General features: G+C 42.9%; 2 protein-coding genes and 1 non-coding gene across 6 annotated transcripts; 2 read left to right on the top strand and 1 right to left on the bottom strand.

The window, feature by feature from the left end:
* Positions 1–1,929: 1,929 nt before the first annotated feature.
* On the bottom strand, positions 1,930–95,481 carry cad (carbamoyl-phosphate synthetase 2, aspartate transcarbamylase, and dihydroorotase). Of its 4 annotated transcripts, none has more exons than XM_033021385.1 (44): positions 95,092–95,481; positions 90,766–90,905; positions 90,347–90,476; positions 86,914–87,056; positions 83,541–83,682; positions 82,124–82,295; positions 69,793–69,978; positions 69,082–69,194; positions 65,949–66,103; positions 65,561–65,692; positions 62,028–62,261; positions 61,494–61,715; positions 61,203–61,391; positions 60,829–60,953; positions 55,600–55,733; positions 53,579–53,691; positions 52,591–52,835; positions 51,848–52,094; positions 51,021–51,119; positions 49,011–49,235; positions 48,276–48,458; positions 46,839–47,057; positions 46,012–46,179; positions 45,100–45,282; positions 42,908–43,012; positions 41,988–42,233; positions 41,787–41,868; positions 41,440–41,606; positions 40,907–41,071; positions 37,995–38,126; positions 35,134–35,335; positions 34,291–34,481; positions 32,485–32,625; positions 30,139–30,231; positions 28,582–28,732; positions 25,448–25,495; positions 24,586–24,746; positions 22,821–22,895; positions 19,795–20,007; positions 16,523–16,648; positions 10,598–10,753; positions 7,932–8,033; positions 6,243–6,337; positions 1,930–3,485 (listed from the first exon to the last, which is right to left on the bottom strand). In XM_033021385.1, exons 1-44 carry the CDS (start codon positions 95,198–95,200, stop codon positions 3,383–3,385), a joined length of 6,762 nt encoding a protein of 2,253 aa, XP_032877276.1. In that variant the 5' UTR covers positions 95,201–95,481; the 3' UTR covers positions 1,930–3,382. The 4 variants fall into 4 exon arrangements, with proteins under 4 accessions (XP_032877276.1, XP_032877275.1, XP_032877277.1 ...); XM_033021384.1 differs by having other exon boundaries at positions 7,920–8,033; positions 95,092–95,464; XM_033021386.1 differs by lacking the exon at positions 25,448–25,495 and having other exon boundaries at positions 7,920–8,033; positions 95,092–95,464.
* Positions 95,482–141,839: 46,358 nt separating this feature from the next.
* On the top strand, positions 141,840–141,911 carry trnaa-ugc. The gene has a single exon. It is a non-coding gene; the product is annotated as a tRNA-Ala (tRNA).
* Positions 141,912–142,439: 528 nt separating this feature from the next.
* On the top strand, positions 142,440–287,525 carry ift172 (intraflagellar transport 172). Its single transcript, XM_033021383.1, has 48 exons — positions 142,440–142,652; positions 147,264–147,407; positions 150,870–150,982; positions 166,132–166,171; positions 168,476–168,541; positions 174,363–174,442; positions 174,904–174,991; positions 175,278–175,492; positions 176,103–176,226; positions 176,523–176,618; positions 186,643–186,804; positions 187,288–187,341; positions 188,506–188,609; positions 195,013–195,098; positions 197,506–197,618; positions 198,564–198,731; positions 201,333–201,469; positions 204,389–204,496; positions 207,524–207,608; positions 215,189–215,281; positions 219,762–219,839; positions 221,952–222,200; positions 224,501–224,579; positions 225,570–225,690; positions 225,858–226,002; positions 236,476–236,565; positions 237,364–237,461; positions 238,610–238,745; positions 240,803–240,919; positions 245,458–245,600; positions 254,068–254,161; positions 256,894–256,958; positions 257,045–257,225; positions 258,521–258,630; positions 260,213–260,342; positions 262,738–262,836; positions 264,834–264,943; positions 265,133–265,196; positions 266,951–267,037; positions 269,460–269,576; positions 271,488–271,598; positions 274,581–274,700; positions 275,172–275,267; positions 281,984–282,043; positions 283,189–283,287; positions 285,968–286,121; positions 286,734–286,825; positions 287,275–287,525. Exons 1-48 carry the CDS (start codon positions 142,614–142,616, stop codon positions 287,362–287,364), a joined length of 5,250 nt encoding a protein of 1,749 aa, XP_032877274.1. The 5' UTR covers positions 142,440–142,613; the 3' UTR covers positions 287,365–287,525.
* The last annotated feature ends 833 nt before the right edge of the window (positions 287,526–288,358 follow it).

Here is a 288,358-nt window from a genome sequence, read left to right as displayed (position 1 = left end):
CTGCGCCTTACTCCCTAGTACCATGGACCCGCTGCAGTTTGCACACTGACCAAACAGATCCACGGATGATGCCGTCTCCCAAGTTTTGCACACCAATCTCTCTCACCTTGACAGCCAGAAGGGGGGGGGGCTATGCGAGGCTTCTGTTAATTGATTACTGTTCAGACACCCCTGTGTGCCTGGGTCCTGGACTTTCTGACCACCAGGCCCCAGGTGGTCAAGGTGGGTAGACACACCTCCAACCCCCTCATCCTGAGCACAGGATCCCCCAGGGTTGCGTCCTCAGCCCCCCACTGTACTACATGTGCACACATGACTGTGTGGCCAGGTTCAGCCCCAACTCCATCATTAACTTAACTGACGACACTTTGTTTTTAGAAAACTGTGTTTGGCCTACAAAATCAATGCAACATTCCTGTGATGGGGTAATAAACGGAGATATACAGGTGTCGGGATCTCTCTCTCTCTCCCTCTCCCAAACACATCCTGTGCGTGAATTTGCAGCTTTATCCTGCGCAACTTAATCCAAGGGCGAGCGAAAGCGCAGACAGACGGACGAAAGCAATGATCATAGAGCGGAATAGGTGACATTTCGGGTCGAGACCCTACTTCAGACTGAGTCAGGGGGAAGAGGAACAAGAGATATAGACCTATTCCGCTCTATGATCTTTGCTTTCGTCCGTCGGTCCGCACGTTCGCTCGCTCTGTGCCGGTGCTTCTCCCCTCAGACTCTGCCAAACAAACACACACTCACACACAGCATGTCCGGCAGATCGATGCGGGCCGAGACCAGGAGCTGGGCGAAGGATTACATCAAACGGGTCACGGTAGCTATCAAAAAAGTACTGAAATGGTAAGGGGGAAATTAAAAAAACACCCAAAGGAAATAGATGTTTAACAAAAAAAAGGGGGTCGCTCCGTGTCCGTGTCAGAGGGAGGGGGGGGGGGGGGGGGGGGGAGAGGAGAGGATGGTTTGAGTGGGTGCAAGATTTTCTGGAGCTCCTTCGTAATGGTAATATTTTGTGTGTTCAAAGTTAATACGGAGGACTAGCAGGAATATCAAAATGATCACCTGCAGCTGAGGAAAAAAAGATGATTTGTGTATGAAGACGCCATAACCAAAGCAAAGATACTAGAGCGGAGACGGAAGCCTGTTACGGAAATGGTGCTGAAGATTACCCATGACCCTACTACGGCTTTTTTGTCGAGTGGACTATCTTGCTATAGGATCTTTGATTCAGAGTCTCCCTGAGGATCCTTCAATCCTTCTACTCTGGAGCTGTAGAGAGCATCCTGACAGGAAACATCACAGCCTGGTTTGGCAACTGCTCTGCCCAGGACAGGAGGGGTCTGCAAAGTAGTGCGTTCAGTCGAACGTACCATGGGAACTACACGCCTCCCCCCCCCCCCCCACACCGCAGGATCTACACACCAGGAGGTGCAGAACCAGAGTCTGTAGGATCATGAAGGACCCCCCACCACCCCAACAACGGACTGTTCCAGCTGCTGCGGTCAGGCAAGCGCTTCCACAGTCACGCAGCAAAAACAGAGAGACTGAGACGGAGTTTCTTCCCACAGGCCATCAGAACTGTAAACACTGATCTCACCAGGGCCCCCACCATGTCCCACATACTGCCCATCTTTTGCACACACACACACACACACAGATACTTATAATGCATACGCATACTTATTTATATTTATTTATATCCACTTCTACCGAAAATAGTGTTGTTCTTTTTATTGTAAATATTGTAAACATTGTTGTTTCTTTTTTTAATTGTAAATACTGGTTCTGTTGTTTTGCACAATCCCGTAGGCATTGCCACTTTCATTTCACTGTACATCTTGCATGTGTATGTGACAAATAAAGTTCTTAAATCTTAAATCTTGAATTTCTGGAAACATTAGATCAAATTGGACACCATATTTAGCATAAGATTTTTTTTATTGAACTGGGTCTATTAAGTTAAAAATAAGTTGTTAATCTTCACTGAAAATTGTTATGTTCACAACAAATTTCACATACAACAGAAAAATATATTTTATAAAAGTGGAACAAAATCGCATTTTAGAATATTTTTTATTATTAAAGTAGCTGATTGAGCAAGTTCTGTGGTCAATGACAATTTGTTACATAAGTTTCAGCAGGTTAACATTTTATATGTCCAGGTGCTCTTTTCAGATGGAATCGCTTCAAATGCATAATTCTATTGTTAATATCACAACTCTTCGACCTGCTAAGTCACAGCGGCTTGATTTACCCAAAACAGATAAATGTTTTTCTTAGTCCAACCGCCACATTATTACAATAGGATGTTGTACCTAAAGGTAATCTAAATATATTTTCAGACACTGTCATGAGTCCAAATCGTTATCTTTCCAAATAATGCAGAATGGTATTTAGATATTCTCAGGTTGTTAGTAGACTGATAGTTAATAGAGAAATATTAAGATTCAATTGTATTTTTTTGACGTAATTTTTAAAAGTCAAAGAAATTTGAATTCTTAAGCTAAAGTCGCAGCATCAAAAAATAAAGTAGTTATGACTTTTGTAACTATCTTGTAAATGTAGGTATTTTACGAGTTGCCAATTGAGTATTCGCAAAACAAGAATTAAAGCATGGATACAAAGGTAATTTTGAACAGGCTCTGTGGCTCAAAAAGTATAGTGCAATACTTAATGTACATATCATATTCCAAATTCTAATATCTTTACAGGCACAACAATCAGGTACTTGCCCCCATTCAAATAATAGAGAAAAAAAATGATAAAAGCACGTTTATAGTCTTGCAAGTTATTTACAATCATAAATAGCAATTTGAGTATATTATCTTTACTGTTAAACAGTTTTGTTTTTAATTTTAAACAGCTGCAATTTTAAGGATTTATGTGAACTGTTAAGATTGTCACTTTGTGGTTTTAGACCATTCTTAATATATCAAAGACCTGAGTATCCATAATTGTAGAGACTGCTGCACTTGTGTCTCTGCAAGTCACATACATTTATATTTTTGGATAAGCTGAGATGGACCTAGCCATGTAAAACATGGCAGCAGTTAAACAAAAGTTTGAAACTGCACAAACTATCTGCAGTTATTAATGGAAAGATGACCTGATTTTCCAAGAGGTCAGATACTACTTAATAATGCCAAGAAGTCAGATACTACTTAATCATGCTGAGTGAATTAAAGACAGGAATCCTTGGTATGAAATTTATCTTGTACATTCTAACAAGTTATTAGCCCAGAGAACCCAAATATCACCACTACTTTGGACCCATGGTCACCAAGAAAACTATCTCAAATTTTTAAAAGTAACATACTTTTGAATTTTCTCTTAAATGTAATCCTTTATCTTGTTCTCAGTTGGTCTATGGTTTCAAAATTTGCCCAGAACTGTTGCTAGTAGAGCCATCCTTATGTACATGCCATTTTCAGCCTGGCGGAAGTAAGCTGCCCGTGGGTCAGAATCAACTTCCACACTGAAGAGGAAGAGCAATAACATTACCAGTCATGACACAATTAATAAACCAAGATGCATACGACACATACATACACACATACAAGTGTGTATAAAATACACACACACATTAGTATATTGATGTGTTTTTACAGAGGACAAGATTGAATCTCATGTTAGTAAATCTAATCAAAGGGGAGCAAAGCGGCTGGGGAGAAAATCCTTCCATTGCTGCTCAAATGCAACAGTGATAGTTATCCAATCCTATCCTGTCATAATCTTTAAAAAAATTAAAACAATTATAAATGAAATTGTGTTAACAGATTTGTGTGGCCATTATACAGTATCACACCCATAAAATTCATCCTAATCAAACAAAAATGGTTTAAATAGAAATAATTTTTAAAAAGACACGCTTGAAATGTTGGATGTAAAAATAAAGAACATATGCATGTTTGGAGGTATAAAAATGGCAAACATTAATAAGCTAAATTACAATAAAAATAACTGCAAATGCTGGAAAACAAACAAAAAAGTGTTGAATGTTTCAAATTGAAGATAAATCAAAACTAGGAAAGGGGAAAAAGGGAAAAAATGTTGCACGAGATTGTTTCAGGGTATTAAGTATAGAAGTTAGGATGTTGTTACAATTGTACAAGACATTGGTGAAGGCACATTTGGAGTACTGTGGTTGGGCAAGCTAGGACTTTATTCCTTGGAGGATAAACTCCAAAATTCATCCTAAAATCCCCAAAATAGCTTTCCAACAGAAATCATTAAGAAAAAGACATAAAAATAAAGGGCATTCGCATAGATTTGGTATAAAGAGGACAAACATTAATAAGCTAAATTAAATACAAAAAGAAATGCAGATACCAGAAATCAAAGAAAAACAAATGTGCTATATGTTTCAATTTCAGTGAAATACACCATCCCTTCAGGTACTGTTACCTGCAGTATTGCTGGGATGTCTCAATCTTAGTCAGATCCCACACAAAATGCTGGACTAGAAATATAATCCAATGGTGGAGCCAAAAGGAGGTTTAGTTGGATGTTATAAGCATATGTGGCTTCTCACTCAGTCAGAAAGCAGTGTGTTAGAAAAGTGGATGGAAAGTAATGTTAGAAATGTTACATTCTGCGTAACTCTTGTGATGTCCAACTTTGTATTTATGGATCAATTACATGAACTGACAAAGATTACATGTGTCCATCATTTTTCACTAGAAATATTTATAAGTAAATTCTATGCCATTTAACATTAACATAATAAATGACATTATAATTCTGATTTCTAATAGCAAATGATGCTTTAAAAGGCAACAGGTAGACAAAAATACCAGAGAAACTCAGGGGGTGAGGCAGCATCTATGGAGCGAAGGAAATAGACGACGTTGCGGGTCGAGACCCTTCTTCAGACTGATGTGGGGGTGAGGGGCGGGAAGAAGAAAGGAAGAGGCGGAGACAGTGGGCTGTGGGAGAGCTGGGAAGGGGGAAAGAAGGAGAAAGCAAGGACTACCTGAAATTGGAGAAGTCAATGTTCATACCGCTGGGGTGTAAACTACCCAAGCAAAATATGAGGTGCTGCTCGTCCAATTTATGGTGGGCCTCTGACCATGGAGTAGTCTCAGGACAGAAAGGTCGAATTCGGAATGGGAGGGGGAGTTGAAGTGCTGAGCCACCGGGAGATCAGGTTGGTTATTACGAACCGAGCAGAGGTGTTGGGCGAAGCGATCGCCAAGCCTACGCTTGGTCTCACCAATGTAGAGCAGCTGACACCTAGAGCAGCGGATGCAATAGATGAGGTTGGAGGAGGTGGAGGTGAACCTCTGCCGCACCTGGAAAGACGGCTTGGGTCCTTGGATGGAGTCAAGGGGGAGGTAAAGCGACAAGTGTAGCATTTCCTACGGTTGCAAAGGAAAGTGCCAGGAGAGGGGGTGGTTTGGGTGGGAAGGGACAAATTGACCAGGGAGTTATGGAGGGAGCGGTCTCTGCGGAAAGCCGAAAGGGGAGGAGATGGGAAGATGTGGCCAGTGGTGGGATCCCGTTGGACGTGGCGAAAATGTCGGAGGATTATTTGTTGTATGTGATGGCTGGTAGGGTGGAAGGTGAGGACAAGGGGGACTGCCATTGTTACGAGTGGGGGGATGGGGAGTGAGAGCAGAGTTACGGGGTATAGAAGAGACCCTGGTGAGAGCCTCATCTATAGTAGAAGAGGGGAACACCCGCTCCCTAAAGAATGAGGACATTTCCAATGCCCTGGTTTGGAACACCTCATCCTGGGTGCAGCGTAGATGGAGGAATTGGGAGTAGGGGATGGAGTCCTTACAGGAAGCAGGGTGGGAAGAAGTGTAGTCCAGATAGCCATGGGAGTCAGTGGGTTTATAGCAGATATCGGTGAGTAGTCCGTCACCTGCGATGGTGATAGTGAGGTCTAGAAATGGTAGGGAGATTTCGGAAATGGTCCAGGTGTATTTGAGTGCCGGATGGAAGTTAGTGGTGAAATGGATGAAGTCAGTGAGTTCTGTATGGGTGCAGGAGGTAGCACCAATGCAATCGTTGATGTAGCGGAGGTAGATTTGGGGGATAGGGCCATAGTAAGCCTCGAACAAGGATTGGTCGACGTATCCTACAAAGAGGCAGACAGAGCTCTCCCCCTCTCATCTATGGGCACGAGCCCATGCTCGTGCCCATAGCTACGCCTTGGATAAACACACATACTTTCAGTAGACCCATGCACATGTGTGCACACACAAACTTTATTAGCTCAAGCTCTTACCTAACTTCATTCACACGTGGCAGTGGATGCATAACCACCATCTTCTTTTTGCCTCTCGTCATAATGTGAGGAGTAAGAATAAATTGTCCAAAACACTAGATTAATTGGAGATAAAATACAGTATTTTCTTAAGATTGCCGTGGACAGTCAGAGCAATTTAGTACTGAAGAAACATACAAACAGAAAATTGTTGCAGAAGTAGGCCATTCGGCTCTTCAAGCCAACACCGCCATTCAATATGATCATGGCTGATCATCCAAAATCAGTACCCCATTCCAGCTATTTCCCCATATACCATGATTCCCTTAGCCCTAAGAGCTAAATCTAACTCTCTCTTGAAAACATCCAGTGAATTGGCCTCCACTGCCATCTGTGGCAGAGAATTCCACAGATTCACAACTCTCTGGGTGAAAGTTTTTCCTCATCTCAGTCCGAAATGGCCTACCCCTAATTCTTAAACTGTGACCCCCCCCCAGTTCTGGACTCCCCCAACATCGGGAACATTTTTCCTGCATCTAGCCTGACCAATCCCATAAAAATGTTATATGTCTCTATATGATCACCTCTCATCCTTCTAAATTCCAGTGAATGCAAGCCCAGTCGACCCATTCTTTCATCATGTCAGTCCCGCCATCCCGGGAATTAACCTGGTGAACCTACTCTACACTCCCTCAATTGCAAGAATGTTCTTACTCAAATTAGGAGACCAAAATTGCACACGATACTCCAGATGCAGTCTCACTAGGGCCCTGTCCAACTGCAGTAGGACCTCCTTGCTCCTAAACTCAAATCCTCTCGCTATGAAGGCCAACTTTCTTCACGGCCTGCTGTTCGTGCACGCTTACTTTCAGTGACTGATGTACAAGGACACCCAGGTCTTGTTGCACCTCCCCTTTTCCTCATCTGACACCATTCAGATAATAATCCGCCTTTGATGGACTTTGGCTGGAATTTTTTTTTTTTAAAACATGTACATAAAAATGCTTAAGAAATCTGATTCCGTGCATCATTAGAAAAAATCCTAAATGAGGCACCGGAAATAAGATTCTAAACCGCAAAAATCAAACATTTAAAATAACTACTGAGATTAAAGATTGTGTCATGTTAACAGGCATCACCTGTCGAGCAATAAAATCAATACCATCTAAAGAGGTTGAGGGTTCAGGATGTACTGAATTAAAAAAAAATCTTTGGGATTCCAAATGATTTTGACTCACTAGTTCAGAGTGATAGTTGATCTGGATTGAATAAAAAAAACAAAATGTAACCAATTTACCTGCCTTTGCTTACATATAGCAATGAGGCAAGTATAGGCTCAGAAGTGATTGAGATACATTCCTTATATTAAAGAGATGCTGAATGAATGTTGATATGAACAAATGGCATAGATAAGGATCACTGATTTTTATATTGTAGATATTTAAAATGTTAAAGAAACTAAAAACATAAAAACACAAAAATAAAACCTATAGAATTATAGTACAGGGAGCAAATCCAAACTTCTGAAATGTTACTTTCAAAAAAAGAATGTTCTATTATCTTTCAAAAAAGGAATTTCCTAAATATATCAATGAATCATTTTGAGATCCCAATAAATTGATTAAAATAAACCAAAATAAAAATAATTTAGGTAAAAGAGCATTGATACAGAAAGATCTATTATTCTATTTAGTGTACATTTTTCATTACCGCTTCATATTCTTCTTCCGAGTCAAATCTTTCTTTCTGGATCCTAGTCATGTATAATACATCCGTATCTGGTAGGGCCTCTTCCAAACTGTCAAATTCCTCCTGTATATACAGACAGATGTCAAGAAAACAATTGTGGCAGCACAGCAGTATATGACATTAAGAATGTCATGATATTCTATTTCCTTAAATTATAAGCATAATAAGCTGTTCCCAAACATGCTTACAACCATTTGGCAGGTTTCACATTTAGAACATAGAAAAGCACAGTACAGGAATTGGCTCCTTGCCCCACAATGTTTGTGCCGAATATGATGCGTAGTTAAACTGATCCTATCTACGTGTGCATGATCCACATCCGTCTATTCACTCCACTTCCATGTGCCTTTCTAAAAGCTTGTTAAACTATTGTATCTGCCTTCACCACCACCCTACGCAATGCATTCTATACCGCGACCACTGTGTGAAAAACTTGCCACGAACATTAAATGTTCCCCCTCTCATCTTTTGCTGTGCCCTCTAGCGTTGGACACTTCCACCTTGGGGAAAAAGGTTCTGACTGTCTACCTTATCTATACCCATCACAATTTTATATACTTCTAACAAGTCTCCCCTCAACCTCTGACATTCATAGTCATCGAGTGTGGAAACAGGCCCTTCGGCCCAACGCCCACACCGCCAACAATGGTCCAGTTACACTAGTCCCACTTGACTGCGCTTGGTCCATATCGCTCCCAACCTGTCCTATCCATCCATGTACCCAGTCTAACTGTTTCTTAAGTGATGGGATTGTCCCAGCCTCAACTACCTCCTCTGGAAGCTTGTTCCATACACCCACCACCCTTTGTGTGAAAAAGTTACCCCTCGGATTCCTATTTAATCTTTTCCCCTTCACCTTGAACCTATGTCCTCTGATCCTCAATCCCCCTACTCTGAGCAAAAGACTCTGTGCATCTACCCGATCTATTCCTCTCGTGATTTTGTATAGCTTTATAAAATCTCCCCTCATCCTCCTGCGCTCCATGGAATAGAGACCCAGCCTACTCAATCTCTCCCTAAAGCTCACACCCTCTAGTCCTGGCAACATCCTCGTAAATCTTTTCTGAACCCTTTCAAGCTTGACAATACCTTTCCTAAACAGTGCCCAGAACTGAACACAGCATTCTAAATGCAGTCTCACCAATGTCTTATACAACTGCAACATGACCTCCTAACTTCTATACTCAATACTCTTACTGATGAAGGCCAAAGTGCCAAAAGCCTTTTTGACCACCTTATCTACCTGCGACTCGACCTTCAAGGAACCATGCACCTGTACTCCTAGATCCCTCTGCTTTAGAACACCACCCAGAGGCAAACCTTTTATTTGTAGGTCCTGCCCTTGTTCGACATCCCAAAATGCAACACTTCACACTTTGCAGTATGAAATTCCATCAACCATTCCTCCGCCAACCTGGCCAATCGATCCAGATCCTGCAGCAATCTTTCACAACCATCTTCACAATCTGCAACCTCTCCCTGCAGCTGAAAGCCTCTAACCCAGGCAGCATTCTGGTAAACCTCTGCTTTCTCTCAAAGTCCTCCACATCTTTCCTGTAATGGGATGACCACAATACTCCAAATGTGGTCCAACCAAAGCCCCATAGAACTGCATCATGACTTCTTGACTCCTGTATTTAAAGTCTAGCAATGAAGGCAAGCATACCATATGCCTTCTTAATTACCATAACTACTTGCGCTACCAGTCTCAATGAGCTATGAACTTGGTCTCCAAGATCACTCTGCGCATCAATGCCGTTAAGGGTCTTGCCATTAACTGAATACTCTCCCCTTACATTTAACCTCCCTAAGTACAACACATCACACTTGCACAGGTTAAACTCTGTCATTTCTCCACCCATTTCTGCAGTTGACCTATGTCCCGATGTTTCTTCTAATAGCCTTCGGGACTGCAACCCCTCCAATGTTGGTTGTCAGCAAACTTACTCACCAATCTTAAATCTAAAGGTTAAGGGGGGACTTGATAGAGGTCTTTAAAATGATGAGAGGGATGGACAGAGTTGAAGTGGACAAGCTTTTCCCATTGAGAGTAGGGAAGATTCAAACAAGAGGACATGACTTCAGAATTAAGGGTCAGAAGTTTAGGGGTAACATGAGGGGGAACTTCTTTACTCAGAGAGTGGTAGCTGTGTGGAATGAGCTTCCAGTGGAAGTGGTGGAGGCAGGTTCAATTTTATCATTTAAAAATAAATTGGATAGGTATATGGATGAGAAAGGAATGGAGGGTTATGGTCTGAGTGCAGGCAGATGGGACTAGGGGAAAATAATTGTTCGGCACGGACCTGTAGGGCCGAGATGGCCTGTTTCTGTGCTGTAATTGTTATATGGTTATATATCTACCTACATTTATGGCTAGGTCATTTATATATATCACAAACAGAAGAGGTCCCAGCACAGATCCCTGCGGAATTCCACTGGTCACAGACCTACAGCCAGAATATCTACCTTCCACCATAACCCTCTGTCTTCTATGACTAAGCCAAGTTCTGAATCCATACAATCAAGTCATCGTGAATCCCGTACAACTTAATTTCTTAGACTAATTATCTTATGATAGTTCCTTACATTAATTATATTTAAATTAAATGCAAATTATTTTTGTTTACCTGCTTAATTCCTCTGGTTTCAAGAAAATGAATGATATTTTGGGGCATTCGGAGATTTCTGGGAGTAACATATCGGAGATTAACACGATATAACGTGAGAAGGTAGGCGAGGGAATGCACTGTTCGTCCATGTTTCAGGTCTCCAACCATTGTAATCTGTAGGTACATTCCAATGACAATTGGTAAAAAATTGTCTTTATTGTATTTGGTACAAATTATAAAGAATGCTTTGAAAGTAGCTCCAGGTTGATATTCCTAATGCCTAATTTAAATTCCATTTCTCATCAATCTGTGATCTAAATGATCCAACCAGGGAATAAATGTTCCTTTCAGAACAGAATTATAGGCAGAACACATGCAAATATAATGTAACTAAGAGATTTTAACACTGCTTGCATACTATATATTGAAACAAATGCAATAATTGTTCGTAACCCTGAACCTGAACCAAATTTTTAGAGACATGCTGAGTGAGACAAGGATATGGCAGATAGAATGTATAGTAGGGAAGTTGTGGAAGTCATTCAGTTTGGTAGAATCAAGAGAAAAGCAGGGTCGTTTATGAGTGAGAAATTGAGAAGTGTTAGCATTCAGAGGATCAGAGTGGCCTCGTACACAAATCAGCAACCATTATTCAGTCAGAATACGTAAATAGGAAGGTAAATGGTAGGCTGCCCTTTTTTGCAAAATATCTTGAGTGGAAAACGAAATGCATTTTACAGCAATTATCTGCAGCCCTAATGACACCGCACCTGGATCAATGCGTCTGATCGCCACATCAAGGAAGAATATTCTTGTGAAAGGAAATGGTTTACCAGATTGATTCCCAGTTTGGGAAGAAATTTATCAAGGGGAAATTAAACAGAATGAGCTAAGAATCAATGTTTCAAAGATTGAGATGTAATCGTATTGAAAAATACAAAATCCTTACAGGGTTCAATAGGATAGATGGAAGGATCTGAGGTCCCTCAACTTGTCATGATTTAGGACAAATTAGAAGAAAGGTCTTCACCAATAAACCATACATCTTTAGAATTCTCTAACTAAAAAGGCTGTGGAGTCTCAGTCCCCGAGGAAAGGTGCAGTAAGAGATTACAGAGTTTGAGGGGAAAGTGGTGGTGAAGTAAAATATCACCCACAATCTTTCTGTATTGCAGAGCAGTACGGCAATCTAATTCTACGGTACACAAAAATGCTGGAGAAACTTAGCATCTATGGAGCGAAGGAAATAGGCAACGTTTCGGGCCGAAACCCTTCTTCAGACTGTTTTCATTTGAAATTTTGGATAAGCTTTGTCATACCCATGTCTATGATAGTGAATCAGGTGGTATAACCCAGTAAAATGGTGCAACCAATGTTCCTCTTGAAACGATCAGTGATGGCAAAACCAAAACTGACCAAAGAAATTAGCTCCGATTCTGAACTTGAGCCTGATTCAGATGATGGCAGGATTAAGGCAGGATGAATATTTGATGGAGTAAAGCGGCGAATTGAGAAACGCCGCGCAGAAAATGCCATAAAGACAATGTTGGAGAAACTGAGCAGGTGAGGCAGCATCTATAGAGCGAAGGAACCTAATCCTTCGCTATATAGATGTTGCCTCATCTGCTGAGTTTCTTCAGCATTTTTGTCTACCTTCGATTTTTCCAGCATCTGCAGTTCTTTCTTAAGCATAAAGATAATATTGATCTGCTATATTCAAACCTCTAGGTTGTTTATAAAATGTATAAAATTATGATTCAATGGTCTTTTCAATTATGCATTCATTAATTATTGAATTCAATGTGGCCAAAATTTGTAAATATGGTGAGATCACTGGTGTTTATCATTATTATACCATAAAACCAACAGCAAGTGAAGGATTTTCATGCAGTGTAGTTTGGACACTGAAATCCCACATTCACTCTCAACAATTCTACTGTAATCCACAGGTTCTGCTGTTTGCAACCAGAAATAATCCCTGGAAACCAGCTGCATGGTCATGAATTTGAAGTCATTTGCAAAACCTTTGCTGAAAGTATCATACAAATATTTCACTTTATTGCACGAGATACAAGTGGGTTTCATAATTTACTAAACCGGGATTAACATTTATCAGACTGACAAAAACTATATTTTATACATTGTGCTTCAATTTTCAAAGATTATTCTAAAACAAAATGACTTTTAGAATATTTACTTATGGTACAGTTAATTAAGCTTTTTTCCTTTTTCATGTTGATCCATTTAAGCATCCTTTAATAAGATTGGCTGCACAAACAGCTTATTGATAGTAGCAGATGAGCAACAAGGATCCCATTTCAAATACCAATGGAAAAGATTTATTTGCCACAAAAAAAAGGTCAGTAGTTCAAACAAATTACCAAATTGGCAATTTTAAAGTTCAAGTTCAAGTTACATTTATTGTCACATGCACCAATTGGTACAGTGAGATATGAGTTACCATACAACCATACAAATAACAAGAACACAATACGCAATAAAGTTTAGTCATCTTCCTCTTTGTTCACCCGTTCGGGGCCTTTGAACCATCCTCAGTCGCCATTATGGATGGCTCGATGTACAGGCACTCCCGCCGGGATGATCGGAACTCCAGCGCCGGAACGGATCGGAACACACTCGCGGTTTGGAGTTTCCGAATCGGCCGCGTCTTACCAGAGACCGCGGCTTCCGAGTCCACAGGCCGAGCTGGACAGAGCTCCAACACTGGCGACCCTCGGCAAGGGATCACCTCGCTCCACGATGTTAAAGTCAGCGCCACCCGCGGCTAGAAGCTCTGCAAACCACAGCTCCACGATGTTAAAGTCAGCAGGCTCCGCGATAATTCAGCGCTGCGCCCGCTGCTGAAGCTATAGCCGGTCTCCAGTAGGAAAGGCCGCGTCTATCCAGTTGGTAGGCTGCGAGGGGGGGGGGGGGCGGGCGAAGATGCGACCCAGAGAAAAGACGCATCTCCATAGAGGTAAGTGACTGGGGAATGGTTTCCCCCTATTCCCCGCACCAACCCCCACATAAGACATACTAAGAAACATCTAAACTTTACTTAGATTAGATTAGATTAAACTTTATTAATCCCCTTATTCAGGGGAAATTCTGATGTCCTTGCAGCACACTAATAAAAATACAACATAGATTCAAAAAGAAGTTCAACACAAAAACATCCCCCCACAGTGATTCCCACTGTGGGGGAAGGCACAAAGTCCAGTCCCCATCCTCTTGTCCACCCAAAGTCGGGCCTATTGAGGCCTCCACAGTCGCCGCCACGGCGCCCGATGTTCTCGCCGGGTGATGGTGCTTCGGCGTCGGGAGAACCCCCAGCGGCTTGGGGTGCCAGGAACGGCCGCCTTCCCACCGGAGACCGCGGCTTCCAAGCCAACAGACCGCGCCGGACGGAGCTCCGCACACTGGCGATCTCAGCAAGAGATCCCAGGCTCCGGGATGTAACGTTCAGCGTCGCAGCTGGCCGCTCCACAGAACCGCGGCTCCACAATGTTCTTATCGGCGGTCCCAGCATACTGGAGTTCCAGCGCGGCGACCCAGGAAAGGCATCGCCCGCTCCGCAATAGCGCTCCAGCGCTGCGCCGCCGCCAAAGCCGATGTTCTGCGCCGCCGCCAAAGCCGATGTTCTGGCCAGGTCCCCTCAGGGAAACGTCGCTCCAGGACCCGCTGGTAGGCCGCAAGGACAGGTCGAAGTCGCTGCTCGGAGGAAGGCAACCCCTCCGACCAGGTAGGGACTCGAAAAGCAGTTTCCCCCTTCCCCCCCACCACCCCCCACACATAAAAAGATTAGGCCCCCTGACTATACACTCAACGTACTAAAAATAATAAAAAAAGAAGGGAAAAAAACGGACAGCTGCAGGACAGGCAGCCGTTCAGGACAGCGCCTCCTCCGGACTTTTAGACACACTAAAAATAACAAAAAGGGTGAAAGGACTGGCGAGTCTGCCACTACGATGGCGCATTAAGCACATTAAGATGGATAAATCACCTGGGCCTGACCAACTACATCGTCAGAAGTACATCTTTCATCTTGCAGAAAGCTTGAGGGAAAATTGCAATAGGCCTTTGGAGAGATATTTGCATCATCTTTAGCCATAAGTGAAGTTCCAGAAGATTGGAGGGTGGTTAATGTGTACTTTATTTAGGAAGGGCAGCAAGGACAAGCAAGGAAACTACAGACTGGTGATCCTGATGTCAATGGTGGGAAAGCTATTGGAGAGGATTCTTGGCGACAGGATCTACCAGCATTTGGATAAGCAACCACAGATTTGGGATGATCAGCATAGCTTCATGCGTGGAAATCATGCCTCCTATATATGATTTTTTTCGGAGGATTAATGACAGCAGGTGTTATTTGGATGGACTTCAACAAGGCCTTTGATAAGGTAGGCATAGTGGAGCAGTCTGGAAAGTTAAATTGCATGGAATCCAAGGTGAGCTAAGCAATTGAATTCAAGACTGGCTTAGCGGAAGGAGTCAAAGGATAGTTGTGAAGAGTTGTTTTTCTGATTGGAGGCCCATTGTAATTTATAACAGGATTAAAATCAGTTGGGAAGGTGGGCCCAGGGAAAGTAAATGAAATTTAACCCCGACAAGTGAGCGACGTTGCACTTTGAGTAGTCAAACCAGTGCAGGACGAACAGAGTAGATTGTAGAGCCCTGGAGAATGTTGCAGAAAATAGAGATCTAGGAGTACAGGTGTACCCAGAAGTAGCAAGTCAGGTGGACAGCGAGGTGAAGAGTCAAGAGTGTTTTATTGTCATATGTCCCAGATAGAACAATGAAATTCTTACTTGCTGCAGCACAACAGAATATGTAAACATAGTACATAATGGGAGGAAAATAAAGTTCAGTGTGTGTATACACATACACATTTACTGAATTAACAAACAATTATAGTGCAATAATAATAATAACTGTCTATTGTAGTTCAGAGCTTATTTGGTGTCGTGATTAATAGCCTGATGGCTGAAGGGAAGAAGCTGTTCCTGAACCTGGATGTTAGTTTTCAGGCTTCTGTACCTTCTTCTTGATGGCAATGGTGAAATGAGTGTGTGGCCAGGATGGTGCGGGTCTCTGGTGATGTTGGCTGCCTTTTCGAGGCAGCGACTTCGAAAAATCCCTTCGATGGCTGGGAGGTCATAGCTGGATACAAACATTGGGACATCATGATGCAACTGTACAAGTCATTGGTGAGATCACACTTGGGAGTGTTGTGTGCAGTTGCATAGGTTGGGACTTCTCTTCTTTTTGAGGAGTGACATTATTGAGGTGGATAACATCATGTGGAGCATGGATAAGGTGAGGTTTAAAAAAACTAGAGGCAATTGGCTTTAGGTGAGAAAAGAGTGACATCATTGGCAACTTTTCAAAGAGTGTGAATTGCCAGAGGAAACTGTTACAATAGTGACTTTTAAAAGATATGGACAGGAAAGGCTTAGGCCAAATTCAGGCAAATGGGACTAGCATGGTGAGCATGGACAAGGTGTGCCAAATGACTTTTTTTCTCTGCTGTACAGCTCTATGACTACATAATGCAACATCTTAGATTGGTATAAAATAAATAAAATAGACAGCATATCTGTTATTGAAAAGCAACAACAACAAAAAAGACCTGAAAGATGAACTGTTTTTCTCTCTCCACGTGGTTGTTACCTGATCTGCTGAATATTTGCAATTTTTGGTGCAGAATTCCAATTGCTGATAAGGGTTCTTACCACCGGTATAACTGGTTAATGCTTAAGATAGATTTAGCAATATCAAACATTACTGCAGCACAACTAGTATAAATTGAAGCAGCACTACTCAGTCCATGTACTAAATACATTTCAAGAAATACAAACACATTTTAATTTGCTGAGAACAAGACACAGGACCCGGCTGAAAATTATCATTTATACTCAAATAATAGAATATCTATTATCTTACCGTCATTCCATTCACCGTGCCCAGCTCCTCACGAATAGTGAAAATATCTAGCAGAGCCTGTGTTGGATGCTCACCAACACCATCTCCAGCATTAATAATAGGTTTTCGGCAATTTTTAGCAGCAAGCTGAAAAAAAGTAATTGGGTGCTACTTCTTCAGTATTGGACTTGAAGTTAAAAGTATGTACAATTAAACAGGAAATTTTATTTCAAAGTCTCGTCACGAGACTACGCGAAGAACCTACCAGCCTGCATGCGCATTAATACGTCGACAAATGGCGCGAGATTCGGATGGGGAAATGGATGTCGGGATTTCCCTTTGGTACATCATTAAAGTCGGAAGGTAAGTTTCACAGGAACTATTGCTTTCGACGCTGGTTTAGGTCCCAAGAATGGGGAAGCCTAAAACCAAGGGGAAACGTGCAGCTGAAAAGTCAGCGGCAAATAAAGGCAACGGGAGAGGTTGGTGGCCGTCGGTATCAAGCTCGGAGACACTGGCAGGCGCAGCCTGCACAGCAACCTGGACATCCAGTGGCACTGTTACTGTCTGCCTCTGCCTTCAGTCTGGTATCTTTTTTATTTTTTGTTATGTTTAAAGTATGTTTTTTTTGTATTTGTTTTGTTTTATGTGGGAGGAAGAGGGTATGGTAAGGAGGAAACCGTCCTTCAGTCGCTTCCTGGAGAGGATGCGACTATTATTCGAGTCGCGTCCTCGCCCACCCCTCGACCACGGGAGGCCCCGACCATGGGTGAACATCTGGGAACATCAGCAAGGAGGTTGACTGAACTTTGGTTCCTTCCATCACATTGGGGAACTTTGGTGCCGCTGTGGGGATGTTTGTGTTTGTGCCATGGACTTCTGTGTTTTGTGATTTTTTTAAATTTGTATGACTGTAAGGAAAGTAGCATTTCGTTGTCTCTTAATTGAAGACAATGACAATAAATTGAATCCAATCCAATCCAAACCTCTGCAAAAGCTCCGAAAGGGAGAAGTTTGTCGACCCCGAGTTCGGGGAAGGCAAAGGCCAAAAAGACAATACTCGACAGGAAGGTACTGCTTCAACATCCATTGAGGATGTCATCTGTCAGCTCTCAAAACTGGAAAACCTGATTGAGAGGCTGGTCGAAGGGAATGTGCTCCACACACAGGCAACCGATACAGGTAGTTCCAGTCAGATGTGTGTGGCTGCAATACCTGGTCCAGGGTTGCATTATGATATCCCCCCACTCAGAGGCGGGGAAATTTAAGGATTATTACGTAGTAGACTCTGACTGCGGGGAAGTAGACAATGAACTCGAATTCCCTCAACAAGTGGATGATACGCTTCATCTCAAGTCCAAAAAGGAGCTGCCGGCACTTGTGACAATATTTGCCATCCCCTCAGGGATAGGGGAACCATTAGAGGAAGAACTGGCAAGTAGCATTGGTTACTTGACTTCTCACCAGTTGAATGAAAAGAACATGCAGGACACTGCTGAAAAGTATGCTAGTCCTGATAACTGCCAGACACTGGATGTTCCGAAGATTAATGCCACCATTTGGGACAATCTGATGGCAAAACAAAGTCAAGACTTAAAACTCCAGCGAGTTCAGATATTTCTCAAAAGAGGGATTACGGCATTTGCAAGGTCGGTGGATGGAACTCAGCTGTCTGAATTGCAGCAAGACGCCTTAGCACTTCTGTGTAATGCACAGTTTGAGCTCAATTGTGTTCGCAAGGATGGTATAAGGCCTGAGATAAACCCAAAATATGCTCAATTGTGCAAGGCATGTAATGTGCAGTCTGCAAAGTATATTTTTGGATTAGATTTGAGCAACCAAGTAAAAACCTTGCAAGAGGAATTCAAGGCTGCTGTGGGTGTGGTAAAGACACCCTCTGTGGTAAGACTCGCAACTACCGGCATGCATATCATCCCATCAAAGCTAGCGGCAGAAACCACTACACTGAGACTGGTTGGAGCACCAGGCCAACACAATTAAGAGAGCCAGATGCCTTTTTTAGGCACAGGTTCACAGTGCTCACCATGGAGGCAGCGCACTTCACATACTCAGTCTCGTCCCCCAGCAGGCTACAATGCCAGAGCCAAAGGGAGGGGACAGAACAAAATCAGCTGACTCTACCGAAGGTTGAAGAAAAGTGGAGGATACCGGATCATTCTTGATGTGGCTAGTCTGAACACGTGCTTGGAATATAACCATTAAAGATGGATAATTTTCATTCAGCAAAACAGCTGATTGCAGATGATGCAAAATGCATGTTTCCAAAACAAATTTGTGTATCTATATATAATTAAAAGTCGCATCTTGACCACTTCCTGTCCGCGCTGTATATTGATTTTAGAAAAAAACGCTACCATATATCGCTACGATTTTTCACCATCTTACTCGCAGTCCTCCTCAGCTGAGCAGGCCCTGAGGATTTTTACCATCGATGAAAAAGAAAAAGGTTATGAGTGTTTAAAAAACCTTGAGATCCTCTCGCCTGTCAATCACCTCGATGAAGGTAATGGCCCTTCCAGCGGAGGAGGGGGGCAGGACTATAAAACCCCGGAAACCTGGATGTGACTCAGTCACTCTGCAAGATCGCGAGGGAGAGGCCACGACTCTCATTCTAAGCTGTGAATCAACTGAACTGTGAGTGTGCAATGTACTTGCAATAAATGATTTGTTAGCCCTTAATGACAATGCCATGAGTTGTTTGGCCTGCTGCCCTGCCTGTGCTTGAAACTGTGATAGTATTCAAGGTTTACTGCCATATATATGGTGTGTGTCAGTGTGTGTGAGTGAGAGTGTGTGTGTGTGCGCGCGAGTGTGTGTGTGTGAGTGTGAGCGTGTGTAGTGTATGTATATGTGAGTGGTCTCAGTGACTGAGCTGCCAGCCCAATAATCCATTCGGCCCACAAAGTCCATACTAGCCCTCTGGAAACCAGTCCCTTCGGACCACAACACCATGCTAGCGGTCCAGAAAGCCCACCCCACTGGCCAGCAATATTGGAATTGCGTTGGGGGTCCAGCCCTCCCGTGTGAAGCTGGGACCCAACGGGTCCCACAGACTAGTTGTGTATAAAAGCTTTTAACAATCAAAAATAACACCTCAGATTTAATGTAGACTGTGCTATGTGTTGAAAACAAAACAATGCTCTCAGTCATTTGGCCAAATGTACATACAGCTGACAACTCAAGTCTATTTAAAGTCACTAATTATCTGCTAGTGAACTCGGAAAATTGAACTGCGGAGTAAAATTCAATATTCAAATGATTCAAATACATACCTCAACTGCACCTGGCTCAGGATGGCGAAGAACCACTACATCCACATAACAACACATTGTCTGCACTGTGTCAAGGAGAGATTCCCCTTTCTGCACAGATGAAGTTGCCTCGGAAAAGTAAATCACAGAACCACCAAGCCGTTGCATGGCAGCTGCAAATGAGCTGCTAGTTCTTGTGCTGACTTCATAAAACATGGAAGCCATAACTTTACCCTGTTGGAAGAGAAAGGACAGATTTGGGATGTCTCTTTTAACACTTGCCCTAGTGCTTTTAGCACTTCAGATTACAGTTCCTGTTTATCTAAAAGTTTCATAATTTACTTAAACCTGAATATTGTCTTTTCATAATTTCATTTTGCAACCACCACCTCGGAAAGACATTCCAGTCCGCCCTCACACTAAAATACAATCTCAAAGCCTGGGAGAAATGTGGGAACAGAGCGAGATACAAATCTTAGTTTTCCTCTTCTCACAACTATCTGAATTTGAAGTGTCAACATATTTACATTAACCACAGCTTCAATTTTTTTCCAGCCGTCTTCATTTACTATGAGATCTGGACATGGTGGGGATGGATGTTCCAGAATTGCTGCATTCCTTCCATCAAGGGTTATACCACAATAGTAGTAGGTAAGCGGTAGTAGGGAAGACATAGACCAGGAATAATCAGGAATTGAAGCTTATTTCCTGATCCAAATTATGTGTCATTTGGAAGGGAACCTACTGCTGGTGATAGTTCCTCATGTCTAAGCCCTTGCTCTTGGTGATAGAGGCTGGTTTGGGAGGTGCTGTCAATGCTATAAGTGCAATAGTGCATTTATAAACAATACACACTAGTGAAGTGCATAAGCATATGGAGTGGTTGATGGATGGCGTCTAAGTTACTGATCTGCTCTTGTAGCCTGCTCTGCCCAGTCCACTTGAGTTTCTGATCACTAGAGCCAGGATGTTTAGGCACTAAAAAAATGAAATAGGCAGGCAAAAAGACATAATAAAATTACAAAAAAGGCATTTATTGACCAAAAAAGGCATGTATTTTCACCACCAAAATATGGTCACAAAATGATAATATAAAGGTACACTACATTAAATGACCAAAGTTGTCTGGTTGCACATAATTACTCACATTTTTTTTCAAATTATCTGGTGTTAAACTATGCCATCTGTCAGACAGAATATGCTTCAGTTGTGAAAAACTTATTTCTACCTCAGCTGAGGTCACTGGTGCATACCCAAAACAAGCTACAGTCTCTATATTCATGTCGATATCTTGTGCATTACAACTACCTTTGAGAACTTTAGCTACGTTTTGTATTTCTTCAAGATCTTTGTTAGCTAAAATCACTCAAATTTTCCTTGTTACCTACATCGCCAGGAATTTTACCAATATCGTCAGTTACTTTGTTGAAAACCTGCAAGTTATTCACTAATGTTTCGTCACGTTTCTCAAGGCAAGTGATAAGCTTGTGGGAAGTTTGCAAACTTGGAAGCAATAAACACAAGATCGCAATTGAGGGACTTTTTCTGCATGATTTCACTGACAATCCTGACTACAGCAGATTCTTCTTCTTCAAAACATTTGACGATTTATTTTATCTTTTCAAAATTTGCAGCATAGTAGAGTACAGCAGAGAGCCATGTACCCCACCTAGTCAAAACATGCTGAGGAGGTAGCAGATTCTCGGGTGCCATTTCCTTGAACAACTGCACACGTGACGGTGCTTTGAGGAAGATTTTCTTGACATTGGAAACTAGGCGATTGACATTTGGGAACAAGCTACGTATGTGCTTGGCAATTCTATGAAGTCCTTGAGCTAAGCATGACACATGCAACATTTTGGGGAATAAAGCTTTAAGAGCACGGGCAACTTTTTTCATGTACGGAGCTGCATCAGTCACAAACAGAAGAACATTCTCGTGTTTTATACCAAGTACAGCAAGTGAAGATGTAAACAACTGAGCAAAAGTTGAGCTGTTTGACTTCTCCAATACTTCCAATGTCAACAAATACTCCTTTGATGGTTGACCTGCCTCCAGTGTACCAATTACCACATTGGCAACATATCTCCCCACAGCATCAGTTGTCTTGTCTATTGAAATCCATATTTCGTTGCATGCAACTTCATCTCTAATTTTCTGCACAACAATGTTGAAGTTGCTGTCAACATAATTTTCCCGTAATGATGACTCGCTCGGCATATGTTCCTCTGTGTATTTCTCTAAAAAAACCTCGGAGAGATTTGTTTTCCAATTTCCACAGTGGAATTCCAGCAACAAGAATGCCTTGCACAGATCACTCGAAAGCTCAGATTTGCGATTGGAGCCAGCAGTAAATGGAGCGAGGAGACAAGCTTGGGTATTTCGCTTACATTGTTTACACCCCAGCGGTATCAACATTGACTTCTCTAATTTTAGTTAGCCCTTGTCTTCTCCCTCCTCCCCCTCCCCTTCCCAGCTCTCCTTCTAGTTCTACTGTCTCCTCCTCTTTCTTTCTTTCTTTTAAGAAGTGTGAAATGGCACCCAATACCAAAGTCTCCTGATAAGGTCTCAACTACCAAAGACCGAGATGAGAAGAAATTTATTCATAGTGTTATGAATTTTCAATGACAGGCATCGTCATAAAATATATATTCAAGGACGATACCGACAGATTTCCAGAATACAGAGAAATCAAGGACTATGATCTGACGAAGAGGTCACTTAACCTATCCCTGCCATTTGCTACGTTCTTACATTCTGGGCTATTCAGACATGATAGTTACACTTCAGTTCTGCGTAGACCAGAAATAAAGATGTGCACTTGTTTGATAAATTGACATGTTAAATTATGTAGTCAAATCCAAATACAACATCTTAGGGTAGAAGTTAACAAAAACTGCATATTATCTTTCAGATTATTCTCTGGATACGAGAGATATCAACATTTTGAGCAATATCACTATTAGTGACACTAAATGACATAAACACACCAAACAAAAACACCCAGCTTCTAAATATTATAAACTAAATAAAATTGTTAGACAAACCTTCAGAATATCCAAGCTGCGATCTTTCTGCACTGTTAAGCGCAGGTTATGAGCAACATTGAACAAGTGCGACAACTACAAGAAAAAACAACGTTTTATCAGAAAATCAATATCCACAAATAATTCCAGATGTACATATACACAAAATCAACACTCCTATTACAACTTTTCATGCAGTTGAAACATTATGACAATTAGTTACTTTTACGTGGGCTTTATAATCAAGATTGAAATTGATGGATATATGGAACAAGCTGCCAGAGGAGGTAGTTGATGCAAGTACTATAATAACATTTAAAAGACATTTGGATAGGAAAGGTTTAGGGGGATATGGGCCAAATGTAGGCAGGTGAGTGAGGCATAGAGTCACACACCACGGAAACAAGCCCTTCAGACCAACTTGCCCAGGGCGACCAAAATGCCCCATCTACTGTACACCTGCCTGCATTGGGCTCATATCCCTCTAAACCTTGCCTGTCCATGTGCCTCTCTAAATGTATTTTGAATCTTGTTATGGTGCCGGCTTCGACTATCTCCTCTGGCATCTCGTTCCACATATACACTGCCCTGTGTGAAAAAGTTGCCTCTCAGATTCATATTAAACTTTTCCCCTCTCAACTTGAACCCGTCTTCTGGTCTTGACTCCCCTACTCTTGAGAAAAGACTGTGCATTTTCCCTATCTATCCCCCTCATGATCTCACACATCTCTATAAGATCACCCTTCATCCTCCTGAGCTCCACGGAATATAGTCTGGGTCTGTCCAACCCCTCCCTATATCTTGGTAGGCACCAGCAAGTCACCATGCTGTATGGCTTTATGACCATGAAAATGTATTACCAACTTACTTGCAACTCATGCTAAAACATTTACCTTCTTTTTTTAAAGCGCTTTCCTGCTCAGTTGGTAACTTCAAATGTCATGATATTCTGTCTATATTTTAGAGTTTAGAGATACAACATGGAAATAGGTCCTTCAGCCCACTGAGTCCACACTGATCGTCAATCACCTGTTCTAACTTGTTTTATATTATCCCATTTTCCCTACACATTCAGTGTGATTTTAGAGAGGCCAATTAACCAACAAACCCATATGACTTTGGGATGTGGAAAGAAACTGGAGCACCCAGAGGAAACTTGGGCAATGTACACACTCCACATAAAATCACCCATGGTCAGGATTGAACCCAGGTCTCTAGTGCCTTGAGACAGAAGCTCTACCAGCTGCGCCACTGTGCCGCCCTTTATTTGGGTGCTCAGTGTTTGAAACAGAGTTTAAGTGTTAAATCCTTATCACTTAGTCTGCATTCCTAAGTTTCCCTTTGGAAAACTTTGGTTTCTTATTTTGATTTAAAGCATCTGATAAAGTTCTACAAATTGGTAGTGTATAGAATTTTCCTTCTTGCAGCATGCAAGGTCAATGTGTCAGCTTCGTAAGAAAATCAAATCTTAATGTGAATTTGTTCCAATATTGTGGATTAACACAGGATAGTCATATTACCATTGGGATTTTCATTTCCATTTTAAACTGGTGCAGGCACTAGGAACTGCAGGTGATAGTTTACAAAAAATGACACCATGCTGGAGTAATTCTGGGTCAGGAAGCATCCCTGGAGAACATGGATAGATGACGTTTCAGGTTGGGACCCTTCCTCTAGATGATGGCATGTCGATCAACATCAGTTTCACGACACAACAAAGATCAACACCAGAACAGAAACCACATATCATCAGAATTATAAATTGAAACAAATAAAAGGTGATCACCTGGTCTTTTGAAAACTGTCTAACTGACAGAACATGCTGTCCAACAAAATAATGTAAAAGAGGAGAGTATGGATGAGGAGCAGCCTGTGCTGCAAGATTCTGTGGCGATAGAAGCCTCGAAACAGGAGGAGGATATACATAACCATCTTGACTCATTGGATCTTTTGACAAAAGAAAAACAAGTAGATGATCAAAATTAGTTGAAGTTAAAGGCATACTCTTATGCAAATATTCAGTTTGCCTTGCAACATTCTTATAGGTTCACAAGTTATATTTCATACCTATTCACAGAAAACTGATTAAGCTTCACCTGTTAAAAATGCAAGTTATTTACTGAATCATGAAAAGGTGTCAACTTCAGTAAAAATGACATGTCCATTCAAACAAAGCAGCAAATTTGTACAGTTAAGTTCATAATCAATTATTGCAACAATGCCCAATTATATATTCAAAACCTTGTGCAGTTATGAATGCCATACAATCCACAACTGTGCTCAGGGCCCAAGCTCATCATGACAAGCACATGTGCCTCTACATCAAACCATATTTTGCAAACAAAAGCAGAAAAGCAGCCAGAATCCTTAATCAGTATTAATAAGACAAGAGAACTCCAAAATCAGCAACATTAAATTATCAGAACTACCAAAAGCTTCACAAGCACATTTCACTAAGGGTTCACTGAGATTTGACGGCTGTGCAGTACGATGACATGCAAAGAAGCAGCAGATTCAACACTGCAAAATAAATTTTCAGTAAAGCAGCAAAGCATTCTCAGAGGAGAAGAAAAGCTGGGGTTATCTGCCGTTAGAATTACCAACATTCCAGAGTACTGAAATTTTTAAACTGCTGCTGCATTTCACACCTTGTTCGATGAATTTCTTGACTGTTTTGTCCTTGTATTCTCCTTCAGCTGTTTAAATCAGAGCAAGCAGAATCAGCAAGTGATTGAGTCAAGCAATACCAATTAGAAAAGATAAGCACACGTTGCAATTTACAAAACATTTCTTCATGTGATGATGAGATGGCGTGCTTCTATGCGATCCATGCTTGCTATTAGATGCATTTATTTTTTTTAAGTCAATACCATTATGAAATCCATTATATAATATAAGGCCATTAATGTGAGAAAGCTTTTTAAGCGATTCACAGCCAAGTGATTATACCACTGAAAACAAAGGTGTGAAATCGTTAGTGTGCCTGTTGCAATAAAGCTATAGATTTGCATCCAAACTTGCATACTGCAAGAAGTGGCTTGTTCGTTTCAGACTCCTTCCCAACCCATTCAAAGCAACAATTCCACAAATCTGCATTTGAAATATAGTATCTCCGAGCATGTTCCCTACCTTTCATCTTAGTGAACTAAACCATTGTTAGGTGTCAATATGTGTTAAATAAAAGGGTTACTGTAGTAAAGATTCATTGTGTAAATGCATACCTACCAGAAGAGAGCTGTACTATCATTACAAACTGAACAATGAAGATTCCAAGTTACAAACTGAGAACAATGCATTGATTGAACAGTGACTGATTTGCTCTTTTAATTACATTTCATACTCATCCATGAGGGTAGAACATGGGAAAAATATGGACTATTGTTTATTTAGATTCTATTATCCACAAATTCTGATAATGTAATAAGTTTATTATAAAAAGCAATTTAAACAGAGCTGAACAGTATTCTGAGAACATTAATTATGGATAATGACAGTACTAACCACAATATTTGTGCAATTAAATTACAAAAATTGAATCATCTATTCTACCCATATTTTCTGGGTGGTTAGACGATGTGCCAAAGTAGCAAATGCCAGAAAATAATAACAATACAACTGACAGTCAATCTGTAAGTATAATTTCACTTTTTTCAAACATGCGATGTGACTTAAAGTTTCCTTTAACAGAATTCAGCATGTGATAATCTGGATTTTCAAAAAAACCTTTGACAAGGTCCCACACAGGAGAGTAGTGTGCAAAATTAGAGCACATGGTATTGGGGGTAGGGTATTGACATGGATAGAGAACTTGTTGGCAGGAAGCAAAGAGGAGGAATTAACGGAACCTTTTCAGAATGGCAGGCAGTGATTAGTGGGGTGCCGCAAGGCTCGGTGCTGGGACCCTAGTTGTTTACAATATATATTAACGATTTAGACAAGGGAATTAATTGTAGCATCTCTAAGTTTGCGGATGACACAAAGCTGGGTGGCAGTGTGAGCTGCGAGGAGGATGCGAAGGCTGCAGGGTGATTTGGATAGGTTGGGTGAGTGGGCAGATGCATGGCAGATGCAGTATAATGTGGATAAATGTGAGGTTATCCACTTTGGTGGCCAGAACAGGAAGTCAGATTATTATCTGAATGGTGTCAGATTAGGAAAAGGGGAGGTGCAACGAGACCTGGGTGTGCTTGTACATCAGTCACTGAAAGTAAGCATGCAGGTACAGCAGAATGAAGAAAGCCTTCATTGCGAGAGGATTTGAGTTTAGGAGCAAGGAGGTCCTACTGCAGTTGCACGAGCCCCTGGTGAGACTGCACCAGGAGTATTGTGTGCAATTTTGGTCTCCTAATTTGAGGAAAGACATTATTGTTATTGAGGGAGTACAGCGTAGGTTCACCAGGTTAATTCCCGGGATGGCAGGACTGACATATGATGAATGGGTCGACTGGGCTTGTATTCGCTGGAATTTAGAAGGATGAGAGGGTATCTTATAGAAACATATAAAATTCTTAGAGGATTGTTCCCGATGTTGAGGGAGTCCAGAACCAGGGGTCACAGTCTAAGAATAAGGGGTAGGCCATTTAGGACTGAGATGAAGTCCAAGTTGTTAGGACTTGAAGTACTTTATTCAGTGCTAACACTGACACAACCAATTCACAAAACACTAGTCTAGATTCTGCAGTGAAAATGATAATGAAAATCTGCACTGACCATGATTATACCGTGAAGCCAACAATAACTAATGCCTATCTGCAGTCTCCCACTCAAGGAAATTAAAAAAACTGGTGTTGCAATGCATTTATAAATTACTCCAACTGTAAATAACATTGCCTGGAAATATTTGGCTTGGAACAGGCTCACTGCTGAGCAGCATACCGTTCAAATTTTCCAGATGCTCATAGGAAAGAGCCTACTTTGCTGACTTAAAACTTTTGGGGACTCCAGCACTGTAGCGAAAGACAGGGAGAATTAATGGTGGAAATGGTGCAGTGGGCATTCATACTGGGTGATCTCAGGACTAAGGAAGCCCTACTGCTGATCACCATAGGGCTGCTGATCTCTACATGAAGTCCAGTGGAAGAGAATGTTGAACCACAAGACACGAAACAATACCAAGTTCAGGATTCCTGCACTGATTGCATATGTGTGGGAGTTCCAGACTTGGCAATTATTCCTTTTTTGCATTAATGGTTTGTCGCACGAGATGCAACTAAGCTTTAGAAGATGCATACCAAATAGACTAAATTATTTTTCTTTGTATACTGCCATTCCACGCATCTTAAAATAATGAATAATTAATTTTTCAATGTCTTTGATATTTTAACATCTATCTTAATATTACGTCAATGGTCCATCACATTTTATATTTTGTAATTGCTTCTTGATTTGTTGAATGTAAGAATTCCTTACTGTAATTGATATTTGGATAGTAAATTACATCATTATTGCTAGATTCCAACTATCTCCTTGAATAACTGCATTTCACTTCCTTATGTCAGTGAAAAGATTAAATACGCTGCATTTCGATACGGCTGATCACCAGACTAACCACACAATTCAAAACTTACGCAAATAAAAGAAACTGGAAAATTACCTTTTTAACCAGAAGATTTTTTAAAGTTAGATATTGAACTGAATATTGAATTTTAAGTTGATTTTGTTTGCATAACCGAACAAAACTAAAAATTCCAGGCCATCTATTGATCATACTGTTTATTCCACCTATATTATCCTACGCAAGACCATGTTACATCACAAATGGAGGAGGAAATTTAAGACTTACCATTTAGAAGTCCAGGATCAGAAGAGCGATGGATTCTTGGAGGTAGATGGAACCTGGCATCCACAGCAGGGCCACTAGTCATTCTGCGTGGGCTTGCTGGCCTAGTGCGGATCGTTTCAGTTTGAATTGAATGCTTTGAATGCTCCGGAGTCTTTAAAGAAAAAATAATTATGCAGATACCTTGCAGGTAAATTAATCAGTTGTTTTGTATGATAAGGTAAACGAGAAATCTTAAATGCCAATGACTGAAACCTATGGGAAATTACTTGTATACCTGCCACACAAATGTCATTTTCAAGACGTCAATGCAATATTGAAGGAGTTTGATAGACTTTAGTTTCAAAGGTGATTTAAAAAAAGGATCTTTATTACTTATGTGCTACGGGTGGTGTGTTGGTGCTGGCGGAGGAGAAGACGGCCGCAGGTTGTCACATAGCAGCTGGATAAGCAAGTGAATCAAGTGCAGCCAATGGCAGCTATACAGGGGATCACACTGGGCCAGGCTGACTCCTACTTCATTGATCCAGTGCCACCAAACTTAAAGTGAGAAAGTAAGAAATTGCATATTTCCTTTTGCCATTTTGGACTTTTCAGAGACTTCCAGGTCGCAAAATGACACCGGAACTTGGCGACTCTGTACCTGCTGTTCCAGAAAAGGATCCATAGTACTCATGTATAATATGATTTGACTGGATAACATGCAGAACACACATCTCACTGTATCTCTATATGCACTGTATCTCTATATATAAATAGCTAACTAACATAAGAGATTACCAGTCAAACCTCTGGGCCACGCCAATCCCCAGCAGAACAATCCTATTCATCCCATTCCCATGCTGATGTCCTGAAGCTCTGCAATTTATCCCTTCTTCCGTGCCCATCAATCTCCCTTTGATTCTTTTATCAATTACCAACATTAGGGGTAATTAACAGTAGCCAATTCACCTACAAGTACTTTGGAATATAGAGCAAAACCAGTGTATCAGCAGAATCTTTTCAAAACGAGCGCAAATATAAACCATGTAACAACAAGATTCACTGTCACCAAATGTCTCTTAGACCTACATAATGAGAACCAAATCACTGCAAACTGTTGGAAGTGGCAAAATCACTTATTTGCTAGGTACCAAGGTTGAGCTAAATATTAAGCAAGTATCTCACTGATTGCCCAGGAGTATTTATGATTGCCTGCAGTCATTGGAAAGAGTTCCCTACATCTTTCTAGCCCACACCCCCATCAAACAAAATCATGTTTTTATTTCTGGACACTCAAGAAATACGTCAAAATTCGTTTGGGGGTGCATGAGGTTCATTAGCAATGAATTTGACTCAAAAGAAACAACGTGTTTCCTCAATACGTTCCAATGACTAAACTACTGACACAGAACCAATAAATTAAAAGTTAAAGCATTGGTACAACATCATATTTAGTTATTCTTTACATTCTGATCACTAATTGTATTGACCACTACCTCGCAACTGAAAGTGCTTTACACAAAAGATCAGATGAAGTATATTAAATCAGAATAATCTGTGCTGGAATTGAAACTTTACCTTTACTGCAGTAAGTGGTGGCGGCATAGGCAATGAGACACCCACCAAAGGCCATGCCCTCACATCCTGTCCATAGCCTGGAGGAACTAACACCTGTAATCAGACATTACAATCCAGCACATTTTCATAGGCATGAAACAAAAGATCTACAATGTAATCACAAAGTTAATGCAAGACAATGATTGATAATTGATTACTGGGAGTGGTACACAGGTTGACAAGGAGTTTTGGTAAAATGGTGCATTGGATATTCAGGTCATAAGAGGTGTATTAAACAAGGATAATACAATAAACATGGAATACTATTGTGTGAAGAACAAATTCATGGGATAGTTTATACAGTTTATTTTGACGAGATACTGAGGGAACTATTTATTTCATGTATAGTACTGTGTAATGAGAAATAGGTACATTGATGACCCGGTAGCCATGGAACATTTAGGGAACAATGATCATCATATGAGAATTTTGTGTAAAAATGGGGGTTCCAAGAATCAGTGACATGGATTTATGCATTTCCTCCGAATAACCACATTCTATGAAGTTATGAAGTGAGCCAATAGATGGAGTGTACATCTCAGTGTGAAAATGTCATGGATGCACAGTCTCTTGCCCAGAGTAGGTGAATCGAGGACCAAAGGACATAGGTTTAAGGTGAAGGGGAAAAGATTTAATAGGAATCTGAAGGGTAACTTATTCACACATAGGATAGTGGATGTATGGAACAAGCTGCCACAGGAGGTAGTTGAGACAGGGACTATCCCAACATTTAAGAAGCAGTTAGACAGGTACAAGGATAGGACAGGATTGGAGGGATATGGACCAAATGCTGGCAGGTTGGACTAGTGTAGCTGGGACATGTTGGTCGGTGTGGGCAAGTTGGGATGAAGGGCATGTTTCCCCACTGTGACTCCGACTCCAATGTTTTCGGCAACATTGGATTTGAAAAGAAGTTTGTAAAATAAACCAAGCAGCTGTGAAGTACATTTCCTATCAGTTATAATTGGAGAATCTACGTAGTCAATTTATAATGTATTTTTCATAAATATTTCAGCTTTGCTTCAGGTCAGTATGTGTGATAGTGTGTGACAAGGGAAAGCATCAAGATCCAAGACCCAATTGTAAATTTTACATCTCAAAAAGTTGGAAAAGATAGTAATTGCACTAACATTTAAAGTAGAATCAATAAATCAAGGCTTGTACTAATAGAATCAGAATAAAGAAAGAAGTTCAGCAGTATATCAATCTTGTAATAGTACATCGAAGTCACCCTAACATAGAAGCTTAGAGATGGACAAATTGACGCAAAATAGACTAAAAGCCAATTTATGAGATTCCAACCTCTGGTACTAAAGAGGAATAAAAGACCAAACAGATGTTCACTGAAAGCATCGTTCTGCATGCCAAAATAAAGCTGATAACAATAATAAACACTTATGACAATACAGAAGGTCCTCCCTAAATTACTGGATGAAGTTAAAAAACAAACAAATTGTAACCAACTTGCAAAAAAGTAATATTGACTTTTATTAATTGTCACCAAATGAAACCATGTCAGAAGGAGACTGGGCGATCGTTTCGCAGAACACCTTCGCTCAGCCCGTGTGAACCAACCCGATCTCCCGGTTGCTGGACACTTTAATTCTCCTTCCCATTCCTACAGACCTTTCTGTCCTCGGTCTCCTCCATTGTCAGAATGAGGCTAAACGCAAATTGGAGGAAAAGCATCTCATATTTCACTTGGGCAGCTTATAGCCCAGTAGTTTGAATATTGATTTCTCTCACTTCAGGTAGCTCCGGCATTCCCTCTCTCTCTCACCCTACACACATCTTACAATGGCCTGTTTCCTTCATCATCGTTACTTTTTTGCATATCTTTCATTCATTGTTCTTTATCTCGCCACATCACCATCTATATCTCTCGTTTCCCTTATTCCTAACCAGTCTGAAGAAGGGTCTCGAGCCGAAACATCACCTATTCCTTCTCTCCAGAGATGCTGCTTGTCCCGCTGAGTTACTCCAGCTTTTTGTGTCTATCTTCAGGAGGAGAAGCAGTTTACTATGGAATGAGTATGTTAACCTATGATGAGCGTTTGAATATGATGACACATTCCGTGTTGCACTGAAGTTTAGTGCTTCAATTCAGGAACTGATTGGTTTGCAGAGTTTGCTGCAGAAAAAGCCATGTTTGAGATTTGGGGATTGGATGGGCACTTAAAAATCCCTGGGAGTGACCAGACACTGTAGCCCACTGTGACCGAGAACTCATATTATAAAATTTCAACAATCCTGCGATTTAGGTAGGACCTCAATAAAATTGTCAGTACTGCAGAACCCAGAGATTACCTGTCCATCAATGTAGGCCACTTCACCTCTCAGTACAACTCTCCTGACTTTTCCCTTCACTTTTCTTCCTTCAAATGGTGTCCACTTAGACTTTGTGAACTGCATGTATGATGGGATAATCCATTCTTGCTCCAAATCAACCTAAATATATGCAAAACACAGACTCAGTTTTGTTTCAATATGACATTATAATTCCAACATATTTTTTAAATCACTTTTGAATAAAAAGAAAATTGCATACAACAAAATACTGCTCTTTAGCAAATTAGATCATTAGATCTAAGCTCATTAGATCTGCTATTCATTGTTTCAAGCATCTCTGCAGCCTTCTCAGTTCATACTCACTTTGTGTTCCCTCTCATTTAAATGTTTTAATATTGAGTTGTGTGCAGCCTTATGCGGCCTGACCTGCTGTTACTCCAGCACTTGTGTCCTTTTGTGTATTAACCGGCATCTGCTGTTCTTTGTTTCTACTTTCTCTATTCTTTAATATTCCCAATGTTTTCCACATTTTCTTGCGGAAAAATTATGTTCCATTTTCCAGAGCCACACAGATTCTCTATATGTTTCTGTCCTCCTGACAAAGCGTCTGTCTTGTGCAGAACACTGAGAACAATCAAAAGCAGTTTGAGAAATGGCCTTGACTAACCCTCATTCTGTCAGCAAGATGCTGTAGTCCCTTTTATTTACCAGTCCAAGCGCCATCATGCTCCCATTCCAGCCACTCGGCCTCCGAACAGCAGTGATGCTAATAGCACTCAGGTGCAACCCCGACCTCCAGTGCAGTCTGCGGGCGCTTGGTACATTCGCCCTTTTCTCCAGGTGTCCCATTTCTCTCACATCTCATTAACAAGATGGTTGTTGGGTTAATTGGTTAATGCAAATTGCCACCAGGGTAGGTGGATGACAGGAGAATCAGGGGAGTTGAAGAGCATCTAAGTGCAAATGGGATAAATCAGAAAAGACTGGAAAGCCAAAACAGATATGACGGGCCAAATAGCCTTCCATTTCATGTGGAAATATGGACTCTGCACTGTGCCAAAAATGTTTTAATTCAGCACTTGGGAGCCAGACTTTTCCCACACCCACGCAACCTTGGCAGAAGCAAGCAAAGGAAATCCTGAAAAACAGAGTGAACTGTTTCCATGACAGTCTGTTTCTCTTCATCAGGATAATCTATGTGTTGCTTTTCTTGTCAGCTGAAGGAAGGAAGGCAGATGTTAGATGATGCAATGTGGATCAGGATAACTCACTGAAAACACTGCATCAATCTTGACCACATTTTGTGGTACCCGAGCTGTACAGGCTGCTTCACTTTATGTTAGTTTTTGCAATTAATTTTCCCAACACTTCCACTTAAATCAACTGTTCATATCTTTCTCTCCATCCAACTGTTTCTAAGTATGCAGTTGTTCTCATGACTCTGACTCAGGCCTTGGCATTAACATTAAACAACTTAACTAATTCAACTGCTCTCTTTCAAGGCATTGACCAGCGGACAGCAGCTGGTGTGGACATATCGATTGGTGTTGAGAGGTGTATACCCTAGCAAATGCTTCAAAGAATTATAAAACAAGATACAAATACTTTTCACACACAACAAATCAACTGGGCACTTCCCTACGAATATGCTTTGCAGGTCAGCCAAATTAATCTTATTAATCTCACACTTTCTAAAATTATACTCTTTTCAATACTCAAAAAGCGGGACCGAGATTGAGCAGCTTGAATGAACATGCATAAATACCAATTAAAAGTTTATTTCACAACAGTTTCAGCCACAATTTCTCAAAAGTTAAACTACACCTCCACATAAGTGTTTTCTTGAATTGGCAATGAAAAGATCTTCCGAGGATTTTCATACAGCCTTTTCACAAGATCATCAACAGAGAGTCTTCCTTCACTGACGGCTGTGAGGAGTAGTGGTAGCATGGTCTCTAAACCAGGGTAACCTGGTGGTGGCATCTCGCTGTTCTTCTCTTCAACTGAATGCGGAGCTGAAGAAGTGGAGATTAAACCATAAAATGAACATTTACGTACAACACAATTACTTAACCCACTACTGTTGCAGATCTAGATCAAAACCTTGCTTAAGAAGAAAACATCAATGGCAGCCAATGGCATCAGTTAAGCTAATTTATGTAAATCAAATGCAAATTATCACAGCACCACCATTCAATTAATCAAGGAAATATACGCCAAACAGTACTAAGTTTAGCAATATGAAATGATTTCAAGCTTTCGTTGTAATAAAATAACCAATTGTTAGTGAGAATGTCCTTTAACAAGAAAGCAAAAGTAAATTACTAATGCAATTTAGTTATATTCTAGGTGAAAGCAGCTCCATGTAAAAACAGATATGGCAGCAAAAATATTTGATATCTCAGTTACTACATACTGCCATTTGTGTAGTTACTTGCTTTAGCTTGAACCCATTCTGCACAGCTACACCCAGAGAAATCGCCAGAGAATGGCAACTGCAAAAATTAAAGCAAATAAAACGATTGGTTGCAGATTATAAAGGATGCATCAGATTACAAAGATGTACAAAGGTTTAAGATTTTTCTGAAAGCATTCCTACTGCTTCTCCCTTTACCCCTGAATTCAAAATAAAATTTTAATTAAAAGTTTGCCAATTCAGTTACTTACCATGATCGGTCGCAAAACAGTCAATGACATCCATATTGTCCCAGAGTGCTTTGACGTCCTCTTTAGTACCCAACATTGGTCTAACTTGGCCTTTGCCATGGCCTATAATTTCAAGGTCTTCTTCACTCAAGAAAAGATGATGAGGAGCCACTTCACAGGTTACTTGTAGACCCTTCTGTTTCGCAGCTCGAATAATCTGGATCTGATGGACAAAACAAATGAAATATCACTATTTGTACACAGCCCATATATACGAGTGTTTGAGAGACCTGCCCACTGCCAAGGGGTTGCAAGCATGTGTGGGAATTCAGTCCGTGGTTGAATTTTGGGTTACAACCAGTGCACGAGAACGGAACCCTGTCATATCATATCATATACTTATTAAAATTCTGATCTTGTTAGTGTGTATATGTGTGTGTATATGTGGCTGTCTTTACATCTTCGCAAAAAAACGATGTGGTAACGATAACATTTTTCCTGTTCGAGGCCGGGAGCATCTTATCTGAAAATTCATGATTTATTTCTCGACTTATTACTGATTAAAGTTTAAAACCATCAAAAGACTGAAATTAAAACCACCAGCTTCAAATGATGATGTCACAATGGCTCAGCTAGCAGAGACCAGCCTGAATGACACGTCCTATATTTGACACGTTGTTTGCTTAAAGCTTTAAAAATGCCAACTTTCACAAGATTTTTTATATATTCTGATTCACATTTTTCCCCTCGAGGCCGAGATCACTTTCACTGAACATTCTATGCTTTATTTCTCGGCTTATTACTGATTAAAGTTTAAAAAAATTAAGACTCGACTTGGATTGCTTTTGCAACACAGGGCAAGTGCAATTGGATTTTTTTTTTAAAGATCACTGCTGAGAGAGGCAGGGGAGTGCTGGAATCAATGCTGGAAGTGAGGGAGGGGGAGGGAGAGGGAGAGGAGGGGGAGAGAGAGGAGGGAGAGAGAGAGAGAGAGGGGGGGAGAGAGGGAGGGGAGGGAGAGAGGGGGAGAGAGTGGAGTAGGGTGAGGGGGGGAGATAGAGGGGGAGAGAGAGGAGGGAGAGAGAGAGGGGAGAGAGAGAGGGGGGGAGAGAGGAGGGGGGGAGAGAGGAGGGGGGGACGAGAGGAGGGGGGGAGAGAGAGGGGAGGAGGGGAGAGGGGAGGGGGGAGAGAGAGGAGGGGGGGGAAGAAGAGAGGAGAGGGGGGAGAGAGAGGAGGGGGGGAGAGAGAGGAGGGGGGGGAGCGAGAGGGGGAGGGGGGAGGAGAGAGGGGAGGGGGAGAGAGGAAGGGGGGGAGAGAGCGGAGGGGGGAGAGAGAGCGGAGGGGGGAGAGAGAGGAGGGGGGAGAGAGAGGAGGGGGGAGAGAGGGGGAGGGGGAGAGAGGAGGGGGGGATAGAGCGAAAGAGGGGAGAGAGAGGAGGGGGGGAGATAGAGAGAAGGGGGGAGAGAGAGAGGAGGGGGGGGAGACGAGAGGAGGGGGGGAGGGAGAGGAGGGGGAGAGAGGAGGGGGGTGAGAGAGAGGAGGGGGAGAGAGGGTGCAGGGAGAGGAGAGAGAGGAGGGGGAGAGAGGAGGGGGGAGAGAGAGAGGGGGGAGGGGGAGGAGAGAGAGGAGGGGGGGAGAGAGAAGAGAGGGGGAGAGAGGGGAGGGGGAGAGAGGGGAGGGGGGGAGGTGAGGGGGGAAGGGGGGAGAGAGAGGGGAGGGGGGGGAGAGGGGAGGGGGGAGAGAGGGTAGAGGAGGGGGGAGAGAGGGGAGGGGGAGAGAGGGGAGGGGGAGAGAGGGGAGGGGGGAGAGAGGGGAGGGGGGAGAGGGAAGGGAGAGGGGAGGAGGAGAGAGGGGAGGGGGGGAGAGAGAGAGGAGGGGAGAGAGAGGGGAGGGGGAGAGAGGGGAGAGAGGAAGGGGGAGGGAGAGGAAGGGGAGGGAGAGGAAGGGGAGGGAGAGGAAGGGGGAGGGAGAGGAAGGGGGAGGGAGAGGAAGGGGGAGGGAGAGGAAGGGGGAGGGAGAGGAAGGGGGAGGGAGATGGGGTGAAGTGGGGTTGGGTCTACCGCTCTGCCTCTACCCCCTCCCATCCTTTTTACCCCCCCCCCACCCCATGCCCTCCCCATCACTCTCATCCCCCCCCACCCTCTACCTTCCTCACTCTCACCCCCCCTCCCCCTCTAGCCCGGCCTGCGCAGTTGGGAGCTATGCGTGAGTGGATAGGACGGGGGATTGGGGAAAAAGGAGCAAATGAATAATAATAATGTGTGTGTGTGCGCGTGTGCATGTGACGCCGCAGGCCGCCTGCCCCCTCGCCCCCCCCCCCACACACAACCGCGCGTTGAGGGGACGGGTCCCACTTGGTCTAGTAATCTAATAAAAGCATAATTTCAGTCAGTTTAAAATCTGAAATTAACACAGCCCTTTATCATGAAATAAATTAACACTGCCAAGATAACATTGAAACCAAATCAAGATTTCACTACCGTTAAAATTACTTTAAAAGCATGGCAGTTGCATTTGGTACACCACACAAAGGTGGCCATGTTGCCAATCACAACGCCATGATCATCTCACTGTACAGATACTTTCCGAAGTTTAAAAGAATGTTCACAAAAGGTATGCGTTAACATATTAAGTTTGTGCATGAAAACACAGTGACCGCACCATTACTTCCATTCAACGTCCTGTGGCAAAAGGACACTTAAATGGATCTTCTGTCCCTATTTTCTAAATAGTGATATTATCTCGATAGAAATAAGTAGTCACATTTTATTACACACTGTAAATGCACCTAGTTTATAAAATAATCTTAAAAATACAAGATTTGAACATTTATGTATTATCTAAATAATACAACAAACGTGCAGTTTATCAATTTTACTTACCTCCTCCTTCCTGGCTACGTGGCAAATGTGAACAGGACGCTGGTACAACTGTGCTACCATTAAAATGGCCGCTACTGTCTGTCTTTCAGCATGTACAACTATAGGCAGGTGTTTAGGCCATTTTTCAAAATGCTGAAAATGTAAAAAATATTTAAATTACATAATTAGGCAACATTCATATAAATAGGAACACTTACTAATTTAAAAACATTTGGAATATGTTCACTGCGAGAGATTTCATTTAAAATATGCTTCAACTATATAAAATTCTGAGAGGCGTAGATAGGGTATCGAGGACTGAAATATCAATACTAGAGGTCAGAGCTTTAAGGTGAGATGGAAAGTTGAAAGGAGACACGGCGGATAGTGAGTGCTTGGAACACGTTGCAGGGGTGGTGGTGGAGGCAGATGTGATAGCGGCATTCAGAGACTTTTGTATAGGCACATTTATATACAGAGAATGAGGAATATGGATAAAGTGTAGGCAGATAAGAGTTGATCTTGGCATCACGTTTGGCACAGACATTACGAGTCTGAAGGGTCTGTCACTTTACTGTTTTTTTTTAGAGATACAGCACAGAAACAGGCTGTTTGGCCAACTGGGTCTGCGCCGACCAGCAATCCCTGTACATTAACACTATCCTTGGGATGGAAGATTGCAACCTTCACGTGGTCCGCCCTGTTTCGACTAATGCAATCAACTCGACATGCACAAACGGAAGATGAAATAGAACAAGTTGTCCTACAACTTTAGGCTATGCACGCCACACGAACGAAGAAGAACACTATCCTACACCCACTAGGGACTATTTTTCCATTTACCAAGCCAATTTACCTACAAACCTGAACATCTTTGGAGTGTGGGAGGAAACGAAGATCTCTGAGAAAATTTTATCCCAAACCTCTGACTTAAACAAGGGATCAGTATGCTATTCTATTTGCTCTGGTGAAATGGAAGGGATGCAATCAATGTTAGTCTTACCTCGGAGCGATTAATCAACTTAAGAGTTGTCTGGAACTCTTCATCTCACAAGAACTTTTTTTGTAAAATAGAAAAATAAAATTTGAAAGATGGGAGCAAATGTCTGCTGTCTTTATAACAACAGAGTTAGATAGCGCTCTTAAAGTTAGCGGAGTCAAGGGATATGGGGAGATGGTAGGAAAGGAGTACTGATTGTGGATGATCAGCCATGATCACAGTGAATGGCGGTGCTGGCTCGAAGGGCATAAAGCCTACTCCTGCACCTATTGTTTAAAGTTAAGGAAGGCAGGCTGGAGGCAACTAGAAGTCTTATAATGTGACCAAAAGTTGAATTCACCACAAGGATAATGGTATAGCACTAAACAAGGGATCCACTAACAAGTTCAAAATTCCAGGGCTAATAGTGAAGTCGCGTCAGTCTCCAAATAGCAAGTTACTGCATTGTACTATTTAAACAACAATGTACCCTCCTCCAATTCCTCTGGAATATTAATCAAAGGTCGTGAACCATGTAGAAATGGTAACAAAACAAATCAATGTTTTACATTGATGCAATCTACAGTGCACTCCATAATGTTTGGGACAAAGAGCCATCATTTATTTATTTGCCTCTGTACTCTACAATTTGCGATTTGTAATATAAATAAATCACATGTGGTTAAAGTGCACATTGTCAGATTTTAATAAAGGCCATTTTTATACATTTTGGTTTCACCATGTAGAAATTACAGCAGTGTTTATACATAGTCCCCCCCCCCCCCCCCCATTTCAGGGCACCATACTGTTTGGGACGCAGCAATGTCATGTAAATGAAAGTAGTCATGTTTACTATTTTGTTGCATATCCTTTGCATGCAATGACTGCTTGAAGTTTGTGATTCATGGACATCACCAGTTGCTGAGGTGGTGCTTTGGATCTTGGGCAGTTCCTTCTCTCCTACATACTTTGCTCTTAAGTTGCCATCACTCTGATATGTTAATATTCGTTTCATCTGTCCACAAGACCTTTTTCCAGAACTGTGGTTGCTCTTTTAAGTACTTCTTGGCAAACTGTAACCCAGCCATCCTATTTTTGCAGCTAACCAGTGGTTTGCATCTTGCAGTGTAGCCTCTGTATTTCTGTTCATGAAGTCTTCTGCGGACAGTGGTCAGACAAATCCACACCTGACTCCTGAAGAGTATTTCTGATCTGACGGACGGGTGTTTGGGTTTTTTTCTTTATTATAGAGAATTCTTGTCATCAGCCGTGGAGGTCTTCCTTGGCCTGCCAGTCCCTTTGCAATTAGTAAACCCGCCAGTGCTATTTTTCTTCTTAATGATGTTCCAAACAGTTGATTTTAGTAAGCCTAAGGTTTGGCTGATGTCTCTAACCGTTTTATTCTTGTTTCTCAGTCTCATAATTGCTTCTTTGACTTTCATTGGCACAACTTTGGTCCTCATGTTGATAAACAGTAATAAAAGTTTCCAAAGGTGATGGAAAGACTGGAGGAAAGACTAAACACTGAGAGGTCTCTTGTACCTGCATTAAGGAGGCAATTAAACACACCTGAGCAATTACAAACACCTGTGAAGCCATGTGTCCCAAACATCATGGTGCCCTGAAATAGAGGGACTATGGATAAACACAGCTGTAATTTCCACATGGTGAAACCAAAATGTATAAAAATACTCTTAAATATAATCTGACGATGTGCACTTTAACCACATGTGATTTTTTTTCTATTACAAATTTCAAATTGTGGAGTACAGACACAAATAAATAAATGTTTGTTCTTTGTCCCAAACATTATGGAGGACACTGTGTCTTTCATTAATGTATTCATGCTTAATCTGAAAATGGAAGCTACTCCATTACATTGAGCTCTATTTAAATAATAAAAAAATAACAAAATCTAAATCTTACAAAACTGAAAATTTAAAATCTACTATACCTCCATCCACAAGGATACATTATCCATTTTCAGTGTTGAATAAGTGTCATTTAAGTACATCTTCAAACCAGCAGCAGAATTGCTTATCAATGGTAAAACATCAGCATTGTCGTGAGATGCTCCCAGAAACAATGCAAAATCACACCGAGCACCAGCAGTTGCTAACTGGGGGGGGGGGGGGGGGGGGGGGGGGAACATATTTTCAAAGTTATCCGTGATCTACAACCTTTACATTAACAAAACTAAATGTAAATTTTAACTAGTTTAAAATGATTCTCTGTCACAAGACTTAGGGCATTAATTATACTTTAATTTTAATTTTGCTCAAAATGGACGATTTAAGAATTATTTTGGTACAACTTGAAACCTCAATCAATTGCACAAAAACAAAAATGGACTGATAATTAAATGTCATCAATACATCAGAAGCAGAGCGTCTTCAATATTTGCCCTTAAATGTGCCTGAATCGTTCAAAAAGATACTCAATAGTCATGAACCAGTGCTAAAAATAAAAATTCCAAGTGCCAATTACCTTCTGCACAAGTGCAAATGAGTTCAGGTCTACAACTGGCGGGTTTGTGTTGGGCATAGCACACACCATGGTAATCCCTCCCGCCAAAGCTGCAGAAGTGCCAGAATCAAAATCCTCTTTGTGTGTCCCACCAGGCTCCCGGAGATGTACATGGACATCTATCAAACCTTAAAGTGCAAAACACATTTACTTTTAAAGTCACAAAGTATGTTGTCTGGTTTCACTATTTCACAAATCCAGGTTCTCAAATACCAATTACTAACCAAAATTAAAATCTCTTGAGACAATGTCCAGAAGTCAGATACTAATCGAAAAGAGTAAAAAATAAAACTTATAATTGGCATTACCTGGTAAGCGAATTAATTTATGAGATGTCATGGAATCTATATGGGTCTTTACTGGAGGAGTAGTACCTACCAGTCGCAAAGCCTAGAGAGAAAGTGAAGACATATTTCAAAGAGTTTGCACACCTTTTGATCAACGAAGCTTAAGGATATATGGGGGGGGGAAAATAATTTTCAATGGTCAAAATATTTTTTTAAACTTGCCTCAACAAACAGTTTGGTGCATTTGATGTCAGTAATTAATGGAACAGAACAATCTATGGCTAATCGCCTGGTGCGATACCCCTTGGTTACAAATGAAGAAAGACGTCTTCCACCAGAGTTCCTCATGGAGAGATTTATAACCAAGTCAAAGTGATTTTCTTCCAAGTAGTTCACAATACTTCTGTGCTTTTCTTTCAAAGGACAACCATTATCACAGTCTTCAAATGGCCATTCCACTGCCTTAATCTGCAAATAATTCCAAGGTCAAAAGACAATTACTCTCACAATATCCTCAAGCACCGGTTGAGTTAATAAAGGCATTCAAGGATAATTTTAACACTAAGGTGAGAATTCAGGAATATTTTCTTCTGCCTGTTGCAAGTAATATTTCTGAAATTTCACTAATAAGTCCAAAGCAAATTCGTGATGGAGATTCCTCTGTGGCACAAAATTGTCCAATAATTTGCATCTTAAAGGCATCTCTTCCTGGGTGGAGATACAAATACATTATTGGGGTCACATGCTGCTTTTTACCTGGGAATACTATTTAACAACTAGGTGATAAAATACATACCAGCTATGAAAAAATAAATCATAAAGATACAGAGGTTATTGGCAGAGAGAGATAAATAGTTTATTTACATCCATCAGCATTGCCAAGTTATGCCAGACTTCACTCTATTGCCAACTTCAATCAAGACAATAGCATAATTAGAATAGATTGCACCATGAACTACAAATTTCCCCCCCCAAAGTAGTTATTAGTTACACCGTTGATTCTTCTGATGAATTTTACCCAAGGGATTAATTTATCTAATTTCAAATATTTTATTAAATGGCTCATTCGAAACTACAGATGCAATCATGTACAGTGAAAATATTCGCTTTCTTTTAAATACATGCATGTACACATTCATTACCTTAATGCCATGCTCAGTGTAAAAATCTGCTGTTCCCAAACTTGCATATAGACTGTACCCAAGTTGCTCCAAAGACTGGACTGTGGATAGCAGCTCACTCTTATTCTAGAAAATTCAGGGGAAAAAAATCAAATATTTAAAGTACAAATTCTGTTGTGCAAAATTCAAGCACAGTGCAATCAGATAGAATAATTAAATTTGGAACTAAAAAACATAGGGAAGGCTCATTACCCAAAAGGTTTAAATGAAAAAAAAGACAAAACAAGTGCTTATTATAGATAAATGTCATTTATCAAAAGTGTGCAAGTAACAAGAAAGTTTAATAACCTCAGATTGTCAAAGTGCCAACAACCAAAAAAATGTTTTGAAATGTGATCATATAGAACCTGCAAGTGTTAATTTTGGTAACGTCTCACAAATAACGTCTCACACGTCTAGCTTGTACACGCTAGAATTTAGAAGATTGAGGGGGGATCTTATCGAAACTTACAAAATTCTTAAGGGGTTGGACAGGCTAGATGCAGGAAGATTATTCCCGATGTTGGGGAAGTCCAGAACTAGGGGTCACAGTTTAAGGATAAGAGGGAAGTCTTTTAGGACCGAGATGAGAAAATCATTTTTTACACAGAGAGTGGTGAATCTGTGGAATTCTCTGCCACAGAAGGTAGTTGAGGCCAGTTCATTGGCTATATTTAAGAGGGAGTTAGATGTGGCCCTTGTGGATAAAGGTATCAGGGGGTATGGAGAGAAGGCAGGGATGGGATACTGAGTTGGATGATCAGCCATGATCATATCGAATGGCGGTGCAGGCTCGAAGGACCGAATGGCCTACTCCTGCACCTATTTTCTATGTTTCTAAATAGTTGCTGGATAATTAATTATTTTAGTAACATAAGAGACTGGAGATGTTGGAGCCTGGAACAAAACTGGGGCAGGTCAATCAACATCTGTGGAGGGAAAGGGATGGTTGATTCTTTGGGTCAGGAGCTTGCATCAGGACTATTTTGGTGATCCTGGATGAGAGGCTGATATCTACCAAGATACACCTCCTGCTCTCCTTTACAATGAATGTTCACTTCAAAGGGTACACAATGCTGATTCAACACAACAAACAATGTGTCACCCTTTTGATATGCCTAGATTAGATATCTAGAGCAGTACAAGAACCCAACTTGAGGCTGGAGTCCCACCAATCACCAAAGCTGGACAAAATGCTGGAGACACACAGCGGGTTAGGCAGCAACTACCGAGCAAAGGAAATAGGCAACGTTTCGGGTCAAAACCCTTCTTCAGTCTGAAGAAGGGTTTCGACCTGAAATGTTGCCTATTTCCTTTGCTGCATAGATGCTGCCTCAGCATCCAGCATCTGCAGTTCCTTCTTAAACAATCACCAAAGTTGAATCTTTTCTTAATGTACGTTATCTTATTTCTGCCACTCATATTCTCATTATCAAATGTATATGAGAAACAAAGTGGACAGGAATTACAGGGACCTAGATGCTGAACCCATGGGATTCAAATGGCTTTAGTGCTGCCATAGAGGGAGTACAGAGAAGGTTCACCAGACTGATTCCTGGGATGTCAGGACTTTCATATGAAGAAAGACTGGATAGACTCGGCTTGTACTCGCTAGAATTTAGAAGATTGAGGGAGGATCTTATAGAAACTTACAACATTTTTAAGGGGTTGGACAGGCTAGTTGCAGGAAGTTTGTTCCCGGTGTTGGGGAAGTCCAGAACAAGGGGTCACAGTTTAAGGATAAGGGGGAAATCTTTTAGGACCGAGATGAGAAAAACATTTTTCACACAGAGAGTGGTGAATCTCTGGAATTCCCTGCCACAGAAGGTAGTTGAGGCCAGTTCATTGGCTATATTTAAAAGGGAGTTAGATGTGGCTCTTGTGGCTAAAGGGATCAGGGGGTATGGAGAGAAGGCAGGTACAGGATACTGAGTTGGATGAACAGCCATGATCATATTGAATGGCGGTGCAGGCTCGAAGAAGGGCCGAATGGCCTACTCCTGCACCTATTTTTCTATGTTTCTCCTGTTGTAAGCTCTTTTACACAACCCATCCTCTCACTTCCAAGATATGTTAGTCGTTTTCAAAACCAAGGAACACCAGTGCAACTTTACCATTTGCGATTCAAGATCAAGCTATTACATTTGCCAATAGTACTTTGAAATTGTATTTACCTTGTAGCTGCCGATTGAAAGCAATATATTCTTTTTTGGTATTTTGAAGCCAGTGCTCAACATGGCCTTGAGATAAGCCTCATAGCGATTTTCTCCAAAGCAGGCCACTTCTCCAGTACTTGTCATCTCTACACCCAGTACCACATCTGCCCCAGCAAGGCGTGAAAATGAAAACTGAGGCACCTACAACAAGATCACAGAGCAAAATAAAACTTTACCACAGCAAGATTAACAGTTCATTAAAAAAATCTCACGAACACAACCATTCAAAAAGTAACATCCTACGTTAACAAATGGACTGTTTCTCAACACTATTATTCACTGATTATTCATTTAATGAAAGCTGGACAAACAGTGCATTAGACAATAAGGATCACGTTACCTTTCATTAGGTCTGATAAGAACCCATGATTTTAGATTGCTTCTCTCTCTACAGTTGCTTCCCCTTTTTTACTGACACACTTTTTACTTATTCTGTTTTTATTTCAGATTTCTCCAAAGTACAACATTTTCCCTTTGATTAGTTTAAATATCTAGCCAATTTTTCCATTATCATTACGACAAAAGTTCTTGATTGTCTCATGACATTCCTAACTTCAAAGGCTGAATCAAACGATATTCTCAACACTAGTGCCCAGCAAGGATTAGTTCTAAACAAGAGGTACACAAAAATGCTGGAGAAACTCAGCGGGTGCAGCAGCATCTATGGAGCGAAGGAAATAGGCAACGTTTCGGGCCGAAACCCTTCTTCAGAGTTCTAAACAAGGCAACTCTTTTGTAGATCAAATGTCTATTAGCTACCGTCCACTATTAAATTGTTTTTAAAAAAATGGCAAAACTGCACTGAAACACAATCAGCATAGGAACAATATTACTATTCTCTAATTCAATCATCTATCAAGATCAGCTTACCTTTACACCTACAATTCCTGTACCAGTCATTAATCCTACAGGCTCAACTTCTTCACCCATGATGACTTGTGTAGCCAAAGCTATCATATCCACCCCAAGTGTCTTTGACACAAATGGAAAGGAACGAGAAACTCTCACATTACATTCGATCACCTTGAGCTGATCATCCTGTGGAAATAAAAGACATACTTAATGATTGGCCATAAATCAGAATAGGGACCCATGTTACCAAATCAGCAGATTCTGAACCAATGAGTTGAACGTGTAATGTTCTGGACAAATATTCCATATTCTTTTGAATTCTAGTCTTCAGAAGTGGTTGAACGCAGCACCTAAAGAGAGATGTAAAGCTGATCCCTTCAGGAAATATGGCCATGGCTCAAAAATAAGGTGCAATCACTGAAATGGAATTATACTACAGGCCTCTCAATAGCCAGCAGTTGAGGAACAAATATATGGACAGGTTCGAGAAAGAAAGTAAAAGGTTGTAGAAGGTGACTAACTTTCCCAATATTGACTGGAACTTCCTCAGTGCAAAAAGCTTCGACAGAGCAGAAATTGTTAGATGCATCAAAGAGGGTATTTTGAAATTGTATGTGGCTAGTTCAACTCAAGGACTATAGTGGAGCTTGCATTGGGAAACGAGTCTGACCAGTAGATTGGCGTTTCAGTGGAAAAATATTTTGGGAACAGTGATCACAATTCCATAAGTTTTAAGATTGTTATGAATAAGGATAAGTCTGGAGCTTGGAGTTCAGGTCGTTCCATAATAGAGCGATTCAATTCAAACATACCACAATTAGTAACTATTTAAATGACGATCTGACCTTTGCAATAAGCTGAAGATTGAAAGGTCCAGTTGCTTGCAGCTCCTGTCCAATTGCACAAACAATCGCTTTGATTCTTTCTGTTGTTTTCTGGTTTAGGTCCTGTGGTGGAGTTACCAATGTAGCATCTCCGGAGTGAACTCCTGCGTTTTCTACATGCTCGGAAATAGCCACTGCTATCACAACTCCATCACAGGCCACAGCATCCACATCAATCTCCTGCATAAGATACAAGATTACAACAGATATCTGCAAGAGTTATCTAAACTCCATTTCACATTGAGATACAAAAGACGGTAGATACTGCAATTAAAAATAAATAAATAAACAGCTGGAAGAACTTATGCATCAAGCAATATCTGTGGAGCAATGGGATGGTCGACATTTCAAGTCAAGATGCTGCTACTGGATTGAGGGTGTAGAGGGGAGATAGAAGTGTGTAGAAGGGGGCAAAGGTCATTAGGGGATTGAAGGGAATGGGGTGGCATTAAGAGACAGTAGCTGGGAGACAATAGGATTAGGGATGGATGAAGAAGCAATGGAACCAAGTGGGGAAAGGGAGAGGAAAGATGAACCAATGGAGAAGACACCTTGGTAGATAGGTAAAACTCTTATCCCTCCCCTGCCTGGCATTACCTAACAGCCAATGTCACACCATTCCTCCTGGTTCCATCTGTTCATCTTCCCACCTCCCCATATCTGGTACCACTTACACTCCTCCCTCACGCTTCTATATCCTGACTACATTCTCTCTATACTCTCATTTGCCTTGACGGATGCTGCTCGAATTGCTGAGTTACTCTGCCTGTTTATTTTGTTTTAAACATTGAAACTGAATATAATTAAACAATGAAAGAAAAAATACAGTAAGCACAGAGCTTCATTACACCAGCTTTTATACCATAAACAAAATAAATTCCCGTGATTCCCCTAACACGCGTAGCTTAAAGCTTATATTTAACATTAGATCTCGAGTTCTAAAATGTTTCAAAATGCAAAATTCCAAGTAAAAATCAGGTTAATTCAATCAAAATCCAAATACCCAACTCAAACAGTTGACTAATGCAGATACTGTACAAGTATATTATGCTCTCAAAGCAAACTTTGGGAGCCATTAGCTAATACGAGCACTACTATTCTTCTAATGGAAATTACAACTTTTAAAACTAAAGATTTCTGTAACTATTATTGTTGATTTTATAGAGATTTTGTTGCATGTGCAAAATTAATGAATAGTGATAAGTATTATCCAAAACAAAGACGGGGTTTCTGATAGACAAAATACAAATAGGTAAACATGGTTGGGGGCAGGAGGGGGGCGGAGATTGTACTGCAAGTATAATGAATGAAGACAATAAATCAGAATAAGTCACAAAGTACCAGCAATACATTTAAAGTGTACAGTAATCTACAGTCAGAAGAAAATTTCTTTTTAACCTTGGCTTCTTGAATGAATTTGGAAATGACAACAGGGTGCTCCCTTGAAACAGCCACTGCACTGGTGAGGAACTTCTCCAGGTCGCTGTCAGTAAAGGCCACATTCATAGCAACCCCACTCAGCACATACGAAGGGCGGACGAGACATGGATATCCGACTTTTGAGCAAAACTCCTTGGAAGACTAAAAAGATATACATTTTAAGGTTTGCTATTTAACTTTACTGGTTACAAAAAAAACAATAACTCTTCAAATATCTCAGTTGTCGTGAATATACGTGTACACTTTGGCCTCCTGTATATCAGTGAGACGAAGCATAGACTCGACGACCGCTTTGCCGAACACCTGCTCTCGGTCTGCCAAGGCCTGCAGGGTCTCCTGGTTGCTATGCATTTTAATCATCTTCCCATTCCCATAATGACCTTTCCATCCGTAGCCTCTTCCGTTGATAGTGAGGCCACATGCAAACTGGAGAAACAAAATCTCATATTTCACATATGGCAGCTTCCAACTCTCTCTTTTCATCTCTGGCCTTTCATCTCCAACCACCTGCCCAGCAAATAACCCTCCTCACCTGTGTCAGCTTATTACGTGCCGGTCTTTTTGCTGCCCCTCCTCTCTTCCAGCTACTCTAGAATTGTGTCTTCTTTTGTAAACCAGCAACTGCACTCGTACATTTCTACACTCGCAGTTTGTCAGGTTTCATCTCTTGCAATGACCAGATTGTGCACAGACCTCTGTATCTGACAATTCTTTCCAGCGTGGTTGGCTAATGCCAATTGTATCCAGCATTCGGGAGAACTTGAAGCGATTTTCAGCTGTATCAATAGATTCTGGTGACGTGCCCAGGATTCGGCACTGCTGGCGGTGTAGATCCATGGCAATGTTGTTTGGCAACTGCCCACCCATTGATAAGATTATACCCTCCGGATTTTCCAGCTCATAAATATCCATTACTACCTGAAAGATATCAATAGAAAATAATATAAATATTTTTACAAAATTGCCATTTCCTCATGTTGCCTTTTACGTGGATAACCCCTTGCCAAAGACCTTCTGATATAACCCGATGAATGGATGGCTGAATTATGTCATTGATAACATGATACATTGCACAAAGCTATTGCCAAGAATTACAAGACAAATAGTAAACTGTCATGGTTAAGTTCCCCAACCACATGAAAAAATGGGTATAGAAACGTAGAAAATAGGTGCAGGAGGCGGGCATTTGGCCCTTCGAGCCTGCACTGCCATTCATTGTGATCGTGGCTGATCATCGACAATCAGAAACCTGTGCATGCCTTCTCCCCATATCCCTTGATTCCACTAGCCCCATGAGCTCTAACTAACTCTCTTTTAAATTCATCCAGTGAATTGGCCTCTACTGCCTTCTGTGGCAGAGAAGTCCACAAATTCACAACACTCTGGGTGAAAAAGTTTTCTCTCTCAGTTTTAAATGGCCTCCTTTATTCTTAGACTGTGGCCCCTGGTTCTGGACTCCCCCAACATTGGGACCATTTTTCCTGCATCTAGCTTGTCCAGTCCTTTTATTTAATTTTATACATTTCTACAAGATCCCCTCTCATCCTAAATTCCTGTGAATACAAGCCCAGTTTTTCTCAATTTTTCCTCATATGACAGTCCCGCCATCCCGGGATTAACCTCGTGAACCTACACCGCACTGCCTCAATAGCTAGGATGTCCTTCCTCAAATTAGTCCAAAACTGCACACAATACTCCAGATGTGGTCTCACCAGGGCCCTGTACAACTGCAGAAGGACCGCTACTCCTATACTCAAATCGTCTTGTTATGAAGGCCATTAGCTTTCTTCGCTGCCTGCTGTACCTGCATGTTTACTTTCAGTGACTGGTGTACATGGACAACCAGGTCAAGTCAAGAGAGTTTATTGTCATGTGTCCCTGATAGGACAATGAAATTCTTGCTTTGCTTCAGCACAACAGAACATAGTAGGCATTGACTCCAAAACAGATCAGTGTGTCCATATACCATTATATACGTAAATACACAGGAAGAGGCAGGAAGAAGCAGCACCGCTCATTGCACTTCCCTTTTTTCCTAATCTGACACCATTGAGATAATAATCTGCCTCCTTGTTCGTGCCACCAAAGTGGATAGCCTCTCATTTATCTCCTAAACAAATGTAGGAGAGAAAACGAAAATCAAGATTTTCTATTTCAAACATGGTATTACTGAATCCATCTCCTGCAGCTCCGTAGCTAACAAGGTGAGACGACTCAAGTTAAGAGACAAGGGCTGGAAACAAAGATCTTTGTTCTGCATGGCTCTGTGCAACTTAACTAGTTCCATCTCACATCATATATGTTGGAATGAGTTTTGCACTTTTAGTATAGCAATTTACGATAGAAGAACATGGTGGAAAAAACAATTTCTATCATAGAATTTTATCATATCCATCAGTTATAAAGAGACAGGAAACATTTGCAGCATGAAACACGAAACAAAACAGACATAATCTAAGATCTTAAAATACTGTATGATCACCCATTTTATACGTTACTAAAAGTGCTATGACAAAAATGTAATCTCTCACAAACCCAAATGTTACTTATTACAATGAACCGGATTTGCAAAAAATAGTTAAATTATTAGCCAATAAAATCTTGAATAATTTCTTCCAAATACATTCACACTATTACCATAACTGTAACAAAGGGAACACGACCAGAATTACAGAGAATCTACTACTTTGAAAAGTAGCTTACCTCAAAAGATATTTCATCAAAATAAAGTCGATCGCACATATCATAATCCGTACTGACTGTTTCAGGATTATAATTCACCATTATTGTTTTGTATCCCATCTGTACAGAATGAAGCATAGTTTAAAGGCATTTCAAGAAACCTGAACTCCAATAAAATACATCTGCTGTTTCATCAAATCCCGAATGTGAGATGAGAGTTGGTGGAAAATATTAACGCTAGAATTTTTATGCTCGTGGAAGAGTTAGTGCAAACTCGATTTTAATTCCTAAATATTATTCTGGGATGGTAAATAGAGGACGGAAAAGTTAAACTGTATGCTGAAAATCCCCCATCTGATTACCTGCTGCTCTCATGAGGGAGAATACTAAAATCAGTAGGTGCTCACCTCCAGCTCTCAAGAACAGCTTAAGTTACCCATCAACTTTAAAATGAAAATAGACAAAAAAAAAGCGAGCGTAACTCAGTGGGACAGGCAGCATCACTGGAGAGAAGGAATGGGTGACTTTTTGGGGTTGAGACCCTTCTTCAGACTGGAAGACCCTTCTTCAGACCGCAGTCTGAAGAAGGGTCTCGACACGAAACGTCACCCATTCCTTTTCTCCAGAGATGCTGCCTGTCCCGCTGAGATGCCTCCGTTTTTTGTGTCTATCTTTGGTTTAAATCAGCATCTGCAGTTCCTTCTTACAACTTTAAAATGAAAGATTTCTTAAAAATGTGGCAGTGCGTTTATTGCAAAATATCTGAAACCCGATGAACTGAAGCTACATTTCCCTTTTAGTTTCTTTAAAATATTAAGAAAGCCAATAAAGCAATTTTGAAGGCTAACCTTGCGTAACTGCGTGATACATCCAACAGCACACCAATCGAACTCGACACTGCTTCCTATTCTGTATACGCCAGATCCAATCACCATCACGTGAGGTTTGGTAAAGTCGAGGTCATGTTCTTCACCATTATATGTCAAATAGAGATAGTTGGTTTGAGCAGGCCATTCAGCTGCTACTGTATCAATCTGCTTCACCACAGGAAAGATTTGCCACTCCTGTCTCAATCGTCTTACTGCCAGCTCAGTACTAAAGAGAGACAATCAAGGCGCAAGGACGCATTTGAACATGTCGTTCATCAAGAACAAAATAATGTTTCACGTGTTCAGCATCCTGACAAAGATAATATGCATATCTAAATTTTTGATTTTTCTTTCAAACTAGTCATTTTATCGGACTATGTTTGGTCAAGGCAATACCAATCTATAATATCAGTTTTAGCCAAAAGCAACCTGCAGGTCTTGCAGTATAGGCTAAGCTACTGAAAAGCAGACTCTAGCACAAAAAAAATGGGGTCATTCAAATGTTACAGCAACATCCAGCTTCGATTTTCCTAGTATTATCAGAGAAATTTACAACACATCATGCAAATTTCCTTAGCATCATGTAATCAAGAACAAGATCTAATTCACGATTTACTTACTAAAATTAGTGTGCGGTGAAAATGACATATGAACAATCGCTACGTAATCAAGGGTTTTAAAATCTGCTTTATAAACTCAATGCAAATTGATCAGTAACTGACCTCTGAATGGCCATTGCAATCTGCTTGTCGGAGAAACCAAGACGCTTCGCTTTCAGAAGATCATGACGAAGCATTTCATCCTTGGTGTACAACTCAAGCTTCTTTGAGTATTCCACAATATTCTTCATCTTATGAAGAAACCACTTGTCAATTTTGGTCAATTCATAGAGACGGTCAATTTTGTATCCTGCCTTTAAGGCTGCAGCTAGGACAAAGATTCTCTTATCTGTTGGAGTTTCAAGATCCTATGAGAAAAATCAATAAACAGTAAAGCAATCAATTTGAATTTAAGACTAAAAGTACAAGATCATAGTTGGAGTGCAGTACTTAAAAGTACATATCAAATTAAAACCCAAAGCAACATCCAATTGGAACCTTTCCAATTGGCGCTGAAAATGTAAATGATGATCTAACATGCAAGATAGGTAGATGTTTGAGATAACAACTCCCATTACACTGCAGAATCTTGATTACACTCAACATCACAGTGAAGGCTCAAGAAGATGCAATGGTTCCCCCAGAAACAACAGCGATATTATGTACAAGAATGCAAGAAATGTGATCTATAGGCTATAATGCGTCACCAATTTCCCCTCACATTGAGTGCACCCCACCATTTAACAATGTCATGGCTGATTTGATCTTGGCCACATTTTCATTTTTCTGCCTGCTCCCCACCATTAACCAGTACCCTCAATATCTGTCTTGAACAAATGCAATTACTAAGCTTCCACTGGTCACCAAAGTTTCTCAAACCTATTAAAATAATACATACCCTTCCTCTTAAATTGGTGATCCTTCTCTTTGAAAACTAGTTCTAGATTCCCCAACAGCATTTAGCCATTAATCCTCCTCAGAATATGACATGATTTCAAGTTCAAGACAGTTTTAACTTCTCTTTATTTTACTGCATTTTTTAATTACATGCAGAATAAACATCAAGATTTATTTTCTGGAGGTGGCTGAAATGAAATAGCTTCCAACATACCTCATCAGAAGCCAGCTTCAATGTATGATCAAACCCAACACAGTTTTCATCCACCATTCTCAGTGCTTTCTGGAAAGCTTCTTCAAAATTACGACCAATGGCCATCACCTCGCCTGTTTTGAAACAAGTTTATACAGATAGGATGCTGAGTTTAGACAGTTCTGAAGAAAGTATTAATTGAATTGATATTTTCTTTCACTATTTTCTATCCTTATTATCCTTTATTTGAAAAGGCAGTACAGTGGCACAGCTCCAGCGACTCAAATTCAATCCTGGATCTCTGGTGCTGTTTATGTGGAGTTTGCACATTCTCCCTGTGAGTTTCATCTGGGTGATCCAGTTTCCTTCTACACCAAAACATTCGCTGTTAGGCGATTTGGCAACTGTGAAGAAGCTGCTTTTAGTGTAGGTGGTCAGAGAATCAGGTGGGAGTTAATATACATGAGAGAGTAGGTTACAGGGAAATAACTGGTAAGAGGATTAATGGCATTGCTATGAGAGTCAGCATGGTCTCAATGGGCCAAGTGGCTTGTTCCAGAACTATAAGGAAATGTAAATAGTAGATTAATTAATGTCATAAGTGGAAAAGAATCATTAGTGCAACACTCCAATAAATACATTTAATATTTGTGCAAAAACAATATGAATATATTTTTTAACTTCAAAATTAATATTCATGTTCAGGCCATCTGGCTGCCTTGCACCTTGTGAAGCAAGAGGTTAACCTGCTCTTTGGCTTCCATTAGTGGTCTGTGTCACTTGCTGTGATGTATTAATTTTGACTCTGCTTCCTCTTCTGTTCCCTCAGTAAAAGGAAACTCTATTAATGTAAGCTGTGCCAATTAAAAAAAAGCTGCTGCTAAATTCTCACCTTTTGGCTTCCAAATGTAAAGATTCAATCACTCTGCTGCACCCTATACACAAACCTCTCACAGCAATGGCTAATAGAAAAAGCAGCTTTTAAGCAATTTAAAACTGGAAACTTAGTGGATAGTTTAGCAGGCTTTGTTTTGCAATCGTATTATACTTTCATTACAACAGCAGTTTAAAAAACAATTTAAATGACACAATGCTGGGTGGCAGTGTGCACTGTGAAGAGGATGCGACGAGGATGCAGGGTGACTTGGACAGGTTGGGTGAGTGGGCAGATACATGGCAGATGCAGTTTAATGTGGATAAATGTGAGATTATCCACTTTGGTGGCAAAAACAAGAAGGCAGATTATTATCTAAATTGTGTCAAATTGGGAAAAGGGGAAGTACAACGGGATCTGGGGGAAATTGTTCATCAATCACTGAAAGTAAGCATGTAGGTACAGCAGGCAGTGAAGATGCATATTGACCTTCATAACAAGAGGAATTGAGTATAGGAGCAAAGAGGTCAATCTGCAGTTGTACAGGGCCCTAGTGAGACCACACCTGGAGTGTTGTGTGCAGTTTTGGTGCCCATATTTGAGGAAGGACATTCTTGTCATTGAGGGAGTGCAGGGTAGGTTCACCAGGTTAATTCCCGGGATGGCGGGACTGTCATATGTTGATAGAATGGAGCGGCTGCGCTTGTATACTATGGAATTTAGAAGGATGAGAGGGGATCATATTGAAACATATGATTATTAAGGGTTTGGACACGCTAGAGGCAGGAAACATGTCCCCGATGTTGGGGGAGTCCAGAACCAGGGGCCACAGTTTAAGAATAAGGGGTAGGCCATTTAGAACGGAGACGAGGAAACACTTTTTCTCACAGAGAGTTGTGAGTCTGTGGAATTCTCTGCCTCAGAAGGCTGTGGAGGCCGGTTCTCTGGATGTTTTCAAGAGAGTTAGATAGAGCTCTTAAAGGTAGCGGGGTAAGGGGATATGGGAAGGCACGAACGGGGTACTGATTGTGGATGATCAGCCATGATCACATTGAATGTTGGTGCTGACTCGAAGGGCCGAATGGCCTACTCCTGCACCTATTGTCTATTGTCATCCTCCATCAGCGACAAACACACAATTGTCAAATGCAATTAGTTCAAAACTTACCGACACTCTTCATGGAACTTCCAATTTTTGTGCTTACACGCAAGAACTTGCTGAGATCCCAACGGGGTACCTTTACGACACAGTAATCTAGACTCGGCTCAAAGTTTGCAGTTGTGGAATTTGTCACAGAATTTCTACACAAAACATACACAAGAAAGAATTCAGCAAGCCAAAATGAACAATCTCCTGCCAGATTTAACTTCATTTGACAAATTTATTTTCTATGCCCCAAATCCACCTCTATATTGAGTCATGAACAATTTGTAGAGAATGTTGCAGCATCATGACATGTCCAATGTTTGCTTCAGCATTAGAATAAGTCCAAGCATGTCAGCATTCATTCTTTCCAATGCTGAGATTATTTTAAAGCATGTCAAGTTGTTTTTCCTCGTTCCCTTTTTACAAATACGTATTTTCTACACAGTACAAGGGTATATCATCAGATTTATATTTGAGTGTTGGAGAATGACAAGTGTTCAAAGTCCGATGAAAACTTTGTTTTCACTAATTACCAAATGTACTCAAGTACTCACATCATGGTTGTCAGAGTCATATTGTTAACATTAAACAAAGTTGAGCGTACAACCTGACAACACTAATGGAAATGTAAACTCATAAAATCCCTGTTGTTACACACAATTTCACTCTTACATAGAAACATAGAAAATAGATGCAGGAGTAGGCCATTCAAGCCAGCACCACCATTCAACATGGTCATGGCTGATCATCCAAAATCAGTATCCTGTTCTGGCTTTTTCCCCATATCCCTTGATTCCCTTAGCCCCAAGAGCTAAATCGAACTCTCTCTTGAAAACATCCAGTGAACTAGCCTCCACTGCCTTCTGTGGCAGAGAATTCCACAGATTCACAACTCTGGGTGAAAAAGCTTTTCCTTATCTCAGTCCTAAATGGCTTACCCCTTATTGTTAAAATGTGACCCCTGGTTCTGGACACCCCTTATATCTATCTATATAAATTTATAAAAGTCTCATCTTGTATGTATGTGTGTATGTAAGTGTGTGTCTGTGTATGTCTATCTTCGTCAAAACTTTACAGGGTAACGACGAAAAATTTCCACATTCTTCCACATCCCATTTTTCCCATCCAGGCCATAATCAGGTTCCATTCAGATTTGATGCTATATTTCACGTTATTGATGATTAAAGTTTAAAAAAGCCAACTTTGAAAAAAATAAATGCCTGTGAGTGAGACTTTTCTACCAGCTTCCAGTGATGATGTCACAATGCCATCTCACAGTCGTCCAATCACATTTACACAAGCTGCAGCGAACATTCCAAAAACCGAAAATGACATCACAATGGTTCTCGAGTGATCTCTGTGCTCTCTGCTGCTGATCTCTGTTGTAAGGAGAGGGACGTAGTGGGGGAGATTTAAAAGTTTTAAAGTGACATTTAAAAGTTGCATTTCTTCAAATCTGCCAGCCTAACCCAGCATAGCAAAGTTTAATTATGGCCTTGTCGGTGGCACCTACATCACATTAAATCTTAGTGCAATTGCATGTTTTTAAAGTTTAAAATTACCTGCACAGTGAGTGAGTGGTGGAAACGGGTTGCGTTGGGGGATCGAGTGAGTGGAAACGGGTTACGTTGGGGGAACGGGTGATTGGCTCTGGTGGGGGGATTGCCTGTCTCAGGGGCGTGCACCGACGCCGCATTCGGGGACCCATGTGACGCCATGCCCCCCCCCCCCGCGCTGGGGGACGGGGCCCAACAGGTCTAGTATACTTATAAAACTCTCATCATGTGTGTGTGTGCGTGTTTGTGTGTGCGTTTGTGTGTATTATTATTATTATTATTATGTGTTTTTGTAACTTCGTCAAAACACTACGCGGTAGCGTTGACATTTTTACACAATCTTACTCACATTTTCCCCGTCCACACCATAATCAGGCTCCCTTCAGATTTGATGCTATATTTCACCAGGTATTGATGATTAAAGTTTTTTTTTTTAAACTTTGAGAAGAACTGTGACTCTGCTTTGAGATTTTTCTGAGAGCTTCCAGTGATGACGTCGCAATGGCATCTCTACATATGCTGCCAATTAAGTCACATTGGGATTGCGGCCCTCCTAGCTCTAGCAGGTGCAAAAGCATTTTTCTTAAAGTCACAGTACATTGAATTTTTTTTAAAGTTCAAAATGAGTGAGTATGAATAAGGCCAAATGATGCTGCTGGCTGCCGCCAAGAAGAACATCCCCCGCGGTGTACGTAAAGCCTATGTTCCCTGCTGGGATGACGAATGTGAAGACCTACTTCGTGCCCACACAGAATCACAAACCAGTGAAGACAGGGACAAAGCAGCGAACAACCTAATCTGCAACTAGATGAGAAACGCAGGCAAAGATGGACAGAGACAGTGGAATCAATTGATTTCACACACTCCAGCCGTCAGGCGTGGCAGACCATGAATAAGCTGCTGGGCAGGTGGACAACCCCAGCACAGTGCCCCATCACTGCAAATTCCATCGCGTCGCTACTGTTGAGCAACAGCCGCTTCCCCAACGCAGACAAGGACTTCACCAGAACAACATTGGCGAGAGTCCACGAGCTGCACAGGGCCCCAAGCTGTGACTCCAACCTATCCCACGATTTCACAACACAAGAAATCGAGCAGGCCATCCGACGGCTGAAAACCAGTAAGGCATCAGGCACCGACGGCATCCACCCGGAATACATAAAACACCTGGCTGTGCTCCTTCCTCTCCACGTGTTTCCGCTGCCTGAAGCAGCCAAAGATCTGGCGCCGTGCCAAGGTGATCGCTCTGCCGAAGCCAAACAAGCCTAGCGATGACCCCAAGGGATACCGACCCATCTCACTGCTGTGTGTTCCATACAAGCTCCTGGAACGTCTCCTCCACACACGTCTCAATCCAGTGATCGACCCCCAGCTGCCTAAAGAACAGGCTGGCTTCCAAAGCGGTAGGTCAACGGCGGACCAGGTGATCCTCCTGTGCCAAGACATAGAGGACAGTTTCCAGGCAGGGGAGAAGGCAGGCGCTGTCTTCTTGGACCTCATAGCTGCATATGATACTGTCTGGCTGCGTGGACTACACATGAAGCTTCTGGAAACCATCCCAGACAAGCACATGGTGAGCTTCATCATGGAGATGCTGAGCAACCGCAGCTTCAGGCTACACACCAGCAACGGGCAATGCAGCAGGGTGAGGAAACCTAAGAACGGCGTCCCACAGGGCTCAGTACTGGCACCAATGCTGTTCAACATCTACATCCATGACCTGCCTGCAACCCAGTCAAAGAAGTATGGCTATGCTGATGACCTGGCCATCCTACTCAGTAAGCCATCCTGGGAAGCAGCAGAAGAGGGCCTCTCTGAAGACATGAACATCCTATCTTCATACCTGAGGAACTGGCGCCTCAAGCTCAGCATGGGTAAGACAACATCTTCAATGTTCCACCTCAACAACAGGGAAGCGACCCGCGAGATGAACGTCATGGTGGATAACGCCCGGTTACGGTCCCAGCCCGTCCCCACGTACCTCAGTGTGAAGCTCGACAGAACGTTGTCATTCAAACAACACCTGGAAGGTGCCAAGGCAAAGAAACGCCCGTGTCGCACTGATACACCGCCTAGCCGGCACCACATGGGGAGCCACGACGAAGACACTGCGCATGTCCACAGTGGCCCTGGTGTTCTCAGCCGCCGAGTACTGCGCCCCGGTCTGGTGCCGTAGCCCTCATGCCAAGAAGCTGGATTCTGCCCTCAACAGCGCCTTGCGGACTGTCTCCGAATGCCTACGAGCCACTCCAGTAAACCAGCTGCCCGTCCTTGCTGGCATCGCCCCAGCCAACATCAGACGAGAAGCATCCACGCTGGCCCTCTCTCGAAAGGTGCAGACCAGTGAATCCCACCTCCTCCATCAGATCGTCACAGAGACACCACGACGAGTGCTCCTCAAGTCACGGCAACCCTTTGCCACGCAAGCCCAAGAGCTGCTCTGCACAACACTGCCTGACGATTCTAAGGCCGCCTGGGTCTTAAAGATGAGATAGAGAGAGACCAGCGGAAGTCAGCAGAACCATCTAGGCTACACCATTACATCGATGACCCCATGGACGTCCCTGGCCAGGACCTTCCCCCTGAAAGCAGTGGACAACCCTCAACCGCTTGAGGACAGGCATCGGACGCTATGGAGTAGTGATGAAGAGGTGGGGCCTCGTGGACAGCACCTCCTGCGAGTGTGGGGACCCAACACAGACAGTGGAGCACATAGTCACCAGTTGCCCCAAACACCGGCCACCGAATGGTGAACGAGGTCTGATTGACCTGGACGATGACACGTTGGCCTGGCTCGCCTCAACGGAGCTGCAGGTCTAAAAGACATATGACAGAAGAAGAAGGCCAAATGAGCAGCCCATGCGCAGTTGGGGGCTATGGGTGAGTGGTGCAATATTGCGTTGGGGGAACGGGTTACGTTGGGGCAATGGGTGAGTGGTGGAAACGGGTTATTTTGGGGGAACAGGTAAGTGGTGGATTATTGCGTTGGGAGAAAAAGGGGCCAACAGGTCCCACTTGGTCTATAGAGAGAGCTAGATAGGGCTCTTAAAAAATAGCGGAGTCAGGGGATATGGGGAGAAGGCAGGAACGGGGTACTGATTGGGGATGATCAGCCATGATCACATTGAATGTGATCAAAGAGCCGGATGGCCTACTCCTGCACCTATTGTCTATTTCTATAAGATCCCCTCATCCTTCTAAATTCCAGCGAATACAGGCCCAGTCGACCCATTCTTTCATGATATGTCAGTTCCGCCATCCCGGGAATTAACCTGGTGAACCTACGTTGCACTCCCTCCTCTATAGCAATAATGTCCTTCCTCAAATTAGACCAAAATTGCACACAATACTCCAGATGCGGTCTCACCAGGGCCATGTACAACTGCAGCAGGACCTCCTGGCCCCTAAACTCAAATCCTCTCGGAAAGAAGGCCAACATGCCACCAGCTTTCTTCACTGCCTGCTGTATCTGCAGTGACTGATGTACAAGCACACCCAAGTCTCGTTGCACCTTTTTCTCCTAATCTGACACCATTCAGATAATATTCTGCCTTCCTGTTCTTGCCACCAAAGTGGATAATCTCACATTTATCTACATTATACTGCATCTGCCATGCTTCTGCCCACTCACCCAACCCATCCAAGTCACCCTGCAGCCTCATAGTATCCTCCTCGCAGCTCACACTGGTCTTACCTTAGGACAGGTAACGGAATACCAAGGGCGAGTTTGGCTGCAACATAAGCTAGAGGATAACCAGTTGCCTTACTGGCCAAAGCAGAACTTCTTGAAAGACGTGCATTGACCTCAATGATATAATACTGGAATACATAGAAGGATGAAATAGTAATGTTGACAAACAATTTCAACTAAAATTGACAGTCTAATATACTTAGAAATCGATTATATACATAATCTCAATTAACATTGTCAGATTAAAGACTGAAATTTAGGAATACATTTCTAATTATTCTAATTTCACAGTTTCAAGATAGCCCAAATAAAGTAATAAACTAAAACATTTAAAAAATTTAAATATATATAAAAGCACAATGATCACGCTGAAGTACCTGTTCAGATTCAGGACTCAATGCATACTGAATATTACACTCTCCCACAATGCCCAAATGCCGTATCACTTTTATCGCAGCGGTCCTCAGCATGTGGTATTCCTTATCATTTAGAGTCTGACTTGGTGCAACAACAATCGATTCTCCTGTGTGAATTCCCAGTGGATCCACATTTTCCATGTTGCAAACCTGCAGGTGCACAAAAATCATAGCTCGAGTCAACTCCATACTAAGATAAATTAACTGGTTTCACTAAACGAAGGGAGCAGAAGGATAAGTTATTCCACTTACTGTGACACAATTATCATACGCATCTCTGACCACTTCATATTCTATTTCCTTCCAACCTTTCAGAGACTTATCAATCAGAATCTGAGATGTATGTGCAAATGCTTGTGTCACTATGGTCACCAATTCCTCTTTGTTCTGAGCAAATCCTGAACCCAGTCCACCCAAAGCAAAGGCAGCCCGCACCAAAACAGGGTATCCCAAGCGCTCTGCTGCAGCTCGAGCCTAATAAACAAAGAGGAAGTTAAACTTTACAATAAAATCCATTAATACAAAAAAATACGTACATCAAGCTGCTAGGCAGAATATTTTGTCGCACAATTAATATAAAATTAACAATAACCTTTGACAGTTCAAGGTAACTCATGCAAAGATAAAGAAACATCAATTCATAAAGAAACATGATTCGTAAACTAGATATATCAAAACATTGCATCAACAGATATGATGAAAACACATTTTCAGCAACATACATATCTATTGTTACAAACTTAATGCAATAAATGAAACTGAACAATTAATAGATCAGAGTTTTACCTGATCAAGTGTTAGAGCAGCTTCACCGGGTACAACATCTTCATTAATTTCTGCCATTTTTTCCACAAAGATTTTCCTATCTTCAGTCATCTCAATAGAAGAGACTGGAGTTCCCAAAACTCTGACATTGTATTTTTCCAAAACTCCTCTTTTTTGAAGTTCCACTCCACAGTTTAATGCAGTCTGCCCACCAAACGTTAGGAGGATTCCATCTGGTCGTTCATTCATTATAACCTGGATAGGAAATGCAAAAAAGGCCCAAACACCACATAATTGATATGCAACAAGAATTAATCACATGAATGTTAAACATAGATGTGTTATATAAGCTACTAATTAACTACCCCATGTTCAGCAGCTGCACTTTCTCCTCCAAGAAGAGCACAAGTTCAAATCCTCCTTCAGTATTTGAGCACATAAGCACATCCGACACATCAGTCCAGCATTCAAAAGTAACTAGATTTCAATTGATTCATTAATCACAATCTCATTTACAGGTTCAGATATGCATTAAACATTTCACAGCTAGTGAAGAGCAAGAAACTTCTGAGCCAACCTTGTGCCAATCACCAGCAAAGTATAAGAATTTCACAAACTCTTGCAAACTGTACACAAACTAATTGCCCCTTGCTCCATCAAAACTGCAGTGGTTATACTTTGAAATGATTATATTGCCACAAAGGGATATGAAGAGAATAAATACAGAATTTATTTGCCTTTATATTATCTAATTGCTACAGAATAACGAATATGGGCAGTCAGTTATTGTGCACATATAAAATCACAATTATTTTTCTTTTCCCTTTCAAACTGCAGTTCACCCCAAAGATAGACACAAAATGCTGGAGTAACTCAGCAGGGCAGGCAGCATCTCTGGAGAGAAGGAATGGGTGATGTTTCAGGTTGAGACCCTTCTTCTTTTGTGTAAACCAGCATCTGCAGTCTGAAGTCTGAAAAAAGTCTGAAGGGTCTCGTCCCAAAACGTCACCTATTCCTTTTCTCTAGAGATGCTGCCTGACCCGCTGAGTTAATCCAGCTTTGTGTTTCTGCAGTTCCTTCCTACATATGCAGTTCACTCCACCCTGATCCTCTAACTTGTGGAGACACGTGTAGTGTGCAGAATTTCATTCAGATGCATAATGCAGTTTCCTGAGGATTAAACACGATTTCTGAGAAGGACTGTTTTGAGGGGATCAGCAATAACTTGGCCAATTGGCACAAAATCGCTGTAGTGCAGCCAGCCTTTTCCTCCACAGCATCTATCAAGGGCAATTCTTCTGCATTGCCCAGGTCCAGTCAACAGGATGGGAACTCAATAGCTGCAAGCACAGCAACCAATATAAATCACAGAAATCAGCAACAGGGAAGAAAGTTAAAAAAATATTTGATTTGATTTACTTTGAAAGTTTTAATTGTTTTGGAAAAGAACATCTGTCCATATCTGCAACTGGATCGTCGACTTCCTGACCAACAGCCCCCAGTCAGTGAGGATAAGGGACAAATCATCCTCTACGATAATCCTTAACACTGGTGCACCGTAAGGATTTGTTCTCAGTCAACATATTCAACATATAATCCACCAACATTTTCGCCACCTCCAACGGGATCCCACCACAGGCCACATTTTCCCATCTCCTCCCCTTTCTGCAGAGACAGTTTCTTCCGTGACTCCCTGCTTAATTTGTCCCTTCCCACCCAAACCACCCCCTCCCCTGGTACTTTCCCTGGCAATCGCAAGAAATGCTACACTTATCGCTTTACCTCCCTACTCGACTCCATCCAAGGACCCAAGCCTTCTTTCCTGGTGAGGCAGAGGTTCACCTGCACCTCCTTCAACCTCATCTATTGCATCCGCTGTTCCAGGTTTCAACTTCTATACATCGGTGAGACCAAGCACAGGCTTGAGGATCGCTTCGCCCAACACCTCTGCTCCATTTGCAATAACCTCCCGGTGGCTCAGCACTTCAACTCCCCCTCCCATTCCGAATCCAACCTTTCTGTCCTGGGCCTCCTCCATGGCCAGAGTGAGTCCCACCGCAAATTGGAGGAGCAGCACCTCATTTAACTTGGGTAGATTACACCCAAGCGGTATGAACATTGACTTCTCCAATTTCAGGTAGTCCTTGCTTTCTCCCTCCTTCCCCTCCCATTCCCAGCTCGCCCACAGCCTACTGTCTCTGCCTCTTCCTTTCTTTTTTCCGCCTTCCCCCCCCCCGACATCAGTCCGAAGAAGGGTCTCGACCCGAAACGTCGCCTATTCCTTCGCTCCATAGATGCTGCCGCACCCTCCGAGTTCCTCCAGCTTTTTTGTCAACCTCTCTCTCAAAGTCAGCAAGACAAAGGAGATAGTGATCGACTCCAGGAAGTGAATCGGTACACATGTCCCGATTTGCATTGACGGTGCCGAAGCAGAGGTGATTGAAAACTTCAAATTCCTAGGAGTCAATATCACCAACAACTTCTCCTGGATCACCCATATTGAAGCAACGATTAAGAATGCACACCAACGCCTCTACTTCCTTAGAAGGCTTAGGAAGTTTGGCACGTTCCCTACAACTCTCACCGATTTCTACAAAGTATTTTATCAGGATGCATCACAGCTTGGTTTGGGAACAGCTCCATCCAACTCCACAAGAAATTGCAGCAAATTGTGGATGCAACCTAGACCATCACACAAACCAACCTCCCTTCTATTAACCCCATTTATACCTCACGCTGCCTCAGCAAAGCCAGCAGCATAATCAAGGACGAGTCATACCCTGCTCACTCCCTCTTCCATCAGGCAAAAGGTATAGAACGCACACCTCCAAATTCAGGAACAGTTTCTCCCAGCTGTTATCAGGCAACTGAATCATCCTACCACAACCAGAGAGCAGTGCTGAACTACTATCTACCTCTTTGGTAACCCTAGGACTATCCTTAATTGGAGTTTGCTGGCTTTACATTGCACTAAACGTTATTCCCTTATCGTGTATCTATATACTGCAAATGGCTCGATTGTAATCATGTATTGTCTTTCTGCTGACTGGATAGCACGCAACAAAAGCTGTTCACAGTACCTAGGTACACGTGACAATAAACTAAACGAGGGGATGAGTGAGAAAAGTGCGTTTTACTTTAACATGAATGTATTAATTCTATATTCATTTTGACATTAATTTTTGACAGGTCCTAATCCATTGCGATTGCGTATGAATAACAAAACCACTCACAATTTATTCAATTTAAATAGCAGTAAATGAGGTTGCACTGTGGAAGACGTTGTCCTGGACCATGTTGGAAGAAGCAGGGATGCAGACAACTGGGCAAATTCAGGCTATTGGAAGATTTGCCCCATTGTAGATTTCATCCAATGTCCGTTTCATACAGTATGCATCCCATCCTTTATTCATGTCTATACCAATCCTTGTACTTTCCTATTCTGCATGCACAATACTAATGTAACAAGTAATAATCCCAACAACTAATTGCTCTGGTTTGTCCAGCAAAACAGGCACTAAATATTGTAATGTTAGTTTTGAAAGAGACTATACCTGTGTAACATATTCTGCGGTTATTGGTAGAAAATAGACTTTGTCTGCCAGTCCTTTAGATGTCTGTACCGTTGCAATATTTGGATTGATAAGGATTGATTGAACATTCTCCTCTTTCAGAGCTTTAATTGCCTGAAATAGAACCATAACTTGAATATGAGAAACACATATCTCATCAAAATAAATACATTGAGACACATATTTAGAACAGAAATATAGTAATTTATTGCAGCACGGCTAACTTCCTTGAAGTCTCTTATGAATTCTTGCAAACAGCCAAAGAATTAATATGCAAAGAGAACACTGTATTTTCTGTTGCACTCATTTGCTTTATCCTTTATCATGTTATATCATTACAAAATTGCCTCGAATCCCTTCTTCAACTTACCTGAGAACCTGAGTAATCAAACTCCCCAGCTTGACCAATGGACAATCCACCGGATCCAAGAATAAGGATCTTATGAGATTCCAGCCTTCCAGATGGAAATATACTCTCCTCCGTTCCAGTTTTGTAGGTATAACGCGAAATCACACGTTCTTTAACTGAAGAACAAGAGCGAGGTTTAATTTACAATATTAATTTGTCATAAATTACAAAATTAGGTTTTATAATTGCTCTTAATTGTACACCAATTCCAAATTATACATTTTGTTTTCTAATGTTATTAAAGAATAGTCATAAAAAGAAAATTATCCCTCTATATAATTTTACAAACACGTTAACAAAGCAAAGCGCGTTTCATATAAAGCACTTTGAAGATAAAAAAATGTATTAGCCTACTTCCCTCTCATTGCTATGATCAAATGAAGTCCAAACTGTTGGAGACTATAAATCACTTCTCTTATCTGGTGACCAAACTCGTGTTGGAGCTGCTGAAACAAATTCTCCATGGATGAGAGCTTACAGCACATTTTGGTTGTAGAGGGTACAAGAGTGACGTGCTTAATAAGAAAATCATGTATCAGGGTTGAATGATTAAGCTTGAAGAAAAGGAGAGTTGGGGAAAATAGTGCTGCCATGAATATACCCTTTATACAGGCTTCAGACAAATACTACTAAACAGGCACGGTCACATGGCAAAATTAAAAGAGCTGGTGGCATCTTGGGTGCAAAAGTAACTTTGACAAAAAATAAATAAACAAAAAAAACTTGGTGGGGTGGTACACACTTTTGAAGATTGCAAGAAAAGTAAAATGATGTTCCTAAAAGTACTTGGGCTGATATGTAAAATTATACCAAGTAAAATGTTACAATCACAAAGAGACAGCAATCAAGATACATGCTGCAAAATAAAAATAAAATTAAAAAAATAAAAGTTACATGGCCAATGCTTAAACAGTACAGAATTAGAGAGCTGGTGTGCAAATATTCCAATCTCAGAAGGTGGTAGGGCAGGCTGAGAAAATCAGTTTCTCTCCAAGTCATACAAAATCATTACTTGGAAATATTCACTGAGCATTCATCATCACCAGGCCTAGTTACTGGTATTCCTACACCACAATCATCATAAAACTGATGTTCATGGAGGCAGCAAACAAGAGATTTATTAGAACTCCAATGGCAAGAAGGGGCCTGGACGAGTACAAGCTGTGACTCAACAGGTAACTCTCTCACCCGAGTAGGAATGTTTTGCCACCATCCATCATTTGAGCACAAAAATGCAAGTTACCATTTGGTGGCAACGAAGCACTGCACTGGTACCACCTTTCAAATGAGATGTCACCACATTTCAAATGAGATGCAAACCAGAGGTTTTGTCTGTCCTCTCAGATGACTTAAAAAAAAATTATAAAGGCATATCAAAATGCAGAGTAGTTATTCCTTGGAGTATACTTAATTATTATTTTTAACGTTGAAGGTTATCTGGTCATTAACAATTGCTTTCAGTTGAAGGTTACTGTGCACAAATTGTCTACCTCATTTCTTCAGTTATAACAAAGACTTCAAAGTACCTCCTTGACTATAAAGTACTTTCGTAAATCCCAATGTCGTGCAAGGCATCATAAATATTCATAGCTCTTGTTGTTTCCCTAAAAAATCTTATAGGATATTTCATTGGTGTTCAATATCATGAAGGATTTTGAGGGGTACAACTATTTAATTTGACTGACAAAGAAGCCCCAACATGACACAAATCAAATAGTCAATACAATGTTCCTTGGAGTACAAAGACTACACAAAAAACCCACAATTTGTAGACTAGATAGCTACCCCAGTGCATTTGAAACATGAGTATTTTTTTTAAACTCAGAAATCAGAATTTTCTTTTTGCAACTATTACTGCAAAACAAAAATATCATAATTTGTCTGGGCTCCAAGCATTTTTTGAATGCACCAGAATAAATGTAAAATCCTTAAAGCTCAACAGAAAGATGAAATAAGTTGAAGCAAAACAAACTGCCGGAAGAACTCAGGTAGAGCAGCATGTGTGGGAGGAAAGGAAATGTCGATGTTTTGGGTGAAGGCCCTGCCGGTATGTATTAGAAGTTGCATTGCTTTAATGTAACAGTGTATCAAGCGGACCTTGTCCTTGCATGACGTGACTAGGAATCAGAACGGATAGAATTTACTTTTTGGATACATACTTAAACATAAACAAGTGAATTATAACCGTTGATTAGAGTAAGATAATAGTACTTTGAAAATATGTAAAACTCAATTTGAACAAGTGGCAAAAGGTTAACTCTTTACAACTAATCTCCCATAAAAATTTAAATACCCCTGCTGTCGAATACATGATAATCACGACACAAGAAACTGAAGATGCTGGAATTCTGAGCAAAACAAAGTGTTGGAGATTCTCAACAGATCAGGCCTGAGGGCCAATCCCCAATTTCCTTATATCTCCTCTTTCCATCCAACACCCATATTCCTCCCTCTAGCTTTACAAGTCACTCCTTTTCTTTCCTTACTCTGTATCATGTTGTCTCCTTTTCACCTTTAGCCTTTGTCACTATCTCTACCCATTTGCCAATGAAAATCATTCCTCATCTGTATCCACCTATCATTTGCCAGATTTTGCCCTAAGCCAAGCTCTCTTTTGAGCTTTCTCCCCCAACTTCTTCAGTCTGAAGAAGGGTCTCAACTCCAAATGTCGTCTGTTCTTCTCCCCCCACACCCCAAAAACATGCTCCTTGACCTGTCAAGTTTGTTTTCTTTTTGCACATTATTATCAACAACAGGATTTAACAGTATACAAAAAGATAATGAACCCAATGAATAAATGTGAAGGATTTAATGATTCATATGATTATGACAAAGTTCCTTGTAGAATATTTTCCTCCGGCACGCTCCAATTCCTCAGAACACAAAAAAAATACACCTGTAAATGCATCAGCGATTTACATATGTTGGGTTTTCAGCCAGAAACAGGTTGGCAGTATTTGCATGTAATACATGAGAAATCACTGCATTTTAAAAAAAAACACGTAATGGTTCAGAAAGTTTTGATTTTGAGTGCATTACAGTCTGTTAAATGCCATCATGATAGGCACTCAGATGCCGACATCAAGGTTCTTACCAGTTATATCTAAATTAACACCTAACTTTGTGTCGCTCACACACTCCAAAAATATATCAAAAAGACCCACTAAGTCTGTTGGTCCTGCCATATGCTCCGGGTGAAACTGCACACTGAAAACAAGGAAAAACAGATTATAAGCAATTTATAAGACATATTGGCTATTTTCCTACAACATGCGCCGCCCACATGTGAGACTATGTATGCAGAATATTGCGTTCTGTTTTTAAATCATATAATCAACTCAGTTGCGTGATCTTTCTTGAAAGGATTAAATAATTATTTTTTTTAATTTTGAGCTACAAAATACTAATATTGTATTTTAAATCAATTAAAAATACTCAACCTTATCTGTTCATGACTACTATATTAGGGAAAGGAATCCAATTGAACTTTCCATTTTTAAGAAATTTTAATGATTATTTGTAATGATCTGACCCAGAGCAAATCTTTCAATCCAATCAATATTACAAAGATCCTCTGCTTCTCCAAAATGGCCTATCTTTGGCCCAGGCAACCTGCTCAATTTTTTGTCGATTACATCTCTTGAGAATGCTCCTCCCTCACCCCATATTAAAGTTCAATGAATCATCTCTAAATTATCCAGAGACAATTTACTACATTAATAGCACAATGCAAGTGTCATGCAGATGATGTAATAAGAATTGAAAACTAACAGGTTTAATTCATGTTGCCTTTCAAAGTACTTACCTGAAAATTGGTTTAGTATTATGAATTATTCCTTCATTAGATTTGTCATTAGCATTGGTGAACAGAACAGACCAATCGTTTGGAAGAAAACTTGTCTCAACAGCAAAACCATGATTCTGGGATGTAATGAAGCAACGTTGCGTATCTTCATGAATACAAGGCTGGTTATGCCCGCGATTTCCATACCTATCAAAAGAAAACCAAAATCAAATGTATTCCATTCAGGAAATGTTCAGCAAGTACAGCAATAGCCCAACAAATCTAACCTATCCCCAACTAGTCATAAAAGTATCCAGGAGTTATACATTTCTTCACAACCATTGATAAAATTTCTACATGCTGTGATCTAATATTTTGAAATATCAAGAAATAGATTCAGAATCACATTTATTGTCACATGCACCAATTAAGGTACAGTGATATTTGAGTCATACAATTAAAAGAACACAACACAATTAAAAGGAACGATAACATAACATAAACATCCACCACTGTGATGGTAGGCAATAAAGTTCAGTCAGATAGATGGTTGGATACAAAGAAAGAAGGGGGGGCAGGTATTGTAGCGAAAGAAAGGACTCTGCAGAAGGACTTGGACAGATTGGGAAAGTGGCAGATGGAATACATCATGCATTTTGGTAGTATGAATAAAGGTATAGATTATTTTCTAAATGGGAGAATTCAGAAATTGGCAGTGCAAAGGGACTTAGGAGTGCTGGTACAGGATTCCTAGAAAGTTAATTTGCAAATCAAATCAGTAGTAAGGAAGACAAATGCAATGCTGACATTTATTTCAAGAGAACTAGAATATAAAGACAAGAATATAATGCAGAGGCTTTATAAGGCACTGGTCAGACTGCATTTGGAGTATTGTGAGCAATTTTGGGCCCCCATATCAGATGACGTATGTGCTGGCCCTGGAGAGGGTCCAGGGGCGTTTTTTTTTACAAGAATGATCCCAGAGATGATTGGGTAAACATTTGAAGAGCGTTTGACGGCACTGTGCCTGTGTTCGCTGAAGTTTAGACGGTTGAGGGGAGGGATCTCATTGAAACTTACAGAATAGTGAAAGGCCTGGATAGACACAACCCTGATTGGACTGATCCAGGATGGGGAGTAATCTGCCTACAGACAAGAAGTGTCACAGTTGGCGTCCTGCTGCCGTAGCAACAACCTAGAGCTCAATGCTCTTAAGACAGTGGAATTGATTGTCGACTTTAGGAGAGCTCCCCCTCCCCTCACCCCACTCACAATCAACAACACCACAGTCACATCTGTGGGGTCTTTTAAGTTCCTGGGAACCATCATCTCCAAGGGCCTTAAGTGGGGGACTACCATCGACTCCACAGTCAAAAAGGCACAACAGAGGATGTACTTCCTGCGGCAGCTGAGGAAGCACAATCTGCCACAGGCAATGATGGTCCAATTCTACACGACCATCGTAGAGTCTGTCCTCACCTTCTCCATCATGGTCTGGTTTGGCTCAGTCACCAAGCACGACACCTGGAGGCTGCAGCGAATTGTCCGATCAGCAGAGAAGATTGGCTACAACCATCCCTCCATTGATGAACTGTACACTGCAAGGGCCAGGAAGCAAGCGGGCAAGATCATCTCTGACCCCTCTCACCTTGGCCACAAACTCTTTGAATCAAAGATCCTATAACAGATCAAGATAGGCTACTCCTGCGAAATGCAATGGACTGACGTGTAGTACGCTATGGAGGGGATCATGGGCATTTTTCCACGCCCATTTTAGTAACCTGAGCCTACCTGACCCGACCCGACTCGCAGTGTAATCAATGTTGTGCGGCAACAGTTTGTGTGGGTTAGATTCATAAATCTGTCAGTTCATACTTCTTGTCAAGAATAAAATTTGATTCTGGTAATTGCCTTTTTCAATGTTTTTTAAATCATTTCTTTTTAAATGGTTCACAAGCAGTGTTTGAGTTGATTTTGTAGTAACCGGAACCGACCCGACCCGCAGGGTGATTGACATTGCGGGGGAACTTTTTGTGCGTGATATAGGGTTAGATTCATAATTCTGTTAGTTCATAATTTAGTTAATTCTTGTTAAAGAATAAAATGTTTATAAACACACATACATGAAAATTATATAAATGTATATAATCATAAAACACACACAATTATATTTCTTCTGATCCAATAATGAACTTTATTTCAGACTAGACAAGGGACATTAAATAAGAAACATTGTAAATAAGAAACATTGTAAACCTCCCCGCAACTTCACACACACTAGGCCTTATCCCCCCCCCCGGCACTCCCTCGCCGGGCACTCCCTCGCCTGCCCCCTCACTACAATGTCTCCCCCCCTCCTATGCCCCTCTCCCCACTGCCCCGCACCCCCTCTCCCCACTGCCCCGCACCTCTCCTCTCTGCCCGGCACTCCTTCTCCACGCTCTCCTTCTCCCCGCTGCCCCGGGCCGCGCACTCCTTCTCCACGCTCTCCTTCTCCCCGCTGCCCCGGGCCGCGCACTCCTTCTCCCCGCTCTCCTTCTCCCCGCTGCCCCGGGCCGCGCACTCCTTCTCCCCGCTGCCCCGGGCCGCGCACTCCTTCTCCCCGCTGCGGATCCAATCTTTGGCCGGAAGCAAGAGGGCGGAGCAAAATGGCGGAACAAGATGGCGGGGTCAGGTTTCTAAAATGAGTCATAAAATCGCCCATGAATCCGCCCATGAGCGTACTACACGTTTGCGTGAGAGTAACCCATCTTGCTCTGCTATAAGATCTTTGCTTTGAATCACTTCCCTCTGGAAGGCGACTCCGGTTGTCAAAGCTGCCACAGCCAGACATAAAAACAGTTTTTATCCACGAGTAGTTGCTCTATTCAACAGCCAAAAATCTGTAGCCTCTCTTTGATCTGGTATTTTGTTGGTTCACATGCTTGATCAATGGTGTTTTATTATTAATGTCTTATTATTATCATTAATGTTTAGTGTTTTCTGAGTCATTCGTAACTATCACTGTACGTCATGTTGTTACTTGTGGGCGGAGCACCAAGGCAAATTCCTTGTATGTGAATACTTGGCCAATAAACTTACTTACTTAGAGTGGATGTGGGGAGGATGTTTCCACTAGTGGGAGAATCTAGGACCAGAGGCCATAGCCTCAGAATAAAAGTACGTACCTTTAGGAAGATGAGGAATTTATTTTGTCAGAGGGAGGTGATTCTATGCAATTCATGATTAGTACGGGTGTCCGGGGTTATGGTGGAAAAGACAAGAGAATGGGGTTGAGAGGGAAAGATAAATCAGCCAAGATTGAAAGGCGGAGTCGACTTAAGGGCCGAATGGCCTGATTCTACTCCTATCACTTAAGATAGACATGATTTTGTTTTTGAACTGAGAAAATAAATCCGATCTGAAGATTAGTAAAAGGATGAGAAAGACACAACTCTCCAATAAATTATTAAGATAGAAGAATTTTAGCAACACATTTATAAAACAATTTATATGGAGAAAATTGGAACTAAAATCCTTTGAACTTTTGCTGGATTGATTCACATGAGAAAAAAATTTAATTTATTCTCCAGAGCGCAAGGAAGGAAGGTCACACCCACAATTTACAACACATCATCATGCCTTACTTTCAAAAGGAAATGGCAAAATAAAGTGTTTGTGTACCTGCAGAGCCAGGGTCATACCGCATTGAAACACTTGGCCCACCGCAACTGAACCTTCCATCATGTACGCAACAACATTAATTCAAATTTTCTTTTCACATTGCCATCAACAGACTCCATCCTCACTGTGCTCCGAATGTCACCTATATTTACAGTACCCAAATAACTCATCAACCAGCACATCTTTGTAAGTAGAAGAAACTGAGTATATACAGGGGGAAACCCATGTAGTTACAGGGATAATGCGCAAACTCCACATTTCCAGCATCAAAAACAAATAAATGGAGCACCCTCTGCGCCAACCAAAAACTTAATTTTGCAAAGTTGCTTAATTGCATAGATAATCAGAGAAAGTTTCAGTATCCATCTATCAATGTGCATGTACAATCAAAACAATACCGATGACACAACACCTTTCTACAAGTGTTACAATCCCAAAACACCAATACAAGATTCAAGTGAGTTTATAGTCATGTGTCCAGGGCTCTCACTTAACTTTTTTTCCCTGTTGCCAGTCAGGCAACCTTGACAGCTTTTTAGGTTGCCAAATGACAGTTTAGGTGGTCATTTAAGACGGTTTGCATGACGCGTGCGATAATGTGCTCGGACGAAGTATGTAGTTACCAGTTGGAATTATGCTCAATGAAGCATTCACATACTATGTTCAAGAAGGAACTGCAGATGCTGGAAAATCGAAGGTAGACAAAAGTGCTGGAGAAACTCAGCGGGTGCAGCAGCATCTATGGAGCGAAGGAAATGGGCAACGTTTCGGGCCAAAACCCATCAGTCTGAAGAAGGGTTTCGGCCCGAAACGTTGCCTATTTCCTTCGCTCCATAGATGCTGCCGCATCCGCTGAGTTTCTCCAGCACTTTTGTCTACATTCACATATTATTTCTGTTTCAAATAACTCACAAACTAAACATATTCACCAATCAAGACATAATATATCCCACAATGACATGCAGCAAAATTATAATACAATATCTCAACTCTTTTTACACATTGCAATTAATGCAATTTCTATTAGTTCTTTCCACTTCCAAACAAAACTGTGGTTAGATTATTCAGCATATGATCAACCTGTGTCAATAAATCCTGGACCATGGTAACATTTATGCTTGACCATGCACATTGCAGATTGATGCAAGCATGTTTTCTGTGAAGGACCGAAAACTACTATGACATGGCCATAGCATGGGTCGTTCTTGCTATTGGCACAGAAACACTCTGGCTTCCCACTTAATTTATCCATAACAAAATATACAGGTTGCAAGGAAATTTCTAAAGGCATTTTATGATAATAGCTGTAAAAACCGACTATACCCATCTGACAGGTTAAACATTACACTAACTGACAAGAGATGGCCAAAGGACATAACTGCAGCAAATGTTCTTTTGGTAATATGTTTAAAGGTGTCGAGAAGGGGAAAGAGGGGGAGAGAGAGAGGGGGAGAGAGGGAGAGGGGGAGGGGGAGGGGCAGAGGAGGTGGGGTGGAAGGAAGGTCAGCGCTCCTCGGACAACATCGCCCCGCTGCCTTGGCCGTCCCTGTCCAACGCCAAATTGCCACCGCCAAAGGGGGAGGCGGTTGGGATATCCTCGCCACCGCCTCCCCTCCTCCGCCAGCCGACAGGAAGCTGCAGGGGCCGAGTGGTGCAGCTCAAAGATCCTATAGCTGTAGGATCTTTGGTTCAGCTGCTTCAGACAGCCGAAGGAGACCTCCCTCTCCCTCTCCCTCCTCCCGGCCTCGGCGTGCGAGAGGGGGTGTTTTGAAAGCGCCGTTGGCGGATTTGCAAGCAGCGGCCGCTATCGCCCTGATAACGGCCGCTGCTTGCAAATCCGCCAACGGCGCTTTCAAAACAACCCCTCACGCACGCCGAGGGAGGGTGAGAAAGAGAGGGAGGGAGGCCTCCTTCAGCGGGGCGGGGTACGGGAGGATGCGGCGGTGGAGCCGCTATCGCGGCCGCTACTGCCGCTGTTCGGCGCCCGTCATTCGCTCCGGTCCTTCATCACCATGCACCAAGTATCTTTGCCCCACAATACAGCCATCGCCGACATGAAACGTCACGTTCCTATTCTCCAGAGATGCTGCCTGACCCGCTGAGTTACTCCAGTTTATTGTGTCTATCGGTATAAACCAGTATCTGCATGCCAAGCCGGGCAAAATGAGTCGCCGTTTAGGTTGCCCCGCGGCACTTTGGGTGGTCAATGGCACCCGGGCAACCGCTAATTTCGAGCCCTGGTGTCCCAGATAGGACAATGAAATTCTTGCTTTGCTTCAGCACAACAGAATATGGTAGGCATGAATACAGAACAGATCAGTGTGTCCATATACCATTATATAGATATATACACACATGAATGAATAAACAGATAAAGTGCATATAAACAGATAATGGGCTATTAATGTTCAGAATTTTTTTTTGAGTTGAGTTTAATAGCTTGATGGCTGTGGGGAAGTAGCTATTTCTGAACCTGGACGTTGCAGTCTTCAGGTTCCTGTACCTTCTACCTGAAGGTAGCTGGGAGATGAGTGTGTGGCCAGGATGGTGTGGGTCGATGATGCTGCCATCCTTTTCGAGGCAACGACTGCGATAGATCCCCTCGAAGGTAGGGAGGTCAGAGCCGATGATGAACGGGGCAGTGTTTACTACTTTTTGTAGTCTTTTCCGCTCTTGGGCACTCAAGCTGCCGAACCAAGCCTCGATGCAACCAGTCAGCATGCTCTCTACTGTGCATCTGTAGAAGTTAGAGAGACTCCTCCTTGACATACCGACTCTCCGTAATCTTCTCAGGAGGTGCTGAGAAAAGACATTCTTGCCATAGAGGGAGTACAGAGAAGGTTCACCAGACTGATTCCTGGGATGTCAGGACTTTCATATGAAGAAAGACTGGATAGACTCGGCTTGTACTCGCTAGAATTTAGAAGATTGAGGGGGGATCTTATAGAAACTTACAAAATTCTTAAGGGGTTGGACAGGCTAGATGCAGGAAGATTGTTCCCGATGTTGGGGAAGTCCAGAACAAGGGGTCACAGTTTAAGGATAAGAGGGAAATCTTTTCGGACCTAGATGAGAAAAACATTTTTCACACAGAGAGTGGTGAATCTCTGGAACTCTCTGCCACAGAAGGTAGTTGAGGCCAGTTCATTGGCTATATTTAAGAGGGAGTTAGATGTGGCCCTTGTGGCTAAAGGGATCAGGGGGTATGGAGAGAAGGCAGGTACAGGATACCGAGTTGGATGATAAGCCATGATCATATTGAATGGCGGTGCAGGCTCGAAGGGCCGAATGGCCTACTCCTGCACCTAATTTCTATGTTTCTATGTGCTTTCTTTATAATTGCATCAGTGTTCTCTGACCAGGAGAGATCTTCAGAGATGTGCACGTCCAGGAATTTGAAGCTCTTGACCCTTTCCACCATTGTTGATATATACGGGACTGTGGGTCCCCATCCTACCCCTTCCAAAGTCCACAATCAGTTCCTTGGCTTTGCTGGTGTTGAGGACCAGGTTATTGTGCTAGCACCATTTGGTCAGTCGGTCGATCTCTCTTCTATACTCTGACTCGTCCCCACAAGTGATACAACAGTTGTGTCGTCAGCGAACTTGATGATGGTGTTCGCACTATGACCGGCTACGCAGTCATGAGTATAGAGTACAGCAGGGGGCTGAGCACGCAGCCTTGCGGTGCTCCCGTGCTGATTGTTATCGAGGCTGACATCTTTCCACCAATTCGAACAGTCTGTGGTCTGTGAATGAGGAAGTCGAGGATCCAATTGCAGAGGGATGCGTAGAGCCCCAGTTCTGCGGTGTTTGGAGGGGATGATTGTATTAAATTCCGAGCTGTAATCAATGAATAACAGCCTGACATATGAGTTTTTGTTATCCAAGTGGTCCAGAGCGGAGTGGAGAGCCAGCAAGATCGCATCCACCATTGATCTGGTGTGGTGGTAGGCGGACTGCAGTGGGTCCAGGTTTTTGTCGAGATAGGAGTTGATTTGCTCCATGATCAACCTCTCAAAGCACTTCATTACCACCGACGTTAGTTCCACTGGTCGATAGTCATTGAGGCACGTCACCTTGCTCTTCTAGGGCACCGGTATAATTAATGCCCTTTTGAAGCAGGTGGGGACCTCAGAAGTGAGAGGTTGAAAATGTCCGTTAAAACTCCAGCCAGTTGGTCCGCACAGGTTTTTAGAACACGACCGGGTATACCATCAGGTCCAGGCGCTTTTCGAGGATTCACCCTTCTGAAGGATTTTCTGACACCGGCCTCTGTGACTGTGACTGAAATACCATCACAGCGAATGGGGGCTAGAGAAGGCACATCAGTGTTCTCCCTATCAAAGCGTGCGTAAAACGCATTGAGCTCGTCAGGGAGTGATGCTACGCCGACATTCGAGCTACCTCCTAATACTGTGAGAAAGCTGCAATAATTATAAAACTGTTTTTGTAGATTAAATAATTCTTCCAAATTCCATGAAAAACCAATGTATAAATTTTTTGCATGATGGTGGTCAATATGGAATTTACTTTAAAATCCAAATAAATGCCTGTGTAATTCATCAGAATCCACAACTAAAACCTGATTTCAAGACGAAAAGAAAGAATTTAGAAATTTTGGAAGAAAATCCAAATAGTTGAAGGTTCACAATCACAATCACAAGAATAAAACAATACGAGTCAAGCCTGTACCAGTACTCTTCTTCACAGGGAGATACAGTGCCCTCCATAATGCTTGGGACAAAGACCCATAATTTATTTATTTGCCTCTGTGCTCCACAATTTGAGATTTGTAATAGAAAAATATCACATGTGGTTAAAGTGTACATTGTCAGATTTTTAATAAAGATCATTGTGATACATTTTGGTTTCACCATGTAGAAATTACAGCAGTGTTTATACTTAGGCCCCCCATTTCATGGCACCATAATGTTGGGACACAGCAATGTCATGTAAATGAAAGTAGTCATGTTTAGTATTTTGTGGCATATCCTTTGCATGCAATGACTGCTTGAAATCTGCAATTCATGGACATCACCAGTTGCTGGGTGTCTTCTCTGGTGATGCTCTGCCAGGCCTGTATTGCAGCCATCTTTAGCTTATGCTTGTTTTGGGGGCTAGTCCCCTTCAGCTTTCTCTTCAGCATATAAAAGGCATGCTCAATTGGGTTCAAATCGGGTGATTGGCCATTCAAGAATTTACCATTTTTTAACTTTGAAAAACTTCTTTGTTGCTTTAGCAAGATCATTATTTTGCTGTAGAATGAACCGCCGGCCAATGAGTTTTGAGACATTAGTTTGAACTTGAGCAGATAGGATGTGTCTATACACTTCAGAATTCATTATGCTACTACCATTAGCAGTTGTATCATCAATGAAGATAAGTAAGCCAGTTCCTTCAGCAGCCATACATGCCAAGGCCATAACATCCCCACCCTCGTGTTTCATAAATGAGGTTGTATGCTTTGGATCTTAGGCAGTTCCTTCTCTCCTCCATACTTTGCTCCTACCATTATTCTGATACGTTAATCTTCGTCTCATCTGTCCACAAGACCTTTTTCCAGAACTGTGGTTGCTCTTTTAAGTACTTCTTGGCAAACTGTAACCGGGCCATCCCATTTGTGGATAACCAGTGGTTTGCATCTTGCAGTGTAGCCTCTGTATTTCTGTTCATGAAGTCTTCTGCGGACAGTGGTCATCCACACAGGTGTGACAAATCCACACCTGAAGAGTGTTTCTGATCTGTCGGACAGGTGTTTGGGTTTTTTTTTCTTTATTATGGAGAGAATTCTTGTCATCAGCTGTGGAGGTCTTCCTTGGCCTGCCAGTCCCTTTGCGATTAGTAAGCTCACCAGTGCTCTCTTTCTTCTTAATGAAGTTCCAAACAGTTGATTTTGGTAAGCCTAAAGCTTGTCTTGTTAATACTTGGCTGATGTCTCTAACAGTTTTATTCTTGTTTCTCAGTAATGGCTTCTTTGACTTTCATTGACACAACTTTGGTCCTCATGTGGATAAACAGAAATTAAAATTTCCAAAGGAGATGGAAATACTGGAGGAAAGACGAGGTGCTGTGAGCTCTCTTATACCTGCATTAAGGAGGCAATTAAACACACCTGAGCAATTACAAATGCCTGTGAAGCCATGTGTCCCAAACATTATGGTGCCCTGAAATGGGGGGACTATGTATAAACACTGCAGTAATTTCTACATGGTGAAACCAAAATGTATAAAAATGCCCTTTAATAAAATCTGACAATGTGCACTCTAACCATATGCGATGTTTTCTATTAGAAATCTCAAATTGTGGAGTACCTAGGCAAATAAATAAATGATGGGTCAATAGACAATAGGTGCAGAAGTACGCCATTTGGCCCTTCGAGCCAGCACCACCATTCAATATGATCATGGCTGATCATCCACAATCAGTACCCCATACTTGCCTTCTCGCCATATCCCCTGACTCCGCTATCCTTAAGGGCTCTATCTAACTCTCTCTTGAAAGCATCCAGAGAATTGACCTCCACTGCCTTCTGAGGCAGATAATTCCACAGATTCACTAACCTCTGTGTGAAAAGGTTTTTCCTCATCTCCGTTCTAAATGGGTTACCCCTTATTCTTAAACTGTGGCCCCTGGTTCTGGACTCCCCCAACATTATGGAGGGCACTGTAATTAGGACAATTGCTTTCCATCAGCCTGGAACTGTTGGCATTTACCAGAACAGTGCAGGCTTATGTTTCTTATCACTATGAGCCTTTGAGATCATGGAATACTTGAAAAGCACTTTCACAAATTAAAGTAGTTTACAAATGAAGTGTGTAGCTGTTTTGTACTCCAATATTGATGGAGTGGGGAAGTCTCATCTCCAAAGGGAATAGAGAATCTCATCATATGCCACACAAAAATCAACGTTCCTTAATTAATTCTCCTACAATTTTTAATTCACAAGGTTTACTTTTGCAGCTGTAATTTCAATCACTTGGTTAACATGTGGATTACTCATTCGGAGACTGAATGACATTAACAAAATACATAATCGGCCAAAAATATTTAATACTTGTCTTGTTTAGAGCATAACCCAAGTTATAACACATTCAACCTGCTGTTTAACTGTTGCATACACATGGACTTATTTTACTTACAATATTTTAATATGCAATATTTTACTTGTTACGTAATGTAGGTTTTAGGATCTGTAATGTATATTATGCATACAAATTCGTATAAGGTAATAAAATCACTCAGAACACTTCTACATCTTTCAACACCACCTTTCCCACTTTATACCAACTCTTATACTGGGGTACACACTCACTAGCCTTGGCAATGCTCAGGTAGTTTGCTCAATGTTTCATATGCCACACAAAACAATGTTTCATATGCCACGCACTTACTGATCAGAATGAGGAAAATAGTACATTTCGGAGCTACTTTGGAGATCAGAGAGCAGCCACAAAATGAAGCAGCATCAGTGTTTCAAGTGAATGAGCCTTAGAAAGGGAAAAGTGTTCTTATTGGCTGAGATTTTAAACAAGTATTGAAGCAAGGAAAGGACAAAACTGATATTCTGTGACAAGGTGGCAAAAAAATCAAATGTCAAAAGGGATGATGGTCCAAGGTTAAACAAGCAAGCAGAAAGCAATTAGTGGGGTTAGATGTAGTAATAAAAGACTGACTATCGTTATCTTAAACTGTTGAACTCTAATATTTGGAATGGTGAATATTGCCCAAACAACAGAGAAGATAGCATTGCCCAAGCCGAAAGGTGCTTTAATGGTTGAGGGTAAAGGCCAAGGACAGAGTAGTCACAGGAAGAAATGGAAACTAAAGTTGGGGAATTAGAACGTGGATACACAAGAAACAAAGATGCTCTGCTGATCAATAACCCAGCTTGCATTTGGTCTCCTCAATGCCATATATTATATTGTGAATGGTGAATATAGCATGTTAAATTAAAAACGATTTAATGTCAGTGCACTGGGATGAAGTATTTGTGGGGCTGGATATTGTAAAGTAATGAAAGTATAGGCATTACTTCTTCTATGTTATAATGCAAAAATGTTGTGGCAAGGCCAGGGGTGGTGTTCACAAAGTAGGAACAAAGTAGTCCAGGGAGAATTATCTTTCAGAAAAGGGAGAAGATAAATCAGATGTCTGCATCACAATAGAAGTGGCATAAAATGGTAGATGATGTCCAATGAACAATGACACCAGTGTGGTGGAAAGCAGTGGCAGGGGAAGCACATCAGTGAAGGATGGGAAAGGGATTGAAGTGGCTATAGTACATTTCACATCGTTTTTAAACCTTATCCTCGCTGCAAATTAATAATGTGATCCTTGCCTCACAATCTTTGCCTCATGAAGCAAAGGTTAGAGGCGATTGTCCGCACAAAGATAGGCAGTCACGTCGATTTGATCTAGTTCAAGTTCAAGTGAGTTTATTGTCATGTGTCCCTGATAGGACAATGAAATTCTTGCTTTGCTTAGCACACAGAACATAGTAGCTAAAGGGGAAGTAGCTATTCCTGAACCTGGTTGTTGCTTCTAAGTGTAGAAGCAGACAAGTTACTTTACCAGCACGATCACTGAAGAAAGTACATGTGATTCAATTCCTAGTAAAAGATATGTTATCACAAAATAACACATACAAATTCAACCTCCTACGCAAATCTCGTTTGCAGCTCACTCACTTCATTTTGTAAGTCTTTACTCCAACTGCCAATGAAAGAATCTGATGTCCCAAACAAATTCCAAATAACGGCTTTGGCTTTTCTTCAGCAATTATTTTTTTGACATTGTTAATTGTTTCTTGACAATACTCAGGATCTCCTGGGCCATTGGTAATAAATAAACCATCAAACTCTAAAATGGAAAAACAAAAACACTGTATATTTCCAACAATCATTCATCATTTTCCACAAGTGAGACAGACATAGACATGACTCGAAATATATATATTGAGTGAAGGTTGTTTCATTTCTCGCCTCTACACAGCATTCATCATCTAAGATTCCACCGGGTGGCGTTTCGATGGCAGCCTCGCCTACAGTCTGTCTGTCCTGTTCGTCTTTTTTTTGTTATTTTGAGTGTGTTTAAAAAGTATGTGTTAATATTCTCTGGTTTGTTTTATGTGGAGGGTGGGCAGGGGGGGGGCTCAGAGAAAACTTTTTTTCAATCTCTTACCTTGCCTGAGATACGATTGTTTTCTGGATCGTACCTCCGGTCGCTCTGCGGCCTAACATCGTGGAGCTGGAGGCCTTGCTCAGGACCGACTTTGAGCCCCACAGTGGGGTGTGGACTTGCCATCGGAGCCGAATCCTTGCCTGGGATCGTCGCTCCAACCGCGGCCTGCAGGCTTTAACATCAAGGAGCTCAGTCTCGGGTTGAGAGTCGTCGGGAAGCTCCAAAAGCCACACGACGTTTGACTAGCCCCAGCCAGGGGAGATCACCTGGCGCGGGGAGCTGAAATTCTTCCTCCCCGATGCAGGAACTTGATCGCCCCGACGAGGTGGCTCGCCGCCGGTTACGGGAGTAAGATCGTTCCATCAACAGAAGTTTAGAGGCCCCCGACAGGCAGAACAAAAAACAGAGAGATTTAACTCTTTTTGCTTTCCATCTCAGTGAGGAATGCGGAGGAGTCACTGTGGTGGATGTTCATGTTAAAATGTATTTTGTGTGTTCTGTTGCTTTTTATTGGTATGACTCTATGGCAAATCAAATTCTTCGTATGTTGCAAAACATACTTGGCCAATAAAGTATGATTATGAGATGTGGATTTTTACTTTAATGGTTTATAACTTATGCAGTGGTGAACAAAATGAGTACGTGGTCTTTATTAAACAGAAGGAAAAAAATCAACTTCATGATCATTAAAATTCTGTAGATTAAAAAAAATTCTGCAGGTGTCTGAAAATCAATCTCAACAAACCACAAAAATGTTCACGAAACACAGAAAATGCAATGAAAAATATTTCAATTTAACAATTAGATTTTCAGTTCCTAATTGAATAGTGAATGCTTTATAAAGCTGCAACAACATTAGAAAAATAATCATTTCCTGATGCTCGCGAATTCTAAAGGCATAAACTGTTCTCAGCTTCCACTCACCTTTACTATTAAAAGGATAATCCCATGGCACCACAATTACAGAAGCTCCTCTCTTACATAAGCACCTGATTTGGTTATACTTCATCCCACAGTCCACTGCCATAATTTTCACACTTCCAGAAGGATTGTAAACTTTGGGCTCCTGGTGGTGAGATAGGGGAAAAAAATGTAATCCACTTTTATAAACACAATATGTTGGCTCACTGGTATTTTCTCTTTTACTTGCATAACTTTAACAAAACCATGAAAATATTTTCTCGCAATAATAAAAACCTGGATGAAATTTCATTGCATACATCTACATAAATAAAGTTAAGAAATACCAGCAGAAATGTGCAAGTATTAGTGAATACTAGACCAAGTGCAGACCCGTTGGGTCTGCTCCCCCAACGCAGCCGTTCCCTACCCGTAGCCCCCACGGGAGACGTGGTCCTCCAACTCAAGCTTCTCAGGAATCAGCAGTGCGGCTGTTTTTAAATGGCATCTTTGAGGCGAGGTGCGGGCGCCAGCAGCCGTTATGGTCGCTGGCCAGCAGGAGGCGACAAAATGAGTGAGTGGGAGGGGGAGAAGGATTTGATTAAAAATGTGTACATAAACACGACAAAATTTAATGAGGCGTGGATACTTGGAATGAAAAGTGAAATCTCTACCGTAATGGAAAAAATCAGGGCGTTTGTGGGTCGGGTGTTGTCGTGGCAACGAATCAAAGGCTGGCAGCCACAAGTCAGAAACACACACAGCCACACACACACACAGTTTTATATATATACTAGACCAAGTGCAGACCCGTTGGGTCTGTTTCCCCAACGGCGTTTGCGGGGGGGGGGGGGTGGGGTGCTGCGGCATCACACTCATATTAACCACCCCCCAAACACACAGGTGGGGGAGGGGGGGTGAGAAGAGGGGAGGAAACGGGACAGATTTGGGAGGGAAAGGTGAGCGGGGTAGGGGGTGAGAGAGGGGGATGGGAAGAGAGATGTGGGGGAGGGGGGGATGGGGAGGGAGGGAGAGGGAGAGGGGTGGGGGGAGAGAGGGGAAAGAGTGGGGAGGGAGAGTGGAGGGGAAGGGGGGAGAGAAGTGGAAGAGTGGGGAGGGAGGGGTAGGGGGAGTGGTGGAAGAGGGACAGAGGGGTTGGGGGAAGGGGGCGGGGGGAGAGGGAAGGGGGTGGGGTAGACACTTGAGAGAAATAAATGTGAATGTGAATAGGGGCATGGGGCAGATTAGTTTATGGTGCAGGGAGCAGGGCATAAGCTGAGTGGTCTCCTATGTTGTGGTGTTCTCTAGGACATATATCTGTGCTCTCTGCTCTCAAGAGGTTCAAAAGAGCTGTGTCTGCCGCCATAGTAAAAAAACAATTACTTATTGGAGCTTGTGGTGGTGGTGGTTGGCGTGGTGGTTCTTGGGCAGGGGGAGTGGAAAGTGAGATAGAAATAATACAAAAATAGATGAAATCGTTTTTGGAATACCTGATGCTTTGATTATGCATGTGACTGAATTTCTGCCGCCCTCTTTTATCAGTATACACTTATGGAGGCTGTTTCCGTTGTAAAAAAAATTGTTGAAACACAGTGAGTGATGTGTACAAAGTAGAATTTTTATTTCTTCTAAATTGTCCCAAATGTGGCACATCTATCTGTCTGTCTGTGTCTGTCTGTCTATCTGTCTGTTCTTGACCGGTTTTGGCCATCTGTGCTGCGATTTCCGAGAGAACGCCGCCACCTATGGCCGTCATTTTTGGCCACCTCGCTCAGAGCCCCCCCCCCCGTGCTTAAAGTGCTTTTTTACTTTAACCATATTTTCATTTTCAAACCACATTAAGGGTACTTACTCACAATTGTATGAACATGTGTTCAGTGTTATTCACAGCTCAGAGAAACGTGACCCTCTGCCTTCCTCCAGCTTGCAGACTAATTGAGGCACACCACTTCCTGGTTTTATAGTCCATCCCCCCTGCCGCCAGCGTGGGCAGCAGAGAGAATGGGGAATTTTGTAAAATCATTAATATCTCTTGTCATTTTTCATCGACTGGAAAAATCCTCGGCACACATGCGGCGGAGGGGGGTGGGGCTCTGAGCGAGGTGGCCAAAAATGACGGCCATAGGTGGCGGCGTTCTCTCGGAAATCGCAGCACAGATGGCCAAAACCGGTCAAGAACAGACAGATAGACAGACAGATAGATGTGCCACATTTGGGACAATTTAGAAGAAATAAAAATTCTACTTTGTACACATCACTCACTGTGTTTCAACATTTTTTTTACAACGGAAACAGCCTCCATAAGTGTATACTGATAAAAGAGGGCGGCAGAAATTCAGTCACATGCATAATCAAAGCATCAGGTATTCCAAAAACGATTTCATCTATTTTTGTATTATTTCTATCTCACTTTCCCCTCCCCCTGCCCAAGAACCACCACGCCAACCACCACCACAAGCTCCAATAAGTCATTGTTTTTTTACTATGGCGGCATACACAGCTCTTTTGAACCTCTTGAGAGCAGAGAGCACAGATATATGTCCTAGAGAACACCACAACATAGGAGACCACTCAGCTTATGCCCTGCTCCCTGTACCATAAACTAATCTGCCCCATGCCCCTACTCTTATCACAGAGAAAGCATCACAGATAAGAGCAGGGCATTCACATTTATTTCTCTCAAGTGTCTACTCAACTGCCTTCTGAAATAATTCCTCATCTCCAATTTCATCATGTTGAAAGGATCCAAGTCACTACCACTCACTGTGTTCAAAATGTACAACTTCATTAAAGCTAATTTTAATATTCCACTGTCCGGAAAATCAGCTACCCGTGCCCATCTTAGCATCTATGACAGTACACATCCCATCTTGCCAAATCTCACTGGCACTTGAAGAGTCAGCTCACAACCAGCCTGGTACAGATGACTGAGAACAAAATGGTGAAAATGGGTTTAAATAAGCAGATCAAAAAAGTAAATACAGCAAGTGATTTTTTGAAATAATATAAAATGCTAGAAAATCTCAGCAGGTTTGACAACATCTTTGAAGAGAGGAATGGAAATGTTATTTTAGAATGCAGCAGAATTAATGACATAATAGGTTGTGTAAGCTGTAAAGAGTTGTGTTCACAATAAGGGGCATGGTTATAAACTCAAAAGCAATTAAATAAGATTTGTTTTTCCATTTGATTACAAATGGGATGTTGTCCACTTTTAAGTTGACATGCAAATATCAGCTATACTTTGGTAAAGTCTTGCCTAATTCAGGAAATAAAATTAAGTTGAAAAAAAATACTTATTTAGCATTCATCGGGAAAAAGTTGGAGCTAGTACACCAAGAAGATAAAAAATAGCAAGCACACGCCTTGAACAACCTATCACATTTCTGACATTTACCTTGATAGAAACCTCCTTCACCAAATGTTGTTTGTTCGGATCATGATAAGGAAGCGAATTCGGATCAGTCCCATTTATCACAATCTTCCCTAACATTGTGCCTTTCTCCCGAATCCTCTTTGTTAGACATCTAGTATCTATTCCTGTATGTTTAAGAAAGTTATATTATTAGTTTATAATATAGTTTAGGTCATATCCTGGAGGGCATCATGTGGGTACATTCCCACCACCGCAATCTCACAGAATTAAGTCAGTGTAGTCTATATATCTAATTAGACTCGACAAGAACTAACATTCTAAACATTGAGAAAATGTATTAGACTACCAAAATCACCATCAACAAAATTCTTGAACAAAAAAATTCTACACATCTCACAACAACCAGCTGGTTGAAGTAACTATCTGTCTTAAAATGTACTTATGCAAAGATATACAGACAAAATGTGGTTCCTATACTGATAATTCCAAAAGGAACCACTGGCATTCGGCTGTTCCTCTGTAGATCTGAGACTTGCATAGATCTGCTGTCAGTCTAGGACCAGCTGACTGTCAAATGACAGTCTGTCACTGTGCTCCTTCACTCATCTCCACAGGTAGTCCAATGGCAGAGAAAGTCTTGCAGCAATTTCCTCATAATACACTGGGTAATCCACCACTCTGAAATACATCAGTCAGATCCCTAAGGACTCCATTATATTGACGGGGATTCTAAACCTGGAGAATGATAGCACAGCAAGGAGCCAGGAAGTACAGTTGGATTAAATTACATTTATTTCAATGCAAGAGGTCAGGTAAGGTGGATCAACACAGGACGTGCATTGGTACACAGAGAGGAAACAATATCCTGGCAGGAAGGTTTACCAGTGCTAGTCCAGCCTAGTATAAACCTAGGCAGTGTTGTGGATATCACCGGAGGGGCAGAGGCAGACATAAAAAGAAGAATCAATAAGGCTAGGGTGCTCAGGAAGATCTGGAGCTCAAAACATATCTCAATTAACCCCAAAAATACGCATCTTTAACTCAAATGTGAAACAGGTGATGCTGTATTGATCAGAGACATGGAAAACAACAAAACACACTACAAACAGGCTGCAAACATTCATTAACACCTGCCCTGGGAGAATACTTAACATCTGGTGGAGAGACAAAGTAGGCAATGTGGAAAAGAACAAGCCAGGAGTCCATTGACTTACAAATTCGAAGGAGAAAATGGAGTTGGATTGGACACACCCTCAGGAAACCTGCCACAAACATCACCCGGCAAGCCCTGAAATGGAACCCCCAAGGAAAAAGGGAAAAGAGGTCACCCCTGGAACAGCTGGAGAAGAGGGGTCCAGAAAGAAATGTCTGAGAGTGGGCTCAACTGGGGATATCTCGAAAGAACTGCCAACAACTGAGTGATATGGAGGACATTTGTCAATGGCCTATGCTCCCTAGAGGAGCAAAGGGCTTAAGAGGAAGAAGAAGTGTTGGCAGATAACCTGAGCTGCAGCTGCAATTTTAATAGCACACATAATCTGCACAAAGAGAACAAGAAACTTTGCAACTAAAGTCATATCAGTTGAAGTTCTAAGGACTATGGCTTCCAATTGGTCCCAAAAACTGTATTTGGGCAGAAAGGACAAGAGAAAACTTTTCAGTCACTGGTAGTAAATTTAAAATTGTATTCCAGTCAGAATACAAATTGATTTCTCCCCAATTTGTCGTGACATGATTTTTTTTAATGCCAATGAGTGTTTCACCCTCTTGCAGAAATGTTAAAATCATACCCATATCTTGAGTTACTGTATGTTTTTTGGAGCTACCCCTGCAGGCCTGTCGCGTCAATCACTCAATGGGGCATTGTATCACTGCTCTTCTGGAGCTTTGCACGACACTTTACAGTTGGATCTTCGACTTCCTCATCGGCAGACTTCAATCAGTGTAGATAAGTAGCAACATCTCCTCATTGACTATCAACACAGATGCATCTCAGACCAGGTGGCTAAGAACACAGCCCTATAGGATGGGACTAGGGGAGATTATGTGTTCGGCATGGACTAGAGGGGTCGAGATGGCCTGTTTCCGTGCTGTAATTGTTATATGGTTATATCCCATGATTAAACACTGTATCAATGCCAAATATAAATACCCGACAACACCAATGTGGTTGGCCGAATTTCTAATGATGACGAGTCAGTGTCCAGGAGTGGAGTTGGACACTTGGTTGAGTGATACTGCCACAACAACCTCTTGCTCAACATCAATGAAGGAACTGATTGTTGATTTCAGAAAAGGAAAGTCTGGAAACCACATACAAGTATTTATTGATGAGTCAGTGGCGTAGAGTGTTAACATCTTGGATTGCCTGTCCAGGGCCAAGCACATTGATGCAATTACAAAGAAGGTTTACTTTCTTAGAATTTAAGTGATTTGGTATATGTCTCAGAATACTCTAACAAACATTTACAGATGTATTGTAGAAAATATCCTGAATAAAGGCACAAAAAGCTGGACTGACTCGGCAGGACAAGCAGCATCTCTGCAGAGAAGGAATGGGTGACGTTTCGGGTCGAGACCCTTGTCCAGACAAAATATCCTGACTGGTTGCATCATGGCCTGGGATGGCAATTCTAATGAACAAGAACGCAAGAGGCTGCAGAGGGCGGTGGAGTTAGCCTAGTCCTTCACAGGCACAGCCCTCCCCTTCTTCCAAAATATCTACATGTGGTGCTGCCTCAGGGAGGTGGTAACTATTATCAAGATTCCCCATCGTCAAGGCCATATCCTCTTCTCACTGCTACCATTGTCCGACACCACCAGGTTTTGGAAGAGCTGCTTTCCTATAATTATCTAGTTCTTGAACCAACCCTCACACTATCCCTAATTCAACCTTGACAACAGAATACTACATTCCAGCGCCCGCCGGGGGCTCCAACTTTGTGACATTTAGACCGGGAGCGGGGCCGTAAATCGCCCGGCAGGGCCTAAAATGGCCGTGGGACTTATCATCGCCTGCCTTGGACATCGGGAGACACATGGAGAACAGGGGAGGGAAAAGACTTTGCCTTCCATCACAGTGGGTCCACTGTGATGGATGTTTGTGTGAATTAAATTGTGTGTATGTCTAGGAAATTGTCTTTGTTTGTATGGCTGTGGAAACAGAATTTTGTTTGAGCCTCACTGAGGCTCAAATGACAATAAATTGTATTGTATTGTATTTTATTGTAAACCGCTTGCACCACTGTAGACTTGTTTTTGCTTCTAATTTCGTCTTTGCACTAATATCTTTAATTTATGAAAGAATTGTATGTAATTTGCCCGTAATTTGATTTTTTGTGCATCTATGTGCCTGTGATCCCACTCCACTTCTGTCCCTTTCCTCTCCTCTCCTTCACCTCAGTTCAATCCAGCCTGCCATTCAGCAATGGCAGCATAAAAATAGGATACTTACCCTCCAATGCTGGAATTCCTTGGTCTTTCAGCCACTGGCCCAATGAACGAACTGAACTCCAGTGACTTGGATTCTGTGAATGTTCACCGATCACCAGTGCAGCAACATGAATTTTGGAAGATTCAAACCACTAAAAATAAAAGGTCAATTAAACCTAGTGAATTCAAATACGAGAACTCCATTTTGCCTCTTGGACAAGGGATTAAAATATTGACATAGATGCAATAACCACATTTCAGGCATAATACAAAACCAATTCCTTAACACTGTCGTACATTTCAACATGATTGAGTAAAAGAAAACATCAATTTCATGATCAGATTACCTATATCAAAGGAAATTGATTAGGATAATTACAGACCAATAATTACACTCATTTAAGCATCAGGGCGCAAATTAACTTATCCCATGTTGCATACCTTACTGAGCCCATGTTCATCAACTTCATCCTTTGGTACACCATAGTTCCCGATTAATGGATAGGTAAGGACAAGTATTTGGGAATAATAAGATGGATCAGTCAAAGCTTCAGGGTAACCAACCATTCCCGTCTGGAAAACTAACAAAATATGTCAAGGATAAATGGATGAAATGACAAGTGTTACAGTCAAATATCTTGATTCTGTTACAATCATATTTAATCAACAGGCATATTTCAATTTCATTTAATTTTCCACTAAATCTGCAGCTCTACAAATGTATTTGCTGGACAATTTCCTGCCACAACCTTTTAAACTTTAATTTCCCACATAAGAAAGCACCTTGTCGGAGTTTAATATATGACAATGACAAAATAATTGCGATGAGAAACTTACTTTCCCCTCCATAACAGAGTTTGCCAATATGTAACAATGATACAGCTCAATATACTTTAATGTATTTGGTCCAGAAACTCATCATTTATTAATGAAAGTGCATAAGGATCTTACAATTGCTAAAAGTGGCAAAATCATAATTTGCCGGTAATCTAGAAATAGACAATAGACAATAGGTGCAGGAGTAGGCCATTCGGCCCTTCGAGCCAGCACCGCCATTCAATGTGATCATGGCTGATCATCCCCAATCATATCCCGTTCCTGCCTTCTCCCCATATCCCCTGACTCCGCTATCTTTAAGAGCCCTATCTAGCTCTCTCTTGAAAGTATCCAGAGAACCGGTCTCCACCGCCCTCTGAGGCAGAAAATTTCACACTCACAACTCTCTGTGTGAGAAATAGCTGCTGAAATGGTTTTAGGACAGATATCATTTTCAGTTTGGTCGTATGGAATCCAAGCTATAAGGTTGGTAATGGATCAATTGTACAGAATTTTCAAACACGAGCACAAACATTTTTTAAAAAGGAATATTAATTAATCTTACACAGATCAAAATAAAGATAAGGCATGGAAGAAACATACATATCTAAACAAAACATTAAAAACCAAACTAATATTTATTTAGAAATCACCAAAATTTGGGGGGGGAAAACTGCCGGAATGAGATTAGATATGTAAAATTTGTGGTCCAAATTCAGAGAGGTTATTTAGCAGCAAAAACAATGCACCATTAAAACAAAATTATTCTGGAATAAATAGGACATTACAATCCCAAAACAGAGGGAAGTGGTGAAAGGATGATTCTTTGACTAGAGGTTTTTGATCAGCGAGTTCCTCAAGTGTTGGGACCTCTGTTTACGATATATATGTAGGTAGGCTGATTAGTAAGTTTTCTAACGACCAGAATATTGGAAGAGTTGTGGGTAGCATGAAAGGTTATTAAGAGATACTGCAGAAATATACAGTGCCCTCCATAATGTTTGGTACAAAGATCCATCATTTATAGGCCTGGCAGAGCATCACCAAAGAAGATACCTAGCAACTGGTGATGTCCATGAATCACAGACTTCACCCTTGACGAGGGGAGGGGTGTAGATGCAGTGTTTATGATTTGCAGCAAGGCCTTTGCTAAACTTTTGCATGGTAGGTTGCTCTGAAAGATTATAATTGCATGGATCTATGGAGAGCTAACTAACTGAACTTGGAATTGACTTCATGGTAAGAAACAAGTTTGCAGAAGACACCAAAGTAGGTAAAGAAGGTGGTTATCAAAAATTGCAGCAGGAGCTGAACAAGTAGGCAGAGAAATGACTAATGGGGTTTAATTCAGATAAGTGTAAGGTGTTGCAAGGTCCCATGTTGAACCAGGGCAGGACCTTCAGTGAACAGTAGAGCCCTGGGGTGTGTTGTAGAGCAGACCAGGGGCAGAAATCATTATCAAAACATGGGGGGAGGGGGGAGAACCACCATTTTGTGGTGGCCGCACACGCGCACACACACGCGAGGCTTCAGCCCTATGGACGATAACATTGGGAGCTGACCTGGTTGGTGATCGACTCCGAACTGCAGCAACAGCAGCTTCGTCCGCCCCGAATCGTGGTGCTTCAATCAGCCCGTTCGCGGGGCCTTTCATCGCCCTGCGCGGCATAAAACCGGCCTCAGGAACTTCCATCGCCCGGTGGGGGCTTCAACATCGGGAGCCTCGATCACCTCAACGCAGCAATTTGACCGTGGGGCGATGGAAGATCCCTGCCCCTCGCCCCTCCCCCCCCCCAGCCCTTCTTCGCCCCTGCCCCTCTCCCCCCGGCCCCGGTCCTTCTTCGCCCCGGCCCCGGACCCTCCTTCGCTCCGGCCCCGGACCCTCCTTCCCCCCGGCCGCGGACCTTCGACCTTCGCCCCCCCCCGGCCCCTCGCCCCCCCAGCCCCTTGCCCGCCCCGGCCCCGCTCCGGGACCCGATCCGCCCCAACCCCACATGTGCGCTGCCGACCCACAACCCGTGACAGTGCGGCCCACAGGGGGAGACGGGGTGGAGGGCGGCCGTGGCCGGACAGCGCTGACCCGGGGTGAGAGTGGGGGCTGTCCCGAGGGATGTGCTCCTTCGGCCGCTTACACCTTGGTGCTCGGGTTCAGATCATACCTTCCCGCTTTCAATGACAGAACCCACACATATTTATAGCACAAAGAATTACAATTTCGGCAGTTTTTAACAGGTAAGAAGGTACGCATTCCGTGTATAGGGGGTGTGCACGTAAGATCACTGGGTCATAGGGCTTGACGCACGGAGCCGCTCAATCCATCTGGAGGACATCCGTAACTTCCGGTATATGTTATTAATGCAAGAAACGTGTACCTTCCTACCTGCTAAAAACCGCCAAAATGTTGAATGTTTGCGCTGTAAAAAATTGTGGAAGTCGGGGTAAGTGTGAGAGACATGTACCCAACTTCAGAATTCCAAAAGTGAAGCGTAATGAAGGTAAAGACAAGCGAGAGCTGAAGGGACAACAGCAGCTAAAGTGCTTGGCGAACATTGGCCCTGCAGATATCGGAATTGAAAATATTGGGAATTATCGCGTTTGCCCACTGCATTTCATCAACAGTAAGGCATTATTTGTGGTTTTTCTTGATTCCTTTGGTATCTAAAAAGTCTCAGAAGTGATAAATCTGGCTGTAAATTTTGCTTCAGAGGCGTTTTCTTTTTGTATGTAAAAACCCACTTGAGAGCCATGGGCGATTTTAAAATTTTACAGCCAGATTTATCACTTCTGAAACTTTTTAGATGCCAAAGGAATCAAGAAAAAAACACAAATAATGCCTTAGTTGATGAAATGCAGTGAGCAAACGGCCAATGTTCGGCAAGCACTCTGGCTGTTGTTGTCCCTTCAGCTCTCGCTTCTATCTACCATAATTTCTCCTCACTTTTGGAATTCTGAAGTAGGCTAAATGTCTCTCACGCTTATCCCGATTTCCATAATTATTTACAGCGCGAAAATTGACCATTTTGGCGGGTTTTAACGGGCCCACTACGCTGGAAACAAGTAAGTGTCAGTGCTGACAGGTAAGTGTCAGTGCTTACCTGCAGTTCATCGAGTGTACTCCACTTGGCATAGCGTAGCAACAGTACGGGTCATGGGTCGTGACACGACTGCCGCACAACCTCCCTATTAACAGTGTGTGCTGGAAGCTGCCATGTCCTCCACATGGATTGAGCTGCTCCGTGCGTGACACCCTTTGACCCGATGGCCTTACGTGCAACCCCCCCCATAGCTCAGATTGGGAATCTTGGGCGACATGGACAGGTTGGGCCAGAGGGCTTGTTTGCGTATTGCATGCCCATGATTTTATTAATATTGTAGGTTTAAAGAAAAATGCTGATGTATCATTTTCATGAAGCACAAAAATGTATTTCAGCTTCACACTGACCTTTCCAAAAACAACAGCAATATATTTCTAAGATGCAGAGCCGCCCTTATCTTGCAGCTTCGATATTTGTTATTCAAAATCGATTGATACTACAGAACAATTTACAATTTATAGACTACATAGACATAGAAAATAGGTGCAGGAGGAAGCCATTCGGCCCTTCGAGCCAGCACCGCCATTCATTGTGATCATGGCTGATCGTCCCCAATCAGTACCCTGTGCCTGCCTTCTCCCCATATCCCTTGATTCCATCAGCCTCTAGAGCTCTATCTAACATAGACATAGGCTCTATCTAACATAGACATTAAATTTAAAGATTTAAAATTCCTATTAAGCTAAACAGTGATCTTAAATCTAATGCGCAGAGATATCATGGAAAACTTTAACACCTAACCTAACCTGCCCTGGGTACAGTAACATCTGCGTCTCTGCAGCACCGATTTAAGTCCTCCACGTTGCTAAAGTTGGTGTTCGTGGATTCAAAGCCGTATTGCTCTCGGTGCACTTACCCACTTCGCCGGAGACGTCGGCACTTGCGCCGAAAAGCCTGCCTTCAAACGAAGTGCCGTCTTCCAAATAAAGCCGAGCCATTTCCTCAACTGCAACTTTGCCTGGCATCCTCTGTCGTGCAGCGTGCAACTTCTCCCTGCGCCGAGTGCCTGCCGCTTGAGCTGGGCCCGCCACGTGAGCCCCACAAACGCAACACCGCGTCTGCCCGGGACAAAGGAGCGCTCTCAGCTAGCCGTCAATCAGACCCGCCGCTCTCCAAACCCCCTTATTCTAGCGCAATGATCGCCAGCAACCTCCAAACTTTACTGTGCAAATATTACTCCTTCCCATCCGCAGCAAACGACAGCCCAACTCCACAGCTGCAGCCGGCTACCCACGGCTACTGAACGAAGGAAATGACGTGCCTCTCATCGCTTCAATAGGTGAATTCGAGGGATGCCAGAACAACACGAGTTAAACAGAGTTTAGTGCTATTCACTTACAGGTGATGATCTCCGTGAACTTTGAAGGAGGAATCTAATATTTCTGATATTTTAATTTGTCGAGAATGCTTAGGCAAAGTTTAGCAGTAATATGCACTATTCTGATTACAATATTCAAGACATCAGAAGAAGAAATCGCAAGGTTTGTCAGGGAGTGAGAAACTTGAGTGCATCCCCTACTTTGGAGACATATTTTCCCCTTCGTGTAAAATTGCAACAAAATGTTCTTAACAATCTAACGAAATTGCCGACCATTCAGCCTGAGCTTGCTCTTCCATTCAACGTCTAATTAATCTTCTATCTCAACACCATTTCCTGTCCTATCCGCAGACAATTTGATTCCACTACGATCTAACAACCACTTATGAATGAAATCAATAACTTGGCTCTGCAGCCCCCCAAAAGAAGAGAATTCCAAAAGTTCATCTCCTTTTAACAAAATTATCCTCATTTCAATTCTGTCAATGCCTTTAAAATATTTGCACCGTAAAAGGCTGGTAGTGACAGTAGCCGACCGCCTGCAAAAGTGGTGGAGGTAGAAATGTTCATCACATTCCATCCATTGGTACTTAGAGAATTGTAAATGGCAGGGCTGTAGATCAATTGTTGGAAGGTGTAACCTTTTTTTCAACTGGACACAACAAGCCGAATGCCCTTCTTATCGGCTGGGAAACTGAATCAATTTGAAATACTTTTAAATCATGATTCGAAAATCAGCCATTTTTTAACATATGGTCTCCTTTCATTGATTCATTACAAGTATAGTATGGTGCAACACAACTCTGGAAATAAACCGATTCACGGACATGGTCATGGGTGTGGTGATAAATGAAGCAGGTATATCAACTCGCAAAGGTCCCTTTTTTATTGTTCTTTATTATTTTTGGCTTTTGTCTTATTCTTCTGTAGGCTTTTACTCATTCACTCCTGGACTGCATTATCTGGTAGTTTATCTAGGGGTTTACACGTCACTATTTATTTCACTCTCTCTTTCTCTCTTGTTCTCTTTCTTTCTTGTTAAATTTAAAATGGAAGATGTACATTAAATGTATTTTGTCATATGCTGCGGTTTATACTACTGTACATTGCTTCTAATAAAAATATATTTAAAAAAAAAATCATAATTCAAAAGGAAACTGCAGAGTGATGTTAAAAATTCAGATGCAGAAGCTAAAAGCGTTTCAGATGTTGCAGCAGTCAAAAATATGTCTCCAGTGTGCATCTCAACCTCGCTATGTTGAGGAACAACAAATCGGATTTACTTATAGAATAACCAAATTTGACATCTCATTTGCCCTGAAGTTCTGTGATCACACAACTGCATTGTTCGTCCTCTGAAACTGTGACATAACTTGAACACAACCTCGCAAGTCGCTGATCTACATCGGTGAGACCGGTGATCACTTCGCCCAACACCTCCGCTCGGTCCGCAATAACCAAGCTGACCAAGCTCAGCACTTCAACTCCCCCTCCCATTCCCCATCCGACCTCTCTGTCCTGGGTCTCCTCCATTGCCAGAGCGAGCAACACCAGAAATTGGAGGAACAGCACCTCATATTCCACTTGGGGAGTCTGCATCCTGCGGGCATGAACATTGAATTCTCCTAATTTTGTTAGCCCTTGCTGTCTCCTCCCCTTCCCCAGCCCTCGGGCTGTCTCCTTCCATCCCTCAGCCCTCGGGCTCCTCCTCCTCCCTTTTTCCTTTCTTCTCCCCGCCACCCCCCATCAGTCTGAAGAAGGGTTTTGGCCCGAAACGTTGCCTATTTCCTTCGCTCCATAGTTGCTGCTGCACCCGCTGAGTTTCTCCAGCATCTTTGTGTACCCTCGCAAGTATACCTTGACTGCATTGCCTAAAGAGGTCAATTTTTAAAATGTATTGATTTATCATATTCCAGGTGGCAGTACATAGAACATAGAACAGCACAGCACAGGAATGGGCATTTCAGTCCACAATGTCTGTGCTAAACATGATGCCTAGAAACTGATCTTCATCTGCCTGCACATGATCCATATTCGTCTATTCACTGCACTTCCATGTGCCTATCTAAAAGCCTCTTAAACACCACTATTGTATCTGCCTCCACCCTACCCCTGGCAGTGCATTCCATGCCCCACAACTCTGTGTGCAAAAAACTTGCCCTGGTTATCTCCATTAAACTTTCCCCCTCTCACCTTATAGCTATGGCCTCTAGTGTTTAATATTTCCACCCTGGGGAAAAAGTGTGGCAGCGCGACTCTGTGTTGCAGCGGCCCCTTCAGCCTGTCTGTCTTTTTTTTTTTTTTTGTCGAGTTAAATGTAGTTGTGTTTTTTTTTAATACTGTTTTTAACTGTGTATATGTGGGGGGAGGGGGAATCTGTTAAAAACCTCTTCCCTGCACGGGAGACCCGACATTTCCCTGTCGGGTCTCAGTTGTCGTTGGGGCCTAGCACCATGGAGCGGCCTCCAACCGGAACGACCTGGGGGCTCCAGTCACGGAGCCTGCGGAGCTGCGGACTTACCATCGTGGGGCTGGCCGGCCTCGGAGCATGGGGAGCGGTGGCGGCTCGCTGCTGCAGCCCGACCCCAGAGCACGGAGGCTCCAGCTGCAGCCGCAGGTCCGGTGGACTGAGACATCGGGAGCTCGCGGGTTCGGGTGAGAGACCGCTTTCCGGAGCTCCCGCAACGCGACTTCTCCAGCCCGTGTTGCGGGGTTGGAACGACCCGGAGCGGGGCCGTACATCGCCCGGCGCGGCTTTAATGGCCGCGGGACATTCCAGCGCCCGACGGGGGCTCCAACTTTGTGACTTTTGGGCCTGGAGTAGGGCCGTACATCGCCCGGCACGGCCTAAAATGGCCGTGGGACTTAACATCGCCCGCCTGGGGCTTCAACATCGGGAGAGAAATGGTGCAGGGGAGAGAAAATACTTTGCCTTCCATCACAGTGAGGAGGAGATTCACTGTGATGGATGTTTGTGTAAATTAAATTGTTTGTATGTCTTGTAAGAATTGTCTCTGGTTGTATGGCTGTAGAAACTAAGTTTCGTTTGAGCCTCACTGAGGTTCAAATTACGTAATAAATATTCATAAAAGGCTCTGCTTGTCTACCCAATCTATGCCTCTCATAATTTTATATACTTCTATCAAGTCTTCCCTCAGCATCCAAAGATCCAGAGAAAACAATCCCTGTAGCTGAAACCCTCTAATCCAGGCAGCATTCTGGTCGTCTATCCATCCATGTAGCTGAAACCCTTTAATCCCGGCAGCATTCTGATAGTCCTCTTCTGCAGCTACTCCAAAGCTCCCACATCTTTCCCGTAATGCAAAACTCTAAATGCGGCCTAACCAAAGTCTTGCATCATGACTTCCTGACTCTTATATTCAATGCCACTAACAATGAAGGCAAGTACACCATATGCCCTCTTTACCACCCTATCTACTTGTACTCTACCTTCAGTGAACTATGAACTTGGACTCCAAGATCCAACTGCACGTCACTGCTGTTAAGTGTCTTGCCATTAACTGTCTGTCCTGCTAACTCTTATGTCCCCTATCACTATCACTCTGCCTGATTTCACCCTACCTCAGAGCCAGGCCCAATGCCACAGACGTCACTGCTGCTGCTGTGCCCTGAATGGGACATCCCACAAGCTGAGCATTCCATGACTTCCACCCCTCCTACACCAGGATCAAGTTGCACTCTGACACAGACAGAAAGTGACAGACCAAAACACCCTTGCCGAAAACACCCTTGCCGAAGCCTCCTCACGCTGAAGCCTCGTGAGCCAAAGCCTCAATGCCTCGCTCTTACTCTGTTCACTCTCACTATTACTGCTCTCACTATGGCTGCTTCACCTCGGCAGTAGCAAGGGCAGCATTTTGTGCCTGTATTTAATGGCCTTATGAAGGTGCTGGTGAGTCATCTTCTTGAAATTCTGCCATTTTCCGGGGAAAATACTCCCTCTAAGCAGTTTGGTGGGGGAGTTCCAGGAATTAGACATAACAATGACAGGTTGGCAATATATTTCCAAATGACGGTAGTGTATGACTTGGACAGTGTAAAGGAGTGTTTACTGACACACTGTAAGCTTTACTGTGAGTTTAATATAGCACATGGCACACACGTCCCAGCACTGACTGCATCCAGCCTTCAGGCGTACTGGAACCTAGTGGGAGGAACAAAGGGAGGATACTACAGTTATACTAATATGATGGGGCGTGGTTAGTGGTGATGAGGTAACTACATTATAGGTTGCATGCATAACCCATCTACATCCTTTCCCTTACAATTCAAACAAGTTACTACAGTAGCAGGTTTATTATACAGTACCTGCAAAGCTAAGCATATTCTCCGTAGCGAGCCGGAGGTTTTACAATCCGACCCGAGCGAGTGCGCACAGCACCTTCACCCTCCCCGCCCGAAAGAATAGGAGGAGGGACAGGAACAGAAACAGGAGAGGGAGAGAAGATGGGTGGGGAACCCAGCTTGAAGGGGGAACGGAGAGGCACAGGAGAGCCAGGTGAGAATGAAGGGGTAGAACGAGCTGAAGTTGGAGAGAGAAGACCTTGCAGGGGACAACAGAGCCTGGGGAGCAAACCCGGGAGGAGCAGGGGGGGCTACCCGAGGCAAAAGGACCGATCGTGGCATGCAGGGAGCAGATGGTACGTTAGTGGAGGAAGGCTCGACACGCGATGGAGGGGTATACGGAATCGCAGGAGGTGGTTTGGGCTCGTTAACCGCCAACAGGTGCTGGCGGCTGCGTCGGTATACAGTCCCTTCGAAATCCACGAGGTAGGACCGTGGCGCGCTGTCAAACCCGACGACGGTGGCAAGTCGGGAATAGCCGGTGGGCGTCTGCAAACGGACGACCTGTCCAGGCATCAGTGGCGAAAGAGGGCGGCAGGATTTATCATGCGATCGTCGCTGGATCTCGTGCTTCTGGGCAATACGTTTCTGGACATCAGCAGGCTGCAGGACTTTAGGCATCAGGGACTGCTGGGCAATAGGCATCGGAGGGCGGACAACTCGGGACATGAGTCGCTGGGCAGGGGATCCCATGGTACTGTCTCTGGAAATGTTCCGAAGGTTCAGGAGACCCTGATAGAAATCCCCGTTCGAGAGGCGGGTTTGTTCAAGCAGGTGCTTAGCGCTGCGGACCGCCCGTTCAGCCAGACCATTGCTTTGCGGGTACTCCGGGCTGCTAGTGAAATGATTAAAGTTCCACTTTGCAGCAAACGCTCGAAATTCGGCGCTGGTGAACTGGCGACCGTTGTCTGTCTGCAGCCGGACAGGGGAACCAAACGTGGCAAAGTGGCGGCGAAGCTTGCTGATCACCATCTCGGAGGTGATGGCAGGGAGGAGGTCCACCTCGAACCAATTCGAGTAAGAGTCTACTAGCACAAGGTATTGCCTCCCACGCCAGTCGAAGATATCGGCCGCCAGAGAAGACCAGGGCATGTCAGGGGCAGGCTGCTGCAAAAGTGGCTGTCTTTGCTGATGCGGGGCAAGCGAGTGACAGTCCGGACAGGAATCCACCCTGGCCTGGATGTATTTAGCCATGGCCGGCCAGTAGTACTGTTCCTGGGCATGTGAGATAGTGGCATCTGCCCCGGGATGACCCATGTGGGTGGCATCAAAATACAAGCCACGCAGCGAGGCCGGGATGACAATTTTGTGTCCTTTGATAATAATACCGTCACGGAGAACTAACTCATCGCGGACCAAAAAATAGGGGTGGACGCTGGCAGGCAACGAATTCCGTTTGGTGGGCCACCCGCGCTTGATGACAGCAGCAAGCTGCTGCAGGTCGGGGTCGTTTGCGGTATGTTCAACCAAGCACTGCAGCTGATGAGAAGGGACGACGTTAACGTTCAGTACCTGTAAGTCCGACTGCTCGAAGGGGTGCTGGACGCAGGAGGCCCGGGGGGCCCGGGACAGTGCATCAGCCACATGCATCTCGGTGCCCCTCTTATATACGATTTTAAAGTCAAAGCGCTGTAGCTGCAGCATCATCCGCTGGAGCCTGGCAGGAGCGCAGTGTATTGGTTTGTTAAGTATCGTTACCAGTGGCTGGTGATCCGTCTCAACGGTGAACCTGGTGCCAAATAAGAAGTCCTTAAACTTCGAACACGCGAAAACCACCGCCAGCAGCTCCTTCTCTATCTGAGCATAGCGCTGCTCTGTGTCCGTCATGGTCCGAGAGGCATAGGAGATAGGCAGCAGCAAGTCATCCGCGTGGGGTTGCAGGCAGGCAGCACCCAGACCAAATCGAGAGGCGTCGCAAGTGACCACGATCGGACGCAGCAGATCAAAAAACTTCAGGGTAGGTGTGCTGACCAGCCTCGTCTTTAGCCGGTCAAACGCCTGCTGGTGGTGTGGAAACCATGCCCAGGCAATGTCCTTCTTTGTGAGCTGTCTCAGGGGTGCGCTCAACTCGCTGAGGTCGGGGATAAACTTCCCCAGGTAATTCACCATACCCAGGAAACGCTGCAGACTGACAACGTCTGTCGGGGCGGGCAGCTCTGAGATGGCGCTGGTCTTTTGCGGGTCTGGCTTCAACCCTTGGGCCGTGAAAATGTGGCCGACGTATGTGACCTCAGGCACCCGGAACTTGCACTTTGACCGATTGAGCTTCAAATTTATCTGCCGAGCACGGTCCAAAATCCGCCGGAGGTTGTGGTCATGTTCGGCCACATCCCTCCCATAGACCAGAATGTCATCCACAATAATCGCGCAGGGCAGACCTGCAAATAATTGTTCCATTGAACGCTGAAATACCTCGCTGGCAGAGTTGATGCCGAACGGCATCCGTAAAAACTTAAACCTGCCGAAGGGCGTGCTGAACGTGGTCAGGTCCGTGGAGCGTTTGTCCAGTGGTATCTGCCAAAACGAACTTCTGGCATCGAGGACGGAGAACACAGTGGCTTGTCCCACCTGGGCGGCAACATCTTCGACAGTCCTCATGGGGTAGTGGGGCCGTTTAATCGCCATATTCAAGTCCTTAGGGTTGATGCATACCCGTATCTCATTTTTTCCTTTCTTCAATGTGGCGACCATGGTGGAGACCCATTCGGTTGGATCGCTGACAGCCTCCAGCACTCCCATGTTGACCATGTCTTTCAGCATACTCTCCACCTTGCCCTTCATGGCGAACGACACTCTATGGGGTGGACGGATCACAGGCACCACAGATGGGTCAGTCGCGATCTTGTACACCACCGGCAGCTTCCCCAACTTGTCGTCAAACAGGTCTGGGTATTCAGATAGTGGATCCATCACAGCTTGCACCTCGTGGACCGTAGGGTCAAACGACACCAGACCAAGATCCTGGCAGGCCTGGTTGCTAAGCAACGTCACACAGTCACTGTCCAGAATGAAGAAAGACAGGTCCTGGGAAGATTTCTGCAGCACGCAGTGGAAAGTCGCCCTCCCCACAGGTGTTAGTTCCTCTCCCCCATAGGCACGCAAAACAGAGCGGTCTGCAATCAGCAGCTCATTATTCCTTATCTGGTGGAACAGCTTTGTTGACATTACGTTCACTTTCGCCCCCGTGTCAAGTTTAGCAGAGAAGGACTTATTGTTTACAGTTATGTTCACAGAAGGATCGGGGAGGCGAGATCGGCTGTGGAGGAGAGTGTAAATACTTACATCTCCCGTGGAAAAGCTGAGCTCAGAGTCGGGGGCAGCGTCAACAGAGGGCTGAGAATCCATCTCGCTATCAACTTGCAGAAGGTTGTTTAGGAGTTGTCTGGGAGCTGAGGGCACTTTCCCACGGGACCGGCAGGCAGCTGCAAAATGGTTTCTTCTCCCGCAGAAATTGCAGGTCTTCCCAAGGGCTGGGCACTGTGATTCTGAGGAGTGCACGTAGTTGCAGTTAGGACACTTTTGAGATCTCGGGTCCCGGGGTGTACGAACGGGCCGCGGTGGAGTGCGAAAGTTGTCCTTCATCCGTCGTTGTCCAGCAACACCAGTTAAATTTATGGCTCGGTTGTCAGACCCCCTCTGTCCATGAGGAGGGGTGACCACTTCGGCAATGCGGCACGCATGCATTGCCTGAGTCAGGGTTAGGTCAGGCCGTTGCAGCAGGTCGGCACGCAGCTTCTGATCGATCATACCGGTGACGAGAATGTCTCTGGTGAGCTGGTCGCGCATGGTTTCAAATCGGCACCGCTGGGCAAGGTGCCGCAGGTCGGCGATGAAGCATTCAACAGGTTCATCCGGCTGTTGCTTGCGTGAGAAGAACCTGGCCCGCTCCAGTATACGGTTGGAGGGCAGGTCACATATCTCCGCGAATTTGCGCAAAAGACATACCGGGTCGTCGGCCGATTCAGCTGGCTCGACCGGTTGGTCGTTGTCATCCAGGACCGCTGGTTCGTAGACAAAGGCTTGAGCTCTCTTCATTGCGTCGGGACCGGCCAGGTTGAGCAAGAGTGATGCTTTGACCGCGGCTGGGTCGTTCCGGTGCGCAATATTGACGTAGTGAGTGTAGTCCATCACAAAAGTCGACCATCGCTCCGCAATGTCAGCGTCGAAGACAAGGGGAGATGGCTTTCGGCATGAGGATGCCATGTCAAGGGAAACCCAACACTGGGCACTAACGGGGACAAAATAAATGAAAACCGGTAAACGGGAAACGCGAGTTTTAAACTTCTGACGCCATGTAAAGGAGTGTTTACTGACACACTGTAAGCTTTACTGTGAGTTTAATATAGCACATGGCACACACGTCCCAGCACTGACTGCATCCAGCCTTCAGGCGTACTGGAACCTAGTGGGAGGAACAAAGGGAGGATACTACAGTTATACTAATATGATGGGGCGTGGTTAGTGGTGATGAGGTAACTACATTATAGGTTGCATGCATAACCCATCTACAGACAGGAACTCAAAGGTAGTAGTGTTCCCTGGAGAAACAAAGAATTGCAGATGTTGTACTCTTCAGCAAAATACAAAGTGCTGAAGTAACTCAGTGGGTCAGGCAGCATCTTTGGAAGGAATGGATATGTGATGTTTCGGAAGAAAAGACCCTTCAGATGCTGTGTGAACCACAAAGTTCTCCAGCACTTTGCAGTAGTCTTTCTACATGCAGTAGTGTTTCTTCATGGCTGTGGCCCTTGTCTTTCTTGATGTGTAGTCAGCAAAGTTTGGAATGTGCTGTCAGCGTAGCCTGGGTGAATAACTATAGTATTTGTTCTACTGTATATGATACCCACTGCAGACCAGTAGTGGAGTAAATGAGTGTTTATGGGGATGGGGTTCCAACAACATGGGCCACTTTGCTTTGTATGCTTTTGAGTTTATCGAGAATCCTGACTAAGTTCTGGCAGTTCTGATGAAGTGTTTTCGACTTCAAATGTTAATTTTGTTTCTTTTCTCACAGATGTGACTTGACATGCAGTATATTTCCAGAATTTGGTGTTTTTATTCTCGAGAGATGTTGGAGCAACATGCTTCCAATCAAGTACCACAGTAATTCATCATGCTACTGACTTGTTCCACTGGAAGGACAAGCAAGCAAGCATCACTGTCCTCTCCCAAACCAACATACCCAACATTATGGCCCTTCTTATACTGAGTCGGATATAATCCATACCTGAAACCTGTCTCCTGTAAGACGCTGTCAGAACTGAACGAGGAGGAGGACACAAATGCAGGCTCAGACACAGGGCAGATCAGTCTTCGGCGTTTAATCGGTCCAAGTCAGTACACAGGTAGGCAAAACAGAGGCAACCGTACCATATAGGAGCAGGCAAGAACCAGTGGTCGAAAATACAGGCAAAGGTCAAGATCACAAGGTCACAAGATTTCGAGAGCTGGAACGAGGTGATACCAAGTAGCATACACAACGAACTGGCAATGGGAACTAAAACACAAAAGGCTTAAATACAGACTAGCAGGGGATAACGAGACACAGGTGAAACACATCAGGGCGTGGCCAACAGACTAGCAGGGGATAACGAGACACAGGTGAAACACATCAGGGCGTGGCCAACAATCACATGAGGGTAAACGACCTGACAGGAAATGGGACCTGAAACAAGAGGAGATGTGAGACACCAAAATAAAACAAGAATGCAAACTCTAATACTAAAAACCAATAAGAAACAGAAACTAGATCAAACGCGAGACCTGACAGTACCCCCCCCTCCACGGCCGGCTCCTGACAGCCCAGGATCTTCAGGATGTTGGCGCCGATAGTCCCTGATAAGTTCCGGGTCGCATATGTTGCGAGCTGGCACCCAAGACCGCTCCTCAGGTCCATACCCCTCCCAATCCACAAGATACTGACAACCACGACCACGCCGGCGCATCCCCAGCAACCGGCTGACCGTAAACACTGGACCCCCATCAAGGAACCGGGGGGGCGGAGGGGGTGTGGAGGCAGGGACCAGAGGACTCTCCTTAAATGGCTTCAGACGGGAGACATGGAAAGTAGGGTGGACCCTCATGGCACGGGGGAGTTTGAGACGAACCGCCACAGGATTAATGACCTTCGATATGGGGAAAGGACCAACAAAACGAGGAGCCAGCTTCCGGGATTGCACCCTCAGCGGTAAGTCTCGAGTGGAGAGCCACACCCTTTGACCAGGCGAGTATACTGGAGCCGGCGTTCTTCCACGATCAGCCATCCTCTTGTAACGCGCAGAACTGCGCAACAGCATCTGACGAGCCCCATTCCAAACCTTGCGACAGTGACGGACGAGAGCCTGAGCGGAGGGCACACTGGACTCCTTCTCCACAGCAGGGAACAATGGCGGTTGATAACCATAGGCACACTGGAATGGAGAGAGACCAGAGGATGAGCAAGGAAGTGTGTTGTGTGCATACTCCACCCAAATAAGGTGTTTGCTCCAAGTTGAAGGGTTCTGTGCCACCAAGCACCGCAGTCCTGTCTCCAATTCCTGGTTAAGGCGTTCAGGCTGTCCATTGGATTTACGGGTGATAACCAGATGTAAGGCTGACCGTGGCGTCCAACAGAGAACAAAACTCCTTCCAAAACCTGGACACGAACTGAGGCCCCCGGTCAGACACAATGTCTCTGGGAAATCCATGAATGCGAAAAACATGAGACAGCATGACCTCTGCCGTCTTCTTGGCGGAGGGAAGCTTGTGCAACGGAATGAAATGGACCATCTTCGAAAATCTGTCCACTACAGTAATGACTGAGGTGTTACCTTCAGAAGAGGGCAAGCCCGTGACAAAGTCCATGGAGATGTCTGACCAGGGGCGTGAGGGGACAGGCAGCGGATTCAGGAGACCAAAGGCGGCCCGACGGGAGGTCTTGTTCCGAGCACAAATACTGCAGGCGGCGACGTACTCCTTAATCCCCCTCTCCATGGAAGGCCACCAAAACCGCTGTTTGGCCACAAACAGGGTTCGGCGGACACCGGGATGACAGGAGATCCGAGACGTATGAGCCCAGTGAATCACCTGTGAACGAAGAGACTCGGGAACAAACAGACGATTAGAAGGACACCCTAGCGGAGACTGAACACCAGCAGTTGCCTCGGAAACTCTCTTCTCAATCTCCCAAGTAACCGCCCCAACAAAACAGGAAGCAGGCAGAATGGGAGTTGAAACCTTAGGGGATGGGTCAGGATCAAACTGTCTGGAGAGAGCATCAGGTTTGCCATTCTTGGCACCAGGGCGGTAAGACAGTACAAAACCAAATCGATTAAAGAAGAGAGCCCACCTTGCTTGGCGCGAGTTGAGGCGTTTGGCTGACCTGATGTATTCCAGGTTTTTGTGGTCTGTCCAAACTAGAAACGGCTGCTTGGTACCCTCCAACCAATGTCTCCATTCCTCCAAGGCTGTTTTAACCGCTAACAGTTCACGGTTACCCACATCGTAATTTCTCTCAGCAGGTGAAAGCTTCTTTGAGAGGAAAGCGCAGGGATGTAATCGACCATCTGTGGGGGATTTCTGTGAGAGTACGGCCCCGATGCCCACACCCGAGGCGTCCACCTCAACCACGAACTGGAGTGATGGGTCAGGGTGAACCAGGATGGGGGCTGAGGAGAAGCTCCTCTTGAGTCTCATAAATGCAGTTTCTGCTTGAGAGGACCAAGAGAAAGGCACGTGGGGTGAGGTAAGAGCATGGAGTGGTGCAGCAGTGACACTAAAGTTCCGGATAAACTTCCTATAAAAATTAGCAAACCCAAGGAACCCCTGAAGTCCCTTACGACTGGAGGGTGTAGGCCAGGTGGCCACAGCACTGACCTTGCTCGGGTCCATCTGTATACCAGCAGGTGATACAACAAAACCAAGGAATTGAACAGTGTTAACATGAAATTCACATTTCTCAGCTTTCACAAACAGATCATTCAGGAGCAAACGTTCTAGCACCTGGTGTACATGCTGCACATGGGAAGTCTCGTCTGGAGAAAAAATCAAAATGTCATCAAGGTACACAAACACAAATCGGTTCAGCATGTCCCGTAATACATCATTAACCATGCCTTGAAAAACTGCTGGAGCATTAGTAAGACCAAACGGCATGACCAGATATTCATAATGACCACTGGGTGTGTTAAACGCAGTTTTCCATTCATCCCCGTCCCTTATCCTCACCAGATGATACGCATTTCTAAGATCTAACTTAGTGAATACTGCAGCGTCTTTTAACAGTTCAAATGCAGAGGAGATAAGAGGAAGAGGGTATCTGTTCTTAACAGTAATGTCATTGAGTCCTCTGTAGTCAATGCAGGGCCGAAGTGTTCCATCCTTCTTATCCACAAAGAAGAATCCAGCTCCTGCAGGTGAAGAAGAAGGTCTGATGATCCCAGCAGCAAGGGCATCGTCAATGTACGTTTCCATGGCGAGCCGCTCAGGTGAAGACAAGGAGTAGAGATGGCCCTTAGGAGGCGCTGTACCTGGCAGAAGGTCGATGCAGCAGTCATACGGTCTATGCGGCGGAAGAGATGTGGCCTTGGCCTTGTTGAACACCTCCTTTAGGTCTAGATAATATGAGGGAACCTTGGTGAGATCTGGAAAATCCTCCTCCCTTGAACGGGGAGGCTGCCGGAGGGTGGTCCTGGAAGATCCCAGCAAACTGCTCCTTGACGGATCCTTCATAGACTCAGGAGAAGAATCATGCAGATAGATGAGTTTACAGTTATTCCCCCAAGAAATTACTTCCCCAGTACCCCAGTTCATGTGAGGATTATGGTAAGACAGCCAAGGGAGCCCCAAAACCAGAGGATGAAGAGGACAGTCGAGGAGATGAAAACTGATGGTCTCAAGGTGATTACCTGCCACGATGAGTTGAACAGGTTGAGTTCGGTGAATTACCCTGTACAGTAGGCGCCCATCCAGTGCACTAGCCTCCATAGGATCTTGAAGCTGTTCACGTTCCAGCTTCAATTCATCAGCCAAGCGAATGTCCATGAAGTTCTCATCTGCCCCAGAATCAACCAAAGCCTGCAGGGAGTGCCACTGGGAATGCACCAACAATTGTACCATCGACAATGGACGAGAGGAACGGCTCATAGGAGTGGTACAACTCACCAATGTCCTCTCTTTCATTGGTGAGCTTTGTCTTTTACTGAACAGCTGTTCAACAAATGTCCCAGTTCACCACAGTAAAAACACCTCCCCTCCCTTAGGCGGCGCTGCCGTTCCTCCGGGCTGAGTTTGGCTCGTCCCACCTGCATGGGCTCCTCCGAAGATGCAGGTGGCGCTGTAGGCTGACTGGACCGGCCGAGAGGGAAGAAGTCCCGACTGGAAGGTGAAGGGCGACGCTGCCGCCACTGCTGGGAGGAGGACCGAACTGCAGCCGATCTCCTCTCTCGCTCTCTTTCTCTGAGCCTAGCGTCAATTTGGATAGCCAGGGAAATCATAGACTCGACGTCAGAAGGCAGGGTTAGAGGAGCCAATTGATCTTTGATAGCTTCAGACAATCCATTGCGAAAAGCATCCAACAAAGCAGCCTCATTCCATCCACCCTTAGCAGCAACAGTTCGAAAGTCAATAGCAAAATCCATAACAGAGCGATTACCTTGCTTCATGGAGACCAGGTTCTGTGAAGCCTCTCGGCCAGGATTGGAGTGATCAAACGTGCGGGACAGAGCTTCCATGAACAGGACCGATGTCTGGCAAACAGGAGAATTCCGAGACCACTCCGCCGTGGCCCAAGCCTCCGCCCTACCCGACAGGTGCGTGATGATAAAGGCTACCCTTGAGCGTTCTGATGAAAAGGAAGCCGCTTGAAGTTCGAAATGCAGTCCACACTGAATCAAAAAAGGTCTACATTTCTCCGATTCCCCCGAAAAGTGTTCCGGTCTTGCCAGGTGGACGAATGGAGATGCTGCAGCAGCCGCGGCCATCGGAGCTCCTGGAGACACAGACAAGGAAACAGACTCGGCAGGCACGGGAGCCGCAGCAGGAAACAAAGAATTCAGCCGAGTAACCAGGTCTTCAAACCCGGCGACGATCGAGGAGAGTTGACCCTCGTAATGCGAGATGCGCTCCTCTTGCTTCTGGAGCGCTGCACGAAAAGGATCAGAGCCCGCTGAGTCCATTGTTGGCCAGTTCGTAATGTCAGAACTGAACGAGGAGGAGGACACAAATGCAGGCTCAGACACAGGGCAGATCAGTCTTCGGCGTTTAATCGGTCCAAGTCAGTACACAGGTAGGCAAAACAGAGGCAACAGTACCATATAGGAGCAGGCAAGAACCAGTGGTCGAAAATACAGGCAAAGGTCGCGATCACAAGGTCACAAGATTTCGAGAGCTGGAACGAGGTGATACCAAGTAGCATACACAACGAACTGGCAATGGGAACTAAAACACAAAAGGCTTAAATACAGACTAGCAGGGGATAACGAGACACAGGTGAAACACATCAGGGCGTGGCCAACAATCACATGAGGGTAAACGACCTGACAGGAAATGGGACCTGAAACAAGAGGAGATGTGAGACACCAAAATAAAACAAGAATGCAAACTCTAATACTAAAAACCAATAAGAAACAGAAACTAGATCAAACGCGAGACCTGACAGACGCACTCTGTTACCGGAAGAGACCAACAGGTAAACAGAAGAAGAAAATATTTAACAATGTATTCAAAGCCATCTTAAAAAATACAACATCCTCTTGACTCGTAAGAATCCCTAATTATCAAAGAGTCGAATGGCCTACTCCTGCACCCATTGTCTATTGTCTATTGTCTGTTCAAAGTGGAGAAAGTTGGGAGGTCATGTTACAGTTGTATAAGACGTTGGTGAGACGGCATTTAGAATATTGTGTTCAGTTCTGGGCACTCTCTCTTCCTCATCTCCATTCTAAATGGCTTACCCCTTATTCTTAAACTGTGGCCACTGGTTCTGGACTCCCCCAACATCGGGAACATGTTTCCTGCCTCTAGCGTGTCCAGACCCTTAATAATCTTACATGTTTCAATAAGATCCCCTCTCATCCTAAATTCCAGAGTATAAAAACCCAGCCACTCCATTCTATCAACATATGACAGTCCCGCCATTCCGGAATTAACCTTGTGAACCTACGCTGCACTCCCTCAATAGCAAGAATAGGCTGGGTCTCTATTCCATGGAGTGTAGGAGGATGAGGGGAGATCTTATAGAGGTATACAAAATAATGAGAGGAATAGATTGAGTAGATGCACAGTCCTTTCCCATAGGGGAATCAAGGACCAGAGGGCATAGGTTCAAGGTGAAGGGGAAAAGATTTAATAGGAATCCGAGGGGTAACTTTTTCATACAAAGGGTGGTGGGTGTGTGGAACAAGCTGCCAGAGGCTGGGACTATCCCATCGTTTAGGAAACAGCTTGACAGGTACATGGATAGGACATGTTTGGAGCGATATGGACCAAGCGCAGGCAAGTGTGATTACTGTAGCTGGGACATTGTTGGCAGTGTGGGTGAGTTGGGCCGAAGGGCCTGTTTCCACACTGTATCATTCTTTGACTATGACTCTAAAGAGCTTTTGGATGAATACATTGGTCTTGCATAAACATTGGAAGGAGCAAATACCCTTATCGACACAACTTGATTGTGTTTTTTTGAGGAGGTGATGAAGGTGATTGGTGAGGTTAGAGCGACGGATGTTGTCTGAATTTATTTTAGTAAGGCATTTGAAAAAGTCCCTCATGATAGGCTGTTCCAAAAGATTAAGATGCAAAGTGACTTGGAAATTTTGACTTAGTTTGGCTTACCCACGGAAGACTGAAGGTAGTGGTGGAAGTGTGTTATTCTGGTTGGAAGTCCGTGACCAGTGAAGTTCCGCAGGGATCTGTGCTGGGATCTTTGTTGTTTGTTATATACACAAACAACTTGGATGTAAATATAGATTGGAGATGACACCAAAACTAGTGAGTTGTGGACATGAAGAAAGCTGTCAAAGGATACAGCAGAATATTGAGTATAGAAGTTGGGAGGTCATATTGAGTTATATAAGATGTTGGTGTAGCCACATTTAGAGTATTGTGTCCGTTTTGGTCACCAAGTTATAGGAAAGATGCTGTCAAGCTGGAAAGAGTGCAGAAAAGATTTACGAAGATGTCACTAGGACTTGAGACGACATTTGAAGTACTGTTACACAAGCAGAATATGAGGTGCTGTTCCTCTAGTTTGCGTGTGGCCTCACTCTGACATTGGAGGAGGTCGAAGACAGAAAGGTCAGTATGGGAATAGGAAGGGAAGTCAAAATGGTTAGCATCCGGGAGATCCTGTAGGCCTTGGCGGACCGAGTGACAATGTTCGGCAAAATGGTCTACACTTGGTCTTGCCGACTATGTTCAGGAGGCCACATCGGGAACACCGGATGCAGTAGATGAGGTTACATGAGGAGCAACTGAATTTTGGTCTCATCTGGAAGTACTGCTGGTCCCTAGGTGGAGGTGAGAGAGGAGAAATAGGGACAGATGTTACTTCTCCTCCAGTTGCAAGGAAAAATACCTGGGAAGGAGGTGGTTTGAGTAGGAAGGGATGAGTATACCAAAGTGATGCGGAGGGAATGGTCTCTGTGGACGGCAAGTGATAGGTGGATACTGGTGAGCGGGGAGATAATGAGATTAGGAGAAAAGATGTGAAATATGAAGTTTTCCTCCAGTTTGTGTATGGTCTCAGAACAGAAGGTTATGTCCTGTCCTCAGGACAGAAAGGCCAGTATGGAAATGGGAAAGGGAGTTAAAATGGTTACCAACCAGGAGATCTTGCAGGCCAAGTGCAATTGTTCTCCAGCAGGCCTTGGCGTATGTTAAACAGCTTCTCAGAAATAAGAGAAACTGTGCAGCAATACATACCTTATGGTTTTCTTTTGAACACGCATTTACAAACAAAAAGAAGCAATAAAAAGTACTATTTGGACAGATATAAGGTAGTTGTTCTGATAAGTGATCAAACAATGTGAGGCAATATTTGCTTTGTGCAAGTATGCTGCAACAGTTAAAATGCTGTCCAGCAGAAATTGCCGATAGTAAAATATCTTGTTTTTGTAAAATCAGTGATCTTTTTAACCAAAAGAAGCAGGGCGAATTAATTTTCATAGATAAGCTTTCCCAATGATTAGAATTCTAATCAGAAACTGTAGTAGGTTTATATAGAACAAAACAATTGTACACATTACGAAGGCGGCATTGGACCACTCATGATTAAAGATATTGTAATCTCGACACATTCACCGTTCAACATTACACACTTCAAGGCTGACATTGGTTTACATTTCTTTCTAATTTATTCATTTCCAGGCTGCAATACAACTATTTATTTTCCATCGCTAAAAGCCCCTTGAGAAGAGAGAGATGAGCCACCTACAACTTTGTAGCATACTGGGCTATTGCGAAGAGTATTCCCATATGATGCAGGTCTGAGGTTGCACAAAGTTCAGGCTGAGTAAAGTAGGTAGATGTCCCCTGGAGGACATCAGTGAACCATGTGGGTTCTTATGAAAAAACTATAGTTTTTGTGGCAAGACTAAGATTAGTTGTGGCAAATTCCAGATTATTAATTTAAATTAAATTCCACAGCTATCATGGTGGGATATGCTCAGATAAAAGGATAATTCGTTCAGGCCATTAGTCTGGTAATTCAATTGCTGTGACACCACTCTTGTTGTCCTCACTTTAGGAAGATGCTGACACTACCAACGTGCCATATCCCTTTTGTTTGCAACTGTCCACCGAGATTTTCATTTAAGTTCCACGAATGTTGGCAGAACTATACATATAAATTGTTAATGTGCAAATGTAAAAATCTATAAAGTGTCTGCTATTGATGATTCTTCTTAAATTTGATCTTGACATCAAAATAATCTATGAGTTCCTTTGAATTGGTAAGTGAGATACCAGGGATCAGAAGATGGGATATGAGTTACCAAAAACGGGAATATGGAATTATGACTGTTTAGGCTAAAGAGGGTGCAGGACAATATGGTTATCTGGAGTTGCAGTTGATGGCTTGAGCCGCTATGAATTGTGTTTAATCAAATGCCTACTACTTATACTTGAGGGAACCAAGTAGCAGATTTTTCTGATCGTGATAGTTTTGTTGACATGGGTATTCACAGGTAAAGGTGATAGAGTGATTAAGCTTATCAACAATTGGAATCATTTATCGAACTATGCAAAGTGAGATCATTGCTCAGAGAATCTTCCGAGCTGCACTTGTCTGTAATTCTAACAGTTCCAGAGATGCAAATCCTTTAGGTAAGGGTGCTAGAAATTTGAGATTGCAGATATAAAGGTTATATTTTAATAGCCAATTAGTTGAGGCAGGGTGAGACTGTGATTAGTAAAGAAGAAGGAAGTGTTAGTGTGCTGATTACATTTCTGGATGCAGGAAGGCCTCAAGACATGGTGAAGGGAAGGTAAGAATAATATGTATGTTATAAAGGATAATTTTGAACTAGGAGAAGAACAATGGTTAACAGAGAGGAGTAGGATCAGCAAGAATAAGATGTAAATTAAATATGAGGCGATACTTGATACAAAGCCAAAGCAAAAATAGCAGTTATCATGTCTTTGAGAATAAATCTGCCTGGAGTTCGTACGGTTGGGAGATAAATACTATTTTCTACCAAAAAATTGAACATTTTAAACTATTCATTCAAAATATGTGGGCCTATGTTGCAAGCCCAATGTTTATTGCCATTTATTAACTGCCTTTGTTGGATAGATTGCAACCAAACTGGAACAGCTTGGACAGATTTGCAGTTCCTCTTGGAGCGCAATGTTTCTGCATAGTCATAGAATGTTGTAACAATTTATTTTGCTGTATCCAGTTTGGTTGATATATGAAGTGAAATGACGTCTAAAAACTTGTATTGAATTATTGAACAAGGTGGACTGGGTCAAAAGAACCTGGTTTGTAGAATTTCAAACTTTCTTTTGTGAGCATTTGGCTGTTACTCCAGTCTAAAGACTATTTTCCCAAATTTTACCTTTGACCCATATATGTTATATACACAACCCTGGAATTTTAGTTGCTCTTTTTTCCAGCATCAATTCCTTCCTGATCCTTAAACAGTCCGATCATTAATGTATGCCCTCCCAAGTCCATAGAGCCTTACAGCGTGGAAACAGCCCATTCGGCCCAACTTGCCCACACCAGCCAATGTGTCCCATATACACTATGTACCATCTGCCTGCATTTGGCCCAAATGACGAGTTTGGCTTTTGCTATGTAAGTTAGTGGAAAATGACAGCGTTGAGTGGGAAAATGCTGGGTTCTGTTGCAGCTGTGATGATGAAGTTAGTCATTCATTTTCAGGAACCTGATCATTGGTGATAATGTGCGGGTCAATCGTTTGAGTCATTTAACCTGATCATTGGTGATAATGAGATCATGCGCTTGCGAGTCAATTGTCCTGAGGAACCTGACCTTTGCCTTCACACACATAATGTGTCATGATATGATTGGAGGACCAAGAAAGCATGTCAAATGTCCGGAAGTGGCGGCGCTGGTGAACGGCTGCGGCTCGCCTGCAGTCCGTTTGTTTTTACTTTTTTGTGTTGTTTTTTTCGTTTTGTCTAGCTAAGTTTTTGGTTTTTTAGATTGTGTTTATGTGTGTGGTGGGGGGGGGGGGGGGGTTGAAACAGGGCTTGCTGTCTCTCCCTTCGGGGGAATGCGACTTTTTTGTCGTATCCCCCTTCTCTGCCTAATGGCGGAGCTGGCGACCTCGAGGCTCCGGAGGCAGCCTGTCAGGACTCGCCCTGGGCTCGCTCCCGTGAGGGCGGCCCAGCTCGGGGCTGGAACGGTGCTCCCGTGAGGGGCTGAGACGCTCCCGTGTGGGCGGCCCAGCCCGAGGTAACGGCGCTCCTGTCGGGGTGGCCCAGCCCGAGGGAAACGGCGCTCCCGTGAGGGCGGCCCAGCCCGAGGGTAACGGCACTCCCGTGGGGGCGGCCCAGCTCGAGGGTAACGGCGCTCCCGTCGGGGCGGCCCAGCTCGAGGGTAACGGCGCTCCCGTGAGGGCGGCCTAGCTCAAGGGTAACTGCGCTCCCGTGAGAGCAGCCTGGCGCGGGGCTGAGACGCTCACGTGAGGGCTACCCGGCTCGGGGCTGGAACGGTGCTCACGTGAGGGCGACCAGGCTCGGGGCTGGAACGGTGCTCACGTGAGGGCGGCCCGGCTCGGGGCTGGAACAGTGCTCACGTGAGGGCGACCCGGCTCGGGGCTGAGACGCTCACGTGAGGACGACCCGGCTCGGGGCTGAAACGGTGCTCACATGAGGGCGACCCGGCTCGGGGCTGGAACGGCGCTCCGGTGGCTGAGACGGCGTTCTGGCGGCCTGAGTCCGGGGTTCGGCCGCGGGCCAGTGGACGACGTCGTCAACAGCTGCGTCCGCTGGACTGGAGGGCGGCAGCTTCGACCACCCCGGGCTGTGGTGTTTGAACCGGCCCGTTCGCGGAGCTCGGTGAGCCGCGGGACTGATTTACCATCGCCCGGTGGGGTATCGCCTCAGCGCAGAGGGAGAGGAGGAGGGAAGAGACTGCAGCCCTAAGATTTTTGCCTCCATCACAGTGAGGAGGTGCTTGGTGGACTCACTTTGGTGGATGTTAATTTGTGTTTACTGTCTGTTCTGTTGTCTATTATTGTATTATTGTATGTATGACTGCAGGCACGAAATTTCGTTCAGACTGAAAGGTCTGAATGACAATAAAGGAAATTCAATTCTGCTTGCCACTGCTTATATACTTGAACTATGCCTATTGTAAATCACTTGCTCTGGGGAAGACTGTCAGGTCATGGACCAGATTAAGTCCCCTGGGGTGACGAATAAATTTGTTGAAGCAAGAACGGTGTGTTGGTTCAGTATATTTACTGAGGAAAGATCGAGGGGAAAATAATCCAGTTTAACATATATCCCTCTAAACCTGTCCTATGCATGTACCTGTCTAAATGTTTCTGAAACATTGAGATATTGACCTGCCTCAACCACCTCCTCCGACAGATCGTTCCATACACCTACCACCTTTTGCGTGAAAACATTACCCCTCAGGTTCCCATGAAATCTTTCCTCCCCTCACGTTAAAAGTATGTATTCTGGTTCTCGATTCCCCTACTCTGGGCAAGAGATTCTGTGCATCGACCCAATCTATTCCTCTCATGATTTTTACATCTCTATAAGATTAACTCTCATCCTCCTGCGCTCCATGGAATAGACAATAGGTGCAGGAGTAGGCCATTCTGTACTTAGAGCCAGCACCGCCATTCACTGTGATCATGGCTGATCATCCACAATCAGTACCCCGTTGCAGCCTTCTCCCCATATCCCTTGATTCCGCTATCTGTAAGAGCTCTATCTAACTATCTCTTGAAAGCATCCAGATAATTGGCCTCCACTGCCTTCTGAGGCAGAGAATTCCACAGATTCACAACTCTCTGTGTGAAAAAGTTTTTCCTCATCTCCGTTCTTATTCTTAAACTGTGGCCCCTGGTTCTGGACTCCCGCAACATCTAGAACATGTTTCCTGCTTCTAGCGTGTCCAAACCCTTAATAATCTTATATGTTTCAATAAGATGCCCTCTCATCCTTCTAAATTCCAGAGTATACAAGCCCAGCCGCTCCAATCTATCAACATATGACAGTCTCGCCATCCCGGAATTAACTTTGTGAACCTATGCTGCACTCCCTCAATAGCAAGAATGTCCTTCCTCAAATGTGGAGACCAAAACTGCACACAATACTCCAGGTGTGGTTTCACTAGGGCCCTGTACAACTACAGAAGGACCTCTTTGCTCCTATACTCAACTCCTCTTGTTATCAATGCCAATAGCTTTCTTCACTGACTGCTGTACCTGCATGTTTACCTTCAGTCACTGATGAACACTGATGGACCCCCATATCTCATTGTACTTCCCCTTTTCCCAGCTTGACACCATTCAGATAATAATCTGCCTTCCTGTTTTTGCCACCAAAGTGGATAACCTCACATTTATCCACATTTAACCGCATCTGCCATGCTTCTGCCAACTCACCCAACCTGTCAAAGTCAGCCTGCATCCTCATAGCATCCTTCTCACAGTTCACACTGCCGCCCAGCTTAGAAACATAGAAATTAGGTGCAGGAGTAGGCCATTCAGCCCTTCGAGCCTGCACCGCCATTCAATATGATCATGGCTGATCATCCAACTCAATATCCCGTACCTGCCTTCTCTCCATACCCCCTGATCCCTTTAGCCACAAGGGCCACATCTAACTCCCTCTTAAATATAGCCAATGAACTGGCCTCAACTACCTTCTGTGGCAGAGAATTCCAGAGATTCACCACTCTCTGTGTGAAAATTTTTTTTCTCATCTCGGTCCTAAAAGATTTCCCCCTTATCCTTAAACTGTGACCCCTTGTTCTGGACTTCCCCAACATCGGGAACAATCTTCCTGCATCTAGCCTGTCCAACCCTTTAAGAATTTTGTAAGTTTCTATAAGATCCCCCCTCAATCTTCTAAATTCTAACGAGTACAAGCCGAGTCTATCCAGTCTTTCTTCATATGAAAGTCCTGACATCCCAGGAATCAGTCTGGTGAACCTTCTCTGTACTCCCTCTATGGGAAGAATGTCTTTCCTCAGATTAGGAGACCAAAACTCTACGCAATACTCCAGGTGTGGTCTCACGAAGACCCTGTACAACTGCAGTAGAAACTCCCTGCTCCTATACTCAAATCCTTTTGCTATGAATGCTAACATACCATTCGCTTTCTTCACTGCTTGCTGCACCTGCATGCCTACTTTCAATGACTGGTGTACCATGACACCCAGGTCTCGTTGCATTTCCCCTTTTCCTAATCGACCACCATTCAGATAATAGTCTACTTTCCTGTTTTTGCCACCAAAGTGGATAACCTCACATTTATCTACATTATACTGCACCTGCCATGCATTTGCCCACTCACCCAGCCTATCCAAATCACCTTGCAGCCTCCTAGCATCCTCCTCACAGCTAACACTGCCCCCCAGCTTTGTGTCATCCGCAAACTTGGAGATGTTGCATTCAATTCCCTCGTCCAAATCATTAATATATATTGTAAATAGCTGGGGTCCCAGCACTGAGCCTTGCGGTAACCCACTAGTCACTGCCTGCCATTCTGAAAAGGATCCGTTTACTCCTACTCTTTGCTTCCTGTCTGCCAGCCAGTTCTCTATCCATATCAATTCTGAACCCCCAATACCATGTGCTTTGAGAGGCCCAGGAGCCGTTACAGAGGGAGGAGCGACCTTCGTGTGGTGAGTTAAAAAACCCATCGCGGGGCTTGTCTCAACAGAGGCCCAGGAGCCGTTACAGAGGGAGGAGCGACCTCCGTGTGGTGAGTTAAAAAAACCATCGCGGGGCTTGTCTCAACAGAGGCCCAGGAGCCGTTACAGAGGGAGGAGCGACCTTCGTGTGGTGAGTTAAAAAACCCATCGCGGGGCTTGTCTCAACAGAGGCCCAGACGCCGTTACAGAGGGAGGAGCGACCTCCGTGTGGTGAGTTAAAAAACCCATCGCGGGGCTTGTCTCAACAGAGGCCCAGGAGCCGTTACAGAGGGAGGAGGAACCAAAATCTGCAACGTTCCATTCGCAGATCTCATTTCCAGAGAAGGAGTCTGGTGGAAGCATCTGATTGGTCGATCGGACTAGAGGAAGCAGCTGATTGGCTTGTATCATGGGTAAGGCTTTATTGTATTGGGATAAGGGGAGAATGAGGACCGGGGCAGTTTACTGTTCTGGATGTCAGATGTGGGAAGTCATGGAGTCTGAGTGCCCTCCAGACGTCCACATCTGCGCCAGGTGCGTCGAGATGGGGCTCCTAAGGGACCGTGTTAGGAACCTGGAACAGCAACTCGATGACCTCTGTCTGCTCAGGGAGAGCGAGGAGGTCATAGATAGGAGTTACAGGGAGGTGGTCACTCCAAGAACACAGGAGACAGAAAACTGGGTCACAGTTAGGAAGGGCAACGGGCAGAGGCAGGGACTGGTGAGTACCCCGGTGGCTGTACACCTTGAAAATAAGTACTCATGTTTGAGTAAGGGTGGGGGAGACAGCCTACCTGGGGGCAGCGACAGCGGCCGGGCCTCTGGCATAAAGACCGGTCCTGTTGCTCAGAAGGGTAAGGAAAAGAAGAGGAGGGCAATTGTAATAGGGGACTCTATAGTCAGGGGGTCGGATAGGCGATTCGGTGGACGCAGACAGGAGACCCGGATGGTAGTTTGCCTCCCTGGTGCCAGGGTCAGGGATGTGTCTGAACGGGTCCAAGAAATCCTGAAATGGGAGGGAGAGGAGCCTGAAGTTGTGGTACATATAGGTACCAACGACATAGGTAAAAAAAGAGAAGAGGTCCTGAAAGAAGAATTTAGGGAGTTAGGTAGAGAGTTAAGGAGAAGGACTGCAAAGGTAACAATCTCAGGATTACTGCCTGTGCCACGCGACAGTGAGAGTAGGAATGGAGCGAGGTGGAGGATAAATGAGTGGATGAGGGACTGGTGCAGTGGGTATGGATTCAAGTTTCTGGATCATTGGGACCTCTTTTGGGGAAGGTGCGACCTGTACAGAAAGGACGGGTTGCACTTGAACTCGAGGGGGACCAATATCCTGGCGGGGAGATTTGCAAAGGCTACTGGGGAGACTTTAAACTAGTATGGTTGGGGGGAGGGACTCAAATTGGGAAAGCTAGCAGTCAGTGTGTGAGGCAGGAGGCAGAGAATGGTAGCACTCTGACCCAAAATGTAGAGGAGAGAGAAGAAAAAGACAATAAACAGAGAATAAGAGAGGGTGGGTTTCTTAAATGTGTATATTTTAATGCTAGGAGCATTGTAAGAAAGGTGGATGAACTTAGAGCCTGGATTGACACCTGGAAGTATGATGTTGTGGCGATCAGTGAAACATGGTTGCAGGAGGGCTATGATTGGAAACTAAATATTCCAGGGTTTCGTTGCTTCAGTTGTGATAGAATTGGAGGGGCAAGAGGTGGAGGTGTTGCATTGCTTATCAGGGAAGTTATTACAGCAGTGCTTTGACAGGATAGATTAGAGGGCTCGTCTAGGGAGGCTATTTGGGTGGAACTGAGAAATGGGAAAGGGGTAGCAACACTTATAGGGGTGTATTATAGACCGCCAAATGGGGAGCGAGAATTGGAAGAGCAAATATGTAAGGAGATTGCAGATATTAGTAGTAAGCGCAAGGTAGTGATTGTGGGAGATTTCAATTTTCCACACATAGACTGGGAAACACATTCTGTAAATGGGCTGGATGGGTTGGAGTTTGTAAAATGTGTGCAGGATAGTTTTTTGCAGCAATACATAGAAGTACCTACTAGAGAAGGGGCGGTGCTGGACCTCCTGTTAGGAAATGAGACGGGTCAGGTGGCAGAGGTATGCGTTGGGGAACAGTTCGGGACCAGTGATCACAATACCATTAGTTTCAATATAATTATGGAGAGGGTCAGAACTGGACCTAGGGTTGAGATTTTTGATTGGAGAAAGGCTAACTTTGAGGAGATGCGAAAGGATTTAAAAGGAGTAAATTAGGACATTTTGTTTTATGGGAAAGATGTGGAAGAGAAATGGAGTACATTTAAAGGTGAAATTTTAAGAGTACAGAATCTTTATGTCCCTGTTCGGTTGAAAGGAAATAGTAAAAATCGGAAAGAGCCATGGTTTTCAAGGGAAATTGGACACGGTTGGGAAAAAGAGGGAGATCTACAATAATTATAGGCAGCATGGAGTAAATGAGGTGCTTGAGGAGTATAAAGAATGTAAAAAGAATCTTAAGAAAGAAATTAGAAAAGCTAAAAGAAGATATGAGGTTGCTTTGGCAAGTAAGGTGAAAGTAATTCAAAGGGTTTCTACAGCTATATTAATAGCAAAAGGATAACGAGGGATAAAATTGGTCCATTAGAGAGTCAGAGTGGACAGCTATCTGCAGAGCCAAAAGAGATGGGGGAGATATTGGACAATTTCTTTTCTTCGGTATTCACCAAGGAGAAGGATATTGAATTATGTGAGGTAAGGGAAACAAGTAGAGTAGCTATGGAAACTATGAGATTCAAAGAAGAGGATGTACTGACACTTTTGAGAAATATAAAAGTGGATAAGTCTCCAGGTCCGGACAGGATATTCCCTAGGACATTGAGGGAAGTTAGTGTAGAAATAGCAGGGGCTATGACAGAAATATTTCAAATGTCATTAGAAACGGGAATAGTGCCGGAGGATTGGCGTACTGCGCATGTTGTTCCATTGTTTAAAAAGGGGTCTAAGAGTAAACCTAGCAATTATAGACCTGTTAGTTTGACGTCAGTGGTGGGCAAATTAATGGAAAGGATACTTAGAGATAATATATATAAGCATCTGGATAAACAGGGTCTGATTAGGAACAGTCAACATGGATTTGTGCATGGAAGGTCATGTTTGACTAATCTTCTTGAATTTTTTGAAGAGGTTACTCGGGAAATTGATGAGGGTAAAGCAGTGGATGTTGTATATATGGACTTCAGTAAGGCCTTTGACAAGGTTCCTCATGGAAGGTTGGTTAAGAAGGTTCAATCGTTGGGTATTAATGGTGGAGTAGCAAGATGGATTCAACAGTGGCTGAATGGGAGATGCCAGAGAGTAATGGTGGATGGTTGTTTGTCAGGTTGGAGGCCAGTGACTAGTGGGGTGCCACAGGGATCTGTGTTGGGTCCACTGTTGTTTGTCATGTACATCAATGATCTGGATGATGGTGTGGTAAATTGGATTAGTAAGTATGCAGATGATACTAAGATAGGTGGGGTTGTGGATAATGAAGTAGATTTTCAAAGTCTACAGAGAGATTTATGCCAGTTGGAAGAGTGGACTGAAAGATGGCAGATGGAGTTTAATGCTGATAAGTGTGAGGTGCTACATCTTGGCAGGACAAATCAAAATAGGACGTACATGGTAAATGGTAGGGAATTGAAGAATGCAGGTGAACAGAGGGTTCTGGGAATAACTGTGCACAGTTCCCTGAAAGTGAAATCTCATGTAGATAGGGTGGTAAAGAAAGCTTTTGGTGTGCTGGCCTTTATAAATCAGAGCATTGAGTATAGAAGTTGGGATGTAATGTTAAAATTGTACAAGGCATTGGTGAGGCCAATTCTGGAGTATGGGGTACAATTTTGGTCGCCTAATTATAGGAAGGATGTCAACAAAATAGAGAGAGTACAGAGGAGATTTACTAGAATGTTGCCTGGGTTTCAGCAACTAAGTTACAGAGAAAGGTTGAACAAGTTAGGGCTTTATTCTTTGGAGCGCAGAAGGTTAAGGGGGGACTTGATAGAGGTCTTTAAAATTATGAAAGGGATAGACAGAGTTGACGTGGATAAGCTTTTCCCACTGAGAGTAGGGAAGATTCAAACAAGGGGACATGACTTGAGAATTAAGGGACAGAAGTTTAGGGGTAACATGAGGGGAAACTTCTTTACTCAGAGAGTGGTGGCTGTGTGGAATGAGCTTCCAGTGAAGGTGGTGGAGGCAGGTTCGTTTCTATCATTTAAAAATAAATTGGATAGTTATATGGACGGGAAAGGAATGGAGGGTTATGGTCTGAGCGCAGGTATATGGGACTAGGGGAGAATACGTGTTCGGCACGGACTAGAAGGGTCGAGATGGCCTGTTTCCGTGCTGTAATTGTTATATGGTTATATGGTTATATGGTTATACTAATCTCTTATGTGGGGCCTTGTCGAAAGCCTTCTGAAAGTCCAGATATAACACATCCACTGGTTCTCCCTTATCCACTCTACTAGTTACATCCTTGAAAAATTCTATAAGATTTGTCAAACATGATTTACCTTTCATAAATCCATGCTGACTTTGTCCAATGATTTCACCACTTTCCAAATGTGCTGCTATCCCATCTTTAATAACTGACTCTAGCAGTTTCCCCACTACCGATGTTAGACTAACTGGTCTGTAATTCCCCGTTTTCTCTCTCCCTCCCTTTTTAAAAAGTGGGGTTACATTAGCTACCCTCCAATCCTCAGGAACTACTCCAGAATCTAAAGAGTTTTGAAAATTATCACTAATGCAACCACTATTTCTGAGGCTACTTCCTTAAGTACTCTGGGATGCAGCCTATCCGGCCCTGGGGATTTATCAGCCTTTAATCCATTCAATTTACCTAACACCACTTCCCGGCTAACTTGGATTTCACTCAGTTCCCCCATCTCATTTGACCCTGCGGTCCCCTGCTATTTCCGGCAGATTATTTATGTCTTCCTTAGTGAAGACGGAACCAAAGTAGTTATTCAATTGGTCTGCCATGTCCTTGTTCCCCATGATCAATTCACCTGTTTCTGATTGCAAGGGACCTACATTTGTTTTAACTAATCTCTTTCTCTTCACATATCTATAAAAACTTTTGCAGTCAGTTTTTATGTTCCCTGCCAGTTTTCTTTCATAATCTATTTTCCCTTTCCTAATTAACCCCTTTGTCCTCCTCTGCTGGACTCTGAATTTCTCCCAGTCCTCTGGTAGGCTGCTTTTTCTGGCTAATTTGTATGCTTCATCTTTTGTTTTGATACTATCCCTGATTTCCCTTGTTATCCACGGATGCACTACCTTCCCTGATTTATTATTTTGCCAAACTGTGATGAACAATTGTTGTAGTTCATCCATGCAGTCTTTAAATGCCTTCCATTGCATATCCGCCGTCAACCCTTTAAGAATCAATTGCCAGTCTATCTTGGCCAATTCACGTCTCATACCCTCAAAGTTACCTTTCTTTAAGTTCAGAACCCTTGTTTCTGAATTAATTATGTCACTCTCCATCCTAATGAAGAACTCAACCATATTATGATCACCCTTGCCCAAGGGGCCACGCACAACAAGACTGCTAACTAACCCTTCCTCATTACTCAATACCCAGTCTAGAATAACCTGCTCTCTCGTTGGTTCCTCTACATGTTGGTTTAGAAAACTATCCCGCATACATTCCAAGAAATCCTCTTCCTCAGCACCCCTGCCAATTTGATTCACCCAATCTATATGTAGATTGAAGTCACCCATTATAATTGTTTTACCTTTGTTGCACGCATTTCTAATTTCCTGTTTGATGCCATCCCCAACTCCACTACCACTGTTAGGTGGCCTGTACACCACTCCCACTAGCGTTTTCTGCCCCTTGGTGTTTCGCAGCTCTACCCATATCGATTCCACATCCTCCAAGCTAATGTCCTTCCTTTCTATTGCGTTAATCTCCTCTCTAACCAGCAATGCTACCCCACCTCCTTTTCCTTTCTGTCTATCCCTCCTGAATATTGAATATCCCTGGATGTTCAGCTCCCAGCCTTGGTCACCCTGGAGCCATGTCTCCGTGATCCCAACTATATCATAGTCATTAATAGCTATCTGCACATTCAACTCATCCACCTTATTACGAATGCTCCTTGCATTGAGACACAAAGCCTTCAGGCTTGTTTTTACAACATTCTTACCCCTTATACAATTATGTTGAAAAGTGGCCCTTTTTTATTTTTGCCCTGGATTTGTCTGCCTGCCACATTTCACCTTGCTACCTATTGCTTCTACCCTCATTTTACACCCCTCTTCTCTCCGCTCACACATTTAAGAAACCCTTTCCCTTTAACTCCATCCTCGACTATCCCATTTGACACCCCACCCCTCTTATTCAGTTTAAAACCACCCATGTAGCAGTGGCAAACCTGCCTGCCAGAATGCTGGTCCCCCACCTGTTAAGATGCAATCCGTCCTTTTTGTACAGTTCCCCCTTACTCCAAAACAGATCCCAGTGATCTAAGAATCTAAATCCCTGCCCCATGCACCAGTTCCTCAGCCACACATTCAGGTCCCGTATCTCCCTGTTCCTGCTCTCGCCAGCACGAGGAACTGGAAGAAAACTGTAGATAAATCCTCGTCTGCAAATTTGCTAATGTTAATTTCAATCCCTTCATCTAAATCATTAATGTATATTATAAATAGCTGCGGTCCCAGCACCGAGCCTTGCGGTACCCCACTAGTCACTGCCTGCCATTCTGAAAAGGACCTGTTAATCCCTACTCTTTGTTTCCTGTCTGCCAACCAATTTTCTATCCATGTCAGTACCCTACACCCAATACCTTGTGCTCTAATTTTGCCCACTAATCTCCTATGTGGGACCTTATCAATTGCTTTCTAAAAGTCCAGGTACACTACATCCACTGGCTCTCCCTTGTCCATTTTCCTAGTTACATCTTCAATAAATTCCAGAAGATTAGTCAAGCATTATTTCCCCTTTGTAAATCCATGCTGACTCGGACCGGTCCTGCTACTGCTATCCAAATGTGCCGCTATTTCATCTTTTATAATTGACTCCAGCATCTTCCCCACCACCGATGTCAGGCTAACTGGTCTATAATTCCCTGTTTTCTCTCTCCCGCCTTTCATAAAAAGTAGGATAACATTAGCTACCCTCCAATCCACAGGAACTGATCCTGAATCTATAGAACCCACCCATGACAAAGGTCACATCCTTGACCTGGTCTGCTCCACAAATCAACCGGTACTCGACCTCCATCCATGCCTCTTCCCCCTCTCTGATCATAAGCTTATACGGTTCACCATCCATTCTCCGACACCTCGCCCCCGCTTCCTCCGAGAAATCAGCTTCCGTAATCTAAAATCCATTGATCCCCACCATCTCTCTGACCTCCTCTCCACCACTCTCCCCCTGGACCTGCAGGCACCCCCTGGAGCCAATCACCCCATCATGTTCCCCCAACGTAACCCGTTCGCCCAACGTAATATTCCACCACTAACCCATAGCCCCCAACTGCATAGGTGCGGCTCATTTCCCCTCATCCCCCAACACTCCCTCCCCCTCCTCTTCACACTCGCTCTTCTCTCCCCTCACCTCCTCCCCTCCTCCACTCCCCCCTTCACCTCTCCCTCCCTCTCATTTCCCCTACCCTCACGCACTCCTTACCCTCAGTCACTCCCTCCCACCTTCCATAACCCCTCTCCCCTCCCTTCCCCGCCTGACCCGTTGGACCCTGTTTCCCCAACGCAACCCGTTTCCACCACTCACCCCTTCCCCCATCGCAACCCGTTCTCCCAATGCAATCAATCCTTCCCATGTGGAGGGGGGGGGGACAGTCGGCACTTATCGGAGCCAATGAATGGACTCGACTTTTGGGTCAACGTCGGTGCTCACTTGAGCTAATCAATCCTTCCCAATGGGGGGGGGGGGGGGGGGGGGGGGGTGGCCATTTGGCGTGACCCGGAGCCAATGAATTGACTCGACATTTAGGTCGGTGTCAATTAATGGACCCGACTTTTGAGAGCGTTGACACTCCATTGAGACAATCAATCCTTCCCACATGGGGGGGGGGGCAAAAATCTCACTCTCACCTTACTCCCTTTGAAGCTGCTGATCCCATTGTCTCTGTCACCTCTCCCTCCCTCTCCTTTTCCCTACCCTCAGTCACTCCCTCCCTCGCCTCTCCCCTTTCGCACTCCCCCACTAAAGACAATGTTTAAATAACATTTCTTCTCCTCCCCTCTCCCACTCCGTCAACTCTCATAGCTTGTGCATTGGCAGCAGAGATCACATTGTGATGTCATTTTCGGTTGTCGGAATCTTCACGGCAGCTTGGGTAAATTAGATCCCATTGTGATTGGGCGACTGAGATGCCATTGTGACATCATCACTGGCAGCTGCCAGAATCGTCCCCCTCTCACAGGCAGATACATTTTGCAAAGCTGGCTTTTTTTAAACCTTTAAATATCAATAACTTTTGAAATTTTACATCAAATGTAGGGGGCACTGTCCTGTGCACGGCTGCCCAGCCAGCAGCTGTCTGTCTTTTCATCTTTTTATTTTTTATTTTAGTTAGTTAAGTGTTTTGTTTGGAGGTCTAGACTTTTTTATGTGGGTGGGGGAGAAGGGGGAAACTACCTTTCCTGGTCGGAGAGGCAGCTTTTCTCCGGGCTGCAGCTTCGACCCGTCCTCGCGGCCTACCAGCGGGCCTGGAGCGGCGTTTCCTGTCGGGGACCGCCCAGAACCTCGGCTTCGGCGGCGGCACAGCGCTGGAGCGCTATCGCGGAGCGGGCGATGCCTTGCCTGGGTCGCCGCGCTGGAGCTCTGGTGAGCTGAAGACCGCCGGGATAAACATCGCGGAGCTGCGGGACTGTGGAGCGACCAGCTGCGGGCGGCGGCGCTGTACTTTACACCGGGAGCCTGGGATCTCTAGATGAGATCACCAGTTGTGGAGCTCCAACCGGCCGCGGCCTTGTTGGCTTTGGAAGCCGCGGCCTCCAGTACGGAAGCGGCCATTCCAGGGTTCCCAAGCCGCTGAGAGGACTCTCCCGACGCCGGAGCAACATCACCCGGCGAGAACGGCTTGGAACATCGGGCCTCCGTAGAGGCAACTGTGGAGGCCTCAATAGGCCTGACTATGGGTGAACTGGGGTTGGGGACTGGACTTTGTGCCTTCCCTCATAATGGGAACCATTGTGGGGGGATGTTCTTTATGTTTAAAACTCTTATTAATGTTATGTCTGTATTCCTTCTTTATGTGCTGCAAAATGGCAAGAAGCATTTCACTTCACTACACCTAGGTATATGTGAATGTGACCTTTGAAATGTGAAGAAACTTGATACTAATGACCACGGGAAAAACCTGAGTAAGATTCTGCAAAAATGTTTGCGCTGCTGTGTACCGTTTTGGCATAGTTCGTTGATCTCACAGACAGACAAACAAGACGAGACTTTTAATAGTATTTAGGTAGATAATTGTACCCACCTACTGCTTTTTCTGGCAGGTCATTCCATATACCCATGAGTGAAAGCAGGCACAAAGCAAAGGATGAGTGTGTTTTACATTGGCTGATAATTGAAGCCTGGTTTCCCATGTGAGAGTCAAGAATTCTACCCCTGAACCACCAATACTTAAATTCTATGGGGTTTTTTATATCCATCTTGGAGGGTAAACAGCTTCAGTGTAATATTTCTTTAAAGAGTGTTATCACTATCGCTGCAGCACTCGATCGATATCTCAAACCTTGTAGCAATTAAATAATGATTGCTGGATAACATTCTCCTCAGATCAATAGTTGGTCCTTAGATTGACGAGTTTCTGCAACCTGTTTAAAGTGGTTTCAAGGTCCACAGTTAATTGCTATATTTTTTGGCAACCGATCCTTTGTTCATCTCACTAAGAACTCGTGCATTGTATAGTGAAAGAAAAGCAAAATTAAGATTATTGGAGCCATGATCCATCTTGGTTATGCTATTGGTATTGATTTATTATTGTGACATATACTGAGATACAGTGAAAAGCTATGTTTTGCATGCTACGCAGGCAAATCATACCAATATTGGACTCTTGCACTGCTGCAGTCACCTGTGACATGTGACATGTCATTGCACAATGAAATTAGATAATCTGCAAAGGCGCAATATGCAAATCTCCTGAGAAAGTATGAAAGAACATACCCAATGTGGCCCTCGTGTTGACTACTTTTGTGCGAGGCTACATAGAAACGTAGACAATAGGCGAGTAGGCCATTTGGCCCTTCAAGCCAGAACCGCCATTCAATATGATCATGGCTGATCATCCAAAATCAGTACCCCGTTCCTGCCTTGTCCCATATCCCTTGATTCCATTAGCTCTAGTCTGGAAGTGGCGGCGCTGCCTCGCAGCTGCGGCTCGCCTGCAGTTCGTCTGTTTTTCCTTTTTTTTTTTGTTTTCTTTTTTAGTTTTAGTTTAGTTTAGTTTATTAGGTTGTGTAAGTGTGGGGGGGGAGAAACATGGTTTTAGTCTCTTCCTTCGGGGGGGGTGTGACTTTTTCTTGTCGTGTCCCCTTCTCCGTCTCCGTCTGCGTTGAGGCCTAATGGCGGAGCTGGCGGCCTCGGGGCTGTGGCGGTGTTCCGACGATCCGGCGTTCCAGCGGCGGCCTGATTTGAAGCTGTGGTGGCGTTCCAGCGGCGGCCCGACTTGGAGCTGTGGCGGCGTTCCGGCGGCGGCGGCTCGACTGTAGAGGCTCGGCCGCGGGCCAGTGGACGACATCGTCGGGAGCTCGCAGGTCACAGGTTGGTGACCTGTTTTTCCATAGCTCCCGCAACAACAGCTTCGTCCGCTGGACTGGAGGGCGGCAGCTTCGACCACCCCGGGCCGCGGAGTTTGAACCGGCCCGTTCGCGGAGCTGGATTCAGCAGCGGGACAGACTTACTTACCATCACCCGGCGGGGTCACAACATCGGAGGCCTGGATCGCCTCAACGCAGAGGTAGAACAAGGAGGCAAGAGACAAAGACTTTAAGATTTTTGCCTTCCATCACAGTGAGGAGGTGCCTGGTGAACTCACTGTGGTGGATGTTAAATTTTGTGTTTATTGTGTGTTTTGTTATTTTTATTATATGTATGACTGCAGGCACGAAATTTCGTTCAGACCGAAAGGTCTGAATGACAAAGGGAATTCAAATTCAAATTCTAAGAGCTAGATCTAACTCTCTCTTGAAACCATCCAGTGAATTAGCCTCAACTGCCTTCTGTGCCATAAAATTCCACAGATTCACAACTCTCTGGGTGAAAATATTTTTCCTCATCTCAGTCCTAAATGGCCTATCCCTTATTCTTAAACTGTGACCCCTGGTTCTGGACTTCCCCTACATACAGCTGTGTGTGGGCATGGGGTACATAAAGATCAAGTGTCACTGAGCTGAGGTTATATCTGTCCCTGAAGTTACAAAGGATGGGTTTAGCCATGTTACCATGAGTCAAGAGTGTTCTATTGACATACTAGATGAAGTGGGATCCATTGGGTCCCAGCATCACATGGGAGGGCTGGTCCCCCAACACAATATTCCATCTCTCCATCAATTCCAATATTGGTGGCCAGTGGGGTGGGGGGGGGGGGGGGGCTTTCTGGAGCACTAGTATGGGTGTTGTGCGCTGAAGGGACTGGTTTCCAGAGGGCTAGTATGGACATTGTGGGCCGAATGGATTCTTGGGCTGGCGGCTCAGTCACTCAGGCCTGTTCTGCTGGCAGCTCACGGCTGGTGGGCTCGCAGTTGACTCACGGCTATTCCTTGAAATTCCAATTCAAGCAGGGTGCAAGGGCACCAAATTCAAGTGCAGTTTCATACCATTTCAAGCAGGGTGCAAGGCCACTAAAGACAGCGAGTCGTGACTCTCCCTTCCCCATCTTTCAGAGGCTGAACCACGCCCACACTTCCGGGTTTTATAGTCCCTCCCTCCCTCCCACCAGAAGGGGCATGGCCTTCATGGCGTGATTGACAGGTGAGAGAATCTCAACATGTTTTAAACACTAATAACCCTTTTATTTTTAATTGATGGGAAAAATCCTCGGCACCTGATGAGCGGAGGGGGACTCTGAGTAAGATGGCCAAAAATCACAGCCGTACGTAGTAGCGTTTTTTCTAACATCAATATAAAGCGCAAACAGGAAGTGGTCAAGATTAGACTTTTAATTATATAGAGGGCAAGGCAACTCTAATTGGGCAAGGCAGCTCTAATTAGGCAATGCAGCTTGCTTTAGCACTTTCAAAACCAAAGGCAAGTCAGCTTGCTTTAGTACTTTCAAAACCAAAGGCAAGGCAGCTTGCTTTAGCACTTTCAAAACCAAAGGCAAGGCAGCTTGCTTTAGCACTTTCAAAACCAAAGGCAGGGCAGCTTGCTTTTGCACTTTCAAAACCAAAGGCAAGGCAGCTTGATTTAGCACTTTCAAAACCAAAGGCAGCACACTTTAGCGCTTTCAAACCAAAACACACTTTTGCATTTTCAAACTACATTTTCAAACCACATTAAGGGCACTGACAGGTCAGTAAAACCATTCACAGTTTAGTAGACATGTGTTCTGTGTTATTCACAGCTCAGACTGAGAATTGCGACCTCTCGCTCCCCCATCTTGCAGAGGAACTGAGGCACCACACTTCCGGGTTTTATGGTACCTCCGGAAGGGGTGTGGCCTTCAGGAGAGAAAATCTCAACATTTTTTAAACACTAATAACTCTTTTATTTTTCATCGATGGGAAAAATCCTCTTGTCCAGCGGAGGGGGACTCTGAGCAAGATGGCCAGAAATCACAGCCGTAAGTGGCAGCGTTTTTTCTAAAATCAATATACAGAACAACGTGAAGTGGTCAAGATCAGACTTTTAGTAATATAGATTCAAAAAAGAGAAATAACTGCGGAGGAAGACAAGGAGGAGGAAGATTTCAAAGCTTGGATAGATCTGCCATTCCGAGAGCCAACTTTTCCTCGGTTTGGCTGGAGAGGATATAGGGTTGTCCAGCCTGATCAGTGCTACAACTGTGGGGAATTGGGGCATTGGTGTCGATCGTGTCCTGTGAGGGAGTACTACCAAGAATGAAGGGCGCAAAGAAGAGGGCCACGGGGTTTCAGAAACCAGTGGCTTCCAAGAGGGTACAGGGACACTTGGGACCCCGAGGGTAGGGGACGAGGACACTGGCAAGGTGATCAGAGAGCAAGGACATTTTGGCAATTGAACCCATTTCTTTATCCCTAACCTGCCAGTTATATACCATCTATTAAATCTGAAGGTGTCCTCACATGGTCCATAAACAGCAATAAAAACCAGAAAGAACATCACCCCTTTCCAAATTCTGGGAGAGTACACAAAGAATCCAATTATCGAGAACTCACAGCGAAGAAAGGACTATGGGAAAGGGAAACATAGTAGCTGGTGTGAGAAGGAATGGCAACTAAGGAGAAGAAATGGCACTAGAGAGAGAAGAAACAAACTTATTGTGCAGGAAGTACGGGAGTAGGGAAAGGAACTATTATACTAGGTACACAAAATTGCTGGAGGAACTCAGCGGGTGCAGCAGCATCTATGGAGCGAAGGAAATAGGCGACGTTTCGGGCCGAAACCCTTCTTCAGACTGATGGGGGGTGGGGAAAGAAAGAAGGAAAAAGGGAGGAGGAGGAGCCCGAGGGCGGGCGGATGGGAGGGTGGGAGGAGACAGCTAGAGGGTGAAGGAAGGGGAGGGGACAGCACAGGCTAGCCAAATTGGGGGAATTCAATGTTGATGCTATAAGGGCGCAAGGAGCCCAGACGGAATATGAGGTGCTGTTCCTCCAATTTCCGCTGTTGCTCACTCTGGCAATGGAGGAGACCCAGGACAGAGAGGTCGGATTGGGAATGGGAGGGGGAGTTGAAGTGCTGAGTCACCGGGAGGTCAGGTAGGTTAAGGCGGACTGAGCGGAGGTGTTCGGCGAAACGGTCGCCCAACCTACGCTTGGTCTCACCGATGTAAATTAGCTGACATCTAGAGCAGCGGATGCAGTAGATGAGGTTGGAGGAGATACAGGTGAACCTTTGTAGCTTATACTAACTTGTTACTGAGTTTGTACCTACAGGACAGTATAATTGACAACGTTATATGGGGAGTGAGGTAAAGAATATACCCCTTGAGAACGGGCAGAAGACATCTAAGGTAATGTAGCTCCCCAGCAGGGCCAGCCTTAAGCCGAGTGGACTGATATCTCCCAATTGGGCCCCGCGCCTAAGGGGGGCCCCGCGTTAATTTTCCGTATTTCGTACGGAAATACAAATTCGCTTTGTTAAATAAAGATTTAAAAAAAACATTCACCATACGGATTTTTTTACAAAACGAACATGGATAACAACCGCTGCACGACCATCAGACACAAACGATTTGTTAACTACTACTGTAAAACTTGTTAACAGCCAGTAGTTAACAAGTAGTTATAAAATGTGTCATCAATGCATCGATCCACATTCCTTAGTAAATGTAATTGTGTTTTTAAAAAGTATTAATGACGCAACATTTCATTGTCCTTTGAATAAAATTCACGTGGCGTCATTAATACTTGTTCAAAACACAATAACACAAACATAATAAGATAACAATATTGAAATTTAAGCTAAATAAAATATTATCGGCAAGACTAATAAGACTATTTCAAATCACAAAACAGGAAAACTTTGAATTTGCCGATAAACCACATAAACTTTTCTAAGAAGGTTATGGGCTTTTGACTGTCCTTGATCACAGCTTTTGTGTTAAGTCAATGGAAAAGCAAAAGGGAACAAGATGCTAATTTCCGAGTATGAAAAATGGCCATAACGTTTTTAATACTGAAGATATGAAAGTGAATTAGGTGTCAAATTAAACTTCCTTTTATGATTTATCTGATGGGATAAATTGCAGACTTGATTTATTAAATGTTAAAATTTTGTAACATTGCTAGAAAATGTACCTGAATCTTGGAGGCCGAAGGTTAGGTTGTTAGCCAAGAAAGATAGACTTAATTATCCCTCAGTACAGCAACATCAAGAACGATGTTGCTGTACTGAGGGATAGCCTAGCCTATCCCTCATTGCCAGCAGCTGATGGGAAGCAGCTGTAAAGTGGGAAGCGGCTGCAAAAGGACAACGCTGCTGGGGGGGGGGGGGGGGGGGGGGGGGGGAGGGGTGAAGAGTTCCTTTCACAGCTTGTAGGTAGTCTGTCCAGGGGTAAAGTTGTGGGGAGGGCAGGAGCGTTGAGAAGGAGGTGGTCGGGGATCATGCCAGCAACCAGCTCAAGAGCGGGTCAGCGGGCGATGGATAATAGGACAGCGGGCGGTGGAGCTTACTCCATATGTCAGTGCGAGTAACCTCAATTGATCCCTTGTTCGCGCTGACACAGGAGTGAGCTCCACCACCCACTGTGATGTTATCCATCACCCGCTGACCCACTACGCTCTATGATCTTTGCTCTTGAGCTGGTCCCCTCACTGTTCAGACGGAGAGCACTACCGGGCCGGTGAGTGGGCCGGCAGAATGCACTGAGATGGCAGTCGGTTCCGCTGTCCGGTGATGGCGGCCGCTCGTAGCCACACGAGCTGCTTCCATCCCTGGCCACAATGTGGTGGCTCCGCGCCCGGAACGCCGCAGCAGCGGTGAGTGAATGGGTTACTGGCATGAACCCCGACCCCCTTCTCAATGCTCCCGCCCTCCCCGCAACTTTACTGCTGGATAGCATCCCCACATGCTGTGAAAGGAACTCTCCCCCCAATTGGTCCCTTGAACTAGTATAGTCATTCAATTAAATGACAACTGATTCATGTTGGCCCGGTGTGCTCTCGTATTACCCACCATCTTTCCACCTGCCATCACCCTCCACCCCCCACCCATTCAGTAATTCAGAAAGACGGAAATTTGGAAGCCTTGGGCAAATTGTATTGTTACTTTATTTATTTTTATTTTTATGGAGAGGAGAACAATCTGCACATGCGCGGTTTAAGATTTTTTTTAAGCCGACTGACTGTCATATTACTCACGACACGTGACTCATTTATAATTATTTATTTATATTTATTTGAAAATTGTTTCCAATTGGGCCCCGCACCTCCTAAGGCCGGCCCTGCTCCCCAAAAACAGGAATCAACAAGCAGGAGGAAACGATACAGTCCTGCTTGAGAGTGGTCTCCGCGTACTTGAGGCCTCAGCTAGGTTGTGGCTTTTTTTTCAATATTTGAAAAAAATAAGTAAAAAAAGGTCGCCATGGATAAAATCGATACTTTTTATAGGTTTAGTCGTAGTAGGTCAGCATGTTAGACAGAAATTGTGAAGCTATGCCCACGAAAACTCAGGAAGCTTGACACGATTCTGGGAAGAAACATCATCATCTTGTGGTTGTTGATAGATGGAAAATGTAATGGACACATATATGTACATATGGTTATCTGACTACTTAGTTATCATAAATGATGGTTTATCATATATGAAAGAAGGAAGGAATGTTAATCCTGGCCAAATTGGAGAGGCCAGGACCCTAAAATCGAGTAAAGGCTTTATAAAAGTGCTTTCTGTAGAAATGGGACAAGCTGCAGAATGGTGCCAGTTTGTCTAGAACCTAGATCAATGCTGCAGGAAGAGAATGGGAACATCTGCAGACCCTGACAATTAGGTGCAAAATGCATAGAATAGATTGGATGAATGCAAAAGCAGATATGCACATTGTAAATAATGTTGCAAAGCTTTACTTTGCTGGATGTTGATTGGATTAAGTATTGAGCCTTGTCTGGTTTTCTTGCATATCAGGGCGATGTTCGTTTACTCTGAGAAACATTGTTTGAATACAATGTATTAGCCACTGTTTTATTGCGTTAGGGAAATGTCCATCATGTATGGGGTTAATCGATATTTGTAATTGGATTGTAAAGATACCACCTCCATGTGGTTCAGCCCCTCGAGGTCCGGGGACATATAAAAGTCCGCTGCCACATCTATCTTCTGGGAGAGCACTTTGGACCGCGTGACCCACTGGAGTGTCTCTGTTTGAGCGAGGCCAAGAGGGCTTGATCAGGCAGATACAGGGATCGAACCCGCGGTGGTAAGGTACAGTAGTTGGAAATGTGATTGTGCTACATCCTCGTAGCTGTTTGCAGTGTAGCTGCTTGCAGTGTAGCTGCTGCTGCTTGCTGCTGCTGGCGCCGACGATGGCGGCCACGGTGTACTGCTCCTTGCTGTTTTGTATGTGTTTGTTCGTTTGTGTCATCTGTGAAAACCCTACAAAGATTACTTTCACGAGAGAGGTACTCATAAACATCGGACATACGGTACCTCCAAACATCGTTCCGGATTTCTCTCACTTGCTGGATTATTTGGACATACTCGTCGGCGGGGCTGTGGCTGCGTTCAAGGTCTTGAGATGGAGGACGACCTGTGGGAAGCGTTCTGGAGCAATCACCTGACTCTGGCGGAGAGGATCACGCACACCACTCCCGAGCATATTCCTGGCAAATGTACGTTCTCTCAAGAACAAAGTGGACGAACTGCAACTCCTGCATCGGGCAAACAAGGACTTCTCTCGAGCTGCTGCCCTGTGTTTCACCGAGACCTGGCTGTGTGAGTCGACAGCGCGCTGCAACTGGCTGGTTTCCAAACTTCACAGAGCGGATCGCGAAGTGGAGGCAGCGGGGAAATCAAGAGGCGGTGGAATATGCTTCTATACCAACCAGGACTGGTGCAGCGACATCACTGGTGCAGTGACATGTCAAATTTCTGCTCTCCCAACCTAGAATCCCTCTTTATCAACTGCAAACCCTTCTACTCTCTGAGGGAATTTAACTCCTTTATTCTAGTTGGAGTTTACATTCCCTCCCAAGCCTGCGTACGTGAGGAGCAAACGCAACTCGCTGACCAGGTAATGAGGGTAGAGTAACTTCCCCCATGGTCATTGTTTTGGGGGACTTTAACAAAGCTAAGCTCAGCCGTGACCTTCCAAAATACAGACTTCATGTTACCTGCCCTACCAGAGGGGAGAGAACACTCGATCACTGTTATACGGCAATCAAGAACACATATTGCTCTATTCCCCGGGTGGGTCTGGGTCTCTGATCGTTGTCTACTTCACCTTATTCCAACCTACTGGCAGAAACTAAAACTTGCTAAGCCTGTGGTCAGAACAACGAAAAGGTGGACAAGCGAGGGCATTGAGAACCTACAATCCTGCTTTGACTGCACGGATTGGAATGTGTTCAGGGAAGCAACCACAAGCCTCGATGAGTATACGGACACTGTATCAACATATGTCAGCTTTTGCGAGGACAGTTGCATTCCAACTAAGACCCAGACATGGTTCAACAACAACAAGCCCTGGTTTACTGCAGAACTCAGACAGCTCCGACAGTCTAAAGAGGGGGCCTACAGGAGCGGGGATGCAGACCTCTACAGGCAGGCCAAGTACAAGCTGAGAAGAGGAGTCAGAGCTGCCAAGGAAAGGTACTCTGAGAAGTTGAGGAGCAGGTTCTCAGCTAGTGACTCTTCTTCTGTTTGGAAGGGCTTGCAAGAAATTACCAGCCACAAGAGGAAAGCCTACCGCTCTTGGGACAATCGTCAGCTGACCAACAACCTGAATGAGTTTTACTTCAGGTTTGAAAATCAGAAATGTAAACCCTGGTACCCCCTCCCAACCAACATAGCCAGACCCCAGTCTACAAAGAATGGACCCTGCACCATATAACCATATAACATATAACAATTACAGCGCGGAAACAGGCCATCTCGGCCCTACAAGTCCGTGCCGAACAACTTTTTTCCCTTAGTCCCACCTGCCTGCACTCATACCATAACCCTCCATTCCCTTCTCATCCATATGCCTATCCAATTTATTTTTAAATGATACCAACGAACCTGCCGCCACCACTACCATTGGAAGCTCATTCCACACCACTACCACTCTCTGAGTACCTCTCCTTCCCATTCATCACTTCACACCTACTTAAGGCAAGACTGCAGTAGGGGGTATGGAGAGAAGGCAGGTACAGGATACTGAGTTGGATGATCAGCCATGATCATATTGAATGGCGTTGCAGGCTCGAAGGGCTGAATGGCCTACTCCTGCACCTATTTTCTATGTTTATGTTTCTATGAAAAGACTGGACCATTTCCCACCCCAACCAACACTTCACACCCACTCACAGCCTGACCTCAGTCTGCAAAGACTGGGCCCTTCTACACCCAATCCCCTCCAATCACCACTTCACACCCAATCACCTACACCCTCCTTGCTGAACAACATCACTTCATCAACAATAAAAATAGAGGAGGTGGAGAGACTTTTCAGAAGACAGAAAAGCCGGAAATCTCCAGGACCTGACCCCTCTACTCTCAAGCTCTGTGCCAAATAACTGGCACCGGTCTATACAGACATTTTTAACCAGTGCCTGCAAACGTGTACTGTCCCTGCCTGCTTCAAAGTCTCCACTATTGTCCCTGTGCCCAAAAAGGCAAGGATTACTTGTCTTAATGACTACAGACCTGTCGCTCTGACTTCTGTAGTCATGAAGACACTTGAATGGCTGTGCTGGCCAAGCTGAAAAATATCACAATCCCCCTGCTGGACCCTCTGTAGTTTGCATATCGGGCAAATAGATCTGTGGATAATGCAGTTAACCTGGGCCTGCACTTCATCCTACAGCACATAGACTTTAGGAGAGCTCCCCCTCCCCTCACCCCACTCACTTCAACAACACCACAGTCACATCTGTGGAATCTTTTAAGTTCCTGGGAACTATCATCTCCGAGGACCTTAAGTGGGGGGCTACCATCGACGCCACAGTCAAAAAGGCACAACAGAGGATGTACTTCCTACGGCAGCTGAGGAAGCACAATCTGCCACAAGCAATGATGGTCCAATTCTACACGGCCATCGTAGTCTGTTCTCACCTTCTCCATCATGGTCTGGTTTGGCTCAGCCACCAAGCACGACACCTGGAGGCTGCAGCGAATCGTCTGATCATCTGAGAAGGTTATTGGCTGCAACCTTCCCACCATTGATAAACTGTACACTGCAAGGGCCAGGAAGCGAATGGGCAAGATCACCTCTGACCCCTCTCACCCTGGCCACAAACTCTTTGAATCACTTCCCTCTGGAAGGCGACTCCGGACTGTCAAAGCTGCCACAGCCAGACATAAAAACAGTTTTTGTCCACGAGTATTTGCTCTACTCAACAGCCAAAAATCTGTAGCCTCCCTTTGATCTGCAAGGACTATATTTTGTGTTATTGAGTGGATGTTTCTAGATTAATTTATGGGAATTAAACATCAAATTCCTTCCATATGGCATATATTTTAATGACAGTGAGATTTAAAAATCATATTATATTGTGAATTCTTGTGTGAATGGGATTAGTTTGTTATTTGGATACTTAGGCTATTTAAAAAAAAATCCTTTTCTTAAAAAATGGAATCTACAGGACATTCTTAATGGGAAAGTAGTGGGCAGAAAGGCATGTGATGCGTGGTTTGAAGAGCAAAAACTTGTAGTTTACAATGCCGAATTTGAAAAGTTGAGGAAAAACAATGTGTACAGAGTTGCTTATTGGTTACAATCTGAGGAGTATGATGATGCTACTGATTATGATATGCCAATGTACCAGCTAGCAACTGATCTTCTCCATAAAGGCTTGGTCTATTGCTAGAAATTGTAATTTATTTACCTATCTGTTACGGACTTACAGCATATAATACAATAATATTAAAGTTCTGATCTTGAGAATATCACATTTTTGAATTTTCAAGGCAGTCTGGGTGTTTATTACTATTTCCATCACAACAGTCAATTTTGTAAATGACTACAATTAGGTAATTAACTAATTATACGCTTTAATTTCAGGTCATCTAAGTAAGATGTTTTATATTTGTTTCAGAATGCTTCAATCTATAATAACTGAAAATTTCATTCAGTTCTCTTAATTTTTAAGAAAGTTATGGGCTTTTGACTGTCCTCGATCACAGCCTTTGTGTTAAGTCAATGGAAAAGCAATAGGGTGATTTCACGAAAGGTCACTGGATCATAGATCCTCACCCACGTGACCGCAAAATCCAACTGGGGTACAAGCGTCACTTCCGGTACATGTTATTGATGTTGAAAACGCGCACTTTCAAACCCGTTAAAAACCGCGAAAACGGCCCGTTTTTGAGCTGTAAATAACTGCCAGTCGGGGTGACCGTGAGGCACAATTATCTTACTTTAGAGTCCAGAAGATAAAGAAAAACGAAGGTAAATACAAGAGGGAGCTGAAGGGGCAAAAACAGCGGAAGTGTTTAGCAAACATTGGCCGTGGAGATATAAAGATAGAAAATATCGGGAATTATCGCGTTTGCTCACTGCATTTCATCAAAAGTAAGGCATTATGTTTTATCTTTATTCATTTGTTATATAAAAAGTTTTAAATGTGAAAAATCCATCATTAAAATTGCAAAATCTTCCATGGTTCTCAGGTGGGTTTTAACATGCAAAAAGAAAATGCTTCTGAAGCTACATTTACCATTTAAATAATCGTAAACCATAAATGCGTTTTGAAATGAATTTTACTCAGATGCAAGCTAAGGAATGGGATAATTGTCAGCTGTTAATTGGATAATAATAATAAAATGTCCTGATTTTGTCCAATTAACAGCTGACAATTATCCCATTCCTTAGCTTGCATCTGAGTAAAATTCATTTCAAAACGCATTTATGGTTTACGATTATTTAAATGGTAAATGTAGCTTCAGAAGCATTTTCTTTTTGCATGTTAAAACCCACCTGAGAACCATGGAAGATTTTGCAATTTTAATGATGGATTTTTCACTTTTAAAACTTTTTATATAACAAATGAATAAAGATAAAACATAATGCCTTACTTTTGATGAAATGCAGTGAGCAAACGCGATAATTCCCGATATTTTCTATCTTTATATCTCCACGGCCAATGTTTGCTAAACACTTCCGCTGTTTTTGCCCCTTCAGCTCCCTCTTGTATTTACCTTCGTTTGTCTTTATCTTCTGGACTCTAAAGTAAGATAATTGTGCCTCACGGTCACCCCGACTGGCAGTTATTTACAGCTCAAAAACGGGCCGTTTTCGCGGTTTTTAACGGGTTTGAAAGTGCGCGTTTTCAGCATCAATAACATGTACCGGAAGTGACGCTTGTACCCCAGTTGGATTTTGCGGTCACGTGGGTGAGGATCTATGAACCAGTGACCTTTCGTGAAATCACCCTATAGGGAACAAGATGCTAATTTCCGAGTATGAAAATGGCCATAACTTTTTTAATACTGAAGATATGAAAGTGAATTAGGTGTCAAATTAAACTTCCCTTTATGCTTTATCTGATGGGATAAATTGCAGACTTGATTTTAAAAATCTCAAAATTTTGTAACATTGCTAGAATATGTGCTTTTAGAAGTTGGCGCGATGATTTGAGGACAGGAGAGATTACAAAAAAAGGTGGGACTCTTGCAGAAGAGAATAAAAAAAGTTGGTAACTTCTGAAAACGGACACAAATCACAGACAAAAATTAGGAAAGACCGAAACGTCTACATATCAAAGACGCATCGGTAAAGAGCTGAGCAGTGATGGGGATGTAGCTCAGTGGTAGAGCGCATGCTTTGCATGTATGAGGCCCCGGGTTCAATCCCCGGCATCTCCACATTTTACATTCATTCGCTAAAATTATTAAAAACCATTGTTTCTTAACGATTGCTTGTTAAAACCAAACCACAGGAAAGGAATCGGATACCTCAATAAATCATGCCTCGCTTTCTGAAATTATTTAAATGCCCGGTTGTGTAAGAAAGAACTGCAGATGCAGGTTTACACCGAAGATATAGGCACAATAAGATGGAGTAACTCCGCGGGGCAGCTGTGGTAGCATCTCTGGAGAGAAGGAATGGGTGACATTTCGGGTCGAGACCCTTCAGACTGAGTCAGGTGAAAGGGAAACCAGGTATGAATGTGTAGAGCAATCACAGAGCGGAGCAGCGAGAGAGGGCGTTGCAAAACTCTCCAGTTGTGTCTCTCGCTGCTCCCCCCTGTGATTACTCTTTGTACTCTTCCACATCTCTAGTTTCCCTCTCCGCTGACTCGGTCTGAAGAAAGGTCTCGACCAAAGATTATAGAGGAGCTCTAGTATCTTTGGTCTCGGTGCGGCCCGGTGCGTCGGCCTTGGCCTGTCCTGGTCCTGGTCCTGGTCCGGGTCCGGACATCGCGCCGCCGGCCCAAATCGCGTCATCGCCGCACCCGAAGGCAGGGAGCGGTTACCTTGGCGACCGAGAGCACATGCGACGGAAGCTTGTAACTAGGGCAACGGCGGCGGCACCGCGACCGCAAGGAAACACAGCGAGGCGGCAGGATGCAGCTGAAACACCTGAAAACCCTGCTCACACCGCAGGTACGATTGGGGAGTGGGAGGGAGGGCCAGGCCACGCCACCCAGCCCGGGTTCGTAGGCCGAATGGAGAGAGAGACCTGGGCCTGCATATTGTTTTGAGGATTTTTTTCCTGGCTCCGATGTCAGCTATAACTTGGCTTTTAACCAAAGGATGGGGTTGACTATTTTCGTGACTTCCGAAAGCAGAAGAAATACCTGCTTTTATTTCATGATTTCGGTGCCGTCGCAAAGCGCGTTACCGCTACTGAACTGACGCAGCCACGTTTGCAATATGGTCAGATGCAAGATCTGCATCACACTCGATCTTTGCAAGTCCCTAACTCTCATTCAGTGTTTTCTGCTGATCAACCTCCATTTCGGGTCTAATAAAGATGGCCCTGCACGAATCAGTTCAGTAGCTCACACTTTTGTACCAGCGTTCGTCGTCTTCCTGTCAAAGCGCCAAACGGCAATTGCAATAATATGCCACTTCGATTCTCACACCCAAGTATGCCCTGCTTATTTATTCCAGATCTCAGGTCATAGGACCCCGTCAGTTTTACTTACACTATCTTCACTCTCCTAGGTTCCACATATCACTTACCAGACATTTTTTTATTTAGATATGTTGCATTTATAAGTGTAAATAACATTTTAAAGAATAACATTTAAAAGAAAAAGTCATGGAGTTTGAAATTTAAAAGCAGCGTTTGAAGGGCTTGAACATACTCATTGAAGAGTAAAAAGAGGAAAGTCGAGGGTCCACACACCCATCTTCATTGATGGATGGGTGGTGGAGAGAGTCAACAACTTCAAGTTCCTGGGCATACATATCTCTGAAGATCTGTCCTGGATTCAGCACATTAATGCAATCGTAAAGAAAGACCATCAATGCCTCTACTTCCTTGGAAGATTGAGGAGATTAGGTATGTCAACAAATACTCTCTTGAATTTCTGCAGACGTACAGTGGAGAGAATATTGACTGGTTGCATCTTGGCCTGGTTCAGCAATTTGAATGGCCAGAAACAAAGGAGATTACAAAAAGTGAACACTGCCAGGTCCATCGCGGACACTGACCTCTCCACCTTCGATGGGATCTACAGGAAGCGCTGTCTCAAAAAGGCATCCAGCCTCTTCAAAGGCCCACACCACCCTGGCCACGATCTAATTTCATTCCTGTCATTGGGACGAAAGTAAAGTAGTCTGAAAACTAACGTCCAGTTTCAGGAACACCTTCTTTCCAAGTACCATCAGTCTATTGCTGCGCAGCTGACAGACATCTGGACTGAAATCTTCAACCTGTCACTTGCCCAAGCAGCTGTCCCCACATGCCTTAAAATCACCTCCATCGTGCTGGTGCCAAAACACTCCACTGTAGCGAGCCTCAATGACTTCCGCCCAGTTGCACTTACTCCCATCATCATTAAGTGCTTCGAGAGGCTGGTCCTGGCACACCTCAAAGGCTGCCTACCTCCCACACTGGACCCCCATCAGTTCGCCTACCACCTGAACAGGAGTACAGAGGATGCCATCTCCACGGCACTTCACTCCGCCCTCTCCCACCTCGACAACAGAGACACCTACGTGAGAATGCTGTTCATCGACTTTAGCTCAGCATTCAACACCGTTATCCCCTCCAAACTGATCACCAAACTCAACGACCTGGGCATCGACCCCTCCCTCTGCAACTGGATATTGGACTTTCTAACCAACAGACCCCAGTCTGTTAAGTTAGACAATGTCACCTCCCTAACCCTCACCCTGAACACAGGCATTACACAAGGCTGTGTGCTGAGCCCTCTCCTCTACTCCCTCTTCACCTACGACTGCACACCTGTACATGGTACTAACACCATCATCAAGTATGCAGATGATACAACGGTGATTGGCCTCATCAGCGACAACGATGAGTCGGCATATAGGGAGGAGGTCCAGCTCCTAGCAGCATGGTGTGCTGACAACAACCTGGCCCTTAACACCAAGAAGACCAAGGAGCTCACTGTGGACTACAGAAGGTCTAGGGGTGGCACGCACACCCCCATCCATATTAACGGGACGGAGGTGGAGCGTGTTTCCAGCTTCAGGTTTCTGGGGGTCAACATCTCTGATGACCTCTCTTGGACCCACAATACCTTAACACTGATTAAGAAGGCTTCACCAGCGTCTCTTCTTCCTGAGGAGACTAAAGAAGGTCCATTTGTCTCCTCAGATTCTGGTGAACTTCTACAGCTGCGCCATCGAGAGCATCCTTACCAACTGTATCACAGTATGGTATGGCAACTGCTCTGTCTCCGACCGGAAAGCACTGCAGAGGGTGGTGAAAACTGCCCAACGCATCACCGGTTCCTCACTCCCCTCCTTTGAGTCTGTCCAGAGCAGGCGATGTCTGCGAAGGGCGCGCAGCATCGTCGAGGACTGCTCTCACCCCAACCACAGATTGTTTACCCTCCTCCCATCTGGGAGGCGTTACAGGTCTCTCCGCTCCTGGCCCAGCAGGTTCAGGAACAGCTTCTTCCCTGCGGTTGTTACCCTACTTAACTCTACGCCTTGGTGATTGTCAGTCATCCCCCCCCCCCTCGGACACTCCTTCCCCCAGTGACGGCCTGATGGTCTGTATCCTAGGGTACTTAAGGAAATGGCTCTAGAAATCGTGGATGCATTGGTGATAATTTTCCATTGTTCTATAGACTCAGGATCAGTTCCTGTGGATTAGAGTGTAGCTAATGTTATCCCACTTTTTAAGAAAGGCGGGAGAGAGAAAACGGGGAATTATAGACCAGTTTGCCTGACATCGGTGGTGGGGAAGATTCTGGAGTCAATTATAAAAGATGAGATAGCCGCACATTGGATGTAGTGTACCTGGACTTTCAGAAAGCATTTGATTAGGTCCCACATAGGAGATTAGTGGGCAGAATTAGGGCACATGGCATTGGGGGTAGAGTGCTGACATGGATAGAGAAGTAGTTGTCAGACAGGAAACAAAGAGTAGGGATTAACGGGTCACTTTCAGAATGGCAGGAAGTGACTAGTGGGGTACCGCAAGGCTCGGTGCTGGGACCACAGCTATTTACAATATACATCAATGATTTGGATGAAGTGATTCAAAGTAACATTAGCCAATTTGCAGATGACACAAAGCTGGGTGGCAGTGTGAACTGTGAGGAGGATGCTATGAGAATGCAGGGTGACTTGGACAGGTTGGGTTAGTGGGCAGATGCATGGCAGATGAAGTTTAATGCGGATAAATGTGAGGTTATCCACTTTGGTAGCAAAAACAGGAAGGCAGATTACTATCTAAATGGTGTCAAGTTGGAAAAAGGGGAAGTACAACGGAATGAAAGTAAGCATGCAGGTAAGGCAGGCACTGAAGAAAGCGAATGGCATGTTGGCCTTCATAACAAGAGGAATCGAATATAGGAGCAAAGAGGTCCTTCTGCAGTTGTACAGAGCCCTAGTGAGACCACACCTGGAGTATTGTGTGCAGTTTTGGTCCCCTAATTTGAGGAAGGACATTTTTGCTATTGAGGGAGTGCAGCGTAGGTTTACAAGGTTAATTCCCGGGATGGCGGGACTGTCATATGCTAAGAGAATGGAGCAGCTGGGCTTGTACACTCTGGAGTTTAGAAGGATGAGAGGGTATCTCATTGAAACATATAAGATTGTTAAAGGCTTGGACACGCTAGAGGCAGGAAACATGTTCCTGATGTTGGGGGAGTCCAAATCCAGGGGACACAGTTTAAGAATAAGGAGTAAGCCATTTAGAACGGAGACGAGGAAACACTTTTTGTCACAGAGAGTGGTGAGTTTGTGGAATTCTCTGCCTCAGAGGGCTGTGAAGGCAGGTTCTCTGGATACTTTCAAGAGAGAGCTAGATAGGGCTCTTAAAAATGGCGGAGTCAGGGGATGGGGAGAAGGCAGGAACTGATTGGGGATGATCAACCATGATCACATTGAATGGCGGTGCTGGCTCGAAGGGCCAAATGGCCTACTCTTGCACCTATTGTCTATTGTCTATTGTCTATTGACTGATCTCCCTCCCTGGAAATTGCACTACTGCTACTGTATATACATATATTTATTTACTGTTCTATTATTCTGTGTTTGCACTTCTGGGTGAGATGCTAACTGCATTGCGTTGTCTCTGTACTTGTACACTGCACAATGACAAAAAAGTTTCAAATCTTGAATCTTGAATCTATTGAATGTCATCAACTCCAACCAAACTGCAAACTCCAAACTGCCTTGATTGCACTTGGGACTTTGGGCTTTGTTTTGTTATTTTTGCACAAATAGTTTTTAAAATTATTTATTGAACTTATTTCTTTATGTTTGTTTATTATATTATCTATCGAGTACTGTTTACAAACCTGGTGTGCTGCAGCTAGTAAGAATTTCATTGTTCTGTTTCAGTACAAATGACAAAAAAAATTGACTCTTTTCATATCAGAAATGAAAAAATGTAGTTATTCTGAAGATTATCAGAAGGTGAGGTGGGTGCTTAAGTTGTCAGATAACTTCTATTAAAAAAAAAATATTTCCAGAATTTAGCACTATATCAAATGAGATGAATGTTTCTCATGCATTAAATGCAATGCTAATATAATCCATCATGCTAATGTCATTTTCTTTCAGGATGGTGCTGCCAAAGTTACGTGTATGTCATGGGCACCCAACAACACCAAGTTTGCCGTCTGCACGGTAGATAGAGTTGTTTTGCTCTATGATGAAAATGGAGAAAGAAGAGATAAATTCTCTACTAAACCTGCTGATTCCAAGGTAAAAGAAAATTGTAGTTTTAAATAAATGTAATAATGTTCAGTGCTAATGTTTATTTCTAGGGAAGTTCCATCATCAGTAGACTATACAGTAGATTGTACTGTAGCAAAGATGTAAATAGGACATAAAGCGCTTGCAGAAGGATATAGATGTGTGAAGTGATTTGTTTTCTTGTCTATAACATTGTTTGCAGAGTACTATGTTTACATTTTCAGTTGTGCTGCTGCAAGTAAGGATTTCAAGTCAAGTCAAGTCAAGTTTATTTGTCACATACACATACGAGATGTGCAGTGAAATGAAAGTGGCAATGCTCGCGGACTTTTGTGCAAAAGACAAACAACCAAACAAACTATAAACACAATCATAACACACATATTCTTTTACATAATAAATAATGGAAGGAAAAACGTTCAGTAGAGTTAGTCCCTGGTGAGATAGGCGTTTACAGTCCGAATGGCCTCTGGGAAGAAACTCCTTCTCAACCTCTCCGTTCTCACCGCATGGCAACGGAGGCGTTTGCCTGACCGTAGCAGCTGGAACAGTCCGTTGCAGGGGTGGAAGGGGTCTCTCATGATATTGTTGGCTCTGGAGTTGCACCTCCTGATGTATAGTTCCTGCAGGGGGGCAAGTGAAGTTCCCATAGTGCGTTCGGCCGAACGCACTACTCTCTGCAGAGCCTTCTTGTCCTTGGCAGAGCAATTCCCAAACCAGATGGTAATGTTCCCGGACAAGATGCTTTCCACCGCCGCTGCGTAGAAGCACTGGAGGATCCTTGGAGACACTCTGAATTTTCTCAATTGCCTGAGGTGGTAAAGGCGCTGCCTTGCCTTACTCACGAGTGCTGAGGCGTGTGATGCCCGTCATATCCTCGGAGATGTGGACTCCCAGATATTTAAAACAGTTCACCCTATCCACAGGATCCCCATTTATCCTCAATGGAGTGTACGTCCTCGGATGATGTGCCCTCCTAAAGTCCATGATCAGCTCCTTCGTTTTTTTGATGTTCAAGAGGAGGCTGTTATCCTGGCACCAGAGTGCTAGACCAGCCACCTCCTCCCGGTAGGCCTTCTCGTTGTTGTCTGAGATCAGGCCCACCACCACAGTGTCATCAGCAAACTTAATTAATGAGTTGGAGCTGAACCTAGCCACACAGTCATGTGTGTACAGGGAGTACAATAGGGGGCTGAGGACGCAACCCTGGGGCGATCCTGTGCTCAGGGTGAGGGACTTTGATGTATTGTTCTAACTGGGACGTGAGAGAATAAAACACTCTTGACTTACTCCGCTAATGTGTGGGAAAGAAATAGTGTACGGGTGATCGGTGGTCGGCGTGGACTCGGTGGGCCGAAGGGCCTGTTTCCATGCTGTATTAAATTAAATTAAATTAAACTAAAAACACTAAAACCAGAGGGAGTCTAAAGAAGGGAGACAAAAATGCTGGAGCAACTCAGCGGGTGCGGCAGTATATCCATGGAGCGAAGGAAATAGGCAACGTTTTGGGCTGAAACCCTTCTTCAGACTGTTGCAGGGGGGTGGGGGGCGGGAAGAAGAAAGGAAGAGGAGGAGCCAGAGGGCTGGGAGAGAGCTGAGAAGGGGGGGAGACAGCAAGGGCTACCGGAAATTGGAGAAGTCAATGTTCAGACCACTGGGATGCAGACTGCCCAATCGGAATATGAGGTGCTGCTCCTCCAGTTTCTGGTGGTGCTCACTCTGGCAATGGAGGAGGCCCAGGACAGAAAGGTCGGATTCGCAATGGGAGGGGGAGTTGAAGTTCTGAACCACAGGGAGATCAGGTTGGTTAATGCAGACCGAGCGGAGGTGTTCGGCGAAACGATCGCCAAGCCTACGCTTGGTCTCACCAAGAGTCTCTACCCGAAACGTCATCCAATTTCTTCTATCCAGAGTTGCTGGCTGCTCCATGGAGTTCCCCCGCACAATTAAAGCATGGAATAGTCTTCACCCTTCCATAGTTACCCAACCAGACGCAACTAAATTTAAGGTACCCCTTTTTTCCCCAAGAACCCTTTTTTGGTTAATTCCAAGTCAAGAGTCAAGAAAGTTTTATTGTCATGTGTCCCAGATAGGACAATGAAATTCTTGCTTGCTGCAGCATAACAGAATATGTAAACATAATACAGAACAGGAGATAAAAGTTCAGTGTGTTTCTATACCATAGACCATATATATACACAATAAATAAACAGATAAAATGCAATAGGCTGTTATTGTTCAGTTTGGAGTTTGGTGATGGACCCTCCACCACCTCCAGTTTAAATTCCATTTAGAATATTTACGGAGGACCAGGAAACCAGAAGCAAGAGTTACTCCAGGGAGTTACTCCAGATCCAGGGTCAGGGAATGATTCTGCGTTGGTTTTCAGCAGTCGCAGCGAGGTGGCGACCGAACAACAATGACGGCCAGATCTCCCACAATTCAATGCGAGGGAGAAAGTGCCCAGCGCCGACCAGTTGTCTTGGCAGTGCGCACGCGCGGGGCGACCGATGATGTGCTGGCCGTGGTTGTGCGCATGTGCAGGGGGAGGATGTGCTGGCCGTAGCAGTGCACGTGCAAGGCGGCCTGCCGTGCCGCGGGATGAGGAGCGAGTGATGAGCGGAGCCCGGCAGCCCAGACACGGATACGGATGGCGGGCGGAGACGGAGAGTGACAGACAGAGAGAGAGAGAGGTGGGCCCGCCCAGAGTTGAACGGCAGGTGTCTGGCCATGGCCGGAGGCCCCCTAGATTTCGAAACCATAGGCTTCAACCTATGAAGCCTAGTGGTAAATCCGGCTCTGCGAGGCCCCCCTAGATGATGAGGCCCTAAGTTTAAGCTTGTCAAGCTTATACATAAGTCCGGCCCTGCCCGCAACCGCATGTTGAGAGAACGAGACCCAACTTGGTTCAGTTGCTGCTAGTAGCTAGGATTCTCATCACAAGCTATTTAGATTGATGAATGGGAGGTAAATTTTACAATAGACAATAGACAATAGATGCAGGAGTAGGTAATTCGGCCCTTTGAGCCAGCACTGCCATTCAATGTGATCATGGCTGATCATCCCCAATTTTATTTGGAAAGATCGCAAATAATTATTTTGTTAACAATCATTGTTTCTTCTTGTTAATTAAAATATTTTCTTGCATTTATAATATCAAAAATAAAGCTCCAAATTAGTATAAATTGCACCTGATTATTTAACACAAGTATTATAACTGATTTATTGGTTTGCATTCTACAACCTGTGCTTACTGCAGAGTTATGACCAGGTCTAATATTAGTCTTCTGAATTTATAACTTAAAGAGGACTGGTTAATCACAGATCTGCAAACTGTTCAATATAAACATAGTTTTTTAAACATAGTTTACTTTCTAGTGTGAAATAAGATCAGTTGAGATTTCTGAAAAGCTTTTGGTATATTATTGTCTTTTCACATAAATTTTTATAAATTATTATTTTTTATTTCAGTATGGCAAGAAAAGCTATGTGGTCAAAGGTATGGCCTTTTCACCAGACTCCACCAAAATAGCCATTGGACAGACAGACAGTATCATTTATGTTTATAAAATTGGAGAAGAATGGTAAGTCTATCACTGAGTGGAATGAGCTGAATGGTGGTTAGATTGGCAAAAAGTGTGCGGGATTTCACTTTGCTGTAGTCTGGAGAGGGTAGGCGAGGTTTATTGTGTACAGCTGTTTACTGTGTACAGATGTTCTGATGGGGTTTAGCTAACAAATAGCTTGCAGTTTACTAATAGAGATTATTGTTACATTTTCATGTTTATCTATTTGCATGTCCCTTTCCATGTTGGGGCCTTAAAGGCATTATATACAGTATTTAAAACAAAATTCCCTATTTCCAATGAAAAGTGTAAGCTGTGGGTTACAGTAGTGAGCTAGATCTCTCGATCGATCAATCTAATGATATAAAAATGGAAGATTAACAAAAATAAATATGTAACACAGAGACGTTGACAGGAAATATAATGAGGAATTGTTTTAAATAGATGAGGTAATAGTTATTTTATTCACTGCAGAAAACACAATATATGTAACAAATAAAGGTACTATAAATCATTACTATAAAAACGAAAGTACCAGAAAAATCAGGGTGTTTAGTTTAGTTCGTCAAGAGAGTTTATTGTTATGTATCCCAGATAGGACAATGAAATTCTTGCTTGCTGCAGCACAACAGAGTATTGTAAGTCTAAATACAGAAGAGTTCAGTGTGTCTATATAGCATAGACCATATATATATATATACACATAAATAAATAGATAAAGTACAACAGATACAGCATGGAAACAGCCCTTCGGCCCACCGGATCCGCGCCGACCAGCGATCCTCGCACATTAACACTATCCTACACCCACGAGGGACAATTTATTTTTTTACAATTACCAAGCCAATTAACCTACAAACTTGTACATCTTTGGAGTGTGGTGTGGGAGGAAACAGAAGATCTTGGAGAAAACCCACGCAGGTCATGGGGAGAACGTACAAATTCTGGTCTAAAACTGAATGTAAGAATTAGCAATGTTACAAAATTTTGAGATTTAAAAAATCAAGTCTGCAATTTATCCCATCAGATAAAGCATAAACATAAGTTTAATTTGACACCTAATTCACTTTCATATCTCAAGTATTTAAAAAGTTATGGCCATTTTCATACTGGGAAATGAGCATCTTGTTCCCTATTGATTTTCTATGGACATAACAAAAAAGCTGTGATCGTGAACAGTCAAAAGCCCATAACTTTCTTAAAAATTAAGAGAACTGAATGAAATTTTCAGTTATCATAGATTGAAGCATTCTGAAACAAATATAAAATAATCTTACTTGGATGACCTGAAATTAAAGCATATAATTAGTTAGTTACCCAATTGTAGCTAATTTCAGACTTCAATTACTAGATCTAAACATCTATCCATTTCTTAATAAATGATTAACATTTTTAAATAGCCTAAATGTCCAAATAATATTCACAAATAATTCACAATAAAACATGATTTTTAAATCTCATTTACATTAATTTATAGACCAAATGGAAGGAATTTAGTGTTTAATTGCTGTAAATAAATGCCCATTTAAATCAGCTTTCTAGTGGGTTCCTGTGGAACGCGCTGGTTTAGAACGTTCACATTGCGGTAGATTTGTGCCCCCAAATGCCGAGAAAAATACTGCGGGATATAATGGGCCCAAAATGAGCTACTCGCAATATTAAACTTTGTATAAAGGGATCTTTAGAAGCCCTTTTTAATGTAAAAATATACAGCATACCTTCAGCTGTTTGCTTTATGAGACCCTGCGGTTGCTGGTGTTCGCAGGTTTAGAGGTTGATTTTTAAACTACTATAACTATTTTACGAGGCCTTTAAAACTAATAATAGCTTTTGCGACGGGGTCTTTCAGCGATTTTTCGTTAATAATTAACTAGGCTGAACATCCTCGATTTGAACAGCCTAGAGAAAATCGCGTTTTAAACCCGCCCCCCTCTAAACGGCGCCAAAATCGCACACACCCTCAGCGACAGATTTTCAGCGACGCTTCAGGTAGGCTTTGCAACATACCTATAAGAATCTATATCCCAAGGTTCAAAAAGAGATCACTGGGGCAACACAGTGGCGCAGCAGTAGTATAGTCTTTTATATCAATAATATAGTATTTTGCAGAGCTCAGAGCTTATTTGTTGTGTTTAATAGCCTGATGGCTGTGGGGAAGAAACTGTTCCTGAACCTGGACGTTGCAGTCTTCGGGCTTCTGTACCTTCTTCCTGATGGCAGTGGTGAGATAAGTGTGTGACCAGAATGGTGTGGGTCCTTGATGATTTTGGCTGCCTTTTTGAGGCAGCGAATACGACGGATCCCTTCGACGGTGGGGAGGTCAAAGCCGGTGATGGACTGGGCAGTGGTCACAACTTATTGTAGTCTTTTTTGCGCCTGGACGTTTAAGTTGTCGAACCAGGCCACGATGCAACCCGTCAGAATGCTCTCTACCGTGCACCTGTAGACGTTTAGGAGAATCCTCTTCGACATGCTGAATCTCCGTAATCTTCTCAGAAAGTAGAGTCGCTAATGTGCCTTCTTTACAATTGCATCGGTGTGCTGGGTCCAGGAAAGATCTTTTGATATATGCACGCCCAGGAATTTGAAGTTATTGACCCTCTCCACCATCGTCCCGTTGATATAAACAGGATTGTGGGTCCTCATCCTTCACCTACTAAAGTCCACAATCGGTTCCTTGGTCTTACTGATGTTGAGAGCCAGGTTGTTGTGCTGGCACCATTTGGTCAGTCAGTCGATCTCACTTCTATACTCTGACTCGTCCCCATCTGTGATTCGTCCAACCACAGTGGTGTCATCGGCGAACTTGATGATGAAGTTCGCAGTATAACCGGCTATGCAGTCATGGGTATAGAGTGAGTAAAGCAGAGGGCTGAGCACGCAGCCTTGAGGTGCTCCCGTTCTAATTGTTATTGAGGATGAAGTGGTTCCTCCAATTCGAACAGACTGTGGTCTGGGGATGAGGAAGTCGAGGATCCAATTGCAGAGGGATGCGCAGAGGCCCAGTTCCGTGAGCTTGGTAACCAGCTTTTTTTTTTTTTTTTTTTTTTTTTTTTTTTTTAAATCAAAAATATTTATTCACATATTAAAATAGTATTGACAATACAATAAAACAAAACACCACCATAATACAAGACGAGCTAAACAATTATATTGCAATCCTTGTCAAGGATACATTCAACCCCCCTCGGTGCCCAGCGGTCCCGGAACTCCCTCAGGGTGCCCGTAGACAGGGCGTATTCCCTTTCCATCCGCACCCGGGCACGGACGTATCCCCGGAAAAGGGGCAGGCAGCTGGCTCGGGTAGAGCCCTCCACCGTCTGGCGCCGTGACTCGCGGATGGCCAGCTTGGCCAGGCCCAGGAGCAACCCAACCAGGACATCTTCAGCCCTACCCTCTCCCCTACGCACAGGGTGTCCAAAGATGAGGATGGTGGGTGAGAAATGCAGCCAGAAGGCAAGGAGCAGCCCCTTTAGGTATTGAAACAGTGGCTGCAGCCTCACGCACTCCATGTACACGTGGTACACAGACTCTTCCAGCCCGCAAAAGTGGCAGGCGGCTGGCGAGTCTGTGAACCGCGAGAGAAACAGGTTGCAGAGTACACCTCGATGCAGTACCCTCCACCCCAGGTCCCCAATGTAGAGGGGGAGAATCCCTGCGTATAGGGACCCCCACCGGGGGCCCCCCTAGCGACCGGAAGGCAACACCGACCGCCACTTGGTGTCCGGACGGTGGACCAGGGCGAGGAAGTGCAGGGTGTGGAGGAGGAGCCTGTACAGGACACGCCTCCCTGCGTCTCGGAGGGAGACGAAGGGTGTCGAGGAAAGGCGGCTCAAATTGTGTGGGACCGGCTCCCGGGATGGATTACGGCGCCTTGGTCCGATGAGTACTTCCGGCTGAGCGGGGGCTTGCTCAACCACCAGTACTCCACACGTTTGAGCCCCCCGGTCACCCGATGGGTGGTAACCAGCTTGGAGGGGATGATGGTATTAAACGCCAAGCTGTAGTCTATAAACAACAGCCTGACGTAGGTGTTTTTATTGTCCAAGTGGTCTAGTGTGGAGTGGAGAGCCAGTGAAATTGCATCTACCGTTGACCTATTGTGGCGGTATGCAAACTGTAGTTGGTCGAGGTTCTTGTCGAGGTAGGAGTTGATGTGCACCATAACCAACTTCTCAAAACACTTCATCACCATAGACGTTAGTGCCACTGGTCGACTGGCTATTTGGATAGCAGTAAGCAGTGGACCGAACATTTGGATAACAGTAACAGGATCGGTCCGAGTCAGCATGGATTTACGAAGGGCAAATCATGCTTGACTAATCTTCTGGAATTTTTTGAAGATGTAACTAGGAAAATGGACAAGGGAGAGCCAGTGGATGTAGTGTACCTGGACTTTCAGAAAGCATTTGATAAGGTCCCACATAGGAGATTAGTGAGCAAAATTAGGGCACATGGTATTGGGGGTAGAGTGCTGACATGGATAGAGAAGTGGTTGGCAGACAGGAAACAAAGAGTAGGGATTAACGGGACCCTTTCAGAATGGCAGGCAGTGACTAGTGGGGTACCGCAAGACTCGGTGCTGGGACCACAGCTATTTACAATATACATCAATGATTTGGATGAAGGGATTCAAAGTAACATTAGCAAATTTGCAGATGACACAAAGCTGGGTGGCAATGTGAACTGTGAGAAGGATGCTATGAGAATGAAGGGTGACTTGGACAGGTTGGGGGAGTGGGCAGATGCATGGCAGATGACGTTTAATGCGGATAAATGTGAGGTTATCCACTTTGGTAGCAAAAACAGGAAGGCAGATTACGATCTAAATGGCGTCAAGTTGGGAAAAGGGGAAGTACAACGGGATCTGGGGGTCCTTGTACATCAGTCTATGAAAGTAAGCATGCAGGTACAGCAGGCAGTGAAGAAAGCGAATGGCACGTTGGCCTTTATAACAAAAGGAATCGAATATAGGAACAAAGAGGTCCTTCTGCAGTTGCACAGAGCCCTAGTGAGACCACACCTGGAGTATTGTGTGCAGTTTTGGTCCCCAAAATTGAGGAAGGACATTCTTGCTATTGAGTGATGGGAGCGTAGGTTTACAAGGTTAATTCCCGGGATAGCGGGACTGTCTTATGCTGAGAGAATGGAGCAGCTGGGCTTGTACACTCTGGAGTTTAGAAGGATGAGAGGGAATCTCATTGAAACATATAAGATTGTTAAGGGCTTGGACACGCTAGAGGCAGGAAACATGTTCCCGATGTTGGGGGAGTCCAGAACCAGGGGCCACAGTTTAAGAATAAGGAGTAAGCCATTTAGAACGGAGACGAGGAAACACTTTTTCTCACAGAGAGTGGTTAGTCTGTGGAATTCTCTGCCTCAGAGGGCGGTGGAGGCAGATTCTCTTGATGCTTTCAAGAGAGAGCTAAATAGGGCTCTTAAAAATAGCGGAGTTAGGGGATATGGGGAGACGGGATATGGGGAGAAGGCAGGAACGGGGTACTGATTGGGGATGATCAGCCATGATCACATTGAAGGGCTGGCTCGAAGGGCCGAATGGCCTACTCCTGCACCTATTATCTATTGTCTATTGTCGATAGTCATTGAGGCACGTCACCTTACTCTTCTTGGGCACCGGTATTATTGATGCCCTCTTAAAGCAGGTGGGAATCTAAGACCTCAGAAGTGAGAGGTTGAAAATGTCTAAAAATCCAGCCAGTTGGTCCGCACAGGTATTTAGAACACGGCCGGGCATACCATCAGGTTCAGGCGCTTTCCAAGGGTTTACCCCCCTGAAGGATCTTCTGATGTCGCCCTCTGTGACTATGACTGTAATACCGTCAGGGCAAATAGGGGCTCGGGAAGGCACATCAGTGTTTTCCCTATCGAACCGTGCGTAGAAAGCATTGAGTTCGTCAGGGAGTGATGCTTCGTTGTCGTTTGAGCCGCCTCCTGATTTCGTCTTGTAGGAGGTGATGCCATTCAAGCCCTGCCACAGTTGCCGAACATCCGTCTCATCCTCCAGCTTAGAGCAGGTCCCTTTTGACCTTTTTGATGGCCTTACCAAGGTCGTACCTGGACTTCTTATAGACCTCAGCATCGCCAGACCTGAATGCCCGTGATCTTGCCTTCAGAAGAATGCGGATCTCATGGTTAATCCGAGGCTTCTGGTTAGGAAACACTCGGAAGGTTTTTGTTGGAACGCAGTCCTCCACACATTTCCTTATGAAGTCTGAAACGACTGTGGCGTATTCATTCAGGTCCGTTGCCGAGTCCCTGAACATTGCCCAGTCTACATACTCCAAGCAGTCCTGGAATTGTTCCTCTGCCCCCCCCCCCCCCCCCCCCCCCTTCAGTTGCTGCCTGTATGCAGGAAGAAGCAGAACTGCTGAATGGTCGGATTTTCCGAAGTGAGGGCGAGGGATAGAGCGATAGGCGTCTTTGATGGTTGTGTAGCAGTGGTCAAGGGTGTTTGATCCTCTGGTGCTGCAGGAGACATGTTGGTGGAAGTTAGGGAGCGATTTCTTCAGGTTGGTTTTGTTGAAGTCCCCGGCTAAGGTGGTAAATGCTTCGGGGTAAGCCGTCTGGTGCTTGTTGACCACGGCGTGCAGCTCCTCCAGTGCCAGACGGACGTCAGCCTGGGGTGGGATGTAGACCACGGTCATGATGATGGAGGAGAATTCCCTCGGTAGGTAGAAGGGACGGCACTTCACCGCCAGATGTTCGAGGTGTGGAGAGCAGGAGTTGGATAGGACTGCTACGTCTGAGCACCACGAAGAGTTGACCATGAGGCAGATGGCCCCTCTTCTCCCTTTCTAATATGTTTGCGTACGGTCCATACGGTGGATGGAGAATCTTTCACGCTGGACCGTTGAGTCGGGGGAGCTGGGGGTGAGCCATGTCTCTGTGAAACAGAATACAGAGCATTCCCTCAGCTCCCTTTGGTAAAGCAGCCTTGACCTTAAGTCCTCCACTTTGTTTTCTAGAGACTATGTTGGCCAGTAGGATGGTAGGGAGATCGAGCCGACGTCTCCTACGCTTCAGTCTTACTTGTAGTCTTGCCCGATGGCCACGTTTCCGTACTCCATGAAGCCCTACTAGGTGTTTAAAGGTACAGTACTTGCGAGTCTCCGTACTGTATCAGTACTTCATTCAAATGACCTACGAAGGCTTAGGCAAATACCCAATAGCTATTTCTCCTCAACCCCATGTCAATACCTTTATAATCAAAACATTTAAGGTTCCACATACAGTTTTGCCAGGCCAAAAGGAGAGATCTCCTAAAAGTGAGAGGAGAGATGTCGGCAGATACCTTAAGAAAGGGCATGTAATTAACTCCTAATTAATCAATGATAACCAAAAATTTACCAAAGTTCTTACCTAATGTACTGTGAAAGACAATGGAATTGTTTTAAAGCAACTTCATTTTGGGAAGTCAAATCGGGGCAAGACCTTCACAGTGAATGGTAGGGCCTTGGGAAGTGTTGCAAAGCAGAGAGACCTTGGGAGTTCAGGGGTGCACAGTTCTGTAAACGTGGAATCACAGGTAGATACTGTGGTAAAGATTGCTCTTGGTACATCAGTCTGGTATTGAGTATATAAGTTGCAACGTTCTGTTACAATTGTATAAGATGTTGAAGTATTGTGTTGAATTCTGATCACCCTGCTGTAGGACATCATTAAGCTGGAAAGAGTGCAGAGAAGATTTACAAGGATGTCTCCAGGACCCGAGGGCAAGAGCTACAGGGAGAGATTGGGCAAGCTAGGTCTTTATTCCTTGGGACGCAGGAGGCTGAGTAGTGATCATATGAAGGTGTATAAAACATGAGGAAATTGATAGGTTGGATGCACAGAGACTGTCAAATCAAGGGGAATTAAGAACAAGAGGATGTTTGTTTCATGTAAGAGGGGAAAGACAATAGGAACCTGAGGGGCAACTTTTCACTCACAGGGTGGTGGGTGTATGGAACATTTGAAAGCCACTTAGACAGGTTTAGAGGGAAATAGACCAAATGGGACTAGCGTAGACAGGGCATCTTTGTCAGCATAGACAAGTTGGGCCGAAAGGCCTATTTCCACCCTGTATGACTATAAGATAGACAAAAAAAGCTGGAGTAACAGAATCGAGGGAGGAGGTATAGGGACAGGTGTTGCATCTTCTGCGGTTTCAGGGGAAGGTACCTGGGGAGGGGGTGATTTGGGTGCGAAGGGATGAGTTAACTCTGTCCAGGGACCCCAACAGTTTGACAAATTGGGAGTATAAAGATGGAGTTAAGGGGGAAGTGAGTACAGGAAAAGTTACAAAAGACTCCCGAATTAATGGGAAGGAACGTTCGAGAAGGGATAAGAGAGTAAGGTCAGGGCCAATTGTGAGCGGTGTGAGAGGGGAGGTGCATACCAAAGTCAAAGTATTATATATGATTGCGCGAAGTATAAGAAATAAAGTGGAAGAGCTTGAGGCTCAGTTAGAATTTTTTTTCGTGATTTCGTGATTTTATTTTGTAAACAAATGCTCCCCCCATCCCATCCCCCCACAATAAAAATCACGATTAAAAAAAAAATGGAATTCTCAATGAAAATCGCGTTTTTTCTTTGAAATAACCTAAACACAATGTTTTTTAAAATATTTTTATTAGAAGCAAACATATTATGGTAAAATATAATTACATAGAAACATAGAACACAGGTGCAGGAGTAGGCCATTCGGCCCTTCGAGCCTGCACCGCCATTCAATATGATCATGGCTGATCATCCAACTCAGTATTCCGTACCTGCCTTCTCTCCATACCCCCGATCCGTTTAGCCACAAGGGCCACATCTAACTCCCTCTTAAATATAGCCAATGAACTGGCCTCAACTACCTTCTGTGGCAGAGAGTTCCAGAGATTCACCACTCTCTGTGTGAAAAATGTTTTTCTCATCTCGGTCCTAAAGGATTTTCCCTCTATCCTTAAGCTGTGACCCCTTGTCCTGGACTTCCCCAACATCGGGAACAATCTTCCTGCATCTAGCCTGTCCAACCCCTTAAGAATTTTGTAAGTTTCTATAAGATCCCCCCTCAATCTCCTAAATTCTAGCGAGTACAAGCCGAGTCTATCCAGTCTTTCCTCATATGAAAGTCCTGACATCCCAGGAATCAGTCTGGTGAACCTTCTCTGCACTCCCTCTATGGCAATAATGTCCTTCCTCAGATTTGGAGACCAAAACTGTACACAATACTCCAGGTGTGGTCTCACCAAGACCCTGTACAACTGCAGTAGAACCTCCCTGATCCTATACTCAAATCTTTTTGCTATGAATGCTAACATACCATTCGCTTTCTTCACTGCCTGCTGCACCTGCATGCCTACTTTCAATGACTGGTATACCATGACACCCAGGTCTCGTTGCATCTCCCCTTTTCCTAATCGGCCACCATTTAGATAATAGTTTACTTTCCTGTTTATGCCACCAAAGTGGATAACCTCACATTTATCCACATGATACTGCATCTGCCATGCATTTGCCCACTCACCCAGCCTATCCAAGTCACCTTGCAGCCTCCTAGCATCCTCCTCACAGCTAACACTGCCTCCCAGCTTAGTGTTATCCGCAAACTTGGAGATGTTGCATTCAATTCCCTCGTCCAAATCATTAATATATATTGTAAATAGCTGGGGTCCCAGCACTGATCCTTGCGGTACCCCACTAGTCACTGCCTGCCATTCTGAAAAGGATCTGTTTACTCCTACTCTTTGCTTCCTGTTTGCCAGCCAGTTCTCTATCCACATCAATACTGAACCCCCAATACCGTGTGCTTTAAGTTTGTATACTAATCTCTTATGTGGGACCTTGTCGAAAGCCTTCCGAAAGTCCAGATATAACACATCCACTGGCTCTCCCTTATCCACTCTACTAGTTACATCCTCGAAAAATTGTATAAGATTCGTCAGACATGATTTACCTTTCGTAAATCCATGCTGACTTTGTCCAATGATTTCACCACTTTCCAAATGTGCTGCTATCCCATCTTTAATAACTGACTCTAGCAGTTTCCCCACTACCGATGTTAGACTAACTTTTCATGTATATCAATCATACATTATTAAAATTTTCAATTGTGGATTGATTTAGCTTCTAGTTTTTTTTTAATATAGATAGTAAATAAGAGAGAAAGAGAGAGAAAAAAAAAAGAATTACAAATGTCAAAAAAGAAAAAAGTGGAATGAATTACTAATAATACGTCATTGGAGATAGGTTCGTAAATTATAAAGTATAACTTTTCATCTAATCCAGAGTTCAAGCTTTAGTTAGGTTTCCGTGCCGAGCCAATCTATCCCTTCAAATAGTTAATGAATGGAGACCATATTTTAACAAAAAGTTCTTGTTTGTCCATTAAGACAAGTCTAATTCTTTCCAGATGTAGGGTCTCCGACATTTCCACGATCCACATTTTAATTGTTAATGATAGCTGTTAATGAAAACGTGAGAATTTGTTTAAAACTGCGTTTTTTTGAAAATCGCGATTTTTTAAAATGTAAATGAGATTCGGGATCCCATGGTGATGTCATTGTGAATAAAAACGGATTTCTTTTTAAAATCGCGATTTTTAATGTAGACTAGACCAAGTGAGACCCGTTGGTTCCTGTCACACGGGAGGCCTGGTCTCCCAACGCAACCCGTTCCCCCAACACAATATTCCACCACTCACCCATAGCCCAAATGTGCAGGGGCATCTCATTTCCCCTTAACACCCAGCACTCGCTCTCCCTCCTCTTCTGCCTCCCTCTTTTTAAACTTAAAAAGAAAGTGCAATTGCACTTGCTGCCAGGACTTAAAAAAAAGAATCCAATTGCACTTCCCCTGCCTCTCCTAGCACTCCCTTCCCCCTCCTCTTTTTAAACTTTAAAAACTTGCTGCCAGGACTCAGTGTTATGTGATTGCAACATTGTTGTGGGCAGGGCCAGCAAGGATTTGGAATTTTGACACTTAGACTATATTATTCAAAAACTAAAATAAATAAACTTTTCCCCAATGCCTCACCCATTTGTGATAAATGTCAGTCACATGAAGCTAACATAGCGCACTCTTTTGTTTTCTGTATAAAAATTAAAAAATTCTGGAACGAAATATTTGAAATCTTCACAAAATTATTTAAAATAAAACTTGTACCAAAAGCAGAATGGATCATTTTTGGAATATCGGAAGGTAACCCCAAATTAAATGTGTTTCAAAAGAACTTACTTAATTACGGGCTAATAATGGGAAAAAAGCTTATACTCAAATTTTGGAAAAATGCTCCAATACCAACAACAAAAATGTGGATTTCAAACATGTTCGAAACACTACACTTGGAAGAGATGAGACTCCTCCTAGCAGGCAAAGCAGACCACTTCCAAAAGACGTGGTTTGCATTTACGGAACTATTACAAGCATAAGGTGCAATAGTAATTTAAAATATAAATGGTACCAGGGTCTGGTAATGGGGGGTATAAAATATATATTTTTTTAAAACACGGTTGGTATATCTTTTTTTGCGGAGTTTTGTGTTACAATAGAGCGATTGTTTTTCCTTTTTTTTTCTTTTCTTTCTAGGGTCTTATTTCCTTTCTTTACTTCCTTCTCTAATTTCTTCCCCAAGGGGCTTTCTTCTCCCAACACTTTCCTGCACCTTCACGATTCTTGCTCACTTTCCTTACTTCTTTTATTTCTACCTTTTTTAAAGCTCAAAAAACGAAGTGGTACAACAAAATGTAATAAGATTTATGTGATGTGTATTACTGTAATTTACTGTACTTCTAATAAAAAAAAATTAAAAAAAAAAAAAATTTTTTAAAAAGAAGTTAAGTGCAAAGTTAAATTTTAAAGGTTTTAAATGTGAATAACTTGTAAAATATACCATCAATCTAAACGAAACTTGACACAACACACCACAGGACAATGGTGAGTAAGGTGGTAAAATTGTAGTGCTATCAAGTACCGTTTTGGCGTAATTCAGGCCAAGAATCGCACGCACGCATGCACACAGACAGACAAGATGAGAGTTTTAGTAATATACTAGACCAAGTGGGACCCGGTGGCGGGGGGCGGTGGGCGGGGGGGGGGGTGTCGGCGTCACACACACTAACCACCACCGCACACACACACACACCCTGATATATTAATATTATTCATTCGCTCCTTTCACCCCATCGCTTGCCCTATCCACTCACGCATAGCCCCCAACTGCGCCGTCGCACGGGCGAGCGGTCGAGCGGGCAGTCGAACGTTCGGTCGGTGTTCACTTTGAAGGAAATTACTTGAAATTCGGGAAATTCTGGTTGTCTTCTGGTTGTTTTAGGGAAATTATATAATTTCGGGAAATCTGGCCCGCGGGATGATTTGGGGGTAGAAAAATATTTGCGACTATCCGTGCCTGCGCAGTTGGGGAGGCCGGTGACGCGGTAGTTACGCAAAATGACGCCGTCTCCCCGCGCGTGCGCAGTGGGCCCAGTCGGGATCAGATCACCACCATTTTCACTGCACACAATCATACATTGCCTCGACGCCTCGGGCCTATTCTGGGTGAGTGGTGGAATATTGCGTTGGGGGTGGGGGAGGCTGTTTTTTTTCAGGGGTGTCAAGCTTCTCCATTACCTCAAGCCGCGGCGTCGGAGCCTCGCCGCCGGTTAGCCTGGCGTCCAGGGAGCGGGTCCGTCAGTCTGGGGGGACCGTTCTCCCATCGGCGGGCGGGAGTGGGAACGAATGACTTTGAACCCAGTCCTGGCAGCAGCCGTGACGCGAAACCAGGCGCCACTCCAGCAGGGCCCCCGCAGCCGCGGGCCCTCCAACGCTGCGAGGGAGGGAGGGGAGAGGAGAGAAGGAGGGGGGGGAGGATAGAAGGAGGGGAGGGGAGGAGAGAGGGAAGGGGAGGGAACAGAGGGAGAGAGTGAGATGGTGGTGGGAGGAGAGGGGGAGGGGGAGAGGGAAGGAGCCGTCACAACCCAGTAGTTTAGTTTGAGGCTAATTAGAGGATGTATGGTAACTCACATTTCACAGTACCTTAATTGGTGCGTGACAAATAAATAATTTGATTGATCGTTGTATTGAGTTATTTGTGACACTGTATTCCAGGCACACACTGCACTGAGCACACAATATGCATACCATGCAGGCTGGGCTACATCATATATGTGCACAGTGCTTAATGCCTTACATAACATTGTACAAGTGAGTAACAGAAGCAGGCAGCTATGGTGTAGATACATAGATTTTCTTTGCCTTGTTCTTTGTGTTGTTAACGTGTGCCCGCGAAAGAAAAACAACAAATAGCATGCAGGAAGCATTTTGAAAATTTCAGGAAATACCATCAAATTCCAGGAAATTTGGGACTATATTTCTGAAAAAATATTTTTGAGGTGTGGAAGCACTGCTCGGCCGGTGGTCGTGCGGGCGGTCGGGCGTCGACCAAAGGATTGCAAGTTCGGTCCAGGGCTCGACTTCAACTCCGGCGCCGTCTTTTGAATAACCGGGGGGGGAGGGGGTGAAGTCACTCGCAATGCGTGGCAGTAAGACGGCGCAGAGCAGACCCATTGTGATGTCATCAGCGAAAGGCAGTCGTTTTTAAATTCAAAGTTTTGTCAGATTTTTGAACATTTTTTGTAATAACTCGAGAAATAAAGTATGACATTTTCAGATAAGGTGATTTTGGACGCCACTGGAAAAAATGTATACTGGAATATGTAAAGATTTTACTGTTACTGCGTCGTTTTTTCGCGAAGATGTGATTACACACAAACACACACACAAATATATACACATCCAAGATCAGAGTTTTATAAGTATAGAGATAGATATACCAGACCAAGTGGGACCTGTTGGGTCCCCCAACGCAACCCATTCCCCCAACGCAATATTCCACCACTCACCTGTTCCCACAACGCAACCCGTTCCCCCAACGCAATATTCCACCACTCACCTGTTCCCCCAACGCAACCCGTTCCCCCAGCGTAATATTTCCCCAACGCAACCCGTTCCCCCAATGTAATATTCCACCACTTACCCATAGCCCCCAACTGTTCAGGCACGGCTCATTTCCCCTCATCCCCCGGCACTCACTCCCTCTCTTCACCCTCCCTCTTCTTTCCCCTCCCCCACTCCCATCCTCCCTCCCTCTCCTTTCCCCTACCCTCAATCACTCCCCCCGCTCCCTCCATAACCCCTCTCCCCTCCCTATCCCCCTCCTCTCCCTCTTTTAAACAACAATCCTCTCGTCCCCTCCCCCACTCCCTCCGTCTCCTTACACCAATGTTACAAATCTCATCGGACTGGAAGTCCTGTCTTTGTTAACATTGTCCATAACCCCTCTCCCGACCCTACCCCAAGTGGGACCCGTTGGGTCTAATTCACCTAATGCAATATTCGAGCCTGGAGCCACGGGAGGGGGAGGGAGGAGCGTGGCTCCGGGCCCTGTCTGTGTCTGTGTCCATGTCTGTGTCCAGGGCCCTAAGCTGTGGTTCAAGCCGGTGCGGGCGGGCCCGCGGGGATGAGAGTTTTAGTGATATATGCTAGACCAATTGGGATCCGTTGGGAGGCCTGGTCCCCCAACGCAACCCGTTCCCCCAACGCAATATTCCACCACTCACCCGTTCCCCCAATGCAACCCGTTCCCCCAACGCAATATTCCACCACTCACCCATAGCCCATAACTGCGCAGGTGTGATTTATTTCCCCTCATCCCCAGCACTCTCTCTCTCCCTCCCTCTTCATTCCCCTCTCCTCCCCTCCCCCCACTCCCACCCTCACCTCTCCCTCCCTCTCCTTTCCCCTATCGTCAGTCACTCCCTCCCTCTCTCCATAACCCCTCTCCCCTCCCTACCCCCCCCCCATCTCAATTAAACAACAATCTTCTACTCGTCCCCTCCCCCACTCCCTCCCTCTCCTTACAATAACGTTACAAATCTCATTGGACTGGAGTCCTGTCATTTTTAACATTGTCCATAACCCCTCTCCCCTCCCAACCCCAAGTGGGATCTGTTTGACCTTGTTCCCCCAATGCAATATACTGGTCTGGAGCCGCGGGATAATTTATAATAAATTTAAACTGACTAATTTAAAGCAGAGGTTATCCTAATTTTGTGCTCCAATTGATATGTCCTTCATTGCAGTTAAACGTTTACTGATTATTGATTTTGCATTTATTTCTTTAGGGGTGACAAGAAAGTTATCTGTAACAAGTTCGTACAAACGGTAAGAGAATCTTTTTTTTTTTTTGCACTCAACATTTATTAACAAGACAAAGTACACGTACAAACAAGATATACAAATCACACAGCAGCTGTCAGCATCACATCAGATCATCCTAGAGAGACGTCGTCCTTCAACTCAACCCGTTGCTGAACATAAGATTCCAGCAGTCCCCTGCCTCCCCCAGCACTGGACTTCAAAAAAAATTCCAATTGCACTTTCCCAATTGCAATACCAATTCATCCTCCCCCTCCTGTCCTGCCAGGAGCTGGAGTAAGTGTTGTATGATGGCAACATTGTTGCAAATGTCTTGTGGAATCCCATTCAGGTGAAAAGTTGGTGGAAGCACGGAGTGTTCCTGTATTGCAACTTTGTATCGAAGTTTGTTGGAAGCTGGCAGGAATGATTATAACAATAAAAATCTTCTTAAAGTTGGCTTTTTTAAACCTTGAAAGATCAATAACGTGAAATATGACATCAAATGTCATTTTGCGCTATTGTGTACCGTTTTGTGTAGCTCCTGAAATCACAGACAGACAGACAAACAAGTCGAGACTTTTAATAGTATATAGATAGATTATGCAAGATTTTAATCCTTTAGGTAGTCAGTTTTCATCATGTCAGCATATTTGAAGTTGTCTCATGTTAAGCGAGTCAAGAAAATTTATTTATTTTGTCCATTAGAATTAAATTCTTCTATTTTTGCCTTCTTTGTTTTTATTTTACTTTATTAAATAATATCTTCATGAATTTGATGTCTACCAGAATTATGCCTGTTTTAGTATCAGCTCTAAGGAGACATTGGACAAACTTGAATTGTTTTCTCTGGTGCATCGGAGGCTGAGGGGAGAAACTGATAGAAGAATATTAAATTATGAGAAGCATAAATAGGGTGTACAGTCAGAACCAGAGACCAGAGAATATAACTTTAAGGTAAAAATGCACAAAATTTAAAGATGTGTGAAGGAAGTTTTTTACAGAGTGATGGGTGAGTGCATGGAACATGTTCCACGTGTGGTGGTGAAGCATATATGATTGAGGTGTTTAAGAGGATTTTGGATAGAGACATGGATATGCAGGGACCGATGGGGTATGGATCATGAGCAGGCAGATGGGATTAATTTAACTTGGCATCATGTTCGGCAAAGAACTCTTGTGCCGAAGGGACTGTTCCTGTGTTGTACTTTGCCTAGTTCTAGTAGATCTTTATAGCCGCATTCAGGTTAAAATAATCTGCATAAGGAATATTTGTGGAATTTCCCTTTTGTACCCCATGTGAGCAGTTTTCCATACCATTTCATCGCGATGATCTGAACGCAAATGGTATTAAAACCTGGAATATACCTAACCTGTAATGTGGTGTATAAAGTTAAGAAGACCTGATTTAAACAAGCAATGGCCTTGGCCAGGAGTGGGGTACCTGCGGCCTTCTAGGCCATTAAGTGCGGCCTTTTGAATGAATCCAAATTTTGTAGAATAAATCCTTTTATTTTTATTTAAGAAGGAGCTGTAGATGCTGGAAAATCGAAGGTAGACAAAAATGCTGGAGAAACTCAGCGGGTGAGGCAGTATCTATGGAACGAAGGAAATAGGCGACGTTTCGGGTCGAGACCCTTCTTCAGGTCTGAAGAAGGGTCTCGACACGAAACGTCACTTATTTCCTTCGCTGATCCATCTTGTATTCTAGATCCATTTGTATTCTAGAACCATCCTGAATCTGTCCTAACCCCAACCCTGCCTCAGTACCAAACTGCTTTGGATTTTATATAACATGGAACAATGTACTTCAGCTTGTACCATTATGGTCTGCTTACCTAGTATAATTGATAATTTGTAGTATTATTATTTATTCTATATTTTTTGTGTTCTATTAATTTGCCTATAAAGCTGCATCAAAATCATTTCTCTTGTCTTGGTGCATATGATAATTAAACATTCTTGGCACTTGAGAAAAGTGTTACATGGAGGAAAGTGAAGCTATGTGATGCAATAATGGGTTAGTATTTGAACTGGAGGTTGTGCCGGCCTTTAAAAGTACATTAGAAATATAAGAAGGAATGAAAGGATATGGGAATAAGTTAGACATATGAGATTGTAAAGGACAAAAAACAATATCTTCTGAGACAATGGCCAATTTCTAAGGCATGATTCTGAGCAACCTGGTCCCCTCACAGCCAGAGACATTTCAATTGTTCTTTTTGGTATCTTACAGGACAAAATTCTATAATCCTGATAATGCAATTCATACCGAAATATTGAAGCAAAGGACTCCTTTTGAATTTTATTTTATGTACATTTGTATTTCAGAGTGCTGTTACGTGTCTGAATTGGCCAACAGAGCAAGCGATTGTTTTTGGATTAGCTGAAGGAAAGGTATGTCCCTGTAATTCACCATCCTGATGTCTTCAAGAATAAACTAATACTCATTGTATTAAAACATGTATAGCAAGACGCTGCATATGTAAGTGGAAAAGGAATAGTGAGATTTACGAGTAGACACTCGGCTAACAGCCATATACTGTTATACAAACATAAGCAGACTCTTAGAATGAATGGGTTCCTTCTTCGTAATCTGAAATTATATTGGAAGATTTGCATCGGATCAATTATACTAATATCTTTGTGTTGTGGTATAGAAGTTCACAGGAGTGTAGAACTGATTAATTCTGAAGATAGACCACAAAAAGCTGGTGTAACTCAGTGGGACAGGCAGCATCTCTGGAGAGAAGGAATGGGTGACGTTTCGGGTCGAGACCCTTCTTCAGACTGAAAGGACTTTCTTCAGTTTAAACCAACATCTGCAAAACCAACATAGAGACAATGAGCTAAATAGACTCGTAGATTTTATATTATTGTGCTATGAAGATGTTTTTTTAATGTTTTGAAATTCTATCCGGGATTCTCAATGTTAAAAGTCTGACACAGAACTTGAAACAGAGTTTAGCAAATTTATCGTGGAGGTCTGTAATTGCACTATAACTGCAGCCTCAGAGGCAGGTAGTGTGCTCTATCTGTATCTTACTTTAATAGAGGAATTTATAGTGCTGAAAATGCAGTGAAGTGCTCAAGAAATTAATTGAAAAATTATTCATGCAGGGAGCTTAATTTTGCTATTTGCCTTTCTTCATATCTAACAACGTTGATATATTTTTCAGAATGTATGGAGAAGGGTGGACACCTTGGCATTGGGAAGGACTGTACAGGGTTGGGATGAGGAGAGATTGCCCGAGCATTTGTGCTTGTGAAGTTGCACAACATTTTGAGGGGAGGGGTAGAGTGAAACCAGGCTAAAGTGGGTGAGTTTGGGGAGTCAGCAGCAGCATTGGGACAGGGGCCATTCAGGGAGGCTGACATCATGGTTTATAGTAGCAATGTCACAAAATTTTGAGATTTTAAAAATCAAGTCTGTAATTTATCCCATCAGATAAAGCATAAAAATAAGTTTAATTTGACACCTAATTCACTTTCATATCTCAAGTATTTAAAAAGTTATGGCCATTTTCATACTCGGAAATGAGCATCTTGTTCCCTATTGATTTTCTATGGACATAACAAAAAAGCTGTGATCGTGAACAGTCAAAAGCCCATAACTTTCTTAAAAATTAAGAGAACTGAATGAAATTTTCAGTTATCATAGATTGAAGCATTCTGAGACAAATATAAAATAATCTTACTTGGATGACCTGAAATTAAAGCATATAATTAGTTAGTTACCTAATTGTAGCTAATTTCAGACTTCAATTACTAGATCTAAACATCTATCCATTTCTTAATAAATGATTAACATTTTTAAATAGCCTAAATGTCTAAATAATATTCACAAATAATTCACAATAAAACATGATTTTTAAATCTCATTTACATTAATTTATAGGCCAAATGGAAGGAATTCAGTGTTCAATTGCTGTAAATAAATGCCCATTTAAATCAGCTTTCCAGTGGGTCCCTGTGGAACGCGCTGGTTTAGAACGTTCACATTGCGGTAGATTTGTGCCCCAAATGCCCAGAAAAATACTGCGGGATATAATGGGCCCAAAATGAGCTACTCGCAATATTAAACTTTGTATAAAGGGATCTTCAGAAGCCCTTTTTAATGTAAAAATATACAGCATACCTTCAGCTGTTTGCTTTATGAGACCCTGCGGTTGCTGGCGGTCGCGGGTTTAGAGATTGATTTTTAAACTACTATAACTATTATACGAGGCCTTTAAAACTAATAATAGCCTTTGCGACGGGGTCTTCCAGCGATTTTTCGTTAATAATTAACTAGGCTGAACATCTTCGATGTGAACAGCCTAGAGAAAATCGCGTTTTAAACCCGCCCCCTCTAAACGGCGCCAAAACCGCGCACACCCACAGCGGCAGATTTTCAACGACGCTTCAGGTAGGCTTTGCAACATACCTATTTATAGCAGGTTTCAAGGTGTAGGGTCAGGAACAACTGGCAACGGTAGCAAAGAGGGATAAATTGCAAGGAAGAGATGGATGAGAGATTAGGGATGTTATTTGCTTGAAGGTTGTGATGGCACTTCAGGGCAGCTGGGTATAAGTTAATATTAGGTAGACACAAAATGCTGGAGTAATCTGGAGAGAAGGAATGGGTGACGTTTCGGGTCGAGACCCTTCTTCAGACTGATATCAGGGGAGTGGGCGGGACAGAAATAGAATGTAGTCAGAGACAGTAAGACTGGTGGTAGAACTGGGAAGGGGAAGGGATGGAGAGAGAGGGAAAACAAGGGCTATTTGAAATTAGAGAAGTCAATGTAAGCGAATGTTATCTCCCTATTAGCATGAACCCTAACTGGCAGAACGGAATTAAGACTTTGCCGAACCCAGTGTGCGCAGTGAAGGGCACCACTAGGACCATATGGTTTAAGCTCTGCTGTGATGTTCCAAAAGATGCATCACATAAGAAATAACGTTAACCCCTGAAACCCTGTTGGAAATTCAATTAATCAAAGAAAAGTTTTTATTGAAATAGGCATTAATTGTTGATTCCAGTTGCTATTACATCGTAGTTATTATTAAGTTGTTCACAGATTAACAAGGAAGTTGAGGTTGGAATGCTAACTTTATATTTTTTGTTGCAGTCGCAACGAACTGCAGATGGTCGAATCTTGAGCAAAACACAAAGTACCAGAGTAACTCAGTGGGTCAGGCAGCATCTGTGGAGGGAATGGACATACGACATTTCGGATTTGGACCTTTTTTCAGACTTCTTCAATCTCAACCCAAAACGTTACCTATCCATGTTGCCTGACCTGCTGAGTTACTCCAGAATTTTGTGTTATTTTTTGTTGTTGGAAGGGGTTAACTTACATGCTGATTTCGTCTCTTTGGCTGTTATACCTTGTTGAGGTGTCCCCTCACTATTTGATTTTCGTTTTTGTTCGGCATATCTAGAAGTGTCCAGTTGGTCTAGATCTTTCAGTGGATATGTTTGTACTATATGATTGTCAACATAAAAAGTACATTTCTTATTGTGGTGTAGTGTTTGTCCTTCCTGATTAACAACCACAAGGTCTCAAACCAATTAGTTTATTCATATTGTTTAATAAAGTGTAAAGCATGGGAGCAGAATTAGGCCATTTGGCCCATTGGGTCTACACCGTCATTCAATCAAGACTGATCTATTTTTCCCTCTCAACCTCATTCTCCTACTTTCTACCTTTGATGCCCTATCTAATCAAGAACCTATCAACCACTGGTTTAAAAATACCCAATGTCGGCCTCCACAGCTGTCTGTGACAATGAATTCCACAAATTTGCCTCCCTCTGGCTAAAAAAATTCCTCTTCATCTAAAGGTCTGTCCTTTTATTTTGAGGCTGTGCCCTCTGGTTCCAGACTCTCCCATTACTGGAAACACCCTCAGTGAACCTGCACATCTGAGCTTTAGCTATAAGCTGTTTTGAAAACATAGTTTGGCCTGAGACATGATCCTGAGGAATTTCTGTTCGGATGTCTTTGCACTGGGGCAAATAACCAGATCTATCTTCCTTTGTGGGAGACATGATCCAATCATGGATCTACTCTGGAGCAGGAGGAACTGTGTGAGGTACTTTACATCTAGTATTCACCAGGCAGAAAGACATGGTGGTGTGATTAGGGAGGGCCATTCTGATTTTCTAGGACATGTTGGCATCAAGAAGGAGGAGGTGTTTGGTTTCTTGAAGAACATTAAGGTGGTTAATTCCACAGGCCCTGACAGGATCTATTCATATTATTGAGAGAGACAAGAGAGGAAAACGCTATGGCTTTCACAGAAATCTCTGTATTCCCCTTTATTCACAGGCCAGGTCCCAGACGTCTGGAGTATAACAGTGTTGTTCCTATGTTTGAAAGGACAATAGGAATAATCCTGCAAATTATAGGCCAGCGAGCCATATCAGTGGTAGGGAAATTATTAGAGAAGATTCTTGTGGATAAGGTTTACTCTAAACTGGAAAAGCATGGACTTATTACGGATTGTCAACATGCCTTTTTGCAGGGCAAGTCATGTCTTATAAACCCGATTGAGTTTTTTGAGGAACTGACAAAAATGATTGATGAGGAAAGGGCAGTGGATGTTGTAAATATGGAATTTAGTAAAGCTTTCAACAAGGTCACTCATGGTAGGTTAAGCATTTAGCAGATTAAGGCACATGGGAGGCCATGGTGACTTGGTCGATATTCTGACTAGAGGTCTGACCAACGATGTTCCACAAAGATCATGCTGTGAGCACTGACATTAATGATATATATGAATGATTTTTATGAAAATGTACGTAGGCTGATTGGCAGGTTTGCAGACAATACAAATATTGGCGGAGTTTTGGATAATTAGGAAGGTCGTCAAAGGATACTGCAGGATATAGATAAATTGGAAATGTGTGCAGACAAATGGCAGGTGGAGTTTAATCTGGACAAGTCTGAGTTGTTGCATTTTGGGAGGTCAAATTCAATAGGAAAGTATAGAATAATTGCAGGAGCATTTTCATGTACAGAGCGATCTTGTGTAAATCCATGGCTCCCTGAAAGAGGCAACACAAGCAGATGGGGTATTAAAGAAGGTGTATGGTATTGTTTCCTTCATCGATCAGGGCATTGAATATTAAAAAAACGGCAAGTCATGTTGCAGATGTATAAATCTTTGGTAAGGCAACATTTGGAATTTTGTGTGCAATTCTGGTCGCCATATATCAGGAAGGATTTGGAGAGGACGTGGAAGAGGTTCACTATGATGTTGCCCCATGTAGAGAAAGTTAGTTTCTAAGGAGAATTGGCCAAACATGGATTGTTTTCTCTGAAGCTTTGGAGACTGAGGGCGACCTGATAGAAGTATATAAAATTATGAGAGGCATAGATTGGGTAAATAGTCATAGTCTTTTCTCAAGATGGAAATAACAAATACTGGAAGGCATAGCTTTAAGTGAAAGGGGCAAAGATTAAAGGAGATATGCGAGGCAAGATTTATTACATAGTGCTGTAGATACCTGGGGAAGTGGTGGAAGCAGATACAATAGTTATGTTTATGTAATTTAGGCAGGCAGATGAAGATGTAGGGAATGGAGACCACGTGCAAGCAGATGGGATTAGTTTAGATTGGCATCATGTCAGCACAGACATCATGGACTGAGGGGCCGATTTCCGTGCTGTACTGTTCAGTGTTCATTGTACTTTTTTTGTTGTTGATTAATGCTCATTGATTTTATTGCTTAATGCTCAGATTTACTAGGGCACCTTGATGACAGCTCAATCAAATGCTGTCCTTTATCAAGGACAATCACTGACTCCAGAATTGAGATCTTGGATCCAGGTTTGAATTAGGATTGTGATGAGGTTTTGAACTGAATGGTTCTGAGGCAAATCAAATTGGGCATCGGTGAGCAGGTATTTAGCACAAGATGTTGCTTGATAATATATTGCCAACACTGTTCATTGCTTTGCTGTTCATCATTTTGCTGCCAAATCAATAGGCTGATTTGGCAGCAAAGAGCGAAGGTGGACCTGTCCCACTTTTTGTGGGTGTGCTTATATCTTAAATGGGCACATTTCCGACATGAAATTGTGCCATTTTGTGGTATTTTAAGAGTTATTTTCTAATCCAACTTCTGATCGAAGGATTTATAAGAAATGTTTGTAAATTTGATTATTAAAATTAATATTTGTGTGGATTTTGATGTGCTCTGTTGACATTTATTCTGTTTAATATAGGTTCGCTTAGCTAACACAAAAACAAACAAGTCCTCAACCATATATGGAACAGATTCTTATGTGGTTTCGTTAACTTCAAAGTAAGTATTTTCTGTGAATGGCTGCCATTCATTCTTTGTGTACAGTGACATTGCAAATTTCTTTAAAAAGGATTAATAGCTTTGTTACACATAAAGCACTCTTTCAATAAATAAGGATTCTTACTTTAAATTTGATGTATTAGTGTATGTTAATCTTGGCCAGTAACAACACATGAGAAATTGTGATAATGTATACAATTTTACAAGCTACTTATTTCCTTTTTCATTATTTAAAATATAGTGTAAAGTGCAAAGTAGATGACTGGTACTGATTATCTATGGGCCCTTTTACTTAATGCCCAAAATTAATTTTAACTTTTGATTCTTTTGATGTTAACATCTCAGATTTTAAGTGGTGCATGAATATTCAGAACAATATTCTTTACACTTTTACTGAGAAGCATAAAAAATAAGATGCTAAATTCTGGACTTTTTGCCACTTTCATATCCTCTCTTCACAGCTCTTCAGGTAAAGGGATTCTGTCTGGCCATGCAGACGGCACTATTGTGCGTTACTACTTTGATGATGAAGGAGCAGGTGACTCACAGGTATGGTAGTAAGTTGAATGGCAAGTTGAATAGTGAGAAAAGACCTGATCAATTAATTAACTTTTCTGCTTTTGTCCATGGTGACAATCCAGTCACTTATATATGGGGAGAAGGCAGGAACGGGGTACTGATTGTGGATGATCAGCCATGATCACATTGAATGGTGGTGCTGGCTCGAAGGGCCAAATGGCCTACTCCAGCACCTGTTTTCTATATATCTATGCAACAAAAATGCTTATAAATGGTAAGTAGCCCAATTAAACTGTAAATTGTTTTTTTCTTTCAGGGCAAACTAGCTACTCATAGTTGTCCACCTTATGCCTTAGCTTGGGCTTTAAATAGCATTGTAGCTGCTGGATGTGATAAGAAAATCATTGCCTATGGGAAGGAAGGCCACATTATCCAACAATTTGATTATGGCCGTGATTCTGCAGAAAAAGAATTCACGGTAGCTGCCACCAGCCCAAGTGGACAGTCTGTCGTTATAGGGAGTTATGACAGGTATTATCATGAACAAAATAAATGGTGCTTTGTTATTTTGCTAAGCAAATTTATTCCCTTGGATAATTTAAATGAGTTAAATCTCACTTCAGTGGCAATAGAAAAACACTGAACATTCCCTGGTGATATTCTGCACTCTGTACCTTCCTTTTTGCACTACCTTAAGTTTGACGACTGTATGTGCATAAAGTGTTATCTGATATGAATGAATAGCATGCAAAACAAAGCTTTCCACTGTACCACACATTTCCTAATTGAAGTTTGTTTATTTCTCAATCCACATAAATAGTAAAACATGTGTGTGTTGTGCAAGCATGATATGTTATTTTCTTCTCTCATGCAACTATTTTCTTTAACTATTTTCTCCTTTTCCAGATGAATTGATTTAATGGGCTTTTCAGTGGGCATCCAATCTAATTGATCAAGCAATTCCATATAACAAAATAAAATATCCTGGAATTGTGATTTATGAATTTGTTATTAATTTTCTTGTGAAAATAAGTTTTTAAAGGGAGGAAATATCCCTTCATAATTTTGATATTGTGTGTTAGAACAGTTGTTACTATGTTGTTTCCATTGTATGGTTGAAATCAATTGTTTTTTTTTGCAGACTCAGAGTCTTAAATTGGAGTCCTCGCAGAAGTGCTTGGGATGAGTCTAGACCAAAGGAGATTCCAAACCTTTATACTATTACTGCCCTAGCATGGAAAAAGGATGGCTCAAGACTGTGTGCGGTTAGTATTCAAACAAAGTATTTGCTTCATCACAAGTTATTTCTGAGCTTAGAAAGTAAATCTGTCATCAAATCTGATTTTGGATATGGAGCAAGTGCAATAATTTATTTTCACCAATAAGATATTTTGAAAAATTGTGTAACTTCTTCCCCCCGTTACATTTACATTGAGATTCATTTTATAGTATTTTACTGAAAAGTTGAATGACTGTAAGGGAGTTTCTATTTCATATTCAGGTCAACCTTTTATTAAAAATTACTGAAGATGAAAATCTAACCCCCGATCTTAATTTACAGGGCACACTTTGTGGAGGTGTTGAACAATTTGATTGCTGCCTGCGTAGATCTATTTATAAGAACAAATTTGAAATGACGTATGTTGGCCTCAGTCAGGTTGGTAAAAAAATTGCCTTTTTTAAAATCATTTTGCTGTAAAGCATGTACTGAACTTTTAATTTTGTATTTATAAGCGAATGGCTAAAATTGTTTATTGCCAGCACGACTAATCCAGTCTCTTCACCCAGCAACATATGATGGTTTTATTTGCTGCTGAAATGCATTTTCCTTCTTTTGTTACCTTCAAGACTTGACTATTCCTGCAAATATCTGTCAGACCGCCTTGGTTTTGCCTTAAGCAGAAGGTCATCAAAAACTTTGCTGCTGGTGTACTGGCTTACTTAAAGTTTCAGTCGTCCAGCCCCCCTTTGATGATCCGTGCTGGGTTTTAGTTGAGCAATAACTTCATTTTAAAAGTCTCATCGTTGACTTTAAAATCTCTTTGTTTTCATTCAGTCAATCATCCCATCAAGCCTAAAATTTGGTGAGGTGTTTGTGTTTCTTCAATTCTTGTTTTTTGTTCCTTATGGGTCTGTCCCACTTAGACGAATTTTTAGGCGACTGCCGGCGACTGTCATAGTCTTGTCAGATCACGGAAAAACCGGCAACTGTACCCCATCCTATGACTATGTCTAAGACAAGCTACGACAGCCTACAAGCTACGACAGCCTACCACAACCTACAACCTAGTCGAAGTCATGCTACGGTAAGCTCCTGGCAACCGGCGACCCAATAGTAGCCACTTAGGATATCTCCCTATACTTGCAGGCATTCTGCCTGCAGGGATCCGAAGGCAAGCAGCAACTCTGGCACTATCTCGTCGTGCCTTGGACCCAGATCACCTCCTCCATCAGGCTATCAGCAGGGCCTGGCAGACATTGACGCAGAGACAACAACCTGGCTGCTCAACACCCGGCTTGAGATCTAACTATTCCTTTGGTTTATGTTTCATTCACAAGAAGAAGAGGACAGCCTCCTTCGACACACCTACGACTACTGAAGTCAAACTATGACAAGCTACAAACCTGTAGGCATCATTCTACCGCTACGGCCCTGTAGGCGTCACAATGACCACCAAAGCAATGACATCATCCTATTTTACTATTAAAGGGTTTGCAGGGTGGGGTTTCCAATCATTCTGAGTGTTGACTGCCATGAAGAAACTTCAGAGGGCATTGCTCTCAGTAGAAAAAGAATCCCTGCTGCTTGCAGCAGCCCTCACGCTTATAGATCCGCAAGACAGAAGGACAAGAAGAATGGTGAAGAAGAAACCCAATAAGAGGACTGTGTGGTTGAAGCCCTTGTTCCAGAGGAGACCCAGGTTGGGCCAGTATGAGAACCTGATGGCTGTGCTCCAGCAAGAAGATCAGGCTGCTTTCAGAAACTTCACTAGAAACCTCCTGAGCTGTTTCAGGAGCTGAAGACACCGGTGGGCCCTCTCCTGGAGAAAAGGAAGCCACTGGAGCCAGGCCTGTGCCTAGCCATCACCCTCCGCTATCTGGCATCAGGAGACTCCTACAAGAGCCTCTCCTACAACTTTCTTGTGGCCCACAACACCATCAGCAAGATTGTCCGAGAGACCTGTGAGGCCATCATCAATGCTTACGAAGATTCAGTCATGGACTGCCCTAGTACACCAGATGAGTGGAAGAGAGTGGTGCAGGGCTTTGATACAAGATGAAACTTCCAGTACACATGTGGGGCAGTTGACGGCAAGCATGTGGTCATCAGGTGTTCACCCAAGTGAGGTTCAATCTACTTCAACTACAAGAAGTTCCATTCCATCGTACTCCTAGCTGTGGTGGATGCAAACTCCAACTTCCTGTTTGTGGATGTGGGCACACCTGGCAGTGTCGCAGAGGGTAGGATCTGGAAAGAGACCTCCATTGGGCAAGCACTGGAAGAAGGAACAGCAGGCTTTCCTAATCCAGAACCTCTGCCAGGAGAAGACAACCCTGACATCCACGACACACTGGTTGCTGATGATGCCTTCCCACTCAGGCCATGGATGATGAAGCCATACCCTCACAGGCAGATGTCAAAGGAGCAGAGCATCTTCAACTACAGACTGTCCAGGGCTAGGAGGGCCGTGGAAAACGCCTTCGGCATCCTCGGCAGCAGATTCAGATGCTTGCTGACTACGATGGAGCAGGAGCCCAAGTATGTGGAGACCATTGTGTATGCAGCATGTGTCCTCCACAACCTGATCCGTAACAGAAGTGCAGCAACAGCAGCAGCCATGGAGGAGGGTGACTGAGTGGATGTCGCCTTGCCAGACAGGCAACATCACACCAGGCTCATGGAGAACTGGAGGACAGGCTGCACCTATAGTGCCACTGGAGAGATTGCCAGGAACCACTGGCAAAAAGAGAGCCAAGGAGCAGAGAGACCATCTCTGCACTTACTGCAACTCCGAACTAGGCAGTGTACCATGGCAGAACGACATGATCTGAAGACCAGCAGCAAACATCCCTCACCACAAACAGAAGTCCACCACTCAGGAAGAGAGCTCACTAGAGACCACAAGTTAAGTCCCATTTCAGTGTCACCCACATCCTCCCAAAAGTGTTTAATTTTAAATTCAGTGCATTGCTTGTGTTTGTATTTGTTTTAGTGATCAAAATATAGAACAATAATTTGCTTTTTAATGCAGTGCACTGCTTGTGTTTGTTTTTGTTTTATTGATCTGCCACAGCCAGACATAAAAACAGCTTTTTTCCACGAATAGTAGTTCTACTCAATAACCACAAATCTGTAGCCCATTTTGCTCTGGTATTTAATTTAATTCACATGTTTAATCGATAATGTTTTATTACTAATGTTTAATGTTTTATGTGTCATTCCTAACTATCACTGTATGTCATGCTGTCACATGCGGGTGGAGCACCAAGGCAAATTCCTTGTATGTGAATATACTTGGCCAATAAACATTAATTAACTAATTAATTCATTCAAAATATATAAAATAATTTGCTTTTCAATGCAGCGCATTGCTTGTGTTTGTGTATGTTTTATTCATCACAATATATAAAAAGAATTTGCTTTTTAAGGCAGTGCACCACGTGGAGCTGTGTACTTACGTTTTTTCAATGTGCCAATCAAATTTACCGGTCAGCACCCGCAACAACCGACATCACCTGACAGCCCATGTCATCCTGGCGACCCACTACCACTGCACCTACGTCACGAGAATTCAAGCTACGCTCCATGGCGTCAAAACCACTGTCGCCGCTAATTTATCAACATGTTGAAAAATTAGCGGCGACCAGAATGCCGTTACGACTTGTTGCGAGTCTGAGGAAACTACTCACGACCATGCAGGTGACACCCCGGCAACCACCCGCGAACATGTGGTGACCGTATCATCTCCTGTAGTTGTCTAAAAAGTCGCCGAAGTGGGACAGGCCCATTACAAATCCACTTTGTCATTATTGGCAGCCATGTGCTCTTTGAAACCTAGCTCTTTGACAAGACTTTTTTGTCTTTTGCCATATTATTGTTTTTGGTACATTAATGTACTTTATAAATAGAAGTTCTTACTTTTGTTTTTATTTTAATAAAAAAATAGACAACAAAACAATATCAGTCAAATCTTTTCTCTAAAATTGTTATTTCAAAAGTTTTTTTGAATGTTTAAGTTATTGGCAATGGAACTGCGCTGTAAATAATTTTAGTATTGGACTAGACTAAGTGGGACCCGTTGGGTCCCTGTCACACGGGTGGCCTGGTCCCCCAACGCAACCCGTTCCCCAATGCAATATACAACCAGTCACCCGTTCCCCCAACGCAACCCGTCCCCCAACGCAATATTGCATCACTCACGCATAGCCCCTAACTGCGCAGGCACGACTCATTTCCCCTCATCCACCAGCACTCCCTCCCCCTCCTCTTCACCCTCCCTCTTCTTTCTCCTCTCATCCCCCAATCCCTCCCTCACCTCTCCCTCCCTCTCCTTTCCCATACCCTCAGTTACTCCCTCCCTTCCTCCCTCCCTCCATAACTCCTCTCACCTCCCTACCCCCCTCCTATCCCTCTGTCCCCCACTCCTGACCTACCCCTATCCCCCCCACTATCCCTCCTGACCTCCCCCACTGCCCTCCTCTCCCTCTATTTCAAGATGGCCGTTGTGTCTGGCTGCCCGTCGTCGCTAGTCTGGACATCCGCATAATCTGCAGGCAGTCTTAGCCTACGAACGCCACGCTCTCCTAAACATCCGAGCCTCTGTCGTCGATCTCTTCATCCAAGGCCCCGGACAAAACTTCCTCCAACGATCGCTCCTTGCTCAACTCCCGGTAGGTGTGCGGGCCCGGCCTTACAGTCGTCGCCGTACGATCCGAGCCAGGAGGCGGAGTAAACGCGCGGGCGCCCTGGAAAAGCTGAAGAATCTCGCCCGCGCTCGTCCAACATTAGCCTACCTCGCTCAGCGCTGCGAAGTCGGACCTGGTCGGCCCTACCGCTCCATCCATCGGCGGTCCCTCGAGCGCAGGTATGCCTCTCTCCATTCGATCTTTCTGGTCCCCGGTCTGTCGGCCTGCGAGCTCCCAGCTAGGCCATCTGTGAAATGCAGCGGCATGGTCTCCCTTAACCTCCACCCACTGACGTGTGAGCCGCTAACGGACCACAACTTACCTGCTGTCCCTGTTAAAGTAGCCCTGATCAACGCAAGATCCTTATCGAACAAAACCTTCATTCTCAACGACTTCTTCACCACCCGTGGATTGGATTTTTTACTGGTCACAGAAACCTGGCTTAATCCTGATGAGCTTGCTCCACTCGTGGAACTCTGTCCTGATAACTGTAACTTTTTCAGCTCGCCCAGGCTCTCCGGACGCAGTGGGGGCCTATCTTTAAGAAACATTTCAACTGCTGCCTCTTGAACGCTGATCATTTCTACAGTTTCGAAGTACAACTAATTATAGTAGGTCTAGTCTATCCCCTCTTAATTGTTCTTATTTATCTTCCACCAAAAATGCTTAAGGACTTTATCACCCAATTTACTGATCTTATCTCTACCGTTTTGTCCAAATTTGACCGGGTCTTGATTCTTGGTGATCTCAACATTCATGTCTGCTGGCCTACTAAGCCACTTGTGAGTGAATTTATGCACCTGGTTGAGTTCTTCAATCTGACTACTTACCACTGGACCCACTCACAAGCATTGGCCATACTCTCGATCTGGTGCTATCGTCCAGTCTCCCAATTTGTAATATAGGAATTATTGATGCTTGTCTGTCAGATCATAGCACAATTATATTTGATGCATTTCTGCCTTTCTATCCCTCAAGATCTCATCTCCCTGTTCGCTATTCCCGCTACATAAACTCATTGATTACCAGTAAGTTCTCTGAGGCTCTCATAGCTGCTCCCGACGTCTGCACCATCTCAGCACTGACGATCGCATCTCTTTATTCAATACCACTTGCTCTTCCATCCTGGATTCTGTTGCTTATCTTAAAATGAAAAAGCCTAAGCCTAAAGGTTGGCCTTGGCTCAATGACAACCTAAGAAGAGAGTGCAGAAAATCAGAACGGAAGTTTAAATATGATAAACTTCAAGTTTCCTTCAAACTTCTGAAAAACAATCTTCTCAAATACCAGGAAGCAGTAAAGTCTGCAAGAACTAAATACTTTTCCGACCTTATTTCCAAAAACGCTCATAATTCCAAGGTCCTATTTAGTACTATTACCTCTGTCATATGTTCCGCCCCCAGTACCAGCTTAGCTGGGCCCCCTGCTAAGTGCGAAGAATTCTCTACATTTTTCACCAGCAAAGTTGAGAACATTAGAACAAATATTTCCCCTCCCACCCGTGACCTAGCTGTCTCATTGGTCTGTTCTTCAAAATTAGACTGTTTCCAACCCGTTACTCTATACTCCCTTGTAGAGCTTGTCTCCACTATGAAACCTGCAACCAGTCCCCTTGACGTGTCCCCACTGCCCTTCTGAAGGATGTCATTGCAATATCCGATCCAAGCATCAACAGCTCTCTGGTCACTGGCACTGTTCCACCCTGTTTCAAGCACACGGTGGTCCAGCCACTCCTGAAAAAAACCTAATCTTGACCCCACCTTGCCGAGTAACTACAGACCTATTTCCAAACTGCCTTTCCTTTCAAAAGTCCTTGAAAAGGTAATTTTGAATCAGCTAATGCCTTATCTACACCAAAATACCATCCTGGAAAGTTTCCAATCAGGTTTCAGGGCCCACCACAGCACAGAGTCTGCTTTGTTGAAGGTACACAACGACCTGCTTCTCGCCATCGACACTGGCGACTGCAATCCTGCTCCTTCTCGACCCCAGTGCAGCGTTTGATTCAGTGGACCACACCATCCTAATTGACTGTTTCCGGTACGGGGTTGGTGTTGATGGCACTGCCCTGAGCTGGTTCGTTTCCTATCTCGAAAATAGGAGTTTCTTTACCAATATAGGCAATTCTTTCTCTTGTGGAACCCCCGCTAGCCTTTTCTGCGGGGTTCTACAAGGCTCCATCCTAAGCCCCATTCTCTTCTCCCTGTACATGCTCCACCTCGGCCAAGTCATTCAAAGGCACGGCATTTCCTTCCACTGCTATGCAGATGATACACAGCTCTATCTCCCTATGCAACCCAAAACCGGTCTAATTTAATCAGCCTCATGCACTGCCTCGAGGACATAAAATGTTGGATGGCGCAGAACTTTCTCCAACTAAATGAGAGCAAGTCTGAGATCCTACTCGGTCCTCCCGACTCCATCAAATCGATAACAGGCAGCCTTGGAAGCCTAACCTCCTTAGTCAAACCGCACGTCAAAAACCTCGGCATGATATTTGACTCTGCATTAAAGTTTGACAAGCAAGTCAACTGTGGTAAAAGCTAGCTTTTTCCAGCTTCGCACCATAGCTAAAATCAAAACATTCTTCCAATTCGACGACCTTGAAAAAATCATCCACGCATTCATCTTTTCCCGCCTTGACTACTGTAACTCCCTATACCCTGGCATCAGCCAATCATCCTTGTCCCGCCTGCAATTGGTCCAAAACGCCGCAGCGAGACTTCTAATGGGTACCCATAAAAGGGACCACATCACCCCGATTCTGGCCTCTCTCCACTAGCTCCCAGTACGGTACAGAATCAACTTCAAGCTCCTCTTATACGTATACAAAGCCCTTAACGGGCTTTCCCCCCTCTATATCAAAAATATTCTAACACACAATTCTGCCTCCAGACCCTCAAGTCGGTCGACTTAGGGCTACTGACTATCCCGCGGTCTAGGTTTAAGCTCAGGGATGATCGCGCTTTTGTGGTTGCAGCACCTAGACTGTGGAACAGCATCCCTCTTATCAGAACTGCCCCCTCCATCGACTCCTTTAAGTCAAGACTAAAAACCCATTTCCATTCCCTAGAGTTTTTTTTAAGCCCTCTGAGGGGGCGTTTTAAACAGTTTTAAACAGTTTATGTATGTATTGTTTGTGTGTACCATTGTATGCAGCACATTAGTATCTGCACTGATGTAAAGCACTTTGGTCAACATGAGTTGTTTTTAAATGTGCTTTAGAAATAAAAATTGACTGACTCTATTCCCCACTCCCTACCTCCCCCGCCCCCCATCCTCTCCCTCTATTCCCCTTCTCCCCCACTTTCCCCCCTCTCCCTCCCTACCTCTTCCTCTCCCTCAATCCCCCCACACTCCCTCCTCACCTCCCCAGGATCTTTCCCCTCTCCTCCTCCCCTCCCCCAATCCCTCCCTCACCACTCCCTCCCTCTCCTTTCCCCTACCCTCAGTCCCTCCCTCCCTCCATCCATAAAAAGCAGCATCTGCACAGACCTTCCTCCACAGGTCATTCATTGTTAGCTGTGGTTTAGATCCCATTGACTTGACGATTGGACCAGTTTGCATCAACAGACAATAGACAATAGGTGCAGGAGTTGGCCATTCGGCCCTTCGAGCCAGCACCGCCATTCAATGTGATCATGGCTGATCATCAACAATCCATACCCTGTTCCTGCCTTCTCATATCCTCTATCTTTTATAGCCCTATCTAGCTCTCTCTTGAAAGTATCCAAAGAACCGGCCTCCACCACCCTCTGAGGCAGAGAATTCCATAGACTCACAACTCTCTGTGAAAAAGTGTTTCCTCATCTCCGTTCGAAATGGCTTACCCCTTATTCTTAAACTGTGGCCCCTGGTTCTGGACTCCCCCAACATCGGGAACACGTTTCCTGCCACTAGTGTGTCCAAACCCTTAATAATCTTATATGTTTCAATAAGATCTCCTCTCATCCTTCTCAAATCCAGAGTACAAGCCCAGCCATTCCATTCTCTCAGCATAAGACAGTCCCGCCATCCCGGGAATTAACCTTGTGAACCTACGCTGCACTCCCTCAATCGCAAGAATGTCCTTCCTCAAATTTGGAAACCAAAACTGCACACAATACTCCTCACTAGGGCCCTATACAACCGCAGAAGGACCTCTTTGCTCCTATACTCAACTCCTCTTGTTATGAAGGCCAACATGTATTCACTTTCTTCACTGCCTGCTGTACCTGCATGCTTACTTTACTTGACTGATGAACAAGGACCCGTTGTACTTCCCCTTTTCCCAACTTTACACCATTTAGATAATAATTTGCCTTCCTGTTTTTGCTACCAAAGTGGATAACCTCACATTTATCCACATTAAACTGCATCTGCCATGCATCTTCCCACTCACCCAACCTGTCCAAGTCACCCTGCATCCTCATAGCATCCTCCTGACAGTTCACACTGCCACCCAGCTTTGTGTCCCCTGCAAATTTGCTAATGTTACTTGTAATCCCTTCATCTAAATCATTAATATATATTGTAAATAGCTGCGGTCCCAGCATCGAGCCTTGCGGTTCCTCACTAGTCACTGCCTGCCATTCTGAAAGGGACCTGTTAATCCCTACTCTTTATTTCTGTCTGCCAACCAATACCACGTGCCCTAATTTTGCCCACTAATGTCCTATGTGGGACCTTCTTTCTGAAACTCCAGGTACACTACATCCACTGGCTCTCCCTTGTCCATTTTCCTAGTTACATCCTCAAAAATCCTCAACAATCGTGTGTGTGTCAAACTCTGCGCAAGCGTCGCAGCCACTCTGCAACCTGACTCTCCATCCCTCCCTCTGCCCACTCCGGCTCAGCCACCGCTTGACCCGTCCTGTCTGACCGCCCGCTGCTGCTGCTCGGCCTGTCCCCGCCCTGCCCGCCGCTACAGCTCGGCCCGTCTCTGCCCACCTGCCTGCCTGCTCGTTGCCGCCACCTGGCGGTGGGGGGTGGGGATTGAGTCGGTGTTCGTCACAGTGGGCACCACGAGTTTCAATGAACCGGTGGAGAAGATCTCCTCTTAGAAGGCCGTGAGGGTGAGTTACCGCAACGGCTGCGGCGGAGGAGAAGGACCTGGGGGGACGGGTATACGGGACAGCCTTTGCCACAGAGGGAGGGTGGAGGAGAAGGGTGAGTGATGAGGGAGAGAAAGACGGGACCAGGGCCTCCACTGAACCCCCCACCCGAGGCCACCGCCGGTGCTGAGGGAGAAGATAAACATGTTACTATGAGGACGGGAGAGAGGAGTTTGTGAGTGAGACGGGACAGGAAGGGGTGTCGCCATCCCGGGCCTGACATTGACTGACAGGAGAAGAGACCAATCTGCGTGGCTCTGACTGAAGGAATCTGCGCACGCACGGTTTTTAGAATTTTTAAACTAACTTTTACAATATACCACCGATTGGAACGAAATTTGTTGCGCTCGCAGCACAGGAGAATGATGAGTAACCTGGCGAAAAATCGTAGTACTATCGCATACCGTTTTTGCGCAAATGGAAAATCCCCGCAAACTGGAAGAGCACAAGATCAGAATTTTAATTATGTATAGATAGATTCTAAATCATGGACATACATGGTGCAAACATAAGGTTCTGTGAATCATGACTTGAAGTTATTAAATGTCCAAATAAATGGTAAAAAGCATACAATGCCATGTTATATTGCCCTGTAACGGTGCTTGTTTATTTTAAGTATTCTTTTAAAGTATAAACAACATAAATTTAGGGCACATTTTACTGATTTTCATTTCTGTTCAGGTTATAGTAAGGAATCTTTCCACTGGTACCAGAGTGGTGCTGAAATCTCATTATGGGTATGAAATTGATGAAGTGAAGATCATGGGTAAAGATCGATTCCTGGTGGCTCATACTACCGACACATTGCTTCTCGGAGACTTGACTACCAATAAACTTAGTGAGGTATTGTGAGAATTCTAACATCTGCCTTAGCATTAAAGTTATCAATTATTTTAAAGCTTTGAGAGGTAAATTCTTTCTTTTGAAACCTGAATCTTTTGCACTTTTAAGTAGTAATGCACAGCACGAATGAATTATTATTGAAAATATATTGGAATGGGGAAGCAAGGGAGATAATTAAAATACCCTATTTTAAAGATAAATAGTTTCATTAATTGGGTTTCAAAATTATGTGATACAATTGTATTGGTTTGAAATCTCCTTTCTCAGATAATTAAATTTTTTTATTTGGAATGTTTTAAAATTGTATGAACTATTTATGTACAAATAATTCAAGTGATACTTTCAAGTGGAGAATTTAATTTATTTTTGATATTTTGTGGACCATCATATCTATAAGTGCAAAGTAACTCCAGGTTCCTGTTCAGTAATTTAGTAATAAGCTAATTTCAAGTGTAAACATTACTAATTTCAACTTTATTTTAGGTTGCTTGGCAAGGGTCTGGTGGAAACGAGAAGCTTTACTTTGATAATGAAAATGTAAGTTTTTCTTGATTTGGAATTGTTTACATTAAATATGTGTTTGGGCACAAAACATTGTACTTTCATAAATAAAGTACATGCTATTCTGGAATGTTTTGGGGAGATACAGTAAACCCTCCTTTTAACGGACTCCTATATAATGGATTTTGGAGACAGCGGACGGATCTGCAGACCCACCCCTGACGCGCACCTTCTCCCCGACCGCTTAGAGCCCCGGCTTCGCTCCTGTCGCAAGGCGCAGCAGAGAGTCTTTCTTCACCCGCATGGTCTGGTGACACAACTGTTGTTGCGGATAACTATGTAGCCCCTGGCGATAGCATTTTCTTCAGGCTGCTGCCACCAGCAGAACGCGCTCGGTCAATGTGGGGCTCCCTCCCCTCTCACCTACTGCAGTTTACTGTTGACCGTTGCTTTGTCCACTCCCCGCTCCTGTCGCTTGGCCTACAACATGAGTCGCAACAACAGCTCTCTCACCCGTTCTTTAAGAACGACTCGCTGGTGCAGACCAATGTCATCTACACCGAGTGATAAGGTGAAATGACACACAGTAAAGAAGGGTCCCAACGACACTTATCCATATTCTCCAGAGATGTTTCCTGACCCGCTGAGTTACACCAGCGCTTTGTGTCCTTTCGTGCATTAACTACCACATGCAGTTCTTTGTGATATATAGATATGTTTCTTTAATTGTAAAATTAAGGAAAAAATTCAATTTACTGTCCAGAACAAGATAATACTACAGGCTTATGCAAACATAATTAGCATGTCTAAAAGTTACATTCAATCCTGTGCTGAATTATGCATTGGTGGGGAAAATGTCACCTTCATTCCATCTCACCCAGATTAATTGACCCATTTATTCTGACCCTTGATAGCGCCTCCATCAACCCTTCTCAGGCTGTCCAAATGGTCCATGACACTCACAGCCAATTTTCACAGGTTTCAGGCCCTGAACCACCTGAGGCTACTTAATTTAATCAGAAATCTGATCGCCTCTACCTACTATTAATTTTGCAGTTCTCCATTGGTGCCTTGCTTGAAGGCCTTGAGCATTGTTGATATTTGCAGCAAGGGCCCAATTGCTCTTTATTGCCTTTATTTTCATTTTCTATTAGAAGATGTTGATTGGCTTTTTAATGAATGGTTATTTTTTGTTTGCAGGTCTGCATGATCTTCAATGTTGGTGAATTGACACTTGTTGAATATGGCAACAATGACATTTTGGGATCAGTTAGAACTGAGTTCATGAACCCACATTTAATTAGGTACAATTTATGTAGACTTTTAATTTGGTGTTTGTCTTTTTTCTGTTTAAACTACCTTACTAAGCCTTTCATATTTTATGTTTCCTTAAGACATAGGAGAACATTCAGACCATGAGTTTATGCTAGCTCTTAGAGCAACCCAACCATCCCTTTTCCTGACTTACTTTCCATAACCTATTCTGTTGCATGTCCATTAACTCCTCCCTGTTATCCTCGCACCCACCTACATTAAGAGTGATTTACACCAACCAATTGTCTAGCACATGTTTGGGATATTGAGCAACTACAGGAAACTCAAAGCTCACAGGGTAAACATATACAGTGCCCTCCATAATGTTTGGGACAAAGACCCATCATTTATTTATTTGCCTCTGTACTCCACAATTTGAAATTTGTAATAGAAAAAAAAATCACATGTGGTTAAAGTGCACATTGTCAGATTTAAGGCCATTTTTATACATTTTGGTTTCACCATGTAGAAATTATAGCAGTGTTTCTACATAGTCTTCCCCATTTCAGGGAACCATAATGTTTGGGACACAGCAATGTCATGTAAATGAAAGTAGGTTGTTTAGTATTTTGTTGCATATCCTTTGCATGCAATAACTGCTTGAAGTCTTCGATTCATGCTCGATGCTCTGCCAGGCCTGTGTGCAGCCATCTTTAGCATATGCTTGTTTTGGGGGCTAGTCCCCTTCAGTTTTCTCTTCAGCATATAAAAGACATGCTCATTTGGGTTCAGATTGGTTGATTGAATTGGCCACCCAAGAATTGACCATTTTCTAGCTTTGAAAAACTCCTTTGTTGCTTTAGCAGTATGTTTTCGATCATTCTCTTGCTGTAGAATGAACCGCCGGCCAATGAGTTTTGAGGCATTTGTTTGAACTTGAGCAGATAGGATGTGTCTATACGCTTCAGAATTCATTATGCCACTCCCATCAGCAGTGAGCCAGTACCTTCAGCAGCCATACATGCCCAGGCCGTAACACCCCCACCACCATGTTTCACAGATGAGGTGGTATGCTTTGGATTATGGCAGTTCCTTCTCTCCTCCATAATTTGCTCTTGCCATCACTCCAATATAAGTTAATCTTCATCTCATCTGTCCACAAGAACTTTTTCCAGAACTGTGGTTACTCTTTTAAGTACTTCTTTGCAAACTGTAACCTGGCCACCCTATTTTTGCGGCTAACCAGTGGTTTTTATCTTGCAATGTAGCCTCTGTATTTATGTTCATTAAGTCTTCTGCGGAAAGTGGTAATTGACAAATCCACACCTGACTCCCGAAGAGTGTTTCTGATCTGTCGGACAGGTGTTTGGGATTTTTCTTTATTTTAGAGAGAATTCTTCTGTCATCAGCTGTGGAGGTCTTCCTTGGCCTGCCAGTCCCTTTGCAATTAATAAGCTCACCAGTGCTCTCTTTCTTCTTAATGATGTTCCAAACAGTTGATTTTGGTAAGCCTAAGGTTTGGCTGATGTCTCTAACAGTTTTATTCTTGTTTATCAGTCTCATAATTGCTTCTTTGACTTTCATTGGCACAACTTTGGTCCTCATGTTGATAAACAGCAATAAAAGTCTGCAAAGGTGATGGAAAGACTGGAGGAAAGATTAGGTGCTGAGAGCTCTCTTATACTTGCGTTAAGGAGGCAATTAAACACACCTGAGAAATTACAAACACCTGTGAAGGCATGTGTCCCAAACATCACGGTGCCCTGAAATGGGGAGATTATGCATAAACACAGCTGTAATTTTTACATGGTGAAACCAAAATGTATAAAAATACCCTTTAATAAAATCTGACAATGTGCACTTTAACCACATGTGATTTTTTTCTATTACAAATCTCAAATTGTGGACTACAGAGGCTAATAAATAAAAGATGGGTCTTTGTCCCAAACATTATGGAGGGTACTGTAAACTCCATATAGACATCACAAGAGTTCAGGCTGAAACTTTGATGAAGCAGATACAATAGTAGAATTTAAGAGAATTTAATTAGGACACCTGGTGTCCTAATATACTATTATGTATCTCCACCAATGAAATAAAGTTAAGAATATTTTGATTCAGTAATATTTTGAGAGAATCTTGTATTCTCCAGAACATATAATTATGGAGAGGGTCAGAACTGGACCTAGGGTTGAGGTTTTTAATTGGAGAAAGGCTAACTTTGAGGAGATGCGAAAGGATTTAAAAGGAGTGAATTGGGACATTTTGTTTTATGGGAAAGATATGGAAGAGAAAGAGGACATTTAAAGATGAAATTTTAAGAGTACAGAATCTTTATGTCCCTGTTCGGTTGAAAGGAAATAGTAAAAATTGGAAAGAGCCATGGTTTTCAAGGGAAATTGGACACTTGGTTCAGAAAAAAAGAGAGAGAGAGCATGGAGTAAATGAGGTGCTTGAGGAGTATAAAGAATGTAAAAATAATCTTAAGAAAGAAATTAGAAAAGCTAAAAGAAGATATGAGGTTGCTTTGGCAAGTAAGGTGAAAGTAAATCCAAAGGGTTTCTACAGCTATATTAATAGCAAAAGGATAACGAGGGATAAAATTGGTCCATTAGAGAGTCAGAGTGGACAGCTATCTGCAGAGCCAAAAGAGATGTGGGAGATATTGAACAATTTCTTTTCTTCGGTATTCACCAAGGAGAAGGATATTGAATTATGTAAGGTAAGGGAAACAAGTAGAGTAGCTATGGAAACTATGAGATTCAAAGAAGAGGAAGTACTGACACTTTTGAAAAATATAAAAGTGGATAAGTCTCCAGGTCCGGACAGGATATTCCCTAGGACATTGAGGGAAGTTAGTGTAGAAATAGCAGGGGCTATGACAGAAATATTTCAAAAGTCATTAGAAACGGGAATAGTGCCGGAGGATTGGCGTACTGCGCATGTTGTTCCATTGTTTAAAAAGGGTTCTAAGAGTAAACCTAGCAATTATAGACCTGTTAGTTTGACGTCAGTGGTGGGCAAATTAATGGAAAGGATACTTAGAGATAATATATATAAGCATCTGGATAAACAGGGTCTGATTAGGAACAGTCAACATGGATTTGTGCCTGGAAGGTCATGTTTGACTAATCTTCTTGAATTTTTTGAAGAGGTTACTCGGGAAATTGATGAGGGTAAAGCAGTGGATGTTGTATATATGGACTTCAGTAAGGCCTTTGACAAGGGTTCCTCATGGAAGGTTGGTTAAGAAGGTTCAATTGTTGGGTATTAATAGTGGAGTAGCAAGATGGATTCAACAGTGGCTGAATGGGAGATGCCAGAGAGTAATGGTGGATGGCTGTTTGTCTGGTTGGAGGCCAGTGACTAGTTGGGATGCCACAGGGATCTGTGTTGGGTCCACTGTTGTTTGTCATGTACATCAATTATCTGGATGATGGTGTGGTAAATTGGATTAGTAAGTATGCAGATGATACTAAGATAGGTGGTGTTGTGGATAATGAAGTAGTTTTTCAAAGTCTACAGAGAGATTTATGCCAGTTGGAAGAGTGGGCTGAAAGATGGCAGATGGAGTTTAATGCTGATAAGTGTGAGGTGCTACATCTTGGCAGGACAAATCAAAATAGGACGTACATGGTAAATGGTAGGGAATTGAAGAATGCAGTTGAACAGAGGGATCTAGGAATAACTGCACAGTTCCCTGAAGGTGGAATCTCATGTAGATAGGGTGGTAAAGAAAGCTTTTGGTGTGCTGGCCTTTATAAATCAGAGCATTGAGTATAGAAGTTGGGGTGTAATGTTAAAATTGTACAAGGCATTGGTGAGGCCAATTCTGGAGTATGGTGTACAATTTTGGTCGCATAATTATAGGAAGGATGTCAACAAAATAGAGAGAGTACAGAGGAGATTTACTAGAATGTTGCCTGGGTTTCAGCAACTAAGTTACAGAGAAAGGTTGAAAGTTAGGTCTTTATTCTTTGGAGCGCAGAAGGTTAAGGGGGACTTGATAGAGGTCTTTAAAATGATGAGAGGGATAGACAGAGTTGACGTGGATAAGCTTTTCCCACTGAGAGTAGGGAAGATTCAAACAAGAGGACCTGACTTGAGAATTAAGGGACAGAAGTTTAGGGGTAACATGAGGGGGAACTTCTTTGCTCAGAGAGTGGTAGCTGTGTGGAATGAGCTTCCAGTGAAGGTGGTGGAGGCAGGTTCAATTTTATCATTTAAAAATAAATTGGATAGTTATATGGACGGGAAAGGAATGGAGGGTTATGGTCTGAGTGCAGGTAGATGGGACTAGGGGAGAATACGTGTTAGGCACGGACTCGAAGGGCCAAGATGGCCTGTTTCCATGCTGTAATTGTTATATGGTTATATTTGCGAACCACCCTAGATAGTCAAAAGAAAATCCTTACAATTAAGGTTAATTATGATTGAGTTGGGATCTTGTTCTATATATGTTTACCATCTTGCCCCAAACTGATAAGTAGACTTCGACTTATTTGGAAGGTAGTCTTCTGACTTGAAGACTCTGCTTTATCTTTCAAGTATCATGAGTTTGATGAATGGCTGTATGGATGCCTCTGACTATTAATTACGTGTGTTGTGAACTAGTCATTATTAATGTCAGTGATGAGAAGAGACAAATGTAACATTCTTATTTGAATATAAAACAGTACAGCACAGGAACAGGCCCTTCTGCTCACAATTAAACTAATCACCTCTGCCTACACTTGATTCATATCCCTCCATTATCTGTAAATCCATGTGCCTCACCAAAATCCTCTTAAATTCTACTATTGTATCTGCTTTCACTACCACCCCGGGCAACGCTTTCCAGACTCCTACCACTTGCTTGGTATAATTTTACCCCTCACACCTTAAACCTACGCCTCCAGAAAAATAATCTGACTCCCTGCCCACTCATATTTTTTCTGTCTACCCACTCTCAATATTTCTATTAGATACATCAATGTTGTTAAGGGTCTTGACACTAACTGTATAGTTTCCCTTTACATTCAACCACCCAATGTGCAACACCTCACACTTGTTCTGATTAAACTCAGTTTGAAAATTCTGTGATAATTCCTGGAACTATACTTTGAGAGCCTTCCTCACTGTCTGCAACTCAGCCCATTTTGGTGTTGTCTGCAAACGTATGAATAAACCCATCTACATTTACGTCTATGTCATTTATATATATTACAAATATCAGTGATCGCAGCACGGATCCCTGCAGAATTCTACTGGTCGCAGACCTCCAGCCAGAATAACACTCTTCCACCACAACACTCTGTCTTCTATGAATACGCCAGTTCTGAAATGACCAACACCACATCGAATCTAAGCATCTTAATCGTCTGGATCAACCTACCATAAAGGACTTTTTCAAATGCCTCACTAAAATCCATGTATACATCCACTGCCCTACCTTCATCACCTTTGTCACCTCCTCAAAACATTCACTCAAGTTCATAGGACATGATCTGCCTCGGACAAGGCCATCCTAAATTAGACCATTCCCTTCCAAATTCAAGTAAATCCTAAACTTGAAGAGCCTTCTCCAATAAGTCCCAACCACTGATGTGGGGTTCACTTCCTTCTTACTGGAACACGCTGGTCCTGAACTCTGATTAGCTGGTCTTTAAATCACTTCCACATGTCGGATTTAGCCAATAACAACTGCTCCCAATGTCCAGACTTATCCTTATTCATAACTATCTTAAAACTTATGATCACTGTTCCCAAAATGTTCATCAACTGAAATACCAGTCATCAGGCCAGGTATGTTTCCCAATACAAGGTCCAGTATGGTCTCTGTTTGAGTTGTACTCTCTACATACTGTTTCTGGAAACCCTCTTGGATGTACCTAAAAAATTATGCTTCGTCTAAGCTTTTTCCACTAAGTCCTAGTCAATATTGGAAAAGTTCATATTGTTCTCTACAACAACCTTGGTGCTTTTGTGTAGTTTTGTTATCTGTCTCCATATCTGTTCCTCGATCTCCCATTGACTATTGGGAGGTTTATAGTATAATCCCATGATCAGAATGATTGCAGCTTTCTTATTTTTGAGCTCTATCCATGTTGCATCTGTGGAAGAACCTTCCAGTATGTCCACTCTGAGTGCCACTGTGACATTCTCCCTGATTAGTAAGAGAACTTCTCCAGCTCTTTGCATTCCTCTCTATCAAGTCTATAAGATCAAAACTCTGGAATGTTGAGCTGCTAGTCATATCCTTCTTGTAACAACATTTCCGTAATGGCCACAACATCATAGTTCCAAGCACTGATCTTGGCTCCAAAGTTCATTTGCTTTACCCACAATACTCCTTGCATCGAAATAAACACACTTTAGCCCATCAGTTTCATCTCGCTCTGCCAGTCCTTTCTTTGAGATTTACTGGTCATAATCTCAAATTCGATGGATTGTTTTTTCTCCTTGATTTTACAGTGTCCGTTTGAATGAACGCAAACAAAGAGGGATAGAAGATAATAAGAAATTGGCATACCTGGTTGATATTAAAACAATAGCAATTGGTAAGTCTCAAAATAATATTTTAATTTGATGATTAACAACTTATTTAAGGGTAATTTTATTTCTAGTTCAATAAGTAACATTTGTAGTTATACCTCTCAGTGCATGGAGCTATAAAAACGTGACCCTGTGTTTGAAATAAACTCTCAAGAATTTAGTGTTTGGCTCACCAGGTGCAACCCTCACAGCCTTGACCCCATTATAGATCCAACCAATATAATTAGAGTTCCTCAGGAGAAAACCACCAAGCACAAATAAAACCAGTGAGCAAATAAAACACTCCAACCTATTTTACTGATTCTTAAACGTTATCAAGTAAAACTGAATTTGTCATACCTTCCTTCTGCCAATGTTCAGTTAAGTTTTAGTCTTGTTTACCTTAGTTATTTGTTTATATTTGCAGTCAGCATTTATCTTCAGCATAAACATTAACAAGAATATTATACAACTTCCCAATTGCCTTTATTCTTTGCTTGGGTAGTGTTAATTGTGTGTAAATCCTACATGGTTTATGTGGGGATTTTCCAATATTTTTCATAACCACTGGTATAATACATATTACACAGGAATGTGAAAACCTCCGCCTGCATATATGAACTGCCTTTATTCTAATCATTTTCTTGGAATATATATTTTGTATTCTGGACACTTAGTGAGTCTAGAAGTTGGCAGGTCATGTTACAGTTGTATAAGACGTTGATGAGGCCACAATTATTGTATTGTGTTCAGTTTTGGTCACCATGTTATAGGAAAAGTGTCAAGCTGGAAAGGATGCAGAGAAGATTTACAAGGATGTTGCCAGGACTCGATGGCCTGAGCTATAGGGAGAGGTTGAACAGGCTATGACTTTATTCCTTGGAGCATAGGAGGATGAGGGGTGATTTTATAGGGGTGTACAAAGTCATGGGAGGAATAGATTGGATAAATGTACAGTGTCTTTTGACCAAAGTAGGCGAATCGAGAACCAGAGGACATAGGTTTAAGGTGAGGGGGGACGAAAGATTTCATAGGAACCTAAGCGGTAACTTTTTTACATAAAGGATGGTGGGTATATGGAAAGGGCTGCTGGAGCATGAGAATGGAGAATGAGCTGCTGCATGTACAATCACAACAAGAGACATTTGTACAGGTACATGGATAGGATAGGTTTGGAGGATTCTACACCAGGTGTGGACCCGTTGGGCCCGTCCCCCAAGGCAATATTCCACCATTGACCCATAGCCCTAAACGGCGCAGGTACGGCTGAGGGGTTCCCGTTGTGACGCCAGAGATCCCTGTTGTGACACGACAACCCTCCCCAACTACGCCTCGCGATCCCTCTTCGTACCCCTATTTTCCTCCATTCCCCCTCATCCCGAGCACTCCCTGCCCTTCCTCTTCACCCTCCCTCTTCTTTCCCCTCTACTCCTCCCCTTCCCTACTCCCTCCCTCACCTCTCCCTCCCTTTCCTTTCCCCTACCCTCAGTCACTCCCTCCCTCCCTCCCTCCCTCCATAACCCCTCTCCCCTCCCTACCCCCTTCCTCTCCCTCTATCTCCCTGCACCTCCACTCCTCACCTCCCCCCTATTCCACCCCAACTCTCCCTCCTCACCTCCCCCACTGCCCTCCTCTCCCTCTATCTCCCACTCCTTACCTCCCCACTCCCCCCCTCCCTCCTCTCCCTCTACCCCCCCGGTACAGGTAAAATGATAAGATAGGTTTAGAGGATATGGGCCAAGCGCAGGCAGGTGGGACTAGTCTGGGCATGTTGGTTGGCGTGGGCAAGTTGGGCCAAAGGCCCTGTTTCCATGCTGTATGACTAGTATAGTTTATTTCATTAGGATAATTGCTTAGTTTATGTAACTAATGACAATTAATTCTCAAATCAAAAATTGTGAGCTTCTTAATATTTCTTTGACTGTCAAAAACAGTATGACTCCATGAATATTTATGACTTGGCCAATGATTTGCAATGACTGAATTTAAGAGGAGGGGAAGCATAATACAAGATAAAAGGCCTTGAGATTTAATTGTGTAGCATTGTATTCTTCAACGTTGTGCATCTGAAAATCATTCACGTCTTCAGAGGAAAATAGGTGCGTTAATCTTTTAATCGAATTGCCCTACTTGTGAAATTCAACCAGGCAATTTCAGTTACAAATAATTGAGTGCTGCTTGACGTAGCAGTATGATTTAAAGGGGCAGATTCCAGCCTAGCCCTGGGAAGCTGACTCAAAATGGTCCACTTTAATTTTCTAAGTCTTTGGTCATCAGTCACCATCTATGCCCTATCCCTCAATCGCCAATTTACCCACACAACCCATTCTGTACAACCCACCCCCTCTACCTTGTCTTGCCTATAGACTGATAGCAAGGTGTACAACAGGCAGTGATTAAAATATTCTGAAATATTATGGTTTTTTTCCCCAGTGGATCTATTATCTGGTTATAACTTGGGTGCTGTCAGCCATGATACAAAGATTGACTGGTTAGAGCTGAATGAGACTGGCCGCAAGCTGCTTTTCAGAGACAAAAAACTCGGTGTAAGTTCTGCTATTTTTTACATAATGTAAAATAGGTTAATATCTGCAAGATTCACATTCATACAACAGGCACTGTGGCAAGTAATATAATTATCAGTTTTGTTTAATGTTGGCTTTAATGAATAAAACTTGCATGATATTAGCACTGCCTCTTCTATCCAGAAATTAGTTACATAAAATTGATTGTGTGGTATTGCAGTGCAGCAATTTGAAATATTTGTTAATGCACTGGGAAAGACCGACTGTGGCGATGTCTTCACACTGACATGATGCTTCTGTAAGGGTAGAGAAATAAGGACAGACATTCCTTAAGGGCCTGTCTACAGGCAGCTACAGGCGACTAGGCTGTTGCCGGGGTGTCGCCTGTATGGTTGTGAGTAGTCTCCTCAGTCGCCCAAAGAGTTGTAGCGTCTTTCTGGTCTTTCTGGTTGCCGCTGGACTTTCAACATGTTGGAAATTTTTCGGAGACAGTCGGCGACAGTCGGTTTGACGCCAATGAGCGTAGCTTGACTTCTCTTGTCGTAGGTGCTGTCGTAGTTGTCGCCAGGTTAACGTAGGTTGTCGCCAAGTGACGTAGGTTGTCACCGGTGCTGACTTTTTTTGTTGTTAAAGTTATGATTATATTTCAAATTTTATGTCGAAGGGGGGGGGGGTCCAGTCGCCGGTTTTTCAGCGTATGACAATCGCCGGCATTCGCCTAAAAATAGCCTAAGTGGGACAGGCCCTTTCTATTGCTTAAAAGATTTCTATTGCTTAAAAAGTACACAACCAAATAACAGGTGGGTGAAGAGAATAATCTCTCTTTGAATGCACAGACCATACTTACTAAAATTGTAATTAAAACTGAAATTCTGAAAGCATATTGCAACTTTACCTGTTTTCATAACACGTAGAATTGGAAATTAAAAAATCATTCTATTACAATGATTCTTTTCTGCCCTGCAGCTGCACCTATTTGATATAGAAGACAACACAAAGACAACAATCTTGAATTATTGCACCTATGTTCAATGGGTACCAGGTAGTGATGTAGCAGTGGCCCAAAATCGTGGAAATCTGTGTGTATGGTACAATATTGATTCTCCTGAGCGAATTACGATGTTTCCACTTAAGGTATTTTTAAAAAAATGGAAGGAAATAATTTGAACATTTGTGATGCTAGCAATGTAACGTTTCTGAGAGGACTGTTTTGTAGACATTACTAAACTATGAAATGTACTGAAAATTAAAAAGCTACAGATCCTGGAAATTTGAAATATAAACAGAATGTGGGAGAAACATTTACCTGTGGAAAAGAAACATAGTTAACATTACCTATTGAATGTTTCCAGTATTTTCAGTTTTTATATGAAATCTTAATCTTACTGCAACATCTATATTTTTAAAAAATTGACAAAACCATTGTTTTTATTTAACACAATCATAATATTAAATAGTGAGCAGTTTTGTGCAGCTTATCCAAGAAAGGATGTGCTAGCTGGAGAAGGTCCAGAGGAGGTTTATGAGAATGATCTCGAGGATGATTGGGTTAACGTATGATTTATATTTTTTACGGCACTGGGCTTGTTCTCGCTGGTACTTAGAAGGTTGAGGGGCGGCCTCATTGAAACCTACAGAATAGTGAAAGGCCTAGATACAGTGATGTGGAGAGCATGTTTCCACTAGTATGAGAGTCTATGACCAGAGGACACAGCCTCAGAATAAAAGGGCGGATCTTTAGAAATGAGATTTATTTAGTCAGAGGGTGGTGAATCTATGGAATTCATTGCCGCTGATGGCTGTGGAGGCTAAGTCATTGGGTACTTTTGAGGCGGACTTTGACAGATTCTTGATTAGTAAGTGAGCCAAGGGTTATGGGGAGAAAAGAGAATGGGGTTGAGAGGGAAAGATTGATCAGTCACAATTAAAAGGCGGAGTAGACGAAATGGGCTGAATGGCCTAATTCTGATCTTATGATTTATGAACTTATGAAGTGTTTTTATTTCAACCTGGATATATTTTAACAGTAATTATAATATGTAGATAAATACATGATGCTAAAATCAGAACAAAATCTTTGCTGTTTTAGAAGTCTTTATTAATTGAGTAGAAACATTGATTAAGATAAAACATTTAACTTTTATTTAAAAATTGAATGATATTGTTCATCTGCTGAATTGAGTTGGAGAGGCCACCACCGGCAGATTGGCCAACCATTTGGGAGGGATTAAATTATAAATTATAGAGCAGCACCACAAGGGTGCAAATAATCTTTGGATCATTAGTTGAGCCACAAAGAAATTGGCATATGATTAATAGGAACAAGAATTAAAAGCTTGGATCAAAGATTGGTGTGGGAGAAGTGGATTTTTACTTGTGGGATGCAGGTATGAATAGCAATTTTAATAATAATATTAATACCATTGCATATGCAGTGCATTCAGAAAGTATTCAGACCCCTTCACCTTTTTCACATTTTATTACGTTACAGCCTTATTTCAAAATGGATTAAATTCATTTTTTAAATCATCAATCTACACACAATACCCCAGAATGAAGAAGCGAAAACAGGTGTTTAGAAATGTTTGCAAAGTAATTAAAAAGAAATAACTGAAATATCACATTTACATAAATATTCAGACCCTTTGCTATGACACTCAAAATTGAGCTTAGGTTCATCCTGTTTCCATTGATAATCCTTGAGATGTTTCTACAACTTGATTGGAGTCCACCAGTGGTAAATTAAAAAGATTGGACATGATTTGGAAAGGCACACACCTGTCTATATAAGTTCATACAGTTGACAGTGCATGTCAGAGCAAATACCAAGCCATGAAGACGAAGGAATTGTCCCTAGACCTCAAAGACAGGATTGTGTCGAGACACAGATCTGCGGAAGGGTATAAAATAATTTCTGCAGCATTTCTGGTCCCGAAGAGCACAGTGGCCTCCATCATTCTTAAATGGAAGAATTTTGGAACCACCAGGACTCTTCATAGAGCTGGCCGCCTGACCAAACTGAGCAATCGGGGGAGTAGGGCCTTGGTCAGGGAAGTGACCAAGAACCCGATGGTCACTCTGACAGAGCTCCGGAGTTCCTCTGTGGAGATGGGAGAACCTTCCAGAAGGACAACTATATCTGCAGCATTTCACCAATCAGGCCTTTATGGTAGAGTGGCCAGATGGAAGCCACTCCTCAGTAAAAGGCACATGACAGCCCGCTTGGAGTTTGCCAAAAGGCATGAGAAACAAGATTCTCTAGTCTGATAAAACCAAGATTGAATTCTTTGGCCTGTAATAGAACTGTAATCATTGGTCCCTAAATGCTTGTCTATTGACATTTCAGTTATTTGCCCTGCCCAATTCTCTAAGTCAAGCTTTGCTGTCTTCCTTGAAGGGCCCTCTACATATTACTTGAGAAAACTTTTGTGAACACATTTAGGGGAATAGAACAGGTGACATGCGGTAATGACAATGTCCTGATAATTTTACACATCATTGGATATTCAATCTGGCATTTCTAGGAATTGTCACACTTTTTGTATTGGGGCAAATGGGACAACGTTATTCCCCATACAATTGATGGCCATTCCCAGAATAATCAGGCTAAATCCCTGTCCAGTAAAACCCTTGCATGGTTTTATCTATTTTGGATCCTCTCATGAATGCACCCTGCCATTTCCCACCAAGCAAAAACGCTGACCTTTTCCTTATTTTGTAATCTTTTTTCCACAGGGAGATATTGTAGATCTGGAGCGAAGTAATGGTAAAACAGAAGTAATAGTCACTGAGGGAGTGAATACTATTTCTTATACTCTGGATGAAGGGCTGATTGAGTTTGGCACAGCAATTGATGATGGAGATTATAATAGGTTGGTGCTGAATGTTACTTATTATAGGAAAAACCTTTTTCTGAAATTGTTTATTTTCTAAAAGCTGCTGCTTCATTTCTCTTGGATTATATTCAGATTGAAATGACCTGATGGTATATGTGGGAATTGTTTGCACAGTTTATGTACTAGAAACAAATAATTTTAATGTAATTTTAGCGGGGGAAAAATGGGTTCAGATCGTTTCTATTGTATCAAGGAGTTTTAATGGCTTAATATTTTGAAATACAGTGCAAACTAATTTACTGAAACAATGGAAATACATAGTTTATTTATATGTGTCATACTTAATAGACATTCTTCTGAAAGTATGAAAAATTAAAAAATTACGTAGAATTTTGATCAAGTTTCATTTTTGGATCCTCAGAAAAAAAATCAGCGGGCCTAATTATAAATACACCAAAAAATTAACTATGTCTTTTCACTGAATGTTCAATTATTTTGTACTTACTTAAATGGTCCTCATGAGGAGCTTTTAAATGTGATAAATCTCAATAACCATGCTGGTTTTCATTATCTGGTTCTAACTGTGATGATTCTTATCTGAATCAATCCCTCTCATGTAGAAGCAGGATATCCTCTAAACTAGTTAGATTTGAGAATTTGTACTCAATCTGATGTTCTTCATTCTTTGCACACTGATGTGCAATGCAGACAATCACATCTAGCTTTTAATACTAATCTAATGCCAACACTATGCCTGACACAATTGGAAGTGGGTGGGATATGATGCCCAACAAAGAGTCTTCTGCTCAACAAGAATGTTAATTTATTTAATCAATAATCTATTTTAACAGCAGTCGAGGCAATCTATAGCCACCTCTCCAGTTAAAAATGAGGTTATTTCTGCGGGAAAATTGAATCATTAAAGGCGAGTTAAATATAAATTATGTTTAAAATATGTCTCTTCCAATAATGTGGGGACCGGGCTTGGTTGACAGAGGTTGAATTATCCAGAAAAAGACACAAAATACTGGAGTAAGTTAGCCATTCAGGCAGCGTTTCTAGAGGACATGGATTGGTGATGTTTTGATTCGGAACCCTTCTTCAGACTGATGGTGGTGGAGAAAGCTGGAAGAGAGGAGGGACAGGACAAAGCTTGGCGAGTGGTAGGTGAGCACAGGTAATGGGGGGTTTTGACAAGTGGACAGTTGAACAAAGGCTAGAAATGAAAAGATAAAAGGTGTGAGATAAGGATAGAATAACTGAATAGTAAAGCCCCTGTCACACTTTCAAGACCTCCTACGACCTTCCACGACTATGTCTACGACCTCCAAAGACTATGTTGAAAACCTCCCACGACTATGAAGAAGACCTCCTTTGACCTCCTTCAACAATGTTGAAGACTGGCTTCGACCATGTACGTTTTACTGCTGTTTGCAGTAGCCCTTTTGCTTCAGCAGCTTTTAAGAAAGGCAGAAGGGGAAGAGCAAGGGTAAAGAGGAAGCACAAGAAGAAGTCTCAATGGGTGAATGGAGATGATGTGATGGACTATCCCAGTATACCCGATGACTGGAAGAGAGTGGCACTGGGCTTTGACAAAAGATGGAACTTCGAGCACACATGGCAAGCATGCCATTCTTGTCCCTGTTCCTGTACCACTCATTTTCTTTTTTCGTACAGGATGGCATTCTGCTGGAACCATTCCTCAAGGTCCCCCTCCTGCTGCCTGGTGAAGGTGTAGGGCATAACCTTCCTCCAGCCCTCACCACCAATGGGGCATCTGCCTCTGATGCTGTGTCAGACACAGGAGAAAGGGCTGCTTTGCTGCCTTCAAATTCGGCACGGACTAGAAGGGTCGAGATGGCCTGTTTCCGTGCTGTAATTGTTATATGGTTAAATGAGGCAGTGAAGGATGGGGTGGTGGTGGGGATGTATACTACCACCCTGGTCTCCTCCTCCAGGGGTCTCTTATGCAGGGCTACCTCCTGTGGCATCACCTGCCACTCATCCTTTTGGGTGGGCAACACCTACATGGCTGTTTTTTTTTTTAGGGTTGTACCCTCCCCCTGCGCTGCTGCCTTTTTGGTGCCATCTCTAAAACACGTCTCCTCTCCAAAAAACTCTCCAGCTATGAATGAACATGCCTTGGAGTGACTGAGGTGACGTTCTGCTGTTTAACCTTTTTTTCTACTGACCTTTTTTTCACCCCGGAGCTATTACCTTCGACTGCCTCCGACCACGTACGACTACCTATGACTAGCATCACAACCTACTACGACCTACTTACGAGTAAAAAGTATTGATTTTTTTCCATGCCGACCTTTTTTTTTTACTCGTGGCCATTTTTTATCAGGCTAGAAAAAATGCCACGACCTACTTGATGCCACGACTACCTACCACTAGCATCACGACCTACTACAACCTACCTACGACCTCCTACGACCTCATGGCGACCATGGTGCGAGTATGAGTCAAGGGCAAACTCGTCAGAATTAGGTCATGAAAGTGGGACGGGCTTAAAGCTAGAGAAAGGAATATAGATGGAAGTAACTAATTGAAAGATGGGAAAAGGAAATAGCAATTATTTTTTCTTTTCTAATATTTAAAGGACAGTCATTACTACCCCATACACAAAATTTGGAATGAGTGCAAAATTTCAAGTACTAATCTTCAATTATTCCATTCAATATATATAAAAACAATAGCTTTTAGCCTTTGACGTCCTCTGCACCCCATAACTCAAAAAGGGAATAAAAATAGTGAGATAGCAGTTGCGACACTCCCCACTGAAGACTATTTCTTTCAAAAGCCAGTGAAGAAGTGGTAGAGCAAATGAATGTTTAGTACTTTACTGATAATGTGTTGGGCTAAAAATTGAGGGGAGAAAGTTATTATTTGGAAAGGTACTTCACTAGTTTTCATTTAATGTGATTATTAGACATTGATTTTTTTTGCCAGGGCTACTGCTTTTCTGGAAACATTGGAGATGTCTTCAGAGACTGAAGCTATGTGGAAAACATTAAGCAAACTTTCATTGGAAGCCCAGCAATTACATATTGCAGAGAGGTAATAACTGGTGTATTCGGGGAACCAAAGAGGAATTTTACATTGTACTTTTCATTAAAATATAGACCAAGAAATATAAACCGTGGCACTCATAAGCATTATATTTTCATAACTTTGTTTCTTTGCCTCTCTTTTAGTGATATATCATGGTTATAGAATGTATGAAATGAAAAAAAATTAAAAATTGCGATTGGTTCCCTTCAGCATTTGCATTAGTGTTTCACCAGAATAGCCATATTTTATTTGAATGCAAGAGTGGATAGTTGCAGGATTTTTGAGCTTGGAGAGGAAGGCAATGTAGTTGAATCCATTCATGCTTCAAACATGCCCGCACGAGGGTTTCCATTAGGAACCAACTGTTATCAATCAATAGTTTCCTCCTCATCCTTAATTGTGTCAAATTGTGGCTCCTCTGTTGTATATGGGAGTAGATAAGAAGAACAGGCTTGAGTACATTTGGACTAAATATCTCAGATCTTTCCGCTGTTGTGTATGCAGTTTGATATTCCTAGTGATTTCACAATGGTGCCCGTTCACTGTCCATAAGCAAATAAATTGCATGTAAAATGCAAGTGACTGATTTATATAAGTGTTTGGATTCAGTGAATAAAATTACCTATTAAAAAATTAAAAGTTTCTGCTTTCATCCGTGTTCATCAAATCACAAATATTGAGTAAGTATTAGCTTAATAGAACACTAATCTAGTTTGTCGCACTCTCCTGCCTTCACCTCATCGGCCTGGTATTCTTTTTTCTTTTCCAGTATTAATCCAGTTCTGTTACGGGACACCACCATTCAATCTCCCTCCATTATCCCATTATGCATTCCAAATTCTAACCAATTGCACTAAAACCAAGCTTTCCCTTGTGCTACTTTGAGATCTTCAGCCAGTTGTTTTCACATGTTGTCTTCTGATTCTTGAGACTTTCATCATTTGGAACAGTTCATCTGTATCTATTTTGTTTAAATTTTCATGATTTTTAATACCTCTTTCAGAACTTCTCTCAGCTTATTTTATTACTAGGAGAGCAACCCCAGCTTCTCTGGCCTTTCCACTAATTTGATTCCTTCTTCCCTGGAATCATCTAATAAATGTGCTCTGCATCCTTTCAAAAGCTTTCACATTATTCCTAGACTATGGTGGCTCAAAATGGACATGGCACAGGGTTCTATATATTAATGCTTAAGTTACTAGACTAGCAATCAAAGCTCTTGGACATTGATGCAGAGCACAAATTAAATCTTACTAACAACTGGAAAAATTGCATTAAATAAATATGGAATTTTTAAAAATCTGCATGGGTGTAATGGTGATAATGAAACTGCTGGATTTGTTATAAAATTCCATCTAGTCCCCCTAACAGGAAGAATAGGGGGACTATTGTTAACAATTCTGACCAAATTGTGACTAGCCCCTTCCAAGAGGTTGACTTTTAACAATCTTCTCAGTTGGTGTGCAATTATAGAATGATAGAAAAGTGGTTATGTTGCATCTTTGACATGCTATATTTGGGTGATATTGTTCCCACAATGATAACAATTCTAGGATTTTGACATTGCTGACAACCAAGTGGCTACAGGTGTCTATGTCAGGATGATGAATGATTTTGGGCTGGTAATATTTCTCTAATGTTGTTGCTCATAATCTTGGTAGTAGAGGTCACCAACTATGTTCTGAATTTGATGAGCTTCTTAAGTGTTTCAATTCCATTCATTAAAGTGAACTATAAATATTCCTGATTTGAGATTTAAGGATAATGATGTGTCAATTTTTGGCAAAATATGTTTCTTCTACTTTTTCATCTATGTTTCAGTTATGTTTCAAGGTAAATACTACACCAGAGCAATTTTATGGGAAGAGGGAAGATGGTGGTAGGGACTAATTTGTGCTGCTGGGGAGGCATTGTTGCAAATTTTCTGCTTCTTGACATGTGTGATATGAATTTTACTTGCCTTTTGTCAGTCCAGGCCTAGGTATTGTCTTTATCCAGTCCTGGCAAATTGTGGAGAATTTTTCATCAAAACTAAACTTTAGAATAATCACCATGCTGTCCGATCTTTCATTTTTTTAACACAGGGGAGATAATTGATAAAGCAGCTGAAAATGATTTGCAAAGTATCCTGCCCTGAGGATTTCTATTGAACTTTGACCATTCTTAAGCAATCACAAGTGCATTCCTGTTGCACTCAGGCATCGTTCTAGCCCATGGAGGATTTTGACTTTCTTCTCAATTGTGCTCTCTGGTGCCACTCCTGTCAAAATATGCCATTATATTGAGGCCAAGTAACCATATCATCTCACTTTTAGCTTTTATTTCAATCCTAATGAGCACTCTTACAAAGTATAAATAGAATGATTTTAGCTACTTCTAAAAAGATGCCAATAAGGTGGTTATTTGTTCATAAAAATGGATTAATGTTCCCTTTCAACATTCTTTCCAACGCTTTGCTGATGATTGCAAGGAGCCTAGTTGAGAAAGGAGGGTGGGTTACATCAGATTACGGTGGATAGTACAAGTAGGAGTTTTCATTTTGCCGGTTCAATGCTGCTGCCATAGATTTATTGGATAAGCTTGACTTGGGGTAGGATAATAAAATTGTTGGGCATAGCACAATAGTCCCGGAGCTGTGGTGTAATTTATGTTTCCATAATATGAATTGCCATTTTGATGGATTAAGGAACACTATTTGCATTGCACAGACCAAAGTAGATATAGTACAATGATGATTGGGATATCCTGTTTAAATCTGTACTTTGAAAGCACCTGCGGCCTGTACAGCTATAATGTGATTTTCTATAACACAAGATTCCTTAGGAATGTAAATATAGCACTATAGTACTACTGTCTGTACTTAGTTTAATTTAATATCATTCTACGTAATTAGACATAGAAGCACGAAAACACTCTTTAAGTTTCCAACATTGACCCAATTATGAAAAGGAACAAACAAAAAAATAGAGGATTGCATTTGTATTTGACCAATATTCCTTTTTTTTAAATCATATATTCCTTTTTTTTTTTAAGGTGTTTTGCTGCTCTGGGGGATGTAGCTAAAGCTCAGTTTCTTTGTGAGACTAACCGGATTGCAGACCAAGCAGCAAAAGAATATGTAAGTAATAACTGGAACAATTAGCATTAGACAACAAAAGGAAATGAATGCCAACTGAAAGATTGCTCTATCTGAATATAGACAAAAGTGCTGGAGAAACTCAGCGGGTGCAGCAGCATCTATGGAGCGAAGGAAATAGGCAACGTTTCGGTTGGAAACCCTTCTTCAGACTGATGGAGGTTGGGGCGGGGAGAAGACAGGAAAAGGAGGAGGAGGAGCCCGAGGGCTGAGGGAGAGCTAGGAAACATAGAAACATAGAAAATAGGTGCAGGAGTAGGCCATTCGGCCCTTCGAGCCTGCACCGCCATTCAATATGATCATGGCAGATCATCCAACTCAGTATCCTGTACCTGCCTTCTCTCCATTCCCCCTGATCCCTTTAGCCACAAGGGCCATATCTAACTCCCTCTTAAATATAGCCAATGAACTGGCCTCAACTACCTTCTGTGGCAGAGAGTTCCAGAGATTTACCACTCTCTGTGTGAAAAATGTTTTTCTCATCTCGGTCCTAAAGGATTTCCCCTTTATCCTTAAACTGTGACCCCTTGTCCTGGACTTTCTCAACATCGGGAACAATCTTCCTGCATCTAGCCTGTCCAACCCCTTAAGAATTTTGTAAGTTTCTATAAGATCCCCCCTCAATCTACTAAATTCTAGCGAGTACAAGCCGAGTCTATCCAGTCTTTCTTCATATGAAAGTCCTGACATCCCAGGAATCAGTCTGGTGAACCTTCTCTGTACTCCCTCTATGGCAAGAATGTCTTTCCTCAGATTTGGAGACCAAAACTGTACACAATACTCCAGGTGTGGTCTCACCAAGACCCTGTACAACTGCAGGAGAACCTCCCTGCTCCTATACTCAAATCCTTTTGCTATGAATGCTAACATACCATTCGCTTTCTTCACTGCCTGCTGCACCTGCATGCCTACTTTCAATGACACCCAGGTCTCGTTGCATCACCCCTTTTCCTAATCGGCCACCATTTAGATAATAGTCTACTTTCCCGTGTTTGCCACCAAAATGGATAACCTCACATTTATCCACATTATACTGCATCTGCCATGCATTTGCTCTCAGCTTATTATATCACTCACCCAGCCTATCCAAGTCACCTTGCAGCCTCCTAGCATCCTCCTCACAGCTAACACTGCCCCCCCAGCTTCGTGTCATCCGCAAACTTGGAGATGTTGCATTCAATTCCCTCATCCAAATCATTAATATATATTGTAAATAGCTGTGGTCCCAGCACTGAGCCTTGCGGTACCCCACTAGTCACTGCCTGCCATTCTGAAAAGGACCCGTTTACTCCTACTCTTTGCTTCCTGTTTGCCAGCCAGTTCTCTATCCACATCAATACTGAACCCCCAATACCGTGTGCTTTAAGTTTGTATACTAATCTCTTATGTGGGACCTTGTCGAAAGCCTTCTGAAAGTCCAGATATAACACATCCACTGGTTCTCCCTTATCCACTCTACTAGTTACATCCTCGAAAAATTCTATAAGATTCGTCAGACATGATTTACCTTTCGTAAATCCATGCTGACTTTGTCCAATGATTTCACCACTTTCCAAATGTGCTGCTATCCCATCTTTAATAACTGACTCTAGCAGTTTCCCCACTACCGATGTTAGACTAACTGGTCTGTAATTCCCCGTTTTCTCTCTCCCTCCCTTTTTAAAAAGTGGGGTTACATTAGCTACCCTCCAATCCTCAGGAACTACTCCAGAATCTAAAGAGTTTTGAAAAATTATCACTAATGCATCCACTATTTCGGAGGCTACTTCCTTAAGTACTCTGAGATGCAGCCTATCCGGCCCTGGGGATTTATCGGCCTTTAATCCATTCAATTTACCTAACACCACTTCCCGGCTAACCTGGATTTCACTCAGTTCCCCCATCTCATTTGACCCGCGGTCCCCTGCTATTACCGGCAGATTATTTATGTCTTCCTTAGTGAAGACGGAACCAAAGTAGTTATTCAATTGGTCTGCCATGTCCTTGTTCCCCATGATCAATTCACTTGTTTCTGATTGCAAGGGACCTACATTTGTTTTAACTAATCTCTTTCTCTTCACATATCTATAAAAACTTTTGCAGTCAGTTTTTATGTTCCCTTTCCTAATTAAGCCCTTTGTCCTCCTCTGCTGGACTCTGAATTTCTCCCAGTCCTCTGGTAGGCTGCTTTTTCTGGCTAATTTGTACGCTTCATCTTTTGTTTTCATACTATCCCTGATTTCCCTTGTTATCCACGGATGCACTACCTTCCATGATTTATTCTTTTGCCAATCTGGGATGAACAATTGTTGTAGTTCATCCATGCAGTCTTTAAATGCCTTCCATTGCATATCCACCGTCAACCCTTTAAGAATCAATTGCCAGTCAATCTTGGCCAATTCACGTCTCATACCCTCACAGTTACCTCTCTTTAAGTTCAGAACCCTTGTTTCTGAATTCACAATGTCACACTCCATCCTAATGAAGAACTTAACCATATTATGGTCACTCTTGCCCAAGGGGCCACGCAGAACAAAACTGCTAACTAACCCTTCCTCATTACTCAATACCCAGTCTAGAATAGCCTGCTCTCTCGTTGGTTCCACTACATGTTGGTTTAGAAAACTATCCCGCATACATTCCAAGAAATCCTCTTCCTCAGCACCCCTGCCAATTTGATTCACCCAATCTATATGTAGATTGAAGTCACCCATTATAACTGTTTTACCTTTGTTGCACGCATTTCTAATTTCCTGTTTGATGCCATCCCCAACTCCACTACTACTGTTAGGTGGCCTGTACACAATACCCACTAGCGTTTTCTGCCCCTTAGTGTTTCGCAGCTCTACCCATATCAATTCCACATCCTCCAAGCTAATGTCCTTCCTTTCCATTGCGTTAATCTCCTCTCTAACCAGCAACGCTATCCCACCTCCTTTTCCTTTCCAGGAAGGTGAGGAGACAGCAAGGGCTAACGGAATTGGGAGAATTCAATGTTCATGTCACTAGGATGCAGACTGCCGAAGCGGAACATGAGGTGTTGTTCCTCCAATTTCCGGTGGTGCTCACTCTGGCCATGGAGGAGGCCCAGGACAGAGAGGTCGGATACGGAATGGGAGGGGGAGTTGAAGTGCTGTGCCACCGGGAGGTCAGATTGGTTAACGCGGACCGAGCGGAGGTGTTCGGCGAAACGATTGCCAAGCCCACGCTTGGTCTCACCGATGTCGATCAGCTGACATCTGGAGCAGCGGATGCAATAGATGAGGTTGGAGGAGAGGCAGGTGAACCTCTGTCGCACCTGGAACTGCTTGGGTCCTTGAATGGAGTCGAGGGGGGAGGTAAAACGACAAGTGTAGCATCTCTTGCGGTTGCAAGGGAAAGTGCCCGGGGAGGGGTTGGTACGGGAGGGAAGGGAAGAATTGAGAAGGGAGTTGCGGAGGGAGCGGTCTTTGCGGAAAGCAGACGGGGGGGGGGGGGGGGGAGATGGGAAGATGTGGAGAGTGGTGGGGTCACGTTGGAGGTGGCGAAACTGACGGAGGACTATTTGTTGTATGTGATGGCTAGTGGGGTGAAAGGTGAGGACAAGGGGGACTCTGCCCTTGTTGCGAGTGGGGGGATGGGGAGAGAGAGCAGTGTTACGGGGTATGGAAGAGGCCCTGGTGCGAGCCTCGTCTATAGTGGGGGAGGGGAACCCCCGTTCCCTGAAGAATGAGGACATTTCAGATGCCCTGGTGTGGAACACCTCATCCTGGGAGCAGATGCGGCGTGGACGGAGGAATTGGGAGTAGGGAGATGGAGTCCTTACAGGAAGAGATTTTATACGTCAACAAATTAAAGTTAATTCAGGTCAAAGTGGAATTTGTAGGACGGATTTCATTTGTGGTCACTGGTCATACATCTGTTGTTATCAAGATAAGTGGTTTCTTCCCTGCTGCCAAAATATATACATGTGAATAATGACCGGAGTGCAATGACGGGCCATACTCCAGAAACATATCATATTATGTGGGAAGGGTAAAATGGTGTATGAATGAAAATATTAATTTCAGTCTGCAGATGGTTCAATTGATGGTTTGTTTCCAGAGGCCCGGGCAAATTATAATAATAATAATAATAAATTTTATTTAATGGGCGCCTTTCAGACATCTCAAGGACACCTTACATAGTAATCGGAATAAAAACATATAATCGGAATATAACAAGTAATAAAGACATCACAGAGACACAAATTAAAAACAGAATTCAATCCAAAAACAGAAAATCAAAAACACAGTGTGAAGAGAGAGCAGCGGCAGCCAAAGCGCGCCAGCGTCCACTCTCCCTTCACGGCAGCCATCTTGGACACAGACCTACAGGACTACAATTAGGAAATGGATAGCACTGTGGAGGAAGGCACAATGTCCAGTCCCCACCCCATGTTCACCCCAAAGTCAGGCCTATTGAGGCCACCGCAATTGCCTCTACGGAGGCTCGATGTCCCTGGCCGTTCTCACCGGGTGGTCTTGCCCCGGCGTCGGGAGAGTCCTTTCGGCGGCTGGGCCACCTGGAACGGCCGCTTCCTGTTTGGAGCCCGCGGCTGCCGAAGCCGACAAGGCCGCGCCGGTTTGGAGCTCCCAGGCTCCCGATGAAAAAGTCAGCGCCGCCTCTCCGCACTGCCGCCTCTCCGCACCGCCGCCTCTCCGCTCCGCAGACCCGCAGCCCGGAGATGTTGCTCTCGGCGGTCCAGCTCGCCAGAGCTCCAGCGCGTCGCTCCAGCGTGGCGACCCAGGCAAGGCATCGCCCGCTCCACTCCGCTCCGCTCCAGCGCTCCAACACTGTGCCGCCGCCGAGGCCGAGGTGCTGGGCGGTCCCCGCCAGGAAACGGCGCTCCAAGCCCGCTGGTAGGCCACGAGGACGGGTCGACGGGCAGCCCGGAGAAAAGGCTGCCACACCGACCAGGTAGGGACCGAAAAATATAGTTACACCTACCCCCCACATTAAAAAGACCATATCCCCTACAAACAAAAAAACAGGACTCACTAAAAACTATAAAAAAAACGGATTTAAAACAGACGGCTGCTGGCTAGCAACCGTTCACCAAGATGGCGCCTCCCCTGATTATGTCTTCTAGGTGGATTAGTTATGAACATAATGTTCACGATTAAGCTAACAGGGAAAGCACTTTAATAGAAAGATACATTTAATCAGTAAATGTCCTACAATAGGCCATGGATTCTGGATCAATTAAATTTCCAAGATTGAGATCGACAGATTTCTGTCGAACAGGGATGTCAAGGAATATGCAACTTTGGTGGTAAATGCCTTGAGGTATAAATCCAATTTATTGAAAAACAGAGCATGGACACATGGCTCATTTGCCTTTATATTTCACAATAAATGCAGACGCTAAAATTAGAACTTCAATGGAATTTATATTTACACCAGCAGATGGCAGACTTTATTCATCATTGCTTTTCGATTTATTCTAGCCCCAACAGCATTGAGACGTTTCCAGATTGGGAACAAAATAATTTTCAGTAAAATTGATTTGTTACTTTGGTTCAGGAGTGTTTTCGACCACAGAGCTGTCAGCTTCCTCAATGTCTGAATGAATAATTATTCTTCATTAATGGATGTCCAATTTATTTCTATTTGTGCTGTAAACTTATATATCGTTTTACTTATGATGTATATATTCAGAAAACGATTGTGTAATATAACTTTTTTTTTCCTTTGACTATTTGCTGGTGCACTCTTATGCCTCTGCACTTTTTTATTACTCTTTTCATTGCCCTGCACAAATTGATTTTATCTTTCTCTTTGCCTTCCTAAGTATCCTTCCCCTGAAGTCAATCTTTTTCCAGCCTAGTTTTTCCCTCTACAGATTCTATCTCAGCTTACCATTCCCTGCTAGGCTAGTGTAAATCCTCCCCAGTTATTAGCAACCCTGAAAGTCCCACTCCCATCCCAACAAAGATATTGGAGCATTCCCTGTTGTGAATCAAGCTATCTTGCTTAGTGATCCTACCGCCTCTGGAAATAGTCCCACACCTCAGGAATCTAAAGCTTTTATACTTAGACCATCTCTTTAGCCTTCTTCCCTTATTTCCGTACCTGTTAACATATAATCACAATACAGTAATCTTTGACATACTGAGATGCTGATCAGCTAATATTCCAAGCCACTGTGCATTCATCACAATTTTAAAAAGGTTGATGACGTGAAACATCCATTTTTGTTGCCTGTTCTGTTGAGTACTAACGGCATTTTGAGGATGATCCTTTTTGACAAGGAGTAATGATATACTTAAGGCAATTTGAAAATACCGAAAGTAACAACATCCACAACCGAAACTGTAAGAAGATGACCTACGGAAGTTTCATAGTATGGATTAAGTAAGCCAGCAGCTTCCTTCATGCACCATTATTCTTTATGTTGGTTTCTTTGAATCTGTACTTGTTTTGGTGTTTCATTCATTTATTTGTTCTCTCAAGAAAGATTATTAGGTGGAATGTAGCTGTCATTGCTCAGCAATCATAAACTACGTTGCACAAAATGCTGGAGTAACTCAGCGGGACCAGGTAGCATCTCTTGATAGAAGGAATGGGTGACGTTTCGGGTTGAGTCTGAAGAAGAGTCATGACCCAAAACGTCACCCATTCCTTATATCCAGAGATGCTGCCTGTCCTGCTGAGTTACTCCAGCATTTTGTGTCTATCTTCGATTTAAACCAGCATCTGCAGTTACTTCCTATAATAAACTACTTGACACTGGGTTATACTATAAATAAGTATGAAGACCACTGATATATAGACAGGTGCATCCGACACACAAATTGTTTTAAAAACATGATGTAAAATCAGAGCCTGCCATGATATTCCTTTAAAATGTGAGAATCTTTGTGACCAATGCTTATTAAAGTCATGTGGTTCAAGGGGTTGTAAAGCCTGCTTCAGCTTCTCATGTTCTTGCACCTCTCTTGAAATTTCCATTTGACCACTTAACATTGCTGTTGGGTGCTGGGCTCAATTAATGGTGGGAATTTTGCAGTCCCTCTTTGCACAAATAAAACCAACTTGCAAAACCTTGAAGTTCATGATTATGTAGGCCAATGAAAGAAATAGCACATTGGTTCAACTCGTCCAGTATGACGCGCACACAATTCCATTTTGGGAGATAACAAACAATCGAACAAATGGAGAATTAAGGACAATTTTAGTTATTTGGTTACAGATGTTTGTAAACTGGGTACAGCACAACTTGGAAAATGACTTTAATAATTCAGCTGTATTCTATGTTGGTATATTCAAGTACCTATTGAACATTAAAGTAAAAGAAACCAACAGAATTTCTGTCATTCCTTTTGTCCTTTCCACTATCACCTTCTGTAGAACCAAAACAAATGGTTTGATTTATAACATTTTCTAAAGATGAAAGATCAGCAACTTGAAATATTAACTCTGAATCCTAAGATGCTATCTGATCTGCTGCCTATAGCTTTTTCTGTTTTGTTTGTTTCTACAAAATTGTATGGAAGATACTATTTAATTGTGTTTTTAATTATACAACAATAAAGCAGCAGAATTTTTTCTCTTTTTTCTAGGGGGGTGATGGGACAGACAACTACCTTGTTCGTGCACGATTGGCTATGTTGGAGAAAAACTACAAATTAGCAGAAAATTACTATCTGGAACAGGTACATGTACAAAATCATTAAATAATTCTAAACCATTAACACTGCAAAACTCCACTGTTGTACAACCACATCAATATTGAATATCAAGGGAATACACAATTTTAATGTTTTATTGTATCCTTTGCTCTTAACAATCATGTACTTGGTTATACAATTTTTATGTAAAGCCAAAACTTTCTCCATCATCAAGAGTAGGCAATTATTAATATTTCATTTGAAGATTAATAATTGATCCTATTACTAACTTTTCCGTGGAAAGCTTGATTTTTACTCTATCTTCTTAAACTTTACACAGAAGGTATTTTTCTATATACATACATATATCAATCTTTTGTTTATACATCTGATATCCTCTAAAATTCTCAACTGTTTCCTCATCACTGACAACCATAAAAATATTTTCCATTCATTTACTTCTAACCACTGTAACTTGCATTTAATAAAACTTCCTCTTTATTTATAAATATGATAAAAAAAGGTGAAAGATTTGTTTAACAATATTCAATCTTCCCTGGTTACAGGAAGGTGATGCCAAAAAAAAAAGTAAAAACGCATGGGACCCAAAGGAGAATGTAAAATTGGATCTGTAATTGGGTCAATAGCAAGCAGCAACGATTGATTTTTTTGTGATTGGAGGGCCATTATCATAGAATTTCACAGGGCTCAGAATTTTGTCCCTTGTCTTTTTATCATACATTAATAATTTAATATGAAATGTAGGGAGCATTAAAATTAGTTTGCAACTGGTTTAGTGTTTGACAATGATAAGAAAACCTTTAGATTGCAGGAAGCTGTGGGAATATTGTAAATTGGAAATGAGAGTAAACAATTTGCTAATGTTACTTTTAATCCCTTTGTAGCGGACATGGAGCTGTCCGTTAAAGAACGAGGCAGGACACAAAGTTTGTCCAAATATGTAATTCTTTATTGTGCTACTAGACTCCTAACTCCACTAACCCCGTGCGCGCGATTAACACCTTAAATACTCCCCAGGGGCACCCGTGACCACACAGTGACCCCTACCTCTCGTCACCGGGACATGTGACCCCCCTCCCCCCCCAGAGCTGAAGGTTATGGTGGGGTACACCAGGTAACCCCCCCCCCCCCAGAACCGGAGACACAAAAACGGACGGGCAGCCGAATGAGGCGGCCAGACCTTGTATATACGTCCCCACGCAAAGGTTTTTTTCCCGTAAGGACAAATTAGGTGGGACCCAAGACGGCGGACACCCTTGACGGCGAGGCTGGGCCACCTGGACTGGCTCGCTCAGGTCCAAATGGGCCGGCTTCAGGCGAGTCACCGACACGGTCTCCTGCCGACCCCCCATGTCCAATACAAAAGTCGTGGGCCCGTGCCGTAGCACCCGAAAAGGACCTTCATAAGGGCGCTGTTAGAGCGACCTGTGGGCGTCGTGGCGGAGGAAGACATATTGACTGTCTGCAAGAGCTGTGAGATGGAACGACACCATGCCGAGACGTTGGGACAGGAGACGGCACCGACCTTCCCGCAGACAGACCAACATGGATGACGGCGACTCCTGGGGGCCGCCAGCGATTGGGATCAACTCCCCGGGCACGGTTAGTGGAATGCCGTAAACTAACCCGGCCGATGAAACTTGCAAGTCCTCCTTAGGGGCGGTGCGGATCCCTAGCAGGACCCACGGCAACTTGTCCATCCAACCGGGACCGGTGAGGCGAGTCCTCAAAGCGTCCTTAAGCCAGCGGTGAAAACGTTCCACCAACCCATTCGACTGAGGGTGATAGACCGTCGAGTGGTAAAGATGAGCCCTCAACAGGCGAGCCATTGCAGACCACAGCTGCGAAGAGACTTAGGCACCCCGGTCGGACGAGATATCCAGCGGTACCCTGAAACGGGCAACCCAATAGGCCACCAGGGCACGCGCACAGGACATGGCCTAGGTGTCGACAAGCGGGATGGCCTCCGGCCACCGAGTGAAACAGTCCACCACCGTAAGCAAATATGAAATGCCACGGGACGGAGGGAGCGGTCCCACGATATCCACATGGACGTGGTCGAAATGCCGGCGAGGCACAGCAAAATCTTGAACTGGTGCCCGGACGTACCGCTGAACCTTCAATGTTTGACAGGGAATGCAAGTCCGGGCCCAATGACCGACCTGCTTCCACAACCCGTGCCAGACGAATTTTGCAGCCACCAACGACAACGTCGCCTCATGGGTGGGCCAAACCATGAATGGTGTCGAAAATCCGACGACTCCAGGCCGCCAGAACAATAGGCCGCGGCTGCCCCGTGGAGACGTCACACAGGACGGTGATGCCGACGGAACACAAAGGCACGTCCTCGAGCACCAGTCCTGTGATGGCAGTTTGGTACGCCCTCATCTCCTTGTCCACCAGCTGCGCCGCTGCCAAACCGGAGTAATCAATTCCCAGGGCCACGTCGAGAACGGCCACAACAGCCAGGCGGTTCAAGGCGTCCGCAACCAGATTACTTTTTCTGGCGATGTGGCGGATGTCCGTCGTGAACTCGGAGATATGTGAGGTGGCGCTGCTACCGAGCGGACCAAGGGTCGGCAACCTTCGCGAAGGTGAGGGGCTTATGGTCAGTAAATGCAACAAACTCCCGGCCCTCCAGGAAATAACGGAAATGCCTAACCGGTAAAGTGAGCAGCACCCGGTCGAACGTGCTGTATTTATGCTCCGCCGGGTTGAGTTGGTGGCTGAAAAAGATGAAAGGCCACCAGTACTGTCAATAAACAGATCCAACACACCACCAACCACAGAGTCCGAGGCATCCACAGTTAGTGCTGTGGGGGCATCGATGTACCAGCGATGTAGCAGCATCATCGCCCGAGTCAACGCCTCTTTCACTCCCTCAAAAGCCGCCACAGTGACGTCGGTCCACTGCACGTCCCGTAGCTTGCCCGACAATAGTTGGAATAGAGGCCACAGTATTCTCGCCACTGCCGGCACAAATCGGTGATAAAATTGTATCATCCCAACGAACTCCTGCAGGCCCCGCACCGTGGAAGGCTGATGAAACCGGCGAATGGCCTCCACCCTGCCTGGTAGAGGCACTGCACCGTGCTGCGTCACACGATGGCCCAGGAAGTCGATGGACTGAAGGCCGAAATGGCACTTATCCGGATTTATTACCAACCCGAATTCATTCAGGCACTGGCACAACAACCGAAGGTGGGCGCAATGTTCCTGCCGCGAACGACTCACCACCAAATAAATGAAGACAAATCGAGCCCCCACCCCACAGTGTCCATCAGGCATTGGAATGCCTTTGCGGCGTTCTTAAGGCCGAAGGGCATATGCACAAATTCGAAGAGCCCGAAGGGGGTGATGATAGTGGTCTTGGGCACATCCTCCAGTCGCACAGGGATCTGATTGTTACCCCTGACCAGGTCGATTTTGGAGAAGATTTTAGCTCCAGCCAGATGGGCAGAGAAGTCCTGAATGTGTGGCATGGGGTACCGGTCTGCAATTGTGGCGTCATTCAGGCGGTGGTAGTCGCCACAAGGCCTACAGTCGCCGGAGACCTTGGGCGCCATGTGCAAAGGGGAAGCCCGTGGGCTGTTTGAGCGTCGAACAATTCCCATTGCTTCCATCTTTTGAAACTCCGCCTTCGCAGGCCGGAATTTGTCAGGGGCCAGTCTGCGGGCGCGGGCGTGAAGCGGTGGTCCCGAACTGAGAATGTGATGCTGGACCCCATGCTTCGGGTTGATCAAGAGATTGCGCCCGGAGAAAATCTGCGTCCAACAATGGGACTTTGCACAACAAGATTGCTAACTAATCCTTCCTCATTGCACAATACCCAGTCTAGTATGGCCTGCCCTCTAATTGGTTCCTCTACATATTGGTTTAGAAAACCATCCCGTATACACTCCAGGAAATCCTCTGCCTTAGTGTTGTTGCCAATTTGGTTAACCCATGATAACTGCTGTACCTTTGCAACACGCATCCCTAATTTCATGTTTGATGCTATCCCCAACCTCACTACTACTGCTTGGTGGTCTGTACACAACTGCAACAAGTGTTTTCTGCCCTTTGCTATTTCGCAGTTCTATCCTTGCAGAGTTAACAGCATCCAAGCTAATGTCACTCCTTACCATTGCATTAAATGACTGCTATGTAGGATTAGTGTTATTGGGTGGTGGTTAGGGACTATACGTATGTGCTATATGTATCTATCTCTAGGAAAGGTGTAAACTCACTGATGCAGAGGATATTTACAAGGATGTTTCTCTTATTTGATAATTTTTGAAATGAGTAAATAATGGTAGGCTGGTGTTGTTTTCTTTGGAACAGGAAAGGTTGAGGTGAGACTTAATGAGATCAGGTTATTTGTAATGTAATTGCTTAAATCTAACAAGATGTGACATTATTGCTTGTAAAGTAATACTGTATATTTTATGTTATCACTGGATATTGATGTATCCTTTGTCTTTGGTTGTTGGCAATTTAGAATATTATTTCAATATCATTTTAGAATGCTGTTGATAAAGCCATGGATATGTACCAGGAGCTACACATGTGGGACGAATGTATTAACGTTGCGGAAGCCAAGGTAAAATGTTTTTTTTAATTGGGACTAACACTGTCAGTAATAAAGTACTGGACGAGGATTGGCTGAATATTTATCTTTTAGGAAATAAGGGTAAAAGGAGTAAAACTTTTTGTGCTTAACATGATAAATGGAGTAGGTATTCATAGATCGCTGAAGAAATAAAGACATACAGAAAAAATGGTTAGAATGTCGCATAAACTACTTTTCTTTTTTGGCTTAGGCATAGAACATAAGTGCAAGAAGGTTATGCTAGTACTGTATGAATATAGGTGTAGTAAGTTCAATTCCCCAAATCGTAGGAAGGATGTAATAGTACTAGAGGGAGTACAAGAGAGAATTACAGAAGAGTGAACATTCTGCATTTTTAAAGTGAAAGGAGGTAAGTACTTCAAGAACCAGGACATACAGAGGTTCAGGCTGAGAGTTGGGAAGTAACATTACCTCAAGTAGCTTTCATTTTGGCCAACGTGATTTATTTCTATGAATAAATTCCAATATTTGTATGACTATAATTTTATTTACAAAATACAAGTATGGAATGAAACATGGCAATCTACCTGTCTATAACAAAATATGTTGCTACTGTAACTAAATTTAACAAAAAAAAAAGTAAAAAATAAAAAATTAAAGGTAGACACAAAATGCTGGAGTAACTCAGCGTGACCCTTCCTTAGACTGAAGAAGGGTCTCGACCCTAAACGTCACTCATTCCTTCTCTCCAGAGATGCTGCCTGTCCCGCTGAGTTACTCCAGCATTTTGTGTCTACCTTTGATTTAAACCAGCATCTGCAGTTCTTTCCTACATGTTAAAAATTATTTTCTGAGATGAGGATTGTAATTTTTATCATGGAGAAAATAATATGGCAACTTTTTCCAACTTTAGAAGTCGTCTTTTAAAAGCTGATGGTCATAAAAACCATAGAAATTCTATGGAAATGTAATTTGTTACGATCAAATACTAGCTGTCAAGAGGATTCTCCATGACAAAACTATTTTGGTAAAAAAAAATGACACATGGCTAGTTCTCATTCTTGGAACTCACAAAGTTTTAATTTACAAAAAGCTCTGATTTTTAAAACATTCAAAAGCACAAATATGTAATATGTAAATAGGTTATAATAAAAAATACTTAACCTGGTTAATTAATTTTATTTAGAAAGACTTTAAAAAGGACACCAAAAACAGTTCAAGACTTTAAATATTTTATAAAAACCATTAGAAATTTTGAAACCAATTTGGAAATATTTAATGAAGAATCTTTAAACCCACAAGTCTTTTTAAATAACCAAGATTGCCAGAAACGCTCACAACCATTCTTTTCCATTAAAATCAATGGAGTGCAACCCTTTTCCAGCTTTGGAGTGCAGCCTGCTAACTAACAGAATTGCTGACAGCAACTAATAAATTGTGGCATTTCAGAGGTTTATAAACTCATGAGGGTCTAAGATAAGGTGAATAGCTACAGTCTTTTCCCCAGAGTAGGGGAGTCAAGAATTAGAGGACACTGGTTTAAGATGCGAGGGGAAAGGTTTAAAAGGGATCTGAACGTGTTGTGCGTATTGAATGAACTGCCAGAAGAAGTGGTAGAATTGGTATCAATTACGGCATTTAAAAGATACTTGGACAGGGACATGGATAGGAAAAGTTTGGAGTGGTATGGGCCAGGCAAAGTGGGGAAAACACGTTTGGCAATTTAGTCGGCATGGATGCTTTGGGTTGAAGGTCCTGTTTCTATGCTCCATGACTGTATCATCTGGGCTCAAAACCTTTTTCTTTAAAGTATATTTCATTAAGTAGATAATAGAATCAAATTTTAAACTGTGCCTCCCCTGTCTCAATTGCAAGTATCAACAAGTTACAACTAAGGAAATATTGGAAGGTTTTAAATGAAAATTTAACCGCTGCATTGGTTACTCTTAATCTATTGTGATCTTGAGGTACAATTATAGTCTTGTCAACAAAAACATAGCAACCTAATGTTAGGATTAAAGATAATGTTTTGGTTATGATATTTTTTCACACAAAGGAGTGTACGTAATATCTCCATTTTTAATCTTCATTGGGCAGAGCAACCTTGTATAGTATTAACTACTGTTCTGCTTATTCCTTCAGGGTCACCCAGAATTGGATAGTCTTAGACGTAATTATTATCAATGGCTGATGGAGACAAATCAGGATGAAAAAGCAGGAGAAGTGAAGGAAAATGAAGGAGATTACACTGGCGCTGTCAATCTCTATCTGAAAGCTGGCCTCCCTGCAAAGGCTGCCCGTTTAGTATTAAGTCGGAATGAACTTTTAGCAAACAATGATGTTTTGAATCGAATTGCTGCTGCCCTGATTAAAGGGGATTTTTATGAAAGGGTTGGTATTAATAATGTCAATACTTCTTAAGCAGTTTTACTTACATACATCAGTTTTATACTGATCAATTTTACTTATCAGTTGCTGATAATTAAATAAGATTTAAATTATTTTAAAGCCAAATTGAGGACATTTTATGTTTGATTACTAAAATCTTATTGAACAAAGCAAACTACTTTCAGCAGTTCTTTTGTTTAATGTCCTTGTCAATCTCAATATTCATTTTGATTTACTTTGTGAGCTCTTTTTGATTCCAGTCATACTTGTGTAATAAAGGCATGTTACAGGAAGAGAAAGAAAATAGGATTCTATATACTGGTTCTTTACAATTGAAATTCAAGTCAAGAGTGTTTTATTGTCATATGTCCCGGATGGGACAATGAAATTCTTACTTGCTGCAGCACAACGGAATATGTGAATATATAAACATAGTACATAACGGGGGAAGAGAAAAAAAGAAAAAGTTCAATAAATAACAAATATACTCCAATAATAATATAGTATTTTGCAGTTCAGAGCTCAGAGCTTATTCGTTGTTGTGTTTAATAGCCTGATGGCTGTAGGGAAGAAGCTGTTCCTGAACCTGGACTTTACAGTTTTCTGGCTCCTGTACCATCTTCCTGATGGCAATGGTGAAATGAGTGTGGCCAGGATGGTGTGGGTCTTTGATGATTTTGGCTGCCTTTTTGAGGCAGCGACTACGATAGATCCCTTCGACGGTGGGGAGGTCAAAGCCGGTGATGGACTGGGCAGTGGTCACAACTTTTTGTAGTCTTTTTCGCTCCTGGACGTTCAAGTTGCCGAACCACACCACGATGCAACGAGTCAGATTGCTCTCTACCGTGCACCTGTAGAAGTTTAGGGGAATCCTCTTCGACATGCCGAATCTCCGTAATCTTCTCAGGAAGTAGAGTCGCTGATGTGCCTTCTTTATAATTGCATCGGTGTGCCGGGTCCATGAAACGTCTTCAGAAATAGGCTTGCCCAGGAATTTGAGGTTTTTGACCCTCTCCACCATCGTCCCATTGATGTGAACAGGATTGTGGGTCTTCCTTCCCCTAGCAAAGTCCACAATCAGTTCCTTGGTGTTGTGCTGGCACCATTTGATCAGTCGGTCAATCTCACTTTTATACTTTGACTTGGCCCCATCTGTGATTCTTCCAACAACAGTGGTTCCGTCGGCGTACTTGATGATGGAGTTCGCATCATATCTGGCTACACAGTCATGTGTATAGAGTGAATAAAGCAGGGGGTTGAGCACACAGCCTTGAGGTGCTCCCGTACTAATTGTTACTGAGGATGAAGTGTTTCCGCCAATTCAAACAGATTGTGGTCTGTGGATGAGGAAGTCGAGGATCCTATTGCAGAGGGATGCGCAGATGTTTAAACTTTCCCAGTGTTTAAACTTTTCGACAATAAATTTCTGATAATTTCTGTCAATCTTTAAATCATGATGATTCGGCATCTGACCCCGTTCTCACACCAATTGTTCTTCCATCTTTCAGAAACCCCAATTCTCATACTTCATTCTGACTTGCAAGGGCCCCAATCTCTGTGCTTTATTTTATTCACTGGGCCCACAGTTCCTGCATCCCCTTCTGCCTTACCAGGGCCTCATTCCTGTACTTATGTTTGAATGTCCAGCACCTTTCTTCCCACTGATCAATTCTCACAATTGGGCCTGGGTTCCTATGCTCCCACTCAACTCACTGGAATTCCATTTATCAGGCACTCTTTGAACGACCAGCGTCATGTTTCTTGATCAGCCTATAAACTTAAATTGGTAAATTATAATAAAATGTAAAATCTAAAAAAAAGAATAAAAAATGTATTTAATGTATTAATATGAATATGGTGGTCTAGAAGATCTGCTCATCTGGTACCCCCAATGTTATGAGAGCAGCAGAGTATTGCAGTTTTACTGTATTCTTACCTTGAAGTGAAAATTGAACTGGATTTAGTCACTCAGCACAGCCAACATGTGATGATAGCTGGAAAACATCTGGAGGCATTTATCCGTTTAGTTACTAATTTCAGGTGAAAAAAGGAATAGCCTTGAAATAGATTAATGGAGGACTATTATAAATATCTTTTTTTTGGAAGTGGAAAATATAATAGTATGCAGATTGCATTGGAACAATAGTGTTGAGCAATATGCAGGTTATCCAGGTATTACCAACGTTCATTGATTTGTGTACTATCAAAATATTTTTTATTCGCATTTGTTGTATATTATTACACAAATTAATCACAAAGTTCAATAAACTAAGATTTATTTTTGCACTTGAATTTCTTTCCAGGCTGGAGATCTCTATGAAAAAGTCGGAAATTACCAAAGAGCATTGGATTGTTATCGGAAGGGAAGTGCCTTTAGGAAAGGTATGTGGGAAGTTAATGTAGGGATAAGTACTTTGTGATGTAAAATAAATTATTGTCGAAGGTTGGAAGACAAATTAAATGGGATTCAGTGCATGTTGCAAAAGATTGACTTGGATCTAATGTTTAATTATTTCAGATAATTTACTTAATTATTAAATGGTCTCTACTATAATTCTATGACAGTGCATCACTACTGTCACTATTTATCATTACTGTAATTGCATCAGTAGTGAGCCTTTGCAGCTGACAAAGTTAGGGTGTGGTGTTCTGCTGGTTGTGAAAGTTTTCAAGCATGATTTGGATGGTTAGAGCTTCCTCGGGATGATGTTGGAAGCCTTGGCATTCCTCAGGCCACCATGGGTTACCTTAGTATCTGAAAGCTGTTGATGTACGAACTCAAAATGGTGAAATTATTTATGACAAAAGGAAGCAAGCAGTCTGAATTGTAAAGTTCTGCCCAAAACAATATGAGTACAACTAATATTTTGTATGATGGTCATTAATTTGTGAAAGAGTGCAAAATTAGAAAAATGGCTCCAAAATTGTTAGAGAAATTGTATGAATTAATTATGAAAAATACTTAAATATATGGATTTTAATGTTTTATTATTGAAAGTTATTACTTGTGGTTGAAATAACAATTTTTGGAACCTTGTTATTTCACTTCATGAAGAAAAATATTGCAGATCAAAAACTAAAATAGACATCAAAATTCGGACGGAAAGCCATCAAAGAATATACCTTAGATACACAAAATTGCTGGGGAAACTCAGCGGGTGCAGCAGCATCTATGGAGCGAAGGAAATAGGCGACGTTTCGGGCCGAAACCCTTCTTCAGACTTGTTTGAAAGCCATCAAAGAATATACCTTGTTTCTTTTCCCACTGATTTAATGAGTATTTCCAATATATTTGTATTCTTGTTTTGTTCATTTTATGGTCAGTTTGTGCTATTACTTTGTCCAAAGTATTCTTTTTAATCTATATTTCAGCGGTGGAATTGTCCAGAACTGTTTATCCGTCAGAGGTTGTGAAATTAGAAGAAGTCTGGGGAGACTATCTTGTACAACAGAAACAGTTGGATGCTGCAATAAATCATTTTATTGAAGCAGGGTAAGTTCAGCTAAATAAACCCAAAGGAGGCCTTCAGTCAGTTACAATTAATAAGCCTTATGATTCAAGTGTCGAAATTTGTATCTGCAATGAAACTTATTAAATTATATGTTGATTTACTTTGTGAATTATATTTAAATTTTGATTTGTTAATAATTTGTTTCCAGTTGTTCTGTAAAGGCAATTGAAGCAAGTATCGGAGCTCGGCAGTGGAAAAAAGCAGTCCATATTCTGGAGCTTCAAGATGACAAAGCAAATTACAAATATTATCATAAAATAGCTCAGCACTATGCCTCCATTCAAGAATATGAGGTCAGGAACTCACCATATGTGTGATTTTCTTCATTTAACCTTCATTTATAATTATTCATACTAGTTAATTCATACTTTCACTTTCACTGAATTAGTGAGGTTTTATTTGTTTATTGTTTCTCTGTGATTTATTTTTCATTTGCGTTCATTGTGCGATAGCTTTATGATGTTGGTCAAATGGTCATGTCCCAATTAAAGCAACTTGATTCGTACTCTTCAGTTATATGAAGACTGAATCAGGCACGTGCCGTGAGTAATTACTCAGGGTAGGCAGTCAGTCGGCTTTTTTTAAAGTCTTAAACCGCGCATGCGCAGATTGTTCTGCTCTCCGTAAAAATTAAAATAAAGAAAGGAACAATTCAATTTGCCCAAGGCTTCCAAATCTCCTTCATTCTGAATTACTGAGATGGGTGGGGGGTGGAGGGTGACGGCAGGTGGAGAGATGGAGGGGAAAACGGGAGCACACTGGGATGTTGAATCAGTTGTGATCTTATTGAATGACAATACAAGTTCAAGGGACCAATTGGGGGGAGAGTTCTTTTCACAGCATGTGGGGAGCCTGGCCAGGGTTAAAGTTGCGGGGAGGGCAGGAGCGTTGAGAAGGAGGAGGTCAGGGATCATGCCAGTAACCCACTCACTCACCGCTGCCGCGGCGCTCCGGGTGCGGAGCCACCGCATTGTGGCCGGGACAGGACGGGAAGTAGCTCGGGCGGCTGCGAGCGACCGCCGGGACCTCAGCACTTTCCGCCAGCCCGCTCACCTCTGGCAGTGCTCTCTGTCTGAACAGTGTGGGGACCAGCTCAAGAGCAAAGATGATAGAGCATAGTGGGTCAGCGGGCGATGGATAACAGGACAGTGGGCAGTGGACACTCCTGTGTCAGCGCGAACAAGGGACCAATTGAGGTTACTCGCGCTGACATATGGAGTAAGCTCCACCGCCCACTGACCTGTTATCCATCGCCAGCTGACCCGCTCTTGAGGTGGATGCTGGCATGATCCCCGACCCCCTCCTTCTCAACGCTCCTGCCCTCCCGCAATTTTACCCCGGGCCAGACTCCCCACACGCTGTGAAAGGAACTCTCTCCCCACCCCAGCGGCGCTGTCGTTTTACAGCTGCTTCCCACTTTACAGCTGATTGCGCAGTACGCAGTCCACGGTGCAAAGGCAGAATTTCAGCTGCCCTTGTCGTGAAGCCTTGAAGCAACGTTGACGGCACGTGGGCTGCACAGACTTTTGCCTATTACATGTACTGCGCATGAAAGGCACGGAGAATTATGCCTACCTAAGTAGGCATAATTCTCCCATGCCTTTACTATTTTTATTTAATAATTATCATATTATAATTTTAGTCAGGGTAGGCAAATACAACTAATCCCACTGCATGACTCTCCCCTGGTGAAAATAAAGAAAATGTGTCATCAAAATATGAAAAGGAGGAAAGGTTTGCTTTTATATTTGTGTCCTTCAAAGTCCAGGATGCGCTGAATGCCCAGCAACCAAGTACATTAATTATTGTCATGTCATTGATTGAAAAAGAAATGGAGCAAATTAATCATTTAAAATGCTCTTTTCTTAAAGGTAGGTCTGTCTCAAGACCCTTTGCGTTTATTTGCAGGAATAAGTTAATAAGAGCTTATACCACATTGATTCAGAATATGGACAAATCCCAAATCTTACAGCATGCACCGGATTCCCCTATTGATTTAAATAACCAATCCATTGAAAAAATAGATTGAAGGCTTTTCGAAAAGACACTAAAATGAAGTGGAACATGAGGGAAATGGGAAAAGTGGGAAATGAAGTGGATTTTGTTTTATTTTCCTTGACTATTTTATCCAACTAAAAGATGTTTCTAGCTGATTCAATGATACACTACATCGGCTGTTAATTACTATTTAAATGGAGAACATGCTCCTTGTTTGTTTGACTTTGATACTTTTAATCAAGTTTTCCTTAGCATGTCGTAAACCTAGCTGTATCCTATGCCACATGCAAATTATTTTACTTATTGTACATTTATAAAGAGACACATAGGATTGTATCGCATAGCACGAAGCATGAATTGGCAAACACTATTCCAGCAACAATACATTAGTATCTGTCACATGATTCCATTTACTTTAAGGAAAAAATGCACATTTTCTCTGGAGTGCAGCCCAGGCCACCCTTGACTCCCACACGGACATTGATTCCTACACATCCTCTGTTCTGGACTTTATAAACTCCACCATCAATAGTGTCACCTCCCTCAAACAGGTGACCATATTCCAGAATCAGAAGCCATGGATGAACAGCGAGGTCAGGCTACTGCTGAAAGCACGGGACACCGCTTTCAGGTCAGGCGATGCTCGAGCCTACAGTTCAGCCAGGGCTAACCTGAAGAGGGGCATCAAGAAGGCCAAGCACTGCCATAAGCTCAGGATTGAGGATCACTTCAACAACAACTCCGACCCCCGACGCATGTGGCAAGGCATCCAGGCCATCACGGACTACAGACCCTCCAACACCACCCCCACATCCAGCGACGCCTCCTTCCTTGAGGAGCTTAACCACTTCTATGGCCGCTTCGACAGGGACAATCTAGAGACAGCCATCAAGGCTGTGCTACCTGCCGATCACCAACCCCTCACACTCACCCCCTACGACGTATTCGTGGCACTGAGTAGGACTAATGCACGTAAGGCTGCTGGCCCTGACGGCATCCCCGGGCGCGTGCTCAGGGCCTGTGCTGCGCAGCTGACAGACGTCTGGACTGACATCTTCAACCTGTCACTTGCCCAAGCAGTTGTCCCCACGTGCCTTAAAACCACCTCCATCGTGCCAGTGCCAAAACACTCCACTGCGGCAAGCCTCAACGACTTCCGCCCAGTTGCACTTACCCCCATCATCACCAAGTGCTTCGAGAGGCTGGTCCTGGCACACCTCAAAAGCTGCCTACCCCCCACACTGGATCCCTATCAGTTTGCCTACCGCAAGAACAGGAGTACGGAGGATGCCATCTCAACGGCACTTCACTCCGCCCTCTCCCACCTTGACAACAGAGACACTTACGTAAGAATGCTGTTCATCGATTACAGCTCAGCATTCAACACCATTATACCATCAAAACTGATCACCAAACTCGGTAACCTGGGCATCGACCCCTCCCTCTGCAACTGGATACTGGACTTTCTAACCAACAGACCCCAGTCTGTTAGGTTAGACAAGCACACCTCTTCAACCCTCACCCTGAACACTGGCGTTCCACAGGGCTGTGTGCTGAGCCCCCTCCTCTACTCCCTCTTCACCTATGACTGCACACCTGTACATGGTACTAACACCATCATCAAGTATGCAGATGATACAACGGTGATTGGCCTCATCAGCAACAACGATGAGTCGGCCTACAGGGAGGAGGTCCAGCACTTAGCAGCATGATGCGCTGACAACAACTTGGCCCTTAACTCCAAGAAGACCAAGGAGCTCATTGTAGACTTCAGGAAGTCCAGGGGCGGCACGCACACCCCCATCCACATTAACGGGACGGAGGTGGAACGTGTTTCTAGCTTCAGGTTCCTGGGAGTCAACATCTCCGATGACCTCTCTTGGACCCACAACACCTCAACTCTGATCAAGAAGGCTCACCAGCGTCTCTTCTTCCTGAGGAGACTGAAGAAGGTCCATCTGTCTCCTCAGATCCTGGTGAACTTCTACCGCTGCACCATCGAGAGCATCCTTACCAACTGCATCACAGTATGGTATGGCAACTGCTCTGTCTCCGACCGGAAGGCATTGCAGAGGGTGGTGAAAATTGCCCAACGCATCACCGGTTCCTCGCTCCCCTCCATTGAGTCTGTCCAAAGCAAGCGTTGTCTGCGGAGGGCGCTCAGCATCGCCAAGGACTGCTCTCACCCCAACCATGGACTGTTTACCCTCCTACCATCCGGGAGGCGCTACAGGTCTCTCCGTTGCCGAACCAGCAGGTCCAGGAACAGCTTCTTCCCGGCGGCTGTCACTCTACTCAACAACGTACCTCGGTGACTGCCAATCACCCCCCCACCCCCCGGACACTTATTATCACTTATTATTATTTATTCAAATCATTTGCTATGTCGCTCTTCCAGGGAGATGCTAAATGCATTTTGTTGTCTCTGTAATGTACACTGACAATGACAATTAAAATTGAATCTGAATCTGAATCTGAATAAGAGGACCGACAATCAGTTCAGCCCAGGTTCCTGTGAATGGAGCTGTAAAAAAATGCTTGCACATTTGTAATATTTAAGGAACAACATGCACATTGTGGCTGGACTTTCAAATAGCCTTTGACAAGGTCCCACACAAGAGAATAGTGTGCAAAATTAGAGCACATGGTATTGGGGGTAGGGTATTGACATGGATAGAGAACTGGTTGGCGGACAGGAAGCAAAGAGTATGACTTAATAGGTCCCTGCAGGGTGACTTGGATAGGTTGGGTGAGTGGGCAGATGCATGCCAGATGCAGTATAATGTGGATAAATGTGAGGTTATCCACTTTGGTGGCAAGAACAGGAAGGCAGATTATTATCTAAATGGTGCCAAATTAGGAAAAGGGGTGGTGCAACGACACCTGGGTGTGCTTGTACATCAGTCATTGAAAGTAAGCATGCAGGTATAGCAGGCAGTGAAGAAAGCTAGTGGCATGTTGGCCTTAATTGCGGGAAGACTTGAGTTTACATAGAAACATACAAACATAGTAAATAGGTGCAGGAGTAGGCCATTCGGCCCTTCGAGCCTGCACCGCCATTCAATATGATCATGGCTGATCATCCAAATCAATATCCCATACCTGCCTTCTCTCCATACCCCCTGATCCCTTTAGCCACAAGGGCCACATCTAACTCCCTCTTAAATCTAGCCAATGAACTGGCCTCAACTACCTTCTGTGGCAGAGTTTAGGAGCAAGGAGTTCCTACTGCAGTTGTACAGGGCCGTGGTGAGAACACACCTGGAGTATTGTGTGCAATTTTGGTCTCCTAATTTGAGGAAGGACATTATTGCTATTGAGGGAGTACAGCCTAGGTTCACCAGGTTAATTCCCGGGATGGCGGGACTGACATATGATGAATTTATATTCACTGGAATTTAGGAGGATGAGAGGAAATCTTATAGAAACATACAAAATTCTTAAAGGATTGGACAGGTTAGATGCAGGAAAAATGTTCCAAATGTTGGGGGAAGTCCAGAACCAGGGGTCACAGTTTAAGAATAAGGGATAGGCCATTTAGGACTGAGATGAGGAATAACTTCTTCACCCAGAGACTTGTGAATCTGTGGAATTCTCTGTCACAGAAGGCAGTGGAGTCCAATTCACTGGAAGCTTTCAAGAGGGAGTTAGATTTAGCTCTTAGGGCTAAAGGAATCGAGGGATATGGGGAAAAAGCAGGAACGGGGTACTGATTTTAGATGATCAGCCTTGATCATATTGAATGGCAGTGCTGGCTCGAAGAGCCAAATGGCCTAATCCTGCACCCATTTTTCTACGTTTCTATGTTAATAGTTTCTAGCTATTTTAAGATAATGTGTGGTGTGCGCAATTTTACAAGATAATTATGATTCACAAAAGCATTTAAACCAGCTAAATTAAATTATTCTGATTTCTATGTTGCTTTATTATTATTAAATGTACAGAGATACAGTGATTTTGTTGCCATACAGTTCAGTAAATTATCACTATACATAGGCACATTCCCAGATTAAGTGCAAAGTGTAAAGAAATTGTCCACTGAGACCATTTACAAAAGTGGCCTAGTTTTGGCACCATTTTCAAAGTCCAAGGCTTTAACTGCAGCTGGCATGAAGGCCCATTATCCTTGTAGCAATGCAGGATCGGCCTGACCAAGCAAAGTTGGAGACATCCTCCATCATTGTCTTTTTTCACACAGAGAGTGGTGAATCTCTGGAACTCCCTGCCACAGAGGGTAGTCGAGGCCAGTTCATTGGCTATATTTAAGAGGGAGTTAGATGTGGCCCTTGTGGCTAAGGGGATCAGAGGGTATGGAGAGAAGGCAGGTACGGGATACTGAGTTGGATGATCAGCCATGATCATATTGAATGGCGGTGCAGGCTCGGAGGGCCGAATGGCCTACTCCTGCACCTAATTTCTATGTTTCTATGTTTCTATTGCTCCACCCGCTCTGATTACTTAAAAACTAAATTGCATTATCCCATTGTTTCTTTAAAAGTCCAAATTGTCTTTGTCTTTCTAGCATATTCAGGAAAAGATACCACATAGTCTGGTTTAAAGTAATATTGTGTGTCTTTTCCATGCCGTTTTCTAATTTGCGTACACAATTTAAGACCTTGATTTGAATGCAATTTCCCAGAGCCCAAAACATCAAATTAGTACAGTATTAAAACTCAAGTTTTAATAGTTTAATGTAAGAGATTAGCCTTGTGGGTTTTCTCTGCATTGCCACTCACTTGCCTTCATCATGAACTCATAATGATTTGAGTATAGGAGCAGGGAGGTTCTACTGCAGTTGTACAGGGTCTTGGTGAGACCACACCTGGAGTATTGCGTACAGTTTTGGTCTCCTAATCTGAGGAAAGCCATTCTTGCCATAGAGGGAGTACAGAGAAGGTTCACCAGACTGATTCCTGGGATGTCAGGACTTTCATATGAAGAAAGACTGGATAGACTCGGTTTGTACTCGCTAGAATTTAGAAGATTGAGGGGGGATCTTATAGAAACGTACAAAATTCTTAAGGGTTTGGACAGGCTAGATGCAGGAAGATTGTTCCCGATGTTGGGGAAGTCCAGGACAAGGGGTCACAGTTTAAGGATAAAGGGGAAATCTTTTAGGACCGAGATGAGGAAAACTTTTTTCACACAGAGAGTGGTGAATCTGTGGAATTCTCTCCCGCAGAAGGTAGTTGAGGCCAGTTCATTGGCTATATTTAAGAGGGAGTTAGATGTGGCCCTTGTGGCTAAAGGGATCAGGGGGTATGGAGAGAAGGCAGGTACAGGATACTGAGTTGGATGATCAGCCATGATCATATTGAATGGCGGTGCAGGCTCGAAGGGCCAAATGGCCTACTCCTGCACCTATTTTCTATGTTTCTATAATGCTTGACCAAAAGATTTGATGACAACATATTTGTTCTAGATCATTTTGACTATATTCTCAATAATTAGCTGACTTTATTGATTTCACTGTTGGATGCACCAAGTGTCAAACATGCAAGGATTCCAATAGCTCTTTGAAGTTTTATTCCATTGTCCTTCCTGTTTTTGGAACCAACTACAAATTTGTAAAGACTTTTCTGTTTTCAGGTCATTGATGTAAGTCTAGAAACAATAATGGTTCAAACACTAAGCCCTGGGGCACTGCACTCATTACTTCCCTCCAACCCAATACAACTTGCTTACAAGTAGGTTGCATTAACTGTAGCATCTTTCATATCCCCACATGTTCCTGTTTTATCATGCAAGCTTCCAATTAATTTATAACAAGGTCACTAACTTTGTTCATACCTGCAGGCAATGTGCTGATTTTTTTCCCTTGTGAGTACTTGAAGAAGCATTTTTTCAGAATATTTGCTCTATTCTGTTTTGTCTATTTGCATCTGCCATCATTCTTAAGTCATCTGTGATTATTATCTTACACTTCAAGTACTAAAATCTTTTTTAAATTGACATTTTGCCTCCAGCTGTATTCTTCTGCTCCTCCTTTTAAGTTGCTTCTCCATGTGCCTTTATCAATTGCACTGTATACTTTATTTTTCTCCTTGACATCTTTAGAGGTTATTTTTTGTTCTTTATTCATTTGCTGACCGATTTACTTTTATTCCAGACTTTCTAAAATTCAGTGTGTTGCAAAATTTCTGCAAATTTGTCAACATTCGGATCTCAACAGTGCTCACTTTCAGCCAAGATCTTAGATATCCAACAATTCTGTACGAGTATCTGTGCCACTGGGACTGCAGTGGTTTAAGAGCACCTCACAACCACTAAGGTTATTAGGGTTGACCAATAGATGTTGGCCACATAAATCCCATGCCTATTAATGAATCTCTGTTTCAGTAAAAAAACTTTCAGTTTGGTCATCTTGTTTCTAATATTTATAGTAATCATACCTTCTTTCTAGCATCTGTGCTTTTGAGTTTGTGTTTTTAACTAATGCATTTATCTTCTCATGGAATGCCAGCAATGGGGCAGTTAGTCTCATCCTAAATTAGATTTTATCCCTACCTCCCCTTCCTATCTGATGTTAAATATTCTGCTCTTGTTCTTGCATCACAATTGCTTGCTTCATTCTGTGTCACCACATTGTCCTTTTATTGTGATTTTACAGAAAAATTGTATAACATCTTAATCATGTATATTTGGCCTTAATATGTTTGATTTTGCAAGGAGATTCTTCTGATGAATGCCTTAAGATAGTTGTAATTTAGTGTCATAGAACATAGGAACATATGTATAGCACAGGAACAGAGCCTTCAGCCCACAATGTCCATGCAAACATGATGCCAAGTTAAATTAATCCCCTCTGCTGTACTTGATCTATATCGGTAAATTCCCCATATATCTATGTACCCATCTAAAATGGCATATAGCACAAGGCCCCCTTCAGCTCACAATGTCCATGCTGACCATCATGCACTCATTTCCGCTAATCCAACCTTTCCTCTCATATACCTATCACCTCCACTCAGTTTTCCTGCCACCTGCAGATTACTGTAAACTATCAACCTATCCGCTAGCACATCAATGGCACATGGGAAGAAACAGAACAGAAAGGTCACCTGAAGGAAACCTATAATGTTATACTGGAAGTCATAAACTCTATTGAGGCCACACCCAAGGTCATAATTTCAGCTGGGCCTCTGGAGCTTTGGGGTCACAACGTGATTAAGGTTTATTACTGTCAATTTTACTGAGATAGTATGCAAAGCTTTATGCTATCCAAACAGATCAGATATACCATATATATGAGAGTTGATAGTTAGAATTAAGTACAATAAATAGAGCAAAGGGGAAGATACAGGGTACAGAATACAGTTCTCAGCATTGTAGTGCTTTGTATGTCATCAGTGCCACAGACAATGTACCACCATGCTATGCTCTAATTTAATTTACTTAGTTTTAATGGGCACTGCTTTCATGAAAAATATTGATGAGCTTTTTGTTGTTTCATTGAGAAAGCAAAATATGCAAACAAATAATTAAAAAGCAAAAACAAAAACAATAAATGTTCTTGGCAGGAGGCCATGTTCTTTCCCAGAATGTGTTTGAGCAAACCAAAGAACTTTATAGTCAAGTTCACCAGATAAAAATAGAATAGTTAGCATTATATGTATTGTTTCTTTGGTGCTTAATGTTTTATTTAACGTGGAATTTAGGTTGCAGACAGGCTGCTGCTGTTCATTTGGCTTTAAAAGATAGGTGAGCATCAAAGGGGGAAAGGCAGATTTTGTACCACCAAGTTTCATCCAGGTGGAATTTGAGCTTCATTTCATTTGGATGTATATGCCCCCAAATTAATTGGTTCTGTCCATGTGTTTGTTCTGAGAGGTGTTGCTGCCAATGCAATAGACAGAGGCATTTCATGACAGATCACAGTGTTGAGTATTGTAGCCAGCTGGATCTAGAGACCATTGTGATATATTACACTGTTATTTTCTTGAAGAAAATTATAAACTGTAATAAATGTATGTGGAAATAAATGGTTGTATTTGAAAAATGGAAGTTCTGTGGCTTTGTTTTACCAATTTTACCATTTCTTTAATTCATTTTGATTCTATAATCAACATATCAATATTTTAAGCTACAAGTTAAATCTTTACAATTTGGAACACTGCGATACAAATGAAAAATCGGTGAACTTTGCAATGTGTGTATGTGGAACTTTGTATGTAAAATGGCACTGGATTCATCTCCTGCCTCACCCCATTTTTTTGTTCTATGTAATGAAGGCAAACATTAATTTCCTGCATTGCGTTCATATATGTAACATTTTGACTAGAGCATTCAGCTCCAAAGTGATTTTGCATGTGTCACATTTGTGTTGCATGCCATTCGATATCATGATTTATCATGATTATATGTTTTGGTGATTGCTTAATTGTGGCGGGCTTTGTCACTACGATAGACACAAAATGCTGGAGTAACTCAGCAGGTTAGGCAGCATCTCTAGTGAAAAAGGATTGGTGACATTTCGGGTCAGAACCCTGCTTCAGACTGTAATAGTGTGAAGAAGGGTCCCGACCCGAAATGTCACCCATCCATTTTCTCGAAAGATGCTGCCTGACCAGCTGGGTTACTCCAGCACTTTGTTTCCATCTTCGGAAAATACCTGCATCTGCAGTTCTTTTCTACACACGTTATATGTCATCTTGCCCAAAGATATTCACGAAAAATCCCCACATCTTGCAATCAAATATTATTGAAGAGGTTTATATATTTTATGGTTCTGTTAACCTGAATTGATGGCTTTTCCTTTTATGTTTTAGACTGCAGAAAAATTGTACATTAAAGCTGACCAAATCAAGGATGCCATTGACATGTACAAGCAAGTGGGATGTTGGGAGAAGGCTCACAAGGTTGTGTGCTGAATTCTGATTATAAAATGAAACTGTTTAGGAAGCATTTCTCTGTGAAACTGTTTAGGAAGCATGTTTATGCAGCACAATTTACCTGTGACACTGGTCGAAGTATAATTTTGTCTTGTAGGAAGGGGAACAGAAACCCAACACACTTACACAGAAACAGACAACGTACTCAAGGATATTGTATTGATTAAAAATGATGTCCAAGATCTTCTCCTGATTCCATAGATAGTTATCATTCGCATGGGAATCATTGGGGATAGAGCTGACCCTAGAAAATTTGGCGGACTCCATTTTGATTGCTTTGAGCACTACTCTACACTTGCTATGTCCCCGCAGCATAGTGTTTGGCTGTAAAATATTGATTTTATATATGTTTTTCATATCTGTCCTACTTACCATCTTGATGTACAATGTCTATCTCTGAGTTTTCCAGCAAACACTCTACTTAGCTTGAATGTAAAGATGACACCATTGAATGACACTACAAATTTATGAAAAGCATAAATTTGACAATCAGGCTGTTTATACGGTTAGTCATTTCACCTTTGAATTGCCATTTCTGACATAATCATATATTATAACAAAATATACATAATTACACATTAATTCAACATAGAAACAGACCCATTAGCTCTCTACTTTAAGCACTTATGTAATGGGGAAAATGTTTCCACTATCTACCCTATCAGTGCCCTTAGCTTTGGACTTGTCTGTTCGATGCAATGATAATTCTGCAACTCTCACAGATTAATTGTCAGTTTAAAGCAAAACTTTTCTTAAAACTTACAGTTGGCTATGAAGTGCATGAAGCAGGAAGAAGTTGCAGTTTTGTATATAAATCAAGCACAAGAATTGGAAAATAATGGAAAATATAAAGAAGCTGAAAGGTAACATATTGAATACAATACTGTAGGCATTATTAGATGATGTAGAAGCTTTTGACCCAAATTGTCCATTGTTTGCCTTGACACATGCAATAATGCAAATGTTCCTATGATATTCTGCAAATGTTCAGTATTGATCTCAGTGCTGGTACTGGTATTGCCAAATATATAGATAATTACAGATACAATTCACTCCAGTTGTTTTTTGCATTACTACATCCACTTGGGGTCAGTCAAGAATGATATCTCCCAGGTTTAGGATTTTGGAATATTGTCAGTGCTACAACTGAATGATATCCAGATTCTGCATGATGCCATGTTTCCAGTGGTAGAGCTGACTTTCTGTATTCCCGCAATGGCTTAATTAAATATCGCTTTAATATTGATCATTGCATGCACTGTAGTAATCAAATATTTCAGTACATTATTTCAGTCCAATGGCAACTATAATGCAGTTTGAATAAGTGACATTTAGTGTTGAAAGAAAATTGTATTACAGTTCCTTTCATCTTTTTTTAAATTTGGGCTAGAGGGGTTGCAGTCTCAGATGGAGGTCTCAATATGTCAAGTCATAGTTTTGAATATGTGGGTGGCAAATGGTTAGTAGTGAATGGGTAAAGAGAGTCCCAGTCATGGGTTTGTGTTTGTTGAGTTCCATGTCAAAGTCCTGGGGTATGGACTAGAACCTTGGGTCCCAATTTGGGGGGATGGTTGGAATATCTCAAATCCTAATCTTTGGGTAATTCATGTTCTGTGTTTTTTGCTTGTTTGCTGCTTGGGAGTCATCCATTTAAGTATTCTAAAAGTGAAGATGTTTAGCAAATAGGGCAATAGATATGTTACTTCCTTAATTCATGGATTCATAACTATTTGTGAAATGCTGATAAATTAACCTGTGCACATTCAGTATATCACATGGTCTTTGTCAAGTACTGATGAGACCAATGCCAAACAATGTTTATAACATTCCACTGGGAGGCTGGAAAGGATTAAGAGATCCAGGATACAGCATGGCAAAGCAGTAGGAGGTGTAATTTAATCGCCATTGTATCTTGTATCTACCCACTGTATTTACAGCTAGTATTCTGACCTAATGGAAGAAAATTGATTAATTTATTTTGAACTCTTACTATGATAATCTTTTGCTGCAGATTATACATTACAGTTGATGAACCTGATTTAGCAATCACAATGTACAAGAAGCTTAAAATGTATGATGACATGATACGGCTGGTGGCAAAATATCATAAAGAACTACTTACTGACACCCACCTTCATCTTGCAAAGGTATGGGAAAATAAGTGCACGTAGCTGTGTTCAAAATGCATCTTTTTGTCTGACTGTACTGTGCTACTGCTGTATTTTTTGCAGGTGGAAAGGTGAGGACATCTGAGAGAAAGTCAACATGGTTTTGTGTATGAGAAATAATTTCTCACAAATTTGATTACATTTTTTTGAAGACATCACCAAGAAGATCGATGAGGGCTAGGTGGTAAACATAGTCTACTTGAATGTTAGCAGTGGGCTGATCTGGAAGGCTAGAACACATGGTGTTCAGGGTGAGCTAATTAATTGGATACAAAATTGGCTTGTTGGCTGTGGATAGTTGTTTTTCAGATTGGAGATATGTGACCAGTGATGTACCGCAGAGATTGGTGCTGGGTCCACTGTTGTTTGTTTCATACAAATGATTTGGATGAGAAAGAAGGCGGCATTATTAGTAAGTTTGTGGATGTCAGCAATGTTGGTGGTAAAGTGGACAGTGAAGAAGGTTACAACAGGATATAGATCTACTGGGAAAATGGGCAAGAGAATGACAGATGGAATTTATCTCAAGCAATTGCGAGGCGATACATTTTGAGAATTTAAATCAAGGCAGGACATACACAGTGAACGGCGGGACATTGGGGACTTGTTGAACCATGAAATCTGGAGGTACAGGAACAGACCCCTGAAAATGGTGACACAAATAGACAAGTTGGTGAAGAAGACATATGGCAAGCGAGCCTTCATCAACCAAAACATTAAATACAGGAATTGGGAAGTTGTACAAAATGTTGTTTAGGCTGCACTAGGTGTATTCTGGATGCCAAACTGCAAGAAATTTGTAAGTAAGCTGGAAAAGTTGCAGAAAAGATTCACAAGTAAATTGCCTGGATTGGAGGGCTTGAGTTATGAGGAGAGATTGGTAGGTTGAGTCTGTTTTACCTGGAGCTAATGAGAATGAGAGGTGACAAGGTAGAGGTGTATAAAATTACAGGAGCATAGATAGGGTTGATACCCAGAGTTGATTTCCCATGGTGGAGTGTCTAAAACTAGAGGCCATAGGTTCAACGTGAGAGGGAGGAAGTTTAAAGAAGATCTGGGGAGGGAGGTACATTTTTCACAGAAAGTGTAGTTGGAATCTAAAATGCGCTGCCAGAGGAGGTGGAGACAGGAACAGTAACGACATTTCAAAAGCATCAGATACTTGAATGGTCAATGCAGAGAGGTATGTAGAATTAATGCATGGGATTAGATTCGGTAGACATGATATTTAACCGAGACACGGTGAGGCCAAGGGCCTGTTTCTATGATGTACGACTCCATGACTATATCTATAATTTAAAAATATTTGTCCAATATTACAGGAGAGGATGTTATGTTGACATTGATTTTAAAATTATATTCATAAATCCAAATGTACAGAGGTAATCTGAATCTTGATGCAACATGATATGAAAATTTGGCAACTTGGCCCATTTTTTCCTTACTGCTGCTGCCGATGAAACCCTCAATTGTCTCACATTTACCATATGGGTTTCCACAAAGGTTGCTGGACAAAACCCTATTGGGCATACCTGACAAGGTTGATTGTATCATGCCTGGGCCTTCCAAATAAATTTACACTTTACCACAAAAACATAGAATCAAAAATTATTTTACTTTTCTTCCTCACAACTACAAAATCTTCAATCACATGAATGGGCTTACAGATCTTGTACCATCTCTATCCTGCTGCAGAATCTGTGAGCAAATTCCACAAGCTTAAATACTGGGGAATTCAAGCAACTTCATGCAAAGTGATAGATTGAAAATTCAGAAGATGCTGACAAATTCAGGGCTTCCAGGTTTAATATGGATCTGTCCAGAATCTGCTGGCATTGAAGTGGGTAAATGCAGGTTGCTCTGCTGCAAAACACTGCAAACTCTAGGCCATTATTTTTCTCAACTGAAATTTGAAGCTAAAATCTATTACTCCACAGTTAGATAGCTTCAATCAAGTTACAGTAGTGTTAATATATTTTTAGCTATCATTTGGATTTATTGGTGCAACCTGTTCTGATATGATTGTGTTGCTATAGGAACTGGAAAGTCAAGGCCGTTTTCGAGAAGCTGAGTATCATTACTTGGAAGCGAAAGAATGGAAAGCAATTGTGAATATGTACCGTGTTAATGACATGTGGGATGAAGCGTATAGGGTGAGAACATCAGCTTGTTCATTTGCATATTCTTGCATTCATTTTGTAATAGACATGAAATCCATTGTTTATAAAGACCACTCAAAAATGTTGAAACTTAAAACATCAAATGGCTCTAATAAACTGAAATATCTTTATATTACAAAACATATTAGTAAAACCTGTTTGTCTCTTACAATTCAGTCAAAATAAACAGATCCCCTGAATTTTTTATTTTAGTGTTATACCCTCCTGTTATCCAGAATGTGATCAATAATAAAACAAAAAGAAATAGGGCGACACAATGGCACAGCTGGTAGAGATGCTGCCTCACAACATCAGAGACCCAGGATCGATTCTTGCCTCGGTGGCTGTTTGCATGGGTTTCCTCCAGGTTCCACCCACATCCTCTAGTTTCCACCCACATCCCAAAGATGTACGGGTGTGTAGATTAAATGGCTTCTGTAAATTGCCTCTAATGTATAGGGAGTTGATAAGATAGTGGGTATACATAGTATTAGTCTGACTGGGTGAACAATGGTCAATGTGGACTTGGTGGGTCGAAGGACCAGATTCCATTCTGTATCTCTAAACATGAAAAATAGGAGCATGTGTCAATCAATGTGATCTTTGAATCTTTTTTGACCATTCAACAGATCATGGCTGATCATGACCTCGGATCCATTAATACTTGTTGCCATAACACTTGTCCCCATTATGGACCAACGGTTTCCCTCATAATTGTGTATGTTCGGAGGCAGGAAGAGGCAGTATAGTGATGTAGCTAGAAAAACTGCTGTCTCACAGTAACAACAAGTGTTTTCCATGTCCACTGGGTTTCCTCCAAATGCTCTAGTTTTTTTTTCCATATCCCAAATATATAGTAGTTTAGTTTAGAGATTTAGCATGGAAACAGCCCCTTTGGCCCATCGAGCCGTGTCGAACCAATGATCACCCATACATTTATTCTATGTTATTTCAGTTTCACATCCTACACACAAGGGGCAATTTACAAAATCCAATTAACCTACAAACCTGCATGCCTTTGGAATGTGTGAGGAAACTGGAGTACCCAGAAAAAGCCCACACGTTTTCAGGGAGAACGTATAAACTCCATACAGACAACAACCGTAGTCAGGATCGAACCCGTGTCTCTGGCGCTGTAAGGTGGCAATTCTACTGCTGTGCCACCCTATATTGGCAGGTTAATTGGTAATTGCACTTTTCCCCCGAAACAAACTTCAGACATCTTGATGTATTCCACCAGATTTCCAATTGTTTCTTATTTCAGTTCTCCCTTTATCCACACCACTGCAACCGTATCCCTTTCTAAAATATATTTTTTCAGTTTCCTTTCTTCACGCTCTGCTCTTTTCCTTTTCCCCATTGTTTCTCATTCATTTTATTTTATTCAAGTGAGTTTACCGTGGTCATAGTTACAGCTGTGTATATCCCACCGGATGCTAATGCTAGCAGAGCCCTAGGCTACCTCCATAGCGCTATCAGCAAACAAGAGAACACCTACCCCAAAGCAGCCCATATCATAGCTGGTGATTTCAATCACGCAGACTTAAAATCAGTTCTCTCCAAGTTTGAACAACACATCAAATGTGCAACCAGGGGAGAAAATACATTAGACAAGGCCTACTCAAACATCAAGAAGGGGTTTAGAGCTACACCACTACCACACTTAGGCCAGTCGGATCACCTATCCATTTACTTAGCACCAGCATACACCCCCTCAGGAGAAAAGCTCAACCCTCTACCAAGACTGTTAAAACTTGGCCTGAAGGAGCTTCCTCACAGCTACAGGACTGCTTTGAAAGGACAAACTGGGACATTTTTGGAAATCAGGACTTGGAGGAGTACACATCCATGGTACTCTTTTACATCCAGAACTGTGTTGACAACATCACCGTCGACAAACTCATCCGGGTGTACCCCAACCAGAAGCCGTGGATGACAAAAGAGGTCCAAACTCTCCTCAAGGACCGCAACACCGCCTTCAGGTCTGACGACAGAGCCCTGTACAGCGCTGCTAGAGGAAGATAGAGGACCACTTTAACAACAACGATCCACGGCGGGTGTGGCAGGGCATCCAGCACATCACCAACTACAAGCCCAGCAACAGCACGACGGCCGAAGGCGACGCCTCACTGGCAGAGGAGCTGAACTGCTTCTTTGCTCGCTTCGAGGCAGAACCAGAAGAGCTCGTCACCATTCTCCCACCAGCCCCTACCAACAACAACTACACCCTCACTGTGCAGGAGCATGAAGTGAGGCGGGTGCTCAGGGCGGTGAACCCGAGGAAGGCTGCCGGCCCGGATGGCGTGACAGGAAGGGTTCTGAAGGAATGTACAGACCAGCTCTCCGAGGTCTTCACGAAAATCTTCAACCTGTCCCTGTCCAAATCCATCATCCCACCGTGCCTGAAATCTGCCACAATCATCCCACTACCAAAAAAGCCTGTTATCAGCGGCCTTAACGACTACCGACCGGTCGCTCCCACACCAGTCATCATGAAGTGTTTCGAGAGGCTGGTCCAGCAGCACATCAAAGCCAGCCTCCCGCCCACCTCCGATCCACACCAGTTTGCCTACAGAGCAAATAGGTCCACTGAGGATGCCATCGCCACTGCTCTTCACACTGCACTGACCCACCTCGAACACCAGGGGAGCTATGTGAGGATGCTTTTCATTGACTTTAGCTCCGCCTTCAATACCATCATCCCCGGCAGACTGGTCACCAAACTCATGGATTTAGGACTCTCCCAACCCATCTGCCTCTGGATCAAGGACTTTCTGTCTAACCGCCCCCAGACCGCCAGACTGGGCCATCACCTCTCCACCCCCATCACACTCCACCGGCTCCCCACAGGGCTGTGTGTTGAGCCCCCTCCTCTACGCCCTCTACACCCACGATTGTGCCCCCGCCCACTCCACCAACACCATCGTCAAGTTTGTGGACGACACGACTGTGGTTGGACGTATCTCAGGAGGAGATGAGACAGCCTAGAGGGAGGAAGTCCAAAGACTGGCAGCGTGGTGTTCAGACAACAACCTCATCCTAAACACCACAAAAACAAAGGAAATTATCATAGACTTCCGTAAGAACAGTGCAGCCCCCAAACCCCTATTCATCAATGGGGACTGTGTGGAAAGGGTCTCAGACTTCAGATTCCTGGGCACACAAATTACGGGGGATCTCTCCTGGACTACAAACACCACCACAGCAGTCAAGAAGGCCCAGCAGCGACTCTACTTTCTGAGGATCCTCAGGAAAAACAACCTGGAGGAGAAGCTGTTGGTGTCCTTCTACCGCTGCTCCATTGAGAGTGTGCTGGCGTACTGTATAACCACATGGTATGCCAGCTGCTCTGCAGCGGACAGGAGAGCCCTTCAAAGGGTCATCAACACCGCACAAAAAATCACTGGCTGCCCACTGCCCTCCCTGAAGGACATCTTCAGCTCTCGCTGCCTTGGCAGGGCAGCCAACATCCTGAAGGACCCTGGACACAACCTGTTTCACCTGCTGCCCTCTGGCAGACGGTACAGGTCTTTCAAAACTCGCACAAACAGACTCAGAGACAGCTTCTACCCCATAGCCATACGTGAACTTAACAGTGCAAAATAAGAAATAACACTCACATTCAACTGAATGGTTCTACCTCAGCTGCTATTGTTATTTATCTGTAAAAAAAATTTATATGTATATATTTTTACCTTTTCTTATATATTTAAAATTGCTCTTGTGAATCGCGGGAAAACCGTGGGATTGAGTTTTAAATTTCGTTGTACCATGTGCAATGACAATAAAGAGATTCATTCATTCATTCATTCACATCTCTATTCTGACATTCATTCTGCTCAAGCTCCCTCTTTCTAGCATGCGTCCATCTTTTATCCGGTCTATTACTTTAAATAACATTTTCCATTCTTCCCTGTATCTCAGCTTTTATTCCATCCTTTCCTCTAACCATTTTGCCATCTCTTGACCCTTTTCTCGATAAAGCATCCAGAGGATTCTATATTCATTTACCACTGCAGAAGACAAATTAATGATTAGTTATTCAGTGTCTTTATATTCTACATGAGTACAATGATTTCTTTAGTGGATTTATTAATGTCTTTATCCTCTTGGTCATACAATGTTTTTCTCTGTTTCTCCCTGTGACTATTATCCATCCGTGCACTTACCCTCACATAGAGGCATAATTGGATAGGCAACAAAAATTTCAGAATGGAGAAATATATAATTGGACATTAGTAAAGGGAGGAGGGATGCACTAATCAGAGCAATTTGGGGAAATTATTCAACATAGCATATAACCTTTTATTAACATTAATTGATAGCAGATAACTGATTGGGTTGCGTTGTTTTTTGCTGTGGTATTCTAAGTACTAAATTGAAAAATTCCAAAGTAGACTGCAAATTATTTTTTCTTCTGAGAAAACATCAGTACCCATTTGTACTTGGTAAGTTTTCATTGAAAATTGAAAAATCTCCAATGTGTGTAACGTAATAATTGATTTAAGAATGTTTCTTTGTGTTTCTTGAAGGTCTCTAAAGCCCATGGGGGTGCAAATGCTCATAAACAGGTTGCCTACCTATGGGCTAAAAATCTGGGAGGAGAGTCAGCAGTTAAATTACTGAATAAATTTGGTCTTCTGGAAACAGCAATTGACTACGCAGCCGATAACTGGTGAGATATGCTGAAAATAAAATCCTTTCACATTACCATTTGTGCTAAGTTATATGACTTTTCCCACCTACCTTCCTTTGTCGTGTAACCCTTATTTGATTGAATAAATAACTCCCCTTTTGGGATGGGCAAACCGAGTGAGTCAATTCTTAAACCTTGGAACATAATGAATTTATTTTGGTAAATGGTAAACATGTTTTTTGCATTCATCATGCATTCTGCACAAAAAAGCTCTCAGAAGGAGAATAGATTTTTGTTGGGCGTTAAATGTTGTTACTTCTGTGCTTTGATAAGTATGTACTTAAATCTGCTGACTGTAACAGTCACAGCTGCAAGCTTAAAGCCAATCAAAAGACACATAGACAGTCACAAAATACTCAGCGACAGGCAGCATCTCTGGATAGAAGGAATGAGTGATGTTTTGGATCGACCGAAACGTCACCCATTCCTTGTATCCAGAGATGCTGCCTGTCCTGCTGAATTACTCCAGCATTTTTTGTCTATCTTCGGTGTAAATCAGCATCTACAGTTCCTTCTGACACATTGGCCAGTGTTAGCCATGATGATCAGGGCAAGGAACAGCAAAATATTTGCAAATCAAGGTGGTGTGTGACGCAGGGAGGAACTTGACTCATTCGGTTTGCCCATCCCAAAAGGGGGGTTATTTATTCAATCAAATAAGGGTTACACAACAAGGCAATCATATGTGAATGGGACAGCAATCTGAGCTTCCACTGCAGCTGCACGACAACCGTAGCCGATCTGGGGACTCTTCTCATGCAGATTCTGACTCAATGCTTACAGTGCCCTCCATAATGTTTGGGACAAAGACCCATCATTTATTTATTTGCCTCTGTACTCCACAATTTGAGATTTGTAATAGAAAAAATTACGTGGTTAAAGTGCATATTGTCAGATTTTAATAAAGACCCATTTTTATACATTTTGGTTTCACCATGTAGAAATTACAGTAGTGTTTATACATAGTCCCCTCCATTCACACAATCACTATAATACTTTATTAGCCAAGTATATTTTGCAACACACTAGGAATTTCATTTGCCAAGTCAATCATACAAATAAAAAGCAACGGAACACACAAAATACATTTTAACATAAACATCCACCACAGTGACTCCTCCACATTCCTCACTGTGATGGAAGGCGAAAAAAAAATTCAAATCTCTTCCCTTCTTTGCTCTCCCACGGTCGGGGGCCTCGAGCCCTCTGTTAACGGGACGATCTCAATGTAAAGTCCGCAGGCCATGGTTGGAGTGATCCCAGGCAAGGGATCGACTGATGTTAAGTCCATGCCCTGCGGTGGGGCTCAATGTCAGTCCGAGGAGGCCTCCAACTCCATCTCCGGTCGCATCTCCAGCCGCAGAGCGACCGGAGATGCGACCCGGAAAACACTCGCATCTCCAGCAAGGTAAGAAACTGAAAATGTGTCTCTATAGAAATGTGTCTATACCCTTCAGAATTCATTATGCTACTACCATTGTTCATTATGCTGGTAGCCATTGTTGTTTATATTCCTCCATCTGCCAAGGCGGAAGTCGCGTGTGACGTGCTGCACACCACTATAGCGGGACTCCAGTCCAAGTACCCAGAGGCGTTCATTGTTGTGTCTGGAGATTATAACCATGTCTGTCTCTCTAAGACTTTGCCCACTTTTAAACAGTTTATTGACTGTACAACCAGAGGTGATAAAACGCTGGATCTCTTGTATGCAAATGTCAAAAATGCATACAAATGTACTGCACTGCCCCCTCTTGGTCGATCAGACCACGACATGCTACATCTCTCTCCCTCCTACACACCAGCTGCCAAGAGGTTGCCTGTCACCATCAGAACATCAAGAGACTGGTATCCTGAGGCAGATGAAGCCCTGAGGTATTGTTTTGAGACAACAGATTGGGATGCGTTCTGTGAGGAGTATGGGGAAGACATTGACGGCCTAACAGAATGCATTACCCATTACATCAATTTCTGTTATGATGACATCATGCCACCCAGGGTAATTCGTTGCTACCCTAATAACAAACCCTGGATTACCAGCAGCCTGAAGGCCTTACTAAATGAGAAGAAAAAGGCTTTCAGGGAGGGCGACAGGAATAAAATCAAAGAACTTCAAAAGGAACTGAAGGTGAGGATTAAGGAGGGGAAAGAAGCCTATAGGTTCAAATTGGAACGACAGCTGCAGCAAGATGGTGTGAAGCAGGTATGGGCTGGAATGCGAAAGATCACGGGCATGAAGCAGAACGGTGGTACACTGCCTGATGGTGAACAGAGTCTGGCTGATGATCTGAACAGATTCTTCAACAGATTCGACGGCTCCACACCACCCCAGCCTCCCCCACCTGGTCTGCTGACCATTGCTGCTTCCTCTCCACCTCCCATCCCTCTCTCCATCACTCCTGAGATGTCACCTGTACGGAGTCCCCTCTTTCCACCTCCCACTCCACCGGCAGCCCCACCCATGACTCTTCATACTGCTCAGGTCAAGGTGATGCTGGACAGACTGAAGCCAGGGAAGGCAGTGGGGCCTGATGACACCAGCCCAAGGCTACTGAAGACTTGCTCTTCAGAGTTGTGTGGTATTCTAACACACCTGTTCAACCTGAGCTTGCGTCTACAGAGGGTTCCAAGGCTGTGGAAAACATCTTGCCTGGTACCTGTTCCAAAGAAGACCCATCCCACTCTCTACAATGACTACAGACCAGTAGCGCTCACTTCACACATAATGAAGACATTTGAGAGACTTGTCCTTTCCTACATCAGGACTAGTGTGTCAAATCACATGGATCCTTTGCAGTTTGCATATCAGCCTAACATCAGTGTCGATGATGCCCTCATTTACATGCTGCAGAGGGTGTACACACATTTGGACACTACTGATGCATCTGTAAGGATTACTTTTTTTGACTTTTCAAGCGCCTTCAACACTATTCAGCCCCGACTGCTAGGGGAGAAGATGGAGAAGATGAAAGTGGATCCATCACTGGTACTGTGGTGTTTGGATTACCTTTCCCTCAGACCACAGTACGTGCGCCTACAGAACAGTGTCTCGGGCACCATCTTGAGCAGCACAGGGGCTCCACAAGGAACTGTGCTGGCTCCGTTCCTGTTTACCATCTACACAGCGGATCTCCAATGGAACACCAACAGCTGCTTTTTGCAGAAGTTTTCGGATGATACAGCTGTTGTCGGCCTCATTAAAGGGGGCAATGAGGAGGAATACAGAGACATTATAAGTAACTTTGTGGAGTGGAGCGCACACAATAACCTCCATCTTAACACCAAAAAAACAAAGGAGATAGTGGTGGACTTCAGGAGGGGGAGGAGGAGGACTCAAGCAACGCCGATCACCATTAAGGGCACTGAGGTGGAGGTGGTCGCTAATCACAGGTACCTTGGGGTGCAGCTTGACAGTGAGCTGAACTGGAAGTGTCATATGGAGGCGGTGTACAGGAAGGGACAAAGCCGACTGTATTTTTTAAGGAGGCTGAGGTCATTTAATATCTGCCAACCCCTACTGTGCAGTGTCTACCATTCAGTGGTGGCCAGTGCTCTGTTTTTTGCTGTGGCCTGTTGGGGAGATGGCGCCCGTATAGCGGATAAAAACAGACTGGACAAACTAATCAGGAAGGCCGGCTCAGTGGTCGGGGCTGTGCAACGAACGGTCCAGCAGGTGGCAGAGGCCAGAACTCTAAAAAAAAAAAACTGTAATTTCCTGAAAAGGATTATTAAAGGAATAATCTACCTTCAGCAGTTGTATCATCAAAGAAGATAAGTGAGCCAGTACCTTCAGCAGCCATAAATGCCCAGGCCATAACACCCCCACCACCTTGTTTCATAGATGAGGTGGTATGCTTTGGATCTTGGGCAGTTAATTCTCTCCTCCATACTTTGCTCTTGCCATAATTCTGATATAAGTTAATCTTTGTCTCTCATCTGTCCACAAGACCTTTTTCCAGAACTGTGGTTGCTCTTTTAAGTACTTCTTTGCAAACTGTACCTAGCCATACTATTTTTGCGGCTAACCAGTGTTTTGCATCTTGCAGTGTAGCCTCTGTATTTCTGTTCATGAAGTCTCTGCGGACAGTGGTCAATGAATAATCCACACCTGACTCCTGAAGAGTGTTTCAGATCTGTCTGACAGGTGTTTGGGGATATTTCTTTATTATAGAGAGAATTCTTCTGTCTTCAGCTGTGGAGGTCCTCCTTGACCTGTCAGTCCCTTTGTGATTAGTCAAGTCGTCAAGAAAGTTTATTGTCATGTGTCCCAGACAGGACAATGAAATTCTTGCTTGGTGCAGCACAATAGAATATTGTAGGCATAAATACAGAACAGATCAGTGTGTCCATATACCATAGATAATATATATATACACACATAAATAAACAGATAAAGTGCAATAGGCTGTTATAGTTCAGAGTTTGTTTAAAGTTGTCTTTAATAGTCTGATGGCTGTGGGGAAGTAGCTGTTCCTGAACCTGGATGTTGCAGATTTCAGGCTCCTGTACCTTCTACCTGAAGGCAGCGGAGAGATGAGTGTGTGGCCAGGATGGTGTGGGTCCTTGATGATGTTGGCAGCCCTTTTGAGGCAGCGACTGCGATAGATCTCCTCGATGGTAGGGAGGTCAGAGCCGATGATGGACTGGGCAGTGCTTAACATTTTTCGCAGTCTTTTCCGCTCCTGGACGCTCAAGTTGCCGAACCAAGCCACGATGCAACCGGTCAGCATGCTCTCTACTGTGCACCTGTTAAAGTTCAAGGGAGTCCTCCTTGACATACCGACTCTCCGTAATCTTCTCAGGAAGTAGAGGCGCTGATGTGCTTTCTTTATAATTGCATCAATGTTCTGGGACCAGGAGAGATCTTCGGAAATATGCACGCCCAGCAATTTGAAGTTCTTGACCCTTTCCACCATCGACCCGTTGATATAAACGGGACTGTGGGTCCCCATCCAACTCCTTCCAAAGTCCACAATCAGTTCCTTGGTTTTGCTGGTATTGAGAGCCAGGTTATTTTGCTGGCACCATTTGGTCAATCGGTCGATCTCACTTCTATACTCTGACTCGTCCCCATCAGTGATACGTCCCACAACAGTGGTGTTGTCGGCGAACATGATGATGGAGTTGGCACTATGACCGGCTACGGAGTCATGAGCATAGAGTGAGTATAGCAGGGGCTGAGCACGCACGCGGCCTTGAGGTGCTCCCATGCTGATTGTTATCGAGGATGACACATTTCCACCAATACAGACAGACTGTGGTCTGTGAATGAGGAAGTCGAGGATCCAATTGCAGAGGGATGCGCAAAGACCCAGATCTGAGAGCTTGGTAACCAGCTTGGAGGGGATGATGGCATTAAATGCCGAGCTGTAGTCAATGAATAACAGCCTGACATATGAGTTTTTGTTGTCCAAGTGGTCCAGAGCAGTATGGAGAGCCAGTGAGATCGCATCCACCGTTGATCTGTTGTACTGGTAAGCGAACTGTAGTGGGTCCAGGTTTTTGTCAAGGTAGGAGTTGATTTGCGCCTTGATCAGCCTATCAAAGCACTTCATCACCACGGACGTTAGTGCCACTGGTCGATAGTCATTGAGGCACATCACCTTACTCTTCTTGGGCATCGGTATTATTGATGCCCTTTTAAAGCAGGTGGGGACCTCAAACCTCAGAAGTGAGAGGTTGAAAATGTCCGTTAAAAACTCCAGCCAGTTGGTCCGCACAGGTTTTTAGAACACGACCGGGTATACCATCAGATTTGTAAGCTCACCAGTGCTCTCTTTCTTCTTAATGATGTTCCATACCAGTGGGTGGCGCTTTGATGGCAGCCTCGCCTACAGTCTGTCTTTTTTTTGTTATTTTTAGTGTGTTTAAAAACTATGTGTTAATGTTCTCTGGTTTGTTTTATGTGGGGGGGTGGGCGGGTGGTGTGAAAAAAACTTGCGACACCTTTTTTTCAATCACTTACCCTGTCGAAGATGCAATTGTTTTCCGGATTGTATCTCTGGTCGCCCTGCGGCCTAACATGGAACTGGAGGCCTTGCTCTGGACTGACTGTGAGCCCCACCACAGGGCGTGGACTTACCATCTGAGCTGATTCCTTGCCTGGGATTGACTTTAACATCAAGGGCTTGCAGTCTCGGGTTGAGACCGACGTCGGATGCTCCAATAGCACACGATGTTCGACTAGCACCGACCCGGGGTCGGTCACCCGGCGCAGGGGAGCTGAAATTCCCACCCAAAGCAGGAGCTTGATCAACCCGACGAGGAGGCCATGGGAATAAGATCGTCCCATCAACAGAGGGTTAGAGGCCCCCGACCGCTGGAGGACAAAGAAGGGAGAGATTTAATTTTTTTTTGCCTTCCATCACTGTGAGGAATGTGGAGAAGTCACTGTGGTGGATGTTTATGTAAAAATGTGTTTTGTGTGTTCTGGTGGTTTATATTAGTATGACTATATGGCAAATCAATTTCCTCATATGTTGCAAAACATACTTAGCTAATAAAGTATGATTATGATAAAGTATGATTATGATTAAACAGTTGATTTTCATAAACCTAAGGTTTGGCTGATGTCTCTAACAGTTTTATTCTTGTTTCTCAGTCTCATAATGGCTTATTTGACTTTCATTGGCACTACTTTGGTCCTCAAGTTGATAAACAGCAATAAAAGTTTTCCAAGGAGATGGAAAGACTGGAGGAAAGACTTGGTGCTGAGAACTCTCTTATACCTGCCTTAAGGAGGCAATTAAACACACCTGAGCAATTACAAACACCTGTGAAGTCATGTGTCCCAAACATTATGGTGCCCTGAAATGGGGAGGGGATGGGATGGGATGGGGGTCTATGTATAAACACAGCTGTAATTTCTACATGGTACAACCAAAATGTACAAATATGGCCTTTAATAAAATCTGACAATCTTTAACCACATGTGATTTTTTCTATTACAAATCCCAAATTGTGGAGTACAGAGGCAAATAAATAAATGATGGGTCTTTGTCCCAAACATCTCTAAATTATGCACAATATCACTATCTGAGCTGGTAACTTCAAGTGTGAAATCAAGTAACAATTTGTATTTATCATCACTGCCTTCATGCTCGACCTGCAATTTGATCAAAGTAAATTTCCTGGAAGTTTTTTTTTTTTTAATAAATTGAAAGGAGGTAGAGCACAGGGTAGGATAATGATAATCAGAGTGCAAGTTTGAGTTAAAGGTCCATCTCTAGTAGTAAATCTGGAGAGTATGCTTTGAGGAGGGAATGATGTATAAAATGGAAGATTAGGCAGGAGACTACTAACCACCATTGTTTGTGGCCAAGGCAAGCCATGGCTTCAGCTGTTTTATTAACAGGCTCCTATTTTCTCCTCTATGGAAGTTAGGGCATGAATATGTAGCTGGGCGCCTCCAGTTATTTCTTTTTATCTTTGCTTGTACATGGAAGGGAGAGGTGAGGATATCAGTGAATGTCTTCACTATGTTTTGGTAATTTAACGGTCATGATTGAGTTGTTGCCAATGTGCATGCATTCTGTGACATGCTAAATTTGAGAGGAGACAATGGAGGATGTGAATATTAAGTATGATGTTTGTGAAAGTCTGCTCATGGGAAAACAATAGATATGTGGAGAATTGAGCAGTGTCCGAGTGTGCATTTGATATAATATGGTCTCTGAAGATGTATTCATGTACACCTATATATCTTGATGAAATTTATTTTGATCCTGCATCCAGATCCTTGGGAGTTAATTTAGGGCACCGATATTTTGGCCTGTCTACTTCCACTGTGTTCTTAAGGGTCTTCAGTAACTTGAAAGATACCAGGCTCTATGAGGATTCCAATGCAGCATCTAACAAATTCTGTCTGTTATCTCCCTTGAAGTGCCATTCTTCCCTTTTTCAGGATGCATTCAATGAACAACTGCTCTAGCCACAATACTCCTCCCTCTTGAAGGACAAGGCTGTCTCAGGAAGCATTGGCCATCTCTAAATCTGGTTAGGAAGGAGCTGTAGATGCTGGTTTAAATCAAAGAGAGTCTGATTAGTCAGTTAGTTAGTTAAATCTGGTTAGTTACTCATGATATTGACCCCTTGCAGCCATTGATCAGTGGTTCTGGTGGCTGGATGCAAAAGACCTTCACGGAAGGCTTGCTGCCAGTTACACAGTCAACTGATATGTATTAGTGCCAGTAATTTGCAAATCAAACTGAACAGTATGGTATAGAAGTACTTTGGTGGAATATATAAATGTATAGTTAATCTATAAAATAATTCACAAGCTTTGCAGGAATAATGTAAGCTTGCTAAAAATAATTTTGAGGTGATTATTGGGGTTGGAGGGCATGAATTATCTGAATTATCTGATTAGAACTTATACATTGCAATTTAAAAAAATTATTAAGAAGCCGAATGTTGATGTTGAATAATCATTTACAACATTTGCTTTCAGTTCTTTCGAGTTTGCTTTTGAATTGTCACGATTGTCAATGAAAAATAAAATCCCAGATATTCATCTCAAATATGCCATGTATCTGGAAGATGAGGTAAATGGTTATTTTCTTTATTTAGGTTTAACTAATTTTGTTCTACTGGAAATGTTATTTAGAATTTTTATATGTGTGCTCATCACCATAACAATATAGTATAATACAATTTGTTCTTATTTCATAAATGGTGTGGAATTATAGACCAGTTAGCCTGACATCGGTCGTGGGGAAGCTGCTGGAGGCAATTATAAAATATGAAATAGCGGCACATTTGGATAGCAGTAACAGGATCGGTCCGAGTCACCATGGATTTACGAAGGGGAAATCAGGCTTGCCTAATCTTCTGGAATTTTTTGATGATGTAACTAGGAAAATGGACAAGGGAGAACCAATGGATGTAGTGTACTTGGACTTTCAGAAAGCATTTGATAAGGTCCCACATAGGAGATTAGTGCGCAAAATTAGGGCACATGGTATTGAGGGTAGAGTGCTGACATGCATAGAAAATTGGTTGGCAGACCGGAGTAGGGACAAAGAGTAGGGATTAACGGGTCCCTTTCAGAATGGCAGCCAGTGACTAGTGGGGTACCGCAAGGCTCGGTGCTGGGACCGCAGCTATTTACAATATACATCAATGATTTAGATGAAGGGATTCAAAGTAACATTAGCAAATTTGCAGATGACACAAAGCTGGGTGGCAGTGTGAACTGTGAGGAGGATGCTATAAGAATGCAGAGTGACTTGGATAGGTTGGGTGAGTGGGCAGATGCATGGCAGATGCAGTTTAATGTGGGTAAATGTGAGGTTATCCACTTTGGTAGCAGATTACTATCTAAATGGTGTCAAGTTGGGAAAAGGGGAAGTACAATGGGATCTGGGGGTCCTTGTTCATCAGTCAATGAAAGTAAGCATGCAGGTACAGCAGGCAGTGAAGAAAGCGAATGGCATGTTGGCCTTTATAAGAAGAGGAGTTGATTTAGGAGCAAAGAGGTCCTTCTGCAGATGTATAGGGCATTTTTGAGACCACACCTGGAGTAGTGTGTGCAGTTTTGGTCCCCTAATTTGAGGAAGGACATTCTTGCTGTTGAGGGAGCGCAGCGTAGGTTTACAACATTAATTCCCGGAATGGCAGGACTTTCATATGCTGAGAGAATGGAGCGGCTGGACTTGTATACTCTGGAGGATGAGAGGGGATCTTATTGAAACATATAAGATTATTAAGGGTTTGGACATGCTAGAGGCAGGAAACATGTTCCCGATGTTGGGGGAGTCCAGAACCAGGGGCCATAGTTTAAGAATAAGGGGTAAGCCATTTGGAACGGAGACGAGGAAACTTTTTCTCACAGAGAGTGGTGAGTCTGTGGAATTCTCTGGGGCAGTGGAGGCCGGTTCTCTGGATACTTTCAAGAGAGAACTAGATAGGGCTCTTAAAAGATAGTGGAGTCAGGGGACATGGGGAGAAGGCTGGAACGGGGTACTGATTGGGGATGATCAGCCATGATCACATTGAATGGCGGTGCCGGCTCGAAGGGCCGAATGGCCTCCTCCTGCACCTATTGTCAATTGTCTAATACAATAAATTTGATGGCTGAGGTCACTAGACACGCTCAATGGATAACACGTCCAAAATGTTTCGTCATTTCACATTTTCTTGAATTTCTTGTGGATGCATTGTTATCCGAATGGGTGGACAATAGCTGTTTGTGAGAGTAACATAACATCTGAACATTTTTATTTTGGGGGTACATCCAAACCCATGAGCCCAAATTTATGGTGCCATTAATTTTTAATTCATTGATGGTTTTCATCAAATATTGATAGTATACCATTAGAAAATAACTAAGAAACAAGTAAAAATACATGAAAGAAATTTATGAAATTACATGAAAGAAAATACATGAAAGAAATACACGAAGAAACCAAGGAGTAAACAAGGATAGGATAGCAAATTTGTCCTTGATTGCTTATGCTAAAAGCCCTTGCATGATATTAACGGGAGCCAAGTTTCAGAAGGTTGCATCATGTGGCCTTTATGATAGGTTGGGGGGGGGGGGGGGACCGATGAGCTTGAGAGCCCATTGTTACCATTGGCATCGTCCCATTGTGATGTAATTGTGGCAGTCGGCAGTCAGCTTGAGAGCCCATTGTGATTGGTGCACTGAGGCATTGTGACAACATCATTGTGAGAAGGCTGGAAACTGTCTTTGAGAAGGCGGTTTTGGCTGTTTATTAAATTTCAACGATTAATAACTTCGAAAATATAGGGGGAAATGCGACGGGAAGATGTTTATCGCCACCAGGAGAAAAATGTGAGTCGGATGTGTGAAAATGGGAAGGCTGTGGCCTAGCGTTTGGAAGATGATAGGAATTAACCAGACACACACACACACACACACACACAGACAGACAGACACACACACACACACAGACACACACACACACACACACACACACACACACACACACACACACACACACACACACACACACACACACACACACACACACACACACACACACACACACACACAGTTTAGTTATATAGAGATGCATGTTTCGCACAAGTAACCAAAAGCAGTTTTTATTCTCCCACAGGAGTTTATAAAATGCCACGAATCAATCAACAGGTCTTAATTATCAAAATGATATCAGAATTTGTTGTAAACCTTGTGGAAACACTTTAAATTTAATAAATTAAAAAAGAAAAATGCAGACGCATCATAAAGATGGTTTTGCTTACACGTTTACTAATTTTGCATTACAATATTTATCATGTTTCACAATTCCAGGGTAAATTTCAAGAGGCAGAAGCTGAATTCATTAAAGCGGGAAAGTCTAAAGAGGCTGTCCTCATGTGAGTCTTTCGTCTTATAGATCTTTCTTGACATTAGTGAATATATTTTGTTTCGTATAGCGTAACATTCAGTTTACTTTTCTAAGGTATGTACACAACCAGGATTGGGATTCTGCGCAGAGAGTGGCAGAAGCACATGACTCAGACAGTGTAGCTGACGTCCTGGTTGGCCAGGCACGATTTGCCTTTGACCAGAAAGAATATCAAAAGGCTGAGGCATTCCTCCTGAGGGCTCAAAGACCAGAACTGGCTGTGAAATATTACAAGGTCAGATTTTTTAATACATTTTGTTATTACCATTGAAAATTAACATAATTTATCAGGGATTACCATAAAGGCACAAGAGGTGCTAATTTTATACATGAGCACATTAATTATAATTCACAAAGTTAAAATGCCATTTTTAAAAAGTCAATAATTAATGTATCCTTTGCACATATTTGTTATATTCAGATTTCGTAGTAGCAAGTGTTCAAAATCGGAGAGTATCTTTAGGGAATATTTCTCCAACTTCTGTCCAAGGACTAAAGTAAAATAAGGATGAAACCAATGTTGCCAATTCCAGTGAAAATTACAGTAGCCATGAATTTCAAAACTATTACTGGGATGATAATAACCTTTCTGCAAGTACAGCTAAATCTTCTCAAGGGAAGTTAAATCTATATTTTGGCAGAACATAGCTGATACAGTAGGTCATGCACCAGGATTCCCAAGGATTGTGTGTTCCCAATGATGAATGCACCCATGGAGACACCAGAAACTGCAGATGCTGGATTCTCGAGTAAACACAAAGTGCTAGAGTAACTCATCAGGTCAGGCAGCATCTCTGGAGGATACGGATAGGTGACGTTTTGGATTGGGACTTATCTTCAGACTGATTAAGGGGTGAGAACAGGACAAAGCCCGGCATGTAATAAGTAGATATAGATGAGCGAGGTTTGATTGGCAAATGTGTGGACAAAGGCTAGAGATGGAAAGCAAGGGGGTTAGATAAGGAGAGTGAAGAATAAAATGTAAAGCCGAGGGAATATAGGTGGAAGTGGACAGGGGAAACGGGAAAGGGGCGACGAGATAGTGGGAGAAATGGGTGGGGAGTATAGGAGAGAATAAAAGGGGGGGGGGGGTGTTATACAAAATTGGAGAATTCATACAGGGTTGGAAGCTATCCAAGCGGAATATGAGGTTCAGTTTATGTGTGGCTTCTCTCTGCCAATGGAGGAAGTCCAAGATAGATAAATCGATATGGGAATGGGAGGGGGTTAAAATGGCTAGCAACCTGGAGATTCAGCAGGCCTAGGTGAACTGAAAGCAACTGTTTGACAAAACGGTTGCCAACTCATAAATGCACTCATTATGTATTGAAGGTGGCACACCACAAATTGTTTCACTCTGATCAGTCCTAAAAATCATAAAGATAGGTACAAAATGCTGGAGTAACTCTGTGGGACATGCAGCATCTCTGGATAGAAGGAATGGGTGACGTTTTGGGTTGAGACCAAAACTCAAGCCTATCCTATTTTTAATGGATTATAGCCTTTTTTACTTGAAAATCTTTGCTGCAGGATGTTGGAATGTGGAGTGATGCTATTAAAATTTGTAAAGAATACATTCCCAACAAGCTGGAACAGCTTCAGGAGGAATACGAACAGGAAGCAATGAAGAAAGGAACAAAGTGAGCATGTGACCTGTTTATTATGCAAATGTTTGTCATTTAAAGTTTTGTTAGCAAAAATGTTATATCATGTTGTATATAACTTCTTATGTGTGTGTGAACATGCGTGTGCGCATGCATGAACCATTTTCTGTTTGGAGAATTGGTTGTACATGTATTTTGATCAAAGTCCTTTGCTAATTGGAGTCCCAAGTTCCTGAAAGGAAGAGCTTAAATTGTGCAACATTTGAAAATGTACTGAAAAGCCAAAAAATGTATGTGCTAGAAATATGAAATTACAATAGAAAATGCTGAAACTATTCAGCAGGACAAGTAGAAACTATGGAGAGAGAAACAGATAACATTCCAGATTCATAACATTTTTCAGAACTAGGAAATGTAAAACTTGGATATGTTTTAAATGGGGGTGGTTGGAGAGAACAAAGGATATGACTGTTAATGGATGGAAATGAAAATAGAATTAATGACACAAATGAAGGTGCTGTCACTGGCAAAAGATGACAATGTATGGTTAATTAAAGCTAATTTGACTGGGAGATATAAATAAAAGATGAATGCGAATGAGGAAGTAAAAATGCAGTGTTGGAACTGTGAGATACAAAGCTCCAAAGTTGTTGGCAATCTCAAGTAAAATAATTTGCTGTATGCTCCGATCCTGTTTCTTTCAGGAAAGTGATTATCAGAAATTGTTGAAATCATTTTTGAGTACTGAGGAGTGAAAAAGCTCACGTTGTATTTCCTTGGAGCAGTGTAAAAGGTGAAATACAGAATGGGACTGGGAGGGGTATTAGTCACAGGAGGGGCTGTACATTCAGTGTCACCCTCTGGAACTGAATAGAGGTGATTTGCAGCTTACCTTGCTTCTTTTCCAGATAATTGATGAATTCTGCTCATATCATAACCTTATTAATAGCTGTAGTCAAAGTGAATCCAATGTATACTATCGTGGAGATATGCATAATGGTTGGAGAAGCCTTTGCCAATGATAATCTATTTTCAGTAGCTGCAGTTAATTAATTGGCACAAAGTAAAGATTATTGAATTTGATGGTCCTCTAACTAATATAAACGTGAAATTTATCAAAAGTGTAAAAGTACCTGCCTTCAGAATCACTAGTCTTTAAGATTTTACTGAAATTTTTTACAATAAAGTCTCTGGTCTCATTTGCAGGCTTTTTAGGAACATCGCATATGCTATCAACCATACAGCTACTGTTCTTCAATGTATTTCTTAGTTTGGTCATTATGTAGTTTAATCTTTGGATACAGACACAAAATGCTGGAGTAATTCAGCGGGACAGGCAGCATCTCTATAGAGAAGGAATGGGTGACGTTTCAGGTCGTGACCCTTCTTCAGATCTTTGGACAATTGGTTGTTTTGAACAGAAATTAGGATAATGTATAATTGTTAATGTGTTATATGAAATTCTAAATTATTTTTCCACTTACTCAAAGCAATATTATACTACAGGGTAACAAGTATTATGGTTCCCTGAAACAGCGCACAACTTTCTATTGAGGCATTAAAGTACTTTCTGCCCTATTGATTTAATACTCAATAATTTCATTATTTTATTTCACAGGGGAATTGAAGGAATAGTTGAACAAGCAAGAGAATGGGAGCAGTCAGGAGAATATATCAGGGCTGTGGAATTTTACCTTAAAGTCAAGGAGACAAATAATCTGGCTCTGATGGAGAAATGCTGGATGAAGGTAAACTATGTGCTGCGAATGAAGTTCAGTATGGTCAGTTGAACATTGATATTGATGATGTCAGTTGTGCAATCTTCATTGGTGAGCCTGAATGTGGCTGGCAAGACCACTCCTCGAAGCACGCATACTGAAACAGTGGGGGTTCAGGAAAGATGCTGTGGCAGGTAAAATGCTGAGTCCTTCTTACATTCTCTGGCTCTGGTGACTTGGTCCCATCATCTGCCTTCAAAGTAGATACAGGCCTTCATGCTCAATGCACACCCGCTTGTTCCGACCTGGGCGCAAGACTCTTGTCAGAATGTCAGTGTATTTGAGGCTATCTTTGATACAATCTTTGTATCCCTTTCTGGGACATCCCTGGTTCCAGTGGCCCTGTAGAAGAACTTCACGAGGACCTGGCATGGCACACGAGAACTGTCCATGGATTACATAGCCTGGTCAATACAACTGAGTCTTTAGGTTCATGGTCTCAATGCTGACCTAACCGGGCCTGTCCAGAACTTCCAAGTTTGTTACTTTGTCCTGTGTGACCTCAGAGATTTCATGTGGAAACACTAAACCTGTTTGATGAGTTTCCTGTAAGGTGTCCTGTAAGGCTTGTTTGTGCGATTGCTTTGTACACTTTGATCTTGATTGACAGCACTGTAATTCATCATACAAGAGTGCAGGCAGCTGTGACTGAGTAGCCTTGCTGCATTGAGCTGATGTTTCCATGTCGAGAGAGCCATCAGAAGAGATGGCACTTCCCAGGTACTTGAAGTGAACGGCAATCTTCAGCTTTCATTGATGCTTATGCTGAAAGGATAGGTTACAGAGCCCAAACCAGGTTAGTATTGGTCCTTGGTCTTGCTGAGACTGATGGTAAAACTGAGGTCTTGGGCAAACTTGTTAATGATGACTTGAATGTCAAACACCGAATGTAGTAAAAGTGCAAATTGTGCCTCTGAGATCAGTCTCTCAGGTGTTTGGGTCATGCTTTTGGTCTGCAGTGATCGTAGAGCGAGCTGTGCAGTCTGTATCTCAAGTGTATTCCTCTTTCAAGGTCACGCAGGGCACTCATGAAAATCAAGTTGAACACGATTGGAGCAAGTACACAACTATGTTTCATGTTATTTGAAATGTTAAATGTTTTTGAAGTGTAACTGCTGGAGAGGACAAGACCGACCATGTCATCATGTAAAAGGCGAATGATCTTGATGAATTTCCTGGGACAGCCGTGCTTTGATAGGATGGATAAGTGGGGTGTACTTCGATAGCTGCCTCAATCTGCTATATTTCCTTTATTTTTGAAGAGGGAGACAACTGTAGTATCTTGAAAGTCTTGTGGCATAGTCACTTATTCCCAAATACTGGTTAAGATTTCACAGACTACATCCAGAGTCTTGAGGCCAGCTGCTTTGAAGAGTTCAGCAGGAAGACCATCCATGAACAACAGTAGACACATAATAAAAGGAATCAATACTTTTGGTGTTCACTCAGGAAGCTCACAGCTAATTGGTTCAATTCCTTTTGGTGGATTTTCTTACTGAATTATAACTTGTTAATATAAAACAATTTAACTGCTAAATGATAGGCAGGTATTATTTTTGTTTGTACAACAACATTGTGGTTGTGGTTGTAGTTAAATATTAAATATTATAAGTGAAAAATTAAAGATATGTAACTCCATACACTACTGCGTTCATGAAAGCTAAAAGACTGTTGTTGATAAATAGGGCGGCACGGTGGCGCAGCGGTCGAGTTTAATCCTGACTACCGGTGCTGTCTGTACGGAGTTTGTACATTCTCCCCATGACCTCATGGGTTTTCTCCGAGATCTTCTGTTTCCTCCCACAGTCCAAAGACGTATAGGTTTGTAGGATAATTGGCTTGGTATAATTGTAAATTGTCCCTAGTGTGTGTAGGATAGTGTTAATGAGCGGGGATTGCTGGTCGGTGCGGACTCAGTGGGCCAAAGGACCTGTTTTCCGCGCTGTATCTCTAAACTAAATTAAATGTGACCCATTGAACTTGTGTCATGGTTGATGCTATCACTTCGAAAATGAAAGATTAGCAGATGGTAGAAGCGAAAATCTGTAATCCTTTATTAGAAGTTTACGCGGTAGGATTTTTTCCCTGGGTGCTAATTCATCTCTGCATTCCTCCGCGTTTCTGTTTTATTTCAGCCTTCTAGCATTTAGTCAAGCTGTTTATTTTGCTGTTTTTTGATTGTCTCTTATTTTTCTGTTTCTGGTTTAATTAATCTCCCTGTTTTGTATCTAAATATTTCACAGTTATTAGATTCTTACAGTCATAACTTTAAGTATATCAGCCCCACCTATCTGTTTCAGTGTTTTTTGTTAACTATAACTCATATACAAACATTTGTTGCATTAATGGATTCTCTGTTTTCCAGGCTGCAGAATTGTCCATCAAATTCTTAAACCAGGAGAAAGCTCTTGATGTTATTCAGACAGTTGGTCCTCGGTTGATTGAAATACAGAAATACAATTTGGTATGATTTGTGATTAATCTAAATTATGTTGTACATTTAAAATTAATTTTAATTTAATAAAGAAACACTGCAAATGCAGGGAAATATCTGAAAAATATAATGTTTTTGGATCGAGACAGGATGTCAAACTATTTCCAGATAATAAAACAGATTAGAAATCTAGAATTTGGAAAGATATCTATTGTAGGTAATCCTTTATAGATGCTATGGAGACCATAATATTTGACAAATAATCTGTGTCCCTGGATAATAATAATATTAATAAAATTAACTCACAATAATATTTCTAAAAAGTTGTAAGTAGTAAAGCAGTGTTCCATCCTTTTGCCTCTTCAGACGCTGCCTGTTTGAGCAGTTTATTTTTTGCTCCAGATTCCAGCACCTGTAGGCTCTTGTCCCCCCTCCAGTCGAGTTGCCTTTGAAACTATCAGGTTGTCATAAAAGCCAAAACGATTTTATGAATATCCTTCAGCAAAATAAACAAGCAATCTTTACTTTTGAGCTCTTTTGTGATTCCTGTCGCAAATCAATGTGGTTAACATTTATCAACCCTCTAGGCGTAGCAAGCTACTCAGTTGAATCAAAATGGTTCAGTACCATCTTGTTAAAGTCAAGTAGCACGGGCAATAATGCCGCCTTATCAGCAATGCTGAGAATAAATAGAAAGAAGCCTTGCCAACATGATCAAGATTTTTACAGATTAATTCCCTCATGATTTCCTAATTGGACAAAATATTGATACTGTTACACTCGCTCATGCTCTGCCAGTGACTTATGTGGACTTTGTACTGAAAATACATTTCACATCTCTTAGATTTATTTCGTCAATTTTAGTTTTGATCTACCTCAGATTGGTGAAAGAAAAGATCTGGCCATGTAACATTGATTCTTCCATGTCCTTGTTAATATATTGTGAAACTAGATTCATATTATTTACTCAAGATCACAACAACCACTGTTTTGCTGGAAATGATTCCTTCTCAGTAGGTGTTATTTTATAAAAATGTATATTAGACCATTAATTAGAGAATTATGAATATTGATCAAGCAGTTCTATCTCCAAATCCAAGGAAGATCATGTTTTAAAAGTTGAAAAATACCGTTTTAAACGATCGAAAAATACTCTGAAAGTGTTACCACAACTGAACAAGAGGTTATACTGTAAAATCTTACTTAAGAGTCAAGTTACATATACCAATCGAGTGAGGTGGTCAGAAATGTTGTATGACATAATTACCTATATTAAACTAGTGCACTAAGAACATTAAATAGCGTAACATAATGCACAATGTTTCAGATTTAGATTAGTTTATTGTCATACCTACCAGGGTGTAATTAAATTCTTTGTTCACATAAAATATATTGACAATTATGTTTTCAAGTCTTTTTAAGAATGTTAGCTCAGATCACATTTATACATAGACTGGCTTTTGCAAAGTAATGTGAACACAAATCAGAGGTTTATTTCACAGGCTGCAGTGTGTGACCTTGGACTAGAAATGCTGGGATTGTTGACAGTGGCATGTTGAACTGCCAACATTTACTTAATAAAATGTGTTAGGATTTTAATGATCTCTGCTCAAATGCAGACATCCCAAACGCCCTGGCTGAATCACTTTGCCAATTTTCCTGTTGGGCTCCACATGCCGTTGAGTGGCAGAATACAAGCTTACTGCTGGTAACTGTGCTGAATGAGCCCATTCATTTGAATGGAGAGGGATGATTGTGAAAAAGAAACAGCATGTATAATATAATTTACATTTATTTTAATCAATTGAGTTTTCTTGAACTGTTAAAAAGTATTTTTAAAATATATTTCAGGCAATTCAATTTTGATTTTTAAAGAATTTTAATAATTATAAATTTAAATTATTTTTAATTGTCTTTTAACAGTCATTAATGTTTCTGAATGACAAAGATATTGGAAACAACTTTGACAGTTAGCAAAGCTTGGGGATTATCAGTGTTATATTGTGATTAGAATAATTGTTTCCTAGGCTGCGGAATTGTACCTCAACATGGATCTCATAAAAGAAGCAATTGACTGCTTCATAGGAGGAGAAGAATGGAACAAAGCCAAGCGTGTGGCAAAAGAACTTGATCCCAGGTAACAACCTTTAAGCTGCTTTTGTTTGGTACAGTAAGTATTCCAGCATGATTAAAATACTTTTGAATCATGCTATATATACGACAAATAAGTCATTCAGTCCTCTTGGGTTTTTGTCCCGGTCAAATGTATCTCTTAACCGCACCATCCAACCTTTATATATCCAATTTTCTTCATTATTTTGTTCAGATTTGAGGACTATGTCGATCAATGCTATAAGGAACATTTGAAAAATCAAGGCAAAGTGGATTCGGTGAGAAATTGATTTGTGTAGTACATTGACATGACATTATTTTTCGTTACGCATTTTGCATTTATTTATTTTATTCCTATTGAGTACTTTGGGCATTAAAACCTGAAGTTTCTATAATATGTAGAAGACATATGAAGAAATATCCTAATATTAACTGCTAATATGAACTGCTAATCTGGGTAAAAGGTATAGAGAGCATGAAATTCCTGATATAGTCAGAATATAATAAGTCCAGCGGGAACGGTATGAGGTATGGTGAGAATCGGGAGAGAGGGATAGTAATTCTCCATTTACTTCCAGGGAAAGTACATTCAAGAGTTAAGGAAAAGGAATATTAGTGGAAGATCATTATGTGGTTATGATCACAATTCAGTTGAATTTAACATTCTTATGGGAAAGGACAAAGACAAAAGAGGAGTGGGTCAAGTTATCAAATTGAGATCTAGCAAATGTGGAATAGAACCAGCTACATGAAGGTAAATCAGAGTCAAAACAAAGGGAGACCTTCAAGACAAAGACTTACAGTGTCCTCCATAATGTTTGGGACATTATTCATCAGACCCATCATTTATTTATTTGCCTCTGTACTCCACAATTTGAGATTTGTAATAGAAAAAATTACATGTGGTTAAAGTGCACATTGTTAGATTTTAATAAAGGCCATTTTTTTTACATTTTGGTTTCACCATGTAGAAATTACAGCAGTGTTTATACATAGTTCCCCCCATTTCAGGGCACCATAATGTTTGGGACACACTGGTGATGTTCATGTATCGCAGACTTCAAGCAGCCGTTGCATGCAATGGATTTGCAACAGAATACTAAACATGACTACTTTCATTTACATGACATTGCTGTGTCCCAAACATTATGGTGCCCTGAAATGGGGGGACTATGTATAAACACTGCTGTAATTGCCACATGGTGAGACCAAAATGTATAAAAATGGCCTCACAGGACAGTCAGGTTTGTGGATTTTGGGGAGAAGGTAAAATCGGGCCGTGCAGGGTTGGGGAACGATGAGGTTGGAGGCTTGGGAGGGCAGGGAGCCGGAGGCGATGAAGCCAGTGATGGTGTTTGAAATAATGGCCTGGTGCAGGAAAAATGTTCCCAATGTTGGGCGAGTCCAGAACCAGGGGCCACAGTCTAAGAATAAAGGTGAGGCCATTTAAGACTGAGGTGAGAAAAAAACGTTTTCACCCAGAGAGTTGTGAATTTATGGAATTCCCTGCCACAGAGGGCAGTGGAGGCCAAATCACTGGGCGGATTTAAGAGAGAGTTAGCTAGAGCTCCAGGGGCTAGTGGAATCAAGGGATATGGGGAGAAGGCAGGCACGGGTTATTGCTTTGGGACGATCAGCCATGATCACAATGAATGGTGGTGCTGGCTCGAAGGGCCGAATGGCCTCCTCCTGCACCTATTTTCTATTTTTCTATGTCAATGAGGTGCAGGCAAGTCCCGAGAAAGCAAACGTGGCTGTGGTAACGGGTCTGGGTTAAGATGTGGTCATCAAGGAAGGGGAAAGTTTTGATAGTTTTAACCTCATGAATGAATCAATTTCACTTAAGTGAATGGGGTACCTTTTGGTGAATTGGATGTCCAAGGTGGTGTTGGGTTTTAAGCCTTTTCTAAATTTCCTTCGAAGAGAACTATTGGCTTTTCAAGGAAAATGAAGTCTGGTAATTTACAATTGTTTCTTCCAGCTTTCCTGATAGTCTCACCATATAATTTGTACATATTTAATTGTTTTACAGCTGGTTGGAGTGGATGTGATAGCGGCACTTGACATGTATGTTGAACGAGGACAATGGGAAAAATGCATTGAAACTGCTAATAAGCAGGTGGAGTGGAGCTATTTTAGTCACCTATATTACTGTTGAAATAATACTTAAGCACAACTATTGCCTCTGCTTTCAAATGCCATGTGTTCAAGCTTCAAAATAACATTTTAAACATGTGGACAAAATTTTGTGGCAAAATATCAGCATAACTGCATTCATTCATTGCATAACTGCCCCCAACTTAAGGATTTCTACATGAACACGCATTTCCTGATGTTCCAATAAGCTGTTGATGGATGGTCTTTTAATAGTATTGGTCAAAATTTCCCATCTATTCAAATGATGTTACACCTCAATCTTTAAATACCATTTCAATATTTAAAATATATTTTTTAATATTTTCATAATATTCTGAGGTGTTTATACAATGTTAGAATGTCCCAATTTAAATAATCTTTAATCTGAAGAAATTGTAAAGGCGCCTGGTTCTGTTGGTATACTTAATGAATTTTAATAGTATTAAGTTATACGATACTTACAATGGATATTGTGTGGAGATTACAATGAACTATCAAGGTAAATGTGTCATATCTTTATTGATTATTGCATTTGAAGGATATTTTAAAATGTAACTAAGTACCCGTTGAGTGGAGTGGCCTCATTGTGCACAGTGAAAATGTTTTGATTTATATTATGTCAATCTTTGTGATTTGCAGAGTAGTGGAGACTTAACCGAGTCATGTGGTTTTTAAATAATGTTCTATTATTTAAGATCTTTGGAATACAACATTAGCTCTTCCTTTGAGTAAAGCTGTAGCAGTGCAGCTAGCTCTTAACTGAAATGCCTGATGAGCCACTCAATTTAAGGCAAACTGGGGATGGGCAATAAATACCAGCCTTTCTAGAGAATTATCAGATTCAGATTCAGATTCAAACTTTATTGTCATTGTGCAGTGTACAAGTACAGAGACAACAGAGGCAGTTGGCATCTCACCTAGAAGTGCGAACACAGAATAATGGAACAGTAAAATATATATATGTATATACTGTAGCAGTAGTGCAATTTTCAGGGAGGGGGGAGATTAGTCACTGGGGGAAGGAGTGTCAGGGAGGGGGGGAAGGGGGAGGGGTGACTGGCAATCACCAAGGTGCAGAGTTAAGCAAGGTAACAAGGGAAGAAGCTGTTCCTGAACCTGCTGGTCCGGCAACGGAGATACCTGTAGCGCCTCCCAGATGGGAGGAGGTCTGTGGTTGGGGTGAGAGCAGTCCTTGACGATGCTGCACACCCTTCGTAGACATCGCTTGCTCTGGACAGACTCAATGGAGGGGAGTGAGGAACCGGTGATGCGTTGGGCAGTTTTCACCACCCTCTGCAGTGCTTTCCGGTCGGAGACAGAGCAGTTGCCATACCATACTGTGATACAGTTAGTAACGATGCTCTCGATGGCGCAGCGGTAGAAGTTCACCAGAATCTGAGGAGACAGATGGACCTTCTTTAGTCTCCTCAGGAAGAAGAGACGCTGGTGAGCCTTCTTGATCAGTGTTGAGGTATTGTGGGTCCAAGAGAGGTCATCGGAGATGTTGACCCCCAGAAACCTGAAGCTGGAAACACTTATGGGCCTGTCCCAATGAGCCAATGAAATTCACAGGTCAGCACCGGCTCCAACCTACGAGAACCTCCGAGAACCTTCGACCACCCGGCAACCCACTAGGATCTCCTGCTGACCCACCTACAGCTCAAGAATTCTCGCTGCTGTCCATGGCAACTTCATTCTAGTCGCCGCTAATTTTTCAACATGTTGAAAAATTCACGGCGACCATAATGAGGCCGCGACGAGTTCCCAGAATGCGGGAACTCCTCACGACCATGAAGGGGATTCTCCGGCAACCACCTGCGAACATGTGGCGACCATGTGGCGACTGCATAGTCTCCTGCAGTCGCCTAAAAAGTCACCTAAGTGGGACAGGCCCATTATACCCACTAAATATTGTTTTATTATACAAATTTCGAAACAAGGGCAATGCTTTAATTCAACAGTGCTGTTGAAACCATTAGAAGTGATGTGGAAGAGGGTCTTCCTTGTCAACATCCTTGCTATAACAGGGTGACCAAAACTGAACACAATATTCCGATGTGGCATCACCAACATCTTATACAATTGGACAATTGTAACTTAACATCCCAACTTCTATACTTCTATACTTGCTTCTTGGAAAACCACTATACTTATTTACATCAGGTCAAATAGGAATGAGTGGATAGTTTGGAAGATGACTCATACATGATATAAATAATGATCTAGACCATTTGGGTCACATGGGTTTTTTCCTGTAATATAAATTCTTGCAATTCTTTGTATAATCAGAATCAGAAGTCCAGGAGATAAATAATTAAATTTACAAGTACTCTATTTCTGTTTTTTGCATGCTGGGCTTCTCAACATTTATAATACATGCTAAAACTTGTATAAACTTGTTTTAGAACTACAAAATTCTTCACAAGTATGTGGCTTTGTACGTTACACATCTTATCAAAGAAGATCATCCGGAAAAGGCATTAAGTCTATATGTTCAACATGGTGCTCCTGCTAATACACAAGTAAGTGAAAATAATGAGACTAATTTCATACAATAGATCTTCCAAATAATCTCCTCATATATGATTCAGTGAGGAATCAATTTTTGAAGAATGATGTATGTGCTAAGCTAAACTAACATGTAGGGATTTTAAGAGAGTTAGATTTATCTCTTAGGACTAAAGAAATCAAGGGATATGGGAAAAAAGCAGGAATGGTGTACTGATTTTAGATGATCAGCCATGATCATATTGAATTGAATACTGGCTCGAAGGGCAGAATGGCCGACTCCTGCACCTATTTTTCTATGTTTCTACGATTTGAGGTCCAACATGAAGGTCACAATTTCAAACATGCGTGTTGCAAGTATAATACTAGAATTGAATTCATGAACAATTTTTTCTCAACTGTTATTTAGAAGAATATATGATTACGGCCTAAATAAATGAATTTAGCAGTAATAGAGAGGTTAGAGTGATTAATGATAAATACCAATTAAGCAAGAAAGAGAAGTCAATTTCAATTCTCTGCAAAAAAAGTTTGGACAGGATTAAATTGAAGCATTATACACATATCTCGTTTTGACTATTTCAATTTCTGATGGGCTGGACCCTGAAACAAGTTGGTGTACTTTTTGGGGGATATAACCTGAACGTATTCGAGCATCCATCACAAATGCAAAACCAGACAAGTGATGGTGAATATTTTTGGAGTCCCAGCAGACACACCTCCTTGCAGCCACAAAACATTTATGAAATGTTATTTTCCTGGCCTCCTTCCTCAAATCTCGTATCTACATCCATCCCCACTACTCACCACTCCCAATCCACTGACCCACTAGCTACCGAAAATTCTTCTTCCACCTAGCTAGGTGGCTTTCTAAGGTCCTTAATACTATGCAAGCTAGAACACATCAACCTATCCAAGAAAGTTCAGGCTGTTGAAATGGAGATGGCTCAAGCAAATGTGCGAGGCTGCAGATAAATGGATTAGAACACTTCACCCCCTCACTTCTGCTTCCATCCACCTACTACCAACACATTTTACTCAACCCCACTCCCCCTGCCCCTGTCTGGTCCTAGTTCTATGTGGCCTTCACCTCGTCCCTCGTAGTCCCCATTATCACCTTCATAAGTAATGTCAATATCCCGCACTGGTAGCCTATGTGTTCCAGTTTAATACCCTCCTAGCTGGTTTCACCTTTATCTTCCTCAACTCCCCATCAGACATTTTTTGACTGCCTCCATCTCTCATTTACATGCCTCTGTCTCCCAACTCCATTGGGCGGCACAGTGGCGCAGCGGTAGAGTTGCTGCTTCACAGCGCTTTCAGCGTCAGAGACTCGGGTTTCCTCCCACACTCCAAAGACATACAGGTTTGTAGGTTGATTGGCTTTCTATAAATGTAAGTTGTCCCTAGTGTTTGTAGGATAGTGTTAATATGCGGGGATCACGTGATGGTTTGGACTCGATGGGCCAAAGGGCCTGTTTCCATGCTTTATCTCAAAACTAAATTCCACTACTTTCGCTCTCCTGCCTAGCTCCACTTGCCCGTCATCCATCACCCCTCTGGTCTACCAATCACATTCTGGCATCTACCTCAGCCCTCCCAGTCTTCTCTTTTTGCTGGCAATCTTGCCTCTGCACTCTGAACTGATGTGGGGTTCTGACCTGAAATGCCAGCAATTTCATTCCACACACAAATGCTGCTGCTTGACCTGCTGAGTTTCTCCAATGGATTGTCTGTTGCCAGCAAAATTATTATGGTAGCTGAGTTAGCAGTTGCCTGTGAGATTTTTTAATTGAAAGTATGCACTTTCAAGAGATCACAATAGCCTTTTGTATATGCATGGGGAAATGGAAATAAGCCTACATGATGAACATTTTGGTGTTGTTTAGCTTTTTTAGGTTCACTTTATTTTTTTTCCCTTACAGAATTTCAATATATACAAACGGATTTTCATGGATATTATAAATATGCCAGATATAAACAGTGCAGATGCCTACAGGATATGGGCTGATCTTCGCAACATACTCTTCAATCTGGTTAGTGCATCATAAACTTAATTTTGAAACAGAAAAAAACTGACACAAATTGAGATTTATGAAAGTTATCTGGATGTGAAGGAGTATTGACTCATCGATACGTAATTAAAACTTTGATCTTGTGCTATTCCGGTTTGCGGGGTTTTTCTATTTGCGCAAAAACTGTCAGGCCACTCACCGTTCTCCCACGCTGTGAGTGCACCAAGTTTAGTTCCGATCTGTGGTATATTGTAAAAGTTATCAAGGTTTAAAAATCTTAAAAGCCGCGTGTGCGCAGATTCCTTCAGTCAGCGTCACGCAGATTGGTCTCTTCTGTCAGTCAATGTCATGGCCGGGATGGTGATGCCCCTTCCTGCCCTAAGAGCGGCGGCCTGACCCGCCTCACTCACTAACTCCTCTCTCCCCTCCTCACAGTAACTTGTCTATCGTCTCCCCCACCACCGGCGGCGACCGGGGGGGGCCCTGGTCCCGTCTCTCTCTCTCTCTCATCACTCACCCCTCTCCTTCGCCCGCCCTCTGCGGCAATGACGGTCCCGTCTACCCGTCCCCTCCCGGTCCGTCTCCTCTGCCGCTACCGTTGCGGTAACTCACCCTCACGGCCTTCTCGGAGGAGATCTTCTCCACCAGCTCATCGAAACTCGTGGTGCCCACCCGCCTGCTCCCCCGGCAGCAGGGAGCAGGCGGGTTGGCAGGGCGGGGATGTTTAAATAATTTTCACTGTAATGTAAATTGTGTTTACAACCAAAAGATAAACGCAATGTTAACTGAAGAAAATATACATGTTTTCTTAAAAGCTAGTTTTACTTCATGAATAGAAATTATTTTAAGCATTATTTATTGCTTGTAATTTAGAATTTTCTCATGACACTGCGAATGTGTATGCTAAAAATAATTTCCACATCATCAAACATCTGAATTTTCCATGGAAGAAAAGGAAATGATAATTTAGTACAATATGAATAAAATTGTATCATGCTCTTCATATTTGCATCAGCTGATGTTCTATATCATTATTTTATTACCATTGTTTGTCATGTTTTTTTCCCATTATTGTCCAGGTATGTGATGGCTATGCTTTGTAAATATGTCACTGTGTGCAATTTACTTCTATTTTAAATAATGCAATCCTTTTTTTTCATAGGTCTCAAAACTGATTATTTTTCTGATATTTTCCTCTGCAACTGAAGTATTATGTTTCCAAACATAAACATTTCAAATGTTCCAAACATAAAAATATTCTAATGTGACCAGGAAAGTTCAATTAAGCTGAATTTTATGCTTTTCATGCATTGGTAACAGCATTCAGTAGAATGCCTGAGCTCTCTTCCAAGGCTCACCTCCACATTCTGAACTAATTTAGGATTGCATCATTTATTTACGAGCAGCATCTTTATTTTCTCAGAACATATCATTCAGCTGGTTTTGACGATTCTTTTTACTTTCCAACAGCTTTGACACCAAAGCTTTTTCAAAATTGGTTGGGAAAAGAATTGTGGGGATCCAAATTCCCAAACTTTATTGTAATGAAATGCCAATTCAAGAGTGTTTAATTGTCATACACTGGGAGCATTCTAGAGAAATTCAGTTTCCAGGAGAAACAAATAATAACATTTGAACTGCACACACAAACATCAGGAGTAGCGACAAGAATTAGTGTGAGAAAAAGTGAAATTGTCGTCGGAATTATGTGTAAAGAATGGTAAAGTACTGATTTTCATAAAAATTTGCTTTACTTTTCAAAAATAGTTCAATTTTGAAGAGAGACGGTTGTAATTTTTGACAGTCGGTAAATTAACTGCTTAACTCTGCTGCTGGCTAAAGTTGTACCTAACTGCTAGGATTCAGAGGAATTCTTTAGATTGAGACAACATTCTACATATTCTTTCACTTAGTCCATCAAGATCTCCCGGTTGCTAACCATTTTAACTTCCACTCCCATTCCCTACTGATCTTCTGTCCTGGGCTTCATGTGTTACTAGAGTGAGGCTGCATTCAAACTGGAGGACCAGCACCTCGTATTCCACTTGGGGTAGCTTGCATCCCTATGGTACAAACATTGAATTCTCCAAAATATGCCCGTCCTCCCCATAATCCCTGTCCACCACATGGATGTGTACCCATTTTTCCCACAATCCCAGCGCCTTTCCCCATTCTCCCATTGACTTCCATATATATCCCCTACCTTGGGCCTCCTAATCTTATCTCACAGCTTTTTGTCTTTTCATCTCTGGCCTTTGTTCAAAAATCTGCCAATCAAGCCCACCCTCACCTGTACCCACCTATTATTTGCCTGCCCCTTTTCCGGCTTTCTCTCCCATACAACAATCAGTCTGAAGAAGGGTCTTGCCCCAAAACAATGCCGGGTCCCTTTGCTGTCTGACCAAAGGAGCAATGTATTTTTCTGCATTTCAGTTTAGTTTAGTTTAGAGATACAGCGTGGAAACTGGCCCTTCGGCCCACCGAGTCCGTGCCAACCAGCGATCCCCCGCACATTAACACTATCCTACATACACTACATACAGTTATACCAAGCCAATTAACCTGCAAACCAGTACGTCTTTGGAGTGGGAGGAAACCAGAGCTCCCAGAGATAACCCACGCAAGTCATGGGGAGAATGTACAAACTCCGAACAGACAGCACCCCTAGTCAGGATTGAACCGAGTCTGGTGCTGTAAGGCAGCAACTCTACCGCTGTGCCACCGTGCCACCATTTTCTATTTGATTCTTCTGAGACTCATCTACACTTGTGGTCTTTCAGCCCATTGAATTAAATTCAAACAGGAATTGAATTTAATTTTATACCTTCTCTAAGACACTGGTCATAATTACACCAATCCAAGATGCCGTTTTACATCCTTTAAGAATTGGAAGAGGAAATATTTGTTATGATTAATTTGTGTAATTCTGCAATCCTTTCAGTTTGTTTTGCTTTATAGCAGAAGTAGTGTTTGATTTTTTGATTTTTTTTTTGTGATTTCTAGTGTGAAAATCTAGTTAAATCTTCAGAGGCTAATACTCCTGCCCATGAAGAATTTGAGCAGATGCTACTGATTGCACACTATTATGCCACTCGTGCAGCTTCATTTGGAGTCAATCAGCTGGTAAGTTTGTGAATGATATAACCATCCTAAAATGTTTTATCAAAGATTTGTGTGTCACCAGATACTGACACAATGGTTATTTTTGGGTACATTGATTTAGATGAGTTTTTATTAATTCATCAACTATTTATTATTTAAATATATTGGCCAAGGATGTATTTTACTCTGCTTTCTAATCATACATTGTTGTTAAGTGATTATGGCTTTTATTAGCTTTTATCAGTGATAGAGTTCACCAATAGTTTTCCATAGTTCTTAACATTATTATTTACCAATGCATAGTCTATAGCAGGTATGGTATTTACAAATTAGTCAAGTGTCTAATTAGTAGTTAGCACAATTTTATTTTCATTAATTGATGCATTATATGTTCTTGATATACTTAGAACAGGAAATGTAAATGTTTTCGGGAATAAAAAACAAAATTAATCTATTGCACCTTTAAACGTATTAAATGATTCTTAATTTTAGGACATGGTTGCTTCAAAATTATCTATCTCTTTGCTGCGACACACAGACGTCATCCCTGCTGACAAAGCATTTTATGAAGCCGGCATGGCAGCAAAGGTATAAAATCTCTCTCTCTGATCTTATAATACTGGGGTAACTGCTAAGCTTAGCTTTCAGTGAGCATGAAAAGATAACATTAGAAAATTATAGCTGTGTATAATAATTCTCATTTTGGAGAAAACCCTTTTTTCCTGAAAGAAAGATAACCTGTAAGTTTCTTTTTGAAATTCCCTTAACTCTTAAGGAAATGCTATAACGGCATGTGATGATGTCCAGGATTAATGTGTTAAGAAATGTGGATCAATTAAAACAAGGATAACATTAATGCTGGTTTTAGAAACATGTAGTCACAGAACAAGGAAACAAGTCCTCCGGAGCAACCCATCCGTGCTGACCAAGATGCCTTATCCAACCTGGCCCCGTTTGTCCATGACTAACCTACATCCCTCTAAACATTTTGCTTGGCTGAATATTTGTGATAAAGGATATTTTGATATTTATGATCAAAGAAAGGATGAGAAATTGGGCTTGCTAGTGCCCGTTTTTAGGTGCTGTGTGTACACTTGGATTTTCGGAATGATGTCCAAGTCATGTGAGTATATATTCTGGACCATGCTGGTTGTCATTTTTGTTGAGGCCTGAGCTCAGTTAACAATACAGGAAGCTTGAAGAGAAGGCATAATGTCCGAGTGCAGCACTGACGTGACGCCATCATTGTCATATTATGTTTGTTTTAATTGCCACTATAATTTCTTACATTTTTGGCTTCAAGTTGTGGAAGTATGCAGGGAATGGTGTGATAAGTAGTTGGTGATGTTTTGATAACTTGGAAGCCAATGCTTCTGGACATTGGTGCACAAATGGACCTTCCCTTTGGAGCCATTCATAACTGGGGAAGTGAACAGAGTACATACAGAGCAGACAACTTTGCTGGTAAGAGAATGAGGAGGAAGAAGAAAGAAGGGCTCTTGGCTATAGGATATATCTTCTCGGCCTGATGGAGAAACAATAATGCCAGGGTTCAAGATGTCAAGAGCTGAATTCAGAACACCCTCGAGGGGGAAGGTGAACAGCCGGCAGTAGTTGTGCACGTAGGCACAAACGACATCAGAAAGAATAGGTAGGAGTATTTGCAACGTGAGTTCAGAGAGTTAGGAAGAAGACTGAAGATCAGGACTTCAATGGTGGTTATCTCTGGATTGCTTCCAGTACCTCGTGCTAGTGAAGACAGGAACAGAGAGATAGGGGATCTGAATTTGTGCCTGAGGGGCTGATGCAGGGAGCAAGGATTTAGATTTATAGACCACTGGGATCTCTTCTGGGGTAGGGGTGATCAGTACAAAAGGGACGGGTTACACCTTAACTGGAGGGGGGCCGACATTCTGGCAAGCAGGTTAGCTAGGGCTAAACGTGTGGGTTTAAACTAAATAGTGGGGGGGAGGGATTGACAAATTGGGACTATAAAGATGGAGTTGAAAGGGAAGTGTGTACAGGAAAAGTTACAAAAGACTCTCAAATTCATGGGAAGGAAAATACGAGAAGGGATAAGAGAGTAAGGTCAGGGCCAATTGCGAGCGGTGCGAGAGGGGAGATGAATACCGAGGTCAAAGTGTTGTATATGAATGTGCGACGTATAAGAAATAAAGTGGACGAGCTTGAGGCTCAGTTAGAAATTGGCAAGTATGATGTTGTGGGAATTACAGAGACATGGCTGCAAGAGGGTCAGGGCTGGGAACTGAATATTCAAGGGTATACCTCCTATCGAAAAGACAGACAGGTGGTGTTTGTGAATGATCCACGATAACATACATGGTGAAAGATTAATCTTTATTCCATGAGTAATTCGGAACATTTAAACTGCCAGTCATTCATATCCAGCTTGGTGTGGCTTGTGAGAGCCGGCTGACATTGTTAGTGCAAAACCGTGTAGTACCGTAATACCATGTAATGGGTGGCATGCACATATGTGTAGTGGAGAGTACAAATGGCATGGATTAATAAGGGTTAGTCTACATCCTTCCTCTTAAAGAAGCAAAGCCTATATAGAGTGGTTAGTGGAGCATATTGTAAAACACCAGTATAGGGTGTGGGCATTTCTTATTTTACTTGTACATGCTTGTGCATATGTGAGCACATAAAACGAAACGGGTCATGCATAGTTCAAGTATAGTCGGTGAACTTTCCAATCAGTGGGTTTGGCTTGCACGTGTACGGTAGTACCCCTCGTGCACCTCATCCTTCTCTGAGGGATCAAGTCCCTTATCGGGTGAAGGCAGAGTAGAAGGCACCGCTGGAGATAGGGGCAACGCAGAAGGCAGGGATGGCGCTGACACCTGTAGAGGAATCGCTGGAGTAGCATTCGTGGAGCGTGAGGGAAGACCATAAGGCTAGTCAGGGTAAGGACGTGGAGGTGCCGGTTCATTAACCGGGAGGAGGTGTTGGCGGGTGCATCGATAGATGCTGTTGTTAACACTGAGCAGGTATGAGCGTGGCTCTGCGGCTGACCCCAGAATGACTCCCCCCCCCCCCCCCCCAACCAAATGGATATAACTTGGAGTTTGTTTTCATGACAATTTCGTTGTTCTTTGGAAGTCTGATAAGGACAGGACATTGCATCGTGCCCCGGTATCTATCTATGCAGCGATTTTGGTATTGTTGATACTGAGCATTGTCATAGGATCACTGTTTTTAGACGGTGTCGGGTATATTGGAATGTATGTTTTGGCTGCCTTCTTGCAGGTGCTGCGGTCGTGGTTCTGCTGGAACTGCTATTTCTGTCAGTGCCTCGTGGGAAAGTGTGGGCTCGAGCGCATAGAGAGATTGTTGTGGCTGGGCCCTGTTGCCACGAGCGCGGCAGCACCGGACAAAGTGTTTTTTCTTTTTACAGTAGTTGCACGTTTTGCCAGAAGCAAGGCATTGCTCACGGAATTTAGGGTGTGAGCCGCCGCAATTACCACAGTTATGGACCAGAGGGCCGCTTACCCTCCCTGGGGCTGTAGGTGGTTGTCGCACCCACAATATGTCAGATGGTTCAGAATACACTCATCCATTATGCATCAACCGTCCCGTGAGGTGATCAACATTTATGTAAACAAAAATAAGTCAATGAATAAAAGTGAAACATAAGTAAAGGCAGATTCCCAACTACAATCAAGTGCCCTCAGTCAGCGGGTAGTTCTTTTAAACTCTCAAAGTATGACAAAAAAGGTTCCCATTTTGAATAAAACTTTTTCACAGATCCCCTCACTAAATTTAATCTTTTCTAGTTTTAGAAAAAACATTACGTCCTCCAGCCATGCGGCAGCAGATGGAGGTGGTAGATTTCCAAACCAGCAAAATTCTCCTACGGGCCAAAAGCGATGTGAATGCAATGATGTCAGACTAGTTTGCATTTAAACCCAAAGTTTCATCTGCTACACCGAATACAGCTACAAGCAGGCAAAGCCTCACTGTCACCCCAAGGACTTCACTGATGGTTTTAAAAACCACTGCCCAGTAGTTACCAAGTTTGGGGCAGGACCAGAATGCATGACCTAGATTGGCTGGAGAGAAGGAGCACCTGTCCCCGGATATATGTCAGCAAGCCTGGCTTTGCTTAAATGAACCCTGTGTAAAATTTTGAATTGTATGAGCCCCAATCTAGCACATGATAGAAACATAGAAAATAGGTGCAGGAGGAGGCCATTCGGCCCTTTGAGCCAGCACCGCCATTCATTGTGATCATGGCTGATCATCCCCTATCAATAACCCGTGCCTGCCTTCTCCCCATATCCCTTGATTCCACCACCCCCTATCTACCTCTATCTACCTCTCTCTTAAATCCATCCAGTGATTTGGCCTCCACTGCCCTCTGTGGCAGGGAATTCCATAAATTCACAACACTCTGGGTGAAAAAGTTTTTTCTCACCTCAGTCTTAAATGACCTCCCCTTTATTCTAAGACTGTGGCCCCTGGTTCTGGACTCGCCCAACATTGGGACCATTTTTCCTGCATCTAGCTTGTCCTGTCCTTTTATAATTTTATATGTTTCTATAAGATCCGCCCTCATCCTTCTAAACTCCAGTGAATACAGCCTAGTCTTTTCAATCTTTCCTCATATGACAGTCCCGCCATCCCAGGGATCAATCTCGTGAACCTACGCTGCACTGCCTCAATCACAAGGATGTCCTTCCTCAAATTAGGAGACCAAAACTGTACACAATATTCCAGATGTGGTCTCACCAGAGCCCTATACAACTGCAGAAGAACCTCTTTACTCCTATACTGAAATCCTCTTGTTATGAAGGCCAACATTCCATTAGCTTTCTTCACTGCCTGCTGTACCTGTAAGCCAACTTTCAGTGACCGGTGTACAAGGATGCCCAGGTCTCACTGCACCTCCCCCTTATCTAACCTAACCCCATTGAGATAATAATCTGCCCCTTGTTTTTGCCGCCAAAGTGGATAACCTCACATTTATCTATATTATACTGCATCTGCCACGCATCTGCCCACTCACTCAATCTGTCCAGGTCACCCTGCAACCTCCCAACATCCTCTTCACAGTTCACACTGCCACCCAGCTTTGTGTCATCTGCAAACTTGCTAGTGTTGCTCCTAATTCCCTCTTCCAAATCATTAATATATATGGTAAACAGTTGCGGCCCCAACACCGAGCCTTGCGGCACTCCACTCACCACTGCCTGCCATTCTGAAAAGGACCAGTTCACTCCTACTCTTTGCTTCCGGTCTGCCAACCAATTTTCTATCCATGTCAACACTCTACCCCGAATACCATGTGCTCTAATTTTAGTCACCAGTCTCCCGTGCGGGACCTTATCAAAGGCTTTCTGAAAGTCAAGATACACTACATCCACTGGCACCCCTACAACCATTTTACTTGTCACATCCTCAGAAAATTCCAGAAGATTAGTCAAGCATGATTTCCCTCTCATAAATCCATGTTGTCTTGGACTAATCCTTTTACTGCTATCCAAATTCCCCATTATTACCTCTTTAATAATTGACTCCAGCATCTTTCCCACCACCGATGTCAGGCTAACTGGACTGTAATTCCCCGTTTTCTCTCTCGCTCCTTTCTTGAAAAGTGGGATAACATTAGCTATCCTCCAATCCACAGGAACTGATCCTAAATCTATTGAACATTGGAAAATGATCACCAATGCTTCCCTTATTTGTAGAGCCACCTCCCTAAGGACCCTGGGATGCAGACCATCAGACCCAGGGGATTTATCATCCTTCAGTCCCATTAGCCTACCCAATACTATTTCTCGCCTAATGAAAATTTATTTCAGTTCCTCTACCCCCTTAGATCCTGTTCCTGCTCTCGCCACTGGAATTGGAAGCAAACCGGGGATAGCAACCCTGGAGGTCCTGCTTTGCAGCATTTTTCCTAGCTCTCTAAAGTCACGCTGCAGAATATTCATCCCCTTCTTTCCGACATTGTTTGTGCCGACTTGCACTATCACTTCTGGCTGTTCACCTTCGCGCTTGAGGATTTTCTGCACTCTGTCCGTGACATCCTGGAAGGCAGCACACCATCCTCGAATGCCGTCTGTTGCCGCAGAAACCCCTGTCCGTACCTCTCACAATGGAGTCTCCAACTACAATGGCATTGCCTGACGTGGGCCTCTTTGGTTTTGGCTCAACAGCCCTTTTTGCTTCGCAAGCCAGTCCGCCGTTCAGTGTGATAACATCTTCCGTCCCGACAGCTTCTAAGTGGGTGAACCTGTTCACAAGAGGTACTACACCCGGGGACCTTTGCATTCCAAGGTTCCCTCCCTTCTCACCGTCACCCACTTTCTCTCTTCCAGTACCTTAGGTGTAACAATCTTAGTGTAGGACTTGTGGAACGACTCAGTTTCTCGGACGAACCCGAGGTCATCCACTTGCTTCTCCAGTTCCCCAACATGGTCCTTCAGGAGCTGTACCTGGATGCACTTCTCACATTTGTAGCAGCCAGAGGCACCAGCAGTGTCCTTGACCTCCCACATACTGCAAACATCACACTTGCCTGACATCTCCTTCTTTCGTCTCTCCCTCTCTAGAGTTTTATGTAGCCTCCTCTCCTCAGCCTCATCGCCGAAGACTCTCGAGCCAAAGACTCACACTTTACTCACAAGGCCGCTCCCTCAGAGCCGTCTTGCTTATATTGACTGCTTATATTTACCAATTTACAAACCAAATTCCTCAGTTTTAAACTGTTTTCCCCCTCTGGCTCACTTCTAACTCTCCTTCCACTTGGGCTAGAGCCAAGCAGTGTTTTCTCCTGCCTCTCTTTGTTGTTTTTGCTTCAAAATCCACATGAGCTCTGAGTAAAAGTGATGACGAGGAATTGACTCTTTTCAGTGCTTCTGTCCAGCATTCCTCAGTCAAATCCATACCAAGATCATCCTCCCACCTAGTTTTAACTTTGTTCAGGCTTTGATCTCCTAAAGACATCAGTTGAGAATATAATACAGAGAGTCCTTTATTTGCAAAGGTAAGAGTGAGTTTATCCAACACTGTGACAGGCGGGAGATCAGGAAAGGAGGGAAATTCTTTCATGACAAAGTGGCGGATCTGAAGATATTTAAAGAAATGATTATGTGGGAGGCCATATTTTTTGTACAGGTTATCAAAACGATCAAATATGTTGTCGATGTATAAATCCTTAATGCACATAAGACCATTCAAACCCCATTGTCTAAAGGTTGAGTCAAGTGTAGAGGGGGGTAATAAATGGTTACTGTGAATGGGACCCAGAACTTTAGTAAAAAATCTTACTTTTGCAGACAATCGGATGGGAGAACATGGCATTTATATTCCTGAATCGTTTCCTGGATCTTAGTGATGTAAGTCATCAATTGTTCTAATTTCAAACTATTTATAAGGAAAATATTTTTTGTGTATCAGCATATCTAAGAACAAAATGAAATTTAGAGCAATACTTTCATAAACTTAATGTTTATATTCCCAACAAAATTCCTTCCCAGTGAATTTTGTTTAGCCAGGTCAATGGATCGCTGACCTTGGTTTTGTGTTGTTTTGTGTTGCTTTGCCTTTGATAGCAGAATGTCCATCCCAAATGAGACTTTGACGGGTCACAGCTGAGAGTGGAAATTCCTACAGCGAGAGATACAGTGTACAATTACAGGATTGAAAACCAACCAAAATAACATATAAATGACACTTGAAGATTGCAGTGTGGAAAGATAGATGTCAGATGGATAAAATCATTAGGAGTTTTTTTGATTTAGTGAGATGTTTTGTGTCCCCTGACATGGTCCACCAACTACTACTTCCTTAACGTTAGGTATATTTCTTGATGAGGGGAGAGATCATTCGGCCACTTGCCCTATTGAGGTGAATTGTACAATTAGTTCAACATTTAAAATACACCAAGAAAATAATGGAGGTATTCAACAGTATGGCAGCACAATGGGAGAGAAGCAGAGTTTAGGTTTCACTTCTCAAGTGTTCATCTGAACTAAGTAAATGCTCGCAATGAACAAGGTTTAAGTTGCATAATAAGTGGGAAGGCTGGAGATGAGGAGGAAAGGTCTTTGATAGGATGGCGATCAGCAGAGATTGAATAATGCTTGGTGGTGGTGCCCGTTGAAAGAAGTAATAAGAGTACATCCAAAAGAAGTGCAAATAGGAGGACATAAATGAAATCTGACGTCTATAGATGAGAGAAGGCAAAATGTGCTGGATGGTGGGAATGTAAGCTGCAGGCCGAAAATGGCTGATTATCTGATACTGTTGATTTAAGTGGTGAATCCTGTAGCCTGTAGGTATCAGATCAGGGAATGCAGTACTCAACAGTTGGACTACAGAGATTATTTATTTCTTTTGAAATAAGACATTTTTGAAGTATTCTTTAAAATATTTTGTTTAGGAAGATAAACACTGGATTTCCTTTACCCTGTAATGGTAAAGGAAATTGCCAATTACAAAAAAAATTGCTTTGATGACCCAGTTCATCTTTTGTTTATAGGCAATCGAGGAAGGGAATCTTGATGCGCTTGATCATTCTGATTTTCAACAAACAGATATTCCATTTGAAATACCTGTCCCTGCAAAGCAACATGTTTTGGTAAGTTCAAAGCAAACATGGTAGCCCTATCTATTTTGCATTCTGTCCTTGGCAATGTATAATTTCCAAATTTCTAAATTAAGTACCAAACCTGAGATAGATTTGATTTGTTAATGATGATTGCTTTTTCTTTTAAAGCCTGACATAGTTCTATTTACGTTCCTGACTTTGGTGCCTTTAGGACTGAATTTGGTGCCTTCCCTCACAGTGGGAAACTTTTGTTTCTGCTGTGGGGGGATGTTTTATATTGAACTCTACCGTGGGTTGTGGTCTTAATTTTATTGTATGGCTGTATGGTGATCACATTTCACTGTGCCAACTGGCACATGTGACAAATAAATGTATCTTGTATCTTGTATCCTTAATTCAGTATTTGAAATAGTCAGCATTAACACGGATAAACTGGAATATTGTAGCGGCACCAAATGTGGCGAACAAACAGTTGCTTTATTCAGACATTACATGGTTGGTGTACATGCAGGTTTGGGCCTCTAACATATTGTTATTGCTGCTGCTGCTGAGCGAGGGTCTTGAGCTCAGCTACCTGTCGACCCCTGATCTCAAGGTGAGATCTGCTTCTGTAGCAGGACACTCCCCTTAACCCATGATGTCACGTGACAGCCCTCGTAACCACTGACGAGGGTTTGAATGTAAGTGGTCTGACCATCAGCTGACGCCACAATATAAAGGTTACAGAGACTCCTGTTTTCAGAACTCATCCCTTGTTAAAGAAAACTTATTTTCATCCTCTGTGGCATCACTGAGATCATTTGCTATTTATTTTTAACTGCATCTGTTCTCATTGTACCCAGCTTCTCTGGCAATCCAGCCAGTGCTATGTCTAGTTCCCAATTAGACCTGAGAAAAAGACTTGACACTGGACCCATGACCAATCAGAACCTGTCTGCAGGTTTGCTCAACTCTCTTGACGCAACTTGGTCAAGAATAATTAACCTGACCAGACCTGGGTACAGGAACCTCTCTTGATCTGGGACTCAATTGGCTCCAGTTCATCTTTTGAAGCTCATGTCCAGATTCAGCTCCACATTCAGCTTAAGACATGAGTGTACTGTATGGGCGTGACGGGTAATGGAGGCATATTCATTTGTAGCATTCAAAAGGGAGCTGTACATATCTGAAAAGAAAGAATTTGCAGAATTGTGGTGAGGAAGCAGGGAGTTGGACTTGCAGATTTTTCCAGTATAAATGGAAAAAATAATAAAAAGTGAAGCAATAGTAGTTGTGATCAACAGATTGAATATTGCTGGAGTGCATATGTCTAGCAGGATTATAGGGCTGGATCAGACTATAGTCAGAGAAAATGAATCTGAATCAAACAAGGAGAATTTCAAAATCAGAATGTCCAGGTATAGTCCCCTCCATAATGTTTGCAACAAAGACCCATCATTTATTTATTTGCCTCTGTACTCCACAATTTTAGATTTGTAATAGAAAAAAAACCACATGTGGTTAAAGTGCACATTGTCAGATTTTATTAAAGGCCATTTTTATACATTTTGGTTTCTGGTTTGATGAGGATTTCAAATGCAGATGGATTCAACAAATAAAAGGTACACATTTTGGTTGTAGAAATAGACAATCTAGATGATGAAGTGACATTAATTAGAAGTTTGTTATCTTATCAAATATTAAGATTGCAAAATAGTCTGCTAAGAATATTTGCCATTGTGGGGGAAGCTGTCTGACAAGGAAACAAGTTGTCGCCGAGATTTAAAACAATGGCCTTGGTTTTACAAGTATTTTGTCGAATGAAATGCCTGCATCTCCTGTAGTGGATGTAGGACTAGAAGTATAACAATTTAGAGATAGTGAACTTGTGAGAAAATTAATGGTAAGGTAGAACTAGACCTAAAATAAAAGGATGGTATTTTTTTCTGTTAATGTTGTTAAGAGGTGATAGTTAGATGAAAAAGCCCAAGGAATACATCCCTCAGGAACATCAGGGATAACAACACAGGAGTGAGAAGCGAAGCCATTGCAGACGATACAACAACAATGATTGAATAGATTAGAATGAAACAGCAGTCCAACCAACCTGGAGGAAAACTCCCAGAGAGTAATTGGTGGATGACAGTGTGCTTAACCCTATCAAAGGTTGTTGGCAGATGAAGAAGATCCCTGAGGGATCCCTTACCATTGTAACAGTCACGTGAGATGTTCTCTGTCATTGGTAGATTTTATTTTTATACCGTTGCAGGGGCAGACTCAGTTCACGGACAATCCTCGTGTTTATTGCAATCTTTGAACTTCCATCACTTGATCTCATCTAATGAATTCTTATTATACATTATTCTTCCTTAATACTGATTAACAGTTGATTATGGCAATAACATTTCAAATAGAACTAACAAAGATGCAAGTTTGAGCTTATGTAACCTTTGGAGCAATAGCTCAGCCATTCAACAGGCTGAAAGATTTAGCCTTGTAGTCTTATTAAGCTTTCACGAGAATTTTGTGACCATTGTTTTGGTTAAAATGTAAATTCTACATCGATGCTTGAAAAGTAAAGAGATATTTTTGTTAAATTATTGTCATTGATATATAATCAATGCTGAACATTTCTGAATTCACTTGCTAAAAGAAAAGTTGCACTAGTATAACTGATTTAATTTCACAGTTACTTCCACAGCGACACATTAAAAGTATGTTTTACTTTCAGGATGACAGGCGGGAAGAAATTAGGGACTGGGTGCTCACTGTTTCAATGGACCAGCGAGTTGAGCAGGTCCTACCAGCTGATGAACGAGATACTTACGAAGCTTCATTAATAGCTATAAATACCGGCATCCGTTCTCTTCCTTGTATAATAACAGGTGATTTTTTTTGCGATGTGGTTTAAAAAGTGTCCCATTAGGATAAAATATTTACAGAATTGGATAATGGTAAAGTTGTTATCTTCGTGTTTCAATTACACCTCAGCTACTTACAATCTAGGTCAAAGGCATGGTAAAATGTGCTACTTCAATAATGTTGTTTTAGCCCATGCTGCGCCAATAAATAGCTGATACTATCTAGGAGGTACAAATGTGCTGGTTGGTTCTTTGTGTAGATGAAAAATCATCAACTAGAGATAATTTATTTAGTACAGATGGAAAGTAAACAGAGAGGAGGAGCAAAATCAAGGTGAGGAAATTAAGAACAATTCTGATGGCTGAGCTTACCCAATTAGGCCAATAAGTCAGTGTATGATCCTGTTGTGCAAAGTGGAATAGTATTGGGCCATCTGCTATACACATACTGCATCATTCTGGATGTACTGGGGAAATAATGTTTATGACTAAAAACACATGAAAATGTTTGATTGCTTTATTCATCATGCGCACCACAATATATCTGAAAACTGAATGCATCTCAAATTTAACTGAATGTGAGGCGAAACAATTATTTTCATATACTGATAAACCATTTATGCTATCATGGCTCAGGTTATCCAGTACTGCGACACAGAATTGAATTCAAAAAACCTGGGAAAGCAGCAAACAAAGACGACTGGAACAAATTCCTCATGGCTGTGAAAGTAAGTAACTGAGCAAATTGCAAAAGTATTCAAGTAAGCTTGAAAGTTTGAAGTCCCGAGAGCAACAAACAGTATTGATAATCTGCAGAGAGCCACTAAAGATTTTGGCTCCTCCTTAATACAATTGATATTAATTATGTTCCTATTCTCAATCAAGGATAATACCAATTAAAACATAATCTTATTTTGGTAATGAAGCTATTGCAGATGGTTAATTCAGAAGAGAGTAAATGATTCAGTCAATAGTAGTTCTCACAAGTTTCTATTCTGAGGTAATGACGATTTTAGTTGATCTTATTCAGATTTTTCCATTTGTAGAATTATATGCAGTGTATTGTTTAAAATACTTAAATAAAAGTTCAATTGGAAGTTAAAACATTAGTGTCAATGTTTACGTAATCGTTATTTATATATTATTTCTAATTAATAAGTATTTATTTTATTTTTAGACAACTCACAGCCCCGAGTGTCAAGATGTTTTAAAGTTCGTCAGTCAGTGGTGTGGAGGCCTTCCCAGTGCTAGTTTCTCCTTCCAGTGAAGCAGTTTAATAAATGAATAAATGCTTCAAAACCATTTTTAAGTGTATTTCCATTGAGTGCGAACTTAATATGACCAAATAGTCTGCTTCATTGTTCTTTTCTATTCTAAAGACATATTTATTTGCCAAGTTATACAGTAAATAAAACTTCTTAACTACTGCCATTGACTATTTTGAATCTCTGCAAAGTTTTGCTATTAGAATATATCTGTACTTGTCATTCGTTTACGAAGAGTTAATTAAGAAATAAATTAGGTAATGTTTATGTTTTCTTTAAAGAGGCAAGCATAGGAAATGGGGAATTTTTGTTACCCTGTGGCGGCTCCCAAGGGTCGGGCCATTCCCACTATCAAACCCCTCGGCACGGGAATGGTTGAGTCCAGAGGCGGCCCTTAGCTAGAGGGATAAAAGGCAAGGGTTTTGGTGCCATCTTCCTCTTGCAGACTCCTCTGATGACAAGTATGAGACAATTAAAATTACCTCACGAAGCACCTGGCTCCTCGCCTTCATTTCGGGACTATCGCCCCACATTGGTGACCCCTGACGCTCCATTATAGTCATGATGGAGACAACTGCCCGTCCTTCCACCTCAAAGGCCGACCCGGCCCTGTCTCTCGACGCGGTCTCTGTGAAGTTACCTACCTTCTGGACCGCCCGGCCTCACATCTGGTTTCAGCAGGTGGAGGCCCAATTCCAGCTGTGGGGCATTACAGCAGATGACACCCGTTACTATTACCTGGTGGGGGCCCTCAACCAGGACACGGCTGGAGAGTTCACACAGTTCCTCGCTGGCCCCCCGGCCACCGATAAATACCTCCACCTTAAGGAGCGCCTGCTCCAGATTTACGGGCTCAGCCGGATGGAGCATGCTGCCAGGCTCCTTCATATGGAGGGCCTAGGCGACTGGCAGCCATCAAGCCTGAACGAGATGGTTGCGCTCCTGGATGGGCACACGCCGTGCCTATTGTTCGAGTACACCTACCTCCATCTGCTG

Source organism: Amblyraja radiata, chromosome 5, assembly GCF_010909765.2.
Source record: "Amblyraja radiata isolate CabotCenter1 chromosome 5, sAmbRad1.1.pri, whole genome shotgun sequence".
Lineage (NCBI taxonomy): Eukaryota > Metazoa > Chordata > Chondrichthyes > Rajiformes > Rajidae > Amblyraja > Amblyraja radiata.
Note: the sequence above shows the minus strand (reverse complement) of the source record. Positions and strands in the feature narration are given on the sequence as shown.

Bases quoted from the DNA above. Each gene is read 5' to 3' on its own strand.
- ift172 (XM_033021383.1), top strand. From the start codon at position 142,614: ATGCAGCTGAAACACCTGAAAACCCTGCTCACACCGCAG. The intron at 187,342-188,505 runs GTAAGTTTTTCT...TTTTGTTTGCAG, and splicing joins TTTACTTTGATAATGAAAAT to GTCTGCATGATCTTCAATGT. The intron at 260,343-262,737 runs GTAAACTATGTG...TCTGTTTTCCAG, and splicing joins TGGAGAAATGCTGGATGAAG to GCTGCAGAATTGTCCATCAA.
- cad (XM_033021384.1), bottom strand. From the start codon at position 95,200: ATGCCAGGCAAAGTTGCAGTTGAGGAAATGGCTCGGCTTTATTTGGAA. The intron at 53,692-55,599 runs GTAAGTTTTGAA...GTTTCAAAACAG, and splicing joins AAGTTCCATGAAGAGTGTCG to GCGAGGTGATGGCCATTGGT. The intron at 47,058-48,275 runs GTTAAAAAGAAA...TATCTTATGCAG, and splicing joins AATTCATTCAAGAAGCCAAG to GAGATTGATGTGGATGCTGT.